The 223,736-nt window shown below is 46.8% G+C and overlaps 2 protein-coding genes, 1 non-coding gene and 1 pseudogene across 3 annotated transcripts in view; 2 read left to right on the top strand and 2 right to left on the bottom strand.

The window, feature by feature from the left end:
- Positions 1 to 14,389: 14,389 nt before the first annotated feature.
- On the top strand, positions 14,390 to 165,115 carry LOC119449407 (F-BAR and double SH3 domains protein 2-like). Its single transcript, XM_037712577.2, is given in 24 exon segments — positions 14,390 to 14,715; positions 15,342 to 15,439; positions 33,745 to 33,790; positions 51,963 to 52,048; positions 55,362 to 55,506; positions 59,726 to 59,862; positions 67,562 to 67,625; positions 73,351 to 73,479; positions 75,054 to 75,176; positions 78,633 to 78,728; positions 81,973 to 82,125; positions 83,116 to 83,196; positions 89,881 to 89,932; positions 107,390 to 107,502; positions 115,932 to 116,087; positions 117,366 to 117,530; positions 117,532 to 117,579; positions 151,590 to 151,673; positions 152,058 to 152,346; positions 154,305 to 154,516; positions 155,644 to 155,791; positions 156,967 to 157,086; positions 161,533 to 161,603; positions 162,236 to 165,115. Coding segments are annotated over 24 exon segments (3,069 nt in total). The 5' UTR covers positions 14,390 to 14,694; the 3' UTR covers positions 162,668 to 165,115.
- On the bottom strand, positions 61,414 to 61,596 carry LOC119451133 (U2 spliceosomal RNA). Its single transcript, XR_005191686.1, has one exon. It is a non-coding gene; the product is annotated as a U2 spliceosomal RNA (small nuclear RNA).
- A 5,599-nt stretch (positions 165,116 to 170,714) lies between the features above and the next one.
- The window catches only part of LOC119448097 (FRAS1-related extracellular matrix protein 2-like), a 219,057-nt gene continuing 166,035 nt past the window's right edge, over positions 170,715 to 223,736 (top strand). The window contains 1 exon segment of the mRNA XM_049665130.1: positions 170,715 to 175,727. Coding sequence (XP_049521087.1) covers positions 170,786 to 175,727 — 4,942 coding nt within the window. The 5' untranslated portion in view covers positions 170,715 to 170,785.
- On the bottom strand, positions 204,643 to 204,733 carry LOC119451173 (U2 spliceosomal RNA; annotated as a pseudogene).

Here is a 223,736-nt window from a genome sequence, read left to right on the forward strand (position 1 = left end):
TGTAACGGCTATTATAAGGAACTGTTCAGAAGCCACGCAACCTAGCATTATCGATGATGAGAAAACAAAAAATGAATATTGGAGTAACCTTATCATGAAAGCTAATGGTATTACAAAGGAAATTTGGCTTATAATATAGGCAGTCACCAAACCGGAACGGTAACAACTTATTTTACCTGACGTAAATGTTATCGGTTGTAATGAAGGGGAACTTGCAGAACTATTCAACGATTGTTTCGTAAACATAGGAAAACAGTTGGCAACCTTTACAAACGAGGGATATGACTCACCATTCTCAACTGTTCACAATGATACCTTCGTTTTTCGAGAAATTACAGAAGCTGAAATCACTGCAGTTGCACGTCAGAGGTCATCCGACAAGGCCACGGGTCATAATGGAATACCAGTTAAGACACTGAAGGACAACATTGAAACCTTATGCAAACCTCTTGCAGTAATTTTCAACCAGTCATTCGTGATAGGTGTGTGCCCTGAACAACTTAAGATAGGGAGGGTGACACCAATACATAAAGGAGAATGTCCCGACAGCTTAGCAAATTACCGCCGTCCCATAACAATTTTATCATGAATAGGATAGGAATAAACTTTATTTGTCCAGCGGTTAAGGCTGTTGGTGCCCGGGGCTAGGCTGCCAGGGGTCCATCGCCGCAGAAAAATCTTTCGAGATCCTCGGCAATGGCCCTGGCCCGCTGGACGGCCCACTCCTGGTCCTCGGGTGCCTCGCTGAGGAGGGCGGCTTGCCATCTCTCAGCGAGGCGCCCCGCTTCAGAGGGTCCTGCTGGAACACCCTGTTTTAGAAACTGGTAGCCAAAAGAATGACTTAATTACAAAATACAGTATCCTAACTCCTAATCAACATGGCTTTAGAAAGGAATACTGCACGGCTACAGCAGTAAATTTTGGTGTAGAAACAGTAAACCGTGCTTTAAACAATAACCAAATCATCATAGGTATCTTCCTAGATATAAAAAAGGTTTTTGATTCAGTGAACCACACTATTTTGTTGTACAAGCTCGAACGCTATGGTTTTAGAGGAACAGCTTCAAAATGTTTTCGCAGCCATATGACTCAGCGGACTCAGTTCGTACAAATACTTGGCAACAAACCAGACGGTAGACTAGTTGAAACGGGAGTACCGCAAGGTTCAGTACTTGGGCCGATCTTGTTTTCCCTCTTCATCAATGATTATTCTCTCTCCTTGACCTACACGCAAGCCGCTCTATATGCAGATGACATTGCCTTACTTATAGCACGCCGCTCTCTTCAGGAAGGAGAATTACTCGCTAATAATGAACTACAAGTAACTTCTCAATGGTTTAAACGAAACAAATTACTGCTAAATACAAAGAAAACTAAGTACGTTGTTTTCGCCTCTAACCGAAAAGTGGTACCTGAAATATGTGGGCTGTACATTGGAGGAAATGCTATTAAGGAGCTAAACGCACATACTTACCTTGGCGTGACTCTCGACTCATCATTCCATTGGGCAACTCATATTGATCATCTATGCAAAAAACTAAGCTTTAAATGCTTCACGTTATTTAAAGCTCGAAACTATTTCAATTTACAGACACTCCGTATATTATATTCTAACGTATTTTACTCTCACCTAACATACTGCATAGAATCATGGGGCTACACGTATGCTTCACATTGTTCGGTGGTTAGCATCCTGCAAAAAAAGAGCTTTACGAACCATTGCATCGGCGCCCAAGAACGCACCATCCACAGAACTTTTGAAAAACCTCAACATAATCCGATTTAATGCCGTTAGACAATATAAAAGTGCTGCATTAGTAAACAAAATAATTTACAAGAACGTACCCTATCATTCATCAGTTTTATTAAAACCCAGGTGTAACATTCGACAGCCAGAACAAAAAAAAAAATCTTAATCTGCCGGTAGTCCACAATATTTATGGCCGTCGAACAATATTCTTTGTTGGCGCAAAAATGTGGAGTATACCTAGCTTGATAAAATGTCGGCCAAGTATTGCGCCGTCGCTCAAGAGACTCTTTCTTTCGGGCAGCTACCAGTCACCATATTAATATTGTACTCGCAAACTACTGCTGATAGTGTATACAATGCGCATTGCTGCTGCAATTTTCATGTTAACATTGTACTCGCTAATTGATGCTGTACTTACACAACCTTTTTGTAACGGATCCTAACTAGCCATTGTCACAATCATTTTAGTATATATTTTAGTGCAATAAAACCTTCTTCCTCTTCTACTGCGCCATCACAGCGGGCAAGAAGACTAGGCGCTGCTGCTTTCACGCAGCAGCTAGGCCCGTTTTACGCTAGAATCGTTCGTAAGAGAAAATTTTAACCAATCTTGACGCTGCACATATCATTGGTCAAGGCGCCTTGCCATGGCAAAAAGCGCTTAGGAACGAAAGCATTGTGAATTCGGTGAGTGATCCCCGTTTGTGTTGTGAGATACTTATTTATGCACTTTTGTAAATAAAAAGGTTTTACACACACACACTTATCCGGAGACGCAAAATACCACCTCTACAGCGAATGGAATAACCGCCCCGCGATGTTATCGCCGACTCCATACGTGTCACTTGAGCGAATAATTTCGCCTCTTTGCAGCTCCCGAGGCACGGTGAATATAGCAGGGCCGGTGGAACGTAGCGAGTCCTTTCACTCGGTGCTATATCAACCGCCGCTCACGACCGGATGATTCTGGTGATGAGATAAGCGGAGCGACATTCAGACCACTGACGAAGAGCGAAAAAAAAAAAAAAGGGGGGGGGGGGATTGGAATGTGATAGTTAAATTATCCCGGCCTATAGAATTTGTCGAGCGATCTGCTGAACGCCGTATTCGCTTGACCCTAAAGAGCAAACAAACAATTACGCAACGCTTGAGACGGTGGGAAATACGCTGTTTGTTTGCCCCTCCTGCGCTTGAAAACACGGAAGCTCACGCCGGTTGCGCAATGACCCGCGCGTAACCTCGAAGGCCAGGACAGCTGCTATACATATAAACGACGTCAGCGAAAGCAGCGCAGCCGTGGAGACCTCATGGTTACCGCACATATAAGCATGCTTATAGCAGCCGATGTGAAGCGTCTTTATTTGTTTTAGCTTATATATGCTACCGAACACGTGCAGGTTATAAGGTGGCCGTTTAGTTTTCCGCTGCTTTCTTTTTTTTTTTTACCTATCATTTCCTTGTTTTTCTGCCTTCCTCTCTGGCCGTGAGGATGGAACACCACTTACGCACGTGCCGTTTCGAAGTAACCTTAGAGCTTATATTACGGAAGGTCGTACTATATGTACCGTACGGATTGTCTTCTTTTCTCAAACTGCCTGTTCTCTATGTCGCTCATGTGAACGCGGTCACTGCACTCGCAAGAAATTTAAATAAGCTAAGGTGATGCTATAAAATTTATAGAGTCTATCCGCTCATACGCGCCCCGATCCAGTCACCCAACTTGTCTACTAGCTTGGGCTACTGCCTCTTTGCATTCTTTCAGAATTGTCATCCCGTTGATGTCATGCCGTCTTCGTCAGACTGTCTTCGTCGTTCCACTGACACTTCTTCGTCATTCCATCTTCAGTCACTGTGTCATCGTCATACATTTATCATGCCGTCATGGTTGTGGCAGACCCTGGTGAACGATTGTGAAAAGCAAGTGGCCGAACCCGGAGACATTGTATATGCCACTTGATCAGCGGTCAGACGTAATCAACTCATTTTTTTTTATTTTGTTTTCACTCGTGAGTCTGCCCCGAAGGACCTTGGTTTGTCCAGCTACTGGTTCCCCCGCATGCTTCCTATTACTGTTAATTCTCAAGGCATTATGAAGCTCATTGAAAACCTGAAGATTTATAGTGCCCGCGAGCCCGATAACATCTCTGCTAAGATACTAAAATGTACGAGAGCAATTTCCAGTCTAATATGACAAATAATTTTTACCCAGTCTATTACCGACAGCTCACTTTCAAATGACTGAAAAATTTGTAAAGTGGTACCGGTATATAAGTCAGGCAGCCGCTCTGATCCTTCAAGCTATCGTCCCATTTCTCTAACGAGCATTGCCTGCAAGACTCCTAGAACATATAATATATTCGCAAATAGCATGTCATCGTGGTGATCATTCCTCCTTTTTTCACAATCAACACGGTTTCCGACCTGGTTTGTCATGCGGTACACAGCTTTTTGAATTTGTTACTGAACTTCATCTGAACTTAGACGCATCACTTCAAACCAACGTCATCTACCTAGACTTTGCCGAAGCATTCGACTGTGTTCCCCATCAGCGACTTTTGGCCATGCTTTCATTCCTCGATCTCAACCCTCTCGCATTTTCATGGATCCGTTGCTTTGTTACAAATCGCTTCTAGTACACAGCTGTCGGAAATCATTGCTCTGTCACTGCTAGCGTGATCTCCGGCGTACCACAGGGGTGCGTCCTCGGTCTCCTTCTCTTTCTCATCTTTATAAACGACCATCCCAACGGCATTTCATCCTCTATGCGACTTTTCGCAGATGACTGCGTACTTTATCGTCGCATCACAGACCAAACCGACCATGCAATGGTTCAACAAGACTAACATTTAATAGTAGCCTGGTGTTCTAATTCTCTAATGAAACTTAACATCTCCAAATGTAAAGTTATGCGGATCTCCCGTAAACACTCTAACAAGGAATACCAGTACTCTTTAAACTCGACAACCCTATCCACCATATTGTTATCTCGGTATCACTATTAACAGCAAGTTGACCTGGACCGACCACACCAGAAAATTGGCTACGGACACTGCTAAATCACTTGGTTATGGCAGACGTACCCTTGCCCTGTGCCCCCCATCCACACGAAAACTAGCTTATGAAACTTTCATTCGAAGTAAACTTGAATACGCCTCAGCTATTTGGAGCCCGCACCAAACTTACTTAATCACCACTTTAGAATCAATACAAAATTGTGCCACTAGATTCATAACTTCCAGATACAGCCGTCAAGAAAGCGTCAGTGCGATTACATCATCCTTAGGAATCGAACCATAGCTGTTGCATCGGAAAATTGCAAAGCTGTACCTTTTTCACCTACTATATTATAACTTCCCACAACTACATGGAAAGCGTCTTATCCCACCAACCCGCACATCTCGCCGTCTTTTTAGCTCTTACAGCATCCAGCGCTTGCATGGTTCAACATGTTCCTTTAATCAATCGTTTTTGCCTAACGCCATCGCAGAGTGAAACAATTTACCAGATAGAGTTGTAAGCGAGCGTAACCCAAATATCTTTAAACCGCTGATTACTGATCACCTCAAACTCTAACCTTAATGATTTTTCTTTCTTTTGCGATTGTCAATTCGCATTGTGACTTTTCTGCTGATTTGCCTTTTACACTGTATTCAGTGTGTCTCTACGTGTTTCATTTTTTAGTTCTGTTCTCAAATGAATCCACAGGCTGAGTTCTGTAGAAAAATGTGACCATGTCTTCCTTCTTATTCTTACCTTATGTAACCCCCCCCCCCCCCCCCCCCCTTATGTAGTACCCCGACAGGGGTCCCTAATGGAAAAATAAATGTTATGAATAAATAGCCGCAGCAATTGAAATATCAGTGACCCCTACACGTTCTACATAAAGTTGTCTTCAGCAATATGCTGTATCGCTCCCTTGCTCGAATGCTAGTCACAGTAACGTCGACCGTCAACGGGAAAGGGGTGCTGCGTTAATTTCCAATAAGAGCTGAGATTGTCGGTTCATTTAGAGGAAGTGACAAAACGCACTACATGGGATCAGGTGGCGCATTCTGAGAGCTCCATGGCTTCGGTGAATTGCGCCATACGCAGTCTCCGGGATCGGCCAACTTTGCTACGACACTCGCTCATCAGGGTCGGCCATGACCATAACGGCGTTATACGACGACTGGATGAAGATGGCGTAGTGGCGACAATGGTATTAAAAAGGCGGTATGTCAACGATGGCATGACGACAACGAAATGAGGATTCTGAAATGATGACGTATAACTACGACAGCACGACGACGCCACTAGGTCAATTGCATGATGACGACTCTTTGACGACGATGGCATGAGTGCGCGAATCGCATGACAAAGCTTGAATGACGACGATGGAAAAACCACGATGGCATAAGACGATTGCATGATAAAGAATATGCGATGACGACTGTATGACAGCGATGCTATGACGATAACGGCATGACAACGGCGGCGCGATGAAGACAGCATGACGACAGTACGACTATGATTGAATGACGAGGAAAATGGCATCGATGGGACGACAAAGGCCGTATGGCGACGATGGCACGATGACAATTGGACGACGTTTCTCAAATGATCACGATGCTGTGAAGGGGACGGCATCACGATGACCATATGAAGACGATGGTCTGACGACGACCGTATAATGATGACTGCGTGACCACGACGGTATGACAAGAACGGGATGAGGAAGCTGGAATGACGACAATTGAATGACCGTGATGACACCGGGATGACGGATGGCAACAAATGCATAAAGATGAGTATATTAAGACGACCCAATGAGATGATGGATTGACAATGGCGGCATAAATGAGATTCACAACATGATTACGATGAAATGACGAAGTAGAAATGAGGTCGATGTAACGACGTAGGTGGTATAAGGACGACAGCATGACGACAGTTGGATGAGGTTTCTGAAATGATGACGAAGGTACAACGACAGCGTTACAACGAGGGCACGACGACAGTTGGATGACGAAGCTGTAGTGATGGCGATGGAAGGGCCAAGACGGCATCAGGAGCCCGAGCACAAAACTAATGGCCCAAGCTATCTGACAACTTGATAGACTGGCTCGGTGCAAGATTAGATAGATAGATAGATAGATAGATAGATAGATAGATAGATAGATAGATAGATAGATAGATAGATAGATAGATAGATAGATAGATAGATAGATAGATAGATAGATAGATAGATAGATAGATAGATAGATAGATAGATAGATAGATAGATAGATAGATAGATAGATAGATAGATAGATAGATAGATAGATAGTCAGCCTCGCATAGAGATTGACAGAATAAATAAAAAGAAATTTCAGCCAAGTAGTTGCATATTTTGCATTAAGCGTCTTTGTCTTCATCTTCATCACTGTCATCATCCTGTTTCTTGCTACCGCAGTCTTTCACACAGATCAGCAGTAAGAGCATGAATTTTCTGTCCAACCTATCGTATTTATGTTAAATAAAATATTTTCCAGGCTGACTTATTATGCAATCTAACTTGAGGATTGGGGAACCCGATGCTACATTGGCCTGGTCCTCGGGCTGCATCGATTTGCCATCGACATCAGAGCGCCGTCCCAATAACATGGCGCCCCTGGGAGCCCTTGATTGGATCTTGAGTAAACAGCCGTGCTGAGTCCTTGTTAGAGTTTAAATTTGGAATCGCATCAAATTCTTCCCGTGATGAGCTGCCACCCCGAAGGCGCGCCGAGCCACAGGGCCCGCAGTGACAGTGTGGATAGCAACGCCAGCCGAATGAATCGCAGCACGCCTACTGAGAAGCCGGCTTATCAGGAGTTTCGGGCCAGCGCCAGCAAAGTGCTCGCAGAGCGACTACGGGAACGAGGACCCGCAACGCAAAGACAGCAGCAACACCAGCGGCCGCTGGAGCGGGGGACAGCGGAACAGACGCTGCAGTGCAACTGCTGCTGCCGGATCGTCTACGATGGCTGGAAGGCTGTGCATTGCGAGCATGTAATCTGCATAGACTGCATGGTGAGAACTTCGCAGGAGTTAATTCACTGTCAAGTGTGCATCATGATGTGCTACCAAGACGGCGAGCACAACACGTGCGTGGTGTGCTTCGGGTGCGAGCTACTGTGCCGCTGTCCGGAGCGGCTGGAGCGGGTCGGCATGTACGGGGAACTTCGTTATCGAACAACCGGCAGAAAGCCTTTGGAGTTCTACAAACGGGTGACGAGGGCATCTCTGTCTACAGCGGCAGGAAAAACAAATCTGTCTACCGTTGTTGGCGATGTTCCCGGCAGGGGCCATATCAAGAAAAAAAGTCTAGAAAGAGAAGAAAAGTTGGATCGAAGAACACCCGAAAACCTGAGAAGACTGAGCGCGAAGCAGCAGAAGATGGAGGCAAGGCTAAAATATTTGGAGAACTGTTTTGCGAGACTGCAAAGGAGGGTGGAAGACCTGGAAAACGCACGGCGACCAGAGGCGCTGTTTCAGCAATTCCAAGAGCAACAACAACCCGGAGGTATGTACCAAACACAATTCCAAGAAGCTAGGCAGGCGCAACCAATATTCCAGACACCAGATCCCTGGCAAATGCAATCCCTGCGTCAGCCTTACACAGGCTGCGATCCGATGGCTGAAGCTTTCTATCAGCCTCCTAACAGTTATCAAGCAGAGTATCCAGTTCACCAGAACGTATTGTCGCAGCGGTCACTGTTCGATGCGGTGAGACTGGCAGCAGGGCAGCAGGGCGTTCCTCAAAATGTAGAGGGGTCGCCAAGGCGAGCTTTTGTGGCGGTTGTTCAAATGAACTCGCAAAGAGGAAGTCCAGACAGTGGCCTGTTCGATCCCTTAAACCATATCGACGGATATCGTCAGCAGAACGATTGCAGAATAGGTATGGAAAGCTCCATAATAATAAGGGAGATTTCCAACGATGACGAGGAAGGCGAGTACCGAGAGGAAACAGGTGACCGCGCGAAATGTCCAGGTCAGTCTTCATGTGAACCGTCATCGTCGTCTAGCGATACAAACCCTATTCGTAACATAAAGGCTGCCAGCGCAATAAAGCCCCAGAAGAAGGACGCGGAGACCTCAGTGCAGATGGGCACACTCGTTGCGGAACTCGCCAGGCTATATGACAGGGTAGCGGGGCTCGAGGTTGACAATGAAAGACTGAGGGACGACCAGAGGAACCTACAGAAGGCGAACGCTAAAATGCGCGAAGTCGTCAAGGAGCTTCAATGCGAGCAGGCGTGCTCCAGGCAAACGCTGCCCATGCAGATACAGCAGCCACCATTAGTCATGCAAACGCAGATTCAACAGCCTCAGCAAACAATGAGCATGCACTGCGGTCCTGGTGGCGCTTCAACCACAGCCGTTAAGCTCGGAGTTGATGCCTTTGTTGACAATTCAAGCACTCAAGGTACTACGAGTTCAAGCACTCCGCACTCAAGTGATCCGTCCAATTCATCCGAACCCAGCGAGGCAAGGAAACACACTAAGGTTGACGAAGAGATAAACATCGTGGTACAAAATTCTCCCGCAGGGGAAGTTTTTCTCAAAAATGAGGCGACGCCTGCAAAGACTATGGCGTTCACTCAAGCACCGACAGCAGACAACACGCCGTGGCGGGCTCATGGTACCCCGCAATACAAAAGAACAACTTCGTTGCCTAATCACTCGTTAGGACAACAAGTGAGTGACTCTGAGCTTGAGACATACAAGAGACGAGTAAACGACATCATGGACTGGTACAACTTGTGCAAGCGCAGAGAAGCATATTTGGAACAGACTACGTTGGCATATCTGAGACAGACGCTAAGTAACAGCTGCCACTTTCTTGACTACGACCGTCCTTTTCGCTGGGAGCTTGACAAATGCCTGAAACTCAGCTCCGGGAAGTCGTGTTTCCGAGACTTCAGGGTTTTCAGTGGTCCCATCATTGATGTTGGCTGCAGAGGTCTCATACGCTTCGTGGTAGACCCCTTACCCTCGTCATTCTGCGTGTATGTTGAGATCCTTATTTCCGCCAAACCTAAACGTGCTCAAGGCTATGTGCTCAGGATTCGCGACCCCGATTCAAGAAAGGACTTCCACTGTCAGCGATACAATTCAGAAGACATGTTTGGGTTCCGAGGGGTTCTCTCGTATCCTGGTACGCCATGCCTTGGCTTCTTCTCCATAGTGGTGCAGGTCGACCCGGACAACTTGTCACTGGCTTTCAGAAGCGGCGGCAGACTCCTAATTGAATTGGCTAAGACACGGTACGACGAATAAACATGCTTTTTTACCAGCCTTTCGCAAGTATAATATGAGCGTTGTCTTGTTCATAAGCGATATTAAACGTTATCCAAAGTGACCACATATTTTTTATAATAATAGTAATAATCACGCAGAGAGAAGGTGAGCGGAGGATTGTTGGAGTGTAAATTTGGCCACCTGAGACAAATTGAATACTATGTTAAACCGCATGTTTTTACGCACTTTGGTAAGGATATGCGAAGCTGCTACGTATTAGAGGTGGTCAACGTGCTGGATGATAAGCTTTGCTATAATAATAAAGGAAAAAAGAAAATGAAACATATTAAGAACTGGTGTGCATAAACCATAGCTCTTGTATCGATTACCTGAATTTTTTTGCACTGCTAAAGTTTGTTACATTGTTCTCGTTATAGTCAAGTCTTTCTAAATGTTTATGATACGTATTTTACTCAAAATATTGCTCTTTCTCTCTATGCGTGTGAACTTTTTTTTTTTACTCTGCCCACTGCCCGATGAGCCAAACAAGCACATTGGGCTTCGGTGGAGCATCATAAGTCCTTTATATATGCTTATCCAAATAAATGAAATTGGCTTCTATTTTATTGTATTTTAGCTGGGTTTCGACGCGCACTGAAGTATCACTTCACCGGCGTAAATGCAATGCAATGTTTATACAAATATACGGGATCACACATATGTCTCACGATGACGAAAACGTTTTGATGTATACGCGCAACGTTCCCTTTAACGCTACACAAAAATGCACGATAAATTTAATTAATGCAACGCAATTCTCTAATGGCCTTTTGCAGTGACACGTTACTATATATGGCACCGCTCACAAGACACGGTTCCTTCCCGTTACGCGGGTACGTTACGCGAGCTCGCATCGTCGATTACGAACACTGTGATTGCTAAGAGTTCAACTAGCGCCATTTTACGTGCTTGAGGGGCCATCTTGCCATAAATGGAAGTGGTGCAGCGAACTAACTCGTGCCCCGCACCTTCTCGAGCGTGTTCTTGTTGATGGTGTTATTATTACTTCGCATAATAGTGAGATGTGGTGCAGTGCGTAGAGAAATACGAGACGTAACGTTTAACGTCTCGATAACTCTTGCGTTTCTGATTTCTATTATGGTCACTTGCTGATGGACGCCTTAAGTCATTGCTCGGCGTCGCGTTTACGAACCAGCAAATGTTTCCGTTATGCACCACGCTTTGTAGCGTAACGAAGGCGTTCTTGTAGCGCTCGACGCTTCTTTCGTTCTCTTCCATACTGTTGTTCCGTCCGCCCCTGGTGAACCGACTACGACGGATAGGCCATGAATAGGGCAGTTGTAGGAAGCTAAAGAAGGAATATTGTATAACTTAATAAAGGGGTATTAAACGCATACGTTAATGAATAATCATAGTAAAGGAGCTTAATTAACTGACTATGCTATTATGAATTTTAGCCGTATATTAAACAAGAGATGCTACTGATGTTGCAGAGTCCTTTACGATATGAGAGAGAAAAAGAACATTGAAATAACTAGCATGGCAGTCTTCCCCGATGGAAACATATGCGACAAGCACTGCGTTCATTTGGAGGCACTCAGGGCGGTCAACCAACAAGCCCTTTAGGCATCTAATAAGCAGAAGCTTAGCATTCTTGGAAAATATATTATCAAGTCGAACACTTACACTAGGAGCCGGTACATTTGAGAAAACCACATCACAAATTAGTACTCGCAAAGGTTCCAAGAGCCTTTGCGCAAAATTTGCCTGGGGTCAGTAGTCGAGAGTCCACTGATACAAAAAAAAAAAAAAAATGCTGCTGGCTCACGAATGAGCACATAGTAGGAGCATCTCTGGGGAGATGCATAGATGTTCAGAAATGTTTGTACAGTCGGAATACGGAACCGAGTTTGAAGAGAAGTTAACCGTGTGTCATGGTCGAGAATGTTATTCACGACAAATTTTGGGTAGCCGAGACACAAAATAGTGCCTCGCGCTCTAAAAGAAAAAAGGGGCGTAATTTGTACAGGGCCACCTAAGAACCAAATTCAAAATTAGGGCGAACATTCATCCAATAAATCATTAGCAGTCTCCCTGCGCATTCCGAAACATGCATTGCTGACTCTTCGCAACGATCCAAGCACCATTAACTCAATGCATAAACTCAATTTGTGAACTCAAATTAAGCCTTTATGTATGCATTACGGCCAGATATTTGAGTGTTTCAACATGTGGAATGATTTGTTGGCCATGCATAAGTAAAATTCGGACAGGAGGCGTTAAGAGGAATACAAGAATCGCACTTTTCTTGACTTTGGGTAGCATGTGTTTTCCATTAAGCCATGCTTCAATATCGCTCAAATACAACTGCAGCATTTTTCAGAATCAATGTATACCATTTAAATCCCCAAAATGCAATGTCATAAACATATACGTATACGTGCATGCCACGGTTAATAATGAATAACACGGCGAAGAGAACTGCGGCTTGAGGAATGCTTGTTGTCTTTTTATACTGGTCAGAAGAGAAACTGTTTTGAGTCCCATTTTGTTCACTTCTTCCACACTAGGCAGCTTCTGTTGGCGACAACTTCTTCACTTCTGCGTGGTCGACTTCTTCACTTTTCTTCTGCCGACAAACCCAGTTGCACATACCCCGTGGCCCAAGTCGTTGCCTGTTCGGCAAGACAGCAGCAGCCAGCAGCTATCATTCCCAAAGTTAGGCGATAAGACAAAGAAAGCTTAGCTTCAAAAAAAAAAAAAAGTAAAAGACGCAGATCCAACGCGATGCGGGAATCTAGGTGTCGCGAAGCTTGCTTGAGTTAGCGAGGTATAGCAGCAATATAGTGGACAACATGAGCACAGCCTTTTTGCTTGTGGCTGCTAGCTCTATACGTCACGAAGACGTAGGCTGTATGTGATGCTTGTCGAGCAAAGAATCTTGTTTTGAGGTATATGCACAGAGAAGTAGCTAAATGCACTGGGCCCTTTTTGTCACGGTGGCACATTCATTCCGGGGGATTCGCCATGAAAGGGCGCACACTTAGTGGCACATATCTGGTTGCACAGTGACCTCAGTTGTCATCTAGGACGGGCAGCAGCGGGAGAGTGGAAGGAGGCAAAGAAAGCTTTGTTTTAAATTTTCGCCACGGAATTGTATGACCAGCTCACGCTGAGAACGCGCTTACGTTGAATTAATTGTGCCCACTCATACAGATATGCAGTTTGACAACATACAGTTTCCACCGTTGTGTCGTCACCCGCTTCTTTGTATTCGGTCCTTGTGCGCTGCTCCCTTCAGTATTCAGTAAGAACGCATGCCAATTTGTTCAGCTATCGACTGTAGTATACAGACATAAACTGGCACGTACGTTTCTATCAATTACTCCCTTTGAATGGACAATGCAAAACCTACGTAACTACTTGTGGTGTTGGAATAGCAAAATCTTCGAATCGAATCAATTATGAAAATTCGAGAGAAACTACCTCCAAATATATCGAATCGAATATCGCATATTTTGTCATACGAAAAAGAAAAGGGAGGCTTATTGCAATAATTTACCCGCCTTAGTTACAGGCATATTTAAATGTATGTTGTACAGTGCGCAAATTGATTTGCGATCAAATCAGAAGCTTTAAGTTGAGGAACATAAGCTTTTAGTTGTCTAGTGCACCATGAAACTGAAAGCCGTAAAAAAAGGCAACAAAACACGTCACCACTTATGTGTATACGCGAGTGCTCAGCTGGTTCAAGGAGAAAAAGTCTCATACCATCGCACCGCACACCGCTTTAAAGGGGCGGAAACATGGCGCAAATAGTCCAGCTAATTAATCGCTGTGCCTAAATTGAGACAAAAATGCGCGTATAGGTTGCCTAGAAGTGCGGCATTCAGAACAAATGATTGAAAATTATTGATCGAAATACATGTACCCCTTGCGTTCAGCGCTCAGGAACTGATGCCCCTGCACAGCAACCGCAACTCCCTGCAGTATACTCATAAATACGCATCATTCATCAGCTGCAGCGTTCTCTGTCCCTTTAAACTCCGATAAGTGCTGTTATCTCTTGTATATTCGAAAGGAACGAATATTCGAAATTTGCGAAAATTGAATACTCGAATCGATGACAAATCTAAGAGCAATGACTTCTCGGTTGGTATATGAAATTTTGAATGTTCGCGCAACCATCGTAAATAATCGACGCGCCGCGTTTCAGTTTCGCGCCATTTTAGCCACTCTTCCTCCTAGTGGCGTGTCCATTCGCTAGAGAGCGCCATACGCACAAGCATAGAGCGCCCTCTGTAATTTGAGCCGCGAAGCCCCGGCGAAGCACGCGACGCAGCGCCAATGGGGAAGTGAACTGGGAAGCGCTCGCTTTCTCGCTCTCGGCTCTTTTTTCCCCCCTAACACCGAAACTCCCTCCTCTCGCTTCAATCAGGGAACGCAGAACCGTGCGCAAATGGCGCCCGCCGTTGGTAACCCCGCCGTGACAGCGTTCTAGCCCCGCACACGCCGGTATTCCGCCAACCTCCGGGGGCGCATCGGGAGCTGATGCCCTGCGGCGCGGCGCGGTGGACGGAGCCGGCTGACGGTCATTCGAGGCGGCCGCACTTTCACGGGAGCTGCCGTGGTTGAAGTGGGCTTCGCACGCCGTGTGGCCGCCGCCGCGGTGAACTTCTGAGATGCAACCTCCGCCGCGAAAGGTGGAGAGCCTCGACCAATTGCTCCCGTCCCGCTTGCCTCTGCCCAGTGTTTCCCAGTGGCTGTTCCCATTCCCGCTCCCAGTGTGCGTCTCTGCGCGTTATGGAACCTTTAACACTGTTTCCCACACGGTGTTCTACCCGTCCCCTCTGCACTGGGGCACCCTTTTTCGTGATCCCGAAAAGGGGAAGGGGAGGTGCAGTTTCGATCGCCCCAAGGCGCGGTTCGGCTTTGCCGCCCTAACTTTCCTTCCAGGCTTGAAATAAACTCTGCGCTGTATGGTGTCTTAAAATATTAGCAAGCAGCGCTATCGCCATGCTGAGATTTCCCGAGATTGTTCACACTCTCGGATAGTAGCGCGCAGTGGGTACACCATCTCTGCATCCTGTTTGCCGATGTCCTTGCGGGTCGCCTAATCGCACTAAGAACCAACGAAATCATCGGACTTTTTTGCCTTTTTTTTCAAATATCTACTTTCTGAATGAAAGAAATCTTAAGAGGAGTACCGAATAAGCCACCTCAGAAAGTGGCACTAAATATGGCAACCAAATAACGATAACGTAGCCACGTGCTGCCGTAGGGGCGATCTAACTAATTCTCATACAGAACATTGTCTTTGCATTTTCAGGTGAAGGCCCACACACAGCTCAAGAACATCCATAATGAGCAAATTACAAAACTACAAACGAAACACCAGCAAGATGTCGAGTTGCTTGAGGACCTCAGGTGAGAGAAAACGCTGCATTTCGGGAATTTCTTTAGTGCCTAATGTTTGGTTTAGTATTTATAAACAAGTAACATATGATGGTAAATCTTATACCATTCTTCCTCCGTCGATGGGACTGTTAAATGTAGAGAAAAGCCACAACTCTCCAATATAACTCTCCAATAAAATAAGTGAACACACTGTAGCAGTCGGGATAGGAATGGCTAGCTGATCGCGGACACTTCAACGCACTCGTGTGTTAACAGGTACCATGTAACACACACACACACACACACACACACACACACACACACACACACACACACACACACACACACACACACACACACACACACACACACACACACACACACACACACACACACACGCGCGCGCGCGCGCACACACACACACACACACACACACACACACACACACACACACACACACACACACACGCACGCACGCACGCACGCACACACGCACGCACGCACACACGCACGCACGCACGCACGCACGCACACACACAGACACACACGCACGCACACCGGATTGTAACCGGCTTGACGCATAACCTTATTATTATATATTTAGCACAGCAGTCCGCTGCACTGTACAGGCTTCGTCTGCATTTGCGTGCTTCTACAAGCTACACTTCCACTTTCGTTCTGTTTTCTGTTTCTTTTTTACCCTATCTGAAGACAGCATGTCGTTCAACCTGGGGTGTGGCCAAGTGTACCATCGTCGCTTTTACAGTGCGATCGATGTCGTTGATCCACATCATGTAGAACTTTCGGAGGTTGGCTTGTTCACAGTGGTAAGCCACATGACCATCACATTTTTCTCATGTGAAAACTATTTTCCTTTCCTTTGTTAATAGCCTTATGTGCGGAACCAAGCGTTTCTTTCATATTTACTTAGATTCGCTAACGCGGTCTCCTAGGAGCCCCCTTCTACAGGCGATAGATGCTTATTTGTATCGCACTGCGATGCACTCACGTTTTCATTTAATGAAGTAGGCATGACCGCTGCTCTTTTCCACTAATGGCTTGTTTGCTGCTGCATTACCCTTTCTGTCGGGTGCTGAATGCGAGGGCTGCTGTACAAGAAAAAAAAAAAAAAGCGCTCACCAAATGAAATCTCAAATCACACTTTTTTATCATGTAGGGCATGTTTTCGACATGGGGAGAAGCAGGGTATGTTGTCATATCGTCTATGTTCAGTTTCTCTTTCATAAGCAGTGGAACTATGCCCTTTGGACCGTCTAGTTTCGCAACCGTGCTAATTGTCGAGCTTATCAAAAAGCCTTTCTCAAAGTGAAGGACAGATGAAAGGCCTTTGTTTAATATACGTGTTTTCCTTGAAAGAAGCATAAAATGTCAGTAAAAGGTGCGTGGAAACTTCCGGTTATGTGCCTACTTATGTGACGGGTCGTTTCCTCTTCACCCTGAATGGGTGCCCTATTGAAGGCCTATGTAATAGCAGTATGCCTACAACGCACACGTGTGCCCCTCACTCCTTGCCGAAGCTGATACGCATATATACCATGTTCGCGAGGTATTTGAGGACATAATGACCCCTTCACAAATAGTGATAATATTTCATGAAAGGTTAGATGCATTCGTTTCAATTTTATATTTACATTGGTTCTATTGCCGCTGTTTCCTAGTCTGTTCAACGAAATCATCTTCAGCCTCAAAAATGGATTGAATTTAGCGTTGATAACAACTGTATGCATGGATCAGTTGGTGCCTATTAATGTTGTCCACTGCTTCCGCAATAACAACCTTTGACGAGTTTTTTGCATTGTATACCTGTTAATCAGCCTTCCTCTCATCGACGCCCACAATTTTGACTTCGTTGGCATGCATGGACACTAAGTTACAGCATTGTTATCTTGGATATTCGGTGGTGTTACTTTGGCTGCTGCACTTTGGAGGCATATAATCACCAACAAAGTGCTCTTTTCATAAGTATACAAAAGTACGCAGCTATAAGGCATTGTCATTTCGGTTCTGTCACCTCGTGTTTGAGACCTCGTGTTTCGTATGGTCAGCGGTTGTGAGTGCATAGATGCCAGAAGCAAAGCGTGTGTTCGTGCGGACACCATTTCAGCATACTTGTTCTTGCAATATCATACCTTTCTGTGCGTGAATGCTACAACAAACAATAGCTATAGTAATTGGGAAACAAACCTTATGGGCATAGCCTTGTTCCAACAAGAACAATGACAAGAAACGTAAACGGGAAATGCTTTTAAACACGGCGATAGTATTAGCGGCATCTTCAACGGGTACTTTTTGAGCTATCTCGAGCGTTCTGAAGTTTGGTTCCATGCTCGACTGTTTGAAATGAAACGCTAAAGGGGAACTCACCTTGCTTTCAAAATGAAGCACTAAAAGGGAAGCGCTAGCAGGTCCTCTAATTTTTTTTTTTTTTTTTTTTTTTTTTGCGAGCCACTTCGAAATTGATCCTAGATGTGGCCGCGTGAGGTTGGTCAAATGTGTCGTTTTGAAGCATGTTCTATGGTAGAACTGCGAACGACAGCTTGCGTAAGTTTTCCGTCAATATCCGCGACCGGGAGAGCTAAAAAAAGCTGACAAACTATCGTCCAAACTGTTTTGTGTGCTGCCTAAACGGCGTATCTTTACAGAACCAGCGGCTCCGACGCAGAGGATACTTGCCACCGTCTGAAGATACCATAAGACTTCTTAGTCAGTTATGTCTCAAATTATAGAACAAATTGTGCGCGGGATTGACAGGATCGCTGAACGTGAAGTGCTATTAGACTACAGGAGATATTTATTTCATTAAGATGTTTCCACGAGGGTCATTGAGTGTCTACATAATTCCTACTGATGCGCTTCAACACTTGCTATAAATTCCATGGGGTGCTGCAGTACGTGCAGAATGGCCACACGCAACAGTAAAAAAAAGCAGAAAGAAATAAAAAAGCACCTTTATTGGCGCTCTTCTGTAAAAAACAAAAAAATTGAAGGACACTTTGTAAATTCTAAAGTGTGTTCGGCGAAAGCCTGTGGCGCCATTCGACTGACTATGCCATGTCTTTTTTTTTTTTTTGTGCATGACACTCCCAGTGGAATGGGCACAGGCTTTCGCCGAACACACTTTGGAATTTACAAAGATTCCTTCAATTTTTCTATCCGCTTCCCTGGCCTTGGTGCCCGGTAACGCGGCCACTCGCTGTTGTCCCTTCCGTTCCGCTTCCCTGGCCTTGGTGCCTGGTGACATGTTAGCCCGCCGCATGCGCATTCGCTCATTATTCTTCTGGCGTTTGGTATCGGGGGAATCCACATTCTTGGGGCGCTTCTCCGAACCGCTTGCCGTGGAATCATCACCGGGCCGCTTGGGAGCCATCCGACTAACTCGACTGCTGCAACGAGACGTCTGACGAAGGAGCGTTGCCGCGCGCGCCGCTGTGTTATCACGTGATTGCTGAGAGAGTGTGAGGGGGAGAGGCCACAGCTGACACCGTTCCAGGGCACGGACGGACGGACGGTCGGACGCCGCGAGTATGAGCCATTAATAATGGACATGCGTGTAGGCGTCATTCTACAGTTACGGTAAAAATTACGTCTCGATAGGTCATTCTCTCGAAGCTGCTGTCATAAAGAACTAGAGCACCACAATGTATGTTATAAATTGTTGCAACGCGAGTGCGAATCCATGTATACGTTCTATTTTGAATATGGTATAGAACAGAATTGCTTTATATTGACAGTGCTTAACTGGACGATCAACAGAAAAGCCGGGAGAAAAGATACACTATCTGTCTCCTACCTCTCCGTCGTGCATCCTGCTAACCGCAGCAAGACAAATACCTATCTGATTTCCCAACCATCTGCCTTTATTTCCCTCACCTACCCTGTCATATATTCATTTTCTTTTGTTTTCTGTTCGCGAAAAGACATTAACGTCTGGTACGCTTCCGAGCAGACGAAGGAACATTGTATTCCTTCCCACCCTACTCCCACCCTCCCACCCCCCCCCCCCCCCCCCCCCCCCCCCCCCCCCCCCCCCCCCCCCCCCCTCCCCCCCCCCCACCCCCCCCCCACCCCAACCCCCCCCCCCCCCACCCTACCTCCCCCCCCCCCCCAAACACACACACTATGGCGTTTCCTACGAGACCTTCTTTTCGTTTGTGGCATGGTAGGTCGTCGTACGCCACGTGTGGCCGAGCAAGCGTGAGAGGAGAACCAAATCAGGTGTAAGCGATGAGATGACGAGCCAATCTTAAAAGCCAGTGTTAAGCTTGTTACATGCCTTTTGTAGTCAATTTTTGTGCGCACTCATTTTTTTTTATAGTTTCCTCCGCTTCCTTTCCATCAGTCACCTCCATTTCTGAAGCTTCTTGGCGTTTAATTCACTCTTCTCCGAAACCATCTTGTCGCGTTTTCTTAGCTATATAGGTTGGCTATATTTCGCTTAGCTATATAGGTCTCGTTGCTGTCCGCATTAGAAGCAGTCACCATTGTATTTTTGACAATAGAGCTCAACGCATCTGAGATGTACTTGCAGAAAAAAATATAACAAATTGTGCAATGCCTCATGCGTACGACGAACATGCTTGGCGCAGCCAAGTGAGCAAACTCATCATCGCAACTTTGCACGACTGGTATTGTTAATCGAAAAGATATAACGGTTGATAAAGAAGATAGAAGTCAAAGTAAGTGAAAGAAGTGCTATAACGACGACGGCATGGCGTATCGAGGGCGCCCGAGACGGAAATACATCAAAGGGGGCGAACAAAAGCCTTCTGCAAAGAGTTCCATAACCAATTGGCGAGGCAGTACTTTGTCGTAGGAGCTCTCGTGAATGCGGAATACTACAGCAGCAACGCAGACATCGCAGATGCTCACCACGTCGCCGTGGGCACGTGTTATCTGAGCGGCACCGCAATTGAATTGTGCGCGAAAGAAAGATTCGGAAGGACGGTGGGCGGTCTGGTGAAGAAGAAAAGCTGAGTGCCAGTCTGGCGAAATACTGGAGCAGCGGTCGAGCTTAATGGACGCCGGGACGATGGTGAACGCTGCAGGTATATGGACGAGACTGCGATGAGAAGAGGGGAAGCAGCGTCAGGCGAGCCACGTCGGGTGCATTTTGCTGCCCTGTGCAATTCATCGTTTCGTAGCTAAACATTTCGACAGAAGTACCTGTCTGGTTGGGAAAATTGATTAAGACTTAGAGAGTGACTCCAACCAAATAAAGGAATTAATAAATTCCCGTATTGTGTTGTGTTACCATTGCCAGTGCCTATAACGTCAGGAAGGACGGGAGTTATGGGAGGGAGTTTGTAGATAGGATAACAGCACAAAAATTAATATACAATGACGTAATGAAAATTACTGATTGTTTTTTATCTACAAACGTTTTTTCGTTTTATTTTCTTTTTTGTTTTTACAATGATAGGTGCCATGGGTTCATTCAGCATGCCGCGTGATAAATTAAAAGATAACTTCGTCACACTTCTGCATTGTAGTTGCTTATGATACGTGCGTTAAGGTATTGAGGATATTTATTCATCAGTCATAATAATCAAGAACTAAATGTCGCGGTAAGACGTTACAGTAATTACTTCAACCTAAAAGTGTCCTTACGGAAAGCCAGTTACTATATGTTCGATATCGTATAACCAATATGGTCGTAGTACAACTGAGATCGAAAAGATACTAATCGGTGACTCCAAGCTAATATGACGAATAAACAAAAACAAACATTTAAAGGGAAGTCCAATGTGCGCGTCCACATTGTAAGCAATGCAGCCATACGACATAGTACTAAATCAGCACATTAAGTACGCCACATACGTACATTGTTTAAGGCTCTAAATGCTCAGCTAAATCCATTTGCTTTTTCTCGCGTGTGACTGAGCGTGCGAGTGTAAGCAAAGTGGAGAGTAGGAAACCTCCTGCTAAACATGTCGGATATTAAACTGACGAGAAGCAGGTAAACAGGGGGCTTCATTTTATATCACTTAATAATAAATTTAATAACTTGATGTTAAATTTATATCAAGCTGGACATTTTATATCGGTAACCTTTTCATTCTCGTTTACAGTCAAAGGTACTCTAAACGCAATACATCATTTTATTTTCCTTTTTAGTGATTTTATGTCAGTGTCCTTCAAACACACCGACTCATTGCAGGATACGTTTTCTTCTCGCGCATTCTCGCCATCTCTAGATACGGTTTATGTGCGCCGAGGTGTGTCTTGCAGTCTCAGCATTTCTGCATGTATGTAGGCCGGCCCTGTTTCGCCCTGCTTGACCCAATCGGACACCGTTGAGCACATCCAATAGAGCGACATCCTACTGTATATATATATATATATATATATATATATATATATATATATATTATATTATTCATATATATATATATATATATATGAATAACTTGTCAAGAAAGTCGCCCAGTGCGTTCCTTTATTCATGGTTGGGTGCGAACCATGCCCAATTCTCTGCTCTTCTAAACGTTTTATCAGATTGCTGCAACGCGCACCACTGACGTACCTATACATGTCACATTTATTCCGTGGTAGCTAGCCAACTTTCGTTCGAGTGAGTCTGTAGCATATATCAAAGCATGAAGGGGATATCGAACAACAACATTCTTCGTGAGATGACAATGGCATCTGACCAAACACACCCCCAGAATGTGCAAATTAAGCTATTGCGATTGAATCCGATGTACACTTCTACCAATGTATTTGGGATTGTGAATGTCATGAGCCAACGGTCCGAGGTACGTTGGTGAAAGTCCACCAGCTTAGGATATCATGTTGTCAGAACCAAAGTTCTAACGATCGGTGCAATATTTACGAAGGTGAAAGAACAGAGAAACAAAACGCTGTGATTCAACATTATTTTGAAAGCCGCCACTTCTGTACAAGCCAGTGGTCATCAGCCGCGCATTTTTACTGACCAAGCTTCATGCATAGCCGTGGCAGAGACCAGCATTTACGCGATAATTGCCAACAAAAATGTAATTACAAAAATTTCACAAATTAACTATAAACAATACTTTGAGGTGGGGCACGTCGTACTTGCTGAATTGAGAGAGAGAGAGAGAGAAACGTTTACTAAAGGATAAATAAAAGGCTACCATTATGGCGCTTCCGTTGAGGTGCCCAATTCCGCTCTTAATAAAGTTCACAAGCACTCAAGACATTTTCTGCAAACTGTGTGCCTGTCACCAGTTTTGAGTATTAAGTACACAATATATGCGGCGAAATGAGCTGCTGCTTTGTTAATACGTTTGTTTCCGCACTGTGAAAATGCGATGTACGTAAAACGGTTCTGTAACAGCGATACATCTCAGAGCGCATTTTGAGCGCGTATTTTTTCAAACTGAGGACAGGCACAATTTTTTAGCACGGGGTTATGTTTTGAGTATTTACGGATTTTGATTATGCAATTAAACATTGTCCACCAAGGTCACTAAGTGAACCCATTATGAGCGAAGCTGTCTAAGCCAACCGCATTTTATGGTTGGTATCAAGAAACTATCATCATCAGCAATGAAGAAAAAGCTAAAAGAAAATAAACTTTCTTGCCGAGGCGGGATTTGAACCTCCGTGACCACTAGGCTATACAGCCACGCTTGCAGAACATGTACTGTTTATGCGAACCATATGATTTCGTTCGAGCGCCGTCGTCTTCGTCCACAGCTGGCGCGTTCGCACACGCTCGTGCCAATGCTCTGCGAGGTGAAGAAGAGGTTTTGCGCGCTGTGCTCTGGAGGGAGATATAGAAAACGAGACCGAGAGAGAGAGACGCATTCATGGAGCGGCCTGCTGGAACGCGTTGTCGGCATTGCAACGTGGTGGAACGCGGTGTCGGTGTTGCAAGCTGCGCTATACAACGCGCAGTGAAGGCCGTAAGTCCGAGAGAGAGAGAGAGAGAGACGCTTTTACCTTTCCCTTTCCCTCAAGAACCACTTATCATCATCATCTGCTGGAACGCGTTGTCAGCATTGCAACGCGTTGGAAAGCGGTGTAGGTATTTCGGCCAGCTTCGCTGTGTCTTGAGCTTTGCGCGGCCTAGTGCAAGCTTTCGCTTTTTTTTTGCGATAGCAATTATATGGACACTCCAAAGCAGATTTCTGCCGTCGCCGTCGCCGTCGCCGTGAGGTTCCGTATGACGTCAATGGCGATGAAATCGTCGCCGCGCTCCGGACGGTGTACGTGCGAGTGAAAGGGCGCGAGCGAACGGGGAGCGAACGCACGTCGGAGAGCAAACGCGCGTTCTGCGCCGTGCTCCCTGAAGGGCTGCAGAATTAAGCGTCTCTTTCCTCCTTTCCATATATAGAGAGCAAACGCAATTTTTTTCCGTCGCGCGAAAGGCTGTGGGGGGACGGGAGGGAGGGAGGGGAGGCGACGTTTAGCTGCGGCACCAAATACATATTTATATGAAAACGCCGCGCGCGTTCGGTGCGAACGCGGGCAAAACGCCGACGGCGTCGACAACAGTTCTTCGCGTTGCTGGTGCTGCTGCATGTCCAAGTTTATACAGCTGATAAAACTACTATCATTACTCCGTATAGCTCTCTACTAATTTGCTATCGCAATTGGTGCTTCGCCTTTCGGGTGAAACTGCGCCAAATTTTTTAGAGAATTTTCGTAAATAACAATATTGTGGACAATCTTTGCGGAAATCTTGTTTGTCTGCAACTGCTCTAAAAATTGGACAGCAAAAATTGGCATTGTATCTTAGATTCGCTATTTTTACTCATAATATACAACCGTTGCATTAACACGCGGTATGTGACTGTTTTCGAAAGTTACAGTGTTTGAAGCACAGCGTTCCGTTCCTCTCTGCTGTTATTGCGCAATACGCTCGTATTTTCTCTATTCGTGAGAACTTTAGCTAAGGCGTACACCAACAAGCACAAACTTTGTCAGGGATTAAATCGTTTTGTCAGGGATTAAATATTCTAAGCGCCTGGCAGACCACCATTATTATCTTCCTTTGTTTACGCTCCTTGTCCTACAAAGAAGGTATACCTGTGCATGAAACACGCACGATTCTGTTTTAACTGGCCAGCCTTGACTGTGCCATATATCTTGACTCTTGCCATATTTCTGCCATAAACACAGATGTGGCATTGCAGTTGTAACGTGTAAAAATCGCCGGCTTTTAAATGAACGTGGTGTAATGAGGCAGACGTGAAGTGGCGTCGATCACCTGACGCGCTACGCCGAGACCGCGGCTCTTCCCGCCGCGACCGCGCGCGACGTTGCGATGTTCATTCTTCGCAATTTCGTCCTTCGCCACGGTGCTCCTCGAGAACTACTCAGCAATAAGGATCGTGTCTTCTTGTCCGAAGCGATACAATCCCTCCTTCGCGAGTGCCAGATCATTCACCGGAAGTCGACCGCGTATCACACACAAACGAACGGTCTCACGGAGCGGTTCAACCGAACACTCGGCGACATGTTGAGGATGTACGTCTCGTCCGACCACACCAATTGGGACACCGTACCCCGTTAGTTGCGTTCGCCTATAACACCGCGATGCAAGCGACTACCGGGTTTTCACCTTTTTCTCTCCTGCACGGACGTAAACCTTCGTGTCCACTGGATACTATCCTGCCCTACCGACCGGACGCCTCCGAGTACACTACAATTTCAGAAGTCTCCCGATGTGCTGAAGATTGCCGCCTGCTGGCTAGTTCGTTGACCAGCGAGGATCAGGGGCGTCAGAAGACAAGACGTGACAGTGATCAGGCCACGCCCACCTTCTCTGCCGGTTCCCTTGTTTGGCTGTGGATACCACCTCACACTCCCGGCCTTTCTTCCAAACTACTTGCTCGGTACCACGGCCCGTACCGGATCATCTACGCCTCCTCACCTGTGAACTATATCGTTGAGCCCGTCACACCATCACCGGACGTTCGTTGTTGGGGTCGCGAGACGGTGCATGTTAGCCGCCTGAAGCCATATTACGAGAAAAAGGTTGGAAAAAAAAAAAAAAAAAAAAACTTCAACACCTTTTTTTTTTTTTTTTTTTCAATCTCCTTGTATTACGACCCCCTCATGTTGTCTGCTCCCCGAGTCGCCAGGATGGCTCCGTTTCTCACCCGGGGCCGATGTAATGAAGCAGACGCGCCTCTTGTTTTGGATAGCAGCTCGGAGACGACGACGACGACCCGTGCGGTGCCGATTTGCAAGAGAGCTCAGGCTGTTCACTGCTGCTAGGCTGCTGTTTATCTGCCGCTTTCTATCTTTAATTAAACATCATTACAGTGGCATCAGTTCACGCATCACAATGATGATACGCGGTGGCGTTTACATGTGACGCTTCCCCTATCGTCCGAAAGCCGGCAGCTGTTCCCGACGATTTGCATTCCCCTGGTTAGTGGGGCACAGGGCGGCAGCAGTCTCGCTTTTATTCTCTCCCTCAATGCCAGAGTTCAAAAGAACCGTATGTTGGGCGTGTTGCAAGGCAATCCATACTCGAAACTACAGCGAGCAATTGCACAGTGCGAAAAGAGAGACAAGAGTTAACATGCACAGCGTGAGACGACTTACCCCGTCACGAACTACCCTCTCCTGACGCATTCATGCATGCGATTCGCCTTCCTAGCGGATTACTGCCATTTACATAGATGTCATGTGCTAGGAATTCGATGCGACTCCCCACTTGTCGCATTAATATACAGGCTGCGCGTGTTCCCCTGTGTTTCCGACACTCTTTCTGCGTAGTTGAAGCTCCGTGGCAAGTCGGCAGATGACGGCAGAGTCTCGTGCGCTCCGTTATACACGGGAGAGCAAATAGAAGGGACGACACAAACGAAATACAATCTTACGCTTTGTTTTGTCGTGTAAAACGCTGCGCAAAGACAGTTATGAACGTGCATCGATTAGGAGGCCATTTTTTTGCCATGCTGGTGTTCAGCATAGTGTTCGCCAGCGTTGCTGCATTGCCTGCCCCCACGTGCATCGTGTCGTCAATCTCTCGACAGATGGATGCGACATCGCCTTGAAAGTTCATAATGCTTAGTTCGCATGTTTGGGATCCGCGGTAGGGATCATTTTGATGCATGGGTGCTTCTGCGTTAACTGCGGATAGAGGAAATGTCGAACCTATCGATTTCACTGCAGAGTCACCGGTTAAATTTTGACACATCGGCACTTTTAGGGCCAAAGGAAATAAGCGGTAGCAATGCCTTTTCTGGTCCTAACCTTCCGTCGCTTATTCAACTCCATTCACGACAGTTACCATAACCCTCACCACCTCAAATACTAAAGTTATCAGCGCTCCATAATTTTTAGGGAGCAGTATTGGTTGATTCCACAATTTTAGAGCCTGCCGTGTCCTTAGTGAGCAAGGCCTACCCGCATAAATAATATGCGGATGTCAGCGGTGTTCTACCACGGCGTAGATATGTATTCAACAATTGTCCTATGAAATAGAGATCCTGACTTCAATGACCAGCTTGCGACATTTGTCTGAAATTGTTTTCCCCGGTTTTTTACCCCTGAAATACAGTATACACAGTGAGATCTCACGAAGCGCACATACATCCACGGACCACGGGAACCCACGTGCACACCAAAGCTATCCCCATTCATAAAGTCTGCACAAGGCATACAGCCATCGACAGTACTAGAAGCACCGTTGAGCGCATTTCGCAGGGTGGTCGTCTTCACGGCCTGTGAATGTCCCGCACCTTCAAGTTCTCGTGAACACTGCATCGATTAAAGTATAGTTCGTGTAGGCCTTAAGTGGGGCAATGTTTGTTCTTGTCTACAGAGACCTCGCGGCACGTGAAAGTCACAAGACGTATCAGTGTTTTAGGGGGGTCCATACTGAAGTATGGCGTTCCACCAGAAAGACGTACCGCTGCGAACTCCGCGTGACACTGGATAGCAGCGTCGCTGCTCCTTTTCTCGGAAGCGGTACTTGTATCGATTCTGTTGAACTACTGTGGGCGGCCCCGGCAGAGCGATTAGCATGAACCTTGCCTTGTATGCCACGGTGGGCGGGAATCCAGTGCAATACAACTCTGTGACGTGGTTCGCTGTCTTTAGTATGCACGGTGACTGATGCCACAATGAACTACTTCTGCGTGCATAGTGACTTCACGCACGGAAGAGCCGCTCGTGAGCCGGTGATGATTGCTTACGACTTGCCCGTTTGGTCGAGCATGCATATCAATATTTCAAGTTCAGCTTATTCAATGGCAGTGTCTGAGTCCGGTGACTCAGCGTTGCCGAGATGGTAATAAAAACGCCGATGAAATGCACGCACCTACGGCAGATGACATCAGTGTGTTACAGAGCATCGGCAAAGGTGTGATATCGAGCACTGTAGCAGTTTTAATGCGTTCAAAAAAGAAAGTATGTCAGTGTTGGTTGCCTCAGGGTTACTTATACTGTTCTTGAAGACAAGCACTGACATGAGGATCGACAAGGAAGTGTTTTTCCACGGTGTTAAGTCGTCAAATAAAGTTTTTTTTTTAATGTGTTAGCAGGAGCAATCTGCGTACCACAGGACCCCTGCTTGAAGCACGTGGGCACTCTAGCAACAAAGCACACGAGAGTTCAAAGAAACTGCTGTAGCAGTAGCGTGGGAACCGAAAGATATCGGCGTTCTTGTTTGTTGTTTTTTTATTAGATGTATTTAAGGAGAGGTCGATGCCTAATATGTGGCGCCGGCTATACTCCTCTTCTCTTACATGATAGTTGTCGGAAAGTTGTTAACAATCACAAAACTGGACTAATAAACACATGGACGAACATTCACGTATTAAGTCTTAACTGCAATATAAATAAATGTTCCCGCAGCAGAAGAGTCAGCGTTGTTCGAAAGTTCCTTAAATCAATAGATGCTTTTCGGCAAGCCTAGCACACGTGGCTTTTGTTCGCGTGATGGCGAGCTTTCTTCTGCCGGACTGGGAAACACTCAGTACTACAGGAAGATTGCATGGCAATATTCGCGAGAAAGGCCGTGGCAAAGCTATACGTTTGCGCACTACATACGAGGGGAACATTGTGCGTTGTATGCGGGGTTACACTCATCGAGCTTGCCTGCCTAACGTTGCACTTGACCTTAAAGCAGCCGCCCGTCGGTCGTTATACCACAATTTTTTTTTTTACATAAGTATCCCCGGACTCCCAACATTATATCAGCCTTCCGCCGTTCCAGCAGCACCTACCACAACAGTGCCGTGTATCCTCTTCCAGCCCGTACTATTGCCCATCCGTCTTCATTATTCGTTCGAACGTCAAATGACTGGAATAGCCTTCCCACTGCTACTGTACTTCATTCGAACACTGCTCATTTCAAACACAGCGTCGAAGAACTCATCAACGATTGTACGCGCGCCCACCCTTTATGTAAACCCCCTCGGGGGCCTTTGAGGTATTGGAAATAAATAAATAAATAAATAAATAAATAAATAAATAAATAAATAAATAAATAAATAAATAAATAAATAAATAAATAAATAAATAAGTAAATAAATAAATAAATAAATAAATAAATAAATAAATAAATAAATAAATAAATAAATAAATAAATAAATAAATAAATAAATAAATAAATAAATGTCGGCGAGCGTCAGAAGGCAAACACGCATTCGTTTCGCTGCATTGAGGTCACCGGCAGGCAGGCCGCGGCCGCTGGCGTGCAGCGCCCCATGGCTGGCAGCGCGCAGGGCAATCGATATGGTCATCGCTGTACTGGGTCCAGCCTGTACAGTGGAACGATATACGCGCCAACTGCAGCAAGAGGGCGTACGCAAGCCCTTACACGCACTACAAGAGATTGGCCTCGCTCGTGTAAGATGCATCGGCGAAGGCCGTGCATCTTAACCGCAAACAATGAAGAGCGCTCCATTTTCCACAAACAAGGCCGTTGTTGGCCACAGTGCAAACACGCTATTGGTACGCTATCTTTCCTCTTTGCCTTGTATTTCATTTCTGTGAATGCAATATGGCCCCGGGTGCGCGCCGACGCTTCTTTACATGTCAAACACTAACTATTCAAAATTATATTAGTGAGCTTTAGGTTAGGGGACGAGATTGTGTTCCGCTTGGGTATACGCAAGCCGTTTGGTCCTAGAATACCTACGCCGGTCTCAAGGGAGTTTCGCTTTTCGCGTACTCAAGCCGCTTGTGTCTCATAATATTATGCTGCATAATATGATGAACGCGAATATGACGTCTCTTTATATTTACTGCAGGAAGCTTCACTGAAATCATGGAAGCATTATCAAAACAGCACACTTGGGTTTAACCGTAAATTGTCCCACGTTATCATCATTATAGCATTTGTAATTGACATTTCTGTGTTATACAAGGCGTTTCAGCTAACTTGGGCCAAGCATTAAATATACAAACATAGGTGCTACGCCTGCCGTATTTGCGCAGTATTGTTCTGAGCCGTATGCAGCACGTCATGATATTTTTCCAATCTGCCAAGCTGGCTAATTAACAAAGATTACTTAATTAATTTTTAAATTATTAACTCTAGCGAAAAATCTTCAATAAAAAAGTTGTAGCGCTTGTTCAGAAACATGTGATTATTTCATCTGTGCTACGATAACTGCCCTATGTAATGTTTTTCCAGAAAGTGCGTGAAAATAAAAATATTCCACGTGGCTGCCGATTAACGCGCCGCGCTTTTAGTGCCCTCAAATGTAAGTTGAACTAATTAGCAAAGGATGCTTCGCGCACAGAGGTCGGTTGGTCGAAATTCCCATAGGTGTCTTTAAGCATATCGCGGAGTCGGGAGGTCATGACGGCTGTTCGCAGTAATTCAGTTAAGAAAATCAAAGAGTCACCTCGAATCTGGGGACTTGTGACTATTCACGTGCGTGAACAATTTCGGACTACCGAGCCATGCAGGGGGAGTTTGTTCCTGCTACCCATGTTGTGCGTTTTCGAGTTTGGCGGTTCATTAACATTTTATATACTTTATGAAAAGAAATCTGCGCCTTTGAGTTTAGTTTGGTCCATGCAACAGATAGAAAGTAGAGCCTGCATGAAAACACCCTGGAGGGCAGTCTCTCATCGGAGAGTTGTTTTTCTATTCAAACATTTCATGGCGCTAAAACTCTAACGTGAATGGCGCAATCAATCAGTTATTCATGAAATGAAGGAACCAGCAAACATTCGTTGAACAGAGGAATGAGCCAAAGAGCAATACATTTTTCGAGCCCTTACTAAGCTGTGTGGGTGTGTACGAGGGCGTAGGCAAGCGGAGGCAATTGGCAAGCTTACGAAAAAACAAGTAAATGACGTAATCAAGCCATCAAAGACCGAAAGAACCAACGAACGAAATGGCAAGATGAAAAGAGAAAGAGAACGAAAGTAGCTTTTTGTTTTTCTTATGTCGATTCCGACCATCGACCACCAACCAAGAAAACGGCCGTAGGAAAGCTACTGGCTTTAAAACGGCACCTAGCAACAATGCTAACCGTAGTGCAAACGGTAGCGAAGATCCGAGAGAGGATGTGCGTGGGCGCGATTGTGTACACGTGCGGAAGATGCCCAGCGCTCCGGTAATGGATGGACGCGAAATTCAACCCGGTCGTCATGGTGATCGCTTTTTGTGTCGGCCCACTTTGCAGAAGATGCGTCCCCAGCGTGGTTCGTCTGTTGCTCCCGCTCTCTGTCATATGGCCGGCGAGGTTGTGTGAGAAAAAGAGCACATGCGCTGTTCCGAGAAACGGGGATTTCGAGTGGCGCCGCCAGACCGCGCCTCAGACACGTGTCGTCCGTGTCTTTCAATTTACGCTGGAAGCCACGCGTGCCCACTCGCGATTGCGAAACTTTGCTGTCGCTGCGGCTTTTGTTCGAAGCACGTGGTGCTCTACGTGGTATTCATTCCCACCCTTAAATTTACCTGATTCTCGGGGACGTGTTCTGTCCGTTCGTCTCAATTACCTTTGCAAATGTGGGCCTACGATGTAGGGGATTCGAGTGCTTGGGAAAGTAAGGCTTACGATGGAGGCGAAGGAACCAACCCACGGCTCGGAGCATGGAAAGTGACAGCTCTTCGGCAGCGCATGTGTGGACGTTGCGCTAGCGTGGACGAAAGCCACGTTTACTTGGGCGGGGGCAGGAAGTCGCACGTTGCTATATTCGGTTTAAATGCAAATCGAATAACCTGTGACGACACCGAGCAGATCTCCAACACATAATCTGGGCATGCCCAAAGAAACAATATAATAACAATGACTGTTCAAAAACACAACAACCAAGTATAATAATAAGAAACGAGGAGCAATGGGAGACCGTGCTACTCAGCTCGGACCCGGATGTTCTAGCAAGAGTAGTCCAAATGGATGAAGACGCCGCCGCGGCTCAGGGGCTGCCGGCCGCCGTCTAAAGGGGGGACGGGGGAAGCTTCTAGTCATTACCCCCTCCTCTAACCACATTTTGGGCAAAATAAAGTTATTTCTCTCTCTCTCTCTCTCTGTGAGGACCGCGCAGCTAGAAGGTTTAATAGAAATAGCGATTCCACGCCTTACGGAAGAAATTCACGGAACTGTAGCCACGGCAGTCACAGAGAAAATACCCGCTCACCCCCTCGTATAGCTACAGTTGTCGTTCACGTTGCGTCGGTTGGCCATTCCGAAGCGGAATGAAAAGGCGCACTTTAATGCCCCGCACAGTCACACGCAGCGGATTGTGTTGCTCGAGCTCGTGGTATCCCAGGCGGAAGACGGACCGCGTTCGCTTATCCTGCATCTAACAACTATTCATATACACATTATTCCTTCTGCTGAGTGTTATCAGTCATACCCTAGAGGTTGCGCCCTTTGTCATGAAGGACGTCACCTCCATGGCATGACATCCTTCTTTCACTTGCCTTTCTAACGAACTTCTCAGTGACTGTTGGCATAAGTCTATTTGCGTCTCATTTTTCTCGCTCGTAGCGTTTTTTTTTTTTTTATTTATCTTGTTACGCGTTTTCAACTTGTGGAAAGAGGTATAAAACGCACTGCTATCCTGATCATGCTGATTTTGTTACTTTGACTTGACACACACACACACACACACACACATATATATATATATATATATATATATATATATATATATATATATATATATTAGTAAGTACAAGTAATTTCCTCTATATTTTACTTGGTGTCATTGTCTGTTGGCTTCTTATGATATGATTAATAATAATCGGGCCCCTCGTTCATTATAGATATATATCTATTCCCGTTGTTTGATTATTGCACATGTTTGTCTTTCAGTACTTGTACGATGCATCGCCTGCCTAACGCGCTTTTAGGATACAACAACAACAACAACAACAACAACAACAACAACAACAACAACAACAACAACAACAACAATAATAATAATAATAATAATAATAATAATAATAATAATAATAATAATAATAATAATAAATTGTGCTGTACGTAATAACTCTTGGGCGGCTGCTCGCGATCTTCGATAGTTGAAATTACAGAATTATTTAACGTAGGCAACATTCATGTAAGTATACAGATATAGCACAGAAGACGGATTTGCCTCTTTTGGATTTGATTAGTGAAGCCTGAAAAAAATAAGAAATGACTTATCCAGAAAAAGAAATTGATGCGTAGTAATCAAATTTCGATTATTACCAATCGCAAAGCATTTTTTTATAAATGAACAATATAGGCAGGCTTGCAAGCTTGGATTTCTATTCAGGTAGAGTCGAACAGATAGTATTAGCTTTCCGAAGCATTACACGCCGTTTCTTTGAAAGATCAAATTGTGTTCATATCGACCATCTGTTTCCTAAGATTTCATTTTTTGCAAGAATTTTCAAGAGTCAGAAATTTTCGCAATTTTGCGGGAACGAGTGTGAGAGAAGCATAAAGTCTAGGCAATTGCATAGCGATTATATTCTCGAATCTCAGTCATTCGTACAGAAGGAGGAAATGTGATTCTAAATTGTGCCGCTGATTGCATGGGCATTGTGAACGTCCGGCCGCTCATGGAAGAAAAGTTTTAAAAAATAACGTTAACGCGCCGCTCACTCAAAGAAAACGTAATTACGGTTTCATGGCGTGTACGGAAAGACATACAATGGAAGAAAAAGACATGCAACTACCGTTTAATCGTAAAAGAGGAAGAAAGAGAAAGAAGAAACATCGAGAATCTACGCATGTCGTTTCGCATTCAGGGTTGCAGTATGGATTGCAGGTTTTACTGACAAAGCCAAATCTCAACCACGAACGGGAGTGACGCATATTGAGAACTCGCGTCCGAAGTAAACAAAAATTGGGAGCCGCCATTACTCAGCTTTTGATGGCACCACTATTATTTTTATTTTCTTATCGTTCCAGAAACTTCACCAAGATTCGGGCTACGGTGGAAAAGGAATACGGAAATGTAAGTAAAGCACCATTCCTGTTAAACAATTGCAATACTTTCTTGTAATGGTTAGAATGAACAAAAGAACAGTATTTTCCTTCGAGCACAGCTTAAATTGCTTGGAAACGTGAGTAAAGCTGCAGCCCAAGCTAGTTGTAAAGTTATTGAGTTGAGAGTTAAGCAATATTCTGAGTGAATACTACCCACGTGCGCGCCCCGTATTGACTGAGTAAAAGAAAAAAAAAAAAAAAAAAACCTCCCACGCTTGCACTATGCGTGACAGGAGATGCCAGGCAATAGTGACACATTATTCGCGAAGTTGGCCGCGGAAAGTGGGCCATATCACTTACGAGTCTGAAAAGCTTCGTGAATTTGATGAAAAGTGTGCGGCCACCTGGAAAATCCTCCATTATTTATATGCCTTCCCCAATTAATCTAGTAGTGGTAAATAATGCCGTGATGCTTCTAATTATTAACTTTAGGACTAATATGTGTATATGGTTTTTTGTGTCTGTGCGTGCACATTAAAAAAATTCAGAGCCCTTCGCCTGTCGAGGAAATGGGGGTAAGCGAAGCTTGTGGCAAGACGACGCTGTCACAGGCGTTCCGCTTCGTTTGTCCTAAACTCAGGGTAGGCGGCTCTTAGCTGACGTTTGGCCTCAGCATCGCGCTTCCGCAACTTGCGGTTTCGCCGGGGCTTCGGAAGCCCTCACGCTAGAATCGGCACGTCCACAACGAGCCATTTCCCGAGCGAGTTCGCGGCGCCATTGCTCAAACGCAGCCTGCGATTCGGCGGAACGCACCATGAGTGCCTTCCCACCCGGACGCTGAAACTGATCTGAGGCGAGGGAAAACCGGCGGAGCGCGCGCCAACCCCCTTTCCTACCCTTTCCCTCCCCGCAACGTACCAAACGACCCTGATTGGTCGCGCGCGTCACATGATCCGGCGACGGCGCAGCTTTCCCCGCACCTGTTCTTTCCTTCTTCCTTCCCATCTTTCTGTCTTTCTTTCCCTCCATCCTTGCTTCTTTCCTATCTTTGTTTCTTTCTTTCCTTCCTTCCGTCTTTATTTCTTTATTGTTCCTTGCTCATACCCATATATCCAATGAGGGTATGGGCCTGTGGGATGTCGCGTCTGCTGAAGGACGAATCGCAACATAAAAACGTAACACTGTTTATTTGATTAGCAACGGCAGCGGACGACGCTACGCTCGTCTCGGAGGCGGAAAAGAAAGGCGCCTCTCCGAAGCAGGCCAGCCTGTTTTTAAATGCGAAGCATTTCTTGGCGAACATTTGCTACTTTGACAGTATCTATCTAGCCGCCTACGTCTTGGTGGTCTCATGGTCGTTTCATGGCTTCATGGCTTTCAGGCCCGATTACTCGCCTTGAAGGTTCGGCCTGGGATTTCATCAACTCTGGGGGCAAAACTTCCACGTTCGCTGATGTCACGGGCGAAATGATTCAGTGCCATCTACGAGATCTGGGCGGTTTCGTCTTCCTCTGTACATTAGGATTGCTGCTAGATAGGGCACTAAGCGGCTGTGAATACTTTGGGATTATTGATCGAGACCTCAGCTGGAGTCCCCATGTGGCCTACCTGAAGAAACGCCTAGCGACCATGTCATACGTTTTCAAATTTCTTAGAGGGCAAACGTGGGGAACGTCAGTACACGCGATGTTAAAACTCTACAGGGCGCTGTTTCTCGGATATCTGAGGTACAGCTTACCTGTACTGAGAAATACCTGCAGAACCAACATCCGCACAATCGAGAGTGCTCAGGCGCAGGCACTTAGGGTTTGTCTTGGATTGCCGCGCTGCACATCGACAGCGGAAATAACTGCGATAGCTCAAGATTACCCAGTGACAGCTCATATGACATTGGATGTGCTCAGAGCACACATCAGCCACATTACCCGGGCCCCTTTCCATAACCTCACCGCACTGCCGAAAGACCGACCCAATGCCTCCTTTCGCCAGGAGATATCGGCGTACCGTGACTGCCTCCCTCGTGTTCATACGCCTGCCGAGAAGCTGCTATCACCTCCTCGGTGGTTGGCTCACCTCAAGTTCGACTCTCGGAACCAGGGATTCGAACGAAAGCAGGACTCTTGTCGCCAGCTCTCAAGCAGCTATCTCTACTCATGCTGCACGAGACATACAAGGACCTACCTTCACATTTACACTGATGGCTCGTCAACTCTTGACGGATCTACAGGAGCTGTGATCTTCCCTGAAAAAGCCGCGACCATTCAGTTTCAAGCTTCTCACCGGACAACGTCAACTGATGCGAAGCTTGCTGCAGTTCGCAGCGCACTTCATATCATTCACGAAGATCTACCACGAAGATGGAGCATATTTACAGATTCGAAGGCAACCCTGCATTGTCTGCTATCCGCTCTACGTCATGGACCACAAGACCAACTTGTGCTGGAAATAAGGCTCCTTTATCACCAACTAGCAGAAAAAGGACATGACATTACTTTCCAGTGGCTTCCAGGCCACTGCGGCATCATGGGCTGATGAAGCTGCTAGGAGGGCTCACGAAAATGCATTGAAGGAACCCATCCCGCTTTCAAGAACCGATGCAGCAACAAAGCTTTGCATACTCGCGCGTGATGCCACACGATCAATGTGGAACACACCAGGTTTCCGGCATACTGGACTGCACCACCTGGACCCATCCCTCCGACTACGCATTCCATCTGGACTTTCTCGAATCGAGACAACTGCTCTCTGCCGACTGTGGCTTGGAGTAACTTTTACGAATGCTTTTACTTGCTGCCTGTGATAGTTGCGGCAGCGAGGAAACAATCGAACATATCCTGTGTCATTGTCCCCGCTACAGCTCCCAGAGACAGTCGCTCGTGACGGGGTTGCCACGCCTCGACAACCGGCCGCTTTTGCGCAGAAGATCCAGTACCGGCTGATGCGGGCTTCACACCAGAATGCGGCGAGGGCGCGATAATCCTGAGTACCTGTGTGTGCGTGTGCGTGTGCGCGTGTGTGTGTAAGGGGGAGGGTAGGTGTTCTACCATTCCAGAGCATGCGCGGATGAGTTCTGTGTCTTCTTTTCTTCTTTCGCCTCAGTGCTCCCTTCAGTTGATAGTCGGCGTTTTTGTTGTCCACTTCTCTCCTCTTGTGTCTGTGTCTGCACACCTTACCTTTTTTGCATTATGAACCCTTACCAAGTTGCTCAGCTTTCTTTCGTTCTAAACTCTTCTTTCGGCGTTTAAAAAAAAAGACCGCAAATGTTTTATGTGAGCTGACGTACCCTCGTTCGTGCGCGCGAACGCAATGCTGCTGTGAGACATGCTGCGAACGAACTCATTCTGCTCGTGTGATGGTCAGTCTCGCTCATAAATGTGACAAGTCGCTTTTCTTTGAGGCGGATGGTGCTGTATTCGTGCCACTGTGTGGCTCGTCTTCGCAGGACTAATCAATAATCTGGGGCGGCGTTTTCTAACGACCCCATTTCATGATCCATTCCTTGCGCATTTCTTCGTTGGCTCTGCAGCCCACGGCTCGGACGCCGTAGCGCCGCCGTTATAGCTGGGATCGGCCACTCTAACAGACGCACTACACACCCTGCATCCCAGCTAACGTTAGCGAAGCTTAACAAGGCTTGCTGCCGGGCTAGTTACTTCATGGTATACCGAGTGTCCGAGCTAACTTGGATCAAGATTTACAAAAAAAAAAAAGAAAAGAAGACAACTCTAGAGAAATCGTACCAACTGCAAATATTAGCGGTAGTCGCGTGTACTTACAGCCAGTATTTTTCATCACTGAACTTGAATCAATTAATTGTTTATTTTTCATCAACTTTTTATTGTTGCCTGAATCTCTAACGTGTCAATATAAAGTTGTAGATCGATTTAAATAACCTCAGATTCAAGAATTTTTTTCGTGCTAAAGCTTGCCTGGTTGTCTTTGCCGAGTGAGTGAGTACGAACTTTATTGAGGTCCTGATAAGAAACGTGTCAATATAAAGTTGTAGATCGATTTAAATAACCTCAGATTCAAGAATTTTTTTGCGTGCTAAAGCTTGCCTGGTTGTCTTTGCCGATAAAAAACAACAAAAGCCCGCGAAATACGAAAAAAAAAAACACTTGACGGGGCGCTTCACGAAAAGACGAAGCTTAATCTACTTATTCGCAAAAGCATCAAGCGCGTGCTGGGTATTCCGATGAATGCCAGCACAGAGAGGCTCATGCAGCTCGGGGTTCACAACACGTTAGAAGAAATAATCGAGGCGCAGCACACGGCTCAGACTGCCAGGCTGTCTTCTTCGGCCGCTGGAAGGGAGATTCTGGCGCTTCTGGGCTGTAATCCATCGCTGGAGGAAGAACGCAAGATTTGCCTAACCAAGGAGCAGAGAGCCGGTATAACTGTCTCCCCGTTTCCCCGCAACGTGCATCCGCAGCACAATGCGGGCAGGCGAAGGGCCAGAGGCGAGGCCCTACTAAAACAAGTTCGCGACGACCCGCACTCCGCGTGCTTTGTGGACGCCGCGCAGTACGGCCGATCGGCAAACTTCTCGGCCGTCATGGTCGATTACAGTGGCGCAGTTCTCAACTCTGCATCTTTCAGGTATACCACCCCGGCTAGAGCCGAGCAGGCCGCGGTAGCTCTCGCCTTACTTGACAACAGTAGACATCGAATTTACACCGATTCTCGCGCGGCCATCAGGGCCTTTGCATCAGGTTCCGTTTCGCCCGAGGTCGCTCGCATCCTAGGCGATAGGGTCATTTCCTCACACACCATCACCTGGTTTCCGGCTCACCTCGGGTCGCACTTGTCCTCTGTAACTAACCTCAACGAGGTCGCCCACACCCGCGCGCGCGAGCTAACCCACCGTGCCGGGTCGGACGGAGGTGGTACCTCGGAGACTAGTCGGGAGGTCTTTAGAGACACTTTATTCACATTCAACGAAGTTACTAAGCACTATCAGCTGTACAGGCGAACGTTTCCTCTTCCGCACGAGAAACTCTCCAGGCCGCAGGCAGCAACGCTCCGAATGTTGCAGACCAGGTCTTATCCTAGTCTATCCACTCTCAGCTCTTACACGGACACTTTTAAACCGGAATGCCCCGATTGTGGCGAGCGTTTCAATTTAGAGCACATGCTCTGGCGGTGTCCCTCATTACGTGGCCCTCAACGCATCACCGAAGAAGAGTGGAGCTCCGAGCTAAGGAGCCCCGAACTACTGCACCAGCTAAGGGCCGTCCAGAGGGCCCACGACGCGGCGGTGAGGCTCGGCCTCCCCGTCCCCACGTGGGAGTGGCCCGCTGCGCTGCCGCCCTGAACGGCGGCGGTGCTCCTCAGGACCTTTAATAAAGTTCATTGTCTGTCTGTCTGTCTGTCTGACGGGGCGCTTGCGCAACGCCTATTGTGCTGCACTCAAGCGTGCAATAGGGGAACAATGGGTTTGAGTCGTAACGAAAAAGAAAACGCCTCGGACGGCCATTTCTCATTTATTCAAATTTCTTTGTGGAGAAACAAAACATCGGGTACATCAGTACACAAGATGGTGCAACTGTGCAGGACGTTTTTTGTCGAGTATCTGCGATACAGCTTCCCAGCGCTGAGTACCTGCAGAGCTAACGTCCGTACAATCGAAAATGCTAAAGCCCCGGTGGTTAGGGGCTTGTTTTGGAGCACCGCGATGTACGACAACAGGAAAAACAATTGCAAAAAATGGCCGCATATCTGTTTGCTTCGCTGCAAATGACCTTCGAAAGACGATAGTCTTCTGCTGCCCCTGATACGTAACACCCTCTCTTCTCCCTCCTCCCACCCCTCACGCTCTTCCCCTCCCCTCTCACTCCTCCCATGATGAATGCAATGGAGGTTTTGCGGAATTCAATTCAAATTTCCCGCGTTCGCCTTGCTCTCGCGCCATCTGTTGGGACCTTTTACTACTGTTGGATTAAAGCCAGCTACAGAGCCGCGGCTTCAGTCGGCTTGTTTTTAACGCGTAGCGTCTCTTCGACACCATTTCTAACGCGTTAATTTTTCATTTACTAACGTAAAAGCCAGTCCACTGTGTATTCTTAACCAAATGAACGCTGCGGATCACGGTTATGTATATATATATTCTGCCTCAAAGAGGCCTGAGGTTTCCTTTCAGCTGTATAATGTTGACATGTATGACACCGTGCAGTTAAACACGTTGAAAAGACGTTTCTGTGGTAGCGCTAAACTACGCCACACAACAGTGCAGTTAAAGGCGCGTGCGGTTGAGATCAAGACAGCGAATGTTTAGCTTGTCGGGTCTTTCCGGTGGCCGACAACGAAGTGCACCGTTTCAGTTCTCTTCACACATTAGCTCTCTACGTGCATATATGTCATGTATATGTCCCATTCACCGTTCAGTTTATTTCTTATAACTTTAAAGGCTTGTTTAGCACACTTAGCTATCGTCCATGGAAAGCTGACGCTGCGAATTCACAATGCTGTCTTGGATAAACGAGCATAACAGGAGGAACTATACGATCGTTTAAAGGTGTGTGTAAGCTTTATCCAAGGTTTGCGTCCAGGTTTTTCATGCACCACTTAAACTGGCCGACGAAATTAATGCGCGTTGATCTTTCTATGCGTGAGCTTTAGGTGCGCAATATATCACTTGGTGTAGCGTCTCCAGGGCACATCGAACTTCGGTCAAAAGCCGACAACACTTATGTAGGGATGTGAAGCATCCTTCATTAATTTGAATTCCCCTGAAACGCGCACCGCTCATTAAGTGAGGCGCCTCACGCTGTGGTTGGTTTCGTGTCAGCTTCGCCTGGACCGTGCCGCTCGTTCCAAGGACGCCGCCGGTATCGATTATCAATTTCGGCCTCAAATTTTATAGGCGGTCTGTGAACAGCTGCCAGCAAGAGACAGCCCAAGTGATGCCATCATCTTTTGGATGCTTTCTTTGGCGACCAGCGCTATTCTGGAGAAAATATTATGCCTTGTTTCAATCGAGAAACATTCTCTGCGCTGCTTGCTTTAAAACGCGAATTTTATTATTATTTCGTTCTGCCCTGGGTACCTAAGGTTCACGCATCAGTTTTGTTTTTCTTCGGTTAATAATTTCACATCCTTTGCAACTTTCCTTCAACAGAGTCCTGATTTCTGGCAGGTATTAGTTTTAGACAAAAAGAAAAAGGAAAGGAAAACGTGTTTTGTGAACTCCCGCGAACAGGACAGACAAAATAGCGCTGTCATTTCCCCTGTGCTTTTCTCGTCAGAAGCGCACGAACGGCTCATCATGCTCGATGACGATACACGCGAAGCTCTTTTTCGAATGTCAGCCCCCGTCGTGGTTCAAATGATGAGGGCCTATAAGGAATAATGCACATCTTACAAGAAGCCTCTCTGCCCAAGCTTCCTGGGTTTTGTGAAAAGGAATATCTTGTTCAACACAGTTAACCCTTTACCCCGTCTAATTACTTTTTTAATTTTTATTTAGTGTTCAAAGAAAGACGTTTAATCACTCACTTCATTATTTTGGTAGAAAGACACGACTATATTGAAAATGATGAGTTGTTAATGAGGAGAAAATTCCTCGTGATGCGCAAGGTTTCTCAAAGTGAAAGCCCCACCAAACGACAAACGCGTGAGTACGAGTAATCTCGTTTTTATAGATTGACCACAATAACGTTAACTGGACTATATGGTTAGAAAGTTACCGTGTTAACTACCGACTATTGCGCCAATCAAGCGCATCTTAAAAACCGTCTGCAGAAATTGCGTTGCGGCAACCTGTCGCTCCCGCTTGTTGTTATATAAAAATACCGCCTGAGGAGCTTCAGCCTGACACTAAACGTTGCTATTGCGGTGAATATTTCGCCATTCGGGCTAAACTGGCAAATAAAAAAAATGGAGGACGCTTAAGCTTCGCCTTTAAGAGTGGAACACGATATCATTATCGGGCCCCGTTCGAGCCCTGTTATCGGGCCCCGTTGTAAGGTGGCCTTCCCACTGCAACCCAGAACGTGGGAAAGCCAGCTTACAAAGACCAAGCTTATACCGATCCCCTTAAAGTCGGCTTCACTTTTAAACAGAAATGCATTACTGGGAAGACGTTCTTTCCAGGGGCAATATAAGTCGTCTTATATTAAAATGTGAAGGCCCTAGCACTTTTTTATTATTTTGTGAATTGTTTGCTATTGCCCCGACGCGCGCGCGTGTCCAAAACGCATTAGGCAGACGAAGTCCCAATTTTACCTGCCCAGGATGCGAGCGCCATCTGGATATCATTTTCGCAAGTAAATTACGCTGTAGGTCTGGTAGAAATGCTGGAAAAGGGGTTTGTGTTTGAGTTTCCTCGTAACAGAAATATGTTTTCTCGTACATTCAAATTACAATCCGACGCCACCATGTCTGTAGGTTGTGGTTAAGTCATACTTTACTGTTTTTCTGGCGGATTTCACTGTGAGAAATTCAATTTTTGTTCATCAAAACCTTGCACCTTGTGGAGGGCCTGCGCGGTTGGAGTGGTTCGGGATTATTTTCTCCGCCACGGACGCCGACATCGCACGCCGACGCCGACGCCGGATTTTCTGCGACACGGGGCCCTAACGCTATCGCGTTAAAAAATAGCGTAGCTTGCACTGGAGGCGCAATGCTAAAGGGACAGCGGAGCTGATGGGCACCTAGCTAGTCCGGGCTTTTGGGCTAGGCTAAGCACTACCAAGTAAGCCCCAGCATTTTCAGAAATTTATTGATTTTTGATCGATTATCGATTAGCTATTGATTGGCTATCGTAGAGCACTGCACGGGCTCGGGCTTTCTGGTGGTGTGCATGTAACGTGCAGCGGGTTATTCTCGGGCGTCTCAACTCTGAAAAACATGTATTTTTCGGTCTCGGGCCGGGTTCGGGCCGGGTTTGGGCCGGTATCGAGCCGGGCTCTTGCCGGGCTCGGGCCTAAGGTAAAGGGGTGGCGGGCCGGGCCGGGCGGGTAACGTAGATTATTTCCGGGCCCGGGCCGGGCCCGGGTCATGCCATAAAAGTTTTGATCGGGCTCGGGCGGGCAGCCCAACGTAAAAACGGGCCCGGGCCGGGCCCGGGCTGAAAAAATCGGCCCGTGCAGTGCTCTAGGCTATCGCAAGGTATAGGCCACGTATTTGGGCTAGGCTAAGAACGACCAAATCATCCCAGCATTTTCCTGAATTTACTTATTATTGATCGATTATCGATTAGCTATTGATTGGCTATCGCAAGGTATTGCAGGTCACGTATTTGGGCTAGGCTAAGCACTAACAAGTCATCTCCAGCATTTTCCGGAATTTATCGATTATTGATTAGCTGTTGATTGGCTATTGATTGGCTATCGATGACTGACTAAGCTTAAGTACTCCCAACCATGCTTAGCTAGACTTAGCCGGGCTCAGCTTTGCTAGTTCACAGGGGTATGTGCCATTGCGCTTGGACCCTTTCTGCACTACTGCCAGGATCGGGCCACATTTTTTGTCTACGACAGACAGATTACGCTCGGCATAAACAGCTCCGCTGTGAAAAAAAAATGAAACTTGTTCCATGTTAGCGCGGATGCATGCCCCGCTGGTATGTAATACTTAAACAAAAAAAATGTCATCCCATATTGCATAATTTCATTTTTAAATGGATATGCCTTATTCACAGCAATTTACAAGACACCATGGCGTTAACACGAAGTTAGATAACACGCTCAGCGTACGCGTTGATTAAATAACAGGAAGAATAAATATTGAAACCCCCCACTCTAGGTCAGCAACACAAAAACAACTGTTTGGCCTGTTTGTTCTGTAATGGCTACGTCGCGTATCACTTTAAGAGGAGGATTTGTTTTCATCGCCAGTCACGATAGATTCTTACGTGAATGCTTTACCTAAATCTTGCGATTATTATTGAAAATGTCTCCATTAAAGGAAACCTAGGATTACAAGCGCGCCAAGAATTTTGATGCTGCGAGATGAGCACCACCATAAAAAACTTCTACTTTCCTATTACGAAGAGTAAACAACCAAAACAGTTACTGCAGTGAAAAAAATCAATTTAACGTCCGACGCAACCCTTCGACTTTATTGGCACGCCGTCCGAAAGTAAAGTATTGGTTTTTTACTTATTCGCCTTTCGTTCAGAGGATGTTCCAAACTTAGCATTCTCAGAAGGCACCGCTCAGACGCGGCCTGGGGAACACGTGAAGCGCATAAAATTAAGAAACTGGCTTGTAGCTATGGTCCATGTATGCATGAATACGCGTACACCATACAAATGTCTCTATGTGAGAGACTATCTGCTTGGCCTGCGGTGTACGACAGTAGACGAATGTTTGTACCCTATAGTGGTTGTACGTTTCGACGCGATCGGGCTCATCGCTCTCGCCTTACTTTTCTAGAATTAACTAACTTACGTTCACGTTTGTAACTCATAGAGGGTTTCTTCTATTTGACATTTTTTAGTAGAGTGACCTGCAGTGACCGGCCCTACTGCGTGTGACCTGTGCTGTGTGTTCTACTTTATTCTTTGAGATTCGTCATCTTGCTCTTCCTTTCCTCCCCTCCTTCCTATCTTCCATGTTTCTGTCTCCTCCTTTCTAATGAGTAGGCAGGCGCTGTGCCCCTTCCGGTGGCAGTTGCCAGCCTTGCTCATGGCTTCCCCTTTCCTGTCAAATGTATATATGTTTTCGAATCAAATAATAATAACAATGAGCATGAAGCGCTAATCTCCCTGGCGGCACATTCTGTGAACCTGATGAATGCGCCGCAGGAACGACGATCGGCGGCGATATGCCGGCCACGCTTGCTTCGCGGCCCGCGTCCAGTATGCGAGAACACGCGCGCCGGCAAATCGCAGCAAACGAGCGCAGCTTTGCGCCAGGCATCCATCCTCGTTTCGGCGGCCGTCTCGAGAGAGCCGCCTGCGGCGCGCGGCAGACCGCCGTAATTGCGTCGGCGCCGTCGGGGGCGACCCCCGTTGTATTAGCAGGCGTCCACTGTTCGAAACCCTTGTCCGTACATGGGGCGCGAGCTCCGTGTACTGCTTCGTTAGTTCCATGCACCGCAATCGTAAGTGCAGTGTTCTCTCGTGGAAATATATGAATCGGACCCTTCTGTCAGTGTTATCTTTTACGCACAGCACTTGACACCGCTGCTAGTGCACGAGATCCAGCTTCTTCAACGTTGCTCTTCTTTAATGCGGATGTTCTTGCGTCGTCGTCATTCATCAGGGTCCTCGCGCCGAAGCCGGTTGTGTTGTGAGGAAGTGTCTCGTCACGAAGTCATACGTTTTGTCGTTTGATATACATCAGGTGGGGCGTCTAGCTTAGCGTTGTTAGAATTACTGTATACGGCTTAGTTATATACAGTAAATCTAAGCGTTGTGATAGCCACAAGATCAGATATCTAGGCGGGGTTGAAAGTTAACCGAAAGTCGGTAGGCTGAGTGGCATTGGAAGACCACAGTAAAACCACAAGTGAGTTTGTGCAGGATGACATGAGCTGGGCCTCTTTTCAAGTCAGAAAGAAAGTAGAACAAAATTAATTTTGAAGAAAAACGCAAGAACATCGATGAAAAGAAATGAGAACTAATGTGCGCAAACATCTGTACCTCAAAAGCGTGGTCGCGGAATGGAGGAAGAAATAATGAAAGTTATCAAACAAGAACGCCGTAGTGCAAATAGACAGCCCAGAGTGTTATTCTGGAAATTGTCAAATTACACCATATTGTTGAATTTGCAATATGGTCAGCTCTGATTGACCCATAGGGCTGCTACGGCCTCTCTGATTGGCTCAAATTGCCGCCATTACCAAATTTTACAATATGGCGGAATTTTACAATGTCCACAATAGCATCCTCGGAGTCACCGAGAAGAATGTGAGAGAAGGAGAGACGGTAAATTGGTTGTAGAACATGAAAACTAAAAACACCAGGTTTATTTACAAGTAAGGCAAGAAAGACATTTGGAAGAAAAATCCGTACGTTAACACAATGGGCAGTGCCTTGCTATTTGAGGCCCGAGCTGGTTGCCAAAGGACAATAACATACCAGAGAAAATATTAGCTACAGGATGAGGCATGTGTCTGCTGCAGCAGAAGTCCGGAACCGACTCAGAACATTGTAATGGGATGCCAAGATATTCATCCAGCAAGACCCGTAGGCTACGTCCACCTTCCAAAAACAGTGGGATTCAAAGTAGATAGAAGCATTAACTGTTCCGTAGTCGAAGTGAGCAAGAAATGTTTAGAATATATCTGGGAAAAAAAAAAAGCAGGGAAGATATTGATAGAACCGGAGTCGTTACAGACATAGGTAACTGTACAAGTTAGAGATATTGGTTTTAATGGAGAGATATCAAGGAGAGATAGACAACACGCTGGACTGCTATGCATGTATACAATAGCTGATTAATTCATGCAGGCTAAATGACTGTTTGTTGCCGCCCAGATTCGAAGGGGATGCAAATAGAGATCATCGTCATAGTTTGCACTCTAAACCAGAGGACGTTCGGGTGCCTCCACTAGTCCTATATATAATATAATCCGCGCACTCACGAGGTCTACGTCTCTCTATTTCTGGTGGGTGCCAAGCGAGCACTAACTGATAAAGAATTGGAAACCTGCAGGTAAACGCCGTCTCACTGCTGCTAAACGTTGTCTCGGCGCTGTCCGAAGGAGAGAAGCGTATCAAAATAACTTGCCGATGCAAGGCGAGAACGCCTGCGTTTTCGCACTGCCATGCGAAGTACAGGGAAGCGTAAATGTGCTCACACGTTTGGTGCGTAACGTTAAAGAAAAGTGTCTGGTGCTGTGTCTTGGCGCTTTAAACGTTTGTAAGTGCCGCATTAATGCATGCTAAAATGAACAATCAAACGGGCACACAGACATCATCATCATCATCATCATCATCATCATCATCATCAGCCTATTTTTTATGTTCACTGCTGGACGAAGGCCTATCCCTGCGATCTCCATGTTACCTGTCTTTCCCTAGCTGATTCCAATTCTTACACCTGCAAATTTCCTCATTTCATCACCCCACCTAGTTTTCTGTCGTCCTCGACTGCGCTTTCCTTCTCTTGGCACCCATTCTGTAACTCTAATAGTTCATCGGTTATCTGCTCTACGCATTACATGGCCTGCCCAGCTCCATTTTTTTTCTCTTAATGTCAACTAGAATATCGGTTATCCCCGTTTGCGCTCTGATCCACACGGCTTGACCTAGAGAGACGTATATGACTTTCATAGATTATGGAAAGATATTTGGTTCAGTAGAGATACCAGCAGTCATAGAGGCGTTACGTAATAATCAGTACAGGAGGCATACGTGAATATCTACGAGGACTCCACAGCTACCTTGGTTCTCCACAAGAAAAGTAGAAAGTTACCCATCAAGAAAGGGGTCAGGCAAGGAGACACAATGTCTCCAATGCTATTCACTGCATGCTTAGAAAAAGTATTCAAGGTCTTAGACCGGGAAGGCTTAGGAGTGAGGATCAACGCCGAATATCTCAGCAACCTTCGGTTTGCAGATGACATTGTCCCTATTCAGCAACAATGGGGACGAATTACAGCAAATGATTGGGGACCTTAACCGAGAAAGTATAAGAGTGGGCAGACAGACAAGTGAAGGACATATAAACGGCAACGTTGAAACATTCAAGCGTCACATACACTGTGTTAAACTATGTTTCGCATTAATATAGATTCCAATATTACGCGGTATCTGCGTAATCGTTTTCCGTGACACGTTTGCGAAAGAGTAACTGGCGCTGATTAAAGACCTCAGGAGCAGAAGTTTGAATGTGCACTTCCAGTGTGTTTCATCTCACGTTGGAATTGAAGGTAATCAGCTATAGCTGCCGCTCTGGCTTGCGAAGCGCTGTCATATACCCCAACGATGAGGACCCCGAAATATTCGCAGCACACAAAGGACGCAATGCGCGATCATTTTCGGAGGCTTCACAAACTTCACAGTAACCTTGTGTGGTCAAATATCTTACTTTCTAAGCGGCTACACTCCTGAATGGAGTTAGAACTGGCTGCGCCTAAACGCGGGCGTGGTTATTTAAGACTGGACGATCTCCTCTCCGCTTTTAAAGACGATAGTCTTTCTTGGGCTACCTAAACGAAAAAAAAACTTTGTCTGTCTGTCTTTCTTTCTGTCACTCGATTCAACCACCCGGCCAAAGCCAAGCAGTTAAAAGCATGCTTGAACACGAAGTATATATACCCTAAACTGTTTCCAGCTACTAGCACTGGTGGCACGGGGTCATACACTTCAACATTATACAGCGCAAAGAAAACCTCAGGCCTATTTGAGGCAAAATGTATGTACATAACCGTGATCCACAGCGTTCATTTAATTGAGAATAAATATTCGACTGGTTTTTACATCAGTAAATGAAAAATCAACGCGTTAGAAATGGCGTCGAAGAGACGCTACGCGTTAAAAACAAGCTGACTGACGCCGCGGCTCTGTAGCTGGCTTTAATCCAACAGTAGTAAAAGGTCCCAACAGATGGCGTGAGAGCAGGGCGAACGCGGGAAATTTGAATTGAATTCAGCAAAACCTCCATTACATCAATCATGGGAGGAGTGAGAGGGGAAGAAGGGAAGAGCGTGAGGGGTGGGAGGGAGAAGAAGAGAGGGTGTTACGTATCAGGGGCGGCAGGAGACTATCTTCTTTCGACGTCATTTGCAGCGAAGCAAGAAGATATGCGGCCAATTTTTTGCCTTACGTGGTGCGTGAGATTGGCGACGTGTACGACTTTGGGTGTGCCCGCCGTTCTAAGAGGTCTACAGAAGAAAAATATTCCGTACGCGGGCTTTCGAGATGTATTGTTCCCGAAAGGCCCCGGAGTAGTAAGAGATATAGTTCTACGCATGCTGGTCGCCTTTATCGGAGACACGGGGGTGATAAAGGTTTGGTGAAATACCCGTGCTAGTAGTGTAAGAAATAACCAGGCGAAACACCTGCAGGCCAACCACGCCAGGCTAACTCCGCCTGTTGCAACACCTCCACCAGCTTCATGGTGAATACGTTTTAGTGAGCAGTGCGTAAATGGCATTATTCGAGAAACACATAATCAGAACAAGCTCGACTTCCGACGTACCGCGCTACCAGTACTTTAAAAGCTGATGCTGCGGAAAGGCTGAAGTTTACTGTGCGCAATAACGCCCTAGCTTTCGTCGCTTTGATAGCTAAACGGGCTCATCCATACCAGATAGCACGCACATCGTGAGAGCTGAAGTTAAGATCTGGGACCCTGGCTGCAAAACTCTCGTATGCACAAGGCCGCCAAAGCCCTGATGCACTTTTTTGAAGATGAGCGCCCGTGACTGAACATTCATCTGCTGTAAGTGCGCGCACAATGACTCACCTTCTCCTTCTGTCCTACTTCCTTCACTCTTGCCCACATTACGTGGGAGTGCAATTCGCGGCCCCTAAATATCAATTCCCCCAAATTAAGGCAAATACCCAGAAACAGGCAGTGGGAGACCTGGCTTGCTAGCAGGGAACGGGAGAGCCACTCGACCAAGCCCGGCGAGCCGCTAAGGCCAGTGAAGCCCTGGACTGAGGGCCCCACCCACTCACCCTTCAATCCCCTTCATGGAATAAACGTTTACTACTACTACTACTACTTTGTTCTAAGATTTATTTTCGCCTTTCCCCGCGTGTAATATAGTCAACCAGAAGAAATCTTAGTTTACTTCCCGACCTTTTCTCTCTCCCTCTCTCTGTAGTACATTAACAAACAAATACGAGTACGTTCTAAAGCAGCAGACTGCTTTAGAATGTACGATGACGGGTGTATATGCGTACAACTTCATCTCCTGTATTCTGTCAGTGTGATTCGCTTCGCCAATCGCCGACCGTGATATGACACCCAAATCTTTCTTTGTCAATAAACAGGTGTACTCATTAACCTTTTCGTTTAGTCTTTGTGCCCATGCACAGTCACTATCCACGACAGTTTGCATCGTAGATTACACGCACTGCTGCGACTCTGAACATGTCAAACATTTTGATGAATTCGGTCAGTAAAGGCTCTCAGTAAAGGCAGCTCAGATTTAATAGAAATTGCTCTCAGACGATTAGTGTAATGGAGCCTATTGAGTTTGAAATGTCAGGCTTCGCAGTACTGCTCAGAAGCCTAACCGCCCCTGGTAGACTTGCGAAGCTCGTACGCCTTTATATGTAACAGCTCTTTCGTCGCCGTGGTTGACCGGCTGAAGCAGATGGGGCAGAGATTATGCCTGCGTCCAGCGTTTTGCGTCACAGACAAGCCGTTACGGCCACCGCCGTGCGACCCACACTTGGACACGACGCTCATCGCGGCCTCAAATGGACAAACGGGTCCCGGATTTCACGGCCTCTCATGAGTGGCTTCGTTGTGCTGAATCCTTCCGTTATGTCTTCTGAGGGCGCGGTGGAGATGCTGAGCAATCGAGGAAGCATGTGACAAAGAGGACACGCTGAGTACTTTCGAAGAAGAGAGGCGCGTCTGTTTAAGTTTCTATGAGAGTCTTTTAAAATAATCTGAGGCACATTTTAAAATGGAGTAAGAACTCGTTTTCAGCAGCCCCTAAAGTGACGATTGTTTCATTGAGGCATCACGCGGTATTAAAGATAAGAACAAATTTATTAAATGTGCATGAGTCAAATTTATTCTGTCTTTCTTGCACTGACATACAGGTATATTAGCAGTATAAGAGACAGTGTAAGTAATTACAATAGGAAGCTTGGATTTCTATGACGCAACACCTGGCTTGGCTTTGCTTTAAGAACAACGACGCGGAAACTCGAAATATACATGATGGAAGTAAACTGCGTGACCTTCACGCAGGCTGTAGGAAAGAATACCCACAAGCACTTGTGTGTGTCTTCTCACGAGCGGAAGCAACATTTCTGTGGTGCCTGTGGCTCGGCGTGGCATTCACGAACGCCTATTTCTTCTGCATTGGAATGGCCGACAGCCCTGCTTGCGACAACTGTGGCTTCGAGGAGCCGATAAAGCACCTGCTCTGTGACTGTCCCCGCTACAATGTGGCAAGAAAAGTGCTCGCGACTGCGCTTGAAAAAATGGGAGGACGCTTAAACTTCGCCTTTAATAGCGGAACGCGATAGCCTTATCGGGCCCCGTTCGCATCGCATTTTTCTTTAAATAGGATTCACTGCAACACAGAACGTCGGAAAGCCAGCATAAAAAGACCAAGCTTACACCGATCCTCTTAAAGTCGGCTTCACTTTCAAACAGAAATGCATTGCTGGTAAGACGTTTTTCCAGGGGCACTATAAGTCGTCTTATGTTAAAATGTGAAGGCCCTGTGACTTTTTATTATATTATTAATTGTTTGCTATTGCCCCGATGCACGCGCGTGTCCAAAACGCATTAGGCAGGCCAAGTACCAATTTTTCCTGCCGAGGATGCGAGTGCCTTCTGGATAATATTTTCGAAAGTAGCCTACCCGAGCGCGCCGCTGTTGGTATGGTAGATATGCTGGAAAAGAGGTTTGCGTTTGAGTTTGCCTGTAACAGAATTACGTTTTCCCGTACATTCAAATAACAGTCCGACGCCACCATGTCTGTTGGTTGCGGTTAAGTCATACTTTGGCATTTTTCTGACGGATCCCACTGTGCGAAATGCACTTTTTGTTCACTAACAGCTTGCGCCACGCGGAGAGCCTGCGCGGGCGGGGGGGGGGGGGGGGGGGGGGGGGGGGGGGGGGAGGGATGATTTTCTCCTCCACGGACGCCAACATCCACGCCGGATTTTCTGCGACAGGGGGCCCTTAACGCTATTGCGTTAAAACTGGACGATCGCCCCTTCACAGAGGAAAAAAAAGTTTTAGAACACTGGTCCAGACGGGTTTCGGCACTCAAGGCCTTAAGGCTCTGGTGAAGTTCTTAAGGGCTTGTGAATTGTGCGACAGACTGAACGTTGTTGCGCGTAGGGCCGCGTTATTGTGCTAATTTTTCTTACTTCAGTTTTTTTTATTTTTCTTCTATCCCCTTTTATTCCCTTTACCACCTTTTCTCAGCACAGGGTAGCCAGCCGGTACTTACACTGGCTAACCTCCTTGTCTTTTTCCCCCTTTCTTTCACTCTCTCTTGCCCGTTTCTCACTGAGCGCTGCTGTGACGTGCTGGGCAACAAATGAGAGGAATTTGGTTGCAGGTGGATCTGCTCACACGAATGCGATTCTTTATCTTTGATGCAGGCTCTGCTCAAATTGGCAACGACGTACCTGCAGAAGAAGCCTCCTCCAGGTATTGAGATCAAGAGTGAAGACAGCCAAGATAAAAAGTTAGTGGACAATCCCTCTTCGCGGATGGGTGGTCGAGCGGGCGAGCGAGCTTCTGAGGGATTGAATTGGTTCACGATTGATTGATTGATTGATTGATTGATTGATTGATTGATTGATTGATTGATTGATTGATTGATTGATTGATTGATTGATTGAGTGAGTGAGTGAGTGAGTGAGTGAGTGAGTGAGTGAGTGAGTGAGTGAGTGAGTGAGTGAGTGAGTGAGTGAGTGAGAAATCCTCGCCGTACCTTTTCTTCGGACACCAGCCACTCCTTGCTTAATTTATTATGTCTTTTAGTGCTTTAGAGTTTTATTCTTTAGCTCGTCTTTTAATTCTGATGACTCCATCGGCCAGGTCAGTTCGCCCTTCACCACTTGCGAAGCAAGAAACCAGAAAGAGTACACTTGCCTAAACACACAGCGCTCGTTGCCTAAAACGCTGCTGTGTTCCATTTATGTAAATATTTTGGTCTACCTCATGAGGAGTCCACGTCAAGGTAATTAAGTTTAATTATTTTTCAATTCCCTAATCCCTTCGACCAGCGTAGGGTAGCTAACCAGACTCTTTTCTTGTTAACATTCCTCTTACGGAAGTCTGTGAAAACCAGATAAAATTACTATGGTGCGGTGAAGTAAGCTCTTTCTGACAGAGCGTGTTGAGGCGGCCGTGTAGCAATGCTACCTGGCCTAAGAGGAATAAATGCAGCTACATGTGCGACAGAAATTGTGACAAGCGTTACTAGGAACGTTTTGAGACAGATTATGTTGCGATCTATTAATGCGTATAAGAGAAACACGGTCCATGTTTTATTGACCCGGACAACTCCAAACTTGTTCAGCCTGCTAATTTTTCCAGGTTCGCATTTGTTATCGTCTGCTTGGTACTCATCGCCATTTTCACTGTAAAGAGAAGGCTATCGCGCCATCACATTTTATGATTTTAGGTGTGCTTTAAACAAAACTGTAGGCATTTAATGCTTGCAGTGGGCTTTTGGACACCCAGCTGTGCCTTCTCGCGCACAAATCTTCCGCCGGCTTTCGGGATTTTGAAAGGGCAGAACTTCATTGAAGGAAAAAAAGAGAAGGCTCCCGGTGGTCGCAGTTAGTGAAGAGAAGATTTCCGCTGCGGGAAAAATTGGCAGCGAGAGCAAACGAGTAACATTGTGAGGACATTGAAGTGTCCTTACAGACTGCATTGATAGCAGTTTCGAAATTCTAGCACACTTATTTGTGAGCCAGAAAAGTTTCATCCCAATGCGTGCCTCGTGCTTTTAAAGATGAGAAAAATAGCATCTGTGTTGAAATTTGTGAAGAAATTCTGGTCTCTTTCAGTGGAGGCAGCTATAGACTGGTTTATGGCATTGTTACAGTTGACATGACCTGGATTTATTGGTTTAATCTTCAGATTAAGTGCCAATCAACAGCTTGGATTTTTCACAATTAAAATCCGTCTTCAAATCTGACGCGTCCACGAAGTATCGGCAAGACAACGGTGGCGACGAAAAAGTGTCCCTGTCGCGAGTGTTTCTCTTGCGGAAGAAAATACCCGACCCGCTAAGCGACGTAACACAACAGCGTGTGCCTCGCCAAGGTTTCCAGCAGGCATGGCGCTGAAAGACAAGACTTAAGGGGATTATTTTGCACCGTGATGTTGTCGTGATCGCGCACACACACACTCAATGTCACGCTTCAGTTCGTCGAGACCGTATAGGTTAAAGTCGTGACTTCCTCCCCTAGCAGTCCCGACATGCTTCTATGCGTTTATTTTATCTTACCTGCAATGGCACACTGAGTGCGTGGTTCGAAGTTTTTAGACACCGAGGAAACCATCCTCGCCTGCTAGAGTGAGCTTGCAGCAGTCGGGAAAAAAATAGAAAAAGGGCTTTTGAAAAATGGTTTACCAGATTGCGAAAGTGCATAGAATCTAATGGCCAGTCTTTTGAGGAAATGTTATGGTCTAAAAGACTGAAAGCATCTTCATGTTTTATCATATCGTGGCCATGGTAGTGAACGTGGAACGGAAGCAAGTAGTTCATCACGTAGCACAGGTTTACTGACGGAGAGGCCGACCGACTGACACTGGTAGCGTGCATAGGTTATGGGAATATATAGTAGTCAACAAAATTATATGTTATTTTGCATTTTGGGTCCTCTGAGTTAAACTGCTCAGAAAGTTGGTGCTGCCTAATGCCTGACCACTAGCCTAAGGCCTCTTGTACACTCAATGACATGTTATGTTATTCGCACCACATATCCCTCCCACTGTCCACACAACTTGCGTATTACACGGTTGCATCACAGCGAACCTTTATACATCAACCAGTATGTGAAAATATGTTCGCGTTGGTGACATAAATTTTAAAAATAGCTAGAGACCTTAGCGAGTGAAGGGCTTGGAATACTAGTGCAGGTTTAATAAATCATAGGAGACCAAAGGAGAGAAAAGAGAAAGAAAAAAAAACGCCCACGGATCCGCGCACACGCAAATTCAGAAATGTACGCAACAGTGAGCACAATCTTTGAGGTTTTGAGATGCCTTTAAGAAAGAATTGTTGCAACAAAGTGGAAACTGGAGAATCATGGCACCGTCAATAAAACAAATGTAATCCATCTTTGTCCCTTTCACTGCAGCAGTGCACACCCTTTTTCACGTTATCAGAAAAAAAAAGAAGAAACAACTGCATCAACTAATAGCTTAGCAACGTAGGTAATGAATAGTATTTCACGGGAAATCAAAATATCAGATTTTTTGCTCGCTACTGTATTCTCCAGCATAAGCAGCTTGAAATGAACATCTTTGAGATTTTGAGATGTCTTTAAGAAAGCGTTGTTTGTAAATTAAGAATTTAAGTTAAAATAAATTGAATTCCGAGGTTATAAGTGCTAGAACCACGATCTGATTGTCAGGTACGCTCTAGTAGGGGACTCCCGAATCATCTTGACTACCTCGGGGTCTTTATCGTGCACCCAATGTACGGTACACGTACGATCGTTTTTGCATTTCGCCGCCATCACAATGCGGTCTCCGCTGCTGGGATCGAACCCGTGACCTCGAGCTCAGGAGCGCAACGCTATAGCCACTGGGCTGCCGCGGCGAGTGATTGCGAATTTGTAAGTTGTCCTTGCCAGTGTATGAGTTTGTATATCGAACCATTGAGCGCAGAGACCGCACACATTAAGGTTGAACCAAACTTTCCGACACTTGCATTTATTGTCGCCTTGGCGTAAATCACAAAAGAATGCAGGGCAAGAGAAAGCTAAAAAATACTTAAAAGTTTGTTTTTTGCCTGCTGTCTGTCTCCCGTGCTCCAGGACCGTGTTTGGCGTGTGGCGGATGCTGCTGGACGAGACGGAGAAGATCGCCAAGGCCCGGCTGGCCGCAGCAGAGGTGTTTTCGCAGCAGATATCAGAAAATGCCAAAAACGTGCGAGCCAACAAACTCCAAGTGGCGAAGAAGGTACGTCGGTACTTATTTATGCTTTGCTGAGAAAATCATTACTAGGCGTTTTCTTGCGTTATGTCTTTCAGAATGACGTTTGTACAAATAATCGATGGTGTTTCTAGCGCTATACGCTCTACTACTATAGACCCTGTAGCAGGGAGTTGCCCGATTGTCTTTGATGACGTGATGTTCTGCAATGTCATAGGGTCGTCCACTTTCAGAGGAAACATCTCATTAGTAATGCAAGCACTCATAGAAGCTCAAAGTTTGAATGAAATCCAGCATTCCGTCATTAATATACATCCAAGTTAGGGGTAGTGTAAAGGACATGAAGTAGAAGAAATGTTGAAGTTATACTGGTTTGAAGGTTAGAAGGTGTTTCCTCTAAAAGGGGACGACCCTGTGCATTCGGTTTAAGAACAAGGGCGTTTCCTACATTCAATTCCTATTGGTAAGCGGCACGCGCGGCGGGCAGTCAAATCCCCGGCGTTCTCAAGATCACATCGCCCATTGCATGAACTGCGTTTTCAAGGTGGTCCTGTCTTGAAGGAACCCTGAAAACAGTTTTCGTTGCATCTGCAGTCTATCTGCATCAACGGCTTTTCATCTCCTCCATTCACTCACTGCAAGCGCGCTGCGTGGTTAACAGCGGGCCCTTGCTGCACCAACAACGGTGGTGATTCGCGGCCACTCCTGTATAACTGTTTATGTTTACGTCTTCTGTTTATGCGTTTATTTCATCGGTACGTTTGTGAATAATCTTTACAGTCCCGCGCGAGAGGGGCGTCCGCTTACGGATTTTTTATACGACGACACCGTGGGGAAAGTGACCAACTGGCAAGTGGCACAGTGGCAGAACTCAAAGAGCGAAAGTCCAAGAGAGATTAAAATGTTCAAGAACAAAGAGGATTCTTAGTGATACCTTAAGTTTGTAACTTCCGTAGCGTCGCTCGTGGTGCACCACCTCAACACAACATCTAAATACGAAAGCAAAATAAACTATCAGTGAACAATAAATAAAGAATACGTGTAAATATTCGATATATAGAGTATCTTTTATATATTGACAGTGCGAAGTACAAAGTGGTTCAAGCTTAATATATGATGGAGTTCGCCCATACTCTGGAAATTACATGTCAGAAAATGCTACGCCCACTTTCACAGAAGGGGCCGTTTGCTTGCTTCAGCTCTCTTCCCAACAGGCGTGCTGGCTGTTCTAACAACAGCTAACGGACTGAAAAGCAAGAGGAAGAGCAAACTGAGATGTTGGAAAGCCTTTGTGGGCCTATTTTGGCGGCTTTCAATTTATTTTTTTTTCTCTTTCAACCAATTAATTCAAGATGTGTGCAGTCATGAGCATGTCAACGTTCAGCGCAATACGCACGACGGTGTGAACAGTATTTCTTTTGTTTGACATTCAGGAAAATATAAGAAAACCATTACCAAGTGGTTGACTTAATTTTAATTACGAGGCTGTCGGTCAGCTTCGATATCTTTTCATTCGTCTAATGCTGATGAATTTACTAAAAATGAGACGTGTCATTTTGCATTTTCAGAGATACGTGTATGTTCCACCGCCCAAGATACAGCACGAGCTAGGTTCTAAATTTAAGAGCAGTCACAGGGCCAGTATGTGCCCCTTTTGTTGTCTAAAGAAAATATAAATGTTGTGACGCATTCATTTATTAGCAGCGTCCTAATTATTCTGAAATTAACTTCAATAATGTAAACCAGGAAAACTAAAACACGTTTGGTACACTCAATTTTCAGCTATTTATCAACATCGTTTTAATTGGGAATTATTCGGCGATATAAAAATACATTTAAAGGAAGGGGGAACAGGGCGGGTGTCGCGGAAATGAAAGCTAGGTCTCTATGTGTTTCTGCACGCAGCCTTTACAAGACCTTATAAGTTATTTCCATTGCTTTGGCCCTGATGCCAGACATATTTCCTCAACACTGTAGAACAAGAAAAAAGAAGCCTGTGTGGAGTGGAGGTGAGAAAAGAACCTCTTCTATAGGTACTCTTCGTGTACGTAATAAGGTCTCGTATGGACCGCGCGCGCATATGCAAATACCCACCGGCGCACAGCTGCCGGCATTGAATATGCATGAGCTCCCTGTACCCGTTCGCACGTTGTCTGGTACGTGCACCGATACCTCATCCCCCTTTCTTCCCCATCCCGCTATGACTTTCCTCTGCTTCTTTTTTTTTTTCAACGTGCTAAGAAATCGGCCACGGAACAAGAGAGGCGAAAGCGATACATAATTCTATAGCGTGGAGCTCGTGGAACACTATTATTTGTTTCGCTAGGTGCTTACATGACTGTCATATCAGCATTAGGCATTTACGCTCTTTTGTAAGTGAAACAAAGAAACGCTAGGAAGTGCGTGAGCGGCAACAATAGGCTTTTTTTTAATTTATTTATTCTCTTCGGGCTAACAAATGAAGCAGCTACTGTTGTTCGCGAGTGACAGCGCCAATATCAGCCAGGGCATGAATGTTGGATAACTTCGACTTAGTCAATTTTTCATTCACCTATCCGGGATTATAAGGTTAGGCAGTGGATTCTTTTTCATTTGGCCGGTGTGTTAGCTTTGTTGTGCCTCGTGCGTGTGTAATCTGCAGAGTTTGATGAACATGCTTCTGGAGTGCGGCCTCAGTAAACGGCTTCGCCACGTGAACTTAGACGACAGAAATACATCGAAAATGTCTTCAATATGTAAGTTCACACTACGTGCTACCACATTTTGTTGTGCTGACGCGCCGTCATTTATGGTTTTCTGTACGCGTTGCGCAACAAATAAATTTTGAACGAGCAAGTGAAACGAGGCAGCTAGTTTCCCAGCGTCCGCATTGGAGCATGTTTTGCGAAGAATGAAAACTGCATTGACGAAAGAGCGCTTATGAAGCGACTCTTGTACTCATATTTCGCTACGAGCAGTGCTCACAAAGACGGGGACAAAGAGAAGAAATACACTGGGCATGCGCTGACTCACAACAATCTTTTTTTAATTAGAAAACGTTCGTATCTATATGCATACAACAACATTAGCGGAAGAACAGAAAGAGAAGACACCCGAAACATTGTACGTGACTGCATGATTGCCTTATCGCAGTTATCATAATTTACATGTGTTAGGTCCCTAAACTCAATGTCACTGTGTACTGCACAACCGCAACAACGTTGTCTTTCTAACACATGCGTGTATTCAAGTTCTCACTATCTTAACATGATTGGCCGACTTTATTTTTGAAAAACAAGCTCGACTCATTCGGAAAGCGGCAGAAGGCTGGCGTTTCATCTGAGCAACAAGCACATTCTCGGTGATAGGCTACGCCACTTGTTCTATGCAGTGTTGTGTTGTGTTACTGTCGCTTACTAGTTGCCATTATAGCGTGCTAAAGCTTCCATTGGCCTGAATGGGCGCAGCGCTTACGTTCACCTAAAGGAAGGCTTCGGCTCGTTAAAAGGAGTCCCTACATGCCGTCTATCACCTCACTGTGACTTCTGTCATTGGTCACCGTAATGCGCTAAGGCATGTCCGTCTATGGCGCACGCGGATTAGTGCACCGGTGATTGCGCAAGTTTTCTATATAGAAAAGAATTCGAATTCAAGGGCAAGCAAGCCAACCATCTGCTTGACAAAGGTCCGGTTTGCCTTTCTCAATTTTTCACCACGATGTCTGTTCCTCATCACAGCTGCTTTTCTCACGGCTGTTGCAATATGCCATGGTTTCCTCCTGCTTTTTCTTTTTTTTTTTTGTGCGCGTGTCTCTTGCGCTGCATAACATCTTCACACTTTATCAGCAAGTTTGCAGTTAAATAAACAGCACTCGTGTCCACCCTACTTTTTATCGGCTGAGTCGTTTTTGCTCAGCATAAGCATGTTAGTAACAGCTGCTCAAATCAATAACCGAATTACGCCACCGTTATCGTTTAGAAAACATAAGTAGATATATTTCAAAATACTACTTTCAAGAATGTTTATGGCGACGACTCAATCACTTGCAACGCGACATGTAAAGCCTAATTCTTTTCACTGATAATCTTCGTGTCAGCCCTAATTTTTAAATAATAAAGTGTTTCAGTGGTGAGTGAAATCAGTATCACGCTGCTTCCACAGTGTGCACCTGCAGGGGCCCCTAGAAGAGCACCAGATATCGCGGCATATTTTTGTTGTTTCTTCCGTCTCCGGATATGTGGGTGAGTGAGTGCCATTTTGTGCGCAGTGCTTCGACAACCTGCGCCGAATCCAGGATGAAGTGCAGCAGTGCGTCCAGGAGGTGGACAAGACCAAGAAGCTGTACTTCGAGGAAGAGCACATGGCGCACGAGGCACGGGACAAGGCACACGACGCCGAGGAAAAGTGAGCGACGAGACTTGATTACTACGGGCGCTGCAGAGCGCTGAGTGAGAATCAGTCAGTGGGGTGTATTCGGGTTATACTTTGTGCTGAGCATGGTATCTCGCGTCAGTTTATGTGAAACCGTGTCGACGCTACGCGTCCAAGTGCAGCAGTGTTCCAAAGAACTCTTTATGGAGACGCAGGCGTCACTGTGCATGGGGGACTGTAATAAGTGGTGTTTTAAAGCGAAGCGTTCTTCGCGAACCCTCCCGGACTTTCCTGACTGTGGCTGCTGCTGTCTTCCCGAATAGCTCATACAAAAAACAAATTTTCACCCGGTGGTGGACTGGAACCTCGCTTGCCCAGCACAGCAGTCTGATGCTCTAACTTTAAAGCCGCAATGACACGTGCACTTCTATCGTGCCAACGCCAACTTTTGAGATGATCGCCGCATTGCGTAGGACGGGTGCGATAAAGCACACACGCGCGCGTCAGTTTACGCAAAAGAAGCAGGAATGAAATGAAAAGTTGCATAGCATTTCACAAACCGCTTCACGAAAGCTTCGCTTCACATAGATTCCAAAATGTGCGTTGGGTCTCCATAATTTTTATATTGGCAATTGTCTTCTTTTTTAGTAATATATATATACCGGCCACGTTGGCCGGCAGAGTCCACTGTTGAGCTCAGACAGGGCCTTTTGACGTGGAGATACGGTCAAGAGCTCTCCTCGAGCGCTCTTTGGCCGGATGCTCTGCGCTCACATTGTACTCGGGCTGTGCATTAGCTAACCGAGTAACCTGTTTTTGTGACCAAATAATGCACCTTCGCATACGCACTCGGCTTACAATGAACTTCGACCATTCCGGCATGACGCACCTCCACAGAATGGATTGGTGGACATTTCCACTGGGGCCACATAAAGGTTAAGGACACGAGACAAGCGGGACTAAATAAGAACGTAGCGAATTCTTCTCTCAACCATACGCAAATGAGGACCACAATTCAGGATGAGCAGCCAACAACCTGGAGTGCTGTAACGTAAAACTATTCCAAACTGTTTCTATTCCATTTCGGCAATAAGCCCTCCACGACTGGTCAAAAGGTTTTTGGGACAAACGCATTTCGCCTGCCTGTCATGCGAAATTAGAAAAACCGCGAAAGCTCCCCCATCTGATATGACTTGTACCCACTGATTATGCATGAGTAGAACGAAGAGAAAACTAATTTTGTCCGATTCCACGCCTTTTCTGCCATTAGCCCACCGAAATTGTTCAAATTTTTGGAGGCTGTGTTCACTTCGCTTGTCTGTCACGCGACGTCACAAAAACGTGAAAACTGTCCACGTCAAAGTGACGTGCACGCATTAAAGATGCATAAATATTCCAAACAAAATTTGTTTTTGTTTTTTTTCGAAATAGCCGGAAACTGCCCCGTTTCGAGAGGAGTAGAAGATGGCTGCCCTTTGATCGCTTTGGCCCTGGCTACTCGGCGCTTCCGGGGAGAACGGATTCTTTTGCGCATAATAAACGTTTTAAATCAAAGCTGGATATGGCTAGTTTCCAGTGGATCGATGTCCGTAGACCAAAAATCCCGAAGATAGTGCAATACCGGGCCGACCCGTGGTGGAGGTGACGCAAGCTTCAAACACTCCGCTAACTTGCAAAAATAGGTTTAATATGTTGGGTCCAAATACAACCCATATCACATCTAAAGCTGATAAGAACAGATACTACATTTTGACTCACGTCGGCCATGTCTACGTTCGCACCGTATACGTGTACGCCATCTCGCGTATTCAAACTAGTGCCTGCCAATCTGAGTGCTTTCTGTCTCCTGACATCATATGCTCTACGTAGGCTCCTTTCCTCAGTTCTGCTCTGACTGTTAAATGGCTAGGCCGCGTGTTGTACGGTCTGAAGAAGAACAGCGTGCCTACCAAGAACGATGGCGTGAACAGAAAAGGGAATGGGCGCGGCGGCAGCGGTAGGGGACCGTTGACGATGAGCGGGCCGCGGACGCCAAGCGCAAGCGTGCTGCCCGCCAGGACCGCGAGGCGAAAAGAAATGCGAACCGTCCCTGTGATCCCGATCCTGCAAACTTGGAACGTTTCATCAGAGCAACGGTCAATCACCACACACACAGCCTCGCGGGTCATCCGCCTCCACAGAGATGAATGGCACTGAATTTTTCAAGCGAAGCTTGTATTATGGCATGGTAAACGTTTTTAACTGCGCTAACCCACACAGACAAAGGCGAGGCAGACAAGATGGGCGCAGACTCGCAACTGAGTGTTTAATGGGTGAAAATGGCATATATACAGAGGAACATGAATACATCTGATTGGACATCCAACCATGGATAAGTTGATGTCACAAAGTAGCATATAAAAACCCTATCTCGCAATCGGCTAGTGACACTGAAGGTTCGCTTACGCACCCACGAGTAGTTTTTATCTTAAATGCCTCAAACAGCTCCCTAGGTGCAGACATGAACATCCCGAGTCCCTTGAAGACATGATCATACAAGCGCTGCAGGCTTCTACGCGGACGTATACAACATCGACAAGACGCACAGATTTCGACCAAGAACTGGAGAGGCTTCGTGCGATCTGCCGGCGGGCCGAGAGACAATATAGGCGTACTAAGTCCGTTTATGACTTGAGGGAAGCCCGACGCATTCAGAAGAAAGATCAGCGCGAGATCAACAAACTTCAGGACCAATGATGGAAGAGCTTCTGCGATTCCCTGGACCCTCGCAAGCCGTTATCCCCCGTGTGGAGCACTCTACAGGGTCTTCGATCACTTCCACAACAACGTCGTCTATTCGCAGCACTCGCTCTACATCAAAGTCGACCAGAGCTTGAAGTCGCTGGTGATTTTTGTGCAAAGATTACTGGTAACGTCGTTCTACTGAGGGACCTCTCGCTTCATGGCGTCCCTGTCGCGAGAGATCAAAGTATGCAAGTGCCTTTCGCTATGGAAGAAATGCAAGCGGCTTTGGCTACGTACAGGAGGTCGTCATCACCCGGTCCCGATGGGGTGACCTACGCTGCCTTTAGGCACCTAAGTTCAACAGTACAATGCTTGCGTTGTTGGCATGACGGCATAGTCCGCGACGAGTGGAAGTGTAGCTGATTGGTGCCTTTACTGAGACCTGGAATGTCTCCTCTGGACCTTACATCGTACCGACCGATTGCACTTGCGAGTCGCATCGGCAAGGTCATGGAGAGGATGTTACTGACACGTTTAGAATGGTACATTGAATACTATAACATCTACCCTGATGCTACCCTCCCCAAGTGTAGGGTAGCCAACCGGGCACGTCCTTGGTTAACCTCCCTACCTTTCCCTCTTCGTATCTCTCTCTCTCTCTCTGATGCTATGGCTGGTTTTCGACGTGGATGGTCTTCAATTGACAACGTCATTGATCTTGTGACCTCCGTGCAGCAACGAAAAGCTATGAAGCGTCTCTCTGTGGCACTCTTTTTAGACGTAAAAGGTGCCTACGACAACGTAACCCATGAAGTCAGTCTCCAAGCTATTGAGGCTGCTGAACTTGGAGGCCACGTCTTTGGATGGATTAGGAGATATCTCTCAAGAAGATCGGTGTTTGTTCTTACAGAAGATGGCCGGACAAATAGATATATTTCCAGTCGTGGTGTCTCACAAGGCGGAGTGTTGGGTTCGACTCTTTTCAACCTCGTTCTAGTGGGGCTCACCGAAACGCTACCACAGACAGTTAATGTCTCGCTCTACGCCGATGATATTTGCATCGGGGCGTCTGGCATGACACGGTCACAAGTGTGCGCCAGAATGCAGAAAGCGGCAACCGTGACAGCGGCATATCTTCGCCGAAAAGGTCTGACAATATCTACGGAAAAATGTGCTCTAGTGGCATTTACATGAAAACCTGTGTCTTTCTACCCGGTTTGCATCGAGGGCCAGTCAATTGCATATAAGAAAACTCACAGGTTCTTAGGCATTATTGTGGATCGTGACCTCACCTGGAGTCCCCATGTCTCCTACATGAATAAATACTCATTTGTCTTGAGAATATGTCAAGTTCATAGCTGGAAAATAATGGGGACCATCCGTGCGCTTCATGTTACAGCTATACACGGCACTATTTCTCGGATTTCTTCGATACAGTGTTCCAGTCTTGTCCAACACATGCAAGAAGAATCTCCTTGCACTACAGATCGTACAAGTCTGAGCAGTTCGGACATGTCTTGGCCTCCCGAGACGTTCTTCGACAGTTGCGACGATTGCCATTGCACAGGAGCATCCGATCACCATCCATATCGTCGTTGAGACGCTATGAGCGCATATTCGACACCTTTAACGGCTGCCATTTAGCCAGTTTGCCAGCGCGACGACCACAGGCTATATTCTGTAGTATTGTGACGAGACAACATGAGTCGATACCATCTGGCTTCAAGCCTGCAAAACGCCCAACATCGGCATTGTGGTGTCTCTTGCAAATTCACCTGTGCCTCTCAGTTCCTGGGATTGCCAAGAAGTCAGACTTGTCACCGTTAGCTCTGAAGAAGTTGTCTCTGCTTCCCCTACACGAGTCTTATTTTGACCGAATACATATTTACATGGATGCTTCCAATTACAACAGCTCTACCGGAGCAGTGGTTGTTTCATCGGAGGCCGTCTCTTTGCAATATAAATACTCTCACAACACCACGTCGACAGCAGCAGAACTTGCGGCTCTTCAAGGTGCACTCAAATGCGTGCTCCAGCAGCCACCAAACCGTTGGGCCATTTTCTGCGATTCGAAAGCAGCCCTGCAAACTCTGCAGTTTGCCCCTACGTCATGGGTTGCACAGGCAGCTAGTGTACGAAATAAGGCAAGCTCATCACCATGCGCTCGAGAAAGGACACGACATCGGATGTCAGTGGTTGCCGAGCCACTGCGGAATTGTCGGCAACGACAGCGCCAAATGAAGCTGCTCGCTCGGTTCATCAAAAACATCACCGGGTACCTATACCGTTCTCAAGAACGGATGCTGCTAGGCAACTTCAATCACTTGCTCGCCACATCACACTTTTAAGATGGAATTCACCGGGTTTCATCAACTCGCGCTTGCACTCTCTGGATCCTAACTTGCGACTGCCACCTAGACTCTCCCGTCGGGAAACAACTTTACTGTGTCGCGTGTGGTTGGGCGTCGCATTTACAAATTCCTATTCATTCCTAATAGGAATGGCTAACAGTGCGACGTGCAACTTGTGCGGGTGCGATGAGACTCTAGAGCACCTTCTGTGTCATTGCCCATCCTTTGACGCTCAATGACGTACTCTATAAGCTCAACTCAGCCTATTAGATAATAGAGTGCTCTCAGAGGAAAAGATCCTGGGACCATGGCCTATGCATTCTTGCATGCGAAAGGCCACAAAAGCTCTTCTGCACTTTTTGAAGGCTACTGGACTGTATGAGCGCTTGTGACAGTGGGCCTTCCTCTGCGACTGACTCTGTGAATGACTGACTCTTTATTATTTTTTTCTCGCTCCTTTTTATCTATTCTTCCCCTTTCCCTATCCCCAAGCGTAGGGTAGCCAACCGGGCACGTCCTTGGTTAACCTCCCTACCTTTCCCTTCTCTTTTTTTTTCTCTCTCTCTCTCATGTGCACCATCGTAACTTCGTTACAAAGCCGGTAAAAGAATTTGCTAAGCATTCGGCAAATAAGAAATTCAGACCTGCAGTTCCGTATTTCTCGTGGACTGATAATAAGCCTCGCTAGGTGCTCTTATATAATTGTATGTCGTGAAAGATGGGTCGCACAATCTGTGGAGCTCACTGCCTTAGCCTGCTATTGACTCGTGGTGGAGCTCTATACGCTGCAGAAATTTTAATTTAAATAAAAAAAATTGTTGTTTTCGTTACACGCAGGCATTTTTTGCGCGTTATAATGTTAGTTCAGTGCACAAGATTAAAAAAATATTTAGACTAGTAATGGTATCGTCCACTTACGTAAACAGAAAACTCTGATATGAATAGTTCACAATCTGCGTTCGTTTTCCACAAAACAATGAAGAAAACTGTGCGGTGCGTATTAGAGTGACACGGGAGGGTAAACAAGAGGTGAAAGGCAGAGAGGTTAACCAGATTAAGTGTCTGGTTGGCTACTCTGCACAGGGGGATGGGGTGAGGGCAGAAAAGGTAAGAAAACAAGGGAAGATTTAAAAAAAAGGAACTCATCAGTTCGCACGTTCTATCGTTTTTCAATTAGTCCCGTATTAAAAAAAAAAGCACTAGCACTTTTAAAGCAATTCGGTCCGACGTCGGCTGGAACTGGGATCTGAGAATTCTAGATGGAGTGACGCGGGAGAAGCTGGAGACATTCTTGCTTATGAATTTATTTTGCGAAAAGTGATTAACGTCGTAGTGGCTACGCTAGATGACCAAAAGTCAACATCCAGAGAGAGGTACACTATGTCTCTCTGTTCAAGCACGCCCCCGTCAACATCCGCCCCCTGCATTTCAGGAGCGTTATTGATGTCAGTAATTCCACTACTCTCCTTTAAAAACACCCAGTGGCTGATGGTTCGACATTTCGAGACGTTGATAAGCTGAATTTCTTGCTTAAAACTATCGCTGCCTCCAGGTACAAATATTTCTTGCTCTACTAACGACGGGCACCGGTTGGTTCTTTTTTTCTGCTTGCTATTTAGCCGTCACGAAGTACAGCAGAAAAAGTAAACAATGTTTAGCTGGGCAGGTGTTAACTATAGCGAAAGGAGGGCAGTAGAATTAAAAGTTCGGATGTCAGGTTAGATCAGGATAGCTTGACGAAAAAGTCACTCGTGAATAGATCATAAAATGAGGCGTGCGAACCTCGTCAAACTGGTAATATGATAACTTTGTTTTATATCCTAGCATATTTCTTTTGTTTCGTACGAGAAATGCTAAATAAAGTTTAATCAGATTCAAAACAACTGTGTGCAACGTACAAACAATAAGTCGTCATGTGCACAACTTCTACAGAGCTCATGCTGAGTTAGAAGTACTATAGTAATTGCATGAATTATTAAAAAATCAGCTCTTAATAATCAAATATTACAACAAAATTATAGTACAATAATCTCCTAATAACCAAATGTTACTACAACTACATTAGTTTTGCTGAGAAGTGAGTTTGGAGTGACTACCGTCATGCCTTCGAAGCTTTATAATAATAATAATTGACACGTGTACTTGTTTATCTTTCACCGGTGACCGCTTTTCACCGGCTAACAAATGTTAAATCTTATCGCTCGGCGCAGGACGTGCAATCTGATTGTGTGAGCGACGCGAATTGTGTAGTACTTTGTGGAAGACACGCGGGCACCAGCAATTACTCTGCAGCCTTCGATGACTCGTGTATAAAAGCCGACGCGCTTGACTGGCAGATCAGATTTTCGATGACCGCCGACTGTGTTCGCCGCTATCGTCGTGCTTCGAGTGTCGCTTGTTTTGCGGGCGCAAGTTCGCCCAACAAAAAGTTAGTTTCGTTATTCACAGTTTTTCTACTGTGTTATTGACCATCACTGCCACACGAGAATACATTGTGAAAGTAACTCCGATGCCTGTTCATGCGGTGGCACGCGTCGATCAGACTGTCCCTGTGGCCAAAGTCACGCCCGCTAAGTGCAGCTTCTTTTAACATTCTATACACTATCGCTATGCGTGAAAATAAATCTCGGTATTTTTTCTGTCTTTTTCTCCCGCAGGCTAAAAAAGAAGAAAGGTCGAATATTTCAGTCGATCACTTCTCTACAAAAGAACAGCCAAAAAGTAAGTATTTTACTAAGCTCAGATTAGATTAGGTTAGTTAGTTAGTTAGTTAGTTAAGTTGGATTTATTGGCGCAAAAGCGGCTACGGCTATGCTGCGCCAGACACAGGATGATTAGATTAGGTGTCTTTAACTAATAGTAAATGAATTCCGAGCCTTCCTGCTGCTGATCTGACAGCCTTGTTTAATATCACGGCTCTTAGCATCGATAACATTACTTGAGCTTTATTCTTGCTATCGTCCTAAGAGAGAGAGAGAAACGTGGTGGAAAAAGGCAGGGAGGTTAACCGGAAAATATTTTGGTTTGTTACCCTGCACTGGGGGAAGGGGAAGGGGAAATGAAAGGCGGAAAGAATAGGGAAGAGAAAAAGCAGTCACAAAAAAATTCAAGGAACTAAAAAAAAAAAGAGGAGGTTGGAAGCGTCTGTGAGAACTATAGTCTGTCAGATAGTCCACTCGATCGCAAAAACTTTAAGAGTGCCTTGACTGACTCGTTGTGTGACGACTGTATAGGCCGGCGTTCCAGGACTGTCTGCTCCGAAAGCGGCCGGTCGTCAAGACGCGCCAGCGCGGTCGCGAATGACTGCCTATGTGCGCTGTATTGGGGACAGTGACAAAGTACGTGCTCGATTGTTTCCTCGTCGCCGCAGTGGTCACACGCAGCACTATCCTCCCATCCAATGCGGAAAGCAAACGACTTTGTAAATGCGACACCAAGCCACAATCGGCAAAGTACTGTTGTTTCGGGTTGGGATAGTCCAGGTGGAGGTCGAAGTCGAAGACAGGGGTCCAGTCGATGCAGACGTGTGTGTTGCAAACTAGGTGTGTTCCACAACGATTGTGTGGCATCGTTTGCAAGCACTCGAAGTTTCGCTGCTGCATCTGTTCTTGACAGTGCGATTGGTTCCTGTGCGCCGTCTTCATGAGCAGATCGAGCAGCTTCATCAGCATATTCGTTGCCTATTACGCCACAGTGGCTAGGGAGCCACTGAAAAGTGACGTCGTGTCCTTGCTCGACGAGGCAATGAAGGAACTCTCGGATTTCGAGGACTAGTTGTTCGTAGGGTCCACGGTGTAAGGCGGAAAGCAAGCAATGTAGCGCTGCCTTGGAGTCACTGAAAACACTCTATTTGTTAAGTGGTTCCTCACGAATTATGCGAAGTGCGCTACGAAGAGCAGCAAGCTCCGCGGCTGTCGATGTCGTCTGGTGTGATGTCTTGAACTTCAAGGTGGCGACTTTCGCAGGAAAAAACACTGATCCTGCAGAACCGTGTCAAACGTGCCGCGTGTGTCTCGCTTAAGACAAACCAAATTCATATTTTCTTTTGAGCATGCTCATATCTCATCTCAGTATCAAAGCATTGATAATGTGAAGGGCCGACATTCGATAAAGATAAAAAAACATGCTGGTACGCGAAGCTTTCCTTGATGCTATAGAAATATCTTTTTTTAACAGCTTTATTATCTCATACAGTATATGTGGGTGCTGTGTACATATAGTGTACTATATAGACACGTTAAAGTATAGTTTCTAACTGAGATGTTCCGTAGGAGCAAACAAGGATTAGAGTTTTAAAAAGTAGACAGGATTATTTGTGACCAAAAGAGCACGTGCAGCACAGTCTAGTTTATTTTTTACCCGGTATTGTGTGAGTACGGCGACTTCATATCTTCGCAGTCGTATTCTGCCTTAACCCTTTCTCCACCGCTGACGAGTATAGCAGTGACGAACAAGAATGCCACAAAGCGAACCGAGGACGACTCTAGTCGGCAAATTTCGCCTAGTTGTCGACATCATATGGCCACACGTCCACGTTGGGCCATTGTGTCTCGCCTTTCTCTTGATTGCCGCCCCCTCTGACGCCTGCGCGGTACGCATGGCTGCTTTCTTGCTGCATGGGAATACAATTTCGTGCGAAAGGGAATACGAGTACTTTGACAATTCCTCGTCAGAAGGCAGCTCTGTGGAATTTTGCTCGGAACCAGAACGTGATGTGTTGTACTCTGAGGACTTGGACGAACAATGATCGTGTGAATGGGCCGGAGTCTCTTGCTGCTTCCCGTGAATGGTTCCCCCACCTACTAACTGCGCCTTTGGAGCTTCGGAAGAGAGAGAGAAACGGGAAGGGAAAGGTAGGGAGATCAACCAAGGACGTGCCCGGTTGGCTACTCTACGCTTGGGAAAGGGGAAAGCGGAAGAATAGATAAGGAGGAGCGAGAATAAAAATAATAAAGACAGTCATTCACAGAGTCAGTCGCAGAGGAATGTCCACTGTCACAGGCGCTCATACAGACCAGTCTTCTTCAAGAAGTTGAGAAAGGCTTTTGTGGCAGTTCGCATGCAAGAATGCATAGGCCATGGTCCCAGGAAGAGTAGCCACAATTCATGAAGATGTGTTTTGAATCGCTTAGATTATTTTTCTTTCTTAATAATTTTTAAAAGTGTATTCAACTCCGCAAGGTGCACTGCCGCAAGACCGCAAAGTCGCGCAGAGAAGCCCTCTTCAAACTCTTATTTCACGCAGCCTTGGAAGTGAAGCAGTCTTACTGAATTGAAAAAAGTGGGGACGTTTTCTTCAGAAAAAAATAACTCTATTAACTGAGCGAAAAAATAAATTCTGGCAAATTTTGCACAATTTTCATCAGCTTTCGCGGTAGAAAAAGGGTTATAGACGTCATCTAGGTGTAATAGTTTTTAAAAGCTTGTTTTCAAGCGTCCCTACGAGGGAGACGCCCGCTACGCCCTAAGCGCGTCCTGCAGGACCTAAATAAAATTTTTACAGTCCAGTCAAGCAACTAAAATCGTATGAAAGCGCCGAGTGTGAGCATGATTCGGTTGTTTCTGCGAGTGAGCCCTTTGTACTTGTGCTAAGAGATTTGCTTCGCGATGTCTTTGCTTATTTCTTTCACAGAATGGTCACGTAAGGATCCCACGGATTAAGCACTATTGGTCTGATTACGCAGTAGTTTACTTTTGTGTAGTTTTCCATGGCACAAATGCTTTAGCTGCTTATTTCACAAATGCTACGTTGTCTACTCGCACTTCTTTTTTTATTGCAATAACTTGCAATGTATTGCGCCGCGTACCGTGCTTTTAATGGCAATAGGATTCCTTCTAGAAAGTATTTGTTATAGTGCGCCGGCAGTGATTTCCACGTACCGATAGTCAAAATATGGTGGCCTATTTCTCTAACGCAAAGGCCATTTTACCTGCATAGCATTTTACCTGGGATGCAAGCAGTAATGACACCACCACCATTTGGCATGAGGAAGCGCGTGATTAGTGCTGCTGTGACATTCTTCCAGTCCTACAACCGACTGCGTAGCTCTCTATTTGGCGTTCACAACCTCCTACTTAGCCTATAACTTAACACCACTGAAGACGCCGACATTGGATACATTCAAGATGTTTCCTAATACGCACCGAGTGGATTATCTATAAGTGAGACTCGAGAAAGCTCTCCGACTGTTGCCCGCGTTTGATAGCCAGTTTATATTGTACGAATGGCATCCAACAGTTAGTATCAAATTGTTTCCTTATTCCCAAATCACTTCAGACGACGTTAATTGCGAATGCGACGACTCGGCGTCAGTGGTTCGTTGATTCTCAAAAAATAATCAAATTGCATCGGCCTCCCCGGCAATATTTGCCTTTTCCTAGAGAAAAGAAATTGAAATGGGCAAAGGCACATATAAATTTGTGGTGCCACAACGTCATGTTTGCGTCGCAATTAGGGCTAGAAAGAAATTGAGTTGAAGTTAAATCTTCAATCGCACTTTTCACCAATGATAAGTCACCTTCCTTTCTTTAGCGAGACAAGCTCTGAGCGGGCTCGAAATGAGTTTCGAGCCCGTGTAGCTTGAGATGCTCCCGTTCCATAAGAAAATAGATAGATTGGAAATAAAGTAAACGCCTGCGGCAGCCAAGTTAGAACAGACGAACCGATATTGAGGGTGATAGGGACAATTAAATAAATTAATAGAATAAGATGCGATTAGCTTGCGCGTGGTAACTGGGATGGATTTTATTTTTATGTTGCGGTAGGCTGCGATAGAGGGCCGGAAAGTTTCACAAAAAGAACGACAACTTTAGTGAATTCTTTGGCAAACCGGCACATGATCGAACTTAGGGCTCATTCATACCGGTGATTGACAGAAGTCGCGCGACCAATCGTGACCGACTGTGAAGGAACGACTCGCAGCGACCAATGTTTACAACGGCTGGCGCGTCCTGCCCGTCGCCACGCCGACATGTTTCGCGACTGGCGCCGTTCGCGTCTGCTGGCATCGCCATCAGCGCATATACCAGCGTGCTGCTCAAGCGCCGCTGATTGGTTGAGCACCTTTGCGACTGCAGTCGCGTGACTGCGAAATTTATCAGTCAGCGACTGACCCAAAACAGTCTTTTTTGGGCCGAAGCGAACATTTGGGGCTATATGCGACCGGTCGCGATCAGACCAACCTTGTCGCACGATCTCTGCGAGTCGCCGGTGTGAATGAATGGCCCTATAGGGTGAGCGGTGGGACTGCTGACGCAAAGAGCAGAACAACTCTTTCAAGCTCACGGCGGTTTTCATCGAAGGACGCACACTGACGGCTGCTAGTTCAGCAGCAAGGAATTCAGAATTTACACGTTCACAGTAAGGGAACAGGAAAGCACCACAGAACTTGCGGAAGCTGTTTCTACTGTGTTCATTAGGATACTTACTTATTAGGTTCTTTACCATTACAATAAGTAAGTTGCTACAAATATCTCGGTGTCACGTTTACTTCGAACCTATCTTGGAGTCTTCATATTGATCATGCTTGCTCGTCTGCCTTCGGCAAGCTATGTGTCCTGAAACATAAACTTAAAACTGCTCCGACTGATGTTAAACTCTTCTGCTAAAGTGCTCATGTGGGACCAAAACTAGAATATGCATGCATTATATGGTACCCTTATACTAAACGTAACATTGACGGTCTTGAACGAATTCAGAGAAAGGCTGTAAGGTTTATATTTAGCAAATTTTACGCGTTGGACTCACCCTCTAATTTATTGCAGGCTAATTATTATTATTATTATTATTATTATTATTATTATTATTATTATTATTATTATTATTATTATTATTATTATTATTATTATTATTATTATTTGCTTTGAAAACATATACATTTGACAGGAAAGGGAAAGCGAAGAGCAGGCTGGCGACTGCCACCGGAAGAGGCACAACGCCTGTCTACTCTTTAGAAAGGAGGAGAAAGAAACATAGAATTGGAAGATGACATACTACTATTACAGGCGCGAAGGCAAAAATATTGATTAGAATTTCTTTCCCAACTTTTGAATAACGAACTAGCTTTAGATATATCACCGTAATTATCACCCTTGACTAGCAGCCCCACCCGACACCACCAAGAAAACTGGCTAACGCCATATTTTGCTCATACTGACCTGTTTAAATTTTCTTATTTCCCAAGGACCATTCATTAATGGAATTGCCTTACTGAAGCAAGTAATCAGTCTGCGAATTAACATTTTTGAGCCTGCATTGGTCTTGTTCCTTTATTGCTGTTTTTTGCTGCTTTGTTTGTATTTGCATTGTCCACCCTGCTTCGACCTGGAGTCCGCAGTATTAAATAAGTAAATAAAATAATTAAATCCAAATGAAATCAGCGTTTTGCACTCGTGCCTTGTTACGATGTGCCTTCTCACCCGCTGCAATCACTCCTTTGCCACGCAGTTCTCCTCCAGGAGGGAAGCGTGCGACATCCAGTCGACAAAAGCCCGCAACGACTACATTCTCGCCCTGGTGGCGGCCAACGCGCACCAGTCCAGGTTTTACGAGACTGACCTTCCCGACACTCTTCAGGTGCGAATTCTCGCTCCAATACCTGTATGCTATGCAGAACTTGTGCGATGTTGCCTGTACCTACAATATAACTGTTATATTATGTAACTGGTATATTATTTAAACATGTCCTATTTTTTTAAAGATATATATGCAGGGTGCGGCAAATGTTTTCGCACTCAACTGAAACGCCATAAATATGGTTGGTATGCACTGTAACAAAATTATTTCTATGTAATCTAAATACATAAATCCAAATATACTTTTCGACAGGTTCACTTATTGCTCCAATGCAAGCTTTGCGTCGCTTCGAAATGCATCGATGGCGGCACGGATGTAGTCTTCGTTTAAATTCACTGCATGCTTTTTTTAACGCCCGATGAAAAGAAGCCAAATTGCGGTGAGGAGCAGAGCAGGCAGCGCCTCTTAAAACCCACCGGACTGAATAGTCAAGAGCATTTAGACCCAGGCTGTTTGAGAGCCATCCTAAAGCGGAGTCAGAGAAGTTTCCCCTGCACCATTGTTGCACCACTTTCGCTTTGTGAGCAGGAGCGGAATCCCGCTGATGCGTCCACTGACGGTTTCCGAAGTGTGATTCGCCCAAGAAAGGAGCTCCTTCCTCAGGACATCTAACAGATAGTTTTGCGCTGTTTAATTTCGCTCCCTGCTCCAAGAAAACCAGCGGCATATTTCTATCAGAAGCTATTGCCCCCAAAACTTTCACTGACTGAGGGCGAGAAACTCTTGAGGCAACCCTTACACTGACGTTGGCTTATTTGAGGCTTCCCGCCAATACCCTGTCGTTTTGGCGGCTTAAGAAGAGCTGGACTACCCCGTCTGTGAAGAGCATGCTGCGATGGCGTGCCCTACTGCCGAGGTGTTTGACCAGGTCGTTGCATCTTCTAAGTCAACCTAAGAGCAAAATTGTGCATTTGCATATTATGGGTGGAAAATAGAAAGAACACATGAAAACAGCAATTTAAAAGCCGCGTGAAATATTCAATGCAGGCTTATTTACCGCGTGAACGTTTGCCGCACCGTGTCATCATTCTTGGTCTTTGCTTCACATCCCAACAATTTTTTTTGTAGTGTTTCCTTCTCTCTTCTTCCTATTTTATTTTTTCTACCTCATCCTTCCTGTATGACAGATGGTCGCACTCTCCTGGCGACACCCCCCTCCCCCCCCCCCTTTTTTTTTTACAGCTGTCACTCTGCTGTGCTCATTTCTTGTGGTTATATTTATTGTTTACAAATCAAGCGAGTAAATTAAACGTCAAGTTACTGGTAAAAGTGTTGCATGCAAAGCTGTTTAAAGTACAACGTGATATCGGTACTCAACATTTCGAAAGCTTAATGGAACATGTAGGGAGAAACTAAAGCACAAGTTAATCCTTATGACTGTTGCGTTTCCCCTCTTCTGTTCGTCTTCTTGCTTGAAGTCATTGTGCTTGTGTTGTTCCTAAAACAGCCGATGACCCTGCGTGAAAGTGTCCGCCGTTTACCACGATCGTGCAAGGAATACTGTCATCCTTAAACCGGGTATTTTCTGCAGCTCTTTTCTTTCTTTCTTTCTTCTTTACCTCTTTGCGGCCCAGTCTCTAGATTGTGATGTCTCGGAGAAAGTCAAAGACTACATCCAACTCATGAGTCGGACCGAGCTGCTCACCGTCGCGGCTTGCAACTCGTCATTCTCCAGGATTCTAGAAGACGCCAGTCACGTGAGTGATTGCGCAGCCACCCGCACATAGAGCACGCATTATCCAAGCTGTTAAAAAGTGATTGTAAATACAGAAAAATCGCAGATCAAAATTTGGGCCTCTCCAATTTTTTAATTTTTAATAATATAATGATGTACTTTTACTTCGCCTAAGGAAATAAGGCGCTGCGAGTTTTGTTTGAATAAAGAATAAAGAATAAATGCATTTTTGAAATACGTTGCCGAGGATGATATTTCGGACACCGAAGGGCCATTTGAATTTCGCCAAAGGGCGCGAAATCAGTCTGAAGGAAAAAGTTGCCAAAATGGAGTGTTTCGCAGTCTTTCAAGACCTGCGTTTTTGTAATCTGCACATTGTGCTTTCTCAAAAATGATCTTTAAGAATATCTTCTTTTCTTCCTTTAACATGAATTTATAAATGGCTAAGTTACAGCAATATTGAGAAATTATTCCCGAGAAGAGTCCGGTAAGAGAAGCTTAAACTCCTTTTATAGAAGTTTCCCTAAAGTGTACTATCAGTGCAATTTTAACTCGATAGCGTTAAGGGCCCCATGTCACAGAAAATCCGGCGTCGGTGTCGGCGTCGGCTTTGGCGCCCGCGGCCGAGAAAATCATCCCTAACCACGCAGGCCCTCCAAATATATTTAGGTATGTCACACCATTCTATCATTAATGCTGTTCATACCTTGTCTTGCATTCTTGGCAAAGCTATTCCTCGGAATTTTGACAATGACAATCCACAAACAAATTTCATGAAACAAAACACCCACAGCGCATGCCTTTTCTGTTAAATGTTCTCAGACTGAAATATTAAAAGTACGAAACAAAAACGGAAACCTGAAAATTATGCAATTTTTTTGGTGGGGGGACGGGGCGGGCGTGGCTGTGGAATATTTCCGGGATAGCCCCACGCAAGAGGCCTCGTTACTACCAGAAAGCTCGCCTTCGTGCACAGCGTTCGCCGCCAGTGTTTCCCGGTAACTATTACGGTTCCTTAAGCTGCAGTTGTCGGGAAGCGTGAGAAGCAGTCAGAGATCTTTTAATGCTATCGCGTTACACTCTGAAAAGCTAAGCTTAATGCTTAAGCGTCCTCCCAAGTTTTTTAGGGGCGAAGCTCCTTATAGCGGCACCCGTTCGTCCCCGTCGTAGTAAGTAGCCACGTCTAGTTTTATGAATTGCTCAATAGATGGCGTTGCGTGTCCGTATATGTATGTATACCCATATATACATATATATGTATACGTATAGTATAACCGGAAGCCGACTTCCGCTTCCGGTTCCACTTCCGGTTCCGCTTCCGTTTCCGGAAGCCGGCTTCCGGAGAACGCTTCCGGCGTTTTATGAAAAAAAAAATTCCGAAAGTTGTGTCCGTAGCGCGGAATCGAACCAGGGACCCCTCGCTTCCGAACGCGCGGCGCTAACCACTACGCCACGAAGCGCACATAGACACACGCACCCCGATGGCAATAAATACCCAACATTAACGAAAGGCCGCGTTTCTAGCGCGTTTCTAACGCGTTTGTGCTAGCGCGTTACGGCACGTGTAAGAAGCTGGTGTAAGACGCTGTGGCCTCTCCGCCTTACCTTCAACGCGTTTCGAACGCGCTGCCCAAGGCGGTGGCAAGTCAAGTTCAAGTCGAGGAGCGTTTATGAATACGGGGTATACTCTCTCAGCAGTCATGTGATGGCGTCGGCAAACGCGGTGCACGTTCCGGCATGTGTAAATGGCTGCTTAAGACGCTGTGGCCGCTCCCCCTTACTAGAGAGTACTGCACGTTTCTAACGCGTTTGTGCTAGCGTCCCCTTAAGCGGGAGATCCGATGATTCCCTCCGGAGCTTCGCCCACTCATCATCATTCACCCCGTGGATATGCTGTGATTTTTATTTGCACCTGAATATTGCACACGGGCTCTAAAATCAAAGCTAATGTTTAAGAAAACGCTTGTGTGTGTGTGTCGGGGGGGGGGGGGGGGGGGGGGGAGGCATTTTAATCTATTTTAAGGCGCTAGTAACACACTGAGGTGGTCCATGAAAAAGGCTAAGAGAAGCTGATATGGCAGAGAAAGCGTATAAATATCAGTACAGCAATTTTAATAAAACTGATTTTTTGTTTATCATAATCAAGTAATATAATTTCTAAAGTTGAGACCCACCATTGCATTTTTTGGGTTCACAGTTCTACTTCTAAGAAGGTCTTGGCGGGAAATATAAACCAGAGTGCCGCACACGGTGTTTAACTGTGGAAGAAGGTGTGCAGCGCATAGTTTACGGTTCTTGTTTCCAACTGAAATCTCGGCATACGCTTGCTAAATGCGATAAGTAAGCAATTTCCACATCTGATTAGAAACGGTACTTTATTAATCTAAATTGTCTTTGTTATCGTATCCGAAAAGTATGCTATATCCACGGGCAGATAATTTTTTACCCGATATTACACTTTAGGGACACTTCTACAAAGGGAGTTTCAGCTTTTATTACTCGTCCACTTTTTTGTGAATAATTTCTCAAATCTGCTGTAATTTGGTCATTTATAACTTCGTGTTATAAAACAAAAACAAAAAAGCATTGTTTAACATCATCATTTAGTGAAAGCACAATGTCCAATTATTACACCACCAACAACAAAAGAAATCGTGAAACCATTCCCAAAATACACGACTTCTGGCGACGTACTTCTCAGGCCCGGTTCCCTCCGTTTGGTGAAATTCAAATGCCTTCACGTGTTCAAGAAATTATCCTCACCTTATATATTTTGAGAATGTATTTCCTTAAATATAATAAAAACCATATTTCTATTTTTTTATTCGAAGAGGATTGAGTATACGGCTGGTTTATTTGGCGTAGGGTGAGGCATATATACAGGGTGTTCATTTTTAAGGTTTACGGAATTTTTAGGCAGCGCCTGTGGCAGGTAGCATAGGTCGTATTATTGGGCTGGGTTATTCGATACGGCGGACATTAGTAGCATGAGAAATCGAAACACATATTAAAATAATTAACAAAAATTCACTAATTAACGCCTTAGTTAATTACATTACGACACATCCGGCAATTTATTTCAAGTGGATGCGTCTTGAAAACTCACCGGCTAGAATTCGTAAATTACAATAGGTGTTGTAAAGTAACTAACCAAGAAGTTCATTAGTCAATTTTTGCTAATTGTGCTACCTGCCACAGGCGATATTTAAAAATTCCGTAAAAATTAAAAATGAACATCCGGTATATACTCGAATTAATGAGGCTTGATCTTAAGATTTACGCTATATACACAATAAAGGCTAGCTTTATAACACACAAGGTCACTGTTATCGATGAGTTCTTACAATGTTTCGGACATTGGGAAATCGCAAAATGTTTGCAACAAGAACGGCATATCAGCTGAGGATTTCAAACAATGCGTAAAATTAGCCGAGCTGTATCGGTATGGGTGACGCACTTCTTTTCAATGTCTTTGCAGATTACACGACAGTACACCGTGGAGTGCTTTCTGCAAGACAACCAAGTTCTGGGAAAACCCATTAAGTACGACTTTGACCCGTGCGACAACGACCAGGTGTGGAACTTATCGGTTTTCGATTGTGTTTTGTCGCGCCAGTTGTGCATGGGAAGTCATTTTTGACGAGGTCGATAAGTCTAAGTCTGCACCTTTGATAGCAGTCGGCTAACGGTCCTTGCTAACGCTATCGCGTTAAAACATCTATAAACTCTACTGAGCGGAACCCACCTGCCACGTTTCAAAAGTAAAGCAAGTATCCAAGGAAAACCTCTAGACAAACGGTCCGTGATCCATACTTAACGAGGCGCGTGCGTGCGTGTGTGCGTGCGTGCGTGCGTGCGTGCGTGCGTGCGTGCGTGCGTGCGTGCGTGTGTGTGTGTGTGTGTGTGTGTGTGTGTGTGTGTGTGTGTGTGTGTGTGTGCGTGCGTGCGTGCGTGCGTGCGTGCGTGCGTGCGTGCGTGCGTGCGTGCGTGTTAGTAATGCAAAATTATTGCGTTCGTGCCAGTAGACTCAAGTTTTTGCAAGCACATGTTTTTATATGCGTATATGACCGGATAGATAAATTCAATATTGGACATTGTGAGAAAATGCATAATGAAGACTGTGAATGTAAATACTCCCACGAAATTGATCCAGCATCTACACCTCAAGCAATAGTCTGAAGTGAACAAGGAAAGAAAACAACAAAATCGCAATACTCGTTCGGTTTGCAGTTTCCAAAGCATCTGAAGGCAGATTGTTCACACTTGGGTGAAGAAATTAATGCATAAAGACGCGCAGAGGGGACAGAGCCAATGCATGTACGGCCCACCCGCGAACGTTAAACAGATTCGAGTTACAAGCGGCCGCATAGACCGTTCAACTTAAAACGCCGCAGAGCTCTTTGGGTTTTCTGCGCAGGAGTTGCATGAGGTCGTATTCGCAAAATATGTTCCCTCTTGCAATGTCTATTACGTAACCAACTTAGAGCGATGGGAATAAAAAGGTTTAACATTTGAAGAAAGTATAGTCACATAACAGGTACTTGAACGTTTCTTCGCAACCACAAGTATGGCAGCCAGCACTGTCCGCCATTCCAGTTAGGAAGGAATAAGCGTTGCTCAAAGTAACGTCCACTCATAGGTGACGCAGTAAAATTGCTTCTCGTTTTCTGAGGCTAACTATTACGTAACCAACTTAGAGCGATGGGAATGAAAAGGTTTAACATTTGAAGAAAGTATAATCACATCACAAGTACTTGAACGTTTCTTCGCAACCACAAGTATGGCAGCCAGCACTGTCCGCCATTCCAGTTAGGAAGGAATAAGCGTTGCTCAAAGTAACGTCCACTCATAGGTGACGCAGTAAAATTGTTTCTCGTTTTCTGAGGCTATACGTAAAAGGCGCAGTTGCACGTAAGATTTGATTGTCAGTAGGTTCCGGATTGTTAAATTTTACAAACTCCACTTGCTCATTCATTGTAGAGGTTCAGGCAGGAGCGTCCATTCTTGACAGCGCAAGTGAAGTGCACTCGGCGTCTCAATGTGGCGCAGTTTCGACGTTGTCACTGGCGAAATATCTCCGATATGGCAAGCCAAATGTAAAGCTCTGTTCTCTTTCTACCGCGTGATGATAGGATATCCTAATCTGAGGCACCGGCCCTATAGAAGCAGCGGCGCACAGCATACAGGTATCCCCGCACCAGAGGAATTCCTGTGAGACATTCGCACGACTAGTGAATGAACTCTTGTGAAGGGAAATCGTAGCCACAACCGACACGCAGTAGTTGCCTCGCGTCGGACCTGGTCGGGTGTATGTCTCAACTGCAACGAACTTGAAATGGTTAATCAAAGCTTTGAACGTAAAATTACCGCACAGCGCTTTTCTTCGTGTGATAAAGTGACCTGCACTGTGCAGTGATTTCCAGTGCCAGTGATGACACAGCTAGTGTCCCTGAAAATATTTTCGTGACCATTGCTTCTTCTCTTGTGGTTTCACAGCAAAGGGAAAAGTAGTCATAAAGGTTAGTGCTAAGCAAGAAAAAAAGAAACACAGCATGCAACGTTCGCTGCGTCGAGCTAAGAAGGAAAATGGCGCCAACGAAAAAGAAAAAAAAAATTAGGCTCGAAGTCCTCAGCAAATGGACGAGAGACAAGCGAAACGGCGCGTTGCGCGAAACTCGCACGAAACGGTTGCAGCGCGCAACCGTTGGCTGCGGTCGGACTATTTGTGGCAACTCCGTGCAGTTGAATAATGTAGCTCAAATGCAGTTCCAATGCAGCTTAAATCTTGGTCAAATCAAACGCTTAATCTATCTCCAATCCTGCTCAAATTCTACGCTTGTGTAGTTCAAATCCAGCGCTAATGCAGCTCCACTGACGTGAAACTTGGGGAAGTGCGAAGCAGTGATGCGCTGGTGCCGGAGTAGTGCTGGAAGGAGGAGCAATCGAGCGCTTGTGGGGTGGTGACGCCCTCTCTTGCGCTGCGATGGTACCAGTCTGGCGTTTCGGAACCGATTTTAACGAGTTTTGTGCCAGTTACTGCACTTAATGCTTGATTAATGCTGTCTCTTAAATTATTTTGAGTCATGTTAGTTTATTATGAACAGGTTTTGATCAATTATGCACTTGTTTTGACCCTGTTTTGAGTACATGTGAGGAGCGTGATCACGACGGACGCCGACGCCAATAGCCCGGGCCCCTAAAGTTCTTCGCACCTAAAAAATAGAACAGACGGTACGTGGGCGCGCGCACACATACCAGTTTTCAGAGTCAGGGCAAGACGCGGTCGCACAGCGCATAGTGCAGTTGTCTTGAAGAACCGAAACAAACCTCCAGTAGCTTTCTCCCGTGCTGACTCTGGGTACAAGTACCCCGTGATCATTTGTTCAGTGAATGGTGTGCCGTGTAAACGGGTAGCCTTTTATCCATCTGCTCTGCTTGCAGGACTGGATGATTCCTCCTCTCTCGCGATATTTGGAAGACCGAAGAAGAGTAACCTCATCGCAGCTGCAAAAATTTAATGACGTATGCACGGTGATAATGCGAATAAATTGGCAAGCTTTCGTCAAAGCGTCGCTTAAAGTGGCGCGCGACGTTGCAATGAATGGTCCAAGGAGCTAAGTGAGAACCGGCCGGTAGAGTCCGCTGTTTTCACTATCACTTATTTTACTGTTAAGGGCGTAACATAAGGGACATTAGTGGCATAGGGGACATAAGAGGCTCACTGTGATGAGGCGAGTGAGCAATCATTAGTAATACGTTGGCTACGCTGGACGGTATAGGTAGTTTTCCTTCTGAATGAGTGAACGGGTCTGGCGCAGGTGCGCACCATCTGCACGGAGCACCACGCGGACATCTGCCTGGGTAAGGAGGCCAAGAAGTGGGCTTCGGCATACATGAAAGAGTGCCGCACACTGCGTGACGCCAACAAGGAGCTCAACAGGCTGCTCGGCCAGATTGCCAAAGGAGAAAAGGTGCAGTGGATTCAGATTGTCGCTGCAGTAAAGAAATCATTATTATGCGGAGCTAATGCAGAAGCGCTTGAAATACCAACAACGCTTTCTGTTTGCCTACGAAGGTCGTTCTATACATTTATATGACAAAGCGCAGTTCAGGCTTGCATTCTGCAATTTTGCAGTCTTGCTGCACTATAGTTGCTGAGAATGGGATGGTGTTCTTTGTAAGTATAGAGAACGTGGTAGACACAACACCAGCGCAAAGATTCAATGTGTTAACACAAACGCATCATCACCTAGCCAGCAAGGCCTGCTGTGTCGTCGCGTGATTACCATGTGTTAGAACTGTGCTAATTTGGAAGCTTTGTAGGGCTATGTGCGCCTTCATATTGTTGAGGACGAGACGTGCGAGTCACAACCCTAGATCAGAGAGTGAAGTGGTGCATGATAAAATATGCGTGACAACTTTGAACTATACACAATATTATCAATCCGTCACAACCATATGAATAAGATTGCTACCGGAGCTGGCCGTGACAGCCGAAGAGAAACGATAAATAATTTGGGCCATCAGTGAGTACTTATTTCTTGTTTGGCGTTGGCTTTCATAACGATTGAGGCTCACACGCTTTCTCCTTAGTACTCTAAAAACATTTGCACTTTGTGTACTGCAAGGACAAACTTCCAATCGTGTACGCTTCTATGGTATATATTTCTTATTGCGGCTACACGGTTCGCGCGACGCGTACGTAACTCTCACCGAGTGCATAGGCAGCTAGTGCAAAATGCTGATATATATATATATATATATATATATATATATATATATATATATATATATATATATATATATACGTTGGCAAGTGTACGTCTTTCACATTTCAAAACCCTGTAGAAACATTAGGAGTCACTGCTATATACTCCGTGGCGTGCTTCTTGAGTACTGCAAACCTACAGATTCTTGGTGAAACAACTCGTAACGCCCGATGATCTATATTGGCTGTACAGACCATGGAGGCATCAACCGGTGAACAGGAGGACGTCGAGCAGAAACTCGAAGACATCAGAAACAGCATCCGCAAAGCAGAGGTGAGTTTTGTGCGCTTATTCCGCAATGCGAACTCGCCAAGGCTACCTTTGCGCAAAATGTATTTTCTACTCGTTAATGTCAACTGTGTAAGGTTCGACCCGATCGAACTTTCACGAACCGTACGCTTTCGGTGTACTATTTCTCCCGCGAACTGGCTCTAGGATAATAAGTTTAGATATTGCACAGACGACCTAAAGAGTACACGCAACATCGCTTCTGGTGTCAATCGAGATGAGTTGAAACGCTCGCTCGAAGTTTCTCACCTGGGTACTACGCTTATACATCAGTTGGACGCTGTCAGTCACGTCTCGGGTATTAGTTTCTGTTTATGAATAATGTGAAATACGTTTTTCATTCTGAAGCGCCAAATATGAAGTTCGCTTATAAAATAAAAATGTTTCCTATTGAGTGGTGTACAGCGCCGCAGGCATATACAACAAAATGAGACATAAGCGTGACACTGAAGAAATTACGGCTGTTCTGCTGTTATCTGACGGCATTTAAAGAAACAAAGCCTTGGAAATGCTTACTACATCGGTAGCAATGGAAGTGCATTCACACTTAGTTTTTGGCATACTTGCGAATGTCTTGCAGTCTGCGTCACTGCGTGTGTGCTTTGCTCTGTCTGCTGCATAAGCTTTCAGTCAGTGTGAGGCATCGTTATGGGCTTTTACCTCATGACATGAACCCATGTCCATGAAGTGCAGTGTTTATTTTATTTCAATTTTCTTGCGTGTTCGCTTCCGCGCTTTGCTCATTTTATGCGAATTACCATTCCGCCAAGCGTCTACGCTTGTTAGCTTGGCGTTTTTTTTTTTCTTCTGTTTAGCGCAGAATATTTAGGAAAAACGCTCCAAAACAGGACATATACACACAAGCGCTCATGTTTCTGCGCTAAATACTATAGAATATGGACCAACAAGGCCGAAACTCGGCGCTTGCAAAGTATGGCATATTTCGCAAATGCTTTGCTATATATAGTTCACGCTCCACTGTGGTGAGCTATGACGCTGATTATGCTAGATCTTAGTTATAGCTAGGAAGTTGAACACGCAATTATTCGTGGGGCTTAATGAAAGGACGGGGCTTTTTGTTGAGCATGCTATTAGCATCTAATTGTTACCTCTAATAGAGATCTCCGCCTCAGTCGTCACACTGGTGTAGGGCAGCTTATCCACTAAACTGCGCTATCGTGCGGTGAAAGCGACCTTCAAGGGCTGCGTCAAACATGTTTTGTCCTACTCCCGTCAGATGCCGCTGTAGGCACGCTCTCGCTGTCGTCGATGGGATAAACAATGGGGCTGAGTACCTAACGGAACATGAAAAATATGTGACGGCTGAAGGTAGCAGAAATGCAGCTGTGATGAAAAATAGGGCACTGTGGAATTACAATAGGTACGAAGTGGTGAGAGGGATTTGGAAAGGGGTGATGGTCCCTAGTTTGACTTTCGGCAATGCGGTCCTGTGCATGAGATCGGAGGTTCGAGCAAGGTTGGAAGTTAAGCAGCGAGGGGTAGGTAGACTGGCTCTGGGAGCACACGGAAATACACCAAATCAGGGGGTACAGGGTGACATGGGATGGACGTCATTCGAGGGCAGGGAAGCCAGCAGCAAGATAGAATTTGAGGAGCGATTGAGAGAGATGGCAGAAAAGCGGTGGGCAAGGAGAGTTTTCAGTTATTTGTACATGAGGAATGTTGATACAAAATGGAGGAAGCTGACCAGAAAACTGTCAATCAAATATTTGGACTGCAGGAGGGGTGCAAACCAGGAAACAGCGGTTAAGAAAAAGGTTAAGGAAACAGAGAGGGGTCTGTGGAAAACAGGGATGCAGACGAAATAAGCACTGGGCACATACCGAACTTTCAAGCAAGAAATTGCCAAAGAAAATATCTACGATAATTCTAGGGGAAGCTCTTTGTTGTTTGAAGCCAGGACGGGAGTATTGCGGACTAAGATGTACCGAGTCAAGTACCAAGGTATAGACACGTTGTGCTGTGCGTGTGGAGAAGAAGAGGAAACGGCTGAACACCTCATACTTTTCTGTAAGGGGCTTAACCCTACAGTGCAAGGCAACAGGGCTGATTTTTTCAAAGCATTGGGGTTTAGGGACAGTGAAGGCAAAATAGACTTTAAGCGGGTAGAAATAACCAAACAGAGGTTATCTGATTGGTGGATAAAATTAAGGCAGGGGTGAAATTTCACCCACCACAAAGTACAAATTATGTTAATAGCCATGGCTAGGTGGCGTATGCCACCGCCCGATTTAAAGGGTTCAGCCTCATCCATCCATCCATCCATCCATCGCTAAAGCTCTCGCTAAAGGCCCTCCATACGCGTTTCCGCCGACCAGGCGGCGTGGCGCGTGGGTGGAGGGGTTTGAGCTCTCGCTAGGGCGCCTCAATAAGGCGCTGCTGACATCGAGGCGCTCAATCCCTCGGTCTACGAGAGGGCAAGCAATGACTGTACTGTATGTTTTAATCTTTTCTTTTGAGGCTGATCACAATAGCAACACATCGACATCTTTAAACACCTGGATCACGTCGAAACACCCATGTCCCCGCCTGTTTTCAGTGTCATTTTGGTCATGGTTTGCAGGACATCCCACAATAGTTCAACTCGGCCTACTCGTAGGCATGCACACATATAGGCAAAGGTTCTTGCGTACATGTACCCAGGCGTTATTTTTTTAGACTACCAGCCAGGGTACATCAGTAGCACTGGCATGGTGTTGCTCAGAACGAGATCGCACGTTCGATTCCCGGCAGTGGAGGTTGCATTCAGATGGGGCGCGAAGCAAAACGTTCGTGTACCGCGCTTTGGATTTATATTAAGGAGCCCCAGGAGGCCGAAATTGATCCCGCGCTCCACACTCTGGCGCCTATTATAGCCTGTTAGTTGCGTTGGGAGGCTAAACAGTTTAATTCTAAATTAGGGTTTGTAGAATACATTTCGTAAGATTTTACTTTATCTGACCTGGTTGTACTCGGAGCATGGAAAGGGTTATGTGCCGATATTTGTGCAGGTCTCATGACTCTGTTCGTAAGGCTACACAGTGCTCGATTGGGAAATACAATGGCGACGACCGCCGGGGTGGCTCAGTCAGCTAAGGCGTTGCGCTGCTGAGCACGAGGTCGCGGGATCGAATCCCGGCCCCGGCGGCCGCATTTCGATGGAGGCGAAGTGCAAAAACGCCCGTGTGCTTGCGTTGTAGTGCACGTTAAAGAACCCCAGGTGGTCAGAATTAATCTGGAGCCCTCCACTACGGCGTGCCTCATAATCAGAACTGGTTTTGGCACGTAAAACCCCAGAAAGAAGAAGAAGATCGAAGACAGCGACTACGGCGTGGCTTAAGCTCTTACATTAACGTTGTTTGTAAGAGAAAATTCGGGCATCTGGGCCAATTATAACGCTGAAAATATTAGGATGAAATGCCACCACCTAATGGCAAATATCATTATGAAAGAAAAAGGTCTCGCAGCTATTCTTTTTTTTTTTTTTTGACACCATCTTTGCATCTCCAACGCACTATGCAGACGTATTTTACAGCAATCGTTTAGGCAGTGAAACCTGTCGTTTATTTCATATTTCCCAGTATAGCCATGCATGCACACGCACGCTCGCTGTATATTATGCAATACCTTTTCTCCTCGTCCGGTCTCAACCGTGAACAATATGTCCGAGGATACAGTGGCATGGCTACAATTGCGTTCCGCCTATAATTGCTGGTGATAGTAGGTGCTTGGTGATTACTGTGGCGTTTGCGCTCTGTAGATGTGATTTAGACTGAGTAGAAGGACACTGAAATTTAACTACATAATGGAATATGTTTAACGTTACTAATGCAAATATGGAAGCCCAATTCAGTCCCACCGCGATACATCCGGCGGGAAAGGTTCTCGTGGCCAACTGGTCATGCGTCGTATGTCACCTTGACCGAAGATGTCGTATTTCATAGAATGTTAACATGCAAGCTGCAAACATCATAGGGATATCCTGGGAATGTAGTTCTCTCTCATTCGAACGTGGGCCAATTGAAGCAAAATTATTGGTGATCTTCACACAAAACTGGCGACACCGATTGAGAATGAACTTCGAATGCATGTTGCCAAAGGTAATTAAAAAAAACAAAAAAAACATTGCATTTCTTCTTTGTCAACGCTATATTACAGGCGCCTCTGTCGTCGATGAAATCAACGTTTAAGTTGGCCTACACACACGTGCTTTGTAAAGCACGCCATCAAGCTCGTGCCCCGCCCGTCTCGTGTCGCTTAACCCGTGTACGTGCACGTGGGATACACTTTGCGCCGTTAAATAGTACGTTTTAATAGACACTCAGATGCGTTGAGAGATCGTCGAACTTAATTATCCTCCCGAATTTAATCTCGAACAGCATCAGCTTAAGAGAGGTATAATATTGTGACATACAGATGGCGCGTCCAAACTACCATCCACGTCTCAGTTGAACTCCCATAGAATAAGGAGTATCATTTCCAGACAATGCCAATAGATTTGTGTTGCGTACCTTGCTGGTGTCATTCGGCTGTTGCCTTGTTTTCTCGTCTGCTTAACTGAGTTTATAACGACATATTCTGATTTTGAACACGTTTAAGGATTTCAGAATCAACCCTTAATTAAGTAATTGCGGGTGTTGTGCTGCTTGCCCTCGCTGTCGTCTTTACTGCGCTATCTATAGTTGCATCAAGAACTCATTGAACGCCAATCATTTAACATCATTAGCGGCACTAAATATCTGACTTATATTTAAAAATGTGTCCGTGGCCTAATCGTTATAGTATCCGCGGCTTTTGTGCTAGATGTATTCTGTTCAAATCCGGCCGTTGGACAATTTTATTTATTTATTTATTTGAAAAAAAAATTGAATTTCGCCATAAGGCCGTAACAATGAATGCGACAGCAACATGTTAGAATAATACACGAAGTAAGGCTCGTAACTTGCTTTAGTGGCAATATGAATCGCAGTAAACATAAGCTGGGTAAGTATACTCTTGTGGCGTGACGTGCGCAGACACACATGGACAGAAAGTACTCGATCACCGCGAGCAGCATCGGTTGAAACCACGGGGTCTAGTCAGCGTTGTTCGCCATGTGTCGGCCTCGAGTCCCTGTACTGCGGCATGATCACGGCGGGCATGATGTGTGTGTCCACTTCGCGCTTTCGAACTGCAGGGTTTTGAAGGCGTTGTCGCTTAGCCTCGGCTTCCTGTTTCCGCAGCGCCGCCTCTGGCGCCCCCTGCATTGAGCTGCAGCGTGTTCCGCACACGCAGCTGCACGTTGCTCCTGCGTCTGGACCACGGAGCTGGCCCTGCGGCGCAGTATGCGGGTCCTCGATCCTTGCTTCAGTGCGATTAGTGTTACACAAGAGCTTCTCGATCGGCGAGAATTAAAAAGCGCAGGCATCTTTGCGCGATGCGAAGGACGCGGTGCTTCGCTGGAGAAATACCGCACCGACAGGTATACCACCGTGGCAACTACGTGTGGGAAAACGATGGCACAAGCTGGCAGGGTCTGCAAAGCTGTGGTACAATTCATTGCAGCAAGCAAAGCTGTCTAACCTGAGGTCTTAAATACAGCTCCTTCTGTGCACCAGTCTGTGTGATTGGAACGCGAACACGCCTAAACATATTTCACCACTTGGCATTCAAAATTTGACCCAAAGGGCTGCGTGCAGTTAATGTGAGTAATGTTTTTCGCGAAACGTAATGAAACTAAAGAAATCAGCATTTTTACGCGTAATTATGGCGAAAGATCGCATGGAGTGTTCGTATCCATTAGATTGCAATAAAACGAGCCAAATGTCTGAACGCGCTAGCTTGCTAGCGGGAAATGCTTAATAGTGCTCTATTCCGCCTGCTGGGAAACGTGTTCTAAAGCATCGGGCTACTGTGTTAAGAGTCCTCTGTTCGAATCCTGCGTCGAACTATTTTATTTGTGGTTGTTTATTAAATCAAATATAAACATACTATATAATGATATTAGAAACACCACGGCGACTAGTGGCCCAGTTGTACATAGCGGCCAACATATTCAGGCTGCACTATTTTCCGGGATTGGCCCATGGTACGAGGCTAGAGACCTACCCGAAACGGAAAATTGGTGCGGTAACTCGTACTTTGTCTTTAATAGTTTTTCGTGGTGTTTTGCCCACACAAAACATGCACTTGAATTAAAAGTGAATAGCACATTTGATGAGATGGTGGCGCTTTGTTCTTTCCTGCCAATTGTGGTGACACTGGGGACACCGTGCGAGAATGCCCAGTAAGTCTTGTCCTCGATGGTGGGTCTTGCGTGAACCTCGCCAATAGACATAATATATGGCAATGCTCTGCTGACAGTTAGGTGCACAAAACTTATGGAGGAATTCGAATAATCTAGGCAAGAGTAAAATGAGTGCAGTTGCTGTGAAATAGCGTAAGTCTTATTTCCCCAGCAATAAAAAGAAAATATATTACAGTTTCCTATCGTCCTTTCCCGCGTCACTATAGAGCCTCGCCGTGCGCTTTCAATCACCTTCCTTGAGCCGGAGCGCAATGTTTTGAACTGCCTACCGATCTGCTGTCTCTGCATTTTTGTTACATTTAAGTCTGTCGGATTCACCGACAATTTACTTCAACTCGTTCAAGCTCTGTCTATTCCTTCATGCTCGTTTATTTTTCTTGCAGACGAGCAAATTGAAAGCCGAGGCACGTTTGGAAGCCCTGAGAGAAGGTGGAGGTGGGTACTTTTTTTTAATTCACCGGGCTTCGTTTCGTTTGGTGGCCTTTCTGTTTCTTATTGTTTTTATTTCTTTTTCCGGTTTTTTTCGTGTCTTAGCCGCCGCCGCGCGCATTCTCCCTGCTGGCGGATGTGCGCAGACGGCCTTTCAAAGGACGCTTCGATCGGTTCCAACGTGCGGCCGATTCGTTTCCTCTGCGGCTGCGTGCCAAACAGTGCACAGCAGCAAAGCAGAGAGTTACGAACGCCGGTGAGACGCGCGCTACACTTTTGCCGAGATAAGCGGCGCGCCGACTCGTTTACCGCTGTCGGCCAGTCTGTGGCCCGGTTACCGAGGCTGCCCTGAAGAAGCGCCGGCGTGCGGAGAAACGTGACTTTTTGACTCGAACAGCGGCAGCCGCCGCCAGAACCCGGCAGCCGGAATGGCGGCCTTCCACTATGGAAAGAAGAGAAGGAAAACGCGAATGAATTCTCAGCGTGAAACCCGTTCGTTCGCTCGTCTCCCGGACTTCGACGCGCCCCGAAGCCGAGACGAGGGAGAGGTCGCTGGACGGGGCGTATATGGAAGACGGCGAGCTGTAGGCAAAAACTTCGCTGCCCCGAGAGAGAAGTACAACGCCGAGATTGATGGCTGCGCGGTTCCCACAAGAGAGCCGGCATCTCGCTCCTCGGGGAGACGACGTTGCCAGAAAACTCGCCGCCGCCGCTCCACAGATGGCGCCGCGGAGAACATTACCCTAAAGCACATTACGCCCTTCTCGCAACAAACGTAGACAGAAAACAAAGTGTCATTTTTTTCTCTCTCCATCTCGTGCTGCGTCGGTGAACCTGAGCACCATCTTCAGTCTTCCACATTTCTTGTAATGAATTGTACCATTGTGTGCCCGTGCATGTCTTTGTGCGTCCGTGAGTATGAGAGAAAGAAAGAGCGCACGTACGCTTGAGCGATAAATTAGCCGGAAGCCAAAAACGAAAACAAAACGCGGTCTGGGCTCCCACTGCGAATGCCAATGAGTTGCGCGTGGAAGTAGGCGAGCAGAGCCGTCACAATTAACCCTCCCCATGTTTCACGCGCGCCCAGCTGCTGCCGCTCGTTTCTCCGCTACTCGTTGAAACGAGGCAGATATACCGCTGCCTCCGCGCCGCTGCTCACTTTCACCCGTGCCGCTGTTATTGCTTCGCCACGGGCGACGCGTCGAGGCGACACTCCGAGCATAGCGCGAAGGGAAGCCATGCACACACACACACCTGCGGCGCTGTTTCGTTCACCCTCCAGAAGTGGAATTCAAAGGCGCCTGGCTTCCCGCGCGTTCTTGGGAACGCCCTTCCTTCATTTGTAGTAATTTAGCAAATGACAGGTACGGTTCAAGGGAGCCGGAAAAGTTGGCTGTGAGTCATGTTGGTCTTCCCGTGACTACAATTCCTCGATGAAAAACGCGGCGATATCAGATTATACACTAATTGCACATAATACATTGCACAACTTATAATTTTATGGATTGTCGCAATTACTTGATGTAAGCTGCATGAAACAGAGAAAATAGTTCGGCAAAAACGGAAAGGAAGTCAACAGAGAAGGCCCCGAGGTTATAATTGTACAGATATAGAGGCTTTTATCTGTAGATGACAATACAATTTTAAAAATCTGCTTACGAGGATAAGCATTAGTCGTCGGTAACAGTGCGATCGATTTAAAAAAACGATGCAGAGGCTCTCACACTCGCGCTCCCAGCCAGTGTTACTCTTCCTGCTACTTTTGCACTTCCGCAGCGGTGGAAGGACGCCGGTTCGTCTATCGCAAAGTCTCGTACAAAAAACTTTTTCTTAGCGGTTCTCGTTTTATCGGCATTTATTCACTCCGAAGTAACTAACCTAAATCCATTCACGAAGTCCGCGATGGAAGTTTCATAATTTTTTCTTGGTTCTCGCTGTGATAAAGTCGAATAAAACAGGCCTGAAGAAAGCTTAGCGTGAAGGTCTGCGTTGTAAAATTGCGAGACAAGATCTGAAAAACGCGGGAATTGCTCTATCGGACCGATATCGTCCATTTCAAAAGCAACAAATACCACAGAGATTTAAAGCTCCCGCTAATATGGAATACCAGGAAGGTTCAACGCCTTGGCGAAATCAGATCGTGTCTTGTCGGAAAGTGCCTCCTCACTCGTTCTCTACGACCGTGCTTTCCCATTCAGTCCGCATAGAATGTCGCTGCGGTTTCGTGGAGCACGCCTTAAACAGTGGTCGCTGACAAATCCCTAAGAACCAATCTTGCCCCAATGTCAAACAAACCGTCGTGTCCCGAACGCGTATACGACCACCTCACGTCGAAGGCGTGGTGCTTCGAGGCAGGGGTGGGGGGCAGGCGGCCTTATCGCATCCTTGGCGGTCTGACACGAGCATTTGAGAGCCTCCCTCTTCCAGAGCCGATTGCACCACGCGGATTGACCGCTCTTTAAATCCGAGCGCGTCTGCGTTGCTTTTACGACCGGGCAGGTTTCTGCACACAGTCAGTGTGTGTGTTCTTGCCTTCGTCAAGATTCGAGCCGGGAAGCGAGCGTCATTCGGTGATCTCGTTACTTTGAAATTCTCTACGACCGTCACCAATTCTCATCGGGTAGCAAAGCACTTGAAAGGAAGCTAAGCGCTGTCGCTTCAGGACTCATACTTTTCTCCTTTCTTTTATTTCCCTCTTCAAGTCGTGTTTGCATTGGCGTAATCGGCCTCATTCAGTTGAAATTTTGTTTGCGGGACTGAAGCTCGAGGCGACGGTTTGTTATGAAAGAATAATAGAAAAGAAAGGTTACCTGCTTGGTATCGTTGAATGAAATGCGTAGATGAAACATCGCCAAAAGCTGCCAAGTTAGGTTAACATCGAGCTCGTCTATACTTGCAAAGAAATCCATCTGTTATGCGCTGTTATATTGCTACAAAACAGTGTACCATTGACCAAGAGCAGGCATATCATGTTTGAAAAGACGACGGTGACGTCTAGGATGCAACCTTCCGTGGGCTGTTCTTTCTGGGTGATGCATATGGGCGCTCGTAAATACACGAGCATATAGTTGCTCCCGCGCCTCTTTCTACGTAGCATATTTCTACATAACATAACAATACCAACTAAGACAGTTTCCAAACATGAATGCATTTCCCCGCGCTATCTGCCGTTACACTTAGGGCCTCTCCATGACGCGGGGCCAAACCGGGGGCTTCAGCTACACAACACCCAGTGGTCAGAGTAAAGAGCAGCACACAACAACGGCCCGCGAAATTTCTTAACTTGAAACGTAGAATTCTGCGTTTGATACCATGTTTACAGCTGCACTAAGCAAACAAGCGATGGCGAAGTCAGTCAGCAGAAGGAAATACTCGGTGAATGACACTTACCGCATTGTCGTTTTGCGAGACGGCTATACAAATATAGAGAGGAGACAGTAAAAGTGTGTTAGGTGGAAAGAGAAGGGCGGTGAGGTTGCATTACCACGACCCTCGGTGTTCCATGAGTGTGGAGTGATCAGGAAGCGTCGTATCGCTGCAGCAGAATGCCCAGAAAGGAAACTAGCTTGCCGCACTTGGCTCTTCTAAGAGCAGCACCTAGACCACTGTTCACAGAAAGTTATTACGGTATAGAGTTGTTCGTAAGAGCAAAATTCAGCCAACCCTGATGCTGGGCACACCGGTTGTTTCAGCGACGACTGCCTTTAACCATTTAAAAATAGAGGATTTGAAACACAATAATATTTCTTGCATGGGGAAATTCGCAACAAAGCTGGACAGAAGGAAGCTCCCTTTCGAACCCCTTAGCGGCCTAATAACTGAAATTTGCTAATTGACTTTTTAATTAATAACGTTAGGACACCAATTCCAATAGGACATCGTAGAAAGCTACAGCGCGGAACCCACGAAGACGAAGACAAGAGAGGCACACAAAGTACACAGACACAGCGCTGTAAACTTTCAACAAGAATGTATATTTTGCCGGTGCACAGCTAGTTTCATAGTGAACACGTCACAAAAAGGAGGAGGAATATACTTTATCTACGGAAATGAGCTGACAGTGAAATCGTCCGAGGTGGGCGGCGTCCATAGTCCAGGATGCCGTGGGCCTGAGCCGATAGCTTGGCCCTGCTCACCAGGCGGTGCTGGTCTTCAGGGCTTGGGCTTGTCAGCTGGGCCTCCCTCTGCTCGGCGGTTGGTCCGGTGATGCGTGGTGTCGATGGGCTTTGCCCACATTCCCCTACCATGTGGTAGAGGGTATTGGGCGCAGAGCAGAAGGCACACTTGTAAGTAAAGCTCGTAGGACACATAGTGCGGGAATGTGCTGGTCTGTAGTTTGCGGAATATCACCGCCTCTTCTCTTGTCAGCTTGGGATGCGGCAGTGCGTAGATCCTCCTACCCAGTCTGTGATCACACATGCGCACAGAACCTGCTCATAACGCAATCGCACCCTGGCAGGAAGGTCAGCTCTTTTTCACACAAGGCTATCGATGAACTGACGCAGTTTTTTCCCGCACGTGAGATTGCGGCAGCCTCGATAATTTTTCTAGGAAGGCTAGGTTTGTTCCTAGGTACAATCTTACATTTTTTGAAGACAGGTCTGCATCCACAGTCGCGACAGTGCACACCTAGATGACCTTGAACTGTGTTGTAAACATTGTTGCTCTTGTTTCTGGTGTTTTGTGTGCCAAAACCAGTTCTGATTATGAGGCACGCCGTAGTGGAGGGCTCTGGATTAATTTTGACCACCTGGGATTCTTTAACGTGCACTACAACGCAAGCACACGGGCGTTTTCGCATTTCGCCTCCATCGAAATGCGGCCGCCGCGGCCGGGATTCGATCCCTCGACCTCAGGCTCTGTAAATATTGTTGTGGCGTTCCCTTAGGCGATTGTCAATGCATCGGCCGGTTTGCCCGATGTAGACTTTACCACATGAGATAGGTATCTCATATACGACACACTGGGAGCATTGTGTGCATGGTTTTACACTGGACCTTCTCTTGGACGACAGCGCAAGTTTGCTTACTCGGTGACACCGGTTTCCTAGGTGTGGAAAAAAAAAAACATTAACATTGGCACTGCGGCCAACCTTCTTAAGGTTGTGTGAAATTCCGTGAAAATATGGCCTTCTTTGCGTTATCACAACTTTGCCCTTCTGTAACCTGTGTCCGTGCGCGACCAGCTCCTTGTTTGCCTCTCTTGTCTTCGTCGGTTCCGCGCTGTAGTTTTCTACGATGTTCAACCAACAAGCCCAACTGGTTACACTGCTCAAATAGGACGTTTACAGCTAGTGGCTCAGCGAGTCCAGCACTTGTAGTCCCCTTCGAGCGGATGGACCATTCCAATTGCGCATGGCTACCCAGCCAAGATTCACATTATTATGGAAGCGCTCAGAGCACAGGTCAGGACACCTTGCTCGCGCCCCTTCCCACTATCTAGCCTCACTGCCAGAAGACCGACCACGCGCCTCTTTTTGTCAGACGATACTGCCTTATCGTATGTACCTATACCATCAGGTTGCACAGCTGCAGCGAGAGTTTTGTTTCCTCCTTGGTGCTTGGCTCAGCCACAAGTTCAACTGACAGTTCTATGAATTCGAACGAAGGCCGAACTTTTATCACCAGCTCTCAAGCAACTTTCGCTGATCTTGCTGTATGAAAAAATACAGCGCTGATACACTGGTTCAACCACCATGGATGGTTCTGCAGGATCAGTGTTCTTTCCTGCGAAAGTCTCCACCTTGAAGTTCAAGACATCGCACCAGACGACATCGACAGTCGCGGAGCTTGCTGCTCTTCGTAGTGCTCTTGGCATAATTCTTGAGGAACCACCTAACAAATGGAGTGTTTTCGTGACTCCAAGGAAGCTCTACATTGCTTGCTTTATGCCTTACGCCGTGGACCCTACGAACAACTAGTCCTCAAAATCCGAGAGCTCATTCATCGCCTCGTCGAGCAAAGACACGACGTCACCTTTCAGTGGCTCCCTAGCCACTGGGGCGTAATGGGCAACGAATATGCCGATGAAGCTGCTCGATCTGCTCATGAAGACGGCGCGCAGGAACCAATCCCGCTGTCAAGAACAGATGCAGCAGCGAAACTTCGAGTGCTTGTAAACGATGCCACACAATCTTTGTGGAACGCACCTAGTTTGCAGCACACACGTCTGCATCGACTGGACCCCTGTCTTCGACTTCGACTTCCACCTGGACTATCCCGAACCGAAACAACGGTACTTTGACGATCGTGGCTTGGTGTCACATTTACAAAGTCGTTTGCTTTCCGCATTGGATGGGAGGATAGTGCTGCGTGTGACCACTGCGGCGACGAGGAAACTATCGAGCACATACTTTGTCATTGTCCCCGATACAGCGCACATAGGCAGTCACTCGCGACCGCGCTGGCGCGTCTTGACGACCGGCCGCTTTCGGAGCAGACAGTCCTGGAACGCCGACCTATACAGTCGTCACACAACAAGCCTTCTCGATTTCAATAAGAATATCCTGCAATATCTGGTAAGGAATTTTCTCAAAAGGGCTTCAAAATGAACAAGAACAATGTTATTTATTCGGCGTTTGGTTTCTCACACCTTTCTTTCAACATCTACAGAATGAAGATCATGAAGATTGCGTGGCGTGTTGCTCGGGTATAATCATCACGTTTCTGTATACAAGAAGAGAAATTCACCACTTGTCTCCGGCCTCAGTCTCGATTCGCATGTCAGTGCCACGTGATCCGTTGTCGTCATCGCTTAGCCGTTGCCGTCTTGTGGCCACTTACCTCTGTTTAGAGACAATAAAGCTTTAGTTCGAGGTCAACTCCGATTCCGCCTATTCTAACATATGTAAAACGCGGAAATTCTTTTTATTAAACAACCTCTGGACCGATTTAAATAAAATTTGTTGCATTTGAGAGAGAAAGTTAAATTCTAGTGACTGTAGGAAGCAGAGCTTTTAGTTGGCGATTGTACTTTTTACAATAATTTTCAAAAATTCATAACTTTCAAAAAAGATAAAATACTAGCAATGTGTTTGCAAATCTGTAACTCGACACCAAAAAAAAAAAAAAAAGATATCGTAGTTCTGTAAACTACATAGATTAGAGCACCTCAAGCGGACAAATTTTATAAAAGAATTTAGAGCTTACGTGGAATTGATATAATGTTTACGAGGGTATTGCAAAAGTCCAGCTCACAAACAGTCGTATATTTCAAAGGAGTGTTTAATACATCATTTTGTACCGCTTTATATGTATTATTAGGTGCAGTTGACATGTATTGTGATATATAGCCTTTAATTGTTGAGCTACAGAGTTATAAGCTTGCTAGCCTTTTTTTCTTTTTAATTGCATTATTCAACAGGTATTTCTTTCAATCGACGCCAACTAAAAATCTGCTCTAAAACCACAAGATTTTCACTTTTTCTTTTAAATGCTGCAAACTCTCATCAAATTTGGTGCAGTGGTTGCCGGGAAAAACAATTTTACGGTTCCCGTGTATTTATATTGGAGCTCCCGAGCTAAAGATTCCACTTAGGTTTTTCGTTTGAGTGGTCGGCTACAGTCTTTGTTTCGTTTCATGTTATTTTGTTTTATTTTATGTATGTATTGAGGAATGCCTACCGCAACTTGTCTGCGTATCATGAACTTGGCATGATGGCGTGGGATGATGTATCGCTGACTGTGTCCGTATGTGTTGCCTCTCGCATCGGGGTAGGAACAAAGCAGAATTTTTATATGTGGAATGGTCCTTTTTATCTTTCACTTAAAACTACGTACACTTCGCAATCCAGGAAAAACACGGGGAATGCGGGAGATGGAAATTCGAGACTGCTGAGCAACACGAGAACAAGGTCAAAGCAGGAGCCAACGTTTCGACAAGTGGACTTGTCTTTTTCAAGCTGACATACACTTCGCAAGAAATATATTGCTTACTCCACTTTCAAAAAACAAGGAAAGAATACAAGCTACTTAAGTACATGTAACTTCCACCCTTAAAATTACTGCATTGTCTTGGCGCGTACCTCCGATCCGCACTGGAGAGCAGAACCGGCATTCCCGACCTTTCTCCTTGTGCCTCACGTTCGCTTTCGTTTATTCCGCCCTTTTTGTCGAGCTGGTCATTCGTTGGCCGAGATTAGCTACGAAGACAAACAGCGTGCGGGGCACTGAGAACACGTCTGCGTACGACTCCGCCCTCCGCTGATTGGCCGATAGGCGGGAGAAGGGAGTCTCGGCGACGGCCCGTGGGAATCCGCGAAAGGTCTCCAGGTGCGCCATCGCCGCAGCTGACGCGCGCTGACCGCTGTTGGCGGCCACGACGGCGATACAGAACACCGCCGCAGCCGCCTGAGTTCATTATCGGATGTGTCTCGCGTGTAGACGCAAGCCGAGTGGACCACGCGGCATTCCGTGAGCTCTCTTCGTAGTTGCGTGCAGAAAGAGTGAACGTCTGGAGCGCCAACGTGGCGGACAATGGTGCCAAAAAGTGGCCACTTCACTGCTCTGGTGCTGTCGGAATTGTGTGCCCCCTGTCTTGCTTTTCTTTGCATTTTCCTTCTCTCTCTAACTCGTCGTGCTGTCCGCTGCCCAGGACCACACAGTTCGCAGGGACTGCGCAATGCCAGTCCGCTACGCGAAATTTCAGACACGCGGTGAGCCTTATAATGCCGCTGTGCCAGCCATTATAAGTGTAATTATATATATTGTGTTGATGCAGATGACGAAATGTAAATATGAAGATGGGGCAATACTGCTATAATTATTTTATAGAATGAATACATTGTGACAAGGCAACCACTTTGGCCGCTTGATATTTAACTCCATAATCCAGGTGACAACTGAGAAAGAAAGCTTATTTGGCTATTGCACACTATTTTAGGTCCAAGTGAGGGAAAATACTGCTCGCAACGCGATTGCACCGCCAGTCGCAGCTTATGCACAGCTTTGTGCGTTCCTCAGACTGCAAGAAGGTCAATAACAGAAAATGCTAAGGCCCATAACTGAAGCTGCATCGCGTGTAATAAGTCTTCATTTTTTTTAATGTTCATCGGCTGGTCATGGTGCCACAAGATGTTCTCAAAACCGACCAAAGCTTATCTGGCATTTGCAGCAAGCAAAGTGAGCGGAGATGAAGAGAGATCAAATGTTTCCACTCTCTCGACCTAGTACCCAGCAGTGGCTGAAGCTTCGAATGCGCTGTACGCAACCGGCGAGGCAAACATGTGGCCCGCACAGTGCCTGTGCTGCTGACAAGCGCCGGTAGACAGTGATGGATCACGGATGGCGACCGTGCCGGCCTGTACCGTTTGATGTCCACCGTCCACGCTGTAATGGCCCACCCTCGGGGGAGGAGGGTCCACATCGAGGGGTGAAGCGCCACATCGGCGTCTGAAGGCCTTGCGCTCTTATTATTATTTTTTTTTTCTGACGCTGCTCCCGGCCCGCGTACGAGGTGCCGAGATATGGGTTCGCCTCAACTGCTAGCTTCTCCGCAACGTCTGGGGGCACGACAGCAGAAGTCCGGACACCCTCGCTTCGCAGCTTCGACAATAAGCCTAACCAAAAGAGCAAGCAGAAAATCAGGACGCAAGCGGAAAGTAAGCAAGCAAATAAATTTGGGAGAAAAATCAAGCACATATGGGAAGGATAATTGAATAAACTACTGAGCAAGTTATAAATAAATAATTAATTAAACTACTACCAACGCGTACAGTTTGAATATCACGCTCATTGGAAGCAACATTTCTTATTAATCGTCGTGTCGAGAGTGTTTATAAAAGTGGTACACACTTTGCCCTGTTAACGGAGAGCAGTATCTAAACGCCATAGTAAAGCAACTTCATCACAGTGCACGCTGGTGGCGCTACATATCCCAACGCACGCCCTTAGTACTGAAAACTGTGCCATAACCTATAAAAGCACTCGCGTATTTTTTCTTCCCTTGAACACGGATACAGAGTTTCATGCAGCCACCGTCAATGCGAGCACTTTAAAAGACGCTGTGACATCACGAGGATGCATGCTGGCATATGCAGCGTTCGAATTGTGGTAAACGTGGGCTCGGTATAATTCATAGCCAAGACTACGCTAACAAAGATTTACCTCGTGAACGCTTTTGATGAGGTTTGTTGCTCTTAAAAGAAAACGTTGAAGTACAGATTTGCAAACTTCGAGCTTGAATTTTTCTTAACTTATATTTTCGTGAATGTCCGCAAAACATTCCAGACACTAAATCAAAATGCTGCCTCCGACAGTCCACTAGAATTTATCTTTCTCTCCCAAGTGCAACAACTTTCATTTAAATTGGTCCAGCGATTGTCTCACAAAAGCATTTCTGCGTTTTAAATGTATGTAAATAGGGGGGGGGGGGGGGCGAGCTATAACTTCGTCTTAAGTATACCGTCGTGTATGTAGCTCCCCTGATGCCGGAAAGAAAGACAGTTACTCTTTTTCTGGGTTTTCAAAAAGGCAAGATGTACATAAAAAAACAAGCTTGTTAGCTCACAAGCCAATGATTGGTTGTCGCGTTAGAAATTTACTTGAAAAGGAGGTGTGGAACCTTCTCCTGTGATATCGAGGCTAGAATGGCCCATGTTCATAAACATTCCGGTTATGTCCCCTGCTGTGCGAACAGGGTCCAAATCAGGTTGCCTCCTGTCTTTTCAGCCCTGTTAACGTGGCCAGTACTGTCTAGACTACACGACAGGAAGTTTTGTCTCACGCTTGCCGCAATTTTTCCCGAATTTCGAAAGCACATTATGACCTCAGAAGACTCACGATCTGTCGTCCTGACGGTTCGATTAAGCAAAGGGGGTCATCGTTGTTGGCATAGAGGAAGTCTCTATATTAATTTTTCCTAATTTTGTGAGAGTGATAATACTGACACTTGTACAAGCTAGGTGCAGGTATTCCTTTTTTGTTTTTATTTAGGCTCCTACACGCGTCTATTGCGTGCTTGTCCACGGTAAGCGGCGCGTCTGTATTCAGTGATAAAAATTTTATCCTGGGTGCATGGCCGTATGGTCCTTTAGTGCGCACATACCATGTAGCATCCCAACAACAGGCAGTGAAGTCTACGAAGGTCATTACCACAGTCCGACCGCCACAGTTCACCTTTTTCTTTTCGCTAATTACACTAAAGTGTCCCATACTGTTTCTTTATTATTATTATTATTATTATTATTATTATTATTATTATTATTATTATTATTATTATTATTATTATTATTATTATTATTATTATTATTATTATTATTTTGGTTTTTTGGTTTGTAATGTATGCGTGCACCAGCACTCAGACCTTAGTGTTGTTCCTGCATGGGCACGTTGAATAAACATTATTATTATTATTATTATTATTATTATTATTATTATTATTATTATTATTATTATTATTATTATTATTATTATTATTATTATTATTATTATTATTATTATTATTAAATCACGGTATCCCCACCCCTGCCCCCCAACTCTTCAGGTGTATCATGTTTCGTATTCCGCGCAAGATCATCAGAGAACCTTTCCACGTTCTTGCCTGTCGTCACCAACACTCAACCGTCCACATAATACAGCGCCTTTGTAACGCTTATTTTCATGATCCTGGTATTCTTCATAACTATCGGTCATCGTTCTTTTCCGAGCTTTGCCTTGTTGTGACATAGTTTCACGCATTGTTCAACTGTCTTTCCCCTCCTCCTTTTTCTTTTGCATTTACCTTGCGCATTGTCGTAGGTACACTCTTCGTTTCACAATTGTTCTTTTTAGTCACTGTGTGCGTTTTTTTTTAAATTATATTCCCCCGCAGTTTTATTTCTTTATTTATTGGGGGGGGGGGGGGTATTATTGTATGCGTGCGCCAGCACTCAGACCTGCGGGTTGTTCCTGGGTGATTGATTGATGATTGATTGATTTATTATTATTAAGCTTTTCATATCATACTTAACGGGTTGCTATGCGTGGTCTGCACTCTCTAGATTCTGTCTGCCGCGTCTCACGCGAATTCAAATCTCTCACTCCTTTCCCAATGCTGTATCAGACTATATGTCTTTCCCAACTCGAATATGCATCGGTGGAGTAGAATATCACAGTGATAGACTAGAAAGAGTTCAGAAAAAGTTCGTAGCAATTTACCGCCATCGTTTGCGCGCAGGCATGGACAATATTGTAGTGCTTGCACTTCACACTCACTATACCGTCCCTGACCTGCCGGCGTATTAGTGCACACCTTCTGTTTTTGTACAAGCTCCTTCACGAAAACCTGAACTGCGCTAGCTACTTAATTATGTCCGCGCTTCGGTTTCCGCAGAAGGTCACAAGGGAGCACCGACCATTCTTCGTTCCTGCTTGTCACAACAAGTATTGTGCTGTGTACAGAATGCAAAATCTGTATAATACTTATTTCGCTGATCTTGATATGTTTCATCAGTCGTTTTCGTCGTTCTGTTCGCAGTTTCGTATTGTCGTGTGCTAGTTTTTCTCGCTATACCTACGTGCTCTCTTTCGCCGTGTGATTTAGTACGTTTTCATCTTGCCTGACGATATTCCTAATGTTTGAGCGGGTTTTTTTTTTTCTTCTTGTACATTTAATTTCCTTGGTGCATTGCTTTTACATGTATTTTACCATTAATCGCTTCCCTTTTCTTTGTTCACTTCCCATTACGTTTGTATCTTTAGCTTTACAGCTTTTTTTTCGCCATTGCACTTGCTCACTTATCTTCGGTTCATTTTCGCTTTACCTTGCCTTTGTAGATAGATAAGCGCTTGTTTTAGCAACTTTCCATGTCCTTTGGTGTGTGCCAATATTATGCCCATGTGGTTTTTCTGTACATGCATCTCTTTTTTTTTTTTCTTGCCTTTGCATCCTGGTATTTAAAGCTATACGTTATCTTTTCGTTATGTTTCCTGTGCGCCAGTAATAAAACCCCATGGTGTTTCCTGGGCACCTAATCTGAAGGCTGGATTGATTAATCACTTTTATTGACTATCATGCATTATTCCTGTTCGTCTCCTTCTTTCTGTTGTAAATTCACCTTGGCTTTTGTTTATTGTAAACATTTCCTTCTCATAATTGCCATTTTCTATTTCATGTTTTTTCCTGTATCTGTATTTTTAATCTTTTTTTTTACCCGTGCACCAGTACTCAGAGCTTAGGGCTGTTCCTGGGCACGTTAAATAACCTGTTGATTGATTGATTTATTGATTGATTGATTTGATTGATTGGTATGCGTGTGTGTAAACGAGGCGTGTGTGTAAACGAGAGAGCGCTCTTGGTTATATTGAATGAGATAATTCTGGTGTTTTTTTGTTTCTTTTTGTCTTCGTAAATTATTGACGGTTGAGTTGTTTTTGTACTTCTTTAACCTCTGGGAGGGCGAGCGCAGAACGTTTGCACGTTGAGCGTGGGTTACGTACTCGCGTCTTGTACGTCTATGCATGCAAAGTTTTTGTGATGTTTCTTTGGGTTTCTCTTCTCAATATGTGAACCTGTTTTGATTGCTCTTCGTCATTTTTGTCATGCTTTGTTTTCTTCCTCTCTTTCTTCTTTTTTTCGTTATTGTTCTGACTGACATTTTGGGATAGTCAGCCCTTCAGTGACCATACTTTTCATACTTCGGAGCTGATAAACAACAAAGAGCATCGCTTCATTCCTGGAGCATGCATCATTCCTTGTGTGCACTTTATCCTAAAGTGCTTCTACTTTGGTGAATGTGTGGACTGTGCAACTATATCGTATCCATCAGCGTACAGACAGCGTTTCATTACGTAAACAGATCTTTAAAGCGGCAATTTCCGATCATCCAGAAAGCGGTGACCTTGCTTCTGCGTTTGTTTCACTTTGCCTTATCAAATGGCGAAAAGGCAACAAAATATTTGCCTGTTGCTGCTACCATTCGGTTGGAACTTGCATCAGTGTGCAGTTAAGAGGCGAACGCGCTAACCACGGGCTTACCGCACGACATTTGCTATTTTGGTGATTTGTGCGAGTTTTTCGTGCGCCCCGCAGATTGTGAGAGCGATGGCTTCTGTCATATATTTCGGAGGCCATAGCCTTGGGCAACGCAGTCGCAGACGAAGACGATGTTCACATCGCAAAGAAACATTTGCTCTCGAAAAAATTGCGGTGTAAGTACCGGTCGCGATAAATGTCTCCAGAGCCAGAATCCTCGAAACGTCAGCGGTTCTTTGTGTGTGTTTGTGCGATTGATTTATGTTTATTTTTTATATTTTCTTTGCTACATAAGAGGCAGAAATGGAATAATCGAGGCACTTTTTACTTTACAGTATTACACAACGGAGCCTCATGTACACAGATGAATAGACAAGACTCTTTTGCCATTCCTTCGTCAAAGTGGTCACCATTTGGCTCATACTAAAAGGCTGAAGGTTTGCCAGTCAGAATTCCAAAAGCTAGAAAACTTCCTCCTCGCTTCAAAACACATCAGCTGTTGAATATACATTTCGCAAATCATGCAGTGAGCACGCACGTTGCATTTCAGCATTCTAAAATGTTATTAATAATAATGACATCATTTACCATCTTTCGGATAGCACAGCAAAAAGCGCTACCACTAAGCCCGTCAAACTTTGTCATCGTCAACCATCCGATAACCTGGAACTTAGTCGGCCACTACCGGCGGCAAATTGCGGCTACTGCAGGGTGGCAACAACGACCACACCAATATGACGACTGGCGCCGCGCTGGGGGTCATGTCACGGCGCGCGACGCGGCCGATCGATTAGTCTGCGCAGGGCTGACAGCACGCCCTCCCCCCTTTCCACCTGATATTCCAAACTCCTTTATTCTGCCTCTCGAATGCACCGGTGCTGCTTCCTTCGCTGGCCACCCTTTGAAGGCACAAGCTTGCGGTGTACGGGCCAACGTACTCTTCCCGAGTTCAACGCACTCGCTATTAAGCAGCGTGTTCACAACGGCAATGGACCCCTCATTCCTCGCCGGCCCCAGGTCAGGAGATGCGCGGCAATATCAACAAAAGCAGCAACCAGCTACGTGACAAGCGGCGCCGCATCATTGACGGCGTCTGCTTCGAAGCCCGTTAAGAGGCTCATAAATAGCACATCGCGGCCGGCGCGATCATCGGCGTTTCTGGATCCGTAGCGCCTCGGTTGGCAGGCTACTGTTATCCGTAACACAAACCAGTTTCCCGGAAGTGAGCCTTGCAGCCCTTTGAGACCCGCTGAGCATCTGTGAAATTTCACGCCTGGAGTGAGACGCCTCTTTTCGTGTTATTCGTGCTAGAAAGGTAAATAAAATCGTGTCCCGATCCTTAAGCTAAAAGAAAATGCCTAAAGCTGAACCATGTAGTGGTGCTAGGCCTAGCAAATGAATATTTTAGAAAAGTGTTAGCTGTATAGGCACTCACATAAACTCTGGTGTATATCATAAGATCACCTTACAACTCATTCAGCTTGTCATTCATCGATAGTACCACATTACCGTAGAAACATGTAACAACGAATATAAGCTGCATTCAGCCGAGGCGTCGCACGGCTACGTGATCAAAGCGCACAAAATATCCGTCTAACGGCGTTCAAAGAATGGTTCGCATAATGCACAGTTTTGCTTGCCTCTGACTGCGCAATGTGGCGGCCCTGCACGTTAACACAACCCAACCAAAGTATAGTGCTTGCCTCGCCTTCAATGATTAGCAACGTACGATGTTGAGCTTCTTGGCACGTAGATTTTAATGTTTGTGACGCAAAATGTAAGTGAACGAATGAACAAACGAATAGAAAGTGAACTGAACTCAAAAGGGGCCGCTGTAGACGAAATATAATGAAATGTAATTGAATTATTTGTTACAGTGGGCCTTTTCGTGTTCAGTGCTCATTTCTTCTTGTTTGTTCTTCAGGTGGCACAAGTATTGACAGCGTTCCATGATCTTTCGAATTGTAAAAACGATCTATAACGCTTTTTTTTCTAGTCACGCATACGTAATTTCTAGCAGTTCAAGCTACACATATATACTGCCACGTTGGTTTACTGCATTCCCGTCACCCGGTTGCGCCCGCGTACGAATGTATGGTACTCGTGCAGGGATCAAAGCTCGGTAGTTCACGGCAAAACCAAAACTGCGTCAGACACCGCTGTGACAATAAAGGGGTCGGTGTACACAAAACGAACCAAGGAATCTGGAGCGCTTCCCATGTCACGAATCTACACAATTACGCTTTCTCAGTGTCTTTTTTTTCCGCGCGAGCTGTCTTCACACCTGTTCATGCTTCTCAGGGAAGCGCACTGTATTGCGACACAAACAAGATGACCTCTCCTCGCATTCACGCGATGGCAGGCGAGGCTAAACCCACAGGCGGCAAGATCAAGAAAGGCGCGGCTGTTTTCTAATCTTCGCGGCTGCCGCGAGTTCGTTGTGTACCCTTCGCCCTGACGGCGTGCTGCTGCCGCGGGCATCCATTTCAAAGCCTCGCTGCGAACAGGCCACGACCGCTGACAACACGTGGGCGGCCTAATTAATGGACAACACGCAACTCGAACCGGGCAGCAGACGGTTTTAATTAAAAGACAGCGCCCGTAGACACCCTCCGCCTGATAGAAAAAAAAGAAAAAGAGCTTATCATACAAGCGTCACACGCGGCGCCGCCAGAATTGGCATTTGGCTTCCCCAACCCTCTTCCGCAGCGTGGCAAGGCCTCCCGTATTAAACGGCGACTCGCCTCGAATCACCCGTTGCAGTGCACCTATTATGTCTGGCGATGGCTGGTTATTAAAGCTCCGCTCCTACGCCGCGTATTCTTCACTGATTGGATTACCGAAGATGCGCTCCGGTTGGGGACAAGTGTGACGGAGCAATGCAATATCGTCCGCGTCGCTCAGACTCTTCTCTCCTTTTTTTCTTTTTTTTCCTTCTTTTTGAGCGCGTTTACGTGGACTTAAAAATGCAGATCTAAACGGTGAGCCATCCGAGGGCTTCGCTGCCTTTGAGACCCTGATTTCGTTATATCCAACCAGGTTTCTATCGAATAGTGCCGCTTGGAGTCTCCCACGAATTCGTTGGGCTGAGGAGGCCGTTTTCTTTCTTTTTTTTTGTTTGCGTTCTTTTTGCGTTCTTGAAAAATTATTTCGTGCAGAAGACAACTTGCTGCGCGGTGGCGTCGAATTGCTTCTTAACTGTAATGATGCACTTCACCTCTCGTCGTGATTGCACTCGTATGACAATTTGTCGTCGTGGAGAGATTGGCGACGTATTTTTTTTCAAGATTTTTAATGTGATAATAAATTTAAAAATGAGACAAGGTACGCTGACTGGCCTCTGTTCACGATGTCAGACCATCGAAGACTGCTGTTATGATATGCAGCTACTTTACCGAACAAATATGCAAACTTGTAAATTCATCCAGTGGTATATGTTTGTCTATGGCTAGTTCATGCACTTCTACGTTTCAAAATGAGTAAATTGATGCGTATTTTTCTTCTATCTTGCAGTGAACGTGGACGAGTTTCTCAATTCGCTGGACATCGACGCTCTTCAAATCGAAGACCTGAGCCGCAAAGGCAGCACCGCGTCCCGGGGAAGCCGCAAGAGTTCCCGCTCAGATGTGCGTCTCCAGCATTGCACTCGTGCTATACCTGGACACTTCTGTCGGTGGATCTTTTCAAAGACGCTATACATGTATTCGAACCAAATAAGCAATCAATCATTTATTTACTGTACCAACAAAAAATCCTAAGGTCTGTGCATGCACTGCATTACAAAAGTAAGAATTACAAAAAAGTGCAGGTGAATATAAGTAAAAAAGAACAATTAATAAGAAGAATAATATTGAAAACAAGAGTGTACATACAACAAAGCGCAACGTAAATACAAATGAAAAAGGAAGAGAAGAGCAGTTGAAGAAAGTGCGAACCTAGGACGCAACGACGCAATGCTCCGAAAATACAATGACAGCGAGTTATGAAAAATATCGAGATTACGAAAGTAAGCGTTATAAAGGCTCTGTATTCCGTGGACGGCTGAGTGTTGGTGATGACACGCAGGAACATGGAAAGAAAGGTCTATGTTCTCTGGTGATCTTGCGTGGAATACGAAACATGATACAGCTGAGGAGATCGGAGCAGGGAAGGTTACCGTGAAAGAGTTCGAGAAGAAACAAAAATTAAGCGCGATTACGTCGGCAGCGAAGTGAAGACAGTGAGAATAATCCAACAGTGCTATAACAAGGTCCAGTGTCCGTCTTTAGCAAAGAGGTGATGATATATGCTTAGAAACTTTTTCTGGGCCCAATCTATAATGTAACTGTTGGATCTATAGAAATGTCACTCCAGACGACCGACGCGTATTCGAGTTGAGGAAGACAGATGGTTGCGTACAATTTGCGGAAGCGGTGTAGGCGAATTGAATTCTCTCGACAGTCTGCAAACAGAGCCAAGAGTGAGCATGCCCCGCATTGCAACGCGTTTACTGTGAGCTGAAAAGTGTAAGGTTGTATCAAAAAGTACACGGAGATCATTGATCTCACAGACCTTGCACAATGGTACAGATTCTACAGAATAAGAAAAAGAAATGCTTGCTGTTTTGCGTGTGAAAGTCATGACTTTGGTCTTAGCAGCATTCAAGGTGAGGCACCATTTAGAAAAAGAAAACAGGTCAGACTGCAGGATGCAACAGTCATCAACAGTGTCAATTGCCTTAAAAATCTTTATGTCATCGGCATATAGAAGGAATGAAGAATGCCGAATGGCGGAAAGAACGTCATTAATAAAAATTAAAAAAAGGAGTGGTCCTAATACTGACCCTTGAGGGACGCCGCTAGTTGCCATGTAAAAAGAAGACGTTTGGCCATTGACGTTAACAAAACACGATCTATCAAGAAGATAACTGCGCAAGAGATCCACAACTGACGAGTCAACATCAAAGTGCGTAAGCTTGATCAGAAGCAGCGAGTGGCTGAATACATCAAAAGCTTTGGTGAAGCCACAGTAAATGGTGTCAACTTGCCCCGGCTCGGAGATCTGTGACGTGGAACTTGCGAGATTTGTGACAGTGGAGCGGCCGGTGAGAAATCCACGCTGATTCGGAATCAATGACTTCTTCAAAGTAAAAGACAATATGTTGTGAAGATCAAGGTGCAAAAACCTTAGACGTGGCACAGAGATGAGAAATCGGGCGATAATTCGATATATCGGTTTTACAGCCAGACTTAAATACAGGAAAACACGAGCAGTTTCCCGAATGTAAGGGAAAGTGGAAGTATTCAAAGAGTTATTAAATATACATGCCAATATTGGGGCAAATATACTGCCGTAAGCGTTTAGAATTGCGGAGGGGATGCCATCAGAGCCCCAGGATAGGGAAGGCTTCAAGTGCTTAAAGCATTCGCTGATGAGCTTTGCATCAAACAACTTAGCACTAGATGTAGGAACCGTCGTGTGCTACTGACTGACACCAGCGTTAAAACATGAAGTTTTATATAAGGATGAGAAATGGGCAGCAACACAATCCATGACTGCTTGGACTTCTACTCCTCTAGAGTCGAGCAGGCGAAAACACTCTTCGCGATTATTAGAGCGCTTGCGAATATACTTCTAAAATTCCGCCGGCCCGGTCGGAGACGCTCTTTTTCAAGTATGTAATATATGAGTCATCATCCCACTTACAGAAGCGTTTGCAGGCAGTAAAAAAAAAAAAAAAAAAAAAAGCCTTCTTTTCTTCACTCATTAGGCACAGGAATTCTAAACTTTCGGTGCGCGCGATCCTTATGCTTTAGGGCAATTATAAGTTTAAGTTCAGATGAGAACCAGTGAGGATATTTAGAGCGTTTAGGACTCTACTGAGGAATGTATTTGCGTATACTGCTCAAAACGAACTCCGTACACTCATGTACTTGGTCATCAACATTGGTTTGGTATAATAATAATAATAATAATAATAATAATAATAATAATAATAATAATAATAATAATAATAATAATAATAATAATAATAATAATAATAATAATAATAATAATAAATATTTTTATTTAACAAGCGCAGGAACAACACTAAGGTCTGAGTGATCGTCCGCAGAGAAACAAAAACAGAAAAGGTAGAAATGTCAAACGCTACAACAAAGGTAAAGGGATAAAAAAATTAGGTGAAAGACAATAACCGCTGCATAAACAATTACATAATAGCAATAACACGCAACTGCGGGACGGAGTACACATACAGAGTAGAGAGAGAAAGTATGCGATGACGGGAGAGGAGTGCAGCTTGAAAGAAGGCTCACTAAGAGAAAGTGCCAAGCTCGGAACAGAAGGAAGACAACACGTTTGGAAAAATATCAGCATGGTGGAGAAAAATGACAAATATACAGACAGCATTTTGAGGAGAGGCGAGTGTCTGCTGAAAGAGGCAGGAACGTGGAAGGATGTATGTTCCCTGGTAGTCTTCTGCGGAACCCGCAGTCAAGCAGAAGCTAGTAGATACGAACATGTAATAATGTTAAGACCTTCCAATGCGAACCCAGTATATATTGACCTAGTAATTAGCCAAAATCGCTGCCTCAAATGTGTGACACACGGTAGCGCACCACGTGTAATCAGCTTTATCTGCAACAGGATTATTCACCGTGGATTGCAATTACTTACTCACGAGCGCAGTCCAGAGCTTAGACGGCAACGCAAAGAAATGAGCTGTCCCGATTCTTCACATCTTCGCAGACGGATTGGCTTCCCAGTTGCGTGTCGCCGTCAGTGGACCGCCCGATGAGCTTTGATGTCGCCGTTCCCTCGCCCGCGACAGCGTTTCCTCTCGATTGAGTCGCGCTAAGAGGATTAGCGAGGCGCGAGCCAGAGAGCGGCCAGGTGCGCGCCAGTCGCCGGCTGGAGGCGACCTAATGCTGAAATACGTTTCCGCCTCGCGAGGGCGTCGTGTTCGGTCGAGCATAAACGGGCGAGTTATGGCAGCCGCTTCATCCGCCACATTGCGTCGCCCTCGTCTTGCTTTCCCTTTCCTGCTTGCGCGTGGCTCTCTCTTGAGGCGAGCACGTGCGCATCGGGTTCCCTTTATAAGTTCCAGTGAGGAAATGCAGTTATGAGAGTGGGTGGCCCGATACTCTGCGCGTCTCCCGAACTGCATTGAACTGCGAAATACTTGGTTGCAGCTTCCGTACACTGAAGTATGTACACAGTTCCTCTTTCAGTAACACCAAGATCGCACCGCTCCGAACAGTTACCTGCGCCGACAGCCACGGAGCACAGTGCGCAACACAATTGTACAATATGATCAAAAAAACTGCCGAAGTCACACTGAAAACAGTACGGGTAGGTGACACAAAGCTTACGAACACACACTGTTTTTTTTTCGAAGATATCGGTCACCCGCTTGTTGTCTTGAAAGCTTATAAGCATTCGAAATTTGGCGCCTATTTCGTCATAGGTATGATAGCCGCCTTCAGAAATGTCAAGGTAATCACTCTCAGCGGCGTCTCGTTACCCACGACGAGCGTTAAGTTTGCGCACCTGTTGCCCTGTCATAGCGTTTGTATGACCCGTGAGAATACGACGAGGGAAACCAAAGAAAGAAAGCAATGAAAAACTATCTTCACGTGCACCGAGCATTGGCCGCATCACAGCCAGCATCGAAACACTGGTGCGTGTGAGTGGCATCGAGGAAGAACGTGGCTTCCAAACCGGATTCCAAAGTGGTAGTGCTGCATGATTTCACACCCTGTGTGGATGACGATCTCGTGGTACGGCGTAGTCAAATCGTCATTCGGTGGGCAGCATTAAGCCACGGTGAAGTTTACCATGAGCTCGACAACAAGTCAGCAGCGTCGTGTTGTACTTACTGCTCGCTTATTTTGTAACGTTGACCTGTTAGACCAATACATCCAGGAGTGTTTATCAGAGGCGACGCTAACAGAAAATCAAAATGCAAAAGCTAGCTAAAAAATGTCACAGTTTCGCCCTAAGGGCGAAGCAATGAATGCGATAGCAACACAGCAATGTCATACGATGTATACGGTGAGCGGCTTTGGTAGCAATATAAATTGTAGTAAACATGAGCTGATTAAGTAAGCAGGTGGGCTGCGGCGTAAGTAGACCGACATGAAGAGAGACTCGATGACCACGAGAAGGCGCGTGTGAAATGGTGGTGTTGATGAGAAGCGCTTCCCGTGGGCAGCGCGTGCGAAGGGACACACCTGTAGCGCTGCACTACCGATCCGGGCAGCATTACATGTGTAGCGTGCGTTGGAAAATGTGGCCCGACTATTACTAAGTGAATGAACAAGCGTGGTGTGAGCGCGCACAAACAAACATGAATAGATCACACTGAATGACTGCAGACAACGACTGTCAAAACGCTGGCAGCAAGCCCATACGCTGCAGCGGGCGAAGGTACGTGCGGTCTATCGCTTCAACAGAAACTGAGCGGCGAATGCACAGTGCATAAAGGTCAGAGCCGTGTGGAGATAAGAGACGGTGCGGTCGAGCGACGAGCGCGGTTATTGGCAGAGTAGAAGTGCGCCCCCCCCCCCCCCCCCGCTCCCTCCGGCGCTGGCTTCCCGCTTCCTTGCTTGCGTGTGGAAGAGATAAGAGACTGTGCGGACGAGCGACGAGCGCGGTTGTTGGCAGAGAAGTGCCCCCCCCCCCCCCACCCCCCTCCTCCCTCCGGCGCTGGCTTTCCGCTTCCTTGCTTGCGCGTGGGAGATTGAGTGCGTTCGCTCTCCGTGATAGCGCGCGTCCCCGCACGCTTCCGCTGGGGCATACGGCGCGCGGCGAAGATTTTATCTATACGGAACCTCACGGCGACGGCGACGCCGACGGTAGAAATCCGGTTGAAGTGTCCATATAATTGCTATCGCAATAAAACAAAAATTAAAGAAAGACTTTCATTACAGCGTGATGTCGTAAGGGTGTCATGGCCATCTGAAGCTAGGAATGAGACGCCGCGTTGGAGCCCATATACAGGGTGTTTCAGCGAACACTTTCAAAAATTCTTAAAGGTTGCCTGTGGCAGATAGCACAATTCTAGTTTATGAGCTGGTCTACTCGAAGAGGCGGACATTACTTGCACAAGAAATTGAAATGCATAATCGAATAATTAACAAAAATGTACTAATTAAGTTTTTCACTAATTACCTGATGGCTCATATTGCAATTTACAAATTGTAGCCGTGGAGTTCACAAGGCCGACCCACTTGAAACGAATTCTCGGCATGACACCAGTTTATAGATATTAATTCCTGAAGTTTGCGGAGAAATGCATTGGCGTTCCAGTTAGTTTCTTAACAAAACATTGCTGTATCTATTGAAGCACAAAATTAACCGGAACGGCGATGTATTTCTCCGCAAAGTTCGGGAATCAATATCTCGAAACTGGTGTCATCCCGAGAATTCGTTCCAAGTGGATCCGCCTTGCGAACTCCCCGTCTACAATTTGTAAATTGCAATATGGGCCATCAGGTAATTAGTTAAAAACGTAATTAGTGAATTTTTGTTGATTAGTCGGTTATGCATTTCAATTTTTTTGTGCAAGTAATGTCCGCGTCTTCGAGTAGACCAGCTCATTAACTAGAATTGGGCTATCTGCCACAGGCAACCTTAAATAAATTTCGAAAGTGTTCGCTGAAACACCCTGTGTATTAGTGCTGCTTCACTGACTCTAGGAAAGTTTCTGAATCGAGAATTCTTGGATCTTGGCAACATCCGTCGATGACACTGGAAGCTATTCGTGCACTTCAATAGTTTTTTGAGAAACACCGGCTTCAGTGACCGTTTGTATTGCTGCTGTGCCTCCTACTGTGTACACACATAGCTCTCTATCTTTCACGTCTTTCCCCTTTTTATTCCCTCTTTCCCTTACTCCCAGTGTAGGGTAGCAAACCGGATGCTCGTCTTGTTGACCTGATTACTTTCTCTCAGCTTGCTTTCTCTCTCACACACAGTGTCACCAAAAGGGGAAAAAAAGAAAAGAAAAACATCATCACCGTATCCGCTCACAGTGAATAGGTACATTTTAGAATATTGTAGTGTTCCTTCTGTCTTGGGATCAGCCGATTATCATTGACGGCGCTCCTGTCTCTACGCGGCCGTATATTAAACTTAAATCAATGATAACTGACAGTGTACTATTGCAAATGAGAGTCTAGCGCTTCGAACATGAGCGCCTATACAACGAAATGACCTATTTAGCGAAGGATTGATGCCTTCCCGGTTGTATTCGGAGCTTGTGCCGTGCGCGACCTTTACAACGAAGTGACCTGCGTACAACGAATCATTTCAGAGGCCCCAAGCCCTTCGTTATGAAGGCATTCTACCGCACTCGTAGCTTTGTAACTTCCCTTTATAGTACAACTACTGCGGATCACGTTTGCTTGTACGTGTGTGGTATTTTCTTCGATTTGCTGTTTACTTGTTTATTCACCTTATATAGAAGGCTTCTCAGCCAGATCAGACATCTCAAGTCGCTGACTCCCCGACACAACACACTCTACTTGCCTCACTACGATTTGGACACTGTGGCCCCCGGCCGTAAAATGAGTTTTCTATAAAAACGTTTCTTGACAGGAAACATTCATTTAAAAAAAGGATAATAGTATCTTTCTTTTTACTACCTTATGCAGAGAAGTGCGCTTGTCATATTTTACTTTCATGTTTTAACTCTCCTGTCTTCGTAGTTGCTCTTCAAAAAAAAAAAAAAAAAACTTAGCAATGTAGATGCTTGCAGTTTGACGAAACAGCCATTTCTGCTTGTGCTTACGCGTTTGTTGCTTAGCAGCTGCGTTAATATGGCTCTCGCCTTGTCTCAATTAACTACACTCCTGATAATTTGTTTTCAGATCTATGGATGCTGCATGACCTTGCGGCAGCAGTTTGTACTGCCCGGTTGCCTCATGGTTTTCTATAATCATGCGATTTGTTGCCTGAAGCCGCGGAGCGCTCGCAATGGCATGTTCTCAACCATTTGACTGCTTCCAGGGGGAGGGAGGGGGGGAGTATTCTGTAAGAGTCTACCTAGTGGACTGTCCATTTTGGCGGCCGCTGATTCGCTGCTGCTTGATGTGCAGGAAGGTGCCAGCCAGTCTCCTTCCTGCACGTCAAGCAGCAACGAATCAACGGCCGCCGAAATGGACAGTCCACTAGGTAGACTCTTACAGAATACCGCCCCAGATTTCGAGGATACGGGCAGTCATTGTGCTTGCAGACACTTCTTTGTGCTTAGGCGTGCTTGTGATGGAATGCGAGATGTCGAGCCACATTGGCGTTCTTGCATACATCTGCATGCATGCAAGAACTCAGTAGCTAAAATCAGCACAATAGAAACAATCACGTGGATACCCGTGCTTGTGTCCTTCTGCATTTTGGTCGTCTGAGCAAGCGCGTTGAGTACCACATCACGTGCGATGATTCAAAATGGCTTGTTGCTCGGCAGGTTGGTGTGGTTTACTATACATAATTTTTAACGGTGCTAAAACGGACACCACGCAGTGTTTGTCTTGTTCTTTGTGCGGTTTCAATTCTCGGTCGTTTAAAAGGAATGTACAGTAAACGTGCAATGATACCTGCGCCACCGCACGAGTTTGTCAAAACAGCGCAAATTACCGAACAAAGTTCTACGGTTTCTGTCTTAATATGCGCTCAACATGGCCCTGTCCGCACACCAATTTACCATATAAACGAGGATCAAGCATACTGAAAAGTAGATGTAAGGGCGCGAATAAAGGCGAGGGCGCGAAGACATACAAAATGTTTGCCACAAGCGCCATGTTTTGTGTCTTCAAGGCCTCGTATTTTCTGCGCTATTGCATCGATTATAATTGTTCCAGCTAGCCCAAGCCCCATTGATATTTCACACCGGAAACGTTTGATCTATTTTCTTCATATTCGGTTCGTCCATGTTAACGACATTCATAATAGCACGAGACACGCCCATGCATGGGTGCACGGACGCACGTACACCTGCACGATTACATTAACACAACTCACACACGTACGCGTGCACGCGCTCACTGACACGAACCTGGTGCATACCCTTTCGCAGCTCAACTACGAGGAGCCGAACGAGGCGGCGTACTACGAGGGAGACTTCGACGGCGGATCCTCTTCGGACACGTCCGGAGCGACGGCGGCACCGTCCGTCGCGGGCGCCCCGGAGGCAGACGAAGCCGCGCAGGTCATGGCAGCGTCCTCGGCGCAGGTATACCTGCCCATGCACTCGCACGAGTTTGCATGCTCACTGCTGAGGTTCAAGCGTATGCGATGACCGGTACACTACATCTACTATCTAGGTGTGCCGGCAGAAGTATAACTGAATGCGGGAAGACGTCGCTGGGTACAGCGGGGCTCTCACGATGTTGGGATCAACCGCAATGCGTTTCAATCATTCTTTTGTTGCACGAATATACGAAAAGAAGACGCAAAAATAAATTAGTTGTGGTTATGTCGTGGTCATGCCGCACGTAAGCGGAATACAGTCGCTCATTCCAACGAGAACCCTGCACGCCTTGAACCCAGCGTCACGAATATAACCGCCAGCGATCCTGTTCGATTATACGCTTTCCATAGCTCGCTATCCTAAAAAAATGTCATTTGACTCTGCTGCTTTGCGAACGATAGTGTTGTCGGTCGAAATTGGCCCGAAGATGTTCTGCAAGTAAGCATACTTAATGTTAAAGAATGTGGGAACAACTTGCAAGCACTGCGCTGATTCATTCTCTGGGCAACGTACCTGGCGGCACAGTTGTTATTTGCTCGAAACTTTCACACCACATTAACATTCTGAAAGAGCGCTAGCTACACGACTACAGGTCGACGGACAATTAACACCACTCCAGTATCCCTGCCACTTATACTTTCCGTCGAGACAACAATAGAAATTCGTCATCAATGTGCACTTCTCTGGCAAAAGACAGCATAGAACAAATTGCCGAGACGCGAATGGTTGTCTCCAGTTGCGGTGGTTCTATTGCTCCACTTTCAGCATTTTGTTCCTTCTGCGCGTAAGAATACAAGTTTTTATTTAGATTTCATGTTTTGTTCATAAATTCGAAACTGCTTACTTCTCAATCTACGAGTCATTAATCAGGGCCCGCGTTCGCGAAGCTTCTATTACACAAGAAAAGCCGTCGTTGGGGTGCCGTTAGTTCACGAGTAATCAACGCGATAAACAGATGATCGTCGCGGCAATGGTCAATTGCCGAAATCCCCACGTAAGAGATGTGAGAACACGGACAGAGGTCTTGATCCTAACTGAGCAAAGGAGCGTGGCTTCTCAGCCGTGGAACAAAGAAACACTGCTCCAAATAGGTGCGCAATGTGCCATTAGTTACTGCAGGTGTAATGCGACAGTTTTTCTGTTCGTCGGGGCTGTATTTAGTAGAGGTCACACTTAATGCACTTTCCATCGCATGTAACCGAACCGAAATGCATTCCTTGAACCGTCGACGCTTCCACTGCGGGCCTTCTTGACGCGCAGGGCAGCCTGCCGTACGAACACGACCCCACATCGGTGAACTGGGACGACGAGCCCCAGGTGTCGGTGTCAACCATCGATGTGGGCAGCCTTAGAGGTCGCCAGCGAACCGCCGGCCGCCGAGGAAGAAGACGAGGCCTCGCCTCCGCGTCTGGCAGAGGAGCGCGAAGGCTCGCTGCAGGTGGCCATCAAGTGCTTCGCGCTCTTCTCGTACGAGGTACGTGCACGAGGTCATCCTTTTTCACTGCTCGTCTGAACTCACGGGTGTGCATACAACAACGCTCATTTTGGCGCGGCCGTGCAAAGCGTGTTCGTGGTAGAAGGGCAGACAGCATGGTCGTGCCTTCTCCGACGAATGAACTCCGCAGGCACAGCAGTTCTTCAGTGCCAAGAGTCCACGACCGTGGAAGGCCTTCGACAGTTGATGCGGGTTGATTCCTTCCTCAGTCGGATGGTATATGTACTTCTCGAGCAGGTGCTGCCTATATACGGCGTGGTTTAGAGGCCGACGCGTCACTTGACCACGGCGTCATGCTGAGCGCAACTTTCGCTTTAGGAATTAGATTGTGGCCTGTCATTATGCGCAGTATTATGCGCTAATCAGTACAACAAGAAAGTGTGCGCACTTTCTGCTCAGTATGGCAGGAATGCAGCTCCGATTTCAAGTCTTCTGCGTAAATTTGAGGGCTTTAGCCCTGTCGCATTGTTCTACACGCTGCGCGGTAATATACTGTTATCATCGGTCTTATGCCTGCTCCGTTTTTAGAGAAGGAAATATCTGCCGTACGGTCGTGTGCACTTCTGTACAGTATGTGCGGGGGCTAGAACTCTAGGGCCTATGGTTTCCAGTTCAATAGCATTCAGGCACTTCTAGAATGTTTCCATTCGTTAGAGGCTCACTAAAGAGAAAAAATTATTTCTTCTGTATCAGTCAAAAGCACTTTTGCAATATGGAAAACACCACTCTTACCACGATAAGACGCTTGCTAGTCCATGAAAAGTGCAATAACAAAAGACAGGTGGCGACACCTCCTCGAAGTTCCCGCTCCAACTCGCTGTGACGTCATGGATTTTGACAGTGTCTTCTAAGGCCTAGTTAATTATTTAGCGGTAAAGATAGACTGCATTGTGTTCTAAATGAGCTAAAATATTGAACATGGCGAGTTTAAGAAACTTTTGCTGAGCCAACGCAGTCTAAATACGAAAAAAATACTTTCAAATGCATGACGTTACAGTGACGTTACAGTGACGTTACAGTGACGTGTCGGCGTTTGCAATTCAGCGCGAAATTCACAAATTGAAACATGGACTTTCAATTTCGCTTCTAATAATGAACCTATTATTTCAAAATTAACGAGAACAGAGTTCTAAAAAAATGCTTTATCCGTCTAAACTGATTTAGTATTTTGCTTTATTGTCCCGTTATCTACTCGGCAATAAACGCGAAAACAAGCGCACACAACTTAAAAACAAGCCTACTGTTTCCTGGAAAATAGAGAAGTCCGTGCAAGAAAAAGAAACAAAAGGAATTATGTTTCCAGCATGACTGTTAGAAAGAGAGTTTTAATAGATCTTGTAGAGGTTTGCCTGATTGCATGCCTAGCATGCTACTCCAGATGGATAGGATGAAAAATGAAACGATGTGCGCAGTTGACAACAAAGGTACACAACATACACAAAACACAGCACTTAACACTCAGCTAAAGTGTCTCATTGAGACCACCACTGTTAGATAAACAAAACTATGGTAACCAGGAAAAAAAAGGCTTCTGTGTCCAACGTAGGGCTTCATTGCAAATGAACTACCAGTTTACCGTCTCTGGGGAAGCCGCATTGCTTGCACCAACCTCGCCGTCCGACGAAGTGGTCTTCACGTTGAAGAGAGCTCTATGCGTAGCGAAGCTGCACCAGGCCTTCGCAGGGTATAGATCCACGGGACAGCTTAACCATGCAAGCGATAACATTACCGTCGCTTCCTTTCGTAACTTCTGGAGCTCTTCCACATTTGACAAGGAGGCTTTTCATCGTGGACGGGGACCAAGTCATCGACTGATAGCGACCTCCACCGTTTCCAAAAGTGCCATAGCAGTTGTTTCTGGTGTCGCCGTCGTCTAGTTATCCCTATACGGTGGCTCTTGATTTGGACCGATAGTTGGGAAAAAAGTAAATTTGTTCCCAGTTAGGAAAAGTGAAGGCTGAGGACTTTATCTTCCGCAGGATTTGTTGTTATGTAAGATAGTGGCCGAAAGTTAATACTGCTTCTACTTCGAAATGTGTTGTAGACAGCTCTTCGAAAGTAAGTCTTACGCTGCCAATGATCTTCCAAAGAGAATATTTCACCGTGCAAAATAGCATCTCCCAGAAGACACCCCACCAGCTGCTCTTTCGATTATGACCTTTTACTTGATGCATTTTTCTGAGCAGTAGCTCTCCAGTTATTCATTAAATAGCATGGTAACTATTCGAGGAAGTTTTTTAGAAGCCTTCTTAAAGGCGAGAGCGTTGACTGTGTAAATGATTTCAGGTATGTCACGACAAGCCGTTAATCGTCGGAAAAAAAGAGCAAAAAAATCACCAGCCCTTCCCCTGTCGAGAAAATGGGGGTAAGCGAAGCTTGACGTGTGTATCTGACATTCCTGGTGATTTTCTCTTTCTTTCTTTCTCTCTCTCTTTATTTTTCTTTCTTCCTTTCTCTCTCTTTCTCTCTTTCTTGCTTTCTCTTTCTCTCTTTCTTTTTATCCCTGGTATGTGTCATTGAGCTTGGATCCTTTCTGCACTACCACCAGGATCGGCCCACTTTTCAGCGTGACACCACCACCACCGCCGACACTTGTGAGCCTATAAAGCTTCGCTTAAAAGGCTCTGATGATAAATGCGACACCAATTCTAAATGAATGGCGCTGGTCACAGCAGATATAAAAAGTGCGACGCATGTTTTCGAAGTGGGCAAATAGTCTTTAGTGTAGAAAGCTACTGCAAAATCTATCTCCACACTTTTAAAAGGCTCGTAGCGGTAGACTCTTCCACTATAGGTAATAGAGCCATACATTCAGCGCATGATTTTCCTTTTGCTTTCACACAATCATTGAACTGTCTATGAACTTACTGCACCACTAGTCTTTCTCTGGGGATCCAGAATTTTTCACGTATCTCTGCAAGTGTGTCTTAGATGTCACTGTGAAGAATGCGTTGATGTGCATCACAAACAGTCAACTTTGCCAATAGCCCGCCATGGTGGCTTAGTGGCTTTGGTGTTGCGCTGCTGAGCGCGAGGTTGCGGGATCGAATCACGGCCGCGGCGGCCGCAGTTCGATGGGGGGCGAAATGCGAAAACACCCGTGCTTCGTCCGCAGTAACAGAAAATTCGAAACGCTCAGTGAACTCCGTCTACTTCATGATTATTGGAAATAATAAATAAATGTACGGCGAAACGAACAAGAGAGGAGGACAAAGGGAAAGCGGGAAAGCATATACCATGCATTGGGTGCACGTTAAGGAACCTCAGGTGGTCAAAATTAACCCGGAGTGCCCCACTACGGCGTGCGTCATAATCATATCTTGGTTTTCGCACGTAAAACCCCGAAACTTTCTTTTTTTAGCTTTGGGAATAAGCTTCCTGGACGGAGGCAGTGACAGGAGATGCTTCACTTGTTCCGCCTCTGCGTCGAACTGAAGGCGTCCCCGAATGCCCAGTCTCTGGGACTGAGTACAAGAATGGATCCATCATCTCGAGACTCGAATGGCTTTTCAGAGCGTGATTCCTACTCATTTGAATTGTTTCTCTGCCATAAGAATGCTCCTGCACGACTCTCGACCAGCATTTCTCAGCAGCGTCTACTTCTCCGACTGTAAGCGCAGAATTATGTCTTGCGGCCCGATTTTGACAGTTTCTTATAAATTGAAGGCGCACTGTAGTGATACGCAAGATGTTCGTTAGGCTGATGTATATCTGAAGATCCTGTAAACTTGTGATTTCACAGACTTCCTTATTTGGCCCATTTATACGAAGGACGGTAACCACCAATAATAATGACAGCCTGGCTTTCGGTGATTGCGCACGAGAAATTAACGCGCCGACATTCTGAATAGGGCCGTATATAGAGCGATTCTAGTCTTCCTTTCGCTTCTATATCATCGGCTCTCGCAACTGCCGCTTAGATTTGGAGCACGTGCCTCTCAGTCAGCAATGGAGACAAATCGGATAAGAACCTTCCGCTTAAGGCGCGCTTTCCTCTAAACTTGCGTTCTCAATCGCGTATGGCGTTCGGCGGGGGAAGCTGCAAGAAGGTAGCGAGGAAGAGCGTTGAAAAGGAGCTGGCAGCGTCCGAGGAGCGGCATTTCTGCAGGAAGGTGTGAAGCACTTCTGAGAAGAGCTCTCACCACGACAGGTACCGTCCTCGGTATAGATCGGCGCTCACGAGCTTTCGGAACGGGCGGAGTGGGGCGGTCGGCCGTGATGGATCAAGCGCCGCGGTCTGGCGCGCGAGAGATGCGGCCATCCGTCACGGCTCCTGGACGGACGCAGAAATCCCCCGGAATCCGGCCGCCGCGTTCTCGGCGAAGATGACGGCCGTCTCTCCAGGACACGCCGCGTATCGTGCTTCCGCTGCGCCCACTGCCTTAGCACCGGTCGCTATGCCCTCTTTCTCGGCTGTGCTTCCTGCTTGCTTTCTCGGTCTCGAACGATGAGCCGGTTCCTGTTCGAGAACTTGCACTCTTTTTTTTCCGAATTACGGAAGATTTGTCGACAGGGCTTTCGGGTGCGTCCGCATGGCCATCCCGCTTTCCTTTTGTCACCCTCTCTTGTTCGTTTCGCCGTACATTTATTTATTATTTCCAATAATCATGAAGTAGACGGAGTTCACTGAGCGTTTCGAATTTTCTGTTCTGCGGACGAAGCGCTTTGCCTAGTCATCGAATACATAGCGCAGCGACCAGGAAGCTTTTCAACTGGAGCCACGTGATTGTCTCTTGCTATACGTTATAGAGCGAAGCTTGCTTTGCCTAAACCCCGGGGCTTTCGCGTAGGCGTGTTTCTCGGCGAGTAGGCTAAGGACTGGTCGTGAGGCAGACGAATCGGCTAATACACGCATTTGTACTGGTCCTATACAGACGTACCGTGGTGACCGGCGTGGGTAGTGCGTGGGTGCACATGCACACCCGTTATGTGACAGCATGTAGCATTTTTGTCATGGGACCGAATCGCATTCTGAAAGCCAAAAAGAAGCGTCTTGCCGTGCAGCCACGTATTCACTATACAGCGAAACGCGGTGCAGAGCACCAACATACGACAAGAAACGTCTGCGATGGGAGAAGGAAGGAACAGTTCCGTGCGTGCAGTTGGAAATAAAATAAAATTTCATGCCTACGTTTGCGAACCATTTAACAGTCTCGCTGCCTGAATCCTAAATTAAATTAATTAAATTATGGGGTTTTACGTGCCAAAAAAAAACGATCTGATTATGAGGCACGCCGTAGTGGGGGACTCTGGAAATTTGGGCCACCTGGGGCTCTTTAACGTGAACCTAAATCTAAGTACACGGGTGTTTTCGCATTTCGCCCCCATAGAAATGCGGCCGGCGTGGCCGGGATTCGATACCGCGACCTCGTGCTCAAAAGCCCAACACCATAGCCACTAAGCAACCATGGCGCGTTGGCTGAATCCTAGCAATTCGGAAGCGTTCTTTGAGATACATTGAGCTCAGACCACGAGGACAGCTTCTGTGGTAAGCAAACGACTATAGGTGCTAATATTGCGTGGTCGTCGATGCCGGATAAATATGCATGCGGTAGAAATGGCGTTAAATATAGACTTGCGTGAAGGACATTACATATTTATTCATTTAAAAATGTGAAGCAGAACACTGCTTGACGCTGGTACAGTATTCGTTAGTACCTTGAATTAATTTCACCTACATACGCCACATGATGAACGCAGCTTAGGGTTATTTATTATATATACCATTAATTACAATTTAATTTCTGTTAGTTACACTACTGGTAATGTAGTTGAGGTACATGAATTACCGTTTCGTGTGAACAGATATATATATGTTAAATATGACTCAAACGCCGTTGGACATTCGCTAACCTAAATAGGGGTGTTTCTGCAGTCTTATGTTGCTTCAGTTGGGGCAGGATTTCTTTCGAGAACTGAGAAGCTCAGAATGTTCATTAGAAAAATATCTGTCCTTAGCTTTGCCTAAAAATAAGCGATACGATTTAACAAAGGCTTGGATTTATGCCACGGAATTTTTTTTTCTAATTTTCATGCGCTGAAATTTCTACAAACCCGGGGTGCAATTTGTCGTTAGGTATTGTAACAAGTCGAGCATAGTTATCGATTAATGCGCACATCGTTTCTTTGAACAATAGCGAGTTGTATTCAACATATTTATGTTTAAATAATGCCTGCGAAATGTGTTAGAACACTGTCTCAAGTTCTTTCTCAACTGCATTAAAATTTATGTTGTTACAATTACGAACTTGTTTTGTCGCGACACGAGTAGCGGGCGGCAGAATGTTTACGGTCATATGAAGTTTATGAAGATCACTGAATCAAGTAAGTAGGTGATCTGAAAGATTCCAACTATGTTAGTTGCGAAACAGTTTGAAATATGTTGAAATCCAATTAGAAATCTGTGGAACTGGTTGACATGTGACAAAGAGAGTATAGCTGGGCGCGATGACGAAAAAAAAAATGAAGTATGCAAGACAGATGACTAGCATTCTATCTAGGCAAGGCTGACTATCTTATTATACACTACTTTGTCTTTTATTGTCGGTTTAATTGTTTCTCATTTTGATTATTCTTTTATATTCCTTTTTATTACTTATTTCTTTATTCATTAACTAATTTATTTTAATTTTCAAAAATATTACCACCTGGTTCATGGCCTATCCCGCACAGTGGGTTTGTGCCATTAATTGAGGCTTCATTGTCATCATCACCATCTGGCTCTGGCATACTTATGCTCATAAAGCTGACAGAGCGCGGTAGGGAATCTGCGCATGCACTCACATACAATTCCTCGGACAGACCCAAAGCATTAGAGAGATGCCGTCAAGAAAGTGTCTGTTTGACAAGTTCGTCTTCAAATGACATTTCGGCGAGCTACTCAAGCAGAACGAGTTGTGCGAGAGAAACATCCTGGCGTCGAAATGCTGTTTTGTGATTTCAAGTTGCATATATATATATATATATATATATATATAGTCGGGGACATTTAGCACTTTCAGTCGGAGTTGGGCTATCCATCATCTTCTCGGGCGAAAGTGCAGCGTGTGAACCGCTTTGCGTATACTCCCGAGCTTACACTGATTTCCCCTGCTTGGTGAAGCGGAAAGCAACCTGTCTAAGGCGTTCTTTGCCTCGCTCTCACCATTGTGCATGAACAAGAGCTCGAGCAAGTCCTCCTCCTCGTGCTTGAAGGTGGGGCTGACTGTACGAGATACGCTGCTTGCAAGTAATTTGTTTTAGGGATTGCTGAACCTTCCGAAGAGAAATTTGCTGCGACGAAAGAAACACACGCAAAATGCAACAAAGTATAATTAAAAGAACAGAAACTTGTCTATACATTCACGTGGCTTACAACTGTTTCCAACTTTACCATCGTAGCAGAAACTTCAGATGAAGGTAAATTTCTTCACTTGGAAGGGAGGAAGGAAACTAGATCCCTGGCGGCGTTTCCCGCATCCCGCAGGTGAGATTACTTGATAGGTACACCCTTGATAAAGGCGGACTCATCGACCCTACTGATGTCATTTTTTGACACGTGTGTATTCTGGCGTCACGTGAGCCATCTAAGGCAAGAATAGGGAAATGACGTAGGATGCGATGATGAAAGACGTAGTTCATGATCATGTGGCACGCGACTTCTCGTGTCTTCCCGTCGAAAGCGCTACATCGGTTGGTTCACTACAAGTCCTTTACTTCCTGAATGCTTCCCTCGTGCCAGCATCATGGCACGAAAGAATATTTCGGCGCAGCCAATGTTCGCTGCACCGCGCATATACTCGCGCCTATAAATGCAAATCGACCGGCAGCAGCAGCAAGCAATAAGTGGCGTCACAAGGGTCGACGCTCTGTAATAGACGCGCACGCCGCGAAGGGTCGCGCCCCTGGTGCGGATTCGTTTTTAATTAATGCGGATTCCCTGTGCACCCGCGTATCAGAGCGTCGTCGCCTTGAACGTCGAAGGCACCGCGATGAATGCATGCGACTGGATGTTGATGGATGCTGCGGGTGCGCGGAACAGCGCAGCTTCTCTGCCGCGCCAGCTGATCCGTCACCGCGGTGTTTGCTACGAGGCCCCGCAGGGCACGGCGGATGAAAGCGGCGCGTTCTTCCCAGATGCGGCTTTTGCCTAGCCTCCAGGCTGAGCACGAGTTTCTAATTTTTGCAGCACCAGCATAGCGCATTTCTGCGTCTATGCCACAGGGGACGGAGACTTTTTTTTTTTTTCGTGGGTGACGGGTGACTGCTGTCTTGTGTCCGCCGTATCACTCGCCCCTTTCAGGAACTGTCACGCGCTGCTTTGACAAGTAAGCTTACGACGTGCAGATGACCCGTAAATGTGAATGTGGTGCCTTATAAATAGTATAATATGAGCGTATATTAAAACGCATTCATCTCACGCGGAAACTAGAGGCACAAGCCTTTCAACGAAGTGATGATAGCTGGCACGCCGCAGAAAATGAAGAAAAGTGTTGGATGAATGCCTATACTAGAGTGACCTAGAATTGTTCTAGTACACTCTACCTATACTGTTGTTGCAGTAAAAGAACCAATGAGAAAGCGAAATGGTGCTGAATTCACAAAGCTTTTAGTTCGTAAGTGCTGTTTGCCATGCACTTTCGTTAATAATATGTCTGACACAACAAATCGCTGGCATATGCTTCAAAAAATTATGGGGTTTTACGTGCCAAAACCACGATCTTATTATGAGGCACGCCGTAGTGGGGGACTCCGGAATAATTTCGACCACCTGTGGTTCTTTAACGCACGTGAACCTAAATTTAAGTACACGGGTGTTTTCGCATTTCACCCCCATCGAAATGCGGCCGCCGTGGCCGGGGTTTGATCCCGCGACGTCGTGCTCAGAAGCCCAACACCACAGCCACTAAGTAACCACGGTGGGTAAAAAACAACTGGCCGCAGGTGGTGAACAATCCCACGTCTTCGCATTACGCGTGCGATGCTCTTACCACCGAGCTACCGTGGTGCCAAAAAAAAAAATGGCGTGTGATTGTGCGATAACTTTTAGCGTAAGGACATTTTTTCGAATATGGGCCGGAATGTTTTATCATTGTCATGGCGCTATACTCCTATAGCAGTAAAATAATTGTCGCGTTGCAGCCTTTGCCGTATGCCGAGCGCATCCGGATCAGCCGCAGGAAATAACTGAGTACACGTTCCGATGGCAGGCGCGATTAACAACCCTCTATTCTCGTACCAGCAGCATACGCACATGGAAAACGCTCAGTGTGACAAGTAACGTCACGTGCAGACAGTGAAAGTTTTATACATCAGGGCGTCAGCTCGAGATAACGCGGACACATAAGATACGTGGTATATGCTTTACTTCAAGGCGTATTACAGTGACCGCCCATAATTTGTATGCTCCCAATTTCCAAAGTCCACAAATCCACAAAAAATAAGCTGTCCAATGTGCGCACGCTTAAAATACACATGCTACACAAACAACGCCGTAGAAAGACGGATATATGAGCAAGTCGGCATTTGTTCATAGTGAAACAGTGCGGCGCAAGCACAGACACGAAGAGAGACGGCGACGCTCTTCGTCGCCAGTGCAAACGCGCGCTGTTTCGCGGTTAAATAGCATTACAGATGGAATGATAAGACCGCGGTAGCAAACGAAACATTTCGTGTGGTCCGACATATGTCTCAGCTCTCGTGCTTCAATCAGGCAGTGTTTCCTTTGTGCGCTTCTCCATAAGCTGCGTTTACATGAATGCGACAGTAGCGTATAGCGTATGCTGTAGGGCATGACGGTAATACTACGTGACAGCGTCTATACGTGTATATAGCGCGTCCCTCTTCGTCCGAAACAAGCCGGAACCTATTTCCAGCGAGTGCGTGTCGCCGACGAGTGGAGGAGAGCACACGCCGGCAGCCGCCTCGCTTTTTATTGCGATAGCAATTATATGGACACTTCAACCGGATTTATGCCGTCGCCGTCGTCGTGAGGTTCCGTATAGATAAAATCTTCGCCGCGCGCCGTATGCCCGAGCGGAAGCGTGCGGGGACGCGCGCTATCACGGAGAGCGAACGCACTCAATCACCCACGCGCAAGCAAGGAAGCGGGAAGCCAGCGCCGGAGGGAGCGGGGAGGGGGGCACTTCTACTGTGCCAACAACCGCGCTCGTTGCTCGCCCGCACCGTCTCTTATCTCTCCCACGGCTCTGACCTATATGCACTGTGCATTCGCCGCTCAGTTTCTGTTGAAGCGATAGACCGCACGTACCTTCGCCCGCTGCAGCGTATGGGCTTGCTGCCAGCGTTTTGACAGTCGTTGTCTGCAGTCATTCAGTGTGATCTATTCATGTTTGTTTGTGCGCGCTCACACCACGCTTGTTCATTCAGTTAGTAATAGTCGGGCCACATTTTCCAACGCACGCTACACATGTAATGCTGCCCGGATCGGCAGTGCAGCGCTACAGGTGTGTCCCTTCGCACGCGCTGCCCACGGGAAGCGCTTCTCATCAACACCACCGTTTCACACGCGCCTTCTCGTGGTCATCGAGTCTCTCTTCATGTCGGTCTACTTACGCCGCAGCACACCTGCTTACTTAATCAGCTCATGTTTACTACAATTCATATTGCTACCAAAGCCGCTCACCTTACTTCGTATGACATTGCTGTATTGCTATCGCATTCATTGCTTCGCCCTTAGGGCGAAACTGTGACATTTTTTTCTCTCTCCCTCGATGCGACACACCGCGTGATTCGACTAATGGTTATACTTTCTCCTGGCGCGTTAATGCAATTCTTTCTGATAGCGCGTTACCGCCATATACATGGATGCTATGCTCTAGAAATGCGACGTAATGCGCCACTTGTCACATTCATGTAAACGCGGCTATAAGATACGTATGTAGACCGGCTAGACGCGGTGCATGTTTATAATTACGCTGCTGCAAAATAAAACCTGGATCGTGTCCAGGGCGGCTGTGTTCTGTGCCTTTTTGTGTTTTAGGAGTATTTCTTGTTGGGCTAGCTGGTAAAACATAGCTATTTGAAGAGGGGCGCGAATTGACAAATGTAAGCGGAGAAAGGCGGACATCGTGTCCGTCCTTCTCTTTGCATGTCTGTCAATTTGCGTCCCTTTTCTAATCGCTGCCTCTTGCGCACGTGTGGTGTGTGTGGTTCGCGCTGAATAGGATAAACTAGAAACAATTCATAAAGATATCGACATTGTTGACAAGTAGATAGTAGTATATAGAAAATTGGAGTGCCCAAATACAGTAGGATACGAAAATTGCAAGAAATAAATAATGCGACAACAGATGTAAGGTTCAAATAAGTATTTAACATAAAAAAATATTAGCTATCAAACGCGAGTGCTTCCGTGCACTTATACATCACTGTGCGAAATAAAGGTAACGCAACGAAGTACGTTTAAAAAGTTTTTAAGAACTAAAGAGAAATAAAAAAAAAAGAAACAACACTCTTCGTTGTTGAGCGGAAATGCGATGTAATGGTGATAGCCAAAAAGAACTAGTTTCGTGTCATACATTCGTTTGCACAAGCACGAGGAAATACGCACAAAAAAGCTGTGGTTTGATTGGTGCATACATATAGCCTTCCTCAATTTTCCACGATCTATTTTCCCATGCGAAGTACCCTCAAATTTTCGCGTCTAATTTCCTCTCCACTCTCGTGCCGGGTAGCATCACACACTTCTACTATTCGTCGCTTGAATGGAACTGTCGTTGTGATGTAAGAAAGAAAGAAAGAAAGAAAGAAAGAAAAAGAAAGTTGTCATGGCACAGCGGATAGTACATCTGGCATGAAGCCGAAAAGTAACGTGTTGGAACCCCGTCAGAACGCGAGGATTGTATTTTTCTGCTGAGTCGCATTTTGGGATCACATACCGCAGTCAGGAAGCTAAGCGAAGACTCTTTTGTTAAACGTAGAATTACTATCCCTATCACTATAACATAATCTCTTAACCTCCTTTCCTTCTTAGGGTAGCGAACTGGTCTGGTTGACCCGCCTCCCTGCTTTTCCTTCCCCTTTCCCTCTGTTGCCGTATTGTATTTCGTTAAACATTAGTCATTAGAATAAATCATTCAGCGACCAGGAAATTGAATTAAATTCGGGGGTTTTACGTGCTGAAACCACGATATAATTGTGAGGCACGCCGGAATAGTTTCGAGTAGCTGGGGTTCTTTGACGTGCACCCAACGCACGGTACACAGGCGTTCTTGCATATCGCCCCCACAGGCGCCGCGGCCGGAATTTGATCCCGCGCCCTTGAGCTTAGCAGCGCGACGCCCTAGCCACTATGGCACTACGTCGGGTACCGGTAAATGCAAAAAAAAAAGAAAGAAAACGCAGTAGACTTCATGAAAGTTACAACGGGCTTTATCTGTAATAGATCTCGTTCTAATACCAACACGCCCAACATACAGCAGTAATGGAGGCACTTAGGTTTGTTTGCACACGCCGCTTTGCCAATTCGCACCTCCAGGAAGCTGCTAGCCAGAGCGATCCGCAGACACCCGCATATCGCTGCAAGCTGCCAAGGAGAAGATTCATCATCTAGGAAAACATATTCTCGCCTATCGCGTACGCTATCATTTACGCTTGACGACCGCGGTGTCGTTACTCGTCGCGACCCCGGCGCGTTTGGTATGCAGACGGCGTCCGAAGGGACGCCCGTCCCGGACAGCCTATGTTACTGACGCCTGAGGGAAACATAGAAAGGAAAACCTGAACGCATGCACGACATTCCAGTTTCTGTTTTATTCGCCTTCTACCGGCTGTCATTATCGCCAGGTCAACTGCCCCGTAGCGCACTTCGTGCCAGACGGGTGTTTTACAAATGAAATCCTCGCACTGGATTCAGCCCACCCACGGACATCGCTTTCAGTGCACTGGGGACCATTGCTTATCGCGAAGGAAATGTGCACTGTACTTCCAAACTGGCAGCGGAAGATATCGCGAGGCTGACGTCCGCATTCTTCATGAAAAAGGTCGACCCAGTCTGCGTGAATGCGCTCTATGAATTTGCGCGCGTTTTTAGGCCCGCTTCGCGTGAACGTAGTCATGTGAAACAGGGAGGCCAAACTCGCAAACTTTGCAACGCACGTATCTATGCCGCTTGCGGTCTTTCGTTGCTCGACTTCCCCCTCCTTGCCTGAATCTGAAAGATGAGTTAGCGAAACGAAGGTACTTTTGGTCATTGAAGGCTGTTTTATATCGGCGTCTATGACTTCTGGTGCCAGCTGTGTGGTCATGAGTAGAGGATGTACGTATTTATACGTAGGTAGATGCGTGGTGTGACGCTCTTGAAAAGTGACGCGTTTGTCTTAAAGCAGTTTCATGCATTCACTTTTGCTTGTATGAATTTTTTGTATAGTCATAGAGAGATATCTACGTTCTTTGTTATTTTATTTATTTATTTATTTATTTATTTATTTATTTTTTCCTCGTTCGGAGAGTATATATATATATATATATATATATATATATATATATATATATATATATATATTCCTTATCTTGGGAGCAGACGCAAGGAATCATGCCTGATAGTGGCAGAAATGCGTTTGGGGCTAAATGCGTGACGTACTTCATGTCCCGCGTTGTCAATAACAAGGCTGCTTGAAACACAGCCGCCTTACGGCTATAAACTAGCGAGTACGTTTCAGTACATCGCTTCAGTCAGATCAGATATCGTCCAGTTACCAATCCTGGGAGTGTATAGGTCACGCGTCAGTCAAGTGGGTACCATGTAACTTATGTTCATCAGAAAGTGTACGACAAGGTCATGCGCCTCGTGATGCACGGCTAGGCCGAACGGGAAAGGCGACAATGTCTTCTCCGTGTCCCCGCTTCCAAACTGCCGCCTCTCGCGACATGGAGAAATACCGAGAAAGCATGATATGGAGATCGGTGGCGTTTTACAAGGGACTGCGGACAGCCACTTTAAACGTGTGGGCTTCAAACACCGACTTATCACGCAATTATAATGTGGTGCACGACCGGCCGAGGAACGCGTGTTGCCGGCGCAGCGTGTTGGACCGGTGACGGGACCGCCTCCCGTAGTGCATTCCAACCCCCTCACCCATCCTCCAATCTTGGCCAATATGCGACGGGTGTGAGCCGGCCTATTCCCCGGCCTGGCGCCTGCACCGGCGCCGTATCGGCCAGCGGTCGAGCGACGGCCGCAAACGGGAATCATAAATGTCGTTCACGTCGACGACGCGCGCCTTGCAGCGGCCCGCAGGTTGGGCGTGCGCTGCTAGCGCGTGAGCATGGTCGGCATTTGCGGCGGCGGCGATCTGAGCAATCCCGAGCCGCTTATCTCGACCCAAGGACGAGCACTTGGTCGTTATGTGCAGTCGACCAGCATCGGCTGCTTGCCACGAAATGGAGAACGCAGGCGGTCTCGCATATTGCTCTTTCGTGGTGCGATGGCAGTAAAAATGATGTGCATTCATAGCTGCTGATATGACGCGGGAGCCGATGCTGCTCTATAGTGTCTCTTGCCGCGCAGGTTTGGCACGTTCGGCATGTTACAGCCGTTATAGCGACGGGCAGACATTGATACCTCGGTTGTATTGATGGCGCCATCTCCATAGCGAAGAGTGTCAGTCCAATCAAAGAAGTATAGCAGCGAGTGATAACTAGCTCAGTGCCAGTCGTACCTCCGACCGGCACTGAGCCCGTGACCTGGCGGTCTACTATTCTGCTACAGTGATGGAATGTGCTTCCGATTACTGGCTTGATTGCTTACGCCATAAGGTGTTCTCTACTAGAGTTCCATCCCAGAAAACGACCATCGGACTTCAAGGATATTCAAAGGCATGCGCTTTTTAAATGTGAAGATGTACAACTTCCAGGCACATACAATCTTGATGAATCGCACATTTGCGCACCGCGGGGACCTCGACATCCAGAGGATAGGCGACGTTCCCACTATGCATAGGTAATGTCTATGGTGCCTTCAGTATATTTTGCGAAATAAACGCCCCGGCGGTCATTTACCGCTGCCAACGCCTGTATGCTCGATCGAGGCACCAGTGCTTCAATTTTTCCTCGAAGAAAGGCGCAAACAATAGCATAAAGAATTGTTTCAGGATCTGAATGGCTAAGTAGAGAACACTTTGGATGATTTGCGTTAGCGATATATTTTTTAGCGTTTGTGCATTATATTTCTGTTTTTTTTTTACCACGCCTCTTACGACGATCGGCAAACGTCGTTGGCTATCATGATAATTAGCCAATACTCTTTATCGGACACAAGTCACTGTCGTTAGCACCCGCCTCGGTGGGATCAGTGGCTATGGTGTTCTGCCCCTGAGAACTAGATCGCGGGTTTGATTCCCAGCCGCAGTAGTCACATTCCGATGGCGACGGAATGCAAAACTCCTATACTTGTGCAGTGCTCGTATACTTAGTTCAAGTGCACGTTAAAAAACAGTGGATGCTCGAAACTAGACCGCAAGCTCATCCCTCATAGCCCGTGGGTTGTTTTGAAGAGTTAAACTTTGTAATTTTTTTGTCATTAGTAAAAAAAAAGAAAAGCATAAACCAGAATACGTGCACAGCGGTACCCTCCCCAAGAACGAGCAAAGGTGATATACTTTGCATCCAGTGGACCATCGTTGGATGTTTGCTTTGCCCTCTGTACTGTGAATAAGCTACCACCAGTGCGCAATTCAGTTCAGGCTCGTACCAAAACATCTCGTTTGCTATAGACTGTTCTGATTGGCCCCAGCCAATAGCTCTCTTCTGCTGATATTTTTGAAGTTCTGTCCATTTCGAAATTCTTTTACGTACGGTAGCCGCGCAAACGCTACATTTACTGCGAGTGGTCCCAGCATCAAACCTCATTCATCCACAAGTTGCTGACAGGACAGAGACGGTCCACCCGTCTTTCGTGACACGAAAAAAAAAAAAAGAAAAGAAAGCAACGTTTCCGATCTCAATCGCACGTACGACCGTCTCTGACGGCAGCCGTCGTCAGCCGAGATAAAAAGTCACCAGCCAAGTTCGCCATAAGGCTCGCTAATAAATGGTCGCTCACCGTGGAACCTTTTTATCTCGCTGCGGGCCGAAGAAGGAGCACGAACGAAGAGAACGTCGGCCAATCCCGTTCCGCGCGTAATCCCCCGCGAGATCCCTCGGCGCCTCGGGATCATTCTTCTCTGTTGGTGCCTGAAATGTGAAGGATCATTTTCAAAGTTGGTCACAAATGGAGCTGCAGCTCGAAAGTCCTGTAACAACAAAAGAATCACCCCATTACCATTAGATTTACGAAATAACGCGCAATCGCTAATGGTATGGCAACGTGGTCTTATTAGGTCAGAAACAGCACCCGAGTTCGCGGGACATCGTGTTCCGGGAACAGCATGACTGTCTGCTTTGCGCTCGTGTTCGTGCCTGGCTGCAGCTTTCAAGCTACTATATATGGCAGTTATACGAACAATAACAGAAAGTGTCACAATGCGCTGCCCGTTCCCCTACGCCATCCTTCACTGCGCAGGAACGCCCTCGAACTTAGCGCACTGTCGCCGCCGCGTCGCTGTTCCGGAAGACGTATCTGCGGACAGCCGTGGAGGCTCACCAGCGGCAGCTTTGGGCGTATATTGCGCGTAGACAGAAGGGGAGTGTAAGTTCATTCATGAGGCCAAAATAATCGCAAGAACAGCGTTGCTGACAAGGGAATGTTGAGATGCTCCAGGCCACCCTCGCAAGATACACGCGGCGGTGACGAAGGACGACGCCGTAGCCGCTCTGCGAGCGTACTTGGTGAAGTAGCGATATGCGTAATATAAAACGCTATTATATCACTCGCCAGCATGCTTTTCAGGCACTCGTGAAATCGTTTAATGCACAGTATTATTCGTGTTTTACGGCATTCAGAAAGCCCAAGTACAGGTGGCTTCTTTTGCCGGTCCTTTCTCATTTTTTATTCTTTTTTCATCCTCTCTCTTATTCCTTCATCTAAAACTGCGAACAGCTCTTAACACCGCTTGCCGCTGCGAAGATGTCCATTCGTATTTTCATTATCAACCATAGATAAATGTAACAAAAATAATCAACCCAGTAAGTTCAGTGGAAATCCGCAAGACGGCGGGGCAACGGCGGCTGTTTATTTCATCGGCCGAATTGACGAAAGCTCAGTGCCGAGTGTGCGCGAAGGAGGACCCGCTTGTCCGGCACTGTGTATAGTGCAGTGCATGGGGATGCGCGGCACGGTACTATGCCGTGACTGGTGCAGTGCAGTTTTATGGATGGTCGATTAATTTTTGATTCGATTAACGATTAATCATTCATCGTTTGAGCCTTTAATCAATTTCGGTGCAGGGTATTTCATTGATTAGGTGATTAATTGAAATTCTTGGCGGGAGCTTCTAAAAGGCTGAAACACAGTTATCTACTTTTGTAGTACCCTATTTTAATGTTTCAGAGGTGTAACCAAATTTGAAACGCAAGTATATAAACGTTTGATAAAGGATAATCTTGAGCTTGCTAAAGGCTAAATATAGTTGGCACTAGTGACCTTTGAAAAGATAAACAATATATGTTATAAAATGGCACTTGAGCAGAATTAAGACAACGGTATTAAGACGCACGACACTATAGTGAATCCGTGTGCAGTACAGTTAAACAAGAAATAAGGAAATTGGCAAAAGTGAAAAGTGAAGTCCAACTAAAATGTGCAAGGAGGAGGAGAGAAAGAGAGAAGGCAGGGATGTTAACCAGAAATGCGTCTCGTTGGCTACCCTACTCTGTGGGACGGGAAAGAAATTGCAATATGTGCCGGAGAAAAGAAAATTACTTGTTAAGGATTTTAATCTACATGCTGTTTTGTACAGAGCGAAGGAATGTCAATTGGCTGGGATGTTTGGGTGAAGGCGAGCCCTTCTTTGAATGGCCATGCAATCAACATGCGAGAATAGATGCTCGGAAGCTATACAGGTTGTTTCGCCTAACTTGTGCCAAACTTTAAAAAAATATGCAAATGCTACGTAGCTGAACCGAACCAAGGTAGTGTTCGCGTCGCTTGGAGATACTGATATTATTGTAATTAGATAGTCTTAATTAATTAATCAATCAACATCTCATTTATTATAATTGGATGAAAAGTGTCAATTAGAAAATTGTAGAGCAACATGAGAAACTCCCGATACAGCTTTCTGTTGCTCAATATGTGCTACATAAAAGTGTTTTTCCGAGTGTGAAAGAAGCCCGCGAATACATGCAAAGTGCCTCGAGTGGCCAGTCGCGCGGAAATTTTGCGTGTATTCGCACTACTGGAGCTGGGCTGCATAAAAATGATTTCGTTGTACTGTTTGTATAATGTAACATTTTACTTTTCTTTTCTAACGTGCTTATCGCAATATTTTTGTGTTGTACATCGACTCTACATTTACTGCTTCATTGTGTATGTACATTACCCCTCCTGCTTGGGCCTTCCAAGGCCTGCAGTATAAATAAATAAATAAATAAATAAATAAATAAATAAATAAATAAATAAATAAATAAATAAATAAATAAATAAATAAATAAATAAATAAATAAATAAATAAATAAATAAATAAATAAGGACGCTCCGGGCGCATTTCTGCCATCGCCGTGAGGTTCCGTACAAACTCCATGGGCTATAAAATCGTCGTCGCGCGCCTACGCGGTATGCGCGAGTGAAAGCATGCGACGGTGAGCCGGCAATCACGGCTCGCGTACGCAAGGGCGGGAAGCGGGAAGGTAGCGCGCAGTATTCCAGTCGCGCCCAACGCTCCGGAGGGAGGGTAGAGAGGTGGAGGGGCCGCTCTTTACTGCGGCCGCGTTGTCCCGCCGGTCTGGAAGGCTATGGGGGGAGGGTAGGTAGCTAGGAAAAAAAAAAAGAAGACAACAAAGCTCCCCGTTTGTCCCCGTTTCTCTGTACTATGGATCATGCTTTGTTTCTGGCGTTAGCTTTTATTCCAAATGTGCCCTCGCTGGATTATCTAAGCGGAAGTTCTTTCGTGGTACCTGAGTGAAAGTTGAGAAAGAGTAAAAAACCGAAGTAAAAAAAAAAACGTTTATGTATTCAACATGTTTATCTGCATATCTGTTGTGTATCTGTTGCATGAAGAGATTGATGAAAAAGTACTGAAATCCATTATTATTATTATTTGGTATGTACACATATACACACAAGGACACAAAGGAAATAGGGAGGGAGCAAGCTGACAACTGCCACTGAGAGGGGCACAACGCCTGCCTACTCTTTCGGGAGGAGGGAATAGAGGGAATGAAAATAGGAGGAAAGAAAAGAGGATATAAAGAAATGACGGAGACACAGACAGAAAAAAAAAACACAAATAATGTCTATAAACGGGAGGCCAAGTCAGTAGCATTCAGAAATGTTAGCAGGGCTCGTTGGGCCTGGTCACGTCGAGCAGGGCACACTCTAAAACGAGCTGTTCAAGTGTCTCACAGGAACCACAAAACGTACACGACGGGCTGTCCACACGTCCTTGTCAGTATAGGCGTTCGCGGCCCAACACAGCTCCAACCCTTAACTTGTATAACAGTGCTCTAGCACGACGGGGCAAGCCTCGACCACGAACAAGGGGAGGGAACGATCCGTCTGCAACACGCTGGGCTGGGTGCTGCCTTAGGAGGTGTCGGCGTATCAGAAGACGAGCGTTTTCAAACATACAGGAAATGTCAGTGTAGTCACATTCGTGGTGGGCAGAACTTGAAGCGAGGTGATCGTTTCCAGCGATGCCTACGTGCGAGGGTATCCACTGGGCAATGAGAGACACTCCATGCGAAGTGATTTTGTCGGCAGATTCTAGGATACTGCATAAAATTGGGCTATCGGTATCTTGTCTCAGTCTGCTGAAGGCAGCACGGGAGTCTGTAATAATGACGACCTTCAACAACTCCCCACAAAAAGCAAGACCTCCGCCACTATCGGACACTCCCTCAACCCACACAACTTGAAAACGTGGAACTGTAGAACGCTGAGATCCAGACGGCCTATCGTGGAAGGAAAGCGTGAGGGCGAACATGAAGAGCCAGACATATGTCACAAGAGCGCTGCTAAAGGGTCAGACAGCTGACTAGTAATGTGCAATGCCAAGAATAAACTTCATTGTACGAAAAGTGGTGTGGTTATTCTCAGGAGAAGCCCTCATGTAGAGAACCAGTGGCCGCGGAATGCCAGAATAACTCGAGTGACGCATCCTTCACAAAATCAGTAAAACCAAACCCAAATTGCCAGCAAAACGCGCCCAGTAATAGATAGAACGTGCGTCACAGCGATTACCATTGCAGCGCCTTTGTCGAGCGCGCCAGCATATGGCAAAACTGGCGGCTAGCACCACTGCGCTCCTATTGAAAGATCGGTCGGGCGGGAAATAGCCGAAAAATTTTCTGGTCAAAACCGACACGAGGGGATGACCTGCATTTCCTCGGACTTGTCCCGCGTGCGCACTTTGGCCATCGGCTAAGCCCCGCAGGAGAGGGGTTTGGTTGTAAACTCTCTCCCACTCCGAGCCTGGCCTGCCTATTTCCGCAAATTAATGGCCCTGCGGCAGAGAGATCCTTATCGGCCGCGCTGCGCGCGCGGCGGAAAGCTTTCGGGCCTCGAGGAAAGAAAGCGCCGTGGCGATGGATGGGAGGCACACAAGGCGAAAAAGGCGCGATGGGGCGTGGCTCCTCTCCCACGGCGGGCGCCTGTGAGAGAGGATCTCCTCGGGTTCACCTGCTTAAATGCATTACACGAGAAAAGTATGCGCTGTGAGAGGAGTTCGGTGTGCATCGCGTTTCATCTTCACACCTTGCCTTGATCGACTCTCCGAGCCATGGATATCTAGGAGTATGTTAAGACAGAAACAAAGACTGTGGCTTCAGCATACGCGACGCCTGATCTAGCCCGCACCGAGAAGAATAAGATTTCCGTCTGTGCAGGTCACGTGTTGTTTCAGTCAGGTTTTTGATGCTTATATAGCTTCTAAGACTAAGAAAGAATGGGCAAATTTTACATTGCGTGAGAGCGCAAATCAAGATGTGCGTCGAAGCTGCAAAGCGACCGCCTGCTCGCATGCCATCTTCGTTTCAGGCGTCCTGCGAGCAAATCCTGTCTGCTATTGAACTCACGAGATAATGGCTTGATTGCGGAATATGACTTAAAACACTGGCGAAGCGCACCAAGTTAACCAGGCCGCAGTATACTTTGTACGGAAGTCGCAAAACTATATTTATTTATTTATTTATTTATTTATTTATTTATTTATTTATTTATTTATTTATTTATTTATTTATTTATCTATTATTTAAGGCCGATCTCTGGCTCGTCGTGAGCTGTCAAGTTTTTTCTTCTGTATATAGCTTAGAAAATAAGGGGTCACAGCAACTAAATATTAGGGGTGTGCGAATATTCGAAACTTTCCAATAACGAGTGTAATAGTGTCCTATTCAATTCGGTTTTCCAATCGAATAGTCACAGTTCGTAAATGCGAATATTTTCGAATACTTTTCGCATATTTCCGAGCGTCAACTGTTTCCAAATAAACATAAAATTGGAGCAAGACTACGGTAAGTTTTCAGCCCCGCGGGCACAGTGCACACATATAACGTGAGAGCTCGCGTAGTGGAGGAAGCTACGTCGTATAGGTATCCGTACTTGACAGGCTGTACAGCGCTCATTCGCGTTTACTGAAGACTCCTGCGCATCTGAAGAAACTACTGGTTTGCTCGTAATGCTCCATGTGTGCATTTAATAAACAGCGCTTAATAACGTACTATGTAATGACAGAAAGTTGCGAACATTAAAAATGCCAGGATGTGAACAGAGCTTTATATTAATTGTGACAACGGCTGTTCATTATTCGAAAACTATTCGGATATTCGATTCGATTCGCGTCTTGCGCTATTCGATTCATATTCTATACTATTCGCGCACCCCTATTAAATATGCATGGGCTATCCGCGAAGCCAAAAGAGAACCTCCTCCATAGATAAATCTCGTACCGCTAGACGTTTGCCAGTAGGCACAAAGGCTCGCCCACTTCGGCTCAATGTAACGCAATGCATCGCATTTCTCTCGGCCCCCCTCCTCTTCTGTAGTGCCTTCGCATACTCAGCCGCGTATATACCCGTGCTAGACGGGTGGCCTCCTCCTCGGCGGCGGCGCTGGTCGGCCGAGCGTTCCGTGGCGCCGTCGTCGCCGTTAATTAGCGGCCGGCGCGTTTCCTCCTCGAGCGCCCCATACGCGCGCCAGCTCGGCGAACGCGCAGCCTCGCACTTGAGGGTCGCCGGCCCGTGCTCCGTCCCTTCTGGTCGGGCACTTGAAAACGTCCAAGATGCGCCTGCCTGGAGTATGTAGCGAGCCCTGGCGAAATACCTCCCGGCGCATTCTTTTTTTTTTTCTCCAGAAATGAATCGCACTGTGGCGGGGTTCGAAGTCCAACTGTCAGCCGTCGCGTGGCGTCCCGCAGGCGAGCGCGATTGCACGAAGGAGCGCTTCTTGCTTGACGCGACATGGTGAATCCCAGTGGCCGATACGCGAGGCCGCTGACCGACTCTGCGAACGAGCATCTCGCTCTGACACGGAGCTCCACGCCTGCCATATGGAAACGCAAGCGCCGGCGACGGAGCATGTAGGGTACTCCTCATCACCGGCGTTCTCACAGTCATTTCAGTTTTAATTGTAATAAAAACGTAATTATATTAAATAAAACGAAAGAAAAGTAAGCCTTAAAGGTATAAGCCTTCCATTGCAGGTTTTCGAGTCGGGTTAAAAAAGAACTATCTGAGGGATGTGGTTACAAGCAATTTAACTGGGAACTTGTTATTTAAATAATGATCTCACTGTGTAGTTGTGACACAGAACACATCTAGGATATTGAAAGGTTTTCTCTAGTGAGCCTACGAATCACAATATTTTCAGAGAACACGAGATGTATCTACATGGCACGTAAAGCAGTGACAACGCGTAGCAGAGCTGAAACAAGGCGCGAAACGCAATATGCATGAGGTCGGAAAGACTTAACGTAATTTCGAAGGCCTTCAATTCCCGACTAAGAACGATAGTGGCCGCTAACTAAACCGTACACTATGTGAGACTGAACTAGCAGAATGGTATCGATTGGAACGGATACAATCTGCAACACTTTAACACAGAAGGAGCTAATTAACCAACATATCAAAGGCGATAACCACCCCAACAAACAAACGTGGAGTGGAATCCATCCCCAAAAATTCAGGACGGAAGAAAATACTCACATACCTGCATTAGCATATTCACGTATTGGCAATATTGACACATGTACTTGTTTACCTTTCAGCGGTGACTGCATGTATCGGAAGCTTCTCGAACGTTATCGATGCTTCTATCCGTCGTCTGTGGTCGTCGACGCTTATGTAATCTGATTGTATGAGCGACGAGAATTGTGTACTACTTTCTGGAAGACACGCGGGCACCTGGCATTATTCTGGAACCTTCGATGACTCGTGTATAAAAGCCGACGTGTCTCGCCGCTGATCTGTTCTTTATTGACGACTGACGATCGTGCTCGCCGCTCTTGTTGTAAAGTGAGTTAGTTCCTTTTCTGGGCACAGGATCGCCCCATAAAGAATCAGCTTCGTCACTCACAGTTTTAGCACTGTTTCCTTCAACGTCACTGCTACGTGACAATATTAACATATGTAAAAATGCAGGAGCACGTGACGAAAACGAAATGCCGCACAGGGCACTATAAGCAAAGTGTACTATATATTTTAATGGCTGGGAATGGCTTCCCATTGAGCTTATCCGTGTGGTCCATTAGGTCAACGCAAATAGCCATTTTCCAGAGCCACTCGTAACTGCACAGTAGTCGCATGTGGCGATCCTTCTGTGCAAGTAACTCTATTTCTTTACTAGGGTTACTGAAACGAGACAAAACGATTCCGCTGCTCAGACATCGAACTGTCGTGCAATAAGTCCCGTCCACGAACTCAGATCCCGTCGCCTATAGACATTTAGAGAACTGCCAGTGATTGAGCCCATGCGACCTCATCCCATTTGCAGCTGAAACAACAGGTTTCAGAACACGGGGCATGCCCTCGTATTTCCCACAGAGGGCCTTCTAGTAAATCCTGTAATGCAAAAATACCATTGACATTGAGAATCCGCCAACTTTAGCAGCTATGATTATTTGCCCTATGGGGCCTTTATTTCCTTCGGTAATGTTCTCCCCCCCCACCAAATGTGAGCGGTTTTAGTTTGCCCCACTACGACCTGCACGTGGACACGGTCTTAATTCTTTAAAGATGCCCTCTCCTGCCACCGTACCATTAAAACTGTTGACTGAAGAAAGAAGCTTTTAAATACCGTGTTCCAACTAACGTTAGTTAAGCTGTTCAACGAAAACAAATTTAAAGATGTTACAACTTTAAGATGAACGGTGTTCGCTCGTCAGAGGTCCGATGACTGAACACCGTAGTTCTTAAAATCGTATGTTGCATCGTGTCTTTTTAAATCTCTTTTCCTTTCATTGAACAGCTTGGCTAACGTTAGCTGGGGCACCTCCACACAACTATTTACACGCTGTAGTTTCGCGGGTGAAAAGCTGGCGAAAGCTCTTTGGGCCCAGCGCGCCTGAGCAAAGTTAAGAAAGGCGTTTTCTGGCGTGATGGCTGGGACCGGCCTGTCGGAGCGCCGCGCGCTCCTCACGCTCCTGATTCGTCGGCGCTGCTTCAGACGAGGTGGCGGGAACTTGTAATTGCAGTGAAGCCAGCTCCCGGGAACAAACGCATTAGCGCTAGTCTTTGTGAAGAAGCCCCGTTCGCAGGCGGAAGTGCAGCATAGGAAGAGGAGGAGGAGAGAAAGAGAGAAGGCAGGGATGTTAACCAGAAATGCGTCTGGTTGGCTACCCTACTCTGGGGGACGGGAAAGAGGGATTAGAAAGATGAGATAGAGAGAGGGGCATAGTGAGCGGTTTGGAGACCTCTGGGCTAAAGATTTGGTTTATGAATTTCGTCAGATGGTTAGGTGCTTGCTCTTAGTTGCGCTGATAATTAGGTATGCCAAGGAAGACTTTGCACCGATCTGCTAAAGTGGCTTTGTAAATAAATGTTTCATTCATCGGTAAGCGGCCAAGGCCACAGTTTATAGAGGGACCTAAGACAGAACAATGTCTGCTGAGCCGGCGATGCTCGGTGCAATCCAGCCAGCCGGAAGCCGCCGTGTCGTGATGCGTGTGCCCTCACCAGAGGCCAGTTTTCTGTTCCCTGTCACCGACGCGCACCGCAGCAATGGCGCGCTCTGTGAACATCGCGCCCCTGTTCCTCCTTCGCAGTTATCGTAAACAAAGGTGCAACCACGGCCAAGGGGAGCGCTTCCGCGTATGCCGCGAGGAATATCTATTCCCGTCCTGAAAAGATTTCATAAAGCAGCCAGACCAAAGCGAGACTAAACAGAAGGGGTTCTGGCATAGGCGACACTGCTATGCACGTGTCTAACAAAATAAAGGCTTTAAGTGGGCGTGTTCAACTAGAGGCAGAATTTTTATATCGCAAGTCTTTCGGCTTGAACTGTCTTGCCATGGTACATAACAGGAAGAAAATAAGTTTGTACGCCTCTTACCTAGGGCTAAAAAACGACCAAAATCTGAAATCTCATACGCATACCATATGAAACCCTCTTAATTTTTGCGTTACTAGTGTATAATTCCGCGAAATGTTACGCTCTGCTCTACCAGAGAAATTGAGCCCGGCATGTCGTACTAGTATACCAATATCGGTATACACAGCTCGAGCACTTGTACTTCAAACAGTGCAGGAACCCGCGCAGAGCTCATTCTATACGAGCACGCAACGTGTATAACGGGCATGGTGCGGGCAGTAAACATTTACGCTAGCATAACGTGTCCCCGGCAACGCCATGACAAACCAAGAACCAAACCTGATATTTATAAGCCTAAGTCACGTCTGACCTCACGCTGGCTAAGGCCACGATTATGCTCGATACCTCGAACGCGGTCGTGCCGTTGCAAAGTAAGTGAGAAACGATCGCGCGAGCGGTTAGGTTCCTGTAGACCAGGGTGCAAACAAACGCTATCTTTTGTATCTGAAAGGCTCGGTGACCGATGAAGGCTTGAAAGGACCAGAACGGCTGCCGCATGCGCTAAATTGGTCGCTCCTTCTCCGAATGCTCTGGCATTGCGCTCGCAATCATCTTGGCGCTAACCGCACATCAACCCATTCTAGATGTCATTGGCATCTAGAGTTTCATGGCCGCACGAGGTAGTGCAATCGAGTCCGTGCAGACACGATTTATTGTGACACCACACATTATCGAGCATTCGCGTATCTATCGTTTCGTACGGCCGGCCAGCGGCACCGGTACACGTTGCGGAAATGCTATAAGCAGCTGTGAGGAGAAATGACTTCCGTCCAAGTGTCAGATAAAGACGTCAATTCCACGTGCGTATATACGTGTTACGAACGCTTGGATACGTGGGATGGTCGGGACAAATTGTGCACGAATGACCCTGCGGGGGCGATTAGCAGCAGCGAGCTATAGCGGTCGCACCCACTGCGTTCTGTTTGTCTGTGGGAGTGCCTGAACGAAAAGCAAACGCGAACAGTCGACTCGCGTGCGTGAACAGCAGAAGGGTGCGCACACCTCGGCACGTTTGATAAAGTGAGCGCACTTTTGGTGTTCAGTGCATCCATACGTGTGTTACGACGAATGAGGGAGAAGCATTTTTCATGGCATACTGGATAACGGGCTGTCTGAATTATTTTATTCTTGCGACATTGTTATCGCCAAGACTGGCCGGAGCTATCGCAGTTGGCATTAGACGTCGTAATAAGGACGTATTAAACTGAGTTTTCCGACATGAGCATTTTGCAGGCTTATTAACAGAGCAGTGAGACTCCACATCACGGCACATCCTTGGCGAAATAGTGCGCACATAACGATGTAAATCCATGCTTGCCGGGAACTCAGACATTAAGATGCGTTGCCGTTACACAAGCAGGCAAGGGAGCACGCACAGGCCGAGAGATATACATCGAACGAGCCTAATGACGGCGTACCACACGCTCCACCTTGGGAACCGTATCGAGCGGCACTATAGCCGTGACAGTTGCCGCCGCTCCACTCGGGTGTCGTCCATCTTCTCGTGCTGCTGCCAGCAGACATATCGGCAGGGAGGAGATGAGGGCAGCCTCCGCGCCATCATTTGCGTAATGGCGTCTCGCTGCCGCAGGTGTGAACCCGACAGCGCTGCATGGGCGCAGCAACGCCGTGCGGGCCGCCCTGTGACACTATCGGCGTCGGCATCGGCCTCTCTCTATCCCGGCGCGCCTCTCGCGCCGGTCGCCGATAAGGACCGTGTAATATCGCTCATTTGGCCGCCCCGTAACGCCGCCCTGATTGGTACCTCGGACCACGCAGATGAGGGCGGTGTTCTGCACGGGGCCGCCGAACAGAGACGCGCTCCTCCCCGACGATGTGCGGCGCACGCGTGCGCGCGCCTTCGTCACCGAGCGCGCGCTGCATTTGCTGCAGCAGTGGCTACGCCGAAGATAGTTAGAGCAAGCGCCATTTACAGTTGCTTCGCAACTACTCTGCGACGAAGCGACGAAATAATTGTTGCAATGAGCGTTTCACGACGTGGTCTGAATGTGGCCCAAGATATGGCGCGGACGTATATGTGATAGCTGCAAAGGGGTCGCTGTTTTCATTAGCTTTAATCCCTACCGCTCTACTGAGAGCTCGACGTTTCATATTAATACTTTTAGTAAAGGCAATCCTTTCTTATCGAGTTACCCCCCACTTTTCCGTATCGCGTATAGGTGTGTGTTTCTCGCCACTTTCGTGGGCTGATCCAGAAGATAGGGCAGTCTAAAAATGTGGGCCGTTTCCGTGGATATGTGCAGTCTATAAACATGTGGGCTGATCCTGGAGGATATGTGCAGACTAGAAAAGCGGGTCGATCCCGAAGACAGTGAAGCCAAACGTTTAAGCAGTCCGACGCTCTTCCTACTCCCTTCACGCGAGAGATGACGCTGTATACAGTGCCGTGCGCAGTGACTCCTCTCACCCCCAACTCGCTCAGCAACACATTGCCTTTGATCGGTGTCAATTATAGGGCTTGAATCGCTTTCCAGCTGTTTTTTCGTTGTTTCCACCAATCGAGGTTCACCTTTTTGTCACTTGGTTCACACTGGTTTTCTGACGAAGGCAACGACCTGCGTTATGACAGGATTGTGGCACTGCAATGTTGTTTTTTTCCAAGCTTCCCTGACACAAATCAAGCGTGCACGCGGTCTCTTCACGATGGTATACAACAACCTCAATGGCTCGAGAGACATGATGACTCTACCGTTTCCCTGATGGAATCGGCATCATGTTCCATTTCCATATCGTGACAGATCTTTGAATGCAACATACGTCATCGCGGGAGGCTATTTGTCGTCGCGGCGTCTTTTATGCTGCACACAAGTATGCTGAACACCACTTCATGGGACAGCGTGAGTTGCTGCCCTTTAATGCTGTGATCCGTGCCGACGAAGTAATTAGGCATTTAACGATCCGGGCTGTTGCCGCGGCGTGCGTGTGTGCGCGGACTTCAGGCCGTGTCGAGCATACGAGGGCTTTTCTGGGATCCATTGTGTGCGGAGCGCAGCTGCGTTGACGTAAGGATGACGGAGCGAGCCATTTAACGAGCTTGCTCTGAAAGGGGCGCGAATTGATTGTTAGGTGCGGTTATTCAGTGTCTGCGTGTGTGAGCAATAGGTTCCGCGCTCGTGTACGCGATAAGGGGTATTTTTTTTATCAGCCTGCGGCAAGCGATTGTATTTCTCGAAAGGTTGGTGCTGCTGCTGATATTATGACGGACAGCACAAACACGCGGGCCCTGTAAGGGAGAAGAAAGCTATGAGAAAGAAGAAGCCAGATAGCCCTGTATACTCGGTCTGTTTGTTGCAGTATGTGATATAAGAAAGGGAAGGACCTACGATAACACACAACTGAATTGCTGCAATTGTTACATGTCCGATTCCTACGTCGTACCTGTTGCGACCTCCTTTTTGCCTTATTTCTGGCGCTACTCTTCAACTTCGTGACACGCAGCGCGTGACTGATTACTTACGAACTGCTATAGGGCGTGTTTCCCTTATAAAGAATGTTGTAGCGGACTCAGACTCCGCAAGATAGTTCACGTTAAGAACGCACGAATATTTGATGCATGCAGTCTAGTCAAGCATTTTTAATTCATTTCGCTTTTCATCTTAAACCAACTATGTGGCATTCTCATCCGCCATCAGAACTTCAAAATTTTACATTTCTCGCTCAAATTTCAGTTTAGCATTTCCACGATGGACACAGAAATGTAGCCTCGTTATAGTTTAGTTGGGGGCTATAGTATAGTATGTCTAGCGAGCGTCGAAAATTCGAAACTGACAACTGTTTACAACTTCATCGAGTTTTTCAAGAAGCCGTTAGGATGGGGACGTGACAGAAGGATGACTCAGCATTATTGCCGAGATCCTGTTGCGAAGCCAGGGGTAAGGCGGGTACACATTCTGTATTCCTCGGAGCAGCTCTTTTTCATCATGTGTGTTGGTTTAATCCGGCCTCCTATAGCGTAACCCACCTCTCTAAATCAGTGTCGCCTAAACGGTGATGGCCACTTATTATAGAGCGTGTACAGTACTCTTGCCATTGCTGGGCTGTAACATAAGCGAGAAAAATAAGCCGAGCGGTATCAGTAGCTTGCGATTCAATAACAGTAAAAAGGCTATACTCTTACCGCAAGAAGAGGCTCGGGAGAAGATGATAAAATGAAAAGACAGGTGGCGCCGCCGTCTTGAAGTTCTGGCTGGACCAGCTCGTCTTGATGTCATGGCTTTTGATGCCGTCTGTTAGGGCCTAGTTAATTTTTTATTGGTAAAGCTTAACTATACGTTGTATTCTAAGAGAGAAAAAGATTGAATTTAACAAGTTACAAAATATTTTACCCAGCCGGCCCAAGTACGAAAAAAGTACTTTGAAATCCATGACGTCATATTGACGGACTGGCGCTGGGGTACCGGCGCGAAATTAAAAAAAAAAAGACTTTTTTTCTGATAATCAGCCTATACCCGCAAAATTAATAAATATAGAGTTTCCAAAGGATACATTATTATTCTATAGTGCTTACTATTTATCTTTACTGGCGCTTTAAATTATGTAATTTCCGTCCAAGCCAACTGATGCGCCCGTGAGGCGCCATAGGCGTATGCTGTGGATTGATCTCGATCACCTGCGCTCCTCTAAAGTTAAATCCACACGACGGACAGAATACCGCCGACGAGCATGACATGGCTGAGACGCAGCGAACTGAGCCGCCAGCAGCTCATTTGCTTCGTCCTACAGCGTGCGGCGTGATTGGGCGGCACTGAACCACGTGATGCTCGTCCGCGCTAGTTGGTCCATCGTGCGAATAAAGTTTAACTGTAATGCAAAGCACAGTCAAATACACCTTCCCATTTCGCCCCCACCGGAAAGCGGCCTCCGCGGTTGGGAATCAAACCCTCAACCTCGTGCTTAGTAGCAGATCGCCATGTATTTGCTGTGATACCGCAGTTTGTGCAGGCTATAACTTCGACGCAGTGGGCTCTGGGCGAACTGAAGGTTTTGAGCTGAATTCTTCGCTCTCTGCTTTCACATAGGGGGAACTCTCTGAAGGAGAGTGCGGTATTCTGCCGCTACTGAGAATCGTGTTTTGACAGACGATACGTGTTTGAGGCCCGCCGGCCTCGACAACGGAGTGTGTTGTTGAGCGCGGTGGCATCCAAAGCAAAGCGTTTTTCTTTCACTGTGTCTAAACCGGAGCGCAGTAACGCTGCAAAGGGAGTGTGCGATATGGTATGGTATGGAGAACTTTATTGAGTCCTGAAGGTCAACCCTGGGTTGACGCGGGCCGCTCCCACGTTGGGACTGTCAGGCCGAGCCCTTCAGCCACATCGCGGGCCTTCTGGACTGCCCGTAATTGGTCAGAGAGTGATTCACTTCGTAGCATTTGCCGCCACCATTCTTGTTCCTTGTCACAGTCTGCGAAGACCGCAGGGCACTGCCAAAGCATATGGTCAAGAGTAATGATGCCATTGCACTTATTACAATTGGTTTGAATTTCCCTCTCCGGATAGATCCTGTTAATAAAATATGGACTTGGGTATGTCCTTGTCTGTAGCAAACGTAATGTGACCGCTTGGGCTCTGCAAAGTTTACCGTGTGGCAATGGGTATTCCCGTCTGCTTAAATAATAATGTTTCGTGATTTCGTTATATGTTAATAATCGATCCCTGTGTTCCCCATGTGAAGTGTAAGCTGCTCGGTCTTGAAGAGCACGGCTAGAAAGTCCTCGTGCTGCTTCATTTGCCACCTCATTGAGGTTTCTCCGAGTTCCGTCCACCACCCCCAGATGTGCAGGAAACCAGCGAATTTCGATCCTCTCACTGTTGACCTTGTCTAGTAACTTGGTTGCTATCCGTGTCACATATCCGTTAGTAAAGTTGCGTATGGCTGTTCTAGAGTCACTGTAAATATGTGTCCACCGATTTGCCCGGATGGCTAAGGCGATGGCTACTTGTTCTGCTACTGTTGGGTCCTTTGTATAGACGGTGATGGCATCCCGTATGTTACCTTGAGTGTCTACAACAACGGAGGTATATGCATCCTTATTTTTAACCCAGGCAGCGTCAACGAATACCGCCTGCTGCTTATGTTGATCTATGTCTTGAAGGAGTGCCTTGGCTCTTGCCTTCCGTCTCTCGAGGTTATGTGTCGGGTGCATGTTCCTAGGGAACGGGGTGGTCTTAATTTTTTCTCGTAGTCCCGCTTGCAATTCTGTTAATAATTCTCCTTTGTTGGTTTGGTTGTTACTTTCTACGCCTATTTCTTCAAGTAGCGCCCTTCCAGGTCGTGTCCTCATTAGTCTCTCTTGGTGGGCCACCTGTTGAGCCTCAGCTATCTCTTCTAGTGTGTTATGCAGCCCTAGGCGCAATAATCTATCATTGGCAGTGCTGATGGGAAGTCCTAGTGTAGCCTTTATAAGTCGTCTGATTAAAGCGTTTAGCTTGTTCTTATCAGCCTGTGTCCATTGTAGCATGCCTGCCACGTACGAGAAGTGGCAAAATGCGAATGCATGTACCAATCTTATGGCACTGTCTTCTCCTAGCCCCTTATGCTTATTTGTAATTCTACGCAGAAGTCTAATGACTTCTTCAGACTTCTTAGAGATATGTTGTATCATCCTGCGATTAGATCCATTCGCTTCCAGGAGAAGGCCTAGCACCCTAATAGTCTCCACCTGCCTGATTGGCTCTCCATTCTTGGCGTATATGTCAATGCGGGGTTCTTCCTCTGGGATATATCCTTTCGGCTTGCGCCCACGCTTACTGCTCCGTAGTACCAATAGTTCGGATTTTTTAGCAGAGCAGTTCAGTCCCATACCCTCAAGTATGGTTTCCACCACATAAATGCTTTCCTGTAGTTTGGTCTCTGTTTGTCCCATATTACCTTCAGCACTCCAGATTGTTACATCATCTGCATATATTGCAAAGTGGATACCTTCAATCTGCGCGAGACCTCGAGCCACTTTTGACATTGCCAAATTAAATAACATGGGAGATAGGACAGACCCTTGTGGTGTCCCACGATTCCCAAGTTCCAGGGTTGTCGATTGGAGTTCGCCTAACCTGAGACAAGCAGAACGGCAACCGAGAAAGGCTTTGACTATATTGTGCAATCGCTTACCCAATCCCATCTCCGAGAGGATATCCAATATGGCCTTGTGTTTGATGCGATCAAAGGCTTTTTCTACATCTAGGCCTAGGAGAGCTCTCGTATGTAGCGGGCTAGCAAGAATAAGGTGATGTTTGATTAAAAGCATTGCATCTTGAGTCGAAAGTCCAGGACGGAAACCGATCAGGTTATGCGGAAGAACATTTCTGTTCTCTACATACTTAGTCAGTCTATTAAGTATGACATGCTCCATGGTTTTGCCCAGACATGATGTTAACGATATGGGCCTTAGGTTATCTAGATTGAGTTGCTTGCCTGGTTTGGGAATAAGAATTGTGTTAGCAATTCGCCATTCCTTCGGATAATCACCGTTTTTCCAGAGTTCATTAAAATACTCAGTTAAATACGTTATAGAATCATCGTCCAGATTTTTCAAAAGCCTATTGGAAATGCCATCTGGACCAGCAGCGGATCTACTGAGTGTGCGATCTGTACACTCATACTGCAGATAGATGCGATCCGCTTAGCTCCCTTTTTGCGCGTCTCCGTTCAAACGCGGCGTTCAGACTCGGTGTGCGCTCGCACGCACCCACTCGGGACGGGTTGAGCCGGTGGCATGGAGGCGAAAATTAATGACCGGTCTGCCTGTTGACTGCATGTGCAAGTGTTGTATGCTAGTGTGTTAGCTTGTTTAAAACTCATCTTTTTTTATCCTGTATAACTAGGTAAATTTCTAGTAATTCAAAACAGAAAGCAAAAATTACCCATGTTCCTGCTTTTCTAGTTGTGCTACTCTTAACTAGTCGTGCTGGTAAAGTTGAGAACGTGCTATTCAATCGGAAACGAGCGTGTACTTCATTTCTGAGAGTGACAGCTGCATCAGAACTTTAACATCAAATGCTTAGCAAACTTACATTAGACGTTTATATTTCTGTCACAAGCTTAATATAACGGCGCGAGAGAAACCAAAGCATGCGACAAGGGCTTTTCTTAATCTTTTCTTTTTACATTATCGTACTGATCTATAACTTGTATTAACTAAGCACATTTTATTTCAAGTTTCCATTGTAATTCCTGTCGCTAATTACGTGGTCACTTTTCACGAACACGCATAAACCATTTCCTGAGCAACGAAAGAGCAGAACAAAGCATTTCCGGCCAACACTTTCTTATTTCTTTTGTGTGAAAACGTAATGAGCACAAAAGTTGAGAAAAGCACGAAATGTTAACGAAGAGGCTGAAATGTTCAACGCAGGCCGCCAATCCCGACGAGCTAAGCTTTGTGGAACAGGAAGAAATGGAGATCGTATCCGAAGGAGACGGCGATGGATGGATAAAGGTGAGTGAGCTACGAATGGGAAAACATGCAGATCGCTCCAGGCTTACTTGTACAGGTAGGCTTAGTTGTCTTAATCCTGGCTTGTTTATTTCGGTACATGATATTTGGATAGTAGAAATAGATAATTAAAGGAAAGCTTGTTTGAAGTGGTCGTCTAAGGGCGCTGGCTGGGTACCTATGACGTCGCTTCCATATTCGTATATGGGCAGACACGGGAGGAGGCGAGGATCACAGAAGACGTCGTCAAGGGAGAGTATCGCCTACCGATTATGTGTAGTAGTAACGAGGAGCGTCTCAGTTTCAACATTTAGCGCTCATCTGTGGTCATTTATCTAAAAGCTTGAGATGAACTAGCATCCTGGTACGCGGGCACGTTCACTGCAGGCGCGCAACTACAAAGGGGAGGAAGGCTACATCCCGCAAAACTACGTCGAGATCGCGGAAAACCAGCCGGCGGGTGCATCTGGCGAGTCCTTCTCGAGCGTAGACTACCGTGTCGAGACCAGCGACGATGTGGACGGTGACACCGCGGCTGCTGCCATAGGCGCCGACCCCGAGTGCGACCAGGAGCCACCGACGAGCGAACCTCCCGCCGCGGAGGCAGCAGAGCCCGTCGTGCCACCCGCAGACTTCCCGAACACCCTGGCTCCTCCCGGCGAAGTCCACCTCAGCAGTGAGCTTTAACACTTGTGATATAGGAGACGATCAGCCTTTACCGCTGGTCTGAATGGCTAAAACTCATATTAGGTACGAGGGTTCCTAGCTGGGCTTGTTGGTTTACGTGCATTATGGCGAAAAGACGACGGGACGTGTGAAAACCGGACAGTCTAATGCGGTGTTAGGCTAATGACATGACATCTAATGGACATCTTCATGACACGTAACGGGCATGTATGACATCAACACTTTTAACACGAAAGTGTTTTATGCCGGGGTCCACCAAGACTTCACTGACGTATTTCCGTCACGGAAATACGTCAGCTTACAATGTACACGAACATAATACAAAGAAAGAAACCAGAAGAAAAAGTTCCACAAACATGCAAAATCCGGGAATCGAACCCACGACCTCTCGGTCCGCGACGATAGATCGCCGAGCGTTTAACCCATTGCGCCACAAACGCATTTGCAGAGAGCTACACAGACGGGCCTTATATATCTAACACTCCTCCGTGTACCCGCGCTCTTGCTCGGGGCGGTGCCGCCGCCTACGAGCAGAAAAGAGAAGTACTGCATTATGACACTAAAGCCCGGCCCACATTCAGCGTTTTCACCGGCGTTTCCTGCCGTTGCGTCTCTCGGCGTCGTTGCATCAACGGCGCCGGAGAGGTCACCCAGCCACATGAGACGCACGCAAACAGCGCCAGTCCAGCGTCGCACAATGTGACCAGACAGATTTAACCAGAAGCAGTGTGCAATGTCATTCAAGTGAACTATGAGTAATGTTCCCGATTAAGGTTTTTAAGCCCTGTTTATAGTTCTGCGGCACACACACACGCACACACATTCACGGCAGCGCGCTCGAAGGTACGAGCGGCTGCTTTCTCAGACGGCGCCGCCTCGCCGACGAGACACTGGCGCCACATGGTGGCACGCACGCGAAATGGTTGCTGCGGAAGTCGCTTGCAAAAGTTGCCAGCAGCGCGGCCGCAGCCATGCGCTGATTGGTCGGCGCCAAGTCGGCGCTCATCGATCCGCTTCCGGCGGCGGCGCCGGCGCCGAGATTTCTGGTGTGCCTTGAGTACGACGTTTCGGCTTGGCGCCTCCCTCAACGTCGACGCTGAGCGGCGCCGGGTCACGAAACGCCAGGAAACGCCGGGAAAACGCCGAATGTGGTCGGGCCTTAACGCGCACCGACAGTGAACGCTTCGGTGGTCTCAGCACTACGACGCCTCGATGCCAGCATTCGAAGGGACGCTGGCATCAAGAAGCACTACCAACACCACCTAGGTGGCGTTCACCGTACTCAGCACAGCGGAGCGTGGCCTCCGCAATTAGCTCTGAAAATGTTTCTGAAGTTGATCGCGGAGGCTGCAATTACGACGCGCTGTACGCGCTGATTTGACTCGGTGACGATTCAGTTACGTGCTTTGTCTTGCGCGTTGTATTAGTGTGTCAGTTACGTGCTTCGTCTTTCGCGTTGTGCTAGCGTGTGCAGCGTAGTGCAGCTTCCATATGCACGACGGTTGCTCATGGTCATCGACGTTGGTAGTCGTGATGGAGGAGACGTGCCACCAGGCGTCAGCGTGGGTGCATCAACGCCTAAGGGCGCTTTAGCCACAAAACACCAATACGACATTATATATCAATGTGCAATAAACATTACACTACTTCTGTGAAGACACGTTTCACTTTCGTGTTCTATACCGATTCCTATATAAGAGGGATCAACCACATTTTTTTGGATGACCTGGTGTCTGCCCACCAGCAGGAAAGGCATGAGGCACGTCGAGGCGACTTTCGATACTAGCGCCAGATTTTTGGGGGAGCTAAGAATGTTCCTCTTTTCGTGCAGAAAGGGGAGACACTGGGACTAGCGTTGCAGTGTCACCAATTGGCCAGGCACTGCTCATGTTTTTTCCATGATCGTGCCGCAACGCCAGTGACGCGTTCCTGTCGCTCTCGTCGCAGCCACGTACTGCCGCGCCATCTATGACTACGAACCGACATGCGATGATGAGCTGGGCTTCGCGGAGGGCCAGGTGATCCGGATCCTGCGCACTGTAGTGCACGACGGCGTCGATGACGGCTGGTGGGAGGGCGAGCTGGACGGCCGCACCGGAATCTTCCCTTCCCTGATGGTAGAGGCGCTCAAAGTCACCGGAGAGCCGCAGACGCCCATGGTCAGTATCTGCCACTATGACTGCGCACCTAAATCGTATCGCCTTTCTTTCTTTAAGACAATGTCTTTCTTAACGAGTTACTCCCACTTTTTCCTATCGGGGGTATGTGAGAGCATAGCCCCTTTGGTGGTCCGATCCTGAATATCATCGTCATCATCATAATCATCAGTCTATATTTATGCCCACTGCAGGACGAATCCATTCTCCACTGCAGGATCCTGGATATAGCACAGTCTAAAATTGTGGCCCGTTCCCGAGGGTGTGTGGAGTCAAAAATGTGGGCCGATCCAGAAGACAGCACCGTCACAAAAAAATTAAGCGGTCCGCCGTTCCTCCTACAGCCCTCACGCGAGGGATGACGTGATGAGTACCGTGCGCAGTGACTCCGCCCCATTCCCAAACCCAACTCGCTCAGGAAGACGTCATGTTTGATGGACGTCAACTAGAGGTTGAATCGTCTTCCAACTTTGTATTTCAATTCTGTAACTTTTTGCGAAGAAAATGTGGCAGCGCTTGTAGTTTTCATTCTCATGCATAAGAGCAATACAACTGCGTACTGTAGCTGTTTCTGAAGAAAGCAGGTAATTTGCTCCAGCTAGCAGTGAGGAACAAGTTGGCTCGCTTTTATTCTAAAAAGCTGCTCGCGCCCGATGAGAAGGCTTTCTCCGCAAGCGTTCTTTTTTTCGTGTTCGCGTTCTTTTTTCTTTATTTTTATATCTCCGCAGAAAAGATGCCACGCCAACTAGCCCGATCAGCCACGTTTCCCCTGACAGGCTTGTTTAATTTCAGAAGCTGGCAGCGAAGTTTGCCTGTCACTTATGTAATGAACTTACGTTCGTACGCCCTGCTTTGGAATAATACGGTACTGAAGTGGCGAGTGCCACTCGCATCAGCCACTTACATATAGGAGACGCGATCGTGTCAGTGCAACCCGTCTCCCACCGCGTCAGAGTGTCGTCTGCTCAGCCATGAGCAGTGACTAGTTTAGCATCTTGCTCCAAAGCAGACCTCGTGGCTTCTGCTTTAGCGCCACATTCCTTTAAAGCAGTCTATGAAAGGCCTACCAAAAGTTGTTTAACTATGTGCGGTACACATTGCCGTTTGAAAAGTGTTTTGGCTGCTTGCAGGAGGACCCAAGCATGGACACTGTGCCGCCGCCTCCAGCATTCACGCCACCGAAGCCATCATTCCTTGTCCCGCCGGCACAAGTAATACTAACACAGCCCACGCCCGACCACGAGCAGAGTGGCGAAGCAGACCAGCCGACGGAGCCAGGTGACCGACGCGTCGTCCGCGTTCTCGCGGAGATTTGTCGTTCTAAATTATTCTTACATTGCGGTTACGCTTTCAACTTTTACGTATTGCACACTTGCTGACTGGAATTCGCTTACCTGCTGCTTTTACCAGTGCTGGTTATGCGTCCTTCTAGGAAGTGCTTCTCTATTTTGTTCTTTTATTCCTGTGCATTGCATCCGCAGCGCTTGCGCATTGTAGAGGAAAGTTAGTTGGTATTTAGAACAGTAGAACCTGCAAATGCTCTTATGTCGTGGCAGATGTAGTCTAGCGGTAGAGTGCACATTCATGGCCGGTCCGTGTGTGGTTACGAACACGTCGCTATTTGGTGTTTCAAAACGCAGACGTAGCTAAAGCACGTGCCCGCAAGCTAAAACTTCCGCATATAGACATGCCTAGCAGGCACGCAGTTGAGCCCTCGCAGGATAGTGGTTGTGAATCTTCAGGCTTCTTACTCAAGATATATTATTCCGTGTTTGACTGCACGCACAACCAGAATGACCTGGAAGATTTTGATGCACAGCACGGAAATGTAGTGCACAACACGGAAATAGTCGTGCGTTGAAGGTTTGCCTCATTTAGCGATTATGTCGGTCTTTTACTTGGCAGAATATGGCAATTCGTGCTGGAAAAACATTTAAAAAGTTAGGGCATGGACACAGGAAGGAACTGAATGACACAAGCACTGACGATCAATTCATACCAACTCGCTAAGTTTTCGGTCTTATGAAATATAGGAAATACTAGGTTGCGTGTTCAATAATGTGTTTGACACATTGTGTTACTTGTCTTTTTTTATTTGCATCCGCAATACAAATATTTGCACAAATACCCAGCTGGTCATAGGCACTAGCGAACAGCTTCTCAGAAGTTTATTTTGATTCCGGAGTGGAACTTAACCCTGCGGTGCATTGACGCACTACAGCGTACTACCGAACTCATGCGGCCTGCCAATTCTAACGTGTTTACGCGAACCAAAGATGTAGTCTATAGAACACGTCACTTGCCTGCCTGCACCACTACAGCGTCGTGTTCATGGCACACCGGACCTCGGCTGCCATGCCGAATGCAACGGTGGTAGTAGTTCTTGCCTGCTTGCTTGCGTATGGCTCGAGGACCACCACAGCTAGCGGTGGCCTTGTCTCGATCTCTTGTAGCCGTCTCTGTACTTTATAACGATCCCGATTTCCAACTGGAGCTGCCGACACCGCAGCAGGCCCACTACCAGAGTCAGTTCTCGGGGTCCGAGAGCGAGTCGAGCGACCATGACGTCGCTGGTAAGTCTCGAGTTGGAAATCACGGTGTTCTCCACCATATTGTCACGCACCTTCTCCCACCTCCTCCCCATGTCTCAGCGGAGGCAAGGTACACAGGAGTAGGCGTCTGCACACAATGCTTGAATTATAATGCAGTGCCGGAGGTTTTTTTTTTCTTTTGCGTAACTTGCAGTTAGCAACATTTGTAGCTGATGCCTCCTGTTCTGTCGTTCGCTGCGACATTTAAGCTGGAATAGTTGTACGATGATTGTAATTCGGGCTGGTTGCCTACTGATCGAACAAAGCAGAAATGTTTTAGTTGGCGATTCTCATAGTACTTCACTTGCGCTTGATTGGCCGGCTATAAGAACCTAAACCTATGAAGCAGGAGCAAGTGACACCTGCAAGTGCTCGTATTTCACTAATGACGAGTGCTCAAATATCAGTAATGGCTGGCAGGAAAGTGAGTTGGAGTGTGCAAAAAAGGATCACGTTGAAGCAAATCCGCTCTGTGCATGATGGTCCTGCGGGAAAACCGGGTGCGCTCCTGTTTACCTTTCCTCTTCCTTTCGTCAACATTGTACCCGTCCCATGAAAAGAAACCTGATCGTGAAAGGTAGGGCCACGCCATACTTACATGTCGTATGTAATCGTGACACTAAAAGCGGTGTCCCTCGCTGTAACAGGCTGTCAAAATGTTAGGTACGTTCTCTCAAAATCTACCGCCTTAAATTTATGTCAAGCAGAAGAACATTGGACTTATTTTGTTGACGGAGAAGTTCTAGCTTAGTTGCAAAAGTACTAGGGCGAATATAATTAATACCATCCCCAGGGTACTTCTGTAGTTCGATTTACAAAGTGTATGCCGTTTTTAAATTAGGACCAGGCAGCAGTCACAGTAACGCACACCTGAGTGGCAGATATGGTGGCGTTCGCGTATATATATATATGAAGTGCGAAAAGCTGGGAGGTTAACTGCAGGGTCAATATTCACTTTGTTACCTTGCACTGGGTAAGTGTTCACGTAGAACACGATTCGTAATATGCTTTCTACAGAGTGATTTTTCACATATGTCCACACTTTCTTATTATGCTGTCATACGCAATACACGGTAAATTATATGTTCCCTTCAGGCAGAAAAGAAGGAAGTGCGTTGAAACCTTCACATGCTTACGAATGTAACTATCGAAGTAATTTGTTGTCAGCAGCAGGTTAACGATATATGAGACAGGAGAAGACCATCCTTTGCTTGGAGCTTTCCAATCCCGCTCTTCGAAAGATGAGTACCTTTCATGATTCGCTTCGCTGGGTGTCCTGAAATTCACAAGCGTACGCAAATCTCGATATCAAATATGTTTTTCAAAGCATCGTTTGCATATTAAATATTATTCTGCATAAGTTCGGTGATACGGAACCTTAGATGTAGGTACTTTCTGCTCGCAGATTGCCTTGCATCGTAGTTTTTGCTTCTGTTCAGCATGTGTGTCTTGTGTCGTGCGCTGTGCTTGGCAGAGTAGAAAAGCATTGCCTGTAGAACTTGCCCTTTGAGTATCCTTGCTTGCCCGGTTGTGCAAACGCCTGTGGCATGGTGACTTATTTACAGCAGCCGAAACGCGCTTGCTGGCGCCACGCACGTTTTGGCACCTTCCTCTCTGATATTTTCAATTGAAGCGAGCGCCTCTGCGATTGAATTTTCTTGCTGATGTATCGCTTCTACAATAGGCTGCAACTCTTTCTTTGTTCATAAAGGCAATAACTGTCACTATGCGGCTCTTTTCAGCTTTGAATACACCGTGCATGAGTGTATGCGAAAGTGCACGGTTCAGCCTAGCGCGGTCAGTTCACTGTGAACGTTGCCGCAATCTTGATCGGCCAAAAGTAAAATTTTATGCGTGTTTTGTGTGTGTGTGTGTGTGTGTGTGTGTGTGTGCGTGTGCGTGTGCGTGTGCGTGTGCGTGTGCGTGCGTGTGCGTGTGCGTGCGTGTAATCTTCACAATTTTTTTTATATAATCGTCCGTTACTGATACAGATAGCACAATTACTAGAAGAGTCGTATTCTTACACGAAGAGTCGAATTACTCGAAGAGGCGGACATTATTTCCACAGGAACTCGACACGTATGTGTGACTAATTAAAGAAAAAATTGGGCAGTTTCGCCCGAAGGTCGATCGATACATTGAAAGCGATAGCAAGGTGCCAGGAAACTCTTCAGACAGTGTTCGAAGAATACGCGGGGGCGGCATGTCAGCGCACCGCAGCATATCGGCCAACTTGTGCTGCGCAGCAGAAACAGCGCCCGGCCAGGCGTCTCACAACGCTGGCATGAGGAGAAGCGCCGGTGCTACAGGCATCGCACACCAGATAACCCAATCAGGCTAGATGTCACCGCCCCCGTTTCAAAGGGAATGCCAATAAATCATCACCATCGTCACCTCAGTGGCGCTCTAGAGGAGCCAGAAGGAAACCTCTCTGAGTTTGTAGCTCCAAGTGTAATGTCCGTTCCACTGGGACCACTGTATGCGCCACTGCGCGGTATGTGCACGAAGCTGCTCAGCAGTAACGCCAGTGTTTGTGCGCGCAACGGTCATGCCAGAAGTGGACGCTGCCGTTGTAGGGCCGATTGAGCGGTGCATAAGACTACGTCCGCTTGCCTTCCTCGTTTGTGTAGCCAGACGCACTGCGCGTCTTTCGCGTCTCTGGAGATCTATAACCCTCCACGCACGGTGCGCGCGTGCTCGTCGATGCCGTGAAAGCGCGCTGACGCCAACTGCGACGGCGCAACTGGGCCTCGAGCGTCCGTATAATTGCTATCGCAGTAAATAGTTTGACATACTGCGCACAGACTTCGCAGCGCCGAGTCACAAATTGCGCATAAGCAGCTCCAACGTCATGCACTCTTTCGCACGACCTACCAAATCTGTGTAGCCATACAACCGACTGAATGTTTGCAGAAGCAATGCTCAAGATCGGTCTCCGCTTGAACGCCAATTTCCACTGCTCAGACACCATTGTCAGTTTGTGCCTCAACGAGAAGGCAAGTTCATCCAATGAGTCTACGATCACGCCCCGCTTGATGGCGCTCGTAAACTACAGCGTAGCACATTTCACCCATTTACCAGTAGTGCCCAAGTTTCATTTCAATCATGAAAAAAGAGGTTTCATTTCTTAAATTAATGGTACCGTTAATGTGACCCGTTAAAACCATGTTTTGTATTATGAAAGTAAGGTTACAAATAAATCTTTTTTTGCGAACGCTACAGTGGTGCTGTAGTAAAGGCGATAAATAAAAAGCGGTTGTGCAATATGGGTTGAGTGCCCGTAATACAACTGTAAGGCTCTTTGTTCTAGCCGAACTAATTGTGATAATTTTTCTTAGTTATGTGGGCGAGGTGTTCGAGCTACATAATCTCACACAGGTAGCCTGATGACGACCTCATAACTGCTAAGCACCGCAAAATTCAGTAATGAACCTTTTAACTAATCACGCTAAGGCATGTGTTGAGATTCACGAACTGGAGCCTGTGAGTTGGAGAGGCTTGCAAGGATTTCTGATGTTGGCACAAGTTTCAATATTTGCGTTCCCAAACTCTGCCACTAAATGTATTGGTGTTCCAGTTACATATAGCTTGCACTGCTTAAGAGACATTTTGTTTAAACAGAGTGTAAAGATAGTATCTTTTGCTACAAATTTGGTGGTGCTTATTTCAAAAGTCGCGCTAGTTTCAAAACTCGTTATAAGTAAACGTGCCTTAAGAACAAGCTAACTGTGCCAATTCGCCACGGGTGATTATTTTAAGAAAAATGTTAACATAAATATACGTGGTATAAGGAGGTGATAACTACTGTTATACCACAGTGCACTTAGCCAGCTTAAAATTGCTTTTATGTCAAAGAAAAACCAAGGCACAGCTACGGAGAACCGTGCTGCGACAGCTGCTCATTTAATCTCTTCTTAAATGCTGAAAAGAATACTGCAATGCAAGTATATGAAAGGAACAATTTACTGTTAATGAAGCGATTGGTGATGCTAGGTTTGTGCAGTGCCTTTTCGATATCTGTCCTTGAAAATGAACAAGATGAGGTAATTAAATGTGTTACGCTGCAATTTGTTGGCTGCCCTTCGCAGGTGCCCAGTTAAATTCAGTCCACGACTCTGGTCATCTTACGTCAATAGCGTCTGTTCGCTTTCACCTGTTGCAGTTTCCTTCTCAATCTGAGCATTCTTGTTGCATGCTTTTTCGATCCTCCCACATGTGCCTGTCTACGAAAATTTCTGAATGTACATGTAACCGGCAATTTGTTCAATAGCAGCTAAGAAAAGTTTTCGTTCTCAATGCCGGTAACAGAGAGATACGTAAGAATATTTTCGCGTGTGTTTAAAATCTTCTGCATGAGGACGTCATTCATCTCTCCTCGAGGAGACGCTAATAGTGGAGTTGGTCTTTCATTTTGTGCTGCTCGGGAAGGCCTCGCCGAGGCAGCCACTTACGCCCCGCTGGTGTCTAGCCCCGAAAGTCCAGCAGCTGTGGACACTTCTGTAAGTCTGTCCTTCAGTACCTCATTGCGCAGGGCACATAAATGTGTTTTATTGAACGTTACTTTCCAGCTTGCTTCTGTCAGAATTCAGTTGCCCATCACTAAAAGAACATGTGATGCTGAAAAACTTTTGTATTCTTAATGAGTCACTGCTAGTGTTCTTAGCCCCACCTCAGCGACATGGATCCGGTAGCGACATAGACCGATTACTTCTAGTTGCGGCTTACTAGTGACGCGGCTCAAATTCATTTCACTGATTTTATGGCTATCATGAAGAAGGAAGCAATATAATAGCATATTTGTTTCAGCTTTTGAAGGGACAATGCTTTATTTTGCCGACGTTGTTCACTTGCCGTTCTTCTCGGCGTTATCATGAGGTTTCTCCTTAGCCTTGCTCCTGTTGCGTCCGCACTGCCTTTTTTGGGGCGCACGCCATGCATGTCCCACCGCGGTCGCAACGCGCGAGCCGCGGTGACCTTGGCACACACTTCTACCGTCAGCATAGCGTGGCGCAGCAGTCAGAAAGATTCTGCGTGAAAACTGAGAACCTCTTTGAGAGTTTTTAGCAGAATTCTAACGGCGCTCTTAATTTTGCCGATGCTGCGTTCTCAGCGAATCGCTGGTGTCTTGCAGGTCGCAGAAGAACCTGCGAAAGGTGGGAAGCCCCCGAGGCCACCCACGCCCCCGCACCAGCAGACGGTAACCGTGGTTATCGACTCACCGGACGAGCCGCCCCGCGAGTTCGCCGACAGCGAAGACGAGGACAACGGTGACCAAGCGTCCGTCGTGGAAGCGCCGGTAGAGGTGTGTGCCTCCGAGGAGCAGCCAACCAAAGATGAAAAGCTGGCCGAAGTCGAAGACGCAGTCAGCAGCGAAATACCAGCAGCAGACGCCGGTGAGACCAAGGTAATGGCGGCAGGAGAGACACAAGACACCAGCGGAGACAAGCCAGACGAGGTTACCGTAGCGGCCTCCGCCGTCTCTGAAGGCGCCAGTGGCGATCAGGCGGAACCGCCCGAAGAACTTTCGAAAGAGGACCAGGCAAACAACAACGCGACCGACTAAATGTGTCCCAGACGACTCGACTGCATGTACCAGTGAACGATGGCCTCGTCTGTATGTTGAACGCTTCTAGCAGTGAACGACGGTTGGGCGGGAAGCAGTGTGTGCACACTTTACTCTGTGAGAAGCCATGTTATGTTGGCTGACGGGCCTTAGCGCTGTCTAGCTAGCAGTTGTTTTGTTGCGCTTTATATAAGGCGTGCGCATGTGATGTAGCGGGGCAGTTTCAAAATTAGTTCCTCTACTTGAATAGCTTTCGGTGTTTCTGTTTCAACGGGATTCACGATAACATGTTCCTCTGCATCGCCAACAACATCAGTAGTTACAGTTCGAGAACTCAAGTACTTCTTTGTTTTTCCCTTCTTCTTCGTGCTTTTTTATAAGGGGTTATAATGGCACAGACTAGCATTACTAAAACTAAGCACCTGTGCTTATCATTTAGCAAAGGACTCTGTAGCATAGTACCGAACAAGTGCTGCCCAGTTACTGCCGATCATTCTGGCACACAGGTAACACAAAAAAGAAACAATGCCAAAGCACGAGGGGCAACAGATTTCCATAGTACTTGTGCGGCCGTTTCATGTTGTGAAATTTGCAAAGCGGAGTTATATTTTCTTTGATAAGCGTTCAACAACTTATACGGTCCTACGTTCCAAAGGCAGCTTATAGTCAAGCTTTTGTTTATTTATATAAGGGAGCGAAAATATGGAAGTGCACCACACAAAGTTCTACGACATGTCATATATCGTAGATGCATCACAAAGTGCAGGCTTGCCCTGCTGGCGAGCGTTAATACTCTGCCATACAGCAAAGTATGCATCCCGTACCACAAACTAAAGTGTCTTGTGAAGGGAACAACTGCAAGCGCAGTGTTTCAAAGCGCACGAGTGCCAGCAATAGAAAAATCAAAAAGAATAATTAAACAAACTTCAAGAACTTACACATATGCTGTTGAAGGCCTTTTTATTGGTCTTCCTGCGCTCATCTTGTCCTACGCCTGCTAGTCCACACCCGAGTAAACCGTTTTGCTCGCATATACAACGCTTCCCAACAGCTTTCCAAAAACACTGTATTGAGCTAGGACCAACGTTTGACTCTTCGGTCTTTAGTCGTTGTTGGAAGAAATGAAGCCCTTGCATGCCCTTGTTGGTCTGTCATTCCCCGCGTCTCGTTCAGCCACACATATGCCTGATATACGGTGCAAACTGTGACCAACCGCACACCGAAACGCTATTGAAACAGGCCAATCTCAGTAATTGTTGACCTTCCAGTGATGCTGCCTTTATTGAAATCAGACCTGTTCTTCTTGGTAATTGCTGCCCCGGTACTACGTTGCAAGCACCTGTTTCAGAATTGCCTCCTCATAGCTCATACTTGACCATAGTTGTCGCACTTTATTTCCTTGTTACTCAGTTGCGTAGTTCAACAGCTCACGTGCCTGTAAACTGCCACCTGGCAGGTGAAATACGGAATTCGTGGCAGTAAACAACGCGCACTTTCGCACTCAGACAGCTGAACAAGTGATAATTGAACGAGGCGCAGCAACAGATGGCTTGTCTATTTCCTAAGAAATCTTGTTTATTTAATTCTGCTTCATTAATAACATAATTTTCACTGACTCAGTGACCGGTCTTTATTTCTGTGTTCCATATGATGGAATGCAGCAAGGTGGATATTTCTTTCTTACTGAAATAAAAAGCGATAAGGGCTTTGTTGAGAAGGAAGTAAGCATGCCCTCAAAGTGCCGAGAGTTCGGGAGCATTTTAGTAATGTTTTCAATAGCGTGATAGTTTGCTAAATTCATTGGATTTGACCTTGGCCATCAGTTTCGCATCTGCATCGAACTATTGCTGCAACACAATTAAATATTAAGGATTTTTCGCTTTTTTATAACAAGCAGCAGAACGCTCGACGCCGCACGCAATAACGGAAAAGAGAGAGAGAGTTACGGTGTTCTTGTTGTGGCGATTGTAGGGAAACACGCCAGTTGTGGTGGTGAGGCCAATCCCTGTTATTGTGTCTATTTATTCTACTATTATCATTCTTAGCCACCTGAATGACGTGGTAAAAAGGCAGGCGCGATCGTATAAGCAATGCCATACTCTATGCCACCAGCTTTCTCATTTGTGGCAACAACAACAGAGGGTCGAGTTGCAAGGAGCGTATACAAGTGAGCGGGCGGTGTGCAAGAACGGTCGTCGGTTGGAAGAATAGTCGCAGATCTCTTTAGAATAATTACAAGTTCAACAGCGCGCGTTGTTCTTTTTGCTGGCGCAGATTTGTTGTTGATCTGTAAATAGAAACAAGGGAAGCCACCGCTGTTCGCTGTGCATAGAGAGTTGGTCCGCGCCGTCGCCTGTCGACCGCGCAACGCGGGTCGTGCAACAGGTCTCCGTTTCACCGTTCCGTTATTGTTTGTTTCCCTCACGAAATAAACGCCTTTCGGTTCTTTCCCGCGTGCCTTGTCTTCTATCGCTCACGAACCTACTTTGTGTTGTTGACAGGGATACAGGGAGCACCACAGAATAAACCTTGTTGTTTATTCACGAGCCACGCCCGGCGCTCAGTTGAACAGCCTTCAGTAGTAAACACCTTTACGCATGAAAACTTGCTATTTATGGGCCGTATCAGAGCTGGCCAGAGAACTTCTAATGACATATTCGACTGCTCATTTCAGAGCGCTCTGGAAGTGCTACGTAACAGCTGTAAAGCACTACTGCGGGAATAAGCGGTGCTGTAGCAATTAATGCGGGCGTCGTCACGGTCACGTGAGCCCGCTTACGCCCGCAGTTACGCTTAATTGCCGTCTTGCACGACTCCCGCGAAACTCTATCAGAGTGATTTTACGACCATGTGCATATCCATAAGATGCGGTGTTTGGAACGCGAGGTAAGTGCGACTGGTGCTGCGCTCTGGCCAGCGCGTCGTCTATTGGCGGGCGCACACGGAACCAGATGACTGAGCAAACCTTGCTGCACTGAAGAAGAAATATCGCAGTGACATTTTGATCCGCTCAATTTGTATGGCCATTTATACCTACATATATATATATGAATTAAAAGAAGTGCAGGCGCACGTAGTAAAGCAAAGCCGGACCCCGGCCGAAATGTCGAAATTAAATGTTCGTGCTTTTTTACGGGTGCCTGCACTTATTTTAATTTATTACACACCTGAGCCGAAGAAATACTTCTTTCACACACACACACACACACACACACACACACACACACACACACACACACACACACACACACACACACATATATATATATATATATATATATATATATATATATACATAGTAGTAACTGGATTTTTCAATGGGCCAAGCGTATTTAGGAAAATCAGACCGACCTTTTTCAAGGTCGGTCCACCGACCAAAACTGTTGGGTAAATAATAAACCTAAGATAACCGCGAAGTTGTGCTTCTGATTTTCCTATATATATATATATATATATATATATATATATATATATATATATATATATATATATATATATATATATAATTCAGAAAAGAAAGAAGACGAACGTTCTGGCCTATCTTTTTACTGACGTTTCAGCCGGAGGACCGGCCTTCCGACGAGGGCACTCCGACGAAGGCCGGTCCTCCGGCTGAAACGTCACTAAAACGATATGCCATAACGTTCGTCTTTTTTCCTTTTTTGAATTTCATACGTTCGGATCTGGCGCGCAACCCCTCGTCACTGTAGAGAGAGAGGGGAAACGCTGTCTTAGGCAACAAAGCCATGGCAATGTATACTATAGTGTGTTTTATATTATCTGTGTGCCCACCTTCTTCTAGGGCCTTTCTTATGCTTCACCCCATTGCCTGTAGTGTAACCTCAGGTGTGCCTCAGGGGTGCGTGTAAGCGAAAATACGCTGGCTAAACAGTCAGCATTTTCAATAAAGAGCTTTCTCTCTCTCTCTATTATCTGTGCAGACTTGAAAAATCGCGTTCATTATGCAGTGCACTGTTGAATTGCAAAGTCAGGAATTTTCGCTCCCAAGCTTTATGCTCTCCTTGCGTGGCGATGGTCTCTACCACAGCATTACCGCACTGCTGTTTATTATTCCGGACAAATAAAACGATGAACTGACAATTCGAATGCTACCACAAAAGGTATGATCATTTCATTGGCAGATTTCACATCAGTGTATACTTTATTTCCTATCAGAAAGACTGATGTATCGCTGTTCAAATTTGTAAGCTATCACCATAAAATGCACCCTATCCTAGGGCCAACGTTTCATTTGTTCTGTATTGAAGTTTCTTTTATTTGTTCACGGAATCCCATTTCTACTCAAGGAACTGACAACGGGCCAAAACTATTATGTCGCGATAATGTGGGACGCGTGTCGAGCACAAGCGAAAATCATCCAGCCGAAGAACTAAGACAAGCGTGAAGAAAGCTTCACTCCAAAGCAGGCCACTACTGCTAGAGCATTAACGGAACGATTGCAGATTAAATTATGCCTCTTAAATATTTCTGCGAACGCTTTAATTGCCACTGCCAGAACGACTGAAGGATCCTCGAAGAGGCGTTGCAGCTGCTCCCCGCTTGTTGACTTGGCGGTTTATTTACGTTTTATGGCGAGCCGTCAGCGTCTGTGATAGTGCATAAATAAATGTGGGCAACCAAACGCCATCACGTCTTCCCACAGTTTCATTAGAAGGACACGTTCACTTAGGCCCAATATTTGGTCTCGAAGAAGCCGCACTGAGTTTAATCAGAGGACAATCTATTTTTATTATGCTGCTTGTTTGCTTTGGATAATCCATCTCTTTTTTCATAGTTTTGTGCATCGGGAAGTTGTCTTTCTTGACTCCTTCGGTGCTTCTTTAATCCGCTTTCTTTCGTATTTCTGTGTTAACTATCCTTTCTCGCTCTTTTCTCCCTCAATTACTGATGTATGGTTTGTTAATTGACCGCAATTGCTTACTTTCTTGAATATGCACCGAATTCTCACTGCGTTTCTTGGCAGAAAACTTGACAGCACCGGTATATATCAGTAAGTCTGCACACAACTGTGCGATGTCAATTTCTGATTTACCAAGGTGCTTGTGTTGTCTCGCGAATTACTGTTACAGACAGAAGCAAGGCCGCCGCGGCGCACAACGACTCTCATCGGTGCTCTCTACGAATGGCCATCTAGGGGGGGGGGGGCCTATCTTCTGCGCGCTGGCTCCTGGCAGCTGGCGCCCTAATGAACCAACGGCGTCTGGCTTGCATCACGCAGGAGGCGTGCGAGTACGAAGCAGCGATTCCGACGAGGGCAAACTCTGCAAGAACAAAAAGAAATGTTACGCTCGCTACCGTTCGATGGCCGCGCGAAATTCGAGACTATAGAAGAGGCTGTTGGTGCTTCCGCGATTAATTATGTCGCGCGGAGTTACGCGGAAGCGCTTCAAGGCAAGCCTAATGAGAGCTACCCTCTCCCACCCGAATGGAGACACACGCACGCCCTGTTATAGAAGCGCGCGCCTGTGAGTTCGAGGTAGGCTACACTGCGCGGTGTGCAGTACTGGGTAATGAAAGCGTCCTCTTGTATTTTTGGCGCTTTAGCATTTCAGAGAACCGGGCACTGACGGAGACTAGCAGGAGCCATAAAAGCAACTCTCGGACGCTCTATGAAGACGCGAGAAAGAGCGGGGAATAGCTGCCTTGTTTTATGCGCAGCTCGTAATCGCGTTAATGAGCCATCTATGGCCCTCCGCCTATGTGAACAGGGGTCACTTCCTGACCGTGCGCAAAACCACAGTGTTCACGAGTTGAGGGAGATGCCAAGAAATTTCCACAAGCTGCATACATATATGGCAGCGTGCTGGCGGCTGCGATATTTTGTTAAGGCTGGCTAACCTCTCTGGCTTTCTCCTATCTTTCTCTCTCTCTCTCTCTCTTGTTCTCTTGTCGCAACAGATCATGTTTCTTGAGCAGGAATATACTATAAGTGGACATTATATGGCATCAAGATTATGGCGTGACGCAAGTGCCCAATGTGCGCAAACTCTGCCACTAGTTGAAAAGATTTCTTCGTTAGACAGCTTGCAGTATTTCTTTTATCCGAACCGCTCTTTCAAAGCTATTCTTTTAAACTCCTTTGTGTTCTTCTCAGATCTGCTATAATATTTAATATGTAGTATCTGCTGTCAATAATGTACAGTTTTCAGACATTGCCTCCCCTTAGTGCATCACTCACCGATGCTCTGTTTTGATGTTGAGCGCTTTCGCACATAACACGATTTCGCTATTTGAATGGTCGGATCGTGCTTCAAACCTGAAGCTTGTCTTTATCGTACGCTACCGTTTATACGCTCCGTAGCTATGGGATGGACGAATGGGTTGTCCTTTCTCTGGTGGCCGGCGATGCGAAAATGTGCTTATGCAAGCAATAACTTATCAATGTGCACGCACCTTTGAACCGAAGCTTTCTATGCGAGCGCTGCCGGACTTCCCAGACAGTGGCTGCGGGCTGCTGTCGTGCCAAATAGCTCACACGAAGGACAGCTCCAGCATCTTTACAACCTTTACATCTGTACTTTCATGCTGACCTTGTTTTCTACGGAATTACTCAGGGATGATACCTAAATATCCTCATTGCGACAAATGTACGTCATCCAAGAGCGCAATTTCTTTAATAAAGCACCCCCTTCTACGCCTACTTTCTTAGGGTTTGGCGTATCTACTTGATCGGTCTTTCGCCGAGTAAAGTGCAATTTACTATTGCGCTATCTTGAGGATCGGTCCGCTCTAGTCGGCGCGCCGACCCTGGGTACAGTGTCATAGCAAATGGGGCCAACTCCGGAGACTGTGTAATGCGCTGTCACGTGAGTCACTTGGTGGTGGTCTCCACGTCTTGCTATCTTCACCGGCATATCGCTATGGTGCAAAATGCCCTACAGAGTATAATCCGTACCATGGCATTTATTTAACCGCTTCACGATAGCTTCGCTTTTATGATTTCAATATATGAGTCGTATCTGCATAATTCTTTCCACTTTCCCACTTTTCTAAGTCCACTTTTCTTCTTGCCTGTTATTCAGAACGAACACCAAGGGTCGGTAAGCACTTCGCCACGAGTAGGAGAGGGATAGACAGGGAGGTTAGCCAGTACATCGGCTGCCCCGTGCTGGGCTAAAAGGGGGCAGGCACCGGAAATTCAAGACAATATCCGAAGGCGCAAGCAAAAAAAAAAAAAAAAAAAAAAAAAAAAAAACTGAGCAACTGAGAAGAAAACTGCACATGTGCGCACTGTCATACATGACAGGAACACATGACCTCGAAAAACGCATGACCTTGAATGACAGTCCGCATGACCTCGAAAAACGCAACAATGCGTTCAAGGCTTGCGTGATCTCGCGTCGAGGAAATTCGATAACTCTAGGCGAGACCATGCATTGAACATGCAGGAACAAGTTTTACATATTGGCAATCTCGCCTCGAGTTATCGAGCTGGGCAAAATGCATGATTCTGACCTGAATATTCAACATCGAGGAGCCGAATAGACTTGAGGGGGAGTGGTCAGACGTCCACCGCGCTCCTTAGAAAATGCACTCGCCTTTCATGCTTCTGAAGGAGAAAGTAAATCTAAGGGGAGTGGGAAGGGGCAACAATAGCAGAAATTTGACCCGGTCGCTCTGTCCATTTACGGAGTTCTTATCGGGTGTGAAATATACCCTCGATAGTTGTCAGCCTATAGCTCTTCTTGGGGAAGTACACAGGCGTCAAGGCGGACGGCGCGTGTTGTGTCCGCCGTGTCCCCCGAAACGGCCACAACGGGACGGGCTTGCCCCAAGGCCAAACAATCGCAGTCTCGCTCCACCTTTCAATGCGCGAAAAGTGAGAAAGAGAGCCGAGGCTCCTTTTTGTAGTAGCGTGACTGCCCTCCCCCCAACGGCACAGGGGGGCGTCGAGCGATACCCGCCGTGGGACGTTTCCCTCCCGGGTGACGCGCCGGCGGAGAGAGGCGACGGGGGAGGACCCGAGGGCGAGAAGAACGCGGCCCGGTGGCGCTCCCAGCGAGACCACCTAAACATGAAAGTTACCGCCGAGTCGGCAGCATCTCCGCGCTGCTCCCGCCGCGATCTCCTCTGGCCGGCGGACGCAGCGCATCGCTCATGAAGCGGCGGTTCCTCCGCTGGCTCATCGCCGTGGCCCTGGTCGCCAGTGCCGCCGGCCGCCCCCTCGCGGCCGCCGACGTGGTTGTCAAGAACCAGCCGCTGACCGTGGCCCTGGGCCGCTCGGTGTTCCTCAGCCCATCGGAGGACCTGCGGATACGGGTCGCGCCGGGAGATCGCTGCCACGTGCACGTCGTTGAGGCTGAGGATGGCGAGCCTGCTTCAGTCCTGTCCTGGAGTGCGCCCGGAAGGCTGCAACCCTCGTCCTTTCCGTGCGGATTTGGCTTCGGCAGTGTGTCCTACACGCATTTTGGGTCCAAGATCGCGCCGCTTCTGGACAGGGTGCGACTGCTCGTTAAGTACGAGGCCGAGAACGAGACGCTGATAGTACCCTTGCTGCTGTCGGTGCAGGTATCGCCCGAGCCGTATCAGATCGCAGTGAAAGTGAATTCGCTGTCTGTGCCATCGTTGGGTGGCGAAAGCCAGCCCATCAGTGAAGATGTGCTTAGTTTCAGTGCTGTGGAACCGGGAAGTGTTTGCAGGGTGCGTGTGCTGTCGGAGGTTCCCCGGTTTCCCCGTTACGGTGAGTTGATCGGTGACGTCCCGACACAGTTCGCAAGTTGCGAGACGTTTCTGCAAGGCGACGTCCGGTACCGTCACACCGGTGGGTCGCAGTCATCTAAGTGGGACTACGTGCCGTTCCTCGTAGAGGTCACCGATTCATCAGGTCATTCATCGAGAAAAGAGCGTTTTCACCTACCCGTAAAGATCGAGGAAGGGATTGAGAACTCTGTTCCCCAGCCGACTTTCGCGTCCGAGCTTCACCTAGACGTCAGCCAGTTCATAATGACCCCGTTGACTCCTACCGTCCTTGCTGCGGAAGACCCGGATAGCGACAGTGGCGCCTTGCTGTTTAACTTTAGAACAGTGCTCAGTCCTGAAGAAGGGCATTTCGTGACAACCGATGACCGTCGTGTGCCAACAACTTCGTTTTTCCAAAAGGACGTTCAAGCACTAAAAATCGCTTATGTGCCTCCTCCTGCGCAATCAAATGACAGGCGAGTGTTCCGAGTGGAAGTAGAAGTGATCGATCAGGAAGGCGCGGCTTCGGACCCATTCTCTCTCACGATTGTCGTGAGGCCGACAAACACAATGGCCCCTTTAGTTACTAAAAACACTGGAATCACGCTTGTTGAAGGAAAATTGAAGAATATTGGTGACAGCTTAACTGTCTCGGATCAAGATAACCGCGAAGATGTTTTCTTCACTGTCGTTGACGGAATGAGGCACGGAAGTATTCTGGTGGATGGTGACGAAGCAGATCTGTTTACGACGGCCGACTTGGATGAAGGGCGCGTCGCATATCGACATGATGGAAGCAGTACAAGCACAGACAACATCGTGCTTAAGATGAGCGATGGACGACACGATGTCGAATTTCTTTTTCCCGTCACTATTTACCCGGTGGACGATGAACCGCCTCTCTTGGATATCAACACCGGCATCACAGTCCGCAAGGGTGAAGACGTCCAGATTTTATCCCGCTACCTAAGCGCCACTGACGTCGACAGCCATGATTTCGGTATTCTCTTCGAGCTGCTGCCCCCGTTTCCAGAACACGGCACATTGCTGATGAAGAAGCACGACAAGCCACCCGATTCTTTCCATTGGCTTTTCAAGGACGGCTTGTACGAAGCTGAGGTGACTAAGTGGGGGCAGGTAGATTTGCTCGAAGGAAACCTCTACTACCGCCATTCGGGAGGCCACGTGTCCGAAGCAATCACAGACCGTGTCTTCTTCCGCCTCTCTGACGAAAACGAGCCGCCAAATGAATCCGGAATAAACGAGTTCTTGGTAAAGATTCTTCCTGTTGACGATTTGCCACCGGAGAAGCACCCAGACGCCACGCTTCATCTCCTCGTAGAGGAGTTCCAGCTGACGGCGATCACGAAGAAGGAGTTGCGTTACCGCGATCTAGACACGAAAGAAAAAGAGCTCCGGTATCGTATTACGAAGCCGCCTTTCGACACGGACGCTAGTAACCCGATGAGCGCTGGCACGGTGGTACGCATGGACGAGCCGGACACAGAAGTCACAGAGTTTACGCAGGCGGAAGTCAACCACCATCAAATCGGCTACCAGCCCCCTTCGGCGGAGCTGGGGATTGTGCCTAGGATAATAAACTTTGACTTCGAGGTGTGCGACAACGGCGGTAACGTGCTCCCCGGCCAGATTTTCACCATTCTCTTGCAGCCCGTTGACAACAAACCACCCGCGGTGCATAATCGCGGCATAAATGTTGTGGAAAAAAGTTCGGTGGACATCACCCTGGAGGACCTCGACGCGATTGACACGGATACGCCGAGCGAAGAGCTAACCTTCGTTCTCATTAAGGTTCCTGCCTACGGAGCACTTCGATTGGCAGGAGATGTCTTAGATGAAAATGATTTATTCAGACGCTCAGACATTGCGAGTGGTCAGTTAGCGTATGAAAACAGGGGTAGTTCTGGAAGAAAAATGGACAAGTTTGAATTGGAAGTTCGTGATGGAATACACCGAGTTCCGGTAACGGTTAAGGTAAATATTAAACCGCATTCGGAGGAGTCGCGTGTTCCAAAAAGGCCCGGAACCGTTAACGTTCTTTTGACTGCTAAAGAGGGTGGGAAGGCTTTGTTGGAGAGTCAGTCCTTCAGTATACAAAACATCAATGACCCTAAAGGTAGTTATGAATTTGTTCTAACACATGCTCCCAGGCAGGGCAGTATTTTTAACAGCGGGATAAAAGCAAATCGATTCTCTCTGCAAGATTTGCTGAAGAGAAGAGTCTTCTACGTTCACAGTGGCACCGAGACTGGTGTAAGCGGTTCGAGTGACATTTTTCAGCTCAGCATTACTGATGATTCCGGAACAAGGAGACTGGATGATGTTCTTGTTCACGTGAAAGTCGAACCTGTGGATTCGATGCCACCACGCATTCTAGTCGGACCGTCTCTCGCCGTTCCCGAAGGCGGCAAGGCCACGATCACGCGCGTGCACCTCTCGGCTACCGACGTGGACACGAACGACGAAGACATCCTCTGCAGCATCGACGTGCAGCCCAGCCACGGGTACGTTGAGAACGCGTCACCATCGCCGGGCTCTGAGCGTGTGCAGGTGGGCGTGCCTGTGTCGGCATTCGCAATGGCCGAAGTGATATCGGGTTGGATAAACTACGTTCAAAGCATACATCGAGGATTTGAACCGCTGGAGGACAACTTTACCTTTGTTTGCTCCGATGGCGTGAACTCTAGTCCTAAGCACAAGTTTCACGTGCAGATAACGCCAAAGAACGACGAGGAGCCAGAAATAACGGTAGACGAGATACTTGTGTCGGAAGGTTCTGATGCGTCGTTAGAGGACGTCGTGACGCAAGCAGCGGACATGGACAAGCCCAGTGACAAGCTGACATTCCGGGTCACGAAAGCGCCTCTGCACGGGAAGATACTGTCGACACGAACGATGCAGCTAGAAACATTCGACAGCGACGACGTCTCAGCGCCGTCCTTTGTGGTCTACCGTCATGATGACAGCGAGACGACGGCAGACTCATTCGAGCTATCTGTCAGCGATGGACAACACGAAAGTCGAAAGCAAATCTCTGTTGTCGTAATGCCGGTAGATGACGAGACACCTCGGCTCGCTGTCAATGATGGCTTGGAGGTTGGACTGGAAGAAAAGAAAGCCATCACAAACCGCGTCCTGAGAGCAGAGGACATCGACTCTGATGATTCGAGCTTGACATACATTATAAGAGACATACCGAGACACGGGCAGCTCCAGCTCTTGAATTCCACCACGTATCAGCCTTCGCGGAATTTAACCCTAGCTTCTAACTTTACTCAGCAAGATATTGACAATGGTCTCGTAGTGTACGCGCACACCGGAGCGCCCGGAGTCCGCGATCTTATTAGACTTGACGTCACAGACGGTACGAACTCGCTTATCGACCAGTACTTCTGGGTGACCATCGAGAGCATCGACGTTATTTATCCGGAAGTGGTGAATAGAGGAGTAAGACTCCCCGAGGGGGGCAAGGTGACACTCACCACGGCCGCACTGAGCACGACGGATTTGAACAGCAACGACGAACGGCTTCGGTTCACCATAACCCAGTCACCCGCAAAAGGTCACCTCGAGAGCTCGGACGCTCCGGGAGTGATCATCAGATCTTTCACCCAGCTAGACTTGGCGGGGAACAAGATCAGCTACGTTCACACCAGCAAGGACGAAAGCAAGCTCGACAGCTTCGAATTTGAAGTGAGTGACGGGCGTAACTCGGTGTTCCGTACCTTCCGAATCGCCATCACCGACGTGGACAACAAAAAGCCCGTGGTTTTCATTTCGCCCCTGAGGCTCCGCGAAGGCTCCGAGCGCCTCATCACGCCGTTCGAGCTCAAGGCCGACGACATGGACACTCCTGACAAGAATGTCCACTTCCGCGTCATCCACAGGCCGCTGCATGGCCGCCTCATCATTGACAGGTCTCGCGAGACCGCCTCGTTCACCATGGCCGACCTGGGCGACAACAGGTTGTCCTACTCTCACGACGGCAGCGACACAACGCGCGACAACTTCACTTTCGTGGTCAGCGACGGCGTCCACCGTGACTTCTACGTCCACCCGAACGTGCAGCACCCGACGCGCGAGCCGCAGCTGTTCCCCGTCCACGTGGTCGCGGTGGACAACAGCGCTCCCCAGATGGCGGTGAACCGGGGAGCCTTCGCGCTCTCGTACTTGGACGGATCACGCCGGCTTGGGTTTCGCTTTAGCAGTGACGTGCTGCGCGCATCTGACAGCGACAGTGTGGATGCCAGGCTAAAGTACGTGGTGACCCTGTTCCCTAGCCACGGAATCCTTGTCAATCGCGCCGTCGGCAACCGAAGCGTCGTGGAATTCACGCAAGGTGAGGTCGTGCTGCCTCTGTGGTATTCTGACGCGTGGCACATGCCTTTGTGTACTGCACCGAACTTGAAAACTTCCGAAAGTAAGCGCTTTAATGTATCCTTTCATTAGTTAATATATTGCATCTATTGAACAATATTGAAACAACATGTTCAGTTACTGAAACAACGCTGACTAGTAAAAATTTATAACGCTTGTATTTTTTTCCTCAAAAATCAATATACCACGTTTTTTATTATATCTTTCATTGCCTATCGCAGATACCGCTGTTCCACCTCCTCGGGGATAGCTTGAAGGGGCGGGCATTATTTGCATGACAAATCGCAGTGTTCAGGTTGATAATTGGGAAACAATCAGAAACAAAATTTCAATTATTAACTTTAGGGTACATAATGCAGTAATGCTGTTGCACTAACGAATTCAGGTAAAACAAAGTACTATTCATTGAACAGAAGTTTAGAGACGAGCAGCAGTTTTTGAGAAAATCGTCCTTAAATTAATCTGCTAATATGCATAAGCGTTGTAGTTTGTTGCGTCCTGAACTGCGCGAAGGAGGTTTTGGGGGAGCTATTAATTAAAATGCCTATGTATACGTATATGTAGAAAATTTTAGAGACGAATATCTCAGAACGTAGGCTCAGAACGTAGGCTGAGCGTCAGATTATTTCTAAGCAGATATGAATTCACCAGTGACCGACTTCCCTATTTCGCAATTTAAGATGTGTCCTAATTAGAAAACTTGTCATTGCGGCAACTGAACACTGCGATTTGTCATGCCGTCCACCTTTGCAGGTAATCCAGCTTAATTGTTCGAGCTCAGTTTTATGCCACAACCGATATTTTTAATCTCATCGATAAAAAATAAAAAAACTCGGTATACTACATAACTCGACTTTGGAATTTAGACTTTCACTCAGGCAGAACAAATGTCATGCCATTGAGCTGTACACTAAAATCCTTTATAATCAAATAACAGAAGCGCAGAGGACAATTACCAAGAATGATATTGGCTTAAGTATTTCCGGAAGCTTTAACCGGGCTTTAACCTGCATATGTCTGACCATCAGTCGTATTTTTGTGCCAAACAAATCATATCAGACTTCAATGACACGATGGCACTGTAAGTAAGTAAAGCTGTGCCATCAATTGCTGCTTGTAAAGCTAATAATAAAAAGAAAAAAAAAAGCGCGCCTGAGCACATCAGGTCGAAACCGATCGATTCATCATCCGGAGCACCGAAAGATTCTGCGCGAGCACCTCTGCCCGGCTGGCGATAAGGCTGCTTCATCGCTGCCACTGTCGATACTTGTTCATTTCTTTTTGTCTTTCGTTAACCGGTTAGATAAGTGACGAACAAACATTGAATGTTTCTGATAACACTAAACAAATTTTTTTATGACCGTGCCAAAATGAGTGAGATGTGTTTTTCTTTCTTTTCTTTTTCTTCTTTCTCGATTTTTTTTCTTTTCTTCTTTTCATTTTGTTTTCGAAGCGCTGCCTCTGGTTCGCAAGTGTACGTGTATGTCTTCGCCTGTATGTGTCCGTTCGAGCGCGCGCGTTGTATGCGTGTGTGTGTGCGCGCGCACGTTTGCTTATGCAACACGCTCCTACTTTCGTACTGGGTAGATGTCGTCGCGCCAGCATTTTCTGACTCTTCAAAAATGGATAAACGACCAAAACTACTCACCGTCCTGTTCTTTTATATTTTTATATATAAACGACGCACTGTCTAAAAAACTATATAAAACGTGGGTTTTGTACAAAGTTATCACCATGCATCCAGTCTGCCATAAATGAGGCTCAACAGCCGTAACAGGGTCTTGATCTCGAGTGTCGTTCCTTCAAATACCTCGAGTGCGATTCCCTATTCCAGGCGTTACGAAAAAAATAAATCACTCAAGAACGAATCAAAAGCAGATGACTGCTCTTATTGAATATTACGCATCGAGAACAGCTGCACATCTATTCTAATGGGGCGGTTTCGTCCGCCAGCTCCACGGGTGCTGTTGTCATTCTTACAGTAGCAGCGCGGTTACAAGGAAATTTTACGTAGGACAACATCAACCGCAGCAGAGCTCACTGCCTAAAATACTGCTGTAAAGTATTTTCTGCAAGAGTAGCCCCACAAGTGGCTCATATTTGGGACTGCATGGGCAGCCTTTCCGAATTTCCATGTCTCTCCTATATGACACGACTCATGCATAGTTCGTATATATGATATAAGAGAGGACCACCATCAAACTCCCAACAAAAGATATGACATCTTATTTCAGTGGCTTCCACCCCACACTGTCATCGCTGGTAAGGCTTCTTAGTCAGCCCTTGAAGGAACCCGAACAGTTGGGGTACTCCATAAGTACAAGCGCCGCAAGATAACCCATTTTCCTGCCTCAAACTATATGACGCATACATATGAGTCTTCTGCGATTCTCGAAGCGTCTACATACACTAGTAGGTCCCATCCCTAAACTACGAACACTGGTCCGTTACTGTGGAATCATTGTTAGGCATTACTCTGGGAGTGTGTGGTGCTGAGCCTATAGCTTGACACTACAACTACGAGGCAGACAAAATGCATGCCACAAAACTGCGCTCGGCTTTGCCAATGAAAGGCGTATCCCATGCTTTTTGTATCTTTCAATCGTATATTTTGGCATAAAAGAAAAGAGCCAGCTGACAATATAAGCGCATTGACATTAAATCGATTCACCTGATACAATTCATTGAAACTTTATGTCCACGAAAATGTGTTGACAATATACACAGCTAAAGTAAATCTCGCCTACCTGCTGCACGAAGATTGCCGTTCATTCGCTTCGTAGTCACTGCAAGGACTGCGCTATATATTGCTGATTGGGGTTCTCTGCTGCCCGTATCTCGTCCACTGGAGAGCTTGCCATGGCCATGAATTTTTCGCTCATATTAGCGAACCATATAAGCCGCTACAGAAGGGGAGCTTCTTTCAGTTCTTTCTCAACGGTTTCGTTAAGCTGCGTGCGTTGTGGATGGTGCTAGCAACACAAGAAGCTCACGATGGGCAGGTATGCACATCAGCAAATTATGTTCCTTAACACTAGTGGTATTATTTTTACAGCGTAAGCTGTTATGGGCTCATTCCGATAGCCGCTTCGGTTGGCGATGTTGTCCACCGCCACCGGTGTCCGTCGCAGCCCTGCCAGAGCGCCGGTGGTGCTGTATCGAATCACCAAACTAGCCTGGCTGTCGTTGTTGTTGTCTCCATACATGGCTCGTACCCACGAGGGGGATTGGCCCACACCGGATTGATTGCAAAGTACGACCAACAAAATACCCAAAGGGGTAAAGGCAAACGTTCAAAACGAATCATTAGGCAACTAAATGAGAACACGAATATTGAGATGGTTTATACATAAACTTGGGGGGGGGGGGGGGGGGATAAAGTGCCCCACTGTCGGTACCTTAGCAGCGTAATCTTCTGGACTCTTCAATGAACTTGTGCAGAGCAGTAATCATCGACCCATGGCTTGTGCCTAATTTACAGGCACCAAAGGACAAAATGTTTGGCGTTGTAAGTGCTAAACCCCGATTACCAGTCGGAAATATGAGGAACATTCGGCGGAGGGAGGAGAACCGGCGGCAAGAAAGAAAGAAATGGTGAATAGTTTCTGGTTCATTACAAAAAGAGCAGATGTTAGTCATGGATAAACCAGATCTATGAAGGTAAAAATTTAGGCGGGGAACTCTCCAACGGAAGCTCGATAATGTCATCTCGCATTCTTGTGAAAGGCACGTGCTACTGTTCCACGGAAATTTTAGATGTCGAAAATCGTCAGCGGTATGTAGGGATGTCTCATCAAAATTTGGATATAAAAGGCGTTTAAGTCTACTCCTGATATAAAGAAGAAATCAGGAAGAACCATTAGGACCGGACCACTTGGTGACAACGATGCGAGCAAGTCAGCGAAATCATTTAAAAAGATTCCACTCGTGCTCGCTGTGTATAGCTTAACTTCCTCTTCGTCATCATTCATCAGTTCTTTTGTTTTCCTCCCATCTTCATTGGTGCAAATTAGTACACAAGAGAGCGCTTTCACGGGCCGGACTCTGTTTTTTATCATTTCTCTCCTCAAGAACAGCGATCTCGACGGTTGAAATAAATGTTTCCTCTCTCTCTCTCTCTTCGTGTGATGTAGGCTGATCTCGTTCTGTGCGCTCTGAGCTGCATGCTGTAAACTTGCAATAGCTTGATTTCTTCGATAAATATTTCTCTTTCGATCTTTATTCTTATTTTTTTTATTGCTCAGCGCGGTTACTCGTTAATGATTCCGCCATAAAGTTTTAGGCCTGCTTGAAAAAATGATTTCGATGACGCTCATAACCTATATGCTGTTAAGACCAGAGTATGCTCCTACTATATATGGCTAGATAATGTTTGCAGCACATCACTTGTTGTCATAAACCTTTCAGTGCTAGCATTGTCATTTATATGTGTGTGATGCTGTTGGAAATGGTTCTTTCTTGCACCGTAATTAATAAATTTGTGTTAAACACACACGGTGGAGAATCGGCTCTACTTGTGTGCTCAGCACAAACACAGGCTATTGTTTGTTCCCTGAGACATCGCAAAGCCATTCGCGATGATGTCCTTTGCAGCATCACCATAATGCGTTTTATGTCTAGACCGCACGCGTGCGCAGAAAATGCACGTCGTTTACTGCGTTCCTCTTGCCGCCCCTGACGCTATCGAGACAGAAAACATAAATCAATGTCGCTGTGCTCAGGTCCAGATTCGCCCACAGTAACATTAGTCACCGTCGTGACAACGACCTCGTCCGACTTGCCTCCGTCGTTCAGTTCGCGCAGCTTCTTCATCGTTTTTTTGTTTTCGTTTTTCTTTTTTTTTTTTTTTTTTTCTTTCGCGCTTCGTCTACGTGTCTCGACAGCGAACTTGTTGTTTCCTACCACCGGCGGCATTTGCGGAGCATAACTACTTTTCCTGTCTTTCTTTCTCCACTCCCGCCTCTCTTCTTTTTCGCTCTCTGTTGCACTCGATGGAAGATTAAGTCTGAGCGGAGCGCGGTGGCTCCCGGTTGTAGCAGCGCGCGATCGCCACCGAAGATAGAGCAGTTCACAGTCGCGTGCGTTGTGCGTGCAGCCGTACTATGCGTGCACACAGCAGCTGAGCGACGCGAAAGCGCCGACGACGTCGCGCGCGCGGACCTCACAACGTGAGCGCGAGACGCATTTAACTGCCCAGGGGTTTCGTCCTGTTTGGTTTACGAGTCCCTCAACCAGCAGGCCTCGCCGCCATTGCGTCCTGCGTTGCACGCGTCGCGATATATCGGCCTGCGCTGGCGTCCGACCGGCACGTGCCGTGCGAGCGGCGACGTGGAACGGAATGTGAAAGATATCAGCCATCGAGTCCCCAGCGCCGTGCCTACTGCGCACGCCGCTTTGCTACTTCGGGGAGATTGTCGAACGCGTGCGAGTTTTTTGTGACTTTCGAGGAGGACGGCGGCGCGCTCGCAGGGAACCAGTCTCGACGCGTGGCAACCTCCTCTTGTTTCGACGGTGCTGCAGAAGCTGCAGCCACTACTGCAGACGTGATCGCGCTCAGCCGTGCACTGCTCAGAACTTGCAAGCGCAGCGCACGCGAATCCGAACCCGCGGCTTGCTGATGTATGGTTGGTGAAGAAAGCGCAGTCTTCGTCGTTGACGCCATAGTAATTGGCGTGTCCATAGGTTATGGTGCTCCAGCTGAAGCACACCAGGATCACAAAATATCGGAGAAATTATTTTTGTAATGTTATACATTGTTATATAATATTCATATCACACACACACACACACAAATTTTTATATATATTTGTATAATTATCAATAATGAATTCTACCATACATATATTTTTTTCGTGTGCTTGTGTGTTCTAAAAAGAGTGCGAAATAACCTACGCGCCAGTGGGCTTGCTAACTGACCTCAAGCATGAAATCACATAAGAGAGTGAGAGAAAAAATTATTTTAACATAAAATAAACGAACTAACTTAATTCTGTGACCGGTGAGCCAATAAGTCCAGCTTATGCTAATAGTCACGAATTTATTTGCAGTTACTCGTACAGCGCAACACTGCCTGTATTGCTGTGCTTTCAGGGCATTCATTTCACCATGAATGACGAAGTAAAGTACAGAAACCGTATTGGCACTTCCTTTGCGACGACGTCTGGTGACGTAGGATAACTACCCGCTTTGGAAGACGAGTTACCTTGGCGTCTTCCGAGACGGTAGCAACTTCCACCTCGTTGTCTTTCATGCCGTCGTCAGAGCAGTGGCAGATGCCAGCTCTGCGGGATTTGCCGAAAATGGAAATGAGGTCGGTATTAGCCGGTTAGGTTCAAAGTGTGCGAGAGGTGCATTTAAGACGAAAGAGCCAGCCTGGCAATGGGAAAAAATTTTTTCGGTAAAGATGTCATGGATAGAGAGAACATGAATATCGCTGGTAATGGTGGGAGTTTAGAATGATAACTTCCGCTGACATGCGACCATTCTTACACTCGTATAACCAAGCTTGCAGGCTCCAAAGGAAATTAGATGTGCAAAGACCATCCATGTTGAGGGCAAGCTTAAGCAAGGAGATTTTCTGCAGTCCTCTTTGGTAAGCGAGGACAGGACAACGAATACGGTCCAGAAATTTAGTTCCAGTGCCGATATAACACAAAACGGAGACTTCCAGAGCGCATCTACGCATGCCAAAATTTGGTGACAGACGCCGAAGTGCAATCTAGTTACTTCATGTTAACTTATTTTACGCAATTTGCTGCTCACAATGAATGGTGAATGTGAATGAACTGCTTAAGGCAAGGGCACGGAAACGAATAAATAGGACACGTGGTCGTTTCAAATTTGGTAACAGCGAGACTTTGCCGAATGATGCAGTGTAGCTTGTAGGACGGAAATAATGGGGCCAGTGCGGGAAACGTTAGTCAATGAGTCGTCGACTTCGCTCAAGAAAAGAAATAAAAGGCCATCTGGCAGGTCACATGCAGCGGTTGGATTTCGAAGGACAGAGTATCGCGGCAGGCCTGGTTAAATAACTCGGCACATGGCGTGTGCCTCCGGTCTTAGCATTCCCTGCAGCTCCGCGTCTCGAGAGGCGGCCTTTGTCTCGGGGCCAGATGCGGAGCTCGAATGACGCCGCGACAAGGCAGTGACGGATGCGCAGGGCTGGAGTGCCTGCACGAAGCCCGCTTTCGGTTCTTGCTACAATATTTTGCTCGCGTTTCTCTTTTCTTCTTCTCTTCTTCTTCTTCTTCTCTCTCCTTTTTTCCTTTTCTTCGCTGACGTTTTTCCTCTCATAACGAGTCGGACTCCAAAAAAGCCCTGATAAATGGTTTAAAGCAGCGAGCGGGAATATGGAAGCGGCTGCTTTCTGTTTCTTCTTCTTTTTTTTTTTTTTCCTGATTTCTGACTCGTCTTTTCGTCGGCTTTCTTTATCATATTTTGGACGCTTCTCTCGCCATTATGTTTTGCTCCTAGACTTTACCCGTGGACTTGAAGCATCGCTTTGATGCATTTGTTTTGGGCTGTGCACCGTCGACCATGAGACAACCGTCGACGAAATTTTTTGGCGGCTCGTGTTTCTTGTCTCGCGGAAATTCTTTCCGCAAAAGCTTTATTTTTTTTTTCGACGCCTCTAGATCATATTTCTGGTGAGTGCATGCGGTCGGAGTCTATAGGTGCCGCTATAGTTGTAACATGATGTTCTTGTATTATTTTCCGCGCGGGGATTTTGTTGGCACCAAGGCAGTACGGTAACATCTTAATGACCGTCCCGAGTTCCCTGCACGAGGATGCACTCTTCCCTACACGCAACAAGTAAAGGCGTAACGTTAAGAGACACGTGAACAGCGGTGTGGATTACAGAGCAAACTGGTGTGGCCAATATTCTAGTTGACATTAAAAAACAAAAAGAAATGGAGCTGGGCAGGCCATATGTAATGCGTAGGACAATGGGTGCCAAAGAAAGCGCGGCCGAGGATGGCAGGGAATTAGGTGGTGTGACGAAATTAGGGAATTTGCAAGCATAACTTGGCATCAGCTGGGGCAAGACCGGGGTAATTGGAGATCGCTGGGGGAGAGGCCTTAATCCTGCAAGGCACATAAGTAGGCTGGTGATGACGACGGCGATAATGATTATGATATTTTGCACATATACCGATGCACTAAAACGGAAAGTATATATCTTTATTCAGCCAGCCTACGGGCTTCAAACTTGGAGACTAACAGAAAGCTTGAAAGTAAAGTAACAAAGTGTAACGGAAGGAAAATTACAGGCCAATCTTTAAAAGATCGAAAGACAACAGAGTTGATTACGGATCGAGCGCAGGCAGACGATACTCATATTATTACGAGGAAGAGCATTTCTTCAGATCACGTGATGCAAAGAACCAATATAAATATGTAAGCGAGTCCTTCGACTTTAAATGCGCTGCTGCAGATGTTGGCGATACTACCGTGGACAATAACAATGCACCATATATAGAAAAGTATATTTCTGACTTCCTCCGTCGTTCTCGCCTCTTACAAATGTTAAAGCTAAATGTGACATGTCGCACAGTTAAGAATAATATACTAGAATTTTGTCTTTTTCTTTTCTTTTTTTTTTTTTTTTGTTCTGTCAACCATGACCTCTCGCTCCGCCCTCGCCTGTTCCGCGTCTTTTTTTTTTTTTTCTGTCCACAGCTATATTTCATCAATCGTGTTGCAATAGAATTCGCTCTAATGTAAACTGAAATGCACTCTGTTGATTCTAACCTCTTGTACAATAAAACCTTTGTCTACAGAAAAAAAAAAAAAACGTAAGTCATTGCTCGACAATAGGTGGGAAACGTTTGTCCCAGCGGGGGAGCAAGCTCGGTATATGACAGCGTGTTTCGAAATATGTTACGCGAAACTTGGTGCGTGCGGGATGAATGCGAGCAGGCCAGGTGACTCCATCTGCTGCTCACAAACGGTGACAGGTAACGCACAGCTTCTGCCATTCACGACAGAGAGATATGCGCTTTCCGAGCTGCCGTGGTTATATATTTCCTACGAAGACGGAACCGAAGAAAAAGCAATTGGGCGACGAGACGAGAGCTTACGCTTAGCTCATAGGAAGCCGTCGCTACCTAGTTGGAAGTGTGTTGCAAGTTCTCGCCGGTGGCTCCAGAAAAACCTCGCCGCTTGTCAGCGGCCGTTTCTCACACGTTCTCTGCTTTGGATTTCGGCAGCCGGGCGTTCCTGCTTTTTCGCGCCGAACAACGTCCGGGCGTGTTTGCCGACAAATAACTCGCCTTCCGTTCGGCCCTTTAATTCCGGCACGCACTTACCGCCACCCGTTGCGAAATGGGCGAGGCCCGATATGCGGGCTCGTTCGTTTCCCCGTCCACTTTCTCGCCACAAGCCGGTACCCAATTCGCGTATCGTTGTTGGCCGCTGCTCTCTTTCTATTCGTACACTATGATTGCGACGCGCTATGCGTCGACTACAACCTACGGCGGGGCACGAGGAATATGCTGTGAGCGCACGCTGAGAGCTCGCAGTTTATACACGTGCACTTGACGATGAAGAAAAATAAAATTGAAACTGACTAATTTTGCTCATAAAGCAGCGCCGACAGCCACTTAAACGAAAGTAATGTCGTTTCAGCTTGTGCGTGCGGTGCAGTGCACGAGATTTGTAAACATGGCTGAATGATTATGCGAGGTTGCGTGTATGTTAGGTAGAGAGTGAAGGCGATGCGTAGGTGTGGCCTGCGGCACTCTCGTTCGCATTGCTCCGACCCGGGTCAGCGCGTCGATAAAAGGTATCGACTAAGACTGACTATACCCCTATATTTTTAAAAATGCTTCGACTCGTATATGGCTTTCTCACCAAGGTTAATATTGCCACTTCTTCACCGAAGAATACAGCGTATTTCAATAACGGCGCCCTCGGTGATACCTAGGATGAGTAGTTAGATACCTAAGCCTGATACCTAAGCATGACTTCACTCCAGTGCGTCTTAGTAGATGCTGAGAGCGCCTGGATGCAATGTTTTCGTTCAGCAGCAGCCGTGAAGTGCCCCTGAATTGCAGCAGCTATATTCACAAGCAGAAAGGAAGGCCTGCCATCCATCCAGGTGGAGTGTCGAGCGGAGAAACATTCTACAATACAAAGACAGTAACACAAAGGTCTCGACGAGAAGAGGCAAGCCTTAAATGAAACAAAGAACAGAATTAACTCTGTAAACTTTGCTTCAAGTCCGACTTCTTTGTCTCATCCCGTTATGATGCATACGATGGATGAATTCCATCCCCGCCAAGATAGGTTGAAGTTGAAGTTGAAATTGCTTATAAGGAATGCTTATAAGGAGTTCAACGTTGCAATAGCAAGTCCGGTGAACGCAATCCCACAATAAGCAGATCACTCATAATATAAAACCTGTGATAAGTGTAAAGGTGTTCGTGTACTTTGATTTAGATGCGCGTGAAAGAACACCAGGTGGCTCAAATTAATTAGGAGCCCTCGCTACGACGCGCCTCAGAATTAGATCGTGGTTTCGACTCGTAGCCTCAGAATTTTTTTTTTTTTTTTTTTACCGAATGACTAGACCGTCAGTGACTCTGACTTAGTTTTATACCGGGTGCTTTTTTTGTCTTTTTCCATACGGAATTTTTCCATACGTACATTTATTTGTACATATAGAAAGTCACATGTGGCAGATAGCAGAATGCTAGTCATTTACCTGGATTACTCAAAGTGGCGGACATTAATTGCGCAAGAAATCAAAATGCATAGCCAAATAATTAAAAAATCACTAATTACCTTTTTGTTTTGTTACCTTACGGCACAATTTACGAATTGCAGACGGTGAGTTCACAGGCGTAGCCATTTGGAACGAACTTTTAGCATGACATCGGTTTCGAGATATTCATTCGCAAAGTGTGTGACGAAATACATGGTTGTTCCAGTAAATTTTCCACTTCAATGCATAAAACAGAGGTTAGTTTTTTTTTTTAAGTAAGGGGAACGTTTACCGCAACTTTATCGGCGCATATCTCGAAACCCGTGCGATTCTTAGAATTCGTTCCGCTTGGATATGCCTAATAAACTCACCGGCTAGAATTCGTAAATTGCAGTACGTGCCGTAAAGTATAACTAATTAAGAATTAGTGATTTTTTTATTTTGTATATTATAAATTTCGATTTCTTGTCCGAGTAATGTCCGCCGCTTCGAGTAATCCAGCTTAAGCACTCCAATTACTCCAATCAAGCACTCCAATCTGACAGAGCCGATTTTTAAAAATTGGATATGGTCTACAAAAAAAAAAAGCACGCTGTTTAATTTTGTCTATGTTCGCTGCGTTCTGTATGCGTTACTATTTTGTTCAGTTGACTAAGTAAACGTGTTGATAGGGAAGTGACGTGGAAGTGACCTTCCTTGTCCTTGTCGTCCCATCGATGGCTGCTGCCACAGAGTTTTCTGCAATAATTACTGGAGGGACTCTGGCGCTGTCGTCTACGGGAGCGGCAAGTGTACGGCTGTTCAGATAGCATGGGAATGACAGCACATTGATTTGCCTCAACTCATTCCTTCTGACGCCTAGGTTACTCTGCAATTTTATCATATTCAACAACATACTATGCTATAAATGCAATAATCAACAATGAATGCGCATCTGCGCAGTGACTAATTGTCTTGCTGTGCTTAGAAAACTGCGAGTGTATGAAAATTTAGAAAGCTAAAGCTAATAAATGACGTCACAAGAACGTTTGAAGTGACAAGCACGAAGATTAGACAACTCCATCTATTACCCATCAATGTCATGGTAGCTGAATGACAGCAGTACCAGAATTCGCTGTAGTATTTTAAAGTGAAAGCTTTAGTAACCTAGTCGAGCCGAGTTTCGCCGTCGCCAGCAATTTGACCTTCATTTGACCGCAGCTGCGCCGTAGCCTTGGCAACGCATCACGTGACTCGCCGCGCCGAGCTCCGCCGCCGCCGCCGGCTTTCCGCATGCGCTCTCCGCAGCTGGGTCACCGCCTGACCACGCTCGCCTACAAAACAAAAGAAGTCAGTGCGAGCTTGGCCATCGATGAGAGCGAGGCGTTCTCTGAGCGTTGCGCGGGAGCGGGAGGCTTTGAGCCGTCGTCGGCAAGCGGCGTCTGACCACCCCGCGGATATCGCCCGGCGAGCTGCTTCACTGGAGAGGGTCCGGAATGCCAAGCGCGCGAAGCTAGCGTTGGAGACTGAGGAAGAGAAAGCCGTTGGGCTCGCAAAACGCCAGTAGCGGGACCACAACCGCAGGCAAAGGCAGGCTTTGGACGAAAAAAAAAACGCGCTTTCGCTTTGCATATCCAGCGTTAGTTGAGCTAAGCCTCAGCAATTTTTTTTTGTAGAAAGTTCTACGACTGCTGCAGGTTGAAATATTTCTATTGGCCCGTTTTAAGAAATCCTTACCATGTGTATACTGCATTTGCAACTTTCCCTACGTTGCACTCCGCGTGCGTGTGCGAATTCACTGCGTCTTCCCTTCCTCTCTTTCCATTCCCCTTTCCCCAGCGTAGGACAGCCAACCGGGCGATCTCTTGGTTAACATCCCGGCCTCCGCCTCTCTTCTTTCCTCCTTCTCCTCCTCCTTCCTATGGCAAGTTTTCAGACAGCTTTCTAGAATTGCAGAAGGTTAACAGACGTGCCACTGAAGCAAAGCACGTGCAAACAAGCGTTCCTCGCCCTAAGCGCGGACGTGGCGTCCAGTCCATACGGGAGCAGGTTAGGGGCAAGAAAGGTGGTCGCCGCTTGGGAACCTGAATGAATGTGGTCGCCGCTTGGGAACCCGCCGCATCGCACAGGTCTTGCCGTCGGCGACGATTCAGTTACTGCCGAGAAAACTGAGCAAGCAGTTTAATCCTCCCCTCCCTCCTTTTTTTCTCTCTCTCATTTAATGCCGACTTCCATGTTGACACGAGCCAATCTACCGTGGTGCATCGGCAAAGCTGCGTAGTCCGGAGTAGACAGCGCAGCAGCGGACACCAAAAAGGCGCGCGATAAGAGCGGAGCGCGTCTGCCGAATAAAAAAAAGAGTCCCGGTTGAGCGGGAAGGATCAACAAAGTCTAGAAAAGACACTATGGAGGGCGGTAATAACAAAAATATATCAAAATAAAGGCAAACACGTCGGGCGGTAGCGGGCATGACGACGCGAGTAAACCGGGAGAGAAAGCTCTGGTGGCGCTGGCCAGAATGGGTCGGTATAGCACAGTGAGCACACCGCCATGTTGGACGATTCGGTGATCCCCAAGTGAAATACGAGTTGACCTGACCCGCTCCCCATGTTGGGTGAATTTATCCTGTCTCCACTTAGGACGCTTCGCTTTGGATCGGCTCCGGAGTTCTGCCCTGTGCCGGCGTTGCGGTGGTGTGTTTGTGCGAGCGTGCGCGCAGCGCTGCCGTCTCCTGTTCCACGGGCGATGCGGCGCAGATCCTCATAGCTTCTTCCCGGGACCCGGTGCAGCAGCGAGTTGTGGTTCACAGAGGGAAAGCGGCTGCTGGAGTGTGTGTGCCAGACGAGAGTTTCGAAAACTTTTATTATATTCTCATTTCTCGTCTTCCTCCATTCTCTTCGTACCCTGGTGCTCGATTGCATTACAACGCTCGCTAGATGAGGCTCGCGAAACACATTACGTGAGAAGCAAAGGGAAAATACTTGAGCGGCAGAACCTTTGGCATGTGTATACGGTGGCAAAAACAGAACGCGAAGAAAACACAACACCCCCGTGCAAGATAACATATACATGCTATATTGTGTAGGTAGCGTATAAGACGTAGCCTGAGGCTAGGTCAGCATGGTGCTCTGCTCGTCTCGTATTTCGCAATACATTAACGAAAGAAAACATTGAGCGAGTCACCGTCAGGCTACGAACGGTGAACATCGTGATTGCAACACTTCCCGCTTATACAAACATTTTGATTTCTCTTTTATCTTCTTTGGCGCTTTCAGTCAGGTTGCCATGTAGCTTCAAATCAACCAGTCTCCACGGTGTTTTTTAATGCCCGGAATTGAATTTCCGGCCTTTGTGTGGTCGTATCGGCGTAGGTGAAATTCGGGAGAGATTAGACAGTCTGTCGCTGGCATCGCAACATCGGCTTGAGCGTTCTCTTTTCACTCATCGCGAAAAGCAACGTAACAAACATTCGCGTTCGCTTAACTGAATGGAATAATCAGAAGTCCCAATCAGCGGCAGAGGCAGCAAGTGAGGGACCACGAGAGAAAAAGCCCGCCCGCTCCCGACCCTGAGGAACCGAGTGGTTCCCGCGAGAACTGAACGCCCGCGCTCTTTGCTCTGGGCGCAGTGCCCCACTTGGTGCATTCCACGCGCCGTCCGGACTAAGCAGCCGTGTCAAGTGCCCACTGAGTGCGCGCGCTCCATTACTGCGCGCTCCGCTTTGTTCTCCGCGACAAAAAAGACCGAGCGGCTGGCGCGCGCTCGAGAAGAACGTCGACCGCTGTCTTGCCGCCTCTCTCCTCTCGGCTTTCTCTCTTTCTCCGCGACAGCCTTCGAGGAGAGAGAGCAGGACGATGATGTGCTCGCGGTTCCCTGGGGACCTCCGCCGTCGCATCGCTCCGCAAATGACGGCCAGGAATATCCCTCAGACCGTCCTACCGCGGTAGGTAATTTTTTATAACCGCGTGTGCAAAAGCGCCTGCGCCAAGCTTTCAACGTCTCACTCTTCTTCAGAGCGAGCAGATCTCGAGCAGGTCTTGAGCGAGCAGGTCTTGAGAGCGACTCGAATGAGAAACCTCTTCGTGTCTCCTTCTTCACATCTGTGTTGCGGTATCGTTTGACATAGTCCAGGGGAGTAACGGCAGGCAGGGTAATTAGGTTGCGCGTCGTGTGCTAGCGTATTACACTGGGATATCAGAAAGAAAAATTTTAAGAACAAGGGACTGGTAAGTGCCAGAAAATTATGCATACTCACAAAATACGGCGTTCACTGCGTATTCAAATGTGACCGCACAGTATACCGTTCAGTCTAAGCGCCGCAACATGCCTCCGCTTGTTTAACGCCGAGGTTCAACACCTGATGCTCTGTGAGTGGCCTGTTCTCCAATGGAGGGCGGTATGCAGAGAATGCACGAATGTAGTTGTCAAAGAGACGGCAACATCATCCAAGTTCTATAGTCTCGTCGCAACTGCAAAAGCTGCGCCAGGCACTCTCCACCGGGCCGGTAAGAAAAGGATAAGCCCTTATGAACTTGACGCCCTATCACGAGTGACCCGGTAAAGTTGCTTCGTAGCAAGGAACCAGTCGCAGTTGCAACGAATGGTCGCGGGAGTGCATGCGAGAGCGGTTGTACAGTGCCTCGAATGTAATGCAACGTCATGCTGTAATGTGATGCGACGAATAAGTAGATGATTGTAGCAACGATGCTTTGGAAAATTGCAAGTTCCTGTAAACGCAGTTGTATGGTAGCAATAACTTAATGTAGGCGAGTTGTTTTACATTGAAGGTATATTGAAGCAGTGTGATGGGTCGAGGAAAAAAACGCACACATGACTAGCACTGACTACCAACCATTTTGGAGGGGAGAAACCACCAGCCATTTTATAGTTATGTCGAAACAACAAATAAAGCCATGCGGCTTGAGAGGCATGCGCACAGGTGACCCTACAGGTACAGGTGTTTCTCCAGAAATTATATCTACTTTAATCGTGATTACTATTAAAGTTCACTTCATCCAGCTTTGGTGTCCTTTGTCGCTGCTGTCAGTATGCCTGCTTGCCGAATAAAATAAAAAATGAAAGATTTGGTTAACCGCACCAAGGATTCAATCTCGTGTCCTCGACGTGTGAGCCGTCGTGTAGTCGTTGCGCGGCCGTCGACATTATGCTGTCTTTATTCTCGTCTGACCAGCATTCGTTGTTTTGGATGGCAATTAAGGTTTTCCTTTGAGTGTCTTTGTATTCAACATTACCGAAATGAGGCTGCCAAGCTAAGTTATTGAACTTGCTACTTTGTGTTCAGAAGCCAAATGTCCCATTCCCATGCGGCTGGCTTTCCAGGCCAGCGCTGTTGAAGGTTCTGATATACAAGGGGAAAGTCACTAACAGGGGATCAACGGCAAGGCTGAAATGAAAGGCATGATGCAGTTCTTCTCAAAAGCAAGGTACATGGAGCTCTGTCTCGCTTGTGCTTGCCAACTAGCGTTCCATCTCGTGCACTATGATTCCTGTTCTTATTGCATATGGCAAGAAAAGGCGTCATCGGAAAGCGCGACATGCTGCGAATGAATGGTGTCACAGAACCGGCGTTACGGCCACACCCACAGAGTCATTTGTCGGCTATTTTTCTTCGCACTCGAAGGCGTCGGAAGCACTCGTATTCCACCCTGTGTAGTCCCTGAACACACGGAGTACTGCTAAATAATCAGGCAAAAGCAATACTAGCCATTTTCGATCAGGAAGGTCGCGTTGAGGAGCAACCACTTCTACTAAGCGCACCGTGCATGTGGCCTTTCTATTATGCATTCTTTATAGCGCGTAGTCCATGATATCGTCACTTCGTCTCGACATACGGACCGAACACGCACACTTAGCACGACTTTTCTATATGAAAAACCCGCAGCATTACTATACATACATTACTAGAGTGACCGGATTATGGGTAAATGCCTATTACTTCCGGCGCGTCAGGGTCGCACCCTTTTGGTGCATGAGCACGAATTATGGGTTAAGAAGTGATTTAGGACTGACTAGTACCATCACAATTTCTTGCACGACTTTTTTTTTTTTTTGCAATCTCGCGCCGCCTCATCTCACGACACCTTTAAAACTTTATCACAGACAATTTATTTTTAGAAAACCATGACGCAGCATTAGCAAAGTCGTAGACCGAGCACAAATTCTTAAATTTTACTAAAAATCGGGAGAGTTGGCAGGTATGTGAGTGTCGACGTAGATGCAAGTAATTTTATTTAGTGGGGGGCATTGTTTTTTTCTCAACACGCGAGCTAGCCTCGGCAGTCGCACACTGCACACGTCACTGACCGCTGAACGGCTTCGACAGCAGCGCGCGCACGCGAGCGCACTGCTCTCGCGGACGCGTGCATTGTGGCTCGCCGGCCGAGCTGTTTACCGCGAAAAATCTTTCGGCGCAGCGCGTGCGGCTGCTGCCCCGAAATGGCTGCAAAAAAGCGCGTTGCGTGTACACAGCAGCTGGGGCCCTCCGCCGGGGTGCGCTGTGGCGGCGGGGGCCGCGCGCCTCCCGATTCTCACGCTATTTTCTGCGCGCCAGCACCAAAATCGAGGAGGCGGCGCAAACTCCTGTGGAGCCGCCGTCATGGCATGCGGCAGCGCAACGGTTACGTTTTGCTTGCGCAGAAACCTGACGACGTGTCACGGCTGCTTCGTAAGATTATACACAATCATTACGTTTCGCCCAGCTCTTCATGCAGAATCGAGAAGCGATCTTTCATTGCATACCGCCCTCGTTATAGCTTGCTTGAGTGCTATCGAGTCGGTTATAGTCTAGTACAGCCCATTAGCTTTTAGCGCGGCGCAAAAGCTAAAACCAATCGAGTCTTGCAGAGAAGCGGTTTTTCGCGAGACGGGTGCACTCGGTAGTCAGTGCGAGTCGCCTTGGAAAAAGAAGAGATGGCATAGGAGGGCTGTGTCTTGCATCAAGTCTTGCCTTCGAGTTCCTGTTCTTTTTTTTACCTCTTTCTGAGATGAATACACGGCTTGCGAATGCCTTGCCTTTTGTGTGTTGGACGCTGAAGCCATTGAAAAAAATTTGCTTGTGGCCCCACTTGTTTTGAAGCGAGGCTAGTAACCTCGAAAGAATGTAATGTTTGTATTCCAACATGGTATGTTGGTATTCCATTTTAGCCTTTAGCACACAAAAGACACAGGGACAGTGTAACCTCATCTAACACGCTTACACAACGTCAGTCTTTGCACAACTTGTGTAGAATAATTATTTGTTGGGCTAGTTGGTTTCGCATTGCTGATGAAGAGAATTAGCACAACAAAAAGACAACACGAACAGGAAGTGAAGACAGACTAGCGCTTTCAAGCTTTGTCGCTTTCAGTAACCAACTTAACGGGGAAAAAACTATGTATTTCACAATTTTTTATGTCAGCTGATCTTCAACTGACGCAACTATCGACGTTTGGAGCGATTCATATTCTTTGCGGTTATCTATTCACCCATACTGTAACTGGCCTTTCGTTTTGCTCACTCATCGCTTGCTGCAGGTACATCAGGTGCTCGGCTTGGCGGTCCCTACGTGGGACTAGCCGGGTGACACGGGGTCTCCCTTGCGTCTTCTCTGGACCTAAATAAAGTTATTTCACTCACTCACATCACGTGCGAGCGAGTAAAACTGCAGCTAAGTCGGAAATCAGTGAAAGACAGCTTGGAATTATTACTCCGGTCGTCCGCTTTATTATTTCGTGCGTTTCACGGGCGCAGCACAAACAGTATGCACCCTCGCTACAGTTTTGCACGCGTTACAGTAAGAGCGACGCCATGGAGACGCTAAATCGTGACTTCGAACCGAGAGAATTTGTTTTCTGCGAGAAAACAGTTGCTGTAAGTCAGAGCCGCAAGGTGAGAAGATGTGTCAAACTTGCATCTTGTGAACAGATTGAACACTTTCAGAACAAGGTTAGTTGCTGCAAGTTGTCCGTACAATAACGAGCAAATTTCTGGAGCTGCATCTTCTCTGCCCTCTGTGCTATGGCGAGGGGAAACAAGCCACTGCTCGATTCGCGACATCGCGCCGAGTGGGTCGCAGACTCGCGCTTCTGCGCGGCGACCCTTTCGGCGCAGCTTCCGAGCCACGGCGCCGTCAGCAACGAGGCTCGTCCACGCCCAGTCGCTGCCCCCAAGTCGCGGCCTCGCGCCTAACTCACGACGCTATTTCATAAACAACAGCCGCTGTTGAAACGAGACGTGGAATATCTTTTTCTTTTTTTCTGCTTCCTCACGACGTCATCATTTTTCTCACTTTCTGCTCGCGCAAGGGCGCCCGCGCACTAGCGTCGGTTGAGCCGTGTTCATCCGATCAGCGCATGCAGCTGGCCGTCTCTGATGCACCACGCATTCGTTTCCTCCTCGCGAGGCATTTAATCGCATCAATGCGGTTGCGTGCCGTGCAGAAAGGAGAGGCCGCGGCGACGCGCGTAGTGGCAACAGCCGTCGTTACGCGACGGGCACGAATCGAGGCCCTCGCCGAGTGTCTGCACTGATTTACACTTATTCCTGCGCGTCACGCAACACCCAGGCTACACTCGATGTCATCGAGTGCACATGCCGTCGCACGAATACAAAGAAGGAGAGCGAGAGGGCGAAGGTGGCCACATCTGCGTGAGCGCGTGAGGCCCGACGAGCCTACATAACTTTATTTATTTATTTATTTATTATTTATTATTTATTTATTATTTATTTATTTATTATTTATTTATTTATTTATTTATTTATTTATTTATTGCGCATCCAAATCATAAATGAGAGATTCGAAGGGTTCCCCAGTCAGTCAGCACAGGCGATTTGGTTAAGAGCAGGACGCTGTCGCCAAAAGCTTTGCACTGAATACTTCTGTTCATGGAAATATATAGGGTGTCCTAACTATACCATGCACCAAGATTAAAAAATATGCAAATGCGACATAACTGGACGGAACCAAGATAATGTTGATTGCCGCCGCTTGGAGATGCTCAGATTATTTTTACAGCGACGCTGTGTACCTCTCGTTGGTCGACAAATTTCCAGGTTAACTCCAGGTTAACTCCAGGTTATAATGTCACCGCTGAATCTAGAAATGCCATTCCAGACGACCGACGGGTATTCGAGTTGAGCAAGACAGATTGTTATATAGAACTTGTGGAACGGTGTCGGAGAATTGAATTATCTCGAAAGTCTGCAAACAGAGCCAAGAGAGCGCATACTCCGCATTGCAACGCGCTTAGTGTGAGCTGAAAAGCTTAAGTGTGTTATCAAAAAGTTCACCGAGATCATTGATCTCACAGACCTTACACAATGGCACAGAATTGACTTGCCGCCTGGAGCGGGAAGTCGCGCGGCAATTTTGCGTGTATGCGCGGGCTTCTTTCACGCTCGGAAAAATACTTTTATGTAGCGCGTATTGAGCAACAGAAAGCTGTATCGGGAGTTTTTCATGTTGCCCTACAATTTTTTCATTCACACCTTTCATCTTATTATAATATTTGAGAAGTTGATTAATTAATTGAGAATTATTATGTAATTGGGCGGAATGCAAGAAATAATCTAAGTATCTCCAAGCGACGGCAAACAACCTTACCTTGGTTCTCTCCAGCTACATCGCATTTGCATATTTTTAAATATTGGTGCATGATAGTTGGAACACCCTGTATATATAGCCCTTAAAGATAGTCGGTCCATCGACCGATACTATTGGGAAAATAAACAGAAGATAACTGCTAAGTTGTGCTTCTCATGCTTCTGATATATAATGAGGAACTATATGTATCCAGCCGAGCTCGAGCTATTTCGCAACCATGAAGACGCGACGTGGCTGATGATGATCTGTACAGATGAGAAAGATGTACGCGTGATGGTATGTGCAGATGAGGAAGGTGAAAGTCACAGCCACATATTGCGCTCACAACGATTCTCCCTAACAGTGGAAGAGGCCGCCTGGCCGCGTGGGAGTGTTATGCAATGCACCGAATATAGGATTTCAAACGAAAGACATTCACTATATCTGCCTCCCGGCAACGGCAATCGGATGGAGTACGACAGGCGAGACGCGGTAATTAACAGGGGATGTCTGCTCAATGACTTCGTATGGTCCAACAGAACGACTGAGGAATTCGTCGCATAAGCCGGGAGCATGCACAGGTGAGGACGTGGTCTCGGTGAGAATGTCACAGCACGGCGAGTCGAGTCGAGTCGTAGCGACACTTGCAGGCTTCCTGGGAGATGCCCCATGTGATAATGCGGGCGAGGTGGCGCCAGTAAGCGAGACGAGAGACAGACTGCTCGGGAAAAGATAGCTGCTGATCATACAGGGAGCCGAGAAGAAAAAGGCGTCCAGGACGAATATAGCACGAAATGATGATATGTACAGATGAGGAAGATGAAAGTCAAAACCACATATAGCGCTTGTACTAATATATGTGCTCGGACTGTCGGAGCGCGAAACTGATCGGTGCACCATTTGATCTTCGCACGTCGCTTGCCTACCGAGGTCTTCTGCTCGAGTTATTGTCAAAAGTCCGCGTCGTTGTGAAGCGACGTCGTTGTTGCCGCTGATTTCAGCCAGCACGCAAACATCCTGCTATCACAAAAGAGACCTTACTGATCCCAGAGCATTTTCTTCGCATGGCCAGAGACAAATAATGGTGCACTAGGTTACAGCGGTCTATAGACAAGGATGTAATATCGCTTATTCCACTTAACATCGCGGAACAACCTTATATTGCGGGTCAATGGCTCATTCGGCATCGCTATCCGTAACGTTCTCTGAAAGCAATCTTTCATTCGTGCACGCATTAGGTAGCGGTTCCAAAGCGCAGCTCCGCTGCCATTGTGAAGCCCACTCGAGAGACAACGCGTTGCAAAGTTCAGCGGATTAAATTATGGCCCTCCGCAATTGACGTCATTGAGCAACAAAGATGTCGGCTCCATCCGTCCGGCCAGTGAGCGCGGGGCGTTGGCCCCGGAACGCAGCTCAGTGACTCGGCGGCACGATTCCGGGCTTCTCGAAATCGACCTCGTAAATCCTCGCCCGGAGGTTGTGCTCCCTTTGTTGCGAGAACCGCGGTCCCGCTGAGCAGAGCGCCGTTCGAGAAACCAGCTTCGCTTCGCCTCTTTCTAATCCCTGCAGCCTGCGTTGCCGTCGGCTGCGCGTGAGTGATGTTTTTGTCAGCCGTGTTCCGGCCCTGTCTCGCTGGCCACTGGGTGAAATCATCGTGGGGTCGGGATTGTAGCCATGGCTATGCAAGAGGCAACCACGTTCGGCGCGGTGCTGGTCACACGTCGCTGCGTTCATTTCATGCGAACCACGCTGGTGCGAAGTGTGCTCCAGTATCCGCTCTCATAGGTGACCGGTAACACGTTTCGGCCAATATCGAATAACGCTGACACCGACGCCTATACTTTACTTCGCCTGTCTAGTCTCCAACGGCACACGAAATGGACTGGGGGCGCTTGATTTAGGCCTGTCTTCCACCTGCGGTTCTTATAACGTTAGTAGGGGGAGGTGGGGGTCGCGGAGGCGATGTTGGTTTTTCTAGTCGGTGTTAGTCTTGCAGGATTGCTGCCAGTATTTGCTCCGGCCGTGTAGCATTGTGCGTTCGAGTGGAAGTCCACTGCACCGCTATTACTGCCGACTGCTATTGTTATATGTTTCATTTTTCTGTGAGGTTATGCATATCTATATGGAACTATTATAGTACTGTGGCTTCTCGTCCCAAGAAATACAAAAAGCTTTTTATTTTACTATTACGATCATAAGGATACATTTGTTCACAACTATGACACCGGCTGCTAATTGTCCCATGAACAGGAACAATAACAACCCACCGTGGTAGCTCACTGGCTAGGCATTGGGCTGCTGAACTCTAGGTCGCGGGTGTAATCCCGACTTCGGTGGCCGCGATGGCGGCGAAATGTAAAAACGCTCGTGTATTTAGTTTTTGGTGCACGTTAAAGAAACCGAAGTGATCGAAATCAATCCGGAGACCTTCACTACGGCGTGCCTCATAATCAGATCTTCGTTTTGGCACGTAAGACCACAGAAGTCAATTTCGAAGGAACAAGAATGCTCATGCTCTTATGGACTTACAGATATGTTGTGTAAGAAAACGAGTTCGTCACAATAAAGGCGCACAAAATGGTATTACGATGTAGCAGTAAACAGAGCGCAACAATACTACTCGCTCCAAGAGCGCGAACTAAAACATGGAAACAGCCTGTAACAACACCACCACGTGTGATCAACAGTGACTGAACGGATGTTGTCGCTGAGGCCAACTTTCCGAAACAGGAGACCTCCCTTCGTCAGGGCATACATAGCTAGCACATGAAGCAGGAGTAAACAAAACGAAAAAAAAACGGATGTAGGTAATCAAACATGAGATACGTTTATAGAAAGATGGAAGATGGAAGTGATTAACAGTGGTCGAACGGGGAAGTTCACTGAAGCTTCCGTTTCGACAAGGGGAGTTGTCGACGTCAGATGTTGGCAAGACGAAAGCTATATATATATATATATATATATATATATATATATATATATACTGTATGCACGTTCTTAGGAGCGGCAGGTACCCAAACAATAGACAAAAAATAAAGATATTGTTACGTGTAGCTGATGCCCAAGGCTATTTACAATGTATTTACAGGGAAGCCAACAGAGGCCAAGATGGCGACGCTATATGAAGCGGGAGCACGTCGTCTTCCTTCTCCTCGGTGCAGCCACACTGTGGCGGTTGTTCCGTATCATCACCCCCGGCAGTAGAAGCACCGTCCCGGTGCTTAAGCTACACATCCGCGGTGAAAGGTGTGTGGTATAGCTTTAGTATCGCCACGTGAACAATGTCACTTGCAGCTGACGACGACGGTGAGAGGTCGGTGGGGAATGATTTCATATGTGGCATCGGTCACTTGTCGCACGACACGGTATGGGCCAATGTAACGCGACAGCAGCCGTTCGGAAAGGCCCACACGGTGGATGGGGGAGCAGAGAAGCACCAGAGTAACCGGAGAAATGTGCACGTCGCGATGGTGGCAATCATAGAGGTGTCTCCGATGCCCCTGTGAGGCCTGGGTGCGGGCGAGCTGCCGCGCGTGGTCGGCATGTGCGATCCGTCACGGGCGTATTCAGTGGCTGAACGTGCGGGCGAGGGCAGCAAGGTGTCCAATGGCAACGCGGGTTCTCGGCCATTTAGGAGATAGAACGGTTAATAGCTGGCGGTGTCGTGACGTGATGAATTATACGCGAACGTCACGTATGGTAAATGAAGATCCCAGTCGTGGTGGTCGGCCGCAACGTACTTCGAAAGCATGTCGTTCATGGTCCGGTTGAGGAACTCCGTGAGGCCGTTGGTCTGTGGATGGTAAGACGAGAGGTACTGGGATCGATACCCAGCACCTCCACCAAATAATGTTACGTGTAGGTGATGCTTGTAAATTTATTTACAAGGAAGCCAACGGAGACCAAGATGACGACGCTATATCCAGCGGGAACACGTCGTCTTCCTCCTCTTCAGTGCCACCACACTGTGGCGGCTGTTCCGTATCAATATGACTGATTATGTTATTAGCCATTGCAGCACTGACAAGAGTAAAAAGCGGAAATAACTTGAATTCCAAAGCCTACTAAGGGTATTACAGAATAAATTTATATTTTAGTGTGTTTCTGCCTTTACTCAGACCCCACTTAGCCGTGTCACCAGCCTCTGTCCTCCAGGAGTCCTGCGCATGGAATGCATCATAGGTCACCACTGTGTGTGTTTGTGAATGTGTTAACTGTGTTTATATTTACCTCGTTGCCGCTCTCTACCTATAACCCTTCTCCGTCCGAGGGAGAGTTCCGGTGTCAGCGCAAATGTGAGATAGCTATGACCCCCGCGGCCTTTTTCTTTCCGCTCACCAAACAATCAATGCTACTACTTGTTCCACGTACCATTCGCTGTTTAACACTTAGCTCCCACGCTATCCCACCTTGCAGCGCATATATAGCGTCACGTTCTCCAGACAGGGTGCGCAGGCGATTTACAGCGGTGGTCGGAGATCATCGCTGTTCTCTGTTGTAGCCAGCGAATTCGACACGAGCGCTGTTTTGTTTTGTCTTTTTTTTTTTTTTTGCTTCCGACACTACCAAACTCCGCAACACAAGACGCAGCCGTCCGCCACCGACTTGTTAAAACAACCCATATGCGAGACGGCTCACGCAAAACATGAGCACAAATGGTTAAGTGGTTGTCTTTCGCCGCTTCATCGCGATTATAAGCTACCCATGTCTGTAAACATCACGCCCTTTTATTTGTTTCTCTTGCTAGAGGATAAAATAACAATCAATGCTTTTTTTTAACATGGAAGTTATAACCAAGGGCAAACTATATATGCGACGCTTTGTGTATTTCTCATTCATTCATTCATTTCACCTTCGTAAGTAAATACTACCCCACTTTAAAAGCAAAGTGGGGTTGTCATGTTTCATCATGGTAGGCTTATCTGAGATGCAAAGACATGACTTCCCGAAAGTTTCTGCTGCTTCCAAGAACGCTGCAATGTTGAAGAAAGTTAGCACGAGGCTGATTGAAGCTCGGAGCATCCAGAGGCGTGGGAATTCACTTAAATCGGCATCAAAAATAAATACACAACTCGACACTAAATATTCCTGCATGCAGTCACAGAATCAGTTCTTCAAGTTGCTTTTAACACCACCATTATACTCGGGTCTAAAGAAAACGAAATGAAACCCATAGGGCATAAGGCGATTTACCAGCGAGGACTCGCTCACTACAGACGACTAAATGCGGTACTTGTATGGTAGGTCGTTCAAACAAACTACCGATTCCCGACGCAGGCAGGAGCGCAGCTTGGTCTCTCACCGACGCCGGGATAGCGATCGTCTATTCCGTAGTGAGATCACGCGGAGAACGGAGCGACAGTGAATCTTCCGCACGGATGCCGCACGCTTCCTGAAAAAGCCGGCGAGAGAAAGCATGCCTTGCGTCTTCATCGCCGATGCAGCCCCAGGAGCGCTGTCGGCTAAAGCTAGAGATACGAACGAGAAGTTCTGCGTCGTCTTAGCCGCTTAGCGGAGTCGTGTGTGTGTGTCACGGACATTCTTTACGCCGACGATTGGCTCGTTGAAATGGATTGTTGCCTTCCGTTTGCGTCGATGGGTATCGTTTTCGCTAAACTTATGGCGGTCTCGTGGACACGCTGCACTTCTTTTTGGTTTATTTACTGCCGAAATTCTCTTTTCGCTTTTGGAGAAAGTCTGAAATGCTCAGCGGAGATGCAAGCACGGAGAGATGAGGTACAAACAGCGCGATGTAAGCTACAAATAATTCTTTTTCTCCGGATTTCCTCCGACAGAAGGAATGTGGTCATCTGAATTGGTGAGATGCGTCTTTCTGCGGAAACTTGTAGCTTCGCACGAAGAAATAAATATTGGTGTCTGAAAACGGTTCCGGGATACATGTGGTTGCGACTCGAATTCACAAATCATATGTCCACGTTACATATGGAGCGCGACACTCATAATGAAATGATTTGCATCCCCAAATTATTTTAATTATTCACAGCGCCAAGTAATGGACGTTGGTGTAATACTGAACTTCTCTGGAGCCTAAGACTAAGAGCGCAAATAATCACAATTCGTTCGCTACAAAGTTGCAATAAGAAAAGCATATTTTTCGCAGAGGTACTTGTGCCACTCTAAACATCAAAGACAGTGAAGCTGTATGAGAAAGTTCTTACTTAGTACTTCGTCGGAAGTACTAAGGTACTATAAGGGTTCTTACTTCAATTTTTTTATTTTTCTTATGTCACCTTTTATTCCCTTTCCCCAGCACAGGGTAGTCACCCGGTACTTACACTGGCTAACCTCCTTGTTTTTCTTTCCCTTTCTTTCTCTCTCTTTCTTGGTGGCTGTTCCCAATGATAATTAATCACCGACGCCATGCACCTGCGCGTTCTCACTGACACTATGCATGGACATACGGCCGCTTCGGAGCTCCCACGCTGCTGCGTTGCTGGAACACGCCGTCATCTTTCACCGCTGCACTCACATTTATACGTGAGCTCCACCGCGCAGCTAGTAAAACGCGACCTGAGAAAAGAATTATGGCATGAAAAAAAAAAAAAAACACGTCTAAAGGAGTGGCCGATTTGAGTGATGTATGCTCAAAGGAACCTTTACTTTATAATTTTATTGCGATAACAATTAAATGGACACTCCAGGCGCATGTCTGCTGTCGCCGTCGCCGTGAGGTTCCGTATAAAGTCCAAGGGTGATTAAATTGTCGCCACACGTCGGATGTTGTACGTGCGAGTGAAAGCGTACGAGGGTGAGCCGGCGATCGCGACTCACCCTCGTGAGGAAGGAAATGGGGAAGGAAGCACGCCGTCTTCCATCGCGCGCTACGCTCCGGGGGGAGGGTAGAGATGTGGGGGGGGGGGGGGGGGGGGGGGCGTTCTACTTCGAGCGGCCCGGGCCGCTGTATCTCGAAAGCCATCTGCGTGGGGGCACGTTCTACCATGCGCTGTTTTCGCGCCCTAGTTCGCGTTGAAGCGAGAGGCAGCACGAAGGTCAATTCGCTCGCTGCTGCTGTCACGCTTCCTCTCTCCAGCGTTTGACAGCGAGTTTCTGCGGTCATCGAGTGAGATGTGTTCATGTTTGCTTGTGCGCGCGTGACACATTATGACACTATGCCAGTATGCGTATGTTTACAAGTTTATATACGGCCGATAAAACCACCTACTATCTTACTTCGTATAGCTGTCCACTAATTTGCTATCGCAGACGATGCGTCGCCTTTTGGGCGAAACTGACTTCTTTTAAAATTACTTACAAAATCTCGACTCTGACGCAGGTTGCGTTGTTGGTTGTTCTTTGATATTTGATGCCGAGCACGCCGTCGCCGCACAAGAACGGTTTTGAAAACGTTATGCTATTCCAGGCAAAGAGCACATCCCTTCCTTTGTAGTTGCCTGTTAGTTGAACGGCTTTTACATTGCAACGATACACAGTGGGGCGTGATGGATACGTATAACGGCGGACTACGAAATAATTGTGACAGCCTGGGGTACTTTAATACGCACTAGTGTGAGTAGACGGCTGCGTTTGTATCTGGCTAAAACTAGAATGGCCAAGTCACTGGAGCGGTAATTATAGTAGCCCTATATGTAGACGACGCGCAGACTTAACTACGTCCGCAATTCGACATGACTGCGACTTGCGCGAGCCTAAATTGCGCAATAACAGTGGAAACTAATTCTGTCGTTTCCTTCATTAAGTCTATTCCCGATTGCCTGATCTGGGTTGTTCGTACTTATGGTTCCTAATGTGTCAATGAGTGGCCGAATGGCAACATCTAGATCCCGATAATGTTACGTATGCTGTACTTGTTAAATGTGGTGGCGCGTTACTTTCCAGAAATGTAGCATTTATATGCTTTCGTCATATTATCTTGTATGGACCCAGTGATAACCTCTCCGCATTCCGATGGGGGCGGAATGCAAGAGCACTCGTGTATGGTGCCTTGTCTGCAGTTTAAAAAGCTCAGGTGGCCGAAATAGATTCGGTGTCCCTCTTACCCGAGTGCGTAGAATTTGTGATTTGCATGTACAGTCCCCCTCCAACTAATGTTTGAAATTACAGATTCCATGCACCACCTGACTGTCAAAAGACACCAAATCATTGTGGCTACCAGGTCACTGTGGCATTACCGGCAATGAACGTGCCGATCAAGCTACCGTGTAGTACATGCAGAATACCGACTCCTATCAATCCCGCAATCTAGGACAGGCACTGCAAAAACACTCCGCATGTTTGCACGTAAATGCACCAGATGACTATGGTTGACACGATAGTCAACGGCCAAACTAAAATGAATTTTGACAAATACTTGCAGTTTAACACGTGTAGAAGCACCCAAGGAAAGCACAAACTTACTCTTATTGTACCCCAGGCTAGAACTATCGCTTATCAATATTTATTTTTTCCTAGAACGATAAGCGACTGGACAGGCTTCCTCAAGAGTTAACAAACAAGCGTTCTGTCGACTCTTTCTAATCAGCTCTTTCTCATTTGTGAGCGAAGCACGCAGTTCCTTTCATACCGAATTTTAGGGGCGAAGCACCTTAGGGTCGAGGCTTGTCCGTCCGTCTACGTTGTCCGTGCTCTTGCGTGGGCCGATCCCGGAGATAGTGCATTACCGGGCCGACCCGCGACGGAGGTGAAGCAGGCTTCAAGCACTCCGCCAACTTCCAAAGATAAGATCTCGACCTACCAATAACGAGCCAATCTCACAACGGCGAACACGCTGCAATAAAACTATCCGACGGAACCGTTGTCGTGACAGTGTACTTGGCCCCGAATCTCTCCCGAGGCAACTTAGAAAAGTACATCGATCTAGCCATGCGCGAATACGAAACAGAAGAACAGAAGAAAGAACAACCCCTTCGTACTTGTCGGAGACTTCAACGTAGACATCATGGACAGCGACTGGCTTATGCAGTATATGACGTCTCGATACGCTCTACGATGCATTTCGTATGATTGGAAACAACCAACAACCACCAGGGGAACGTGCATAGGAACCTTGTCTTTTTCAACTTCAGGCTAGATCCGATCGAAGAACCATTGGCTCTCCATTTCACGGACCACAAAGCAGTGATAATGAAGAGAAAACGGAATCCAGAACTCAACACGACCTACGAGTTATGACAAATAAACCATTGTATTTACTGTACACACGCGTTGTCACTCATTAACATGCGCGAGTGGGCAATGTCATGCGTGATTTACGGTAAGAACGATCCCCAGTGTTTCGCCCACTCGTCATGATTCACTTCGTGGAGATGCGTAGATTTTTTATTCAACTCGTGTTATTAGTATCGGAGATATTGTTCTGCGCAGTGGCGTACAAGTATGATCTGCACTGTGTATGAGCTTGCTGTGTTCGCATTTTATTTCGACATTTTCTTTGCTTGTGCAGTGTCCAGCTTTCTTTTGTATGTACCACCCCTGCTTTGGCTGCCAAAAAGCAGTGGGTAGTATTGTCAAATAAAATAAATTAAAAAATTGCATGTAATGAACCACACTTCATGCATGCCTGATTATATTCACTACATGGATCCTACCTTGAGCCTTCGATTTCCACCAAGACTTCCCCGAAGAGACACGCCCTTTAAGTGTAGGCTATGGTTAGGCGTCGCGTCTACTAATGCTTACGCGTTCCGCAGGGATGGCTCACACCGCAGCATATGGACACTGCGGTGATGAGGAAACAATACGTAATGTTCTGTGCTAGTGTACGGTGTACATAGACTATCGCTTCACATTTTTCCCAACCAGCTGGTCGACCGGCCTCTATCAGAAGAAATAATTCGTCAACATTGTCTGGGCTTAGCATTGCATACGAAGGCCGTGCAAGCGCTACTGCGCTTCTTGAGATCCAGTGGCCCGTGTGAACACCTTTAATTGGAAACGCCTTCCTGATCCTTCTTTTTTTTTTCTCCCTCTCTGTCCTATTTTCAATCCCTATTTCCCCCGCTCTAGTGCAGGGTACCAAACCATACACTCGCACGTCATTAACGTCCCTGCCTTTCCTCTCTCTCTCTCTCTCTCTCTCTCTCTATATATATATATATATATATATATATATATATATATATATATATATTAGGGACGTTAAACTCTAAAATTTATTTTAGTTTAGCCTCATGGCATATGTTGTAGTTGCAGAATTGAATGATAGTATTGATTAAAAGCACGTTACATCCTCATTCGCGACGATTCATAAAAGCAGCATGTACGTTTAAACGTGTTTCAACGTACGCCAGTGTGAGGAGTAGTTTTTGGGCGCAATATGCAGAGCATGTATATGTTAGTGCATATTTTTCTTCCACGTCTGGAAGAACAAGCTGCCCGACATCGTTTTGGCTTGCTTTCCCACAGACGCGTCGCCCACTGCCATTTCTTTTCGGGAGACGTGCCCTGAAGAAAGGCCTTCGAGGCAGCGCCGCGTTCAAGGCGTGAAAGGTCGACCGCGGGGTCTGTCACTCTTCGTCTCGGAGCCGCTCTTCCGGGGCCTCAGGGGCGTAATTGTAGCGCCGCAGCAGCGACGACCGCCCGCCGCGAAGCACTCTGTAAAACACGGCGCGCAATGAAGCCGTACACCGCGACGAAAGCGCCAGCTGAGCGGCGAGCGCGTCGTGGGGTAAACAAGTCGGAACCGCCCCTCGGCGCATTGCTGGGGAAACCTCTGTGGTCCGGCTGCGTTCGTTGCATGACATTGCCAGGAATAGGGGATTGATCTGTAATTTCTCTGTACTCGGTACTAATTATTAGACTCTCCTGTAATGTATCGTTACTAGAGTACAGTGTACAATCTAGAGTTTGCTCGTACACACCCCAACAGCGCGACACGGTATATTCAGAATTGGGGATACTCTAACGTTTTCATCCCTGGATCATCATCATCATCATCACAATGGACACCTGGAGACCATCGGAAAAAGCTGTTTGGTGTTGGAACGAGAGAAGCGTACGTGCGTTCGGAATTCATATTCTGTGAAAAACACACATATTGGATCGAAATGCCGAACCTATATAATTTCAACAGCAACTCCTTTCATTCGAATGATCGTCCAACCGAACGATCATAAGAAAAAATAGAATTTTGTCCAGACCAGTGTTCTGTATTAGTAAGGCGCTTATCCTTACCAACATTTTGGCGTTTCTTGTGAAGATTGACACAGCTACCTAATGCGTGCACATAAGGCGATGCATACGCATGGCCTTATGTGCAGATTCTTCCGCTCTTCACACGGCATCTTGAATGGGAAGCACTGACTGGAATCATGTCTTACTCCTCGCCGTTCGTTGGCAGCCCTAAGACCAACTTTTCAGCAGGGTTTGCAAAATGTCCTTCTTCGCCCTTCTTTGCGACTCTCTTCTTCGTGATATCTCCTGTTCATTGCGGCACCGCGATGTACGTTTACCGTCATTACGATGACTAGATGACTACATGTCCTCTTCACCAGCCCAAAGCATGCAGTTCGCCACTTCTAATCACGCTCACAGATAACGGCTGCTGTAACATTCCAGTGACGAGCACCTCACGTGGTCTGCTGCTGAATCTCACGGCAGTGCACTACAGGCGCAGTCTTCACTCCCGAATTTCGCCTAAGAATATTGAAAATCGAGCTTCGGAATTCTGAAATCCTTACAATGCTGTCGATCTCGATGCAAGGCTTTGAGTCGTCTCCATACCACAATATAAGACATTGCATATTTGTACGAAGTGTTGCTATAGTCTTGATTCTCTTCAAGAAGCAGAAATTAAAACTCTATGAAGCATTTGTTTGCTCCAGCATCGTATGCGTGAGCTGCAGGGCTAAATAAGGCGAGGAAGGACAGCAGTTACTGTGCTTCCTGTACCTATCGCGTGAAAGTACATTGAACGGTTAAAGCAGGAATTAGTACTTGTCGGGGCCACAAGTACCTCACATATACTTTGAATGCCCAGTCGCCAATTTGAAGTTCATTTTTTTAGTGATACACTGTGGACAAGAGACTGCAAAGAGACAATATTGCGATGAGATAAGAGCACGCAAAACACGACATGCCATTATTTTTTTGCCGATGATTATTTTCTTTGCCTGAACACTTATGTGCACGTTCTCTTGTCGCGAGCTGATCGATTCTAGCCCGCTTACGCTAAGTATTGTGCTTACTTATGTGCGTATGTTCTTTTTGCTCATTTGCTGATGTCATTTTCTGCATATATTCATTAGACAGTAAAATTTTATGAAAAAGTCGGCAACGAAAGTTGCCAACCCTTTCAATATCATCAAATAAATCAAATCAAATCAAGCATATTTTTCTATTAAAATTCTGCTCAAAGAACAACCCGACCTGCAACGAGGCTCCGGTAGAGGCTCAGTTTGGCAAACGTGCAATGCAAATACAAATCTATGTCATAGCGATACATTTATTTTTTCGCGATATATGGTATACCAGAAATTAGGTTGCATGGGCTACACGTAGCGTCAGTGCACCGAATATGACCTACTCCTCGATGTTCTTTCTAATGGAGGGCGAGAAAGCAGGGTACGTCGCTTTTTCAACAGACCAATAACGTTATTGCTCTATTTATTTATTTATTTGTTTATTTACTTACTTACTTTCCGTGATGTAAATATGTCACTGTGGAGTGATTGAGGCAGTTTCAGCTATTACAATATCTCATTTTTCTACAACAAAAACGAAAAATATAAATCGAGAAAAAAGCTGACATAATGCAGATTTTAAAAATAAATAACAGCCCGTCTCAATACTATTTCTAGTCACATTAATTTTTTTTCATAAAGTGAGGCTTAGCAGATAGATAGATAGATAGATAGATAGATAGATAGATAGATAGATAGATAGATAGATAGATAGATAGATAGATAGATAGATAGATAGATAGATAGATAGATAGATAGATAGATAGATAGATAGATAGATAGATAGATAGATAGATAGATAGATAGATAGATAGATAGATAGATAGATAGATAGATAGATAGATAGATAGATAGATATAGATAGATAGATAGATAGATAGATAGATAGATAGATAGATAGATAGATAGATAGATAGATAGATAGATAGATAGATAGATAGATAGATAGATAGATAGATAGATAACTTTATTAAGGTCCTGAAGGTATCCGCCCCAGTTTAAAGAAGATAGTGGCATCATGGTAAAAATTCGTATAATGTTCGTCGACACGCGATCGAAGAGAAGTGGCGTGGTTACTGCTCCCGTTGATCTCTTCGAGCTTGGCAGAGGAGATTGCGTGCGCGGCCCTGGCTGGCGTCTCGTTTAGGCGTTGTTTGTCCCGCCTGCTTTGAAGGACGTTCCTCCTGACACATCTAGAACGCGACGCTAAGCTGCACATTATTTATGGCTGCGCATGGAGCCACCGTTCAGTGGCAACCGACGGCCTCGTCGTGGGCCCCAAGTTGGCAGCGGCCGAGAACGTAGCCTCAATTGGCCCAGGGATGAAGGCGTTAGGGTGTCCACAATTCTGAATATCCCGTGTCGCGCAGTCGGAATGTGGACGAGCCGCAAACAATGGTAGGAGCCCGTGCTAACCGAATTTAGTCACTCTTGCGATGCACGACAAATGTGATGTGCTACGCAAATTTTGTAGAGCAAAACAGGTGCGATAAAATAGTTGTGCGCCCAAGCGAAAAGCGCATTCGACGAGACTCTGTCTTGGAGCCTCTAATCTTGTGTTTTCTGGCTGGGTATCTTGGATTAGAGCTTAGATCGTATTTGGGCTTTAATTGCTGCAGATTCGGGGAGCGATTCCGCATCTAACAAATAATAAGGTTCAGTTAAGCAAATCGAGCAGGTGAACAAATGTAATGAGAGAAATGGCGCTGGCGAACTTCATTAGCACTGGTTTTGGGTTATGGAGGACCAATGAAATGAAGACGAAGCTCAAGAAGTAAGGCAAGCTAAAGATAACATTCGTTCAGTAATAGCCGACATAGTAATGGCAACGTCGCTCGTAATTAAGTGAAGTGGACAGTTAATGACGCATCTGAGAGCATTGTTTCACCGAGGGCAAAGTTCTTCATTGCCGGAGTAGGTTTACGGTGTTACCACATAATTAAGATCAGCAGGAATAGTTGGCAAACCACGATGTGACTGCCTACATTGGGTGCAAACATTTAAATTGCAGGCACAGTTCTAAATTAGCCACTTATAAAACTGTGGTCGCTCCGAACGAAAATAATTGGGAGTTATCTGCATTGTCTTATCTCCTCCTTTATATTAGAGCGAATATTTCTTTGCCTGCTATCCCATGGTCTTGCCTGGGATCGGTCGGTTGCTGGTCGGGTTCTTACCGAGTAAATTAAATCTCACTCTTAGCATCGCGATTCGAACCTCGGCCGGTCAGCGCAGCAGCCCCATGGCCTTGCCATTAGGCTACACTTTTTTTTCTTTCATTGAACTTATTTCAGGCACACATGAACGACTATTGCGGGAAACAAACCGATAAACGAGCCAAGAAGTCTGTTCTGGTTGCATGGCGATGAAGGCACATGCACCGAACATCATAGAGTTCCTCTTCACTCTTGAAACGTGCTGCTCAGGTCGCGCTCAATCTTCACAAGAAACACTAAAATGGTGGTAAGCGCATTACCGATACAGAATACCTATCTGGACAAAATTCGATTTGTTCGTATACATCTTTAAGTTGAACGATCATTTGAGTGAAATGAGTTGCTGCTGAAATTATATAGGTTCGAGATTTCGATCCTATATGCATGTTTTTCACAGGCTTTGCATTCCAAACGCACGTGTGCTTCTCTCGTCCCAACACCAACTAGCTTTTGAAGATTGTGATGATGATGATTTCCCTACTATGGCACAACGGGGTATTGGCCAAAAAGCGGGTGGTGCATATCCTGCCATCAACTATAGCTCTTTCAGGGAGGCTTGGCTAGCTCCGACCTCGAGGATCAGCAATGGCTGATTGCGGGGGCCCAGGACGCGGCCCGAGCTCGAGGCATACTGGAATGAGGACACCTCTCCAAAGCTTCATTTGCGTAATAAAGATGTTTATTCTATCTCTCGCTCAGACAATCGCCGCGCGTTGATGATGATTATGACTTCCATGCTAGGGCACCAACCCACAGCGGAGGGAATCAGCCAAGAAGCGTGTCCGTGCATTGATAATGATGATGATTTCCATAGCATGGCACATTCCCAAGACGGGGGCGGTACATATCGTACATCGTTAACTAGCTCGTTGAGATGATCGTCGCGTGTTGATGACGGTTATAATTCCCATACTACGGCACCAACCCACAACAAGCGATCGGCCAAGAAGTATAGTGGGTACATCTGAAATAACTGAGAATAAATGAAGAAATATAAGCCAGTACAGGACTCCGTCCCATTGCGTAACACAGGCGCGCGAGAACACGCGCGCTCCAGTTTCCTTTACGCCAAAGACTCGGGAACGAAATGGGCAAACTTATGGCCTTTCATTGACCACTTCATGAAAGCCTCGCTTCGCATGGAGTGCGCGTTGGATCGCCATAGCTTTTTTTATTTATTATTTTTTGTAAAATTAACTTTTTTCTTTTTGTTTCTGTCCAACATAGAGAAGTGGGGTAGCTCAAAAGTCTTCTGTACACCTCAATCTCTCCAGATCAACGGATGTATAACGGAACAAAACAGGTTGGGAGTTCAAAATACTTTGCTTGTTTGTTTTTGAGGCACCGTTTAAGCAGAGCTGCCCACACCCTTACATCACTCCTAATATTACACATCTTTCGCATATCCACTCATAAACATTATCATCACGACGGCATGCATTGATCTATCGGCTGGGACCCTGCCTCAACTCCATTCCACAGTGATTTTATTTTCTCCTTTCTCGCGTTGCGGAAGAGGCATTCACTTTCTGAAGGCAGCCTTCCTTCTCTCCAAAGTTTGTTCACCCCCACCAGCATAATCATCGTCGTCAACAATACACTACCGCCATTTGCCATTGCAAGTGAACAACGAGCTTTACCTCAAACAGCGGCCCTTCTCACAGCTAACCTTACACCGTCGCACGGGACCTTTTACGAGAGTCACATACCGGCCGTTGGACGGCCAATTGTCCCGACGTCCTTACAGGGCTTTCCTAACACAAGATACCCGCATTCGGAGCCACGCGGTTCTGCTTGCTTTGCTTCTCTGTGGCGTATAGCTGCCGGAGCTTATCCACGTTCCCTGCCACAACAGCACCGTGGCCTACCGCGAAACGCCGAGGGTCAGTGTACCCACAAGGATGCAATAAATCGGCGTGCAGCTGGCGGCAGCCCTCCCTGGTCCATCTTACAGTAGTAGCCCAGCTTCAGACAACGTCAATCACATTCCCTACACACACCCCACTGGGCCATCGGACTTGGGGAAAAAATGTACTGTCCGGCATCGCTCTCTCCTATCCTGAACCTGCCTGACCTTATAATGCAGAGCAATGACCAGCATTGACGATAGTGATGGATGTTGTGGTAGCCAAAACACTTTCTGGCTTAATTAAACTGTCCACAAATATTACTGGAGGCTGCTCGAGAAGGCTGTTCACAATGTGCAGTTGGTGTTTCCAGCTCAGAGGACCTCAGTTGTTTTACGGTTGCTTGAGCGCGTGCAGAGCTGTTCATCGGGAAGGCCACATTATGCCCCTTTCTGATCGAAACAAGTGGGAACGGGAGATGATAAAGGTGCGCGAGCCCTTTTCGCACAACGAATGCTAACGTAAATCAGCGATTTCTTTTGAAATCTCAGCAACTGAAAATGAAACGAGGCACGGTAAGATAAAAGAGGGCAATCGTGAAAGAATCGCTTACGTTTCTCTCTCGCGGTTGTTTATGAGTGCAGATTTAGGTTAGGGTTTTACGGCGCACGGCACTGAAGACTTTGTAGTATTTCACGCCTCTTGTATGAGCACGCCGCGGTGTCTGAGCACAAGTACGCTGATAAGATCGCAGTGATATCGTAGAGTCGAAAAAGTATATATGCATGTACATAGAGAAGAGGGGCGGGAGCGACAATAAACTTTTCCCTCTCTCATTTTCATGGCAGCGGAGGCAGTTTCTTTTTCGCTCCAACGGCGTGAGAATTGCGAAGGCTGTTAGGGAGCACGCAGAACCGAATGGAGCTTGCGGCCAATGCGGTGGCGGTATATGACCGAGGCGACGTGGGAGGTCAGCGGCAGGCGCAGGGCGTCGTATTGCTTTTACCTCCGCGTGCGTGAACTACTCGAGCCAGTCGCTGCCACCGCCGCGTGGGAGTGTGTAAGAATTGAATACAAATCCCCCATCAAGCGCGCGCCTGTGCCCTTCGGGACGAAGACAGCAGCGGCGGCGGTGGCGCCAGATCCAGACGGAGACGTATGAACGCGGTCTGCAATCGCCAGACAGACAGGCGTGCGATCCCATCAGAACGTCCTCACTGTCTCCTGTGTTTTCCGTGCAGTGCAGGCACAGGCGTTCAGTGCACAGAACCTTCATGATTTCGCATGCGTCCCAAATACGGCGGCTAGTGGGACCACGCAGGGGCGTCCTTTGAGCAGACGTTTACGTTGTGTTTGGTCGTTTTCGAGATTAAACGATGCAACTGTGCGTTACCAACGTTCGTATACAATTGCGGTCTCTGCACCCGGAGCATCGGGTTGAGCCTGGTTGAGTGCGGTAGAGCTTCTGCCTGGTTGCTTTCTTTCTGTTCATCCTTTAACCTCCTTCCCCCTGACTTAGGCGGTGGCCCTAAACGGGAGATTTGTGTTATTGGCCACTCTGCCTTTCCTTCTGTTATCACTGTCTCTCTCGCTTCTGTTGTCTTAGACCCTATAATTCGTCATCACCCCTGTATTGTAATACTATTTGTGTATTCTTCACAAGAAGCTCGCACAACATTTTGTGTCAAGCTCGCACGCCAACGTACCCCAATATTAAAAAAATTCAATAAACTCATACGAAATGCTGTCATAACGAGACGAAATTACGCTGTTCACGATCGCAATTTTTGTCTCCATCAATATACAACCTTCTCGACCATCTATTATTGTCGAACGCTTATATCAGAAGGACACATCCTACAACATAGACGTGATCTTACAGTGCATTATGATAAAATATAACACCGAAGGAAGCGACGTTCTGAACTAAATGTGTCAACTTTGGTTCGGTCATGTCCCGGGCTTCATATTCGTGTACTTTGTCGTCGGAAGGACAGTTTCCTACCGAAATATTTGTTGCTTGGAGACGCCTGTATATATCGATGTTATGGAGATTCCATGGCAGCGTGTCGGTTGGGTTGGACGTTGTTCACTTTGAACTTGTTTCCTCTTTTCATTTCCTCGAAAGTGTTTTGCCTTGCCATTGACATTTCCCGATCTCGTCGACGAGTGCCGATGGTGCCGCCACATTCGCTATCCGGTCGCGGACTGAAGACTTCTCCAGACCAGTTCAGAGCGCAAGACTTTGCTCCATCAACCAGCTTGTGGGGTGACATGCAACAAGCTTTGATGTTTTGATCAACACATTTTTCTAACCACTTGCAGTCGATAGCGGTTAGAAAAAAAATATTGTCGCAGTTTCACCCGAAAGGCGAAGCATCAATTGCGATAGCAAATTAGTACAAGCTATACGGAGTAAGGATAGTAGTTTTATCAGCTGTATAAATTTGCGACATGCAGCAGCACCAGCAACGCGCAGAACTGTTGTCGACGCCATTGGCGTTTTGCCCACGTTCGCACCGAACGCGCGCGGCGTTTTTATATAAATACGCATTTAGTGCCGCAGCTAAATGTCGCCTCCCCTCCCTCTCTCCCGTCCCCCCACAGCCTTTCGCGCGACGGAAAAAGTCGCGTTTGCTCTCTATATATGGAAAGGAGGAAAAATACGCTTAATTCTGCAGCCCTTCAAGGAGCACGGCGCAGAACGCGCGTTTGCTCTCCGACGTCCGTTCGCTCCCCGCGAAAGCGCGCGTCCCTCGCCCCCTTTCACTCGCACATACAGCGTCCGGAGCGCGGCGACGAGTTCTTCGCCGTTGACGTCATACGGAACCTCACGGCGACGGCGACGGCGACGGCGACGGCAGAAATCCGCTTTGGAGTGTCGATATAATTGCTATCCCAATAAAAAAGTTGTCGCAGTTTCACCTGAAAGGTGAAGCATCAATTGCGATAGCAAATTTGTAGAGAGATATACGGAGTAATGATATTAGCTTTATCAGCTGTATAAACTTGGACATGCAGCAGCACCGGCAACGCGCCGAACTGTTGTCGACGCCGTCGGCATTTTGCCCGCGTTCGCTCAAAATGCGTGCGGCGTTGGTGACTGTTGCCGGAGCCTCTGATATAAATAGGCACTTGGTGCCGCAGCTAAACGTCGCCTCCCTTCCCTCCCCCTTCCCCCCCTCCCCCACGGCCTCTCGCGCATTGGAAGAAGGCGCGTTTGCTCTACATATATGGTGATTGTAAAGGAGGAAAGAGACGCCTACTTCTGCAGCCCTTAAGGAAGCACGGCGCAGAACGCGCGTTTGTTCTCCGCCGTGCGTTCACTCCCCGTGAAAGAGCGCGTCCCTCGCGCCCTTTCACTCGCACATACAGCGTTCGGCGGCGCGCGGCCACGATTTCATCTCCATTGACGTCATACGGAACCTCACGGCGACGGCGACGGCGACGGCGACGGCGACGCCGACGGCGACGGCGACGCCGACGGCAGAAATCTGCTTTTGAGTGTCCATATAATTGCTATCGCAATAAAAGAAAAGTGGTGTTTCGAGCTCAGATTCTGATGGAACCTATCTCGCGGATAATCGCGAAGCTTTTAAATGCGAAGGGCTATCGTACATCTCAAGAACTGTTCTCAAGCGGCTTTTACTCAAGCTGGCAAATGCGGTAGCTTAGGCGCCACACACAATTTGTCGCGAATATACCTCTATGCTGTTTATAATCATAAATAGGTCTGCTAGTATGTTAGAGCTACAATTTATAGCAGAAGTGTTCTTCTATTTTGTCCCACAGATGATGACGTTAGGGGTGCACAGTGCTTCATTTAGTCGTGTTCGTGCTATCCGTATCCAAAGACCGAAGTTGCGTGGAAGCTTGCGACTACCACAAACGTGCAAGCACGTTTGCGGTAGTCGCAAGCTTCCAGCAGACAGTGTTTCGGACAGCAAATACACGCAGCAACAGTGACCCTCAATGGGTGTGCGTGTATCACATCCCCGCCCCGATTGGAGTGGCCTCTCTGAACAGCGGCGCACAGAACCGCTGTCAAGGGGCGCGGCCTCTAGACGTCGGGGACTTGACTTGAATAGCCATCGTTCGCGGTCATCGCGAGCGATGCGCATCACATGTCGTCGACGTGCCTGACGCAGCACAGGTAGAACACACCGAGCAAAGCTTGGATTTATTTCCGCGCCAGAAGTAAATTAAGTACAGTCCGAGGGCGAGCGGCTGGTTTTACTTTCTCACAGGGAGACGTGCTGTGGCTAATCGGCTCTCAGTGGGGTCTACGAAGTTTACGGGTAAGGAAGAAGAAGAAAAAAAAAGAAAGGATGGGGCCCACCCCGTGAGACGATGGAGAGGGAAGCTCTGATGACAGGGAAACGGTAAAGAAAAAAAAAATACACGAGAGGCCGCGTGTACGCATCCTTGATTGCCGGCTATTGTGCGTGCTGAAGAAGTGGCACGAAAAGAACGACGAACGATTACGAAGGTAAGCAATGTAAGTGTGGGCTAGACGCCGGCATATACGAATGTATATGTATAAGCGACAAGATTTAGGTCTACTTGTTCAAAAGGCTTTGAGGCCGCGTCAGGTTTGCGCACATTTTGCATGACAGAAAAGCACTGATGATTCCACCATTCCAACGACATTATGTCGTGTCCCTCGGATATCTGCGAAAGTCATATTTACACAGAGGACAGTGCTTATTACCAGGGGCTAATTATAATGCCAAAGCTTTGCACTGTAATTCAATTGCTCGAATTGAAAGCTATAAATGCAGTAACGCCTCTTGTGAAGTGGACATAACCAAAGGGGCATTTTCGGGTGTTACCTGTCCCAAGCTATATTTAATATTTCGTGTCTTTCCAGCTAATTACCCAAGGTAGTTTCAGCGACTGAAAGGCAACTTTGACTGGTAAGAAAACTATGGCGTAATTTCAAGGTTCAACACTTCAGAAAGTAACGATGAGTTGACCATTATGCGCTCAATTATTGACAGAGGAATACGACCTTTTTTATTGTGACGGTAAGCGCTATTGCAAATATCTATAGTCTAGAAGGAGAGCCATACTCCGCAAGCCCTTCGGGTCGAACACCCTGACAAGTGCACTACAGTTACACCCTGACAAGTGCACTATACAGTTAAGTGCATTGGGCTTTAAGGTGCCAAATAGAAGTGTATATGCCAACTATCGGACGAAAGTTCATTTTCTTATAGGCGATGTCTGCAGGAATTTGCGGCTATGCTGTCTCTATTACTCCATGATGTGGGCGAATACTGTGTCGCACGACAAAGAAACATGTAGAAAGACGGCACGCGTTACATTAAGAGGCGATCAAACACAGTTCTTTTTCAATTCCCAACTGTTGCTTCGCAGTAGGCGTAGCAGGAGCACTTAAACCTATACTCCGAAGGTTCGCGTCAGCTTCGCTGAGGGCGCTGAAACCGGATCGAACCCTTAGAAGAGCTATGAATTGGACTAGTTGTTGTGTATTCATTTTTCGTGCTCTAAATACTGTAGGACGCAACAGGGGCTACTCGAAAACTAAATATGAAGCCCACAAAAAATGTGCTTCCCTGTGTCACTTTTTGTCCGCTTCATATATCCAGTGTTCGTTTCGTCCCTGTTGCGTCCTATACAGTACTCAGCGCAAGAACAACGAACGGATCAAACCCTCGCGAGAGCACTTTTTCAGCCAACGTGCCTATGGGGAAAGTGAACAGTGGATCCCGCTTCTCCTGCCAAATGAGATGTTCGCCGTTGCGATGGGTCCACGTGGCAGTATTTTCAACCGCCACTGAGGAGCGACGCGTCTCATGAAGATTCTCATTCCGAGAGTGGCATACAAACGCCGCCTGAAGCAGCACCTCCACCTTCATCCCGTTGTGCGTAAGCTAACTGCTTCCTTCCTCATCATGCGCCTGAAAATTTCTCCGTCGAAAGCGAGCTGCAGTTGTACCACTGTGACTTAACTGTGATGCAGACGTCATCCACTCAGGGCTCATACTTTAGTACAAATACAGAAGTGGTGTCGTTCTGTTATTCCACAATCTGACTGACGCACATTTCAATCATGTTTTTCTTGTTCGCACTGGAGGCGCGCTACATCGGTTCCAGCAGCTGAGTACCGTGTTCTTTTCACACGACTTGTTCAGCGCCTGAGTGGACTGTTGATGTGCGAATCACACGAGCGCCGGCGTGTGGACGCACGCGGCACACACCTGCATTCGACGCGTGCGGCCCCCTCGAACTAGACGTCCTTGGATTGAAGCCCGACTTTCCGCTTCGCGCTTAGAGAAATCTCATTCCGAATGCCAGCGCAGACGAAGCAGCCAACAGCACGGCTGGCGGCTCTTAGCCGACAGGCGTGCGACGTGCACGCGCGTACGACGTGCGATGCACGACACGTTCTCGAGTTGCTTGTGATTTTATCCGTGTCTAAATGGAAATAACCACCCTTACATTCCGTTTCCAAGGGAAACGACTGCGTGCGCCAGGCTATTCAACACGGTGTGCTCTGAACAAAAACAGTACGAGTGGTTTCGCTGCCGACGTCGTTAGCGTTCTCGGATGAATATTGGGGCGGGAATGTTTACTAACTTTTAATAAGCTCTACGGGAGCTGTCACGCTGAGCACGAAGTTGGCCAAACATTGTCCGGAAACAATTTCACGCACAAATGTTGCGGCTCGGGGGTAGCGTTTAGGCGAGACTCCTCCAGGCACAGGGATGAGTGCGTCCGGGAATAGAAGCGAAAGAAAAAGCGTTATTTTACATTATTTACACTGACTCTTGATATGGAAGCCCACTCTATGTAGGAGCAATTTAAATGTCTGAGCTCACTACATATCTGAGCACACACCAGGACACGTCAGGATACCTTCACTGCACCAAAGGTGTCTGCTTATAAAAGAGTCAGCTGACTAGACCAGGGAATCTGTTGACAGCGTCTCGGCCAGTCACAATCGTTGAACCGTTCGCAATATCCCGCCTATGACGTCGCACCGTTCTGATGGACTCCGCCTCCAATGTTGCGCGATCGCCCCTGCATACGATGCAACACATGGCAATTTGGGGAACCTGAGGTCGACGCACTTCCCATGGAAGTAAGTCTCGAAGTTGGCCCCTTGCATCAATTAGTGACATTTCCGTGACGGTCAGCTTGTAGCGACCCGGGAAGCCTGACCTTCATGGTGGTTACCGCTTCCACGGAAGGTGGTGGTTGTTGTCACCTCGAAGTGAGCTCCTTTGTTTTGCGCGTCGCAGTCTATGTCGGGCCCCGTCACCGCTTGGGCGGGTGCTGATGAAAGGGGTGCCTTGTGGGAAGCATCCAATGAGTGCTCGTCGCCGTGTTGAGACGTAACACAACGAGGGCGCAACAATTGATAGGATTCATATTAGAATATCCTTCTCGCCGTGCAATGTGTGGCTTCGGCACTTCGTTTGCGGACAGTGTTGGTGGCTGTCACTCACGGCGAATCGTGCTGAAGCGCGACGATCCAGCGGTCCGAATATAGGGACAGGGTTGACACTCTCACCGAAATGTGCATGTTCGAAGACTCGCATGACTTCGTGAAGAGGAGGAATAATCACCGCCTTCATAACACATTTTGACTCTTTTAGCTATGCTTGGTCAACAATAATATCGCTTTGCGCATGATGGTCTACTCCGCCACAACCACTATGCGCGAGTGGCCTCTGTTTCAGAAAAAAAAAATTAAAAGCATTTATAAACTAAATAGTGTGGGAAGGCGGTCCTCATCGTATACAGACGGCACTCACTGTCTTCACGAAACAAGCATGGGTGCCAGCCACATACAGAGCTTAAGGCAGTCTCCCACTCTTTTTATGGAAATAAGGCTTGATTGTCCAGAAAGGGCGACTGCAAGCAATTGACGGTGCAACAAAGATTGCGGTGACAGCTTTAAAGCTCGGACTTCTGCTACAAACTGTCGCGTTCACTTCACTGTGCGCGAACACAGCGCGGGACGAATGGTGCATCACAGCATACTATGTGTCCTGAAACACGGAGCGAAAGGCATACATTGGCAGAGGCCCGCACGGCATTTCGCGTTCCGCGGGAACCGCGACTAACCACTGCGCCGCCAAATTGACTAGCGGCCACTAGCAATACGTCTCCGTCCCTCCTTCCGCTTCGCGCAGGATAAATCAGGGTCCTAGAGCCGCGACGAGAAGGCGAAATACGTGCAAGATTGAGCGGACAGCCGGGGCGGTGTCGACACACGCTACCTTCGCAGCAGACCAAACGCTCCTCAAGTGCTCCGCTCGTCTATTTCAAGGGGGTTCAAGGCAATATATATCTTGAACAATTTTTCGGTGTTCGTAAACGGTCCTCGCATAGGTCTGAGTGGACTCCTTCTCTCCTAGAGCTCTTACTTTACTTTTTTCCTCACTACCGCGGATGCCTGCCACTGCATCCGCGTACTCATCGTAGCAGACGACGCATCGTTTTGAACGCGTGTCACCTGTCTACGCATACGTCGTCGTCTGCCACGGTGTGCGCTGCCTGCTCGCTTCATCATATGTTCGTGCCGTCGGAGGTTTTTTCACGCCCCGGCATTTAACGCCCATGACCCGTCCCCGCAGACACGTTCACTACATACTCTAGAAGTCATGAGCCTGCCATCATGTGTATACGCTTTTTCTCCTTTTCTTTAGTGCCAACGACGGCCGCACTCCAAAAGGCAAGCGGTGTGTCTCGTATTTACAGCATCGGCTCCCGTTCCATGCAGCTTTTGCCTCGACCCCCTCTCGGTGACGGGAAACACGCACCAATCTCAGGCGGCGCGAGTGCGACACCCGCGTTCTATTCTTGGCGCCGTCTGCTTTCTGTCTCTCGTTTTTTTCCTTCTTTTTTATTATTATGATACGCAAATATTGACGAGAAAGGTCACTCGCATCTTGTTGAGATCTGCGAACGTGATAATGAATGAAAAATATGCCCTAGCTTGCCTTCAACGCATCCATTACTATTTTTTTCTCTCTCTCCTTCAATGCTGAGACGCTTCTGTCGCGCACAGTTCATTCTCCACCTGTTCTTGCGGTTCAGCAACTTGTAGACGCTTGAGAAGTCACGTCGCTTCAAGCAGCATGCTTACGCGAGAAGAGAATCTTCTAGCGTACGCTCTGCGGAGACACCACCCTCTGACGAGCTGTTGCAGCTTGCCCCCTGACAGGTCCCCCACACATCTTGAGCGAACGAAAAACAAGCGCATGCTTGAGTTCACACCGTTTATCTTTTACCGCTGCGGGCGTGAGAGCTAAAAAGCGTAATTTGAAAGCCCGCCCGTCACGGGCGTGTTTACCCGCGGCGGAAAGCGAGAGTTGCCAACTCGGAAGGCTTCGCGTCGCGATGCTTCCCAGGTGTTGTCATCGCAAAAAAATAAGACTAGCGAAATAAGTCACTCAAGTCACTGGCTCATAAGTAAAGCATATATAAACTGGACCTGACCAGACATGTATTATTATTTATTTATTTAGTCTTTAAGCTTAGAATACTTCTATGTTTTCAGTGACAGCGCCTTAATTTTATCTGGATACACACAAGTAGCAAGGCCTTCAGTTCTCTTGTGGTGTCTCCCAACAGTCTCAGGTACCCCTAAATATTTCGGGGGGAACGAAGAACGAAGAAGGTCAGTCACCCCAAAAAATTATTGAAACAGATGACGCTGCTATCACTGAGCGAGACGTCATCATAATCATCATTATCATCATCAGTCTATATATATATCCACTGCAGGACGTATAGGTCTCTCAGAGCGATCTCCAATTACCTCTGTCCTGCGCTAGCTGATTTCCAACTTGCGCCTGCGAATTTTGCGCCACTTCCCTAGTGACCACTACGACTTGCTCTTTACGAAGCCTTAATTAGATCTTGCGCCATGTCGGCATTCATCTGCCCCCTGACCCTCACGGGATTTCGTACTCGTCTCTCTCTCACCTTGGCAGGGCTGGTCGCACTGCGCTACAATGACACATCAGCCGCCTGGTTGCTCTCTTAAGCCTGGAAAGACTCCTTATGAGCTTACCTCATACCGGCCAGTTGTATTAGCCAGCTGTGTTGGAATAGTTAGGGAATGAATGGTCCTGGCGAGACTCGAATGATTTATGGAGAGGAATAATCTTTATCCGGACATGATGACCGGTTTTCAGCGGGGTCGTTCTTTGATTGACAGCGTCATTGACCTCGTTACGACAGTGGACATTAAAATGTCGTCGCCGACTCGTCGCCGCTGTTTTCCTAGACATCAAAGGCAACATCCTTCATGAAGCCATTCTCGATGCCCTAGATGACTTGGGCGTTGGCGGCCGGCTCTACTGTGGATTTGAGCTACCTCAGCGGCCGTTTCGTTTACATGTCCATGCCTGACGGAGAGAGAAATCGTCATCGGTATGCCGTGGAGTTCCTCAGGGAGGAGTTCTCAGCCCAACATTGTTTAATGTGGCACTTATTGTCCTGGTGAGTGAACTTCCAGCTCTCATCCACATCAGTGCATATGGAGATGACGTCTGCATCTGGGCTTCTGTACAACACGCCCACAACACGCCCAGACGTGCGAGATTACAACGTGCTATGTCATCTACTTCACGATAAACGGTGTCAGGGTTTGTTCTTAGCTACTGAATATGTGCTGTGGTTGCATTCACGCGCAAATCCGACTGCCGCTACCCTATCTCCATTACGGTGTTGAAATACCTTATGTCTCGCACCACAGATTCTTGGGCATTATCACTGACCACGGTTAGTCATGTCGAGGCACGTTAATATGCTGAAGCAAACTTAATCTGTTTTGCCATGTTCTCCGCTTCGTAGCAGGCATGAAATGGGCCCCACCACGAAGGCTCCTTACTACGACTTTATCAGTCTCTATTCGTAGGCTACTTTCGCTACAGCCGCCCGATACTCTCAAACTTGAGCCTTTTCCTGCTTACAGACATTAGAGAGCGTTCAATCACAGGCCCTCAAAATATGTCTTGGCTTGCCACCTCCAACAAAGGCAGAATTGAGGAAGCCCGGTTATGCCCATTATCGGTATACTGCCCCCAAACCACTTCATGCATATTTATGTTTACTCACACGACAGCATCGCCATCCATTGACGTCGGTTCTGCTGAGCGGCCGGACAGCAGTTTCACAAGTGCACTCCACTGCCATCTACCCTACATTACATCAGGCTATGTCCTTTCATGTCACCCCGTCAAACCACGTTGGTGATGGTTTAACCTTCGGTATGCCTGCATGCCCCCGGCATACTCAGAAATCATTGGTTCCCATTAGCGGACTATAGCAACTTGCTCTGGCATACATCTGGTCAGAATACCAAACCTATGTTCATGTGTACACACACGGATCCGCGTCACCAAAGGCGTCGACAGCAGCTGTGGTGATATCCGCCCAGCATATGAATCGAGGTATCGTTTCTAGATCATAATTCTACATCAACCGCTGCAGACTTGTGGCC

The sequence above is a fragment of the Dermacentor silvarum genome, chromosome 4 (genome assembly GCF_013339745.2).
Source record: "Dermacentor silvarum isolate Dsil-2018 chromosome 4, BIME_Dsil_1.4, whole genome shotgun sequence".
In the NCBI taxonomy this organism is placed as follows: domain Eukaryota; kingdom Metazoa; phylum Arthropoda; class Arachnida; order Ixodida; family Ixodidae; genus Dermacentor; species Dermacentor silvarum.